General features: G+C 37.6%; 1 long non-coding RNA gene across 2 annotated transcripts; it reads right to left on the reverse strand.

Moving 5' to 3' along the window:
- Positions 1–78,700: 78,700 nt before the first annotated feature.
- On the reverse strand, positions 78,701–205,553 carry LOC131040023 (uncharacterized). 2 transcript variants are annotated; one of them, XR_009358584.1, is made up of 5 exons: positions 205,364–205,553; positions 123,106–123,199; positions 79,333–79,361; positions 79,084–79,220; positions 78,701–78,925 (listed from the first exon to the last, which is right to left on the reverse strand). It is a non-coding gene; the product is annotated as an uncharacterized LOC131040023 (long non-coding RNA). The 2 variants fall into 2 exon arrangements; XR_009104755.2 differs by having other exon boundaries at positions 78,701–79,220; positions 205,364–205,552.
- Positions 205,554–288,358: the final 82,805 nt, after the last annotated feature.

A 288,358-nucleotide genomic window follows, 5' to 3' on the forward strand; every position in this document is an offset into this window, starting at 1 on the left:
TCTATACTAAACTCTTTAGAACTTGCAAAAAATTATATTATTCTAATTTAACAATTATTTATTGTTTTCTCTATAGATATTTCACCTCTTAATTAATGCTTCATATCCATTTTATTAATATTATTAAAAACTAATAAAGATTGCACTAACAATTCTAATTATATTCATATTTAAAAAGAAAATAAATCTATGAATAAAATCGTTTTATTATTCTAGTTTAACAAATATTTATTGTTTTCTCTATAGATATTTCACCTCTTACTTAATGCTTCATATCCATTTTATTAATATTATTAAAAACTAATAAGCATTACACTAACAATCCTAATTATATTCATATTTAAAAAGACTACTAAATTCTTTATAACTTGCAAAAAGATTATAGTATTCTAGTTTAACAAATATTTATTGTTTTCTCTATAGATATTTCACCTCTTACTTAATGCTTTATATCCATTTTATTAATAATATTAAAAATTAATAAGGGTTACACTAACAATCCTAATTATATTCATATTTAAAAAGAAAATAAATCTATTATTAAAATCATTTCATCCTTTTCAAATAGCATTTCTTCTCTAAAGAGTCCCTTTAACTTTTTTCCTATATATGTACTAGGCATAAGCTTAATCTCATAGATCAATTTACTATCAATAATATTTATTCATTGGAGGTTCAAGCTAATTTTCATTAATCAATGATAATCTTTTTATATGAATTTTTTCATTATTTCTTATCATAAACATCTTTATATAATTGAGAACCACATACTTTAATCACATTTTTACTCAAGTCAAATTAAAATGTTGATATTCGTCTTTTATTTAATTAAGATTAGGGTTAAAATATTTTAACTTTAATCTTAAATTATATTTTAATTCTTAAAAAAATTATTTTTTTAATATATTTTATATAATTTTTTTTAAATGTTACTTTATAAATTTTGATTATATTTTTAGTAATTTTTTAATATATTTTATTTAAATTATATTTTCTTTATTTTTAAATATATTCTATTTATATTATACATTTTTATTTATTTTCCATCAAATCAATCTCAAATGATTTGCAGGTGTATATAATATAAATAAAACAATTAAAATATAGGGTTTAATTATGAATAAAATATCATTTAAGATTAAGGTAGAAATATAATTAATATTAAGGTTAAAATATCATTTAAGATTAGGATTAAATATAATTTATCATTAGGTTAAAATATATTGCTAAGCATTTATTTCTAACATGTTTTTTACACTTCATGAAACAATTACTAGGTACAATTTGTGGAACTCAACCATCATCAAGTATCAATGTTATCCCAATCAAACATTTCAACAAACCATTCTATGTAATTACATTTCAATATTATTTACATTAACTACAAGTTGTACTCTTACACTTAGCAATTTATTTATGTTGTTTTGCTAACTGTAAATGTCATTGCATCTTTAGATGATCAACAAAATAGTGGACAACATAGGTTACCATTTCGTATTGATCTTAACCAGACACCTGGGACAGTGGATGCAATTGAAATAGAAGATGGTAAACAATTATGAAATTATTTTCTAATAGTTTTTAAATTTACATTTATAAATACATTTTATAACTAATTTATGTAATCTACAGGTTTTGATGACATTGCAATGGCCCATCATGATCAACATTATTACAAATAATACTTTATGCTTTACCTTCCATTTTGAGAACGAGAGCTTGGAGGGGATAGCTTGAAGATTCAAGATAGAGACATCATTAGTGTATTATACTTTTGACTTATTATATATGTAGAAAATTGGCTCATTGTTTTTAAAATCGACTCATTGACTAAATTGACTAACTGTATATTCTATTTTATTTATTATTAGGGTAACTTCATTAATAGAATTATGTACTTGAATTCATTGTCTAATTTTGATTAAATAAAAGTTTGACCTAATTAGTTTTACCCTTTTTTTAATAAAACAAATAGTTTTTTTCTCCTCAACTCTTATAAATTAAGTGGTATAAAAGACATAATTTGTAAGGCTATGCATTTTAGGTGAAAGAAAGGTAATACAATATCATAGATTAAATTAAATCATCTAAAATTCTTTACTTCTATATCATGTTAGATTGAATAATGAACTTTCAATAATAAATATACCATATAGGTTTAACCCCTATCATCACCCCATAATAGGTACACCATAAACATAACATACTATATATATATATATATATATATATATATATATATATATATATATAACAAAAAAAAATAGTCAAATAAAATTTAAAGAAAGTTTGATGCATTGTTTAAACTAGCATATATGTCTTAAATTTTAATTTAATCTATATAAAATACGCCAAGAGATATCCTTCTCGAGGCGTCTATTTCAATTTAGGGTGTAAAATTGATTAAAAATAGACACCTGGAGAAGGATATCTCTCGGCGCACGACGCGACATGGAAAACATAAAATAAATGCAATATATAATTATATAGTATCTTTTTCTTGAATTGAATTATATTATAGTATTATAATATTATTCTAATATTATGTGGAGATATATGAAATTTAATATATCCATTTAGACTATTTTTAATAATATATATGTTTTGCAAGATCAAAACAAATATTAAAATCTAATATATATTAAACTTTATTTAATGACAAGTACTATGGTTATGGTTAGCGTTAGGGTGAAGGTTAGTGTTATGGTCAGGGATAAGGTTTACATCATGGTTTGGGTTAGGGTTATGATAATGGTAAGGGTTTATATCATGGTCAGGGTTAGGGTTAGGGTTAGGGTCTAGTGTCATGGTTACAATTATGTTTAGGGTCTACATCAAACGTAGGGTTAGGGTAAGCATAAATATAGTTAGGGTTAGGGTTAGAATTATAACTGGGGGTATGGTTAGGATTAGGATTTGGTTTATGGTTATGTTTTGGATCAGAGTTAAGGTTTAAATCATGCTTAGGGTTGTGATTAGGGTTAGGGTTTAAGGTTACCATTATGATAATGGTTAGGGTGTATATCATGGTCAGGGCTAGCATCAAGGTTAGGGTTTGGTTTTGGTTTAGGATTATGGTTAAGGTTTACAATAATGGTTAGGATTATGGTTAGGGTTAGGGTTTAATGCTAAGGTTAAGTTTATGGTTAGGGTATAGTGTCAAGGTTAGAATTATGTTTAACGTTTACATCAAACTTAGGGTTAGAATTAGGTTATGGTTTAATATTATGATTAGGGTTAAATTAGTATTAAGGCTCAATTAAGATTAGGGTTTGGGCTAGATTAAAGTTAGGATTAAAGTTCAATTTGAGTTAGGGTTAAGTTTAGCGTAGGATTATTGTTAGGGTTAGGGTTAGGGTTTAGGATTATGGCTAGGTTAGCATTATGATTATGATTAGGGTGAGGATTATGATTAGGGTTATGGTTTGGGGTTATGGTTAGGTTTACTGTTTACATCATGGTTGGGGTTAAGGTTAGGGTTAAGATTAGGCTTAAAGGGTTAGGGTTAGGGTCATGATTAACATCATGGTTAGTGTTAGGCTTAGGATTAGGGTTAGAATTTACATCATGCCTAGGGTGAGGGTGAGGATTATGGTTGGGGTTATAGCTTAAGATTAAATTTAGGTTTAGGGTTTTGATTTGGGTTAGGATTTACGTTAGGATTAGGATTGTGAATAGGATTTACTCTTAGGGTTAGGGATAGGTTTCGAGTTATGGTTAGGGTTAGGGTTAGGGTTAGGGTTAGGGTTAGGGCTAAGGAATATTGTTAGGGTTAGGGTTTAGGGTTAGGGTTAGGTTAGGGTTAAGGTCTAGGGTTATGGTTAGGATTATGGTTAGAGTTATCGTTTACATCATGGTTGGTGTTGGAGTTATGGTTAGGCTTATGGTTAGGTTTAGGGTTATAGTTATAGTTAGGATTATGGCTAGGGTTAGGGTTTACATCATGGTTAGGGTTAATGGTTTAGTGTCAGGATTAATGTTAGTATTTATATCATGGTTATAGCTAGGGTTAGGATTTACATCATGGTTAGGGTTAGGGTTATTGCTTGGGTTAGGATTTAGGGTTTGGGTTATAGTTAGGTTTAGGGTTATAATTATGGTTATGGTTAGGGTTAGGGTTAGGGTTAGGGTTAGGATTTACACCATGGTTAGGATTAGGGTTTACATCGTGGTTAGAATTATGGATAGAGTTAGGGTGTACATCATTGCTAGGGGTTAGGATTAGAGTTATTTTTAGGGAAACAACTATCCAACCCTTAGGATGCACCAAGATATTAATACCCTTCATATATTATTAATACATTGTAATATATGATTGGTGCATCCTAAGGGCTATAGAGCCATTCACTATTTTTAGGGTTAGGGTTTAAGGTTATGATAAGGGTAATGGTTTAGAGTTGTGATTATGACTATGGTAAAGGTTATGGTTTACATCATGGTTTGGGTTTGCATTAGGGTTAATGTTAGTATTATAGCTAGGGTTATGGTTTACATCATGGTTAGGGTTAGGGTTAAGGGTTAGTGGTAGGATTACTATTAGTATTTTTACCATGGTTGGGGTTAGGTTTAGGGTTAGTGTTATGGTTACGATTTACACCATGATTAGGGTTATTGTTGGGGAATTATGGATAGGGTTTGGGCCTAGGATTATGGTTAGGTTTAGGGTTCAAATCATGGCTAGGGTTAGGGTTATGGTTTGGGATAGGGTTTAGGATTAGTATTAGGATAATAGTTATGGTTTGAATTATTGTTACTTAGGGTTAGTTTGAGGGTTTAGTTTATAGTTAGGTTTAAGGTTATAATTATGGTTATTGTTAGGGTTAGGATTTACATATTGATTAGGGTTAGGGTTAGGGTTAGTATTACAATTTATTTAGGGTTTAATTATGGTTAGAGTTAGCATCAAGCACCTATTTGAATTTAGGATTTACATCATGGTTGGTTTAGGCTTAGGGTTAAGCTTAAGATTATTGGTAGGGTTAGGATCATGGTTAGGGTTAGGTTTATGATTAGGGTAATGGTTTAGAGTTGTGGTTAGGACTATGGTAAAGGCTATGGTTTATATCATGGTTTGGGTTAGGGTTAGGGTTAGGGTTAGCATTAGTATTATAGCTAGGGTTATGGTTTACTTCACGGTTAGGGTTAGGGTTAAGGGTTAGTGTTAGGATTAATGTTAGTGTTTACATCATGGTCAGGGTTAGGTTTAGGGTTAGTGTTATTGTTAGGATTTACACCATGATTAGGGTCATTGTTAAGATTATGGATAGGGTTAGGGCCTAGGATTATGGTTAGGTTTAGAGTTAAAATCATGGTTAGGGTAAGAGTTATGGTTTGGGATAGCGTTTAGGATTAGGATTAGGATGATAGTTAGGGTTTAGATCATTGTTAGGATTAGGGTTAGTTTTAGGGTTTGGGTTATGATTAGATTTAAGGTTATAATTATGGTTATTGTTAGGGTTAGGGTTAGTATTACAATTTATTTGAGGTTTAATTATGGTTAGAGTTAGCATCAAGGCACCTATTTGACTTTAGGATTTACATCATGGTTGTGTTAGGATTAGGGCTATGCTCAATATTATTGCTAGGATTAGGATAATGGTTAGGGTTAGGTTTATGGCTAGGGTTATAATTTATATCACGGTTAGTGTTAGGGTTAGGTTTAGGATTTCAGTTACAATCAAGTTTAGGGTTATAATTAAGGTTATAGTTAGGGTTTAGGGTATGGATTAGGATTAAGGATAGAGTTAAAGTTTAGTGTTATGGTTAGTGTTTACATAGTGGGTAGGGTTAGGATTTACATTATGGTTAGGGTTAAGTTTGAGATTAGCGTTAATGGGTAGAGTTAGGATTATGGTAAGGGTTTACATTATGGTTAGGTTTAGGTTTAGGGCTATGGTTAGGGTTAGGTTTTAATTAATGGTTGAGGTTAAGGTTAGGGTTAAGGTTAGGATTATGGTTAGGGTTGGGGCCCAGGATTATGATTAGAGAAATGGTTAAGGATAGGTTTACATCATGTTTAGGGTTAGATAAGGTTTACGGTTACGGTTAGGATTTAGGGTTAGGGTTTAGAGTTAGGATTTAGGGTTAGGATTAGAATTATGGTTAGGTTAGGGTTAGGTTTTTAATTATGGTTAGTATAATATGGTTTAGGGTTAGGGTTACATTTTAGGGTTATGATAGATGATTACCATTAGGGTTAGGGTTCATGGTTATGGTTAGGCTATGATTAGGATTAGGGTTAGGGATATGATTAGGATTAGGTTTACATCATGCTTAGGATTAGGGTTAGAGATCAATTTAGGGTTAAATTATGGTTAGAGTTATAGATCAATTGGGGTTATGGTTCATGCACAATGATGATTAGGGTTAAGATTAGGTTAGGTTCGAGTTTAATTAGGGGAACTATTTGAGTTAGGGTTAGAATTAGAGTTAATTAGGATTAGAGTTAGTATTATAGTTAGATTTAGTGTTAGGTTCAAACAGGGTTAGGGTTGTAGAATAAAGTTTTATTTTAAGGTTAGGGTTAAGGTTTAATTAGAGTTATGGTTTATGTTATCAAAAGATTCAACTAGGATTGGGTTTCAATTTGGTTTAGATTAGTGATACGGTCAAGGTAAATTTGGGTTTGTGGTTGAGGTTACTTTAGGGTTAAGGTTCAAGTTCAAGATAGGGTTTAATTATGGTTTGGATTAATTATAGGGTTAGGTTATCATAACAATTTAAATATATTTAGATTAGGGTTAGGGTTAGGGTTAGGGTTAAGGTTAGGTCATATTAGCATTAGTGTTAAGTTTAGATTACAAATAAGGTTGCTATTGTAGGATAAATATTGGGGTTATGGTTAGGGTTCTAATAAAGTTTGAGTTATAGTTTAAATAACATTATGGTTCAAGCATAATTAGGGTTAGGGTTAATATTAGATTAGGGTTGGAGTTCAATTAGAGTGAAATCTTAGAATTAGGGCTTAAAGGGTTATAGTTAATTATGGTTAGGGTTCAATTGTAGTAGGGTTTGATTGTGATAAGGGGTTAATTATAGTAAGGCTTAGGATTTGAGTTTAATTAGGATTAGAATTTAGATTATTATTCAATTAAATTAGGATAGGGGTCAATTTGGTTTAGGGATAGGGTTCAATTTGGTGTAGTGTTAGAGCCAAGACTTGATTCAATTTTATTTTTACATGTTATAAAATATTTCTATATTTTTTAATTTGAAAATATTTTCATTTATTTCTTAGAAATTATTTAAAAATTCTTTATTGAAAAAACTATGCATTTTATTAAGTAAAAGAATATAATATTTTAGTATATAAATAAATTATTATATATTCTAAAAAATAAAATAAAATAATGTTTAAGAAAAATTATATTAATTTTAAATTTAATAATTTTAGTTAAATAAAATTACTATATGTAATGGGGATGGGGCCCCCTAGTGTGTATATATAATATATTTGAACATCCTTCAAATGGATGTCTTTAATAAATTTATACTAATTTTATTATCTTTTATGTGCTACTTTCATCTTTTTTTTATTTGATGAAATAGTTAAAATCATTTGTATTTATCAATCAAATATAATTGTTTCCATGTCACTTGTGTACTGTGAGATATGGTTGTTTTGGTAGATTGTTTATTGCTTGCATTGTTGGCTATATACATGGTCTACAATTTGGTTAAGGATAAGTATTATTTTTCTAAGATTTTTCTTCATCCCATCTCTTTCAAACTTTTTAATGTTTTTTTGTTATTTTCTATTGAGTTAAGAGTTATTTAATTTATCTATATTATTTAATTATTATTTATTCATTATTTAATTTTTTAGCATATAATTATCTAAAACTAATTCATTATTTTTCATCCATATCCATGATAATAGGGATAATAGATATAGAAAGTTGCTTGTACAATATGGTTCATAGATGAAAATAGCAATTTAAAACCATTGTTTATGTTCTTTTAAGGAAAGAACTCTTTGAAAGAGAAATTGTTATTTACAAACACACTTCTATTACAAACATTCCTAAATCAATAAGCATAGTAGAAAAACATTCCTAAATTGAGTACCACACCTAAGATAACTACAAAATTTCCTTGGAAACATTCTACCTATTATATTGAGGTTTTTTTCTTCTTATTATATTATTTGGACATTCTTTATATGTAGATTTTTGGAAAAAAAAAAGAAAAATAATGTACATGATTGATGAAGAACATAATGAAAGAGTTGATATTTTTATAATTACATTTTTTTCAGTCAACCAAGATTTAGAGAAAATAGAGAACCCATTATAATTGTAGCAGTAAAATTGCATGATGGGTTGCTACTGAAACCCTAACACCAAAACTCACACCAAAATTAAAATGATTTGAATTGCCTCAAAATGCATGATATGGATTTGCCAAATAGGCTTTTGAAATTTAAAAAAACATATTTCGTAGGTGTAAAGCCAAATTCTATAACCTTACCCACCATCATCCCTGCATGCTCACCAAAATGGGAGCTTTCGAATAGAGTTTGTAAATCCATCAAAGCTTGAACAAGAGAGAATTTTCAAGACTGTTATGATCTATTTCATTGTATGAAAGCATTCATGCACCTTTCTTTTCTTATTAAACATTAGAATCTCTATTCATTCGATAAATATTCATTGCAAATACAAATGGGATGGCCAAAGTATAGAAACGTAGAAATCTTTAAAAAGACTGAATAGTGATTAAATTTACAAACAGGCAATCTAAAAAGGACTTGAATCATTTATATATATGGAAACATAATAGATAAATAATTTTTCGAAAAAAAATCAAGAGGGTAGGTCGTCTAAGCACTTTGCAGGCAACAAGGAACCCATAAAATCTATACGGCTCTGGTCTTCCCAGGATGAAGAGCACACACTTATTATCTTTACTTGATTTCTTCAACAAAAACAATACATATTTAAATATGTTTTTAATATTCTTGCTGAATTTTTGTTGAGGGTGTCGCTTAGCTTTGGTCATTAAAATTGTAGTTTCCTCATTCTTCAATGAGCACAGACCAAAACGTTTCAGATGCAACATAAACTTGAATCAGAGTGCGGATAATAGACAAAGAAACATAAACATTAATGAATGCTAATTAATTTTCTGCCATATATCTTGTGTGGCTTTCAAATAGGCAAATTAGAATACATATGACTTTTATAGTTCCACTTCCACTCTTCCACTTCCCCATGCGTTTCTTATTGAACCGCCTCACCTTCCCTTACAGTGCAACATGATTCACATTCATGGCTACAATGCATTTTCATTACTGTCCTCAAAAGGTATTGTAAATTTTGGAAACCTAGAGCTAATAATAATTTAAAAAATAGTAAAGCAAATGATTTGGAGAATCCAACAACTGATACTTGTTTAACTTCAAGAAAATAAGAATATAAGTTACATTTAATTTGTATATATACCTCAATAAGATCAGAAAGGATATGTGTTGAATGTTATTCTAATCGATGACCTCTGGTTTGTGTAGGCGCAGATTGTTTTCAATATGCTTTGAGTGAGAGAGGGCAATGCATCGATACTGAAATCTATATAGCTGAAGTGAGTCCTTAGAAATTGTATATGTAACACTATCATTTGAATCGCCTCGTCTTCTTCAGTTATGATATATTTACTCAACATTTAAATCACTTCATCAATAACAATTGTTCAACAGTTGTAATTGTTGAAACGACTGACCCTTCAGCTTATCACTACGATCGATTGTAACTAAATTGTAACTAAATCTTGGCGTAAATAAATTTTGTGACTCCATATTTTACCGTTACATTTTGGCTTATTATTCTTCTTCCTATTTTATACATTTGTAACCGTCCGAATGTCAAGCAGTTCTTTTTTCTTACACCGTTACTGGTGATGACCCCTATATGATGCCATTGTAGGTTACACCTCTCGCGTAAAAATATATTGAAATAATATTTATATAAATATTAAAAATCTCTTCAAATAAAAGTTAAAGTAAATACTTTATTTTTTAACTTTCTAAAAATGTCTTTAATTCTTATATAGTAAATAATTTATTTTTTAACTTTCTAGTACCCAATACTTTTATCAAACTTTTATGCCTTAGAGAACATAACTTTTAAAAAACCTCTTGGAATGCCATTGAAGGCAATGACATAAATGTCAACAAGAACTTAAGTTATTTCAAAAGATAAATTAGATAATTTGTAAACTCTAATTGTGTGCATTCTAAATTTAACTAGTTCATAATTACAAATAATAAAAATTTGCGGGCAACATTTAAATGTAAAAAATATAATTTTTAATATATTTATTATATTTCATTTAATAAATTTTTAATATTAATTTTAGTAAGTTTTTAATAAGTTATACGCGGGGAGGTTGGACGGCCGCAACGGCAGGGAGGTTGGACGGCCGCAATGGCGGGGAGGCATGTTCACAGAAGAAAGTGGACGACATTTTTCCCAAAACCGTTTATGCACAGTCTACGGCATGGCACAAATCCACTTGTACCAGTTTGCAAAGGGAGGGACTGGGCTAAGCAGGTGCGGTTTGCATTGTTGCTTAGCCAATGCCTATACTAGACCCCATGCATTAAGATCAATACGATCCATAGTAAATAATATAGCGTGCATGATCGCAATTAAATTGGTTCCAAAATCGTGCAGTACGATCAGTTTTTTTTTGCATTGTTGATTTTTGCCATCATTGATCGTGATCAACAGAATCTGTGGCTTAGATTTTATTAACTCTGGCTTTCCCGCTCTGCAACTGTTTGAATTCCTGCTATGCTCGGCGTCTCTGTTGGGGAGGACCTGTCCTCCCTGGACCCTGACCCCCCTCCGGTTGACCTGTAGATTTGTCCGGATTTGGTGCTTGTGTTGCGCACCCAAGGAGATGGGTGGGCTCCCTCTGTGTTTTCTTGTAACAAGATCCTGCATGAGGCCCCCTGCCTTGCAAAGCTTCCTCTGGTGGCCCCCAACTTGGATTCTTCCAAAAAGGACCCCAAGACTCAGGAGGTGGGTCCTTTGTTTGGGGAAGCTCAATCGAACTCTTGGAAAGGTGTCCTTTTGGGGAACTCCAAGCCAGAAAGTCCGTCATTGCAGCCAAAAGTCACTAATGGTGAGGAGGGCCCCAAGATTTGCCTCCTTGATGGTATCATGGCTAATATTGCTTCATCCCTACACCTTTTTCTGGTTGGAAGGTTCCTTGCCTTCAAACCCACTATAGATATGGTTAGAAGATGGGCGAGCTCTAGATGGAAAATCAAAGGTAGTGTCTCTGTCTCTGTCATGCCTGGTAGACTCTTCCTTTTTAGATTTATTGCTGAGGAAGACTTCATTTATGTTATGTCTGGTACATGGTCTTATGGTAAGCATTGTCTTACTCTCTCCAAGTGGAAACCCGGGTTTGACCCCAGTGTGGACCTCCTTAGACTAGCACCAGTTTGGATCAGACTCCCTGGCCTCCCCTTGGAATTCTGGGACGATACCATTTTCAGGTGGATTGGTAACTCGTTCGGCCAGTTTGTTGTTGTCAACAATGTGACAATGCAGAAGTCTAGACTAATGTATGCTCACCTTTGTGTGAATGTGGTTGTTAACAACCCCCTCCCTAACTTCATTTCCCTCAAATCCAAATGGGGTAAATGGATAGAGGCAATAGTCTGTGAGAATGCCTCTCTATATTGTCAAAGATGTGGTAAACATGGCCATGTTATTGTGGAATACCCGACCCCTCAACCTCTTGAGGAAAAGCTGAAGGAGAAGTTGTTGTCCCTAGGTATTGTTGTTGGGGAGACAATTGAGAATGGTAACCCCCTGACCTTCGACAACTTTGTGGATCAGACCGAGGATCTGATAGAAAAGATAGGCCCTCAAGATACTTCTAAGGAGGGCTACCCCTTCTTGGCTGGTATTCTTAACATGATAGTTACCCCCGATTCCAAGACGGCTCCTACCCCCTCGAGCAGATGCTTAGGGCTAGTGCTAGAAGAAGGAGAGATCCCCAAAGTGAAGGTTGATCAAGAAGGCCCCAATGTGGAGGCGACTAGCACGGAGAGGATATAACTCATTACCTCCACTCCGCCAGCAATCGTGAATCTGCTACCCAACCCAAATGGAAGTTGTGGGAGGAATATCTAGAGCACTTGCACTGGGGCCTCGTCCACATCTGGGCTTGGGTTGGACCTGACCTTCTCCTCATCTGCTACAAGATCCTCTAGGGATATCACTACTCTTTCTTCTGGTAGTTGTTCCGCTCAGTCCTCACCGGCAGACAAAGATAAGGGGGAATGGTAGGAACCAAAAAGAAAAACTAGGAGAAATAAGAAGGCGGATGTGGGAAATGACTCTAAACCAGGCAGACCCTCTGAGAGGACCCTCAAAACTAAGGTAATGGCCAGGGAAATTTCTAGTGGAAGGCAATTTACCTTGGAGACAACACAAAAGAGTGAGAAATGAAGTTCCTCTCATGGAACTTAAGGGGCTTAAATAGCCCCCAAAAGTAGTATGCTCTTAAGCAATGCATACTCACCAATAGAGTTGATATTATCCTTATCCAGGAGGTGAAAATGAGTTACCAAAATTTTGCTACGCTTGTCGATAGTTTATGGCCGGGTGTTGCCTTTCATTATGGAGAGGCGGATGGTACTTCAGGAGGAATTGCTACCCTTTGGAATAAGAGAAAGTTGGATGGTTTTGCAGTTGGCTCTTCTCACAACTTTCTTTCCACCAAGTTCACTATGAAAAACTTATCCTGGTTCTTTTTTAATATTTATGCTCCTCATACTAGACAGGGAAGGGTTCTGATCTGGGAATAAATCACTACCTTCTTCACTAACAATAAGGAGTTGTTTATACTAGTCGGGGACTTCAACACCCCCCTCTATCCTTCAGAGAAGATAGGAGGTCTAACGGACTACAATGAGAGCATGCTTGACTTAGCTGGCTTCATCAGAAATAATGAATTACTTGATCTTGACCTCCAAGGGAACCAGCTCACCCGGTCTAACAATAGAAAAGGCTCCAATCTGATTCAGGTCAGGCTGGACAGGTTTCTGATCTCTGCCAAATAGAACTTTAGGACTAATTCCTCACTCTTATCTCTCCCGTGCACTATATCTGACCACTCCCCGATCCTCTTCTCCTAGGTTAACAATCTGACCTTCGGTCCCTCACCCTTCAGGTATGAGATTATGTGGCACTCCCACCTAGACTTCAAGCAATGCATACAAAACTGGTGGAACTCCCCTATTCAAGGGACAACTATGTTCAGAATTTCTAAAAAGTTGGAAATCATCAAAAGGGAGGTGAAAGCCTAGAGCCTCTCTTCCTTTGGGGATATCTTCAAGAAAAAAAAGGAGGCTGAAACCAATTTGGACCGCCTCCAACAGACCATTGCAGAGGGGACTTCCTCAAGGATCACTCATACAAAGGAAGAGGGATGGAGACATAAAATGGAAAGAAATCATGAATCTAGAAGAAATTTACTGGAAGCTAAGATCCAGGATCTAATGGTTAGCTGAGGGGGACAGAAACACCTCTTTCTTTCACAGATCGACCTCAAAACATAAAAGAAGGAACACTATCTGATCCATCCTCAATGACAAAAATGAGGAAGTGGTGGGGAATAATGAAATTGGTCAATGGGCTTCCCTTCACTTTGCTAATGCCTACTCGAATGATAGGATTAGGGAACCTACTGAAATCGGTGATAAACTCCTTAGTCTCATTCCTCAGGTCCTAGATGATGTTGATAATGAGCTGTTGATAAGCTGTGTGTTTGATGAGGAAGTCAAAGCTGCAGTTTTTGCTATGGCTGCCTTTAAGGCCCCTGGTCCTGACGGCTTCCCCCCGGCTTTTTTCCAAACTTTTTGGGAAACTATGAAGTATGATCTCACTAATACTACCAGGGACTTCATTCGCACTTGTAAACTCCTGAAGAAGTTGAATAACACCTTCATTGTTTTAGTGCCCAAAGTTCCTGATCCAAAATTTATTTCTGACTATCGGCCCATCAGCCTATGTAACTCAGTTTACAAAATTTTCTCTAAAGCTATTGTCAACAGAATCAAACCCCTCCTTGATAAATGCATCAGTCCCTCTCAAAGAGGTTTTGTTCTAGGCAGGTAGATCCTTGATGCTGTCATTACTACTCATGAGGTCATTCACTCCATGGAGAAAAGTCACAACCCAGGTATGGCTCTCAAAATTGACATCTCTAAGGCTTATGACAAGGTTAATTGGAAATTCCTGTATGCGGTCCTTTCTAAGATGAGATTCCAGGAAAGATTTATCAATATTATCAGGGTGGCGGTGGAAAGTGTTCACTATTTGGTGATTGTCAATGGCACCCCCTGGGGCTTCTTCAAGGCTAGGAAGGGGCTTCATCAGGGTGACCCTCTCTCACCTTATTTGTTCATTATGGTAGCTAAAGTCTTAAGTAAGAATTTCTCCAATCTAATCAGGACTAATAGAATCTCAGGGGTAAAGGCTGCTTCCACTCTCTCCCCTATAATTATGCAGCAATTTATGGATGACAACTTCCTTTTCGGCCTTTCGTCTATGATAGAGGCTAAAGTGTGGAAGCATTTGCTGGGAGATTATGCCCATGCCTCTGGTCAACTGATTAAGTATAGCAAGAGAAAGTTTTACTTCTTTAACACAGATAGAATCTCCAGGGTAAACTTACCCAAATCCTGGGTTGTAGTGTTGCTGATCTCCCTGATTCCTACCTGGGTCTCCCCCTCACTACCAAGGAGGTCATCCCCCACTTTTGGGATTCAATCCTAGAATGAATGCAAAATAAACTCGTGGGCTAGACTGGAAAAACTCTGAGTAGTGCAAGCAAACTCCAGCTTCTGGCGGTCTCCCTTCAAGGTGTCCTTGTCTACTTTCTCTCTCTTTTCAAGATTTCCAATGCTATGGCTGAGAAACTCAAGAGAATCCAAAGAAGCTTTCTGTGGACGGGTTTGGAGGAGAAGACCAGAATCAGCTTAGTCAACTGGGATAAGGTATGCAAACCAATGCAAACCAAAGAGCATGGGTGGCCTTGGGATCAGAAAAATCTATGATATGAATAAAGCCTATTGACTAAAATCGGATGGATCCTTATGAAGGGCAAAAGGAACTGGAGCATGATTATGAGGGCCAAGTACTTCAACCACACCCCCTTCCCCTCCCTCCTCTCTTCCAATGTGCTCCGTCCTAGGTCTAAAATTTGGAACAACTTTGTTAAGAACAGGAAACTTCTCAAGCAGGGTCTAAAGTGGCAAGTTGGAAGTGGCCATAAAATTATATTTTGGGAGGACAACTGGATTGGGGATAGACCCCTTGCCTCCTCCCAGTTCAGTTGTCTCATGATCCCTCTAAAGGATTCGATTGGCTCCATTGTGAGCAACTACATCTCTCCCTCTCGTTGCTAGTTAAGGCTTGTTGTTAGTTTGGGAAATACCCCCCAATGGATTCATCTGGTTGAAGAGCTGCAATCCCTTCTGCAGGGGATCAGGATCCCCTATTTCACTCACACTGATAAATTTGTTTTAACTGTGAATCCCTTAGGGGCTTTCAGTTTTAAATTGGCCAACAATCTCTTGGTTGCCTCCTTCAACGATTGTTGCAGTTGGAAAGAAGTTTGGAACTCTCAGCTCATCCCTAAAATTAACTTCTTTTGGATGACGACCCTTCACGGGAAGGTCCTTACTATTGATAATCTAAAGAGGAGGGTATTTATGCTTGCCAACAAATGTGTTATGTGTAGTTGTGCGGAGGAAAGCATAAATCACCTCTTTATCCATTGCCCTTTTGCTTCTAGGGTTTGGCACAAAGTTCTTCAGAAATTCAATTTGGCTTGGACATTCTTGAAAGACTTGCAGCAGTTTATCAGCAACTGGAAGTGCCCTTTTGCTCACCCACCAGTCACTCTCTTTTGGAGACACATTCCTCCCCATGTTTGTTGGCATATCTGGAAGGAAAGAAATAATGGGATTTTTCGTGACACCAGCAGCTCGGTTGACACAGTGTCTGACTTAGTTGAGAATTACCTCATGGAGAACGCCATCATCAATAAGTGGAGAACCCCAAAAGCCAGCCCTATGGCCCTGGAATCGAAGGTGGATTAAAAATTGGAAGTTGCCTGATAACTTCCTTTGATATGACAATTCAAAAAAGATGGAGAGGCTCAATACCAGATGGTCATCACCCCCCACCCCCTTGGCTCAAGCTCAATTTTGATGGTGCTGCTTGTAGTGGTTCAGCAGTAGGGGGAGGAATTATTAGGGATAGCCTGGGTAGCCTGGTTTTGGCCTATGCAAGAAATTTTGACTCTGTTTCGAGCAACATGGTGGAATCCTTTGCTCTTTTTGGGGGGCTTAAGATGGCCCTTGGCACCAATACCAAAAAATTGATCATTTAAGGGGACTGTAAACTGATTATTGAGGCCACTAAAGGTGCTTCAGGGATCTGCTGGAGAATCAAAAATGTCATCAAGGACATCTAGTCCATGATTGTCTGGCTGGAAGATTTTTGAATTCAGCATATCTATAGAGTGGGGAATGGGGTGGCAGACTCTCTGGCTACGACGGGTGTGGAGATAAAAGGAATGAGGTGTTGGAGGCACCCAGATTCTCTCACTGATAAGTAGAAGGACCTTATTGGGAATGAACAAACCACCTCTATCAAGCAATGAAGTGCCACTTTCCTTTAATCAATAGGTTGCTTTGGGCCGGCTGCTATGATACGTTGCTGGCAAGATTTTCAAATTCAAATTGGGCGGGCTTCACCTTGCTGGCTTTTAGTGATCCCCACCTGCTATGCCAGATGCTGACTTGGCTGGCCACTTATTTCTGCGTCGTCGATGGGTTGGAGTGCCAACTTCTGATCATTAATAACAACAAGGACCTTAATTATTACAATAAATGGAACCTTAGAACTTGCCATAATGACGATCTTTGCAAGTTGGCAGAGATCTCTAGAGGTGTCCCTTCGCATGCTTCCCAGAGCCAGTGGACGCAGGCCTTGGGAAATAACACCAAAAATCATTAATACACATTGCACATTATTTTGGCTAATTACCATTTGTTTTCTCTTAACTCCAACTCTGGTTTTCCTCTCTGCATTTTTCCTTTCAGGCTTGCACTATATCTCAACTTCACTCTGGAGGAAGCTAGCATGGGAGAGGATTTAGTCCGGGTTGAACCGGACATAATTGACGACTGTTTTCGTAATGACTCGTGTGTCTAGATGTATGCTAAGGAAGGAGGAATCATCCCGTTCATGGAAGCCATCAAGGGATTCGACGAAAACCTCTCAATACAATTTGTCAATAGTTGGAAGGATAGGAGGGTGGTCATGGAGGACATTTCATTTGAAATCAATGAAGAAGTTATCGCCCAGGCTACGGGTCTCTCCACTGAAGGGAGGAAATGGAAGAAAACCAACAGGGTTGCGGACGAAAACAGCATGAACTGCTTCTTCAAAAAGGGCGAGGAACCGACCAGAATGCGTGGGGGCTTCAACAGGGAATGTTTGCCCTACCCATGGGATCAGGTTTGCAAAATCATAATGAAATACTTCACCCTTGAGGGAAGGTATGTTGTGTTCTACTATTATCACTTTCCACTACTAAACCACTTTTGCAATCATGACACCATTTCTTTTCCTTTTTTTTTGCTGCATGCTCTTGAGTCTACTGTCAAAGATGTCCGCAATTGTATAAGCCAAGAGGGTAATTTTACCATCATCCACCAGGGGCTGATGTTTAGGCTTTACAACTTTCATAAGGCCCTTTGCCCACCTAAACCTATCTCGGTTCAGCTCGACCCCTCCATTCTAAGTCCCACTGAAGGCTCTAAAAAAGGCTTCAAGAAGTCTTCGAAAAAGTCAATTACTCCTTGTCAATCCCTTGACCAAGGCCCCCCTGCCCCCTTAAAATTGGGGAAAAAAATAAATGCAACCCTTCTGCTGTGAAACCCACCTCCAAGAAACCCAGAAAGGAGCCCAAAATCCTCCTTGTTGAGTCTGATGCTGAGGAGGGTATCACCTCACGCAGATCCCATAGAAACAAATCCAGGATGAAGCAAATGGTCATGAGAAAGAATTATGCCGAAGATGATGAGGAGGATTATGAGAAAGCGGAGAGTGAGAAGGGGGAGGAGGATCTGGAGGCCACAGAGGGATCAGATTCCTCTAATTTAGGCACCAATGTCCCTAACTCAGAGACCATCAAGGAGGATACCAAGAACACCTCCCCTCATTCTAACACTCCCCTACCCCACACCTCAGAGGAGGATGGTAGACACTCTGACGGCAGGAAGATTGTTGTTGATGAAGCAGAGAAGAAAGACACAGAGCAGTGTTCGAGTTACAGGGCTATCTCTGAAGATCTCAATGGTGTTAAGAAAAAGTTGGAGCACCTGGAGTCCTATGTCAACAAGATTGGAAAATTCACTATCAAAGTGATGCACTCGTCTGCTACCTCTCTATGCTTGCTCCACTAGGATAAGGCGGATCCGGAAGGACTGGGAAGCAACACCACTAAGGAATTGTTCCAGTTCCTAGCTGATGACTGGACAGAGCTCATGCTCTCTAAGCACATGGGTGCTGATAATTAGGTTGTATGATTGGTTTCCTTCCTTCTTGCTTTAGTTTTTGTCACTAGAACGTTTGTTTCCATGGTATTATTGCTACTTTTAACAATTGTTATAGTAATGACATTATGATGGTTTACTGCTGGTTATGGCGCTTGTTGGACGAGATTGGTGTCAATCTCGGGTTATCCAATAGCGACAGGAAGTTTTTGTTTTTGAATTAGAGTAGGGATTGGTTGATTTCTGCGTGTCTGTGGTGCGTGTGTCGGTGATGGTTTGTTTGTTTCTTTCACGTCAGCCCCCGATTTTGGCTGCTTTTTAATCAAAAATAGAATCTGTGGCTTTGATCCAGTTTAGCCGCATCCTATTGCATGCCCTCCAATTTATTTTACACCTTTCACATTTTGAAATTTTCTTACTTTATGTAGTTTTTGAACTTTCAATTTTTATATTCTTTCAACTTTTCAAACTATATGATATTGGATGTTTTAATAATTACTAGAAGTATATTATATTTAAATTAATATATAATGCAAAAAAAATTAATAATTAATAATTAATGTTATTTCATTTGAATTTAATATTAGAATAATTTTCAAATTGTGAAGAGATAAGAGAGTTATATGGCAATTTTTTTTATAGCTATGTAGATTTCTTGTGAGAAATACTTGTTCATATATCTAAAAGCAATACTTGTCCAATATAATCAATGATGATGAAATTTATTTTTTGTGAAGGAGAGGACATAGATATATCTTGAGATTTGAAATATTATGGAACAAGCAAGGCCTAGGAGGAGCTAATGAAACTAAAAAAATCATGAGTTGGTATTTTTATTTATTCAAGATTAAAGATTCACCTAATCTTAATCGTGGCAAGCCAAGTTTTTAATATGTATGGCTAGGAAAACATTTTGGATCTTATATATAAAAAGCAATATGAGAGGAAACTATGTGCTTAAAATTTTGAACCAACAACTAAGGATTGATAGCATTATATACTGTAGATATCCAAACCCACAAAGAAATGAAAACATGGTTTTCTTACCCTTTCTTTGTCCTTAGGAATCCCAAAATTACTTTGTTGATCTTAGCAATATTAATTAGCAATATTATAAAAGCCAAGTACATTAAGTAAGGAATAGCCTTGATTAACTTATTATAATATTTATTTTTCTTATTTAATAATTTTTTTCACTTTTACATATAGCTTTCAAATACCAAACATTCCTTTTGAACAAAGAGAAGCAATCTCTATCTTTATTTATTATTATTTATGGTATGAGTGTACTTTATGTATAATTTGACTTGATTTGATCCACTTTACTATAGTAACCTATCGAATCTAGGTTGATCTATGTTTTATTTATTTATTTAATTAATTAACATAGATCTATTATTCAAGTATATTTTATGACATTTTAAAATTGAGTATCTCCTAGGGTTTGGTGTTACTTTATATGGTCTATCTACTACCTAGCATGGGAAAGAAAAAGAACTCCTCGAATAATGAAGAAGAGACAAGTATATATAGAAGATAACTGAATTGTGAACTGAATGTCTGCATGAAGAAAACCCTTGGGAGAATTTGCCCAAAATAGCATATAAAACACATGCAATAATCTGCCAAAAATAGTGTCTAATGACAAAAATAGCCTCTTCACCCAAAGTGCACCAAAGTGATACTCAAGCTACCAAAAATAGACCCCTGAAAAAGCATTATTCCCTCTAAAAAATCCGCATACTATTCATGCTAAATATAGCTAGAAAAAAGCACCTCTCCCTCTAAAATTCACATGCTGACTGAATTGTCACACTGCTAAAAATAACCGTTCTAAAAAATCACCTCCTTCTATAAAATCTGCATGCAAAATAGTTGTTCTATTTTTACCTTTTAATAATTAATATAATTTTATTAAAATAATTAAGGTAATCGTTATAATAAAATTATATTAAAATATTAATGAGAGCAAGAAAATAATACAATTTTATCAAAGAATTGATAAAACTATACTTAATCTTTTTTAATAGTTCAAAATAACTTTAATAAGATTTTTATTATATTTTTATTATTTGTCTTATTAAAGCTATTTTAAATATTTTTCATGATTTAAGCTTTTATATTACTCCTATCTTCTTTAAAAATCCTCTTTGCATTGGGGTTACACCTAAAACCTAGGTCAAATGACTAAAGTCTCGACCAAAGCATATATTACATGTTATATTTGTTTCTTTAAAACAAATAGAAACAAATAAAGCCAATTTAATTTCAAACTAGGGCATGCACAAAAGTATAAACTCGAACCCTAGCATCATTGTGCATTCTTTTCATTTTTTGAAGAGGCTTCTTAGCCCATAGCTGCCATGCACACCCTATTTTGTTGTGATTGCTTCATCTGGAATGAACTGGTACTGAAGGTGCACTGTAGGGATCTTTATGCATGATCACAACATGGTATGTGAGCTTCTTCCATTTATATTTGTCGCTCTTCTCTTGGAAGCACAATCTCTTTTCTTTTATATGCATGCAACCTAGGGTTTTAAAGTAAAGCTCCTATACATGCATTTTGTATGTCTTTAATCTTTCGTGACTTGGATGTATTTTTGTATATACTCTTAAATACATGCATTCTCCATGTCATGGATGCAATATTTCTGCATTTATTGTACTTGATGAATGAAAAGATAAAACCCTATTCACATAATGGATAGTGATATCTATTGTTATTTATGCACCTTGATTTATTTGACTTTATCTCTTTCGGTTTACATGGAATCTATAGTAATGGCAGCACTCTAAGGACTGCTCATGAAGCCTTTGATAATAATGATAATGAGTCTTCCTTGAATCAGGTAACTACTCTTCATGTTTAGCACTCTATCGAATGTCTTGTTAATTATAAGTTTGTGCATCAATTTTTTGTGCCGGATAAAGGAGTTATCCTTTCTCTCTGTCGAACCCCTCTTATTCTTCTAACTATCTATGTAATGTCCCTTAATTGTTGGCATATGATGAAGTGGTGACAATGTATGTTGTCATTGATGTCAATAAACTGCTCAAGAAGGTACACTGATATGTACCAGTATGAAGATTGGAAGAGGTTTTGGTCAACCAAGATGGAGTGGACCGGTGTCGGGGTTCACTAAGTGTAACTAACATTTAGTAGTCTCTGTTCATCTCTACGGTTTCCGATGTGGCTTGTGTGGTGCAACCAATGGTGTTTTGAGAACGTTAAGGATAAGGATCAGGATGCCACGTCAGTTGTGTACACGTGAAGGATTTCCTTGAGGATTTTGCGCGTGGAGATCGAATGCATTGAATGCCTACCTCAGGAATGCGCTATTTTCTGAGCAGTGTATGAAGAGCGCGTGATGGGTTATCATTTTCCAGATGTGGTGAAGATCGGACAATGCAGATTGACTTGAGATCTGTTTAGATCGTTTCATTCTATGTAATGTGTTTGGACGGTCATATTTGGACTGCTTGAAATTGTAAACCTAAAATACTTAGGGTTTAGGGTTTATGTTACCAACCTAATTTTTGTCTATAAGGTCGATGAGTTTTGATATTGTTGTTGTTGGCAAATGTTGTGTTTGTGTCTGCATGTTGAGATACTTGCCAAACCGGAGTGTGGAACCTGTAGAGTGTGATTGCAAAGGAGAGGAGCTGAAAAGGATTTGCCTTAGCAAGTAGTGTTGTTATCATATCAAAGCTTTACCTGTTGACTTCTAACCATTTAAACAGAAGGAAAATACCTTGACCAGGTAGCTTTAATAGGATTTTTGAAAATCCTCTAACCAGGTGACTCAAGTTCATTGAGTTCTTTAAATCCTCTAGTGAGGTAACCTTTAAAGTGGTTTTCAACCTTTAACAGTCATCCCTTAACCGGGTGATCCCTAACAGGATCAGTTCCTAACAGAACCTTATTGTAAAGTCTTTAACCGGACTAGGCTCCTAACAGAGTGGACTTCAAAAGATTTCAAAACAAGCTTGTGGGTATTCATCCCCACCGTGGTTTTTCCCATTTGGGTTTCCACATGAAAAATCTTTGTGTTATGGGTTGTGAGTTTTTCATGTGATGATTGTGTGTTTCCGATTAAGTTAGATATGCATGCAGTGTTAATCAGTTGTGGTATTGATGTTACAACTCATGCATGATGGTATCGGTGAAGTAGTCATCAAGACTTGAGGTCTGTTGAATGAGGTCTTAAGTTCTTTTGTTTAACCAGTTTAGTTGTCTGAAGTATCTGTTCTTAACCGGTATAGCTATGGTTAAGTTCAATGGTGAAGACAACCGGTCAGTTGGGTTTTAATAAGTTAAAGTGTTGAGAAAGTTTTTGTGTGTACTGATTCACCCCGCGCCCCCCCCTCCCCCTCTTAGTACCGGTTAGAACCTTAGTTGCTCATCATTATTCATCAATTGGCATCAGAGCACATCCAAGTCCTCGGTGATATAAGCTTAACCGCTTCAGGCAAAAGATCTTGTTGTGATGATGATGAGGGAAGGTCCTAAGTTCAATAGGGACAACTTCACAATATGGAAGGACATGATGAAGATTTATATCAAGAGTTTGGGTGCTCAACACTGGAGCTATGTTGAGAATGCCTATGTAATCCCCACTGGCACTCTGACCGATGATCAGAAAAGAGAGATTCAAGAAAATGGGCAAGTCATGGAAGCCCTTATTAGCAGCCTGTCCGATATCGAGTTCATTTATGTACAAGATAAGGACAATCCTAAGGATGTATGGGACAAACTGGAATCCATCTATGGCGGTGATGAACATGTCAAGTGGGCTAAGGAAGAAAGTCTTAGAGGAAAGTTTGAAGATATGAGGATGATTGAAGGAGAGACCATTCAGCAGTATGACATAAGAATCAAGACAATGGTTGGAGAAATCAAGAGCACTGGTGGAATGATTGAAAATGCCACTGTTGTCAGCAAAGTTCTGAGATCACTCTTACCGATCTATGCAATCAGGGTTTTCGTTATTCAGGAGCTAAGGTCTATTGACAAAACAAAGGTATCCTTAGACTCTATTATTGCTAAACTGATTGCATATGAATTGAATATCTATGATGGTAGTGTTTAGAAGACCGAGTCTGCCTTTAGAGCATCTGCTTCCACTATACTGACCAGGAGAGGAAAAGAGGTCAGTACCAGCTATGAATCCAAGCCAAGCAGAGATATGGATGATGAGGAGATTCTGATGGAGTTTGAAGCTTTTCTTGCTAAGAGACTTCCGAAAGGCACCGGTAAATACAGAGGTAAGCTTCCTCTGAAGTGTTTTTCCTGCAATAAAATAGGACATATAGTTCTTAACTGTCCTAACAATGACAATAAGGATAAACTGGAAAGGTTTAGAAAGTATAAAGGAGGAGGTAGGAGAAATTGTCTTGTTGCAGTGGATGAAGGTGTTACCGATGAAGAATAGGAGGATGAAGAGAGTGAGGACATAGTGTTTTTAGCTATCAAGGAAGAGGTGTCTGACCAGAAATCCCTTGTCTCTCGCATTGACAACTCTAATGAGTGGATCATTGATAACGGGTGTTCTCACCACATGACTGGTGATCGGAGAAAGTTTCTAACTCTGGAAGAATATGATGGAGGTGTTGTCTGGTTTGGCAACGATGCACCTTGCATGGTGAAAGGAAAAGGATCCATCTCACTGAATGGAAAGAGCAATGCGGATGATGTCTACTGGGTGGAAGGCCTTAAGAACAACCTTTTGAGCGTTGCTCAGTTGAACGACAAAGGACTCATTCTGCAGTTCAAAGGTGGAGTCTGCAGAATAATTGGAAAGAGTGGTGAACTTATTGCCACCGGTAAGCAGACCAAAGGAAACCTATTTTAGCTGAATGCCAAGATTAGTCAGTGCTTGATGGCAAAATTTGATGATAGTTGGATATGGCATAGGAGAATTTATCATATGAATTTTGACAATATTGTAAAGGCGAGTAAGATCAAGGCAGTAAGAGGATTGCCTTTGCTGAACAAACTGGAGAATGTTGTGTGCAAAGAATGTCAACTTGGGAAAATGTCTTCCTCAACATTCAAAGGTAAGTCTTTCTGCAGAGAATTTACTTGATCTTGTGCACACCGATCTATGTGGTCCGATGAAAGAAAAAAGTATTCAGGGAGATCGATATTTCATGATTCTTACTAATGACTGCTCAAGAATGATGTGCGTCACCTTCTTGAAAGACAAGTCTGAGGCGTTTGGAAAGTTCAAAGCCTTTAGAGCATTGGTTGAGAAGGAGAGCGGCATAAGAATAAAATGCCTAAGAACCGATCAAGGAGGTGAATTCACTTCTGATGAATTCAACAAGTACTGTGAAGAGTACAACATCAAGAGGCAATTGTCTGCCCCAAGGACACCACAATAGAATGACATAGCAGAGAGGAATAACAAGACTATAATGGAAGTGGCCAGAACTATGTTGATCCAAGGAAATGCCGCTCACACATTTTTGAGAGAAGCAGTGAGCGCTGCAGTCTATACCATGAACCGGGTACTCATTAAGAAAGGCAAAGACAAAACCCCCTATGAGTACTAGAATGGAAGAACTCCCAATGTGAGTTATTTCAAAGTGTTTGGGAGTAATTGCTATATTAAGAGAGGTGAGCATCTGAGTAAGTTTGATGCTAATTCTGATGAAGGAATATTTATGGGATATTCCACTAAAAGCAAAGCTCTCAACTGCTACAACAAAAGGACCTAGAAGATTGTTGAGAGTATCAATGTCAGGGTTGATGAATCCCTTGAGAACACTGAGGAAACTGGCAGCAAGAAAATGGAAGATGAACTGGGTTTAGCCTTCTGGGAACCGGTTAAGAAAGAAACAAGTGACAAACACTGCAAAGACCTTAGTGTTTCTATACCGGTAGAAGCTTCAACAAGTGAAGAAGAAGATGAAGCGGAAAAAGAAGAGGAAAAGCAAGCAGAACCAGCTAGGGTCATTCCTAGGTATGTGAAACTACATCATGATCTGAATCAGATCATAGGAGATAAAGATGTAGGGATACTCACAAGGAGAAAGGTGAAAGAAAACTCTTGCATGATTTTGGGGTTTGAGCCTAAGACCACTAGAGAGGCACTTACTGATGAAGACCGAATAAAGGCAATGCAGGAGGATTTGGACCAGATAGAGAAGAATGCCACATGGTCCTTGGTACCCAGACTGGAACACAAGAATGTCATTGGTACCAAATGGGTCTTTAGGAATAAGTTGAATGAAGAAGGCACAGTGGTAAGGAACAAGGCAAGACTTGTTTGCAAGGGGTATGCTCAGGAAGAAGGAGAAGACTATGGAGAAACCTTTGCACCAGTAGCTAGATTGGAAGGTGTTTAATTGTTACTTGCATTTGCAACATTCAAGGGATTCAAGGTATACCAGATGGATGTGAAGTCTGCATTCTTGAATGGAATCCTAGAAGAAGAAATGTATATTGAGTAACCAGATGGGTTTTCTTTGTCAGAAGATAGTAACATGGTGTGTAGATTACACAAGGCCCTGTATGGATTGAAACAGGCACCAAGGGCGTGGTATGAATAGTTACACTCTCATCTTGTGAAAATAGGATTTCAGAGAACAAGTGAGGACAACAACATATACTTGAAATCTAAAGGTGATCAGATATTGATCTGTGAGTATTTGTAGATGACATAATCTTCGAAGGAGATGATAAAATGAGTCATGCATTTGCAGATGAAATGAAGAAAGAGTTTGAGATGTCTCTCATTGGAGAGATAAAGTTCTTCATTGGTAAGATTCAGTAGATGAAAGAAGGAATCTTCATTACCTAGTCCAAGTATATCAAAGAGGTATTGAAGACCTTTGGCATGGAGGAGAGCAAACCGGTTGGAACATCGATGGTGACCAGCTGCAAATTGACTAAGGAGGATGACTCAACATTGCTGAATGAGAAGGAATACCAGTCAATGATCGGTAAGATGCACTATGTGGTGCACAGCAGACGGGATATTGCTCATGCAGTGGGCATAGTAGCCCGTTTTCAGAAGAGTCCAAGAGAATCCCACTTGGTAGCGGTAAAGAGGATTCTTAGATACCTGAAAGGGATAGTTGACTATGGATTGTGGTATCCATACAATGGCGACTTTGATCTCAAAGTGTTTATCGATGCAGATTGGGTAGGTAATGTGGACGATCGAAAGAGAACAACCGGTGGAGCGTTCTTCCTTGGTGGAAGACTATTCTCATGGACTAGAAAGAAGCAGAGCTGTATTTCCAGTCTACAACTGAAGCAAAATATGTGGCAGTATTTATGAACTGCACTCAAGCAATCTGGATGAAGCATGTACTAAATGGCTTCAAAATGCCTATATCTGAATCGGTGAGTATTTTCTGTGATAATACTAGTGCAATCAATATTTCCAAAAAACCGGTATTGCATGCTAGGACAAAGCACATTGAGCTCAAGTATCACTTCTTGAGAGAAAAGGTTTAGAATAAAGAGGTTGCATTAGAACATGTTTCCAGTAAGGAGCAGCTAGCAGACATATTCACTAAGCCCTTACCTTAGACTACATTTACCTATTTGAGAGGTGAATTAGGGGTTCTGGCCCTTCATGAAGTAAACTAAAGTTGTGTGCTCCACATCAATCAAGTACTACCATGTCATATCTTATAGGATTGATGTGTTGAAGAATGCTACTCCATAGGGGAAGCAACATAGTGGAGCTTGGGAGCTTGTGCCTCCACTTTGGCATTGTTGTCAAAGGGGGAGAAGATATCTGGAGGTGAAGATATCTGATGTATGGGGGAGAAGATATCTGATGATGAAGATATATGGCAGAGTACACACTAACCAGTCCAGATGGTGGTAGTTGTGATCTTTGAACCAGTATATGTTATTTAGCATGCTGCAGATACTGAGCAATGATACACTAAGTATTGCCATCAATACCAAAGGGGGAGATTGTTGGCATATGATAAAGCGCTGATAATGTATGTTGTCATTGATGTCAATAAAGTGCTCAAGCAGGTACACCGGTATGAAGATTGGAAGCAGTTTTGGTCAACCAAGATGGAGTGGACCGGTGTCGGGTTTCACTAAGTGTAACTACCGGTTGGTAGTCTCTGTTCAGCTCTAGGGTTTCCAGTGTAGCTTGTGTGGTGCAACCGATGGTGTTTTGAGAACGTTAAGGATAAGGATCAGGATGCCATGTCATTTGTATGCACATGAAGGATTTCCTTGAGGATTTTGCACGTTGAGATCGAATGCATTGAATGCCTACCTCAGGAATGCATCATTTTCTGAGCGGTGTATGAAGAGCGCGTGATGGGTTACCGTTTTCCAAATGCAGTGAAGATTAGATGATACAGAGTGACTTGAGATCTGTTTAGATCGTTTCATTCTATGTAATGTGTTTGGATGGTCATATTTGGACCGCTTGAAATTATAAACCTAAAATACTTAGGGTTTAGGGTTTATGTTACCGACCTAATTTTTGTCTATAAGGTCGATGAGATTTGATATTGTTGTTGTTGGCAAATGTTGGTTTTGTGTCTGCATGTTGAGATACTTGCCAAACCAGAGTGTGGAACCTGAAGAGTGTGATTGCAGAGGAGAGGAGTTGAAAAGGATCTGCCTTAGAAAGTAGTGTTGTTATCAGATCAAAGCTTTGCCTGTTGACTTCTAACCATTTCAATAGAAGAAAAATCCCTTGACCGGGTAGCTTTAACACGCTTGTTGCAAATCCTCTAACCAGGTGACTCAAGTTCATTGAGTTCTTTAAATCCTCTAGCAAGGTAACCTTTAAAGTGGTTTTCAACCTTTAACAGGGTTTATAGCCATCCCTTAACTGGGTGATCCCTAACAGGATCGGTTCCTAACAGAACCTTATTGTAAAGTCTTTAACCGGACTAGGCTCCTAACATAGCAGACTTCAAAAGAGTTCAAAACAAGCTTGTGGGTATTCATCCCCACCGTGGTTTTTCCCACTTGGGTTTCCACATGAAAAATCTTGATGTTATGGGTTGTGATTTTTTCATGTGATGATTGTGTGTTTCTGATTAAGTTAGATATGCATGCAATGTTAATTGGTTGTGGTATTGATGTTACAACTCATGCATGATGGTATCAGTGAAGTAGTCATCAAGACTTGAGGTCTGTTGAATGAGGTCTAAAATTCTTTTGTTTAACCGGTTTAGTTGTCTGAAGTATCTGTGCTTAACTGGTATAGCTATGGTTAAGTTCAATGGTGAAGACAACCGGTCAGCTAGGTTTTAATAAGTTAAAGTGTTGAGAAAGCTTTTGTGTGTACTGATTCACACCCCCCCCCCCCTCGTCTCAGTACTAGTTAGAACCTTAGTTGCTCATCATTATTCATCAAATGGGACCTTCTAAGATTGTGTCCTAGAGTCACAAATTTAATATATAGTGATTACAATAGAGGGACACTATAGTTATAGGAAAGCATTTATTAAACTATCATTATGATATTATTATATTATATTTCATTAACAACATTATATTATGTTATCTGTATTATGTAATAATATTATTGTATTATATAGTTTATATTATATTATAGTTTTATATTATATTACCAGCATTATGTTATATTGACATCATTATATTATATTATAGTATAGTATAGTATAGTATAGTATAGTATTGTGTTATGTAACTTCCTTGTCATATTGAATTGTGTCATACCATATTAGTATTACTTTATGTTAACAACATCATACTATATTATGTTAATAGTATTATATTCTCAGATTCATACCCCAATGTGATTCCTAGACAATATAATAACATAGGCCTTTGTATTTTCTCATTTCCTTATCCATTATTTCTCCTCTTAAATCTATCGTAAACCAAATCACCAACTTCTCACAATTTCGTGATAAATTCTTTATATAAATCTGAAACAAGTTCTTTACTTAGTCTACACTTCATTATTTATTTAGTGATTTTTAGTGCATTAGTATTACGTATCCTCCCCACCCTTTTTTTTTCCAGTTCCTTTCTACAAATATATATCATCATATTAAAGAAGACACCCTTTCTAACGAGTGATGTCCTACCTCTTCACTTAAACTATTTAAACTTCATTACTTAATCGTACCATTCCATTACTAATTCATTGCTCACATGGCCTCTTCGTAATATTGTGCCACTCCATGAAGGTAATCATTCTTTCCTTAATCATTGTTCGTTTATTATTAATAAGACAATGGTAATTTATGTTTATGCCACTTCTCATAAATCGCACCTTTTGGGAATCATTCTTACCTTTTACTAATTACTTCATGAAGCCTTTAATCCACAGTGTTGTCTTTAATTTCTTCAATATAATTGATTCTGAAATTTAAAATAATCACGGAGGTATGTATATTATATTATAGCATTATATTTATTAATTAAATTGGATTCTAAATGTTAATACTATCAACAAGATAAAAGCAACTTATTAAACTGTGATACGCAAGAATATTTTTGGAACATTTGAAGCACAAAAAACCTAAGTATTTGTAGTTTTAAGGCCCATTCAAGCAAGAGGGGAAAAAAATCATGGAGGGAACAGTGCGGCTAGAGGGAAATTTGAATTCTGCGAATGGAGGGAACATCCTGGTTGGTTCCTCTAGTTGTGTTGCCTCTGTAGCTCAAGGACAACCTGTGGGATCTACGGTGGATGATGAGGATGGGAGATAGGATGGGGACCCACGGCATCGGGACCCTCCTCCTGACCGTAAAAATAATGAATATTCTTCAAAATCAGGTCCCGAGATCGTTAACGTTGACTTGGAAAAGACAATAGAGGTGAAGACTCTCAAACCCTGGAACCATCTTTTTGCAAACAAACCCACCGGTAAATCGTCCTTCCCCTCTGTGGAAGACATTTCTGATAAAAAAATTGGCAAATTTTCTATTGCAGTACCAGATGTAGTTATCGATCATAGTATATCTCTAATGGCTTTCTCTCTAGTGGGAAAATTTGTTGGACCACGACCCAACATTGAGGATTTTAGGTCTTTTGTTAAGACAAAATGGAGGCTGAAAGGTTAGGTTGATGTTTCTGCCCTATCAAGGGGTTTTTTGTTTTCTCCTTCTCTTGTGGGGAAGATCTGGAAATGACCTTGAGTGGTGGACCATGGATGTTTGGTAAATCTTCATTATCCTTAAGGAAATGGTCTCCATATATGGAACTCAATGACTCCTTTTTTGAATCCACTTTGGTTTGGGTGAGGTTGCCTAGTTTGCCGCTTGAATTCTGGTTGGAGGATGTTTTCTTAGGTATTGCTAACTCCTTTGGGGAGCTTGTAGCTATAGATCCTATGACAGCAACACGAAAGAGACTGGTGTATGCGAGGATTTGTGTCAATATATCTCAGAATATGGATCTTCCCAATTCTATTGAAATAAACTCCAAACTTGGGATATGGGAACAAACCATAGAGTCTGAGTCCCTCCCCTTTGTGTGTTTCTCTTTTAAGAAAGCTGGACATTGAGCTAAGGCTTGCCCAAGTAACCCCAAAAAGGCCCAAAAGCTTAACAATCCTGTTAAACAGATATGGAAAGAGAAGACTAACAAAAAGGAGGACAGTAGAGTGGAAGGAGGAAGTGGACTTCCAAGTAACCTAAAAGATATAACAGAAGATGATAGGAAAGCTAGTCCTTTCAAGATTATCCTTCAGAAGGAAGATAAAAAGAATGAAAATAGTGGATTTCAGATCAAAATAGTCAATGTATTTGAAGTTTTACAGACTCGGGGGGAAGAGAATGTAACCATAGAAGAAATTCTTGAAGAGGGTGAGATTGACGACATTAATGAATCCCAATATGAGGCCCTTCAAGTTTCAGTAATGAAAAGTAATAAAGCTTGTCCAAATGACTTTGAAGGACCAGAAGTTATTGTTGGAAAAAAGAATAAGTTTGGATCGCCTCAAGTTAACCTAAATTCTCTATTTCAGAGTGTTGGAACTGAGTTGCCCACCTCCTCTCAGAAAGTTGGAGAACCGTGCAATAATAAGCAAGCTGCTCACAAAGATGAAGATGATGAAGAGATAATAGGGGTGGGAAAAAAGAAAAATAAGAAGACAGGATGCTCTAATGGGGTTAAAACTAGGACCAGATCTAAGGCAGATATTGGTCTTTCCAAATCTCTGCAAGGACGTAAACCCATGAAGTGCATAGGGACCAGGAGAGCAAACAAAACATAGCTGATGGAAGGCAGCGAACTATTCAGGAATCCTACTCCCAGGTTTCCAAATGAAGGTAATTTCTTGGAACATTCGAGGCCTAAATGGTCTCCATAAATAGGATGTTTTACGGAATCTTATTAGAGATCACAAGCCGGATATCATCCTGGTTCAGGAAACCAAAATGAGTAAGGAAAAAGTTGAAAATTTAAAATTCTTCAATCAGCGAGGAGTTTGTGGTAGTATCTCGAATGAGGCGTCACGTGGGGTAACTATATTCTGGAACAAGAAAACTATTGATGGAGATCTGATAGATGAAGATGGTAATATTATATCTATGAAAGTAAAAAGTATTACTGGAGGAAAGGAATGAGTGGTTACCAACATTTACGCCCCAAATTCCAAAGCTGCTAGGAGTAAATTTTGGGACAAAATCCAGCAAAAAAGAAGGTTTTTTTCTCAAGATAGCTGGTTGTTGATGGGAGATTTCAATACCCCGTTGCAAGGAATTGACAAGTTTGGAGGAACTCAAGCCCAACTGGATAACAGGATTGACCTGATGGACTTCATCAATGCCAATGCCTTGATTGATGTTGATCTTTCTGGAGCTTCCTACACTTTGTCTAATCAAAGGGATGGAGGAGACCTCATTCAGGTAAGGCTTGATAGATCCCTTATTACTCATGACTGGATCCTTACACATAGATGTTCTTTGTCTGTCATCAATAGAATTGGCTCGAATCATTATCCCATTTCTTTTGTTGTTGAGTCTGTTAAGAGAAAATGTTGTTTTCCTTTCTGATTTGAGAAAATATGGATATCACACCCCTCCTTAGAAAAATTCATTGCCAATTGGTGGAATATTAATGTGGATGGATTTGCCATGTACAAAGTTGCTAAAAAACTAAGAAATATCAAAGATAACATCAAGATCTAGAATAAGAAGGTTTTTGGAGATATTTTTGAATTAAAAAAAAGTTGAAGGAGGAATTAGGACAGATCCAAAACTCTATTAAAAAAGATGGTTCTAATAAGTATCCTGAGGCTAAGGAAGATGATATTCTAGCCAAACTTCACAACACTATATCCAGGGAGGAAATCTACTGGAGACAGAGATCTAGGGCTATTTGGTTGGAAGCTGGGGATAGAAACACTAAATTCTTTCACATGACTTCCATGAAACATAAAGCTGCCAACATAATATCTAGATTAATTGCTGATGACAAATTTCTTCTTAAAGATGATGACATTGGGGATGAAGCAGTTAGGTTCTTCTCTAATCTCCTCACTGGTAGTAGGGATATTGACATTGCTAAGCAACAAGACCTGGTTGATAACATTCCCAAGATTATTGAACTTCACTAGAATAAGACTTTATATGCTATCCCTACTGCTGATGAAATTAAAAAAGTTGTTTTTTCTTTTCAAGGGGATAAGGCTCCGAGCCCGGATGATTTTCCCATGTTCTTCTTTCAGGAATATTGGCATATTGTTGGGAAAGATACGGTCAATGTTGTTAAAGAATTCTTTGGGTCCAGAAGAATCCTTAAAGAAATCAATTCTACTTTTATTTGTCTAATTCCTAAGGTGGCTAGGGTTGAGTCTATGGGAAATTTTAGGCCAATAAGTCTTTGTAATTCCTTTTATAAGATTATTTCTAAAGTCACGACTTCCAAACTTTTGGCTGTTCTCCCCTTTTTCATCTCTAAGGAGCAAAAAGGATTTGTCCCTGGTAGGCAGATTTTGGATTCTATTATTCTTGTCCATGAGAATATTTATTCTCTTAATGTTGCTAACAAAGAAGGGTTCCTGATAAAATTGGATCTGGCAAAAGCCTATGATAGAGTGGAATGGCAAGTTCTTTTCAGGATCATGGAGGCCTTTGGATTTGATGAGAAGGTAATTAAAGTTACCAGAGAACTGATATCTACCCCAAACTTTTCTATTCTTATTAATGGGTCTCTGTCTAGAGTTTTTAAATCTTCTAGGGGACTCAAGCAAGGAGACCCTATTTCTCTTATTCTTTTTACAATCTTGGCCAAGAGTATGAGCAAACTTATTCAAAAAATGAAAGTGAATAAAAGCATCAAAGGATTACAACCTTCCTCTGCTAATGTGTCTTGTACTCATCAACAGTTTGTTGATGACACAATTTTAATGGGATATTCTTCTGTTGGTGAGGTTGTTGCCTTCAAAGGTGTTCTTAGCTCTTATTCTTTGGCGACTGGTTAGCAAGTTAATTTGGAGAAGTCCGCTATTTATTTCATAAATACCCCTATTATGAGGCAGCAGAGAATTGCTAACATCATTGGTTGTAAGGTGGAGATGCTCCCCTCCACTTATTTGGGTCTCCCTCTAGGTTTGGTTCCCCCAAACTCCTTGAACTTGTTAATTGACAAAATCAACAAGAAATTAACAGGTTGAAAAGGATCTATGCTATCTCAAGCTGGTAAGCTTCAGCTTCTTCAAGCCACTCTTCAGAATCTTCCTGTCTATGATCTTAGCTTGTTTGGTGTACCGGCTAAATTTGCTAAAGCTTTAGAGAGGATTCAAAAAAGATTTCTTTGGTCAGGGGTAGAAGACCAAAAAAGGATAGCCTTGGTTGCCTGGGACAAATTGTGTAATCCTAAGTGCAAGGGGGGTTTAGGTATTAAAGTTCTTAAAACTTTTAATAAAGTTTTGCTTGCTAAACAGATATGGAGGGCTTATGGCATTAAGAAACATTGGAGTCGGGTGTGGTTTGATAAATATATTCATAGCCAGCCACTTCATTCTCTTCTCTACTTTGAAGATATCCTTGTTGGGTCTTTCATATGGAATAGTATAATCAAGTCGATAAAAGTTGCTAAAGCTGGAGCTGGATGGGTCCATGGCAAAGGTGACAAAATCAGGTTCTGGGAGGATGTTTGGATTAAATATGAACCTCTCTTTAATCAGTATTGTAGCCAATTCATTGATGAATGCAAAAGAAGGTATGGGTCTATGGTTTGTAATTACTGGAAGGAGAATAAACGGGTGAGGCTTGATGCTATTTATGTTGGGTTTTCGCTGCTTCAGCAGGATCTGTTGTTCTTTTCTGTTAATAAAGACTTTGATGATATGTTTCTTTGGAAGAGAAATCCCAGGGGTAACTTCACTGTTGCATATGCTTATAAAAAAACTATTACTCAGGTCAGCAACCCAATATGGACTAAAATCTAGAATAGATTCCTCATTCCTAAAGTTAACATGTTTTTTTGGCTTGCAGCTCATAACAAGATTCTTACCATTGATAACTTGGCTCGTTGAGGTTTCATTTTTCCTAATAGGTGTGAGTTATGTCAGAAAGAGGCAAAATCTATGGATCATTTGTTTATCCATTGCTCCTTTACCTAGGAAATCTGGAGTAAATTTTGGGTGCAATGGAAAGTTGAATGGGTTATGCATAACAATCTCAAGGAAGTCATTAGGCAATGGATCTTTCCCACCAAGTTTCCTCTCATCAAGACCCTCTAGTCCTTGATCCTTCCTATGACCTGTTGGTATATCTGGAAGGAGAGAAATAACAGAATTTTTAGGGAGGCTAAGTGTACGTCTCGGGTGGATTTTGAAAAGATATGCAAGGCAATTAAAGAAAACATAAATACTCTTCACAAAAACAACAAGCAGTGGAGTTATCTTAATATAAATGATAATGAGAAAGGTATCCTCACCGAATAGAATTTGATTCATAAGATTTGCAAATCTGACATTAAGATTAGGAGAGAAAATATTGTTTGGAGATTTCTCTTTCATGATTGGGTTAAGGTGAATTTTGATGGGGCAGCCAAAGGCAATCCTGGGAAGTCAAGAGGGGGAGGAGTCATCAGAAATACTCATGGTATTTGTATTGCTACTATTGCCTCTCCCTTTGGAGTTCAAAACAATCATGTTGTTGAAGCTCAGGCAATGTTAAAATGCCTCCAACTTGCTCAGGTTTTTAAATTTAAAAAAATATGGCTGGAAGGGGACTCTCTCAATATTATTCAGGCTATCAAAGGCACTAGTTCTGCCTCTTGGAACATTTACAATATCATTGAAAGTGCTAAAAAATTATTAGATGACTACTATAGTGTTTTCATTTCCCATACTCTAAGGGAAGGTAACAAGGTTGCTAACCTTTTAGCTAATGAGGGGGTTTATTTAGAGGAGGACACTAAATATATCAGAGAAGCCTCTTGTAAGAAGGATGTCCAAGCGCAATTATTATTTGATCATGTCCATGGTTCAAGTTAAGTTTATCATTACTTTTTTGGGTCTAGAAAACAAAGACAAAGATTGGAGTTATGTGAAGTGTCAGCTGATGATCATTTTTAGGCATTGTGATTATGATCACTGGTGTGACAGGCCTAATCATAATAAGTGTTGGTTCATTGTGACTATTATTAAATACCTCTTCAAAATCAAGGAAATTACCCTGTTTTTCGAGCCCAACATTTTGTTCAAGAGTCTGTGCTTAAGTCCCGGTTTTTCAATTTTTGAGTAACTTGTGCTCTATTGAAGGCCGCGACCTAAATTACAACATGGGAGGCAATCTTGATCGGAATGATCCCTCTGGCTGTGATAATTGGAAAAGCGAACGGAAAGTTTGGCGGAGGTTGCATAGACATGGTTTCACAGACTACATGGAAAAATTGCATGGTAGTAAAAAGTCAGTGTCTCAAGGTTTCGCCAAGGAATGGAACAACAACAAAGTCACTTTGTTCAAGGAGACTTGGAAGCTCAATGAGGATTTGGTGGCGGAAGTTACTAGTTTACAGAAAGAAGGTACCAAGTTTTACAGAGATCAAAATTTTGCGGCGAAAGCTATTAAAAACTTCCCTAAATGTGATGAAGAGAAGGTTTGGCTCACCAAGAAGGACAATGTATCTTACTACCTCCCTCATCAGGTAAAGTTCTTCTGGTAGAAGATGTTAAGGGTTTTGATGGAATTCTTAACAGTTGATGGTAGGTTTACGAAGGCTTATAATTATCATTTTGCTATTCTAAACCATTTCCACCATGGTTTTAAGATCTCTTTGCCTTTCTACTTAGCTTCATCCCTGAATGAAAGCTTAGCTGACCAAATCCTATCCCATAGCTCACCAAGGTCTCATTCTTCTTATTTATGAGCATTTCAAGAAAAAAGCTAGGGTTAATAAGAAAGATCCTTTGGTGGCAAATGCCCATATTTCAGATGGTCATGATGGTTCTGAGTCTGACGATGATTCATCTAACATTCCTCTTCATAAGAAAGGGAGGGTTGGTGATGTGGATAAAGAGGACATGGATGTGAATGCCAATTCAGAGGAGGAACAGGGAAAGGCAACTGATGATGAAGCAAAGAGTGAGAAGAAAGAGTTTGCGGGAGAAGAGGAGGAGGTGCAGAGAAATGTGTATGTTGAAGAGCTTGATTTAAACCCTATTGTCTTGGATAGTAGGAATGTAGCTCAGCATACCACAGAGGAAGTTAACCCTAAGTCTGTGAGCTTTGTGCAGGGTATGGAAACGGCGGACTCCATTTTGAACGCTGCCAGAAATAGCACTCTGGAATTTTTCAATTTCCAAAAATGGGTAATTGAAAATATCTCCAATATTTAGAACAAACAGAGAGATTTGGATTATAAGATTCAGGAATTTGATTAAGGACACCAATACTAGGAAAGAGGATGTGGAGGTGGACACCAGTGAGGTAGATGATGAAATTGAAATGCAAGACTGGCCAGAAAAAGAAATGGTTAAGGGAGACTTGAAGCATCTTGAAGATGTGATCGAAATCATCAAAGATAAGGTTGAGGTTGACAATGAAATTATTATCAACCGGATTACTAAAACCGAGAAGGCCTTGAAGAAATTTATGAATCACAGCCTTGAGGTTTTGAAGGTCTCGTCTCAAAATATGAACGCCCTAGTTGTTTGTCTGGAGAAGAACCAACAGGACAAAGAGATGGTGATCATTGACGATATGTCGACCTCCAGCTCTGCTCCTCAATCCTCCAAACGAAGAACAAGGTAGACTACCAGCGATCTGGAGATGAAGACTAAAGACACCCATCAGAAGCAGGAGAACAAAGATCTGAGAGAAGCTGCTAAGGCTATGATGATGTTGGTTAAGTACATGGAAGAGTCTATAAAAGTTTTTATCTGAAATGTAATATTGGTGTTTGTTTGTCAGTCTCTCGCTAGTTTTTTGTTGTCCTTTTCCCTAGTTGCTATTTTCTCTGCTGGTCTTTTGCAACTTTTCTTTCTACGTCCTGTTCTCTCTAGTTTCTTTCATGCTTATCTTTTGTTATATAAGCGGGTTTTAGGTCCCTTAAAACCTGATTTTCCTTAATCAAAAACTTATTAAACTGGTAATAGACAACAATCATCGATCAATATGTAAATTTAATATTAATGAATGTTTAATATTAATAAATAGTTAAATAATTTTAATATTGATGTAAATGTAATATTAATAAGAATATTATGAATATTTGATATTAATGAATATTTAATATTAATATGTGATGTGTACATTTAATGAATATGTAATATGAATGTGTATAATTTATAATATAAATTATGTTTATAATATAATATTAATTTATTATTATTTTCATTTGAATATTTCAAGAATATTATTTGTAATAAATATTAATTAAATAATAATATTTAATAATTAAATAAATTTCAAATAATCATTCATTGTTAATTATTATATTAATTAATAATAATAATTACTTCATTTAGGATATATATAATGATCAAGGACGGGACATGACCGTCGCTTGCTTCATACAGGAGTCCATGACTAATCCATAGTTCTGCAACATGAATCTTTATAGTCTTTGTTTTCACTGTCTTTGCTCAAAATCATTGTGTTATGGTTTCACTTGTTGTGTGATAAAGGCTATAAAGCCATCATTTATTGTCTTGTTGGTATCTATAGCTAGATCATTGTCCTCGTAAGGTATGAGGTTGCTCTTAATTTGATCTTGACCTCCATGGGGACTGTATAGACAGTACCCGTCTTTGTGGTCTTTGAATATTTTGTGAGGGAAAAATCTATATAATACCTCCTTGTTGTAGTTGCTCATGAGATCATAATATATTTGACAAGATATAATTACTTGTTCAATCCCTTGTCGAAATTGTCTTTTCCATCATGTTGATCTTTGACTGATCATGCCTTTTTCTTATGAGAGTGCCACGAGATCTCTTAAGGGTTTTCATAATTTATTTGTCTTTACCTTACAATTTGTTATGAATGGCTTCTCTTTCAGCCGATTCACTATTTTTCTTCAAGTCTCTATGTACATTTGACTATCAAAACTATCATATGACCTTCAACTAGTTTAGTCACTACTCTGAGTTGAGGCTTTGTGTATGAATGATTTCTTTCTTGTGAAGTGATTGTGTCTCAGACTTGCACTTATGCCCTTTTATTTTTTATGGCTTTGAGATATGGTGTGTTATGGTTCAAATATGTAACAGGCTATCATCTTTTGCAAATAACTGTTCAAAAAGTCCAGCAATGGCTTCATTCTAAGATGGTAATAACTATTGTAAGATTGCCATTTCTTTATTGCCCATTACATGGATCTGCCCTTTTGCTGGCTTCTTGAAGTCTATCTTTAGCTCTGATAACCACAACATGATTGCATTTCTCTTTGGATTTGTGACTGTAACTTCTTAGGATTGTATTATACATGTTGTTTGCTAGGGCTTCTTTGTGGTGTCTTTAAGCCTTTAATGTATGTCACTCCATGGAGTTTTCTTTGCTGCTCTATGTGTCATAACTTCAACTCTTGTCATTGCTATGTTGCTCTACATACTATATAGGACTAGATCTCCTTGTATTGATACTATCATTCTCTGTTATTTCTGATTTGAAGACTGCTTTTGTGTCAAATAATGTAAACATCTCACTATTTATTCAGAGTCTTCATGGATTTTTCCTTTACTTTCTGTGTCTATTGGCTGCCCACTGACCTTGGGCTTTGTGACTATCTCTTATCATTATAATTGATCTATTGACTATGGCCCAAGTCTCAAAGATGCTTCATTCATGGTTATTTGGACAATAGTGATATGTTATGAGTACCTCCTTGGGACTGTATACAAATATTTTGGTAATTTGGTGCTTGTGATTGTTTGCAACAGTGATCTTTATTGCCTTTATCTCTGTATTTTTTATAAGGCTATGGACTATTCTTGGGTAGCTTTGAGATATTCTTGCCCATTGTCAATTGCTCCATTGGATATCACTGTGATCATAATGTTGTGACTGTCTCTTGGCTTTGGGTTCTATAGATTCTGAGGTTTTCGAAGAGGTAGACATTTTCCAAATTGACTCAAAATTACCTTGGACCCTAACAATACTTCAAAAAGGGCTACAATTGATTCCTTTATCAAGTTGTTCAAAGAAAATTAAAAGTGATGGGTAACAAAACTTACTGAAATTTGTCTTCATTCTCTAGTCTTTATGGCTGCTAGACACCTTCACAACCTGTTTTCTTGGTTTCATTACCTTTCTGGCCGGCAGCCCCCTTTTCCTAGCACCGACATTATTTTTTTGGGCGTCGTTCAAATTTTTTGGTCCTCCACAACCCTTTCTCCCACAACCGCAACCTTTTTCCGACACGATTTTTTTGGCAAGGTTTTTTCGACAAGGGAAAGAATATTCTTAGAATATTCTACTAACATCAACATGATGTCATGCTGACATCAACATTACATATAGTTTCATGGCCCCTGTGACCCTCTTTGTGCCCTAAAAGAGGTGTTTTTTTTTCTTTTGGCCATAACTTAGGCATACGATATTGTTTTTTGGCAAATGAGATATCGTTGGAAAGCTGGTTTCATCTACTTTCTAGATATGTGGGTTTCATCACCTATTTTTGTTGCTGGTACATTCTACAAACATTTAAAGTCAAAGGTGTTACTTTCAATCCTGACTCATAACGTTTTGACAGTTTCTCTGTTTTTCGCAATTCTGGCAGCATTGGGACGGTGTTTTAGAGATGTTCACAGATATCCATGCACTTTTTCTAGATTTTACTCCATATACATTTTATTCAGTTTTTTGTGTTTTCACACTCTGGTGAATTACTTGGACATATGAGCTCGTGGAAACTTCTCGTTTGTGTGGGATGACTCGTGTTTGGTTGTTCTTCATGTATTTCCATTCTTGTGTCTTTTTTTGACATTCTAAGATTTCATTGTAAGCACTTATTATTTTATACATTCGTTTGTAAAACACTGATTCACCCCCCCTCTCGGTGGCATCTTGTGTTCAACAATTTTCTTCTTCCCTTTATTTCTCCCTTTATGCTTACCAGATTCCATTAAGAGATTGCCATGTCTATTCCTCTAGCTTGTTTCAAGATGAATGGCTTGCACACTAACTTCGTCAGGGTTAGTTGGATTAAAATGAGTACTGTATGCCTCAAATTCTCACATATTTCACCTATATACTTTAACAAATTTTCTTGTGTGTATAAAGGAATGCCCAAAGTTAAAGCTCTTTTCCTAAACTCCTATGTATATTCCTATACACTTTGTCGTTTCTCTTGCCTTAAATATTGCCAATTCATTACTACTTTTTGCATGTGACCTAATGGATAAAATTGTTTCTTAAGTGTAGTTGTAAACTCAAACCAAGAAGAAATAATTTTACCATATCGACTAAGATCTTTTAGAGTTCTGCTCTCCCACCAGATTTAGGATGTGCCTCCCAAGCGAAGAGTGACTAATTGGATCCTTGAAGCATCATCAGTAAACTTTTGAATCCTGCAATAAACTTAAACTTGTTTTATCCAATTATCAAGTTTATTTGCATCCAATTCTCCATTATAAGTTGCCAATTCAAATTTAACATCAAGATTTAACAAAAGTGAATTAGATTCTGATTTCACAAGTTGTTTCTTCTTTGAAAATGAAGTAGACAAAGAAGATGAAGAGGATGGAGATAGAGGTTCGAAAGGGTCACTACCACCTACTACTCCTTTACCTTCATCATCTTTTGCAGAGGATTCACCTTTCTCCGTCTTTCTTTCCTTGCCTTCTTTTTTCTTCTTCTTATCCATGTATAACTCTTCCACCATCATCTTTATGTCTAGGAATGCTTTATGAAATTGTTCTTCGTTCTAAAACTTTTTAGGATTGTGACGTTTTCCTTCTTCTGGTTGAGTCATGGTTGATCCTTGAGTAACTTGCCTTGATCTAATCTCTGGATTAAACTCTTCAAATGTACCTTCTCCCCACGTTAATTTCAACCTGGTTAACATCCACCACTTGCAATTTCCTGTTAAATTGCTCTAATACCACTTGATCTATAATTAAGGCTTACAAAATTAAATTATACTTAATTCCAAATTACAGATTTTCCCAATCGCAAACAAAATTGTGTCGCTCTGTTCTTTATCTATTGAAATTACAAAAGCTAAGTTCACTTAATTATTTACACAACTTAATAACATTAATTAATTACCTCAAAATTTTATATTTAAAACTCAAAGAAGGAATTAAAACTGAAAAGAATAAAAAAAATTATAAGACAGAAGAGAAGAAGAGAGATCACAAGCTTGATAACAAAATTTTCTCAACATGAGCTATGTCTCTGGGTCCGCTTCTCAATGTAGGACCACTTGATTGATGATGCCAAGAATTAATTGCCTTATTATATCATCCAAAATTTAAACCCGCATTACAACTTCTCTCACAATCTCTTTCAACACCTATGACTCTTTCACATTCTTCTTTTACTAGCATCCAAGGGATGCGCCTCAAATGCCTTTAAATCCCAATTACACTTAAAGAAATTCAATTACAAAGTCTCTGTGCATACATCAATCTCCCAAAATTCCTTATTTTGTCCCAAGAGAAATTCCAATTCATTCTCCAATATCCTCCAATTTCACCTCTTACAAAAATTATCCCCCTTTTATACAAATTCATTTGCTATAATGGGGTTAACAATAATATATTTCATATTTTCCCTACCTCCGAAATCGAGCCCTTCAAAATCATTCTAAAATTGATTAATATCTTATAATATGGTCTCTCCTTAATTTCGGGTTTGTATGGTTTTAATATTATTGTTTTGAACTTATCAAAACTAGGGGGGGGGGGAAGGGGGGGTGGGCAATGCCTTTCTTGGTCCACCACAAGCTTCAAAGAACAATATAATTCTTGTCCATTATATCGTGAGGAATGTGCTTGCCTTAGCGGTTAGGAGTTCTACGTTGAGAGGTAAAGTCAGTGGGTTTAACCACCAGCCTCTAAAGTTGGCCCATTCGATCTTCGCACAGTTTTTAAATAAGACAGTTGGCAGGTGCGTAGCCTGACAGTTGATGCTAAACCCAGCCTCTAAAGTTGGCCCATTCGATCTTCGCACAGTTTTTAAGTAAGACAGTTGGCAGGTGCGTAGCCTGACAGTTGATGCTAATATTAGAATGGGGGAGGTCAAGTGTTCGAACCTCCACATGTTTTAAACAAACAAACTGTTGAAGCTTAAACACCATGACACGTGACACCTTGGTATTGGTCCACATTAGATACCCGTGTCATGTTATCATCACCTGCCATACACCTACCACATGTCATGTGTACTTCCATGTCATCATGTGTTGACGTCAACATCTCTCGTCAACCTTTCCTTTTGGAAACTTTGTCTCGCCATATCTCGCTCATACGGACTTCGATTGACACAATTCAAATGGCATTAGAATCGTCTCCACAAGCTCTATCCAATGATGTTGGTTTTGTCAAAATTTGAGACTGAAATTTTTATGTCTTCTGGATCCTCGTGGATCATTAAATTGTACTTAATTTCAAATTATAGATATTTTCGATCGCAAACAGCATTGTGCAGCTATGTTCTTTATCCATTGAAAGTACAAAATATAAGTTCACTTAATTATTTACATAACTTAATAACATGATCTGTTATTAAGGCTTACAAATTTAAATATGCACTTAACTCAAATTACAGATTTTCCCGATCACAAACATAAATCTCTAGCTATGTTCTTTAATCATTGAATTTACAAAGTTAGGTCTCAAGGTCTGCTTCTCAATGTAGAACCACTTTATTGATGATGTCAAGCATTGATCGTCTTATTACATCATCGAGGCTTTAAACCTTCATTACAACTTCTCTCACAGTCTCTCTCAACACCTAAGAGTCTTCCGCATTCTCTTTTACTAGCGTCCAAGGGATAGGCTTCAAATGCCTTTAAATACCAATTACACTTAAATAAATACATATAGAAAGTCTATGTGCATACATCAATCTCCCAAAATTCCTTATTTCCGCCCAAGAGAAATTCTAATTCATTCTCCAATATCCTCCAATGTCCCCTCTTAAAAACATTCTCCCCCTTTTATACAAATTCATTTGCTATAATGGGGTTAACAATACTATATTTCATGTTTTCCCTACCTCCTAATTCAAGCCATTCAAAATCCTTTTAAAATGGATTAATATCTTATAATATGGGCTCTCCTTAATTTCGGGTTTGTATGGTTTTAATATTATTGTTTTGCATGTATCAAAAATGGGGGGCATGGGCTCTCCTTTCTCAATCCGCCACAAGCTTCAAATAAAAATATAGTTCTTGTCCACTATATTGCGGCAATGTCACTTGCCTTAGTGGTTAGGAGTGCTACGTGGAGAGGTAAAGTTGGTGGGACGAACTGCTAGCCTCCAAGTTTGGCCCATTCGATCTTCACACAGTTTTTAAATAAGACAAAACTATCTAAAGTAATTGCTAACTTCCTGAAAATAGTCTTAAGACACTATGGGAGACTTTAGACCAATTGCATTATGCAATACTACATACAAGATAATATCTAAAGTAATTGCTAACTGTCATAAAAAAATCTTAAAATCATTCATATCAGAAGAACAAATTGCCTTTGCCCCAAGGAGATCAATAGTGGAAGGGATTATAGTATCCCATGAAGTAATTCACTTAGCGCGAAAAGAAAAACAAGATGGGATGATTATAAAGCTGGATATTATGAAAGCGTATGATTCGGAGGATAGGTTATTCTTGAAGGAAATTATAAACAAATTAGGATTTATGAAGGAATGGATTCAATGGTTGGATGGATGTATATCAACTCCAAAGTTCTCAATATTGATGAATGGTGGAGCTCATGGCTTCTTTAGCTCAAAAAAGAGGTATTAAGCAAGGTGACCCAATTTCTCCCTTTCTATTCATGATTATGGTTGAAGCTTTGGACAGAGGAATAACCAATTTAAGGAAGGAAAATGGAATGGAATTAAGGTAGCAATGGGAGTGGCCCCAATGACTAATCAGCAATTTGCGAATGATACTATGTTGTTTTCTCAGTCAAATAGACATGAAGCTAGGACAATTAAATTACTACTCAGTAAATATTGTGAAGCTTTAGGCCAACAAATTAATTAGAGAAAGTAAGAGGTTTTCTTCCTTAATACGCAATCAAACCTTTAAAGGGATTTGGCTAAGATCCTAAAGCTCAAAAAGGCTAATTCCCTAGGAAAGTTCTTGGGTACGCCACTCTTTCAAGGGATGAATAAAAAGGAGTAATGGTTGAACTTAGTCTCAAGATATGCAAACAAGATGACTGCATGGAAAGGAAAATGGTTGTTGTCAACAAGAAGATTGCTTATGATAAAATCACTACTTTCAACTCTCCCTATATATTCAATGTCATGTTTAAAAATCCCAAATGGAATATGCAGAAATGAATAGAATCATGAAAAGATCTTTTTTGGAATGGAACGAGTGACTGAAGTAGAATGCCACTAGTAGCATGGGATAAATTATGCATGCCAAAGAATGCAGGTGGGGCTGGTCTAAGAAACTTAATGATAATGAATTTGTCTATGGGAGAGAAATTAGTATGGAAACTATACACAAACAATGACCAAAAATGGGTCACTATATTAAGAAGGAAGTATCTGAACTCTAGCAATCCGATCAATATCCTAAAAGTGAGGGATCCCCTAGAGGCTTGCTAGTATGGAACTACATATTGGAAAGCAAAGATTTAATAACAAGATACATTACTTGGGAAATAGGAAATAGAGAGAAAGCTCATTTTTTGACACACTCATGGAATAACAATAAAAAGTTAGAGGAATATCAGAATTTGGAAGACATGAGAAAAGAGACCTTAATGAAATGGGGATCCAAGGTCAAAGATTATGGGGAAGTATCAATAGAAAATGGGATGAAAAATTGGAAATGGAAAACTTTAGAAGAACTACAAGCTCTAGAAGATCAAAAAATACCCTTAAGAATTTACTAAATGAAAGGTGGATTTTACCAATAGATGAACCTGATAGAATAAGATGGTGTGGATCAATATTGGGGACTTATAAGGTTGGCCTAGGATATAAATCAAAGAAATTTCACTAGCTAATAGGACTAGCCATCCAAATTACTATGGAGCAAATAGTGTCTACCTAAAGCAGGGGTCTTTGCATGGCTAGCAATCCAAGGAAAGGTGTTGACTCAAGACCGCCTAAGCAAAATGGGATATCAAAGAGAAAGAAGATGTGTCTTATGAAAGGCAAGCAAATGTCTCTTGATGTGAGAGTTCGGTCCTTTTGTACTTACAAAGAAGAGCATCACTTTGGAGGAGAGATAATAGAATGGTTACGCTCTTTTCTATGATCTTTACCACATACAATTAGTCAACGATCAAATAATAATAAATTTAACCCATAGCTGAATCTAATAAATTGATTAAGTGATTCATAAGCAGGATCTTTACGGATCAATATGTGAACCGATCAACAATTTTTCTTGCAGCTCAAAAATTAGTACAGCAAAAATGAACATGCATAAAGCAAAAGCCTACCTAAATTGATCAAGCCAATAGACCTATCAACTATAGACAATGAATTGTTGGTATCATCTGGAACAATACCAGCTAAGAAGCAATATTGTCATTCTAACAAACCTTAAAAACCTAAAGCAGGGATTGGAAGCAGCTAGAACAAAAACCAAACCATTGGAGGCTCTAATAGCAGTAGAAAACAAAACAAAAAATTAAATTAAGTAGAACATGTACATTTTTCCTACAGATGTTTTAAACATATTTAATAAGCATACACTACTTAAGGTACTGCAAATACATAGTAGCAGAGGAGCTTAATGTGCTACGACTAAAATCATAGCACACACCAATGACAATTTAGACTTGTACAAAACATTCCACTCCATTCTGTAACAAAACACACTATGTACACAAAACTGAGAAATGCTACCCTAGTTTGGGTTTGAGTATATTAAGCTTCTTAGACCCACTAGCAAACATAAATGTCGTAACCTTAACCACTCTAATGACAAACCACATCAAACATAAGCCTTCACATATCCAAAAACAGAAGTAACGGTTTCAAAACTGTGTAAGCCCTCTATAGAAAATATACAAAACGCTCAACATTTGCTCTACTTTCAAAGCCAGAACAGACATTGAAAGCCTCAAGGCAAAATATAAAAATCAACAAACAAGAAAAGGTTAAATCTTACTCTACATTGGCTTCCTCTATTTCCTCGGTTGCACCAAACTTCAAGCGGGCATGAAGGATTAGAGGAAGGGAAGCAATCATGGTTTGGTTTGGTTGGGTTTTATCAAGCTTTAACTATGGCACTGACAGTCACATGCCTCTATAAAGCTTATCCTGAAACCACATTAAAGGAAAATACATGTTTCATTTCAATTTTGACAAAATGGCATACTGCCTAGTTGGTAATGTGTGCATGATGGTTGGTAATGTTGGTGGATTGCTTGATTTGTATAATCTATTGACACTTAATTTATTTCATCCATTATGAATAACTATTATGCACTTTGATTAATATTTTTTTTTGTTGACAATGACTTTCTCGTCTCCCTCCAACGGCTCTCCCGCCTCCCTCTTTTTGAACGCCCCTAGTTCTATTGCGGATGTTTGGGGCTCTGCTTTCCCCTCCCCCTTCCTAGCACAGGGTCCTTGGCTCCTACGATCCATGCTACTGATGTTTGGATGACAACCCCTTTCGTGGTTGCTGATGTGCCTAGTGTTGCATCCACACCCCCCCCCCCCCCCCCGATTCCCCGACTGTGGATCCTATTGTTGTCGGCTCTCTAGCTTCTGGGGAAATGGGGAAATGACCTTGCCACTAATGCTGGTAGTCCTTTACCCAAACTTGCTGGTAAGCGAAGCTTCGCTCGTGTGGCCAAATCTTTCACCCAACCCTCTAAGGGGATCTGTCCTCTCCCTTGTGCGAAATCCTCCCCTGTGGTGGTGGTTTGCAGACAGGATGTTGTGGACAACATTGGATTTTACCAGCACTGTTCTTTGGTGTGCAGATTCTCTGGGCTCTGGCCTTCCCTACCGGACCTCCACCATTGGGTTAGTGTCTCTTGGCAACCTTTGGTTTCTCTCAATATCGAGCTTTTTCCCTGTGCTAACGGATTTTTTTTGCTTCCTTCACTTCTTCTGCAAATGGGGATTTGATTTTGAGCAAGCTTTGGGCTTAGGGAGTGCACTCCCTCTCCATCAAGCCTTGGACAACCTCTTTCAACCCTCTCACTGAACCACTTAATGTGTGTCCAGTTTGGATTCGGCTCATCAATCTCCCTCTTCATTTCTGGGAGAACTCTTGCTATGAGGTGATCGGTAACTCTATTGGTCGTTTCCTGAAGGTCGATGATGCTACGTCCTCTATGGAACACACTACCTTTACCTGCATTCTTGTCAATATCAACATCTCTGCTCCTCTCACAGGTGATGTGGTTCTTATGGTGGGGGATAGGCCTTGGTCAAAACTGCTAGATTTTGAAGGCCTCCCATTTTGCTGCAGAAGATGCTTCTCTACTGGCTCTCTTTTTTCGAGGTGCTCTTCTCCACAACACAAAGGGGTCTCTACCTGGTGGAAGAATGCTACTACTAACCACCTTACAATACATGCTACAGATTCTGTGTTTGTTGGCTCCTCCCATGGGGATGATGTCGTGCCCCCCACAGCTCTTGTTGCTCCTACTGATGTTTTTGTGGCCTCATCTCTTGAGGCCCCCACTTTCGCTTCTACTATCCTACAACCCTCCCCTGCTGCTGGATCTGCTCTTGCTAATGTTTTTATGTCTCAACCTACAACTATCGATGTTCTGCAGCCCTCCTGCAACCTTTTGTTGTCTCCTGTGTTGTTGACCCCGTGAGGACCCTTCTAGCGGATCTTAGCATTGCCTGGTTGTGGTTGCTCGTAGGCGCAAGGGGAAATCTTCTCCCCTGTCTCATACCCCCCCTCGTGGGGGTTTGGATGGCTCATCCCCCCCTTAAGTGGGGTTTGTTCCCTGGTTGGTTGCATTCTTGTGTTTGTTCATTTCCGTCGTTGGGTTATGGTTCTCTTCCAACATCATCTCTCTTGATGTTTCTTTTGGTTAAGGGTCAACGCCCTAGTTAACGTTGCTTTTTAAATCAAAAACTATTATGCACTTTCTCAAAATAAGTTGAATTAAAATTGGGGACTTTTTCTCTATTTTAGAGAAATGTATTTTCTAAATGAAATTAATTAACCTTAACACTTTTAAGAAATAATTTAAAAAGTAAAATTAGAGACTTTTGTATTTTAAAGAAATGTGTTCTTTAGATGGAAATTTATTAATCTTAACTTTGATTCCTTTTACGAAATTCCATCTTTTGTCTTATTTGGTATCTTTATTCGAGTGACCTCTCAATTATATGCTTGTAATTGTATAGAATATCTCAAGGGAAAAGACAGGCATGAAAGGAAGGGAAGTCATAAGTCATTTTGATTAGCATTATCAAACTTGTGGGGCACATATATGATTATGGACAAGTGAAAAGTGAGACATTGAATGAAGAACATTTCTTAGATCTATAATTTCATTTCACATCATTATATATTATTAATTTGTCTTTCTTTTAGGTCTTGGTGTGCAACTGCATATTCACATCACGAAAATAGATAAAATTTTAATATATTTTGAAACTTCATGTCGATAGGTTAAGTCAACCATGTGGAATAAATTCAAAGTTGCAACATTAAAAGCTTTAATGAAATAGATAAAATTGGAAAAGTATGATAATAGTCCATTCAATACAACAAAACTAAACAAGGATGTGATTGTTAATACACAATCCTATTACAAAGCGCATTATTGATTTCACTATAATGGATTATTTATGTTGTTCTTAAATTTGACTATTTTCCTATTCTAAATAATAAATATAAACCTATGTATATGTCCTAATTCATTGAATGGTTGGAAATACTAATTATCAATAGTAAATTTTTTTGTTTAATTTAAATACCTAATCTACATTATAGAAAGGAAAAATGATTTTCATAAAAATAAAAAATTAAATTTATTAAATTTTTAAAAAATATATAAAACAACGAATTGGAACACATACACACTATGTTTGTGTATAATTTATTCACAATCAAATATGTCCATAATTAAAAATATTTAAAAATATCTAGAAATTTTATTACCTTTAATTTTACTCAAAAGCATTGGTGAGAGGTTATTTTTAAACATAAAAATTTATTAATATTAATACATTAACTAAACCATCTTGAACAAAAGACACGCAAACCCTTCTAACTAAAAAACGGGTGGTTTCCCAAATGTCAAGCAACGAAATTTAACATATCAACCAATCAGTGAATGTGGAATCAAGAAACAAGGGATAATAAAATGGAAGCACTAGTGTAAATAGATTAAATTCTTGACTCAAATAAAGGTCAAAGAAATTATTGTAATTGTAGTCACATAAATCTGTCCACTTAATTAAATGAATACTTAGTATTTATTTGATTATTTAACCATCAATTAATGAATTAATTAAATTAATATTTAATTAATTCATCTTAACCCTCTTCTCCTATTAATTAAATAAATTATTCAATTTATTTGATTTAATTCACTTAACCAAATTCAAACCATTAATTAAATAAATAAATCATATTTGTTTAATTAAATCTTCTCTCACATTTAAATAAATTAATATTTATTTAAATCCCCCAAAATCCCACCTCTCACATTTAAATAAATTAACATTTATTTAAATCACCTTTATCCTCTACCCACTTGTATTTTCCTACAAATGCAAGTTGCACAATTATTTTAAATAAATAATTTATTTAAATCATCTTTATCCTCCACCCACTTGTATTTTCCTACAAAAGCAAGTTGCACAATTATTTTAAATAAATAATTTATTTAAATCACCTTTATCCTCCACCCACTTGTATTTTCCTACACAAGCAAGTTGCACAACTATTTTAAATAAATTATTTATTTAAAATCATATTTATCCTCACCCACTTGAAACCTTTAATGGTTTCCCTTAAAGTATTCAAACTTGATGGCTTTAAAGTCTTCAAACTTGATGGCTTCCTTCTATAGTCTTCTTAAGACTTTAATAGTTTTCCTTAAAGTCTTCAAGCCTTTAATAGTTTCCCTCAAAGTCTTCAAGCATTTTAATGCTTTATCTTCATTTTTCTCATTTAAATAAATTAATATTTATTTGAATATTTATCCAAATGCAAATTACACCATTTAATTGAAATAAATGATTTTATTTTAATTGAAAATACCAAAATTTCTCCCACTTGCATTTTCCTACAAAACCCACTTGCATGCCTAAACCCCTTTTAGAATTTTCTAATCACTTCTAAATAACCTAACCCCTCCTCTAAACTTTGTCACATCCCTAAGCAAAGGAAAGTCACTTCTCAAAGCCTCAAAGTCTTTGATAACCATTAAAGGCTTTCAATCTTCAACCACTAAAGTCTCAAAGTCTTTGATAACCTTTGAAAGCTTCCAACCTTCAACCACTTAATCCCCAAAGTCTCCAATAACCATTAATGGTTACCTCAAACCCTCCCACATGGTTAAAACATTTGTTTTGACTCAACCTCTACCCAACCCAAAGGTCTCATCAGGCCATTAATGCTTTGACCATGATTATCTCTTAAACATTTGCACAAAGGTTTATCCTTAGATTAACTCTTAATCCAGTGGGTAATCTTAATTTGGACTTGACCATTAGCCTCTAGATAACCATGAGGTCTTCTCAGGTCTTTAATGCCTCCAACCTCTTCTCTCAACCCAATCCTATGTTGACACTTGTCACCATTTTATTGGTGCCAATTATGCACATGGATCCCCAACTTTCAAACTTGGCCCTTGATTAAACCATTCAATCTTAACCCTTCATTTCCCCATTTCTTCTATAAATAGAACCCTTCTCCTCAAGAAAAAAGGAAGCATTTTAGAGTATTGTTGTTATACTGGCATTAGCATAGAGCTTTTTCATAGCATCACTATCTACACTTGCATAGCATTTGCTTATCATATTCAACTATCTTGAATCTCCATATGGCATCCATGGCTAGTGCTAAAAGCTGAGAGCTACACTCATTTGGGACTTGGAGAGGAGAGGAACAAGGGAGGAGCAACTATGAGCATCTTGATTAGCTATTTTATTCTATGTTTATATGCTTTCTATTTCATGCTTAATATCTCTCTTGATATGCCTGTTTAGGATAATCTTTTGTTGCTAACACTAATGTTTGTTTCTTGTGCTCTTATGTGTGTTGCCATCAAACAGATTTTCTAATCCTTTTTGCAGAGCATCATTTGGTGAACCCGACGTGAATCCAAACACCAAAAAGATCAACTTTTTTTTTTAACCAATAACATGTTTGAATGTTGGAAATGTCACACAGGTTGCACTTTTGACACTGTTTTGGCGCGTTTGACATTGTTTTGGTGCTATTCACCTTGTTTCAGCGCTTTTCCCTTCTCTGTCTTTCCCTTTCTTTTAGTGCGTTTGTGTTAAATAGCGCCTCTGTTCAAACGCAGACTAGCGCTATTGTAACAGAACGTTGTACAAATCACCTTGTAACCAAAAAAAAAAAAATTAGGCTTGTAGAAGCCCACCAAAACATGCAGATTTTTCTAACTAATTGTCTTTTATGCAGGTTCTAATCTTTTTGTGCAGGGGAAAGAGTTAGTTTAAATGCTTTAAAAGTTTCTTTTTTACTTTCTTACAACAAACTTCAAAATTTTGCTTTCATTGCAAGTTAGGGATACATTTTGTTTTGGTGCTTAAAATCAACAAAACAAATTTTCTTTCTTACATCAAACTTAAAAATCACAAGCCACACTTCAATTTTTGGGCAAATAAAAAGAACGATCCACTTGTTTTGATTTTTGCAAAAACAAATTTTACTTCAAGCAAACGTGTTTTTCATTAAGTTGACCAAGATTTCCGAATTCTAGGTTACAAAACACATTGCCTTTGAAGTTAAAAAGAACATCATAGCTGTTGGAGCAACATCTCCAAATAGTTAGATCACATTTGTAATGGTGGATTAAAAAGAACAAGTGTCTTTCGTGCTTGGCACACTTGTGCAAAGAGTTGGTCGAGTGGTCCTACTTCTAACACACACTATCCTCTCCCTTGGCTTTCATGGTCCTAGGTGCAAGAGAAAAGTGTTAGTAACACTCAAAATTTTATCTTTTTAAGAGAGGTCTGCCAAGGGATCGATACTCTTGGGAACTGTAGCGTCCTAAAATTGCGACACTTGCAATTTCGACTGCATTTCGGTCTTCACGATGGCGACGCAACACGCAACCTGAATGGAGACCCCGAAACCTGATTATGACACAAAAAACTGCATTCTCTTGCACCCTGGCCTGAACCTCCTTTGCACCCTGCTGTCCCGGGAGGTGGGACCAGAGCGCCCAGCGCCCTAGTCCCCCCTGGTCCCCCATGACCATGGCGCCCAGCGCCCTGGTCCCTGGGTCCTATTTTGGGCCCGGTCTCTTTTGGACTTCAGGTCTTTATGTTTGCAAATTGGAAAATTATCTTTGCTGGTCGGCCTAAGGTCGGGAAAATCAGTCTATCAGCCCTAATTGATAAGTATATAAACTACATTTTCCTCTTTCATTCGAGATGATGGAAAAAGCGTGGAAACTATACTCAAGCATTCAAGCATTCAAGTATTCTTTCAAACAATTGATCATTCTAAGTCTCCATTCAAGGCTAAGTGTTGCATTCAAGACAAGGATTCAACCATTGAAGAGGAGATCACTTACAACACATTACATGCTACAACATACAACATACAACAAACAACAACATCTATACCTTCGCACATAAAGATACAAACATCCTTACAACAAGGTATTAGTACTTGTTTTACATTACATACATTTACATTTACAGCAATTTCTCATTTCTTGGTTAATTCCAAAACCGGGGTTTGACCTAAAGGCAAACCCCTAATCCCTAACCCCCCAATCGTCTTCGCTTTTTTGTGTGTAGGTTGCAGGTACGCGGCTGAAATTGAAGATCTGGAATCCTTGTGCAGAGACGAACAGATCCCCCTTCGTTTCGCGGATTTTTCGGAGGACCGTGTGCACGCCGGGCGCCATCGTCCCGGCAACTTTTGCTCAAATTTGCAGGACAGCGTCGTATCGACATTTTACTGCTAATTCCAGGTCCGCAGCTTCATCCTATATCCCTATCTCAGTTTATAAGCGAATCTTTGTCACTTTCTATGCATGCCTAGCTTAATCTTTCTATCTACATTCTTTACAAAAGAGGGTATCCTTGCTATCACAACCCTTGAAACTCGTATAGAATCCAATCTTGCATTGCGTGGGATTGGATCTTGTGGGTTTCAACCCCTCTTTTGAATGTAAAGTCCCTCCTAAGTGAAAACCATCAACCCTAGAGTGACTCTCCCTTCTCTCTCCTTGGAGTTGGAAGAGGGGAGAGCAACTAGGGTTCGATCGCGATTTTTCCACTTTACAGGAACGACCTCGAGCGGTAAATCCTTCGAGCCGCTATAGAAATCAGGTGAGAGCGAAAGCTGTAGCCTTGGGTATAGCTGTTCCTACAGTGTAACTGGCTGAAAGGACAAATGGGCCCTACCACCAGTTACAAGGCTCTTAAGTGAGTCACTGCAGAATGAACTTATGTCCAAAAACATCGAACATGACTAAACACCTTTAAGTAGTAGCCCACCCGTTCTATTGATTGAGAATATTTGCGATATAATTTAGTGCAAGAGCATAGATGGTTTTGCTCCCAAAATACTCACCATACATATTTCCTTGAGTAGAAACATAGCTTTTTGAAAAGTCACTTGTGGCTTGATAAAAGTGGTGACTCCCCCATCATAGGGATCATCTATTTGTTATGCTCGTGTAAGACTTAGTATATCACATCCTTACCTATCACGACGAGATTCATAAGGTATGTAGTACCAAAGTCGAAGAAATATCAAGATGTGGGCTAAATTTATCACAACTGGCCATTTGACCTTAGGGATAAAAAGTGTTTGAAGTGTGTTCGTTTTACAGACCAAGTGCAAATTGAGCTGACTTCAGGCTTTGGAAATACACCTTAAAATACATCTAAAGGAAGGGTCATATACAAGTCCAAGGATTGGGTTAATCTAGACCCATACTCATTTGTGCCTTTGGGGGCAACATTCTTGTGTTTGTGTGCTTGCTTTGTATTCATCCAACCAAACATCTATCCAAACAACCAAAAAACATCAAAAAAAAAACAAGGTACAAACAACAAAGAGTCAAATTTTATGACCATTCTTCACATCTTGCGAAAGAAGAAGTGTCATCAGAATATCAACTTGAAAAGAAGACCATTAAGCTCAAAGGCTTTGATCAAAAGGAGGAAATTCTTCTATATCAATCGACAAATCTTTGTCTCCCATAGAGTCTTTCTACATCGCATGTGTCTATACCTTCAAGGTAAAACAAACGAATTTGATTCAGAATCATTGAACCGCAAAGCTTTTATGCAATATAGAGCTCTGAGTTATCACAAAAACCAAGGAGGAAAGATTAATCCCAACTTCTTCCCAAACGTCTGTATCACATACAACACAGCTCGAGAAATACCACCAACACTCGAAAGGGAAGAGATAGAGTTTGTCCCATTATAACACAAAGTTTTTATTGAAGTTGAAAACATTTTCATCCATCATCTCACTCATACATCATCACTTCATCATCAATCCGTCCCAACTCTCAAAACATTAAGAGGTTCTTGTCCCAAGTTCTCTTTTAGATATTGCTTGAAATCAAACACATCACATCACTTTTTAGATTGTTTCTACATCTAGGATAAGCTCATCCTAAGAGACACATCTACACAGGTTAAAACTAGTTCATGAGTGAATCCTCTCATTACTAGGTAGTTAAATCTATAACACATCTCAGATTTCTCTACACCTTATCACATCAAAACTTATCAAACAAACAAGCAATTCAAAGAAGGAATTTTGGTTACATCCACCTTAAAAGTGCTAGAGATCCACGTGCAACACAATTCACCAACCATCAACCTTTCATTTCATCAAAAACTCATCATTATTTTCACACTTCAACAACAGCTTGCAAGCAAAATGGCTCAAACCCGATCACAGTCAAGGCAACGAGAAATAGAAAGGGAAGAAGAAGAAGAGGAAAATCTCAATGAATTTCAAGAAGCACTTGGAGGAAATGCAGATGACGAAAACCCAAGTACTCCCACTCCTGCAACAATAGAAAGGGCTCAGCATAACCCTCTCCTTAACAGACTTTTTGACGAAATACTTAGGAGCAATGCAGATGCTCACTTCTTAAGACTCGCTCAAGAAGGAGCAAAACTCCCCTCTGACTTTGATCTTGCCCAATTAAGACAAGCATCAGAAAGACAAAGTCGCCATGAAGAGGAAAGAGGTAGAGATCCCATCAGATATAACATTCCTCGAGGTAACCCACCACCTCCTCCAAATGAAATGGAGATGTTGCAGCAACAAGTCGAGAATCTCGCCCAACAGCTTCATAGTGGTGTCAAGACTAACCAATTCTCACTCAATGACATTTGTCCCTATCCTTTTGATAGGAATCTTCACATGCCACCATTTCCACGAGGATTCGAAACACCCAAATTTGAAAAATATAGAGGAAAGGGGGATCCCCGCGATCATGTCCGAGAATTTCATTCTGCTTGTCTCGAAGTAGCATATGAAGACACATACCTAATGCGCCTTTTTCCCCAAAGCTTGGGAGGAACAACCACATCATGGTTTTCCCAACTACCAGGTGGCATTAGAACATTTGAGGAACTTATCCAAAAATTCCTCGCTCATTACTCTCATAACATTGAACGCGACATCACCATGGCTGATCTGTGTAACACCAAACAAAAACCAGGTGAACTATTCTCAGTATTCCTGCAACGATGGCGCCAAATGTCTAGCAGACGTTCTCTTCAGTTACCTGAACGAGAACTAGTAGAAATATTCATTTCCAACTTAAACGAAGAAATGGAATTTCACCTGGATGTCAAAGACACAGACTCTTTTAATGATATGATCACCAAGGGTTTAAAATGTGAACGAGCACTCATCAAGAAAGGACTCATAAAAATCTTTAACGAACCAAAAGATGGTCCTCGCCCACGCTTCAACAGCGATAAACCAAACTTCTGGAATAAAAACAAGAATATCGTCAACAATGGGGTTGTGGATGCCCGGACTATCCAAAACGCACAACCTGTGGTTTGGTTTGCAGGACAAAATCCTCCACCTCAAAACAACACAAATGTTCCTTCTAATCAAGGTCGCATCACATCTCATGATGAACCTAGACCTCATCAGCAAAAACAGAAACGCACATACACTCCCTTAGGGGAACCCATTGAAACAGTGTTGCGACAACTCATTTCTCAAAATTTGGTCACTCTACCTAAACTATCAAACTATGAGCCTCAGGTCAAACCGGCATGGTGGAGAGATACTAAACACTGTGAATTCCATCAAGGAAAAGGGCACAAGACAAGTAATTGTCACCGATTGAAAGATCTCATTCAGGATCTTATTGATCGAGGAGAAATTGAAATTGAAGGACATGACCCAAAAACAACAAATAATGATCATCTGATGTTCAAAAATCCACTTCCATCACAAGATCAAGGGGTCCTTCCACTTCTAGGCGAGGCACTGATACCATTGATTATACACAGGTTGCGTATAATTACACTGTAAATCACCTGTATGATGCCAATGAACAAGTTGCAACAATAACCTTCAAAAATCCCAACTCAAATTGCAATGTTGTTACGCGTCGCGGCAAAGTTACCATAAAGGCAGCTCCACAAGGCACCACCTCCATCCCAAAGCAGTACAATCTTGTGGAACAATCAGACAAAACCCCTGCGCTTATATCCATTTTAGAGCTTTTGCGTCTATCGCCATCTCATAAAACTATCTTAGATCAAGCACTCCAAGAGGCGTCAATCCCTGCAAATCTAAATACAGACCAATTTCAAGCCATGGTTGGAAATCTAAAGTCATCACCTTGTCTCACTTTTTCCGAAAGTGACAACTCTTCCTTTCAGCAACCGCATAATGCCTCACTCCACATCGAAGGATTTATTAACCAGCATAGGATCAAGCGAGTCTTGATAGATAATGGAGCAGGCCTGAACATTTGTACACTATAGTTGGTCACAGCATTGGGCTATGCGGTCGAATCAGTGGATCCTCGTCAAAAGATCACAATCAAAGCTTATGACGATGCAGAGCGTTCATCCAAAGGAGCTGTGGTACTACCAATTCGAGTGGGCCCCGTGGTAAAGCACATCATCTGTCAGGTTCTGGACCTTCCTCTGCCATACAATCTATTGTTAGGAAGACCTTGGATACATGCCATGCAAGCCGTTCCATCTACCTACCATCAATGTATCAAGTTCCCACATAACGGTGTAGAGATCACAATCCTTGGTGATGCAAATCCCTTTGTGTACTGCCATAATATCAGCCATTAGCCAGAGATTACCGTTCCTAATAATAGAGAAGCCATTTCCTCCACATCATATATAAGTCCTGCCTCTCTTGCCAGTTCAAACACCACCATACCCAAGCAAGAAAAGCTTAAGATGAAAATAGCAGAGGAAGGTCCTGGGGAATACAACTTGAGTCAACTCTTTTGTGTGGGACAGATGCCCACTTCTCCTAGAACACATGGTAAACCACAGCAGGTACTCCAGCAACCACTAATCACGCTAGCATGTGCTTTGACACCTTTCGTTCTTGGAAAGAGTCAAGAAGAAGAGACACAAGATGAGGACCTCGCGGAATGGATCTATAAAGATCCCATCACCACTGATATACCGCGAGTTACACTTCCTATGGATCAGTATGGCAAAGGTCTCCTCATTATGCAACAAATGGGGTATGATGGTCAGAGTGCTTTGGGATATTGCAAACAAGGACGACATGAACCCCTGCTGCCGGAATTAAAACCCAAAAGTAATACAGGCTTAGGCTTTCAAAAAGAGGTCTTTCCTAAACTCAAATTCAAAGGAAAACCCAGAAAACCATTATGTCAACCTATTCCAAAGAAGACACCTTTCATCATTAAAGCAGCATCAAGCACCATACCACTAGCCCCATCGAGGCTCACAACCCCAACGCAACCATCACCAATGCCACTCATCCCCCCAAATTAACCCGTAATACCACCAACAGCACCATTAGCAGCAGCAGCTGTATCAGAATCCGCAGCAGCATCTATGGCACCAGTCGTTCCAGCAGAAGCAACTGAGTCAATATTACCAATATTTCCCGTATCAGATTCTTTCATCCCCATCAACCTTCCTACAACACCAATCACTACAAAGATACATAAACTGATCACACCTGCAGTATTTAAATCAAAGGACATCCCAATATGGTATAGTAATCAGATGCTGGAAAGTGATTCAGAGACCGACTCACATGAATGGGAATTTGATTCGGTACAGCTTAATACTTCAGATGAGGAAGACACATCACCACCTCCACCACGCAAAGACATCCCTGTTTACGAAGAAGCACAGATGAAGACCACTTGGGTTCCTGAACTGGAAACATCTTCCACAGACCCTACGTCTCATCCTACGCCTGATTCTGACAGGGAGAGTACCATTAACAACCTTCACCATAACGTCTTAACCCTCACTGATACATCTAACGCACTTAACCTAATCGATGAAGTAATGCCCATTATCCACCCTGAACTCATCGAATGGAACCAACCAAATCCCCCATGTCTTGACTTCTTCCAAAACGATGAGGCTATCATTGACTTTTTGGAATTAAGGGATAACCTACCAAGCGGGGATCACAAAGCTGGATTCACCATTGAACTTAATAGCGCAGCATACTTCGGGGCGGATGCCAAACCTTTCAGCTGCAAAAATATAACACTAAAACATGGATCTTCTAGTGAAAACCACACTGTGGCACTGTTTGATCCGACAAAAGTAAAAAGAAAGAGCGTATCCAATGGTGAAAACCTCTCTGAGGCGCTTGAGGATGAAGGGTTTGACATTCTCCCTGATAATACACAACAGGAACGATCAACAATTCTCATCGAGGAAACCAAAGAGTACAATGTGGGGACTCCTGAAAATCCTCATATCATACATCTGGCATCTCTTCTCACTCCAGAGGAACAGCCTAAATTTATAGAGTTCTTCCAGAAGCGTCAGATCAACTTCGCATGGTCATATGCAGACATGCCTGGGCTTGATCCTGATTTAGTCATGCATCACCTCACCGTCGCAGAAGGAGCCAAACCTGTCAAGCAGAAGCTTCGTAAGATGCATCCTCAGATTGCAGTGCAAGTCAAAACAGAACTCAAGAAACTCCTAGATGTTGGTTTCATTAGACCAATTGATTATGCTGAATGGATATCCAACATTGTGCCTGTCGGCAAACCAAAAGGGGGCATCCGCATTTGTACTGACTTTAGAGATCTGAATAAGGCATGTCCTAAGGATGACTTCCCCCTACCAAATATCAACATCATAGTGGATCTGACAGCAGGACATGCCATGCTTTCACTCATGGATGGCTTTTCAGGATACAATCAAATAAAGATCGCGCCAAAGGACCAACATAAGACAGCCTTCACATGTCCATGGGGCACGTATTGCTGGAATGTAATGCCCTTCGGTCTAAAGAATGCAGGAGCCACCTATCAAAGAGCAATGACCACCATCTTCCATGACATGATGCATACTATGATGGAAGATTATGTGGATGACTTACTAGCAAAATCACTCACTAGAGAAGGTCATTTGGACATATTAGAGAGAATCTTTGATAGACTGGAACAATACCATGTTCGACTCAACCCAAAGAAATGTGTCTTTGGAGTGACCTCCGGGAAGCTTCTAGGATACATTGTCTCAAGCAAAGGTATTGAGGTCGACCCAGCAAAGGTAAAAGCAATCATGGACATGCCACCTCCAAAGAATATAAGTCAGCTAAGGACCCTACAAGGACGACTTCAATCCATCCGAAGATTCATTGCACAATTGGCCGATAAGTGTCACCCATTTACACATCTGCTACACAAGAACATCCCCTTTCAGTGGGATGCCCGATGCCAGCAAGCATTTCAGATGCTTAAAGACTATCTCATGAATCCACCATTGCTGATACCACCAAATCCAAGTAGACCGTTGTTACTCTATATCTCAGCGACAAGTATAGCATTGGGTGTACTACTGGCACAACATAATGCAAAAGGAAAAGAGTGTGCTGTTTACTACATCTCTCGCACACTAGTGGGCTATGAACTCAATTACACGCCTATTGAGCGAGCTTGCCTAGCAGTAATCTTAGCAGCCACTAAACTGAGGCACTATCTGTTAACAAACAAGGTACAACTCATTGCAAAGATTGATCCACTCAAGTATTTACTCAGCAAAGCAGCATTGACAGGTCGCTTGGCCAAATGGGTGATGATTCTAAGTGAATTTGACATCGAGTATGTAGACCGTAAAGCTATCAAAGGTCAGGTTATTGCAGATCAGTTGGCTGATGCAACTCTCATAGGTGATCATCCTCTCATTTCCAATTTTCCAGATGAAGAGATATTCATGATCACAACAGCACAACCATGGAAACTATATTTTGATGGTTCATACACTAGGCACGGCTCGGGTGCAGGCATTCTGTTTATCACACCTCAGGGTGATAGCATCCCGAAGTCTTACAAGCTCACATTTCCATGCACAAACAACATAGCAGAGTATGAGGCCTTGATCACAGGACTCAGGTTAGCCGTACAATGGAAATTACAAGAACTACAAGTATATGGCGATTCCCAACTAGTCATTCGACAAGCAACTGATGAATATCAGACCAAAGATGATAAACTCATGCCATATAAGCAAATGGTGGACACTCTAAAGACATCATTTATTACTATCACTTTTGAGCAGATACCAAGAGATCAGAATCGAGCTACAAACGCTATGGCTACCATCGCATCTCTCCTAGATCTTCCACAGAATTCAACACGCTACGAGTTCTTGGTCGAACAACTTTGGATCCCCGCTTATGATATCCCCGAATCCGAAATGATATGTCGCCTTGTCGGTTCTGAATCCCCATGGTACGGTGAGTTCTACACCTATCTCCGCAATCACACCCTTCCTCCCAACCAATCAAATAACCAACGTAAAACCTTCATTCGCCAAACTGCTCGATATACCATTATTGCCGAAACCCTATACCGACGCGGTCTTGATGGTACTCTCCTTCGATGTCTGGAACAAGATGAGATAACAAAGGCTTTGGAAGAGGTACATGAAGGAATTTGCGGGACTCACTCAAGTGGTCCGTCACTAGCCAAGAAACTCATGCGAGCTGGATATTATTGGCCATCTATGGAAAAGGATTCCTACTACTTTGTCAGGAAGTGCAAGAAATGTCAAGTTCATGGCGACCTGACACATGCACCAGCACAGGAATTGCAACCAATCACAACACCATGGCCTTTTTGTCAATGGGGCCTTGACCTTGTGGGTAAGATTCATCCATCTTCATCCAATGGCCATAAATTCATTATTACCGCCACCGAATATTTCACAAAGTGGATCGAAGCTGTTCCACTTACCCAAGTCACCGACAAGCAGATTGCCTCATTCATCCTCAACTACATCATCTGCCGATATGGTGTGCCCATGTCCATAATCACAGATAACGGTCTCCCTTTCAAAAATCAGGATGTCCGTGAACTTTGTGAGAAATTTCATATCCAACACCACTTTTCCACCCCCTATTACCCACAAGGCAATGGTCAGGCCGAAGCATCCAATAAAAACATATTCAGGATCCTAAAGAAGACAGTCGATGATGTCGGCCATGATTGGCATGTTCAACTAAATCCAGCGCTATGGGCATATCGAACTAGCATTCGAACCCCTACAGGTGCAACTCCTTATTCATTGGTCTATGGTGCAGAACCTATCTTGCCTATTGAGGTTGAGATACCATCATTACAAGTTTCCTTGCATAATCTGATAGATGACGAAGCATATAGAGTGTCCCATCTTCAGGACTTAGAGTTACTTGATGAGAAACGACAAGCTGCATACAATCACCTCAAAGCCTATCAGCAGCACATGAGCAGAAGCTACAATCACCGAGTTAGACCTCGTACATTTGAGGTAGGAGATCTTGTTCTTCGAGAGAATCCTTGCAACCAACCAAACAGAAAACATCAGGGCAAGTTTGAATCAAACTGGCTGGGCCCATATGTTGTCACTGCTGTATTCGGATCCGGGGCATATCAGTTGGCTACTTCAGAAGGAGAACCGCTCGCAAATCCAATTAACAGCATGCACCTCAAACGGTTTTATACCTAAGCTGTATAGAGCATCAGGCTCCCCTGCATATCAGAAAATACCAAAAACATTCAGAAAAATGTCCTGAAGAAAATACAAAAACATTAAAAAAAAGTAAAGAAAAATCATGCATCCAAACGGTGAACAACCACTCCGGTGGCACCTTGGGTAAGTACGATGGTGAAAACCTGGAAAACAGGCGCCACTCGTAAAGGCTATGGCTCCATTGTCTTTCAGACTTGTTGCGATCACATCTACTTCATACATACATCCATCCATCCAAAAAACATGGCTTGTTATTCCTCTGCAATTATGATAGTACTTCATACATCTTGCATCCCACTTTTTCATAGTCATGTCTAAAACTGGGGGCAACGCCTTTAACCTATTGATGGAAGTGGATTCTACATTGTCTTATGATTCATTAAGTTCTTCATTCAAACAATCATCAAAAATCCAAAAACATTCAAAAATATCTCGCAAAAATACCAAAAACATTCAAAACAATTCAAAATCCAAAAACATCGACAAAACCATTGAAAAATCACACAAAAACATGGCAACACCTTGTACATACCCATCCATGCAGATACCAAAATAAACATTGACAAACTACTCACACAATGACCATTTACCAATCAACCACACAATCAACATCAACAATCAAACTGTCTTCAACAAGGATGCATCCTTCCTTACCAAAACAAAGACAAAAATGACATTTTCTTTGACAAGAAAATTATGTTAAGCTATCAAATACTTGGTTGATTTGTGAGTACAATCGTTCGTTTATCTGTATCAGGATCTTGCAGCATTGTTTTGTATCGTTTGCGCATTACTTCCGATGAAGTACTGGGGCATGTACTAATGGTGTCTATGTGGGAAGTTCACCAAGCTACGTGATCTTATGCAAAATGCAATCATAGATCACTACGGCTTGCTGACTACAGCGTATACCTCGACCATATGAGCATGAACTATTACCAAGGATCCATATTCTTTATTCTTTATGTATATACTGTTTGTTTGCAGGTACAATGCTTTTTCTTTGGTTCTTCCTACCTCATCCAAACTGGATAAAGGTTTTATCTCTTATTACGGTATGCACTTGTCTCAGGATATGATTAGCATAAGATCAAGGAGGACGATCCAAGTCATGCATGAAAGGAGATAATCCTTGTCTGTTCCGCAAGCAATACTCTGGTCAACTTGATCCATTATATCAAGTTGCTTGTATTAACTTGTTATATCAAAATCCATGTAAGAAATACTCTGGTCATCTTGAATCTTTATGTCAAGTTGCTTGTATTTTCTTACAACATTTTAAAGCTCAATGATGAAAAATAAAGCACCATGGATCATCATTCCATCTCATTTGTATATATTGCATTCCATCCATCCATACATTCATAAATAGCTACATATCATTCATACATAGTAATGACAATGGATACTCTATTTTCCTCTTCTTCCATAGGAATGTAATAGGTCCTCCATTTCTTCTATCTAACATTGAACCCCTCCCCACCCTCCCCATCTCGATAATCACCATCACATACCCTACATCGTGTCCCAATCAACCTAATCAAGCCACGTTCATCACCATCCATCTCTAAATAGGAGGGATTGTGTTTCCTATCCTAAGTCATCCAATAAGTCAAGAAAGTTACTCTATCTGCACAGATGCATCGACTCCCACACACCTAGACTATCAACAGATATTCTGATAAAGTATCTTCGGGTCTCAACAGGTAATCGATCATGGTAATCCTAGACTACATCAGGCATTTATCATAATGACCTAGTCTCAATGGGGCTGCTATGATTCACCACAATCATCCATCCCACGCACACACTATCAATTGATCAACCAATCAAACACAATCCAATGGACAATTACATCAATTGTCTAAGTCTCAACGAGTATTTTGCTTCATATACCTTGACTTCATCGGGCAATTACATCAATTGTCTAAGTCACATCAGGTCACTTTGATTCACTTACTCAGACTTTATCATGTCCAAGTGACCAACTGACATCAACTGTCACGCTTTAACTTGACCGGGGCAATTAAACCGATTGCACCAGATTGTCTAACCAATTTTGATCAATTGTATAGCATCAATCCAAACCCCACACTACATCTGCTATGTATCTCTTGCATGACCTCAGGGTACCCACTGGCTTGTTGTTTCTTCATATTCACTCCATTTTCTCCCATTCTTTCATCATTAGTTCTAATTTCTTCTATTCTACCTCCCCTCCACTTTTCATTCTTTTTTGAGAGATCGCCCGATTTTTCAAAAAAAAATAAAAATTCGGCTCATCTCTCGAGGGGGCATACCACCCATTAAATTTACATTTTATGGGACATTTCTTCACACCTATTTTTCTTTATTTGAAACGACGCGATAAACCGCACCGTCTTAAAGAGGGGCAAATGTAGTCACATAAATCTATCCACTTAATTAAATGAATACTTAGTATTTATTTGATTATTTAACCATCAATTAATGAATTAATTAAATTAATATTTAATTAATTCATCTTAACCCTCTTCTCCTATTAATTAAATAAATTATTCAATTTATTTGATTTAATTCACTTAACCAAATTCAGACCATTAAATAAATAAATAAATCATATTTGTTTAATTAAATCTTCTCTCACATTTAAATAAATTAATATTTATTTAAATCCCCCAAAATCCCACCTCTCACATTTAAATAAATTAACATTTATTTAAATCATCTTTATCCTCTACCCACTTGTATTTTCCTACAAATGCAAGTTGCACAATTATTTTAAATAAATAATTTATTTAAATCACCTTTATCCTCCACCCACTTGTATTTTCCTACAAAAGCAAGTTGCACAATTATTTTAAATAAATAATTTATTTAAATCACCTTTATCCTCCACCCACTTGTATTTTCCTACAAAAGCAAGTTGCACAACTATTTTAAATTAATTATTTATTTAAAATCCTATTTATCCTCACCCACTTGAAACCTTTAATGGTTTCCCTTAAAGTATTCAAACTTGATGGCTTTAAAGTCTTCAAACTTGATGGCTTCCTTCTATAGTCTTCTTAAGACTTTAATGGTTTTCCTTAAAGTCTTCAAGCCTTTAATGGTTTCCCTCAAAGTCTTCAAGCATTTTAATGCTTTATCTTCATTTTTCTCATTTAAATAAATTAATATTTATTTGAATATTTATCCAAATGCAAATTACACCATTTAATTGAAATAAATGATTTTATTTTAATTGAAAATACCAAAATTTTTCCCACTTGCATTTTCCTACAAAATCCACTTGCATGCCTAAACCCCTTCTAGAATTTTCTAATCACTTCTAAATAACCTAACCCCTCCTCTAAACTTTGTCACATCCCTAAGCAAAGGGAAGTCACTTCTCAAAGCCTCAAAATCTTTGATAACCATTAAAGGCTTTCAATCTTCAACCACTAAATGTCTCAAAGTCTTTGATAACCTTTGAAAGCTTCCAACCTTCAACCACTTAATCCCCAAAGTCTCCAATAACCATTAATGGTTACCTCAAACCCTCCCACATGGTTAAAACATTTGTTTTGACTCAACCTCTACCCAACCCAAAGGTCTCATCAGGCCATTAATGCTTTGACCATGATTATCTCTTAAACATTTGCACAAAGGTTTATCCTTAGATTAACTCTTAATCCAGTGGGTAATCTTAATTTGGATTTGACCCTTAGCCTCTAGATAACCATGAGGTCTTCTTAGGCCTTTAATGCCTCCAACCTCTTCTCTCAACTCAATCCTATGTTGACACTTGTCACCATTTTATTGGTGCCAATTGTGCACATGGATCCCCAACTTTCAAACTTGGCCCTTGATTAAACCATTCAATCTTAACCCTTCATTTCCCCATTTCTTCTATAAATAGAACCCTTCTCCTCAAGCAAAAAGGAAGCATTTTAGAGTATTGTTGTTATACTGGCATTAGCATAGAGCTTTTTCATAGCATCACTATCTACACTTGCATAGCATTTGCTTATCATATTCAACCATCTTGAATCTCCATATGGCATACATGGCTAGTGCTAAAAGCTGAGAGCTACACTCATTTGAAACTTGGAGAGGAGAGGAACAAAGGAGGAGCAACTATGAGCATCTTGATTAGCTATTTTATTCTATATTTATATGCTTTCTATTTCTTGCTTAATATCTCTCTTGATATGCCTGTTTAGGATAATCTTTTGTTGCTAACACTAATGTTTGTTTCTTGTGCTCTTATGTGTGTTGTCATCAAACAGATTTTCTAATCCTTTTTGCAGAGCATCAGTAATAAATCATTAATTAACTTTTAACTTTTCAATAGAAGCTCATATTAGTAATGGGTAATGGTATGTATTCAAGGATATAAAGCTAATATATTGATGTATGAGGTTATTATTACTGGAAAGTTGATAGAAAACTATTGGTTATCATTCCATTTTATGTTTAGCATGTTTCAGCTACTTTCTTGGTAAGAATTAGTCCTTTTGCTGCTTTTATATGTTTAATACAGGATAATCTTTTAAGAAAAATAAAACAATATTGAAATAAATGAAAGTGAAACTCTAATCATTATCTACACACATCAGACAATCAAGCTACCATTTTCCTACTTTTAGCCCCCTTTAATCAATTTCTACATAAATAAATAAATTTTCTTAAGACATAGCAATGTGACCAATAAAATGCTAGAAAGTAAGACTACTGCATAAGTTCAAGTTGCTAGATAATAGTTTTTGAAAAATAAATAAATGTTGAGGTTCATTACTTTAAAGAGTTTTCTCATAATTTGAAGCATGGAAACAACAAGAAGCTTGCAATGGACGATTATAAATTCATAAATGTAATTTGATAATCTGTAATGGAGTAGGTAAGTGTTGTGACGTTTTCACACATCGCCCCATTGCAAATGGGGACCCTTTCTTTTTTGCTTTTTAGGGTTTGTTTTTTTTTTGGTCTTTTAGGGTTTTGTTAGCTAGCCTTTGCATTTTGAGTGTCGCCCAGGTGATCACATGGATAAGCAAGTCCAGCTTGAGTGATGTCTTGATCCTGAAATTTGGGCTAAGTTTGAAAGTCCTGATCCTGAAATTTGGCTAAGTCTGGAATGTCCTGATCCTGAATTTGACTAAGTCTGGAAACTGAAAAACCTCAAAAAACTAGATTTTGCAATATAACTCCTGGAGGTCTGAAACCACTCTCAAACATCCTGCAAATATATATGGAATATAACTTAAAGTACTTAAATGTTATATTCCATAAAAATTATCCCAATGGAGAGTTCAAAAAGTCAAATTTCGCTCCTGTCCTTCACTAAGGATCCAGAGCGAAAAGCGCTCCTATCCCTCTCCAAGGGTCCAAGGCGAATCGCTCATGTCCCTCACCAAGGGTCCAGAGCGAAAAAGCTTAGTGGAGTCATTCCTGACCTTGTTTGGACAAATTGAGACATCAAAGGCATGAAGGAGGACGTAATCAACCCATTGAAGATAGTTTTGAAAGTTAACAAGGCATAAATGAGCTCATAAAGGCCAGGGCGCTCCTGTCCCTCTCCAAGGGACCAAAGCAATTTTCCCTCAAGACAAGTTTTTGGCAAAAGGAAGGCAAGTTTCGCGTTTGAGGCGGGTGAAGGAAGACGCAATCGATCAGTTGAAGATAATTTTCGAAGCTAGCAAAACACAAGTGAGCTTATAAATGCAAAATCGCTCCTATCCCTCTCCCAGGGACCAGGGTGAAAAACACATTAGCTAACCTTCCTCTCCAAATTCGGACGAATCCAAGTCAAGACGCAAGGTCAAAATGATGTTTAAAAGGTTTCACGGAGGAATGAAGTAACAATGGCCATCAAGTTGATGAAAAATGGCTAGGGCGCTCCTGTCCCTCACCAAGGGACCTGAGTGAAATTTTCAAAATACTTAATTACCTAGCACTGTGAAATACTATTTCTTGCTTCCAGGACTCAAGATGAAGGGGGGAATGATATTCTACGTCTAGAAAGTGATTCAAGGTTGATACGATTAAGAATTTGTGCAATAAACTAAAAGGCGCTCCTGTCCTTCAGTCAAGGATCAAGGCGATATTCATTAAAACAATCATTTCCTTCCAAGACCATGCCAAGGCAAGGTTGTGCAAAGTCAGAAATGCCTTTAAGAAGATGGTGAACAAAGAAATTACCCCAAGAATCAATAATCTTAGGCTCAAATACAAAAATCGCTCCTGTCCTTCACTCGAGGACCAGGGCGAAAATCCTTAGAAGAGCTCGTTTTGTCTTAAGAGGGCAAATTGAACATGCATAAGACGAACAATAATGACCATTGCCTACCTCACAACTTGCATTGGCGATTGGAAAAGACAAAAACAAAGGGCAAAAGGCAAAATCGCTCCTGTCCCTCACCAAGGGACCAGGGCGAAAATGGTTCAAAGGAGCATTCGTTCCAAAAATTGAATAGATCAAACTCAAGATTTCAAGTAAAATGCCATTTTGGACGTCCAAGATGAAGTGTTGAACGTGAAAAACAAGAATTGCAAGGCTAAAGTGTAAGGGCGCTCCTGTCCCTCTCCCAGGGACCAGAGCGATCTTGTTGATGTCCATTATCTTGCCATGCCTAGGCGCCAATATCATCTATGACACATTAAATGCCAATTTCGATAAAACCTTGAAATGTTTTTGAAATTAAATTGACATTTAATAAGTGCGCAAAACATTTAATAATTAATTTATGCCTTTAAAAAATCAAAATTTTAATTATAAAGGCATTTAAAATTAATTATTATTAATTTAAAAATAAAATTGGGGCGCTTGGGGTATTATTTAATGTTTTTATAAAGTCGGCCTCTTCTTTTATTAAATTTTTATTTATTTTTGGCCTATTTTCCAAGTCGGCCTATGGGGAGGTGAAATGGTGAGCGCTCTATATATTTGGGGTGTGTTTTTCATTATTCAAATCATCCACTCATTGTTTCAAGTGTGATTTGGAGGAGCAAGGAAGGAGGTGCGAAATCTAGCTTGTGTGGAGCGAATTTCTACCAAGTGTGGAGACTAAGGAAGGCGAATTTCCAGATCTTGAAGAAGCTAGTGGAAGATGGAGTTCTTTTCCAAGCTAAAGGGGGCACATTTTGCTAAAGGGAGTCTTGATCTACATTTTGCTTAGTGAATTCTCCTATTTTTGCATCATTTTTTAGAATTAATTTCTTAGAGTTTAAAACTCAAGAGGAGGTATGGCGAAATCATCTTGACACCCTTATTCAAGGTTTGATTTTTTGGACATTTTTTGGAAAAATCTAAGTATTACATGGTTAATTAGGAAATGATAACTAAAGATTTATCATGAGGTTTCCTAAATTAAAATCTTGAATCTTCCTTTTAAAGTTTAATTTTTAGATTTCAAGATATATTACTAATTTTGAAATGTTGTGTAGGTATCAAGATGGCGACCCCAAAGTCCGGAGGATCTACAAGTCGGTAGATTCTCATCAAGGACGATCAAGCAAGGACAAGGGCGACCTCCTCCAGCCTAGCATCGACAAGGACGACCTTCTTTGGACTAACATCATCAAGGGCGACTTCTCCAATCCAGTATTCCAAGGCGAGGTACATCAATCGTCCTGCACATCAAGGACACAAGAAGTTAGAGCAAAGGGTTCGTTGAAGAAGCAGATAGTTCCAGATGAATTAATTAAAGCTAGCTTCTCAACAACATCAAGTTGAATATTTACCAAGTTACAAGTGTCAGACGAGGTGGCATCCTAGTCATCGCTCATCCAGTCAGTGTGGTCCACCTCAGCATGTCCAGATTCAATGTACCTAACTCATGGAAGGTGGCACAAACTTCTATGTACCTACCCCGGCTATTCATTGGTCGAATTTTCTAGAGAGGACATGTGTGTAGAAGTTGAGAAAGCCAACTTCACAGACCCCGAAGATCACCTGCATGCAAATAACCTGTCACAGAAAGAAGAGATGGAGACAAACAAGCAAGGGTGCTCTGAAAGCTGAAAAATGTATTCATCCGAGAGAGAGATAAATTACAATGATGAATCCTTATAAAAGGATATTGTGCAACCCTAAAAGAAACCCTAATAGGTAGACATTTAATAATTAATATAATTATTAAATGTCACAAATGCAAACTAAAGTGAAATCTTAAGAGAGGAATAAAGGTAATTTAATCAACATGATTAAATTAAAACCTTTACTCTAACACCCCCCCTTAAGATGAGCAAAAGTGCAGTTACAAACATGTGCAAGAAAGCAAATGTAACTACAATGCAAGAAAGTAAACTTGGGTCCCGGCAACAAGGCCTAATCAGGTACCCAATTACAACCAAATCTCTGTAAAGTGGAGAAATAGAGAAAACCTCATGGGAAAAACTCTACTCCAAAAAGAGATGAAAGAAATAAATGCACTAATAACAGAAAGATAGGAGGTGGATAACATGATACCCCCCATAGACAACTTCTATCATATAAGTACATATACAATGGTCTCCATAGGAGAAAAAGAAAGAGACTAGAAGCCCCCCCCATAATGAAGAAACTCCTGTCGCACATATGGATGCCTGAGGTAGAATCCAGAAAGAGATCCTGAAGCGGCATATAATATTCCTCCCCTTGGGAAGAAATGGATCCAAAGAACGAAGATGAAGAAACCCTGTGAAGAGAGAAGAATCAATCTGTCTCAAGATGTGTGCCATAATAGGATGCTGAAGAATCCCTCTGTCTGAACTGAAACAAAAGATGTCAAATCCAAACTGAACTGAAGACTCAAAAACTGCAACCTCTGAATGCACAGATGATGGTGGGCTAACAACTGGAATATGGCTGTCAACAAAGAGGAGCTGAAAATCCTCAAAGTAATCCTCCAAGTCTGCAATATAGGACTCTACAAACAAAGACGAAATGCCTGCAAGATAAGAATCCCAAGTAGCCATGTCTGAAAGATGTATGATGTCCTGCTTAGCTGAATCAATAGGAGCCAAAGAAGAGGCAATATCAAACTGATCAGGAACAAAAGGAGATGATGTTGATACATATATAATCTCAGTCTGAAGAGTAGGAACTGTGAGACAATCCTCTGATTCATCGGAATATGTAAGGGTGTCTAAATATTGAAGTTCCTTCAAAGTAGCATGATCAAAAGGTGTGTTATCTCTCCAACCAATGGGTACAAGACAAGCTGAAGCAGGATCCTTTGGGAATGGAGAAAGACTGGGGTCTCCATAGATCTCCCAAAGACGTGTCCAAAGTGAGTGAGGACAATCAATGCCCGATATAGCCCACACAGTGTCAGAATCAACACTAGACAAAATAACTCCTACTATGTGATTTGTAATGATATCCCAAGCTAGTTTTCCCTCTAAAGTTGCTGGTTCAGGTATGAGATCATACAAATAAGGCAAAATATTAAGCCACCTACAGTGTGTAAGTATGCCCTTTGCCCATGACTCATAATTACCCCGTTCTAGAAATACAACTGAAGGGTGAGTAGAAAAACCCATGATAACTCTTCAAATTAACAAATCTGAGACTAAATGACTTTAATACTGATAAAGCGGATCAAATGAAGCCATCCCATGCAAACAAATTATTTCCAAGTCTGAAACGTCCAAGTAAGTGACAGATGTGTGAAAACACAAAGTACTGAATAAAATGTACCTGGTGCAGATTCTGGAAAAATACATGATAGATCTGGAAAGAGCACAGAACCACCTTTCCGACGCCTATTCGCTTTCGAAAAACGGAGTCCGTATGCAAAAGATATGGCTCCTGGAGTGCAAAAAACTTGTTCTGACTTCGACTGGCAAAAAACACTACAAAACGGAAAAATCAGAAAAAAAGATCTCCATCTTTTAGATCGGGCTCGGAACCAGCTTTCCAACGCCTATTTTCATTCGAAAATCCGAGCTAAAATGCCCGAGTTATACCCGATTTAGTAAAACTACTCCAAAAAAGCCCAAATAGGCCCTTTAAGCCCTCAAGGGCTTAAAAAAAATAAGCCCCTGGTCCTCTGGGTGACCAGGGGCAGGCACAGGAGGTGGCGGCGCAGGGGCGGCGCTGGGGCGGCGCAGCTGGCGGAGGGCGGCGCGCTGGCTGGGCGCGGGCTGAGAGCGGGCCGGCTGGCTGCGCGCAGGCGGCAGGCGGCGCGTGGGCGAGATACCGCCGACGGCGGTGGACGCCGGGTGGCCGCCGGGCTGCTTACTGGCGGTGCGGCGGTTTACACTGGCTGCGCCCGGTTTTTTTGAAAAAACCGTGGTTTTTGTTTTTTTTTTTTAATTTTTCCGCCTCGATTTTCGTGCCCTAGGGCCGTACGGCCTTGGGGCCAAAAAAAATTTGCCTCCTGGTGCAACTGTGTCCAAATCGGACGAATTTTATATGGAAATAGGGGTTTTTGGGCGCTACGAGCTCAACGGTGAGGTCTGTTTGGGCTCAAAGTGCACCGAAAAAAAAATACCCCTATTCCAAAATAAAAAAACAGAAGACACACAGATCTGATGCAACCAAAACCGGAAAATCAGATCTAACCCTCGTAGCTCCAAATTCTTCAGAAGACGAACAGGAAGCAGCAGGTCTGGAGCTCTGATACCATGGAGCAGTTGAGAAAGCCAACTTCACAGACCCCGAAGATCACCTGCATGCAAATAACCTGTCACAGAAAGAAGAGATGGAGACAAACAAGCAAGGGTGCTCTGAAAGCTGAAAAATGTATTCATCCGAGAGAGAGATAAATTACAATGATGAATCCTTATAAAAGGATATTGTGCAACCCTAAAAGAAACCCTAATAGGTAGACATTTAATAATTAATATAATTATTAAATGTCACAAATGCAAACTAAAGTGAAATCTTAAGAGAGGAATAAAGGTAATTTAATCAACATGATTAAATTAAAACCTTTACTCTAACAATGTGTCCAAGCAATACAATTTTATTATTGGTCAAGCATTAAATGTTATGCAATGGTTGTAACAAACCCTAATTAGGGTTTTTATTGTAAAATCTTGGCCATTGATCTCGAATTGATCTAAGCCATCGAATTGTATTGTGGGCACTATATAAGCCCTGGCTCCTCATTTTTAAAGGCTAATAGTTAGTCAGTAGTTAGAAGGTGAATAGTTAGCTAATAGTGAATAGTCAGTTGATAGAATAGCAATTAAAGTAGAATAGAAAGAGAAGGCAAAGATTGTTGCCAATATGTTGTTGTAAAAGACTTGTAACTTCATTGAAGAAATGGTGAAATTTATGGGTCGATTTGACAATTTGCATGGTCTTTATACTTCTCATATTTGATTTCATGTTATTAGATGAGTGGAAGAAATGTGCTTGATTGATGATGAAATTCGTATATCCATACTACTAGCAGTTTGTTGATTGCAGACTTGCCTTGCGTAGTCAACTGGAATCATTCAGCTTAAGCTTAACTTCAATTGTCGCTTCTTCATCGATATGCATCAACCTGATGGTGTCTATGCTTGCAGTGATGATTTGAACATCATAAAGCTTTCCTTCGAAGATCGCACTAGCCTTGTGGAGATGGTCCTGCGATGTCAAAACAAGACCTAGTTAGAATTTCATCAAAGATCATTCATTGCTCTTACATTCTTAGTGTTAGGATTAGATCCTTTCCTTGCCCTCATCTTTTTTCCTTTTTTTCAAGTCAAAGCTAGTAAAATCTTGTGTTCCAGCAAATATTCAAAGCAAATCAGAAGTTCAGGCATCAAGTGTAAGTCCCCTTGTGATTCCAGCAAATCACATCATACCACAGAGAGCTTATCCACACGTAGAGACCCTACATACAAGAACCTTGAAGTCATCCCGATTGATCCTTTTCGCGACATCTTCAGCATTCGGAGGCTTTACTCAAGAGAGGATAAGGTACCTTTAGGTATTTTATTATGTGTTTGATAGTGTACAAAATACACGTCAACAGTAAGCAAATAATAAATTTGTAAACAAAGAATATAACGAGCATAGACCATTTTCCAAATTTCATTAGATTACGTACATTTAGTCTGTTGTTTAAGTATCTTGAGGAGTTTCAATCTTATCAGTAGGCATAGTAGGAGAGGATGCTACATCAAGAACATCATCATCATTAGGGTAAATGATCTGCTAGTGTCTTATGGATAGAACACAGCCTACTAGACAATTGTGTTACATACACTCTATTTTACTTTATTCAAGCACATCATATATTAGGAAACAGGCCAATTTTTTGTCCATTACTATAAATATGTCATTTTCTACCATTAATATCCATACCAAAGATAAATATCACAAGTGCCTCAATCACTTTTTTGACCCAATTATATCTCTCAACGTGACTGGTTTATGTCGTAGATTCTCCAATTCTGCTACAGAAAAGCTTATGAAAGCAGAGTGAATGGACCTTCAAAAAAAGTAATTGTGTCACATCACCAAACACTTTAATTTTTTAATACATGTGGTCAGTCCCCAAGTGGAGAAATTATCCAAGTTAGGAAGTCATCCCAATGGAAAAATTTTGCAAGCTAGGAAATTGCTAGTGAGTTGGAAAGCCAGTTGGTTTTGTGTTAAATTACTCAGCACTAGGAAGACTTTGTAGATTGTTCAAATGTGGGAAGAGTTTGTAGAAAGTCGGCTCTTTGGGCAATCTTCTATTCTCGAGTTGAATAGGAAACTCGAGTGTATGACAGCACGATTGATGCCTCTACTAGACCAAACTCGAAATAGAGTTAAGTTTCCAACAGAGCAACAGACCACTTGTCCATTATGTTGGTCAGAGGTCGCTGTGAAACCACGTGAACCTCGAACAAATCGTCTGCCTCCAAATAGAAACATGTCCATATCTGCGCTAAATGGAATGTTGCCTCTCCTAGCAGTTTGCTAAACAAGGAATGATTTTCCCTCCATTTTCTGTGCCAATTCATTATCGAATACTCTATTCAAATACAAACATGGACATGGCGCATTGCTATTTGCTTTCACATCGGATTGACCTCTGCGTGGGTCCCATTTGTGGAAGTTTTCGGAGTTTGAATTGACCAAAAGGCATGCCACGGATGATGCAAAGCACAAGATGAAAAGGCATGTCACATGCTGGGGTAGAAGGCCCGCTGGATGATGCAAATCACAAGAATGAGATTGAAATTGTGTTTCAAATGAAATGAATACCTCCTGGTCATTAATTCCAATTTAAAGAGGTATCAACATGGGCTTATGCTCTTGTATCATGTAGTTATATTAAATAAGTGAATATTATTGACGAAAAGGTCCATACCTGAAATATGATGTAGACAACGACCGTAAATCTCAATAGAATGTAAGTTTCATCAACATATTCTTACATGGATGGCATGATGAGAAGCTTTATGAATGAATAGAAAATGGTATTATTATCATAATCATCTCTACTATGAGGAAAACATACACTAATTAACTTGCTCCTAGCCATGACGATCACTTCCTCAATAATCATATCCTCTTTGCATAGTATTACAATAGTAGATTCTGATAATTGAGAACTATAAGTAATATATTGATTGATTGGAGGGCAGATTGCAGAGGTAATTTGTCATGATTTTTCTTCTCGTTGGAGGAAAAAAACTTGTCTAAGCGGTTGTTCCACTTCTTGCTTAATGTTAGTGGTTGCAATAGTCTTCTTCTCCCTTGCTTCAATGTACTATTGGTCACTATTCCATAGTATAGTGTGAGTCTCATTATAGCTATCTTCCCTACCACGGTCTATACCAAAGTTGGAAAACTCGAACTCACCATGGATTCATGAAAGGACTCAGTAAAAAATAAAACCGTAGTTTTACAAAAAAGAAACAAAAAGAAATTAATGCATTTAGAGAACATAAAAAACATAATTGAAACATTACACATGTCATAACAGTCATATGATCTCCAAACACTTCATATTTGAAATTTCATCATTCATACTCATAGTTTCAAACTTTAAAATGTCTAATAGCATCATAAATTTATAAATGTTTACAATATTACAAACAATGATATGTCCAAATATGAAAAACAACAATGAACAAACTAAAGTGAAGACTACATCTTCCTCTTCCTAGCTCTAGTGAAAACCAAGGGAGAGATAAAACTAGAGGGTCTAGTTCTAGGAGTCTAATGTGGCTTCTTCAGCCACCCAAAATTAGGTTGAGGGTGAGAGAGAGATAGGTCTAGATTTTAGGGGAGAGAGGAGAGAGTGGTAAAGAGAGGGGATCGAGGAAGAGTGATAGGGAGATAGATAGGTCTAAAATTCAGGGCAGATAAAGTGATTGAGATAGAGAGAGCAAGAGAATGCTAATAGGAGCCTACTGATTACTAAAATTTGACTACGTCTGAAAATTTAAAAGATCTTCTAAAACCTAGAATTTGCATTATAACTCCTAGAAATCTAAAACCACTCTCAAACATCCTGCCAATATATATACATGAAATATAACTTAAAGTATAAGTCATATTTCAATATGTCTTTTTCCTTATACTTAAATGTTATATTTCATACATATATTCTGAAGAAGAGAATGAGACTGGCTTGAAAAAAAATAGATAATTTTTTGATGTGTTTCCTCTCCCTCTTCAAACCCTACAGAACTATTTTTAACAAGTAAGAATGCCAAATGAATGAAAAATGAAAAAAAAACAAAAAAAAAAAAAACACTTTAAAACATGATTGGGTGTGCTTGTTGGGTGACGCGAGTCTCTAGGTCAGACTCACAAATCTCGACTTAGGACTCGTGCGAGTCCCTATAAAAACTTGCGAGTCTTTTGTTAAGACTATCCTGAACTTGGCTCGTGAGTCCTTGATGAGTCAACTCGGCTCACCGTGGACTTGTGAGTCTGTGGCAAGTCCCACAAGTCTTCCATCTATGGTTTATACTAATGAATCATGTAAAGAAGGGTGGATTTATCTAATCTGGTTCAACATACAGACAGTAATCATTTATATTATAGGCAATAATCACTTTTATATTACAGGAGATGAATTTCTCACGAGTCTATTCATAAGTGACAGTGGATATCAATAGAACCCATGATATATTATAGCATGGCACTGTAATGAATACTCCTTTCTGGGCCATTATAGATCACCATTTTTTTTTAGTGTATCCCTTTCAGTTGGGATTATTTTAATGTTATAGAGAGGGAAAAGTAAAATACCAAGAAAGATAATTAGTCCTTTGAAAGCTCAAATTTATACACACCACTTAGATAAGTCCAAAGGTAACTACTACCTTCAAGTTTATCCAATTATTAACAATATATGTGTTTTCAGTGTGTTTAAGGTTTTATAAAATTATTGAGACCTCGGGAACAAGAATTATAGACCATAGACATCTCTCAACAATCCAATTGAGTCTCTATCTAGGATATTTGTGCGGGGCACAAACAACAGTACAACACATTGATGTCCCATACAAAAAGAGAACAAGGATTGCTGCAGGAAACAACATAATGATTTACGTACAACTTCTCAAGAGTGGAAAATGATAAATTACAACCAAACGATATATTTAATGAATTTCAATGACATATTGGAATGCTTTGAAATGAAGTGAAACTATTTAAATGACAAAGAAAGAGGTAAGCGATCACCAAAGACACTGAATGAACTCAAAGACCTCCTCTAGATAGCTTCTTCTTTAGCACCTACACACAAAAGACCAAAGAGATGTCTTGGTGTGGTTGTATAGGTGCTTACAATAGTTAAACTCGCACTTTGGTGTTTCCACCTCCACAAACAACCAAGACAAAGATATAGATATTAGACATAAAATAAACAATAACTAATATGCTATTGAAATCAAAGTAAGATATCATGCTCAAATAAGCTTCAGAGATTACCACTTTTCAAGAAAAAGAAGCCAAGCAACCTGCAGATCCAGTGAAGAAATATTAGTGGTCTCCAAAGCCACAAAAAATAGTGTTTAGAGAAAAGTGGAGAGTGTTGTTAAAATGAGAGTGCTAAGAATGTAAGATTATGTCAAGAATGAATTTTTGAGTACACTAATGTGAGAGAATCAAGTTTAGAATGCAAGAATGAAGTTCAAATCTTATTCAATTGAAGGCAAAGGGTCAAGGTTTTAGTTTAAAAATAGCAAGGTCACATAGTTCCTAACGATGGTGCAGGTAGGTAGAGGTGTTACATTGTCAAAATGCAACAATTGTAAAATTTCAATGGATAGTACAACAAAGGATTTTAATGAGATGCTCATATTGCATGGATGTCTACATGTGGTACATTTGTCCAAACAAAAAAATAGACTAGTGGTTGGGAATATGGACATATTTGGAAAAAGGGGATGTTTTGGAATAGGATTAAGGTGAACGAGCATATTGTAATAAGTTGTAACTAAAGGAAAGGCATACATGATGTGAAATTACATAAGATTTAATTTATGACATTACATTTTGTCCCCACTTTACCAATAATATGTATTTTGGAAACTGCGAGTTACTTTAATAGAGAGGAAAAGAGTCAAGAGTATTTGACTTGAGATGTGAAGGTCAGGCAAAGTCTTCTATCAATGTAGAGTTGCCCTTAAGGAAAAAATTTGAATCAATATTGCATAAAATCGTTAAGTTGTAGGATCACCATAACCATATTAACTTCATATTTAAACATATTAAATTAAAATTAAAAATAGACATCAAAATTTGTTTAGACATAAGACAAACACTAATAAGTCTAGATAGCAAGTTGTTTAATGCTAGAGAGATTGTACAAAATTGACCTATGACCTCTACAAACAACTTTGCAAGATAAACATAGAAAAGAGACATTGAAATGCATACAGACAAGGTATATAGTAGGGTGCCCCCACGATAAATAATGATCAAGCAACCATATTCAGGCATATTTCCAAAATATAATAGAAATAAGAGATAAGGATGTAATATTAGTTATGGCAGCCCCACCTAGAATGATTTGTTTTAAGCACAGGAACTCGAGTCATTCTAAGGAGAAGAGATGTTGCATCACTAAACACATAATAAGATGTATTCATGGAATGCTACCTTGTCACAAAGCACTTAAAACACACAATATAAACAAAAATGCACTTAAAAAGAGAGCATGGGAATTTTAGTATTCAGGGTTAGTAAGATTCATGACATGTAAGTATCTATATATGATTGTTGGCATTGTGTTGTCATTGATGTCAACCGGTATAGAATGTTATGGGTATCACTAACATTGATGTCAGCTAGTGAACAAGAGGTTGTTGGCATTAGAGTTTGATGTCACCCGGTATAGAAGATGGATCAGTTTGGGAGAAGAGTTGATGTGTTGTCATTGGTGACAACCAGGTGACCATGTTCGTGCAGAAGGAAGAACCGGAATGTACCGGTATGATTGATGGGCAGTAATGTGACCACTCTGGAAAAGGGTTGTTGATATGATGTTGCATACAACCGAGGTGAAGAGATTACATGATGAGCATTGGTCATGCTGAAGTGGCAGAATAATGTTTGGTACACCAGAGGAGAAGTAGAAGTATGAGCAAGCCACCAAATTGCTAGTGTAAGCATAACTAGCAAGACTCCCACCAGATGAAGAAGCTATCACAGGCTTGGTGATAGGTTGACAAAGTATGTCCCCTCTGTGTGTAGGATGACATATGTCATGTGGATGATGCATACTCCCCTCAATTATGTCATACTTGTATCGGTAGAATGATTCTCTAAGATAGGCAGGTGATTGAATGCAAAGACCAGTTGTACAAGTGGAAGATGAGGAAGCCTCTAAAGTATGAGATCAGAAATGCACACCAGATAGGCAAGATGTACTACCAGGACAGTGAAAGAAGAATGAGGAGTTGAGATGGTGTGTTTGTCATCTTGACAAACCATATAAGAGTAGAATTGGGATGATGAAGAAGAATGATGGAGAGTCTGCAGGAATATACATGGGATACCGGAATACTAAAGAAAGGTTGATGCAAAACAATTGGAGTGTGATGACTTGGTGTCATCAATGTGTCTCATCGACAAGAAGGAAAGCATGTTGCCCTCCGGCAGACACATTTACCGGAATCTGCATTGGTGATAGTTGACATGTTATGTCAACTAGCGAAACATCAAAAAAGAGAAAGGAAGATAAGGTTCTCACCTAATAAAGATGGAGCTCGTTGAATGTTGATGACATGATGTCATCAAGAGTGGTAACCGGTATGAAAGCCCACCGGTAATATGGACAAGGTGCAAGTGCAGAAGACTCCTACCTGATGAGAATGTGCATGAGTTGGATTGACATGTCTGAAGACCGGTTTGAGGGTTACACCGACAGATCGGGAAAGGTCATGATAAGGACAAATGGCAAGGTGTCATATGCCAGTAGGGTTTGTTTACCGGTAGATGAAACCAGTTATTTGGGTGGTCGGCGACCAAGCTAAACCGACAGAGTAGTGTGATGAGATGAATACCAACTGTGATGCCATGTAAAAGATGAAGAGGTGGATGAAACATGCACATGTCGGTGAAGTGAGGCCGGTGAGGTAGTTGTGATTGCTCCGACATTAATGGTGACTGCGAAGCTCAAGGTGAAGTTGCAGAAGTGCGCGGATCGAGATTAAATAGACAAGAGAGGATCAAGGATAGACTGATCAAGCAAATCAGAGTAGTTGAAGCAACTCATCATGCCATTAATGACGATTGACCATGAAGTATGCCGACAGATTGATTGCGGGTTGTTGAAGTAGGAAGGTGTGTTCTGGAAGGCACTTAAATGGAAAATATGTACAAATAGACAACTCTAAGTTGTGATCCGATCAAATTTGATTGGATTCGATGTGCCTTGTGATCAGTGGAGAAAATCCTAAGGCGCCAAGTTTGAATTGGTTTTTGGCAGGAAGTCTGGGTTATAAATATGTGCACCTAAGAGATAGATCAAGCAACTGAATGGAAGAAGATCGTGTTGTTGCAAAGTGACTAAGTGTTACTTCTGCATGTGAGAGCAAAACAGCCAAGTGCTCAACGAGTACCTGAGAAGAAAGTAAGATTGAGGGAGAACCAGGTTGAAGTGTTCAATCGGTAGAAGAGCAAAACCAGTAGTGTCCATACCAGCAAAGCAAAGGTGAAAGAAGTTGCAAAGTAGCCAAGCATATAACCGGCTAAGGATAGTATCGGTGGAGAGCAGCAAAGAGCTGAAGGAAGTGAGAATCGGCAGAGAGGAAGGTGAACCGGTAAGCAGCAGCAGTGAGACGAGAGAGCAGTGAGTAAGAAGAGAAGATCCAGCAAGATAGTGACTGAGTTGGTGAAGATTCAGTCAGAGTGAGCAGAGAACTAGTAAAGTTGAGGAGATACCTTACCGGCAGGGGAGATTATATTGAGTTGTTACAAGATTCACTTCTAGCTAGATTACTACTTGTGTATTTGATGTTCTCATGGTGAACACTGAGTTGTAACTTGGTGCAGGGGTGGTAGCTCCTTAGGTTCATGCCCTAAAATCAGGGGTTGTAGCTCCTTGGGTTGGTGCCCTAAAGTTAGGGGTTGGTGCTCCTTGGGTTGGTGCCCTAAATCAAGGGTTGGTGCTCTTTGGGTTGGTGCCCTAAACATTGTAACAATTTTCATTGTGAGGTTGGATTGGAGCAGTAGACTCCAGCAGCATTGCTCATCGAGGTTTTTCCCATCTTGAGTTTTTCTCGTACATCCTAGTGTTATGAGATGTCTCTTTGTGTGTGATTGTTTTGAGTTGGTCTCCTCACTAACCGATATGTCTCCATTGTGTTAGATCACATAACCAGTATACACAAATAAGTTAGTTAAAGGGTACAAGATTAAGAACCACTGATTCACCCCCCTCTTAGTGGTGCATTGTGTCTAACAATGACTGTATGAATTGTCATCATATCCCCAAATTTTTTAGATCATGAAGGAGAACATGAAGATAGAATAAAAATTTGGGTCAACATAAAAGGGGCCTAAATGCCATGACACTTTACATCATCCCCCGTATGTCAAAAACAAAGTACAACAAAGAGAAGAATGATGAGAGAAATAGAGGAAGACTTGACAATTAAATTTATCCTATATCCATGTACTTACAATGATATCTTGGGTCCATTAAGAGAGAGTGCAAACATATATAAGAAAGTATGAGGGAACAAAAACCAACATGCAAACCCTAATCTAAAGTCATGAAGGGTAGCACCCTAGTCAATCACCTCCACTAAATTGTTGTTCTCCTCCCAATCTTGGTTATAGAGGGAAGGAAGTTGAGCTCATAGCTCGATACCATGGCTAAGGAAATGGTAGGCATCTTGCTTGCAGCAAGGGCTAAGGATGAGGCTGCCTCAACGTTCCCATCTAATAGTTCATGTGAGTTGAGTATCAATGATCTTGTAAAGATAGTTCACAACACTAAAATTTCCTCTAGAGAGCAAAACATACACTTCCTTTGACAAGAGTGTGGTGACTCAAATATAGGCCTTTGAAGAGTAGGAACCTCAATACTAGCCTCTGAGACATAAGTACTAACAAACTCTAGAGAAGAAAGAATATACTTGACCATAAAAAATAATAAGAGCAACATGTTGCAAGTTTGGTTAGAATGAGTTATTCTTGTGTTGTCATTGATGCCAACATGCTTTGGTTGTCATCAGTGACTAGTTGGTATAATTGATATTCAGTTTCCTATGCAGTTGTGCTAAGATACTTTCTCCACATATCTTCTACATTGTACATCTATTCATGTGGTTTGGATATGTTGTTTTTGATTAAGTTAAAAACAAGTTTTTAAGGGACCCGAAACCCTATACAAAGAAGGTTTAATAGGGAGGACCTGAAACCCATAACTAAAAACATTCACCTGATTATCCACAAAACAAAGCGAAACAAAAACGAGACGAATCAAAGCCAAGAAAAGGGAATCTAAGCAAACAGACCCCTCCAGAAAGAAAAGTAGCCTGACAAATAAGAACATATGCATGGAAAGTCTACAGGCAGTTCGAACAACAGATACCCCCAACCAGGAGCAACCAGCCAACATTAGGATTTCCCTTTGGATCCCTTCTTTTGGGGTCTAAGGGTCATATCAAAAGAAGGCGAAGACCTTTTAGAATGTTTTTTTTTAACCGAAATCCAACCTTCTTCAGCCTTAGCAGCCTCAGCTTGCCAGACCAGTGAATTCAACCCAGGGAACCCAACATCCAAGGAGATACCAGCAGACCTCAAAAAGCCAACAAGACCAGCAAAGGCAAGGCCAAGCACATCACTGGAAGACAAGACAGACAATGAGACAGCTCCAACAAAAGCAAGTAAAGGGGCAGCACCAACAGACGTACCCACAAGAATCTTATCACATCCAACAGCAGGGGCAGTTCCAGCAAACAAATCAGAACCACCAGTTGGCTTACAAGGAATCAAAGCAGGAACACGATTTGAGACATCAATTGAAGGGACAACACTATCAACAATGACCTTCGGGGAAAATCCAACAGAATCTACCACAGGCACTTTAGAGCCATTAATGGGAAGATTTTGCCCAACTGTTTGAGAAGAGCTCTTGAATACTATATAATGTTAAGAAGAGGCACCTTTCCACCATGAAGAGGGTTTCTTCACTTTAACTCTCTCTAAATCACATTTAGCCACGACATGCCCAGTCTTGAAGCATCTTCTACATCTGAAGGGAATCCCTTCACAATCCAAAGATTGAATCCAGAAACCCTTGGGGGTCGAAAGTTTGATCTCTGCTGGTAGCCCCTTAGAAGCATCAATATCTACCAAAATATGTGCATAGGTAGAATGAAGGATATCAGAGGACTCCACATCCACCATAAAAAAATCTCCCAAAGCCTCGCCCACTTCCTCAAGGAGCTGGTGCACCCAAAAATGAAGTGGGAGGTTGGGGAGTCTAACCCAAATCGGTATTTTACAAAAGGATTCAGATGAGGGGTTGAAATCCTCAAGCCAAGGTTTAATCATCAACGGGAAGCTATTCTCCCAAGTAAAATAATGTTCACATAGGAATAATGTTTCTATCCACCAGTTTTTCAAACTTAGCAATAAAAAAACCTTTGGCCAAAGGGAAAATCTGAACCGAATCCGAAATGAGGGGTTCCTAGTGCTTAGAGACCCATTCATGGAGTCCCGAAAGACTGAGCCAAAAACCTTTAAACCGACATATAACCGCAAGAGAAGAAAGATCAGAGGCAATTTGATCAATCACATTAATTGTCTCTTCTTCTGGATTAATAGCAATAGACTGACAAACGGGAAAATGCTTAGAGTTACCATAAGCATGTCCCTTACCCCCTCCAGAAGCCAGGCGATCTGCATAAGAACCCCTAGAAGCCCCGAAAGTGGAGCAAGCCACTCTGGAAACCCCCGAAGCAAAACCACCATCCACAGCAGGGACGTCCAGCCGTGTCACATCAAGAGCATCACGATCCACGAGAGCATCATCTGCAGGAGGACCATCGCCATTAGAGAGGGCAGAGGCCTCCAAACAACCAAGGGAGCAATGGCCAAAGGCAGTCGGGCGAGACTTTTGAGCGGTAGACATTTCAAAAATAAAAAAAAATAAAAAATCTATATTCAGGTTTGGATATGTTGTTAAGCAATGTTTTGAGATTCTATACTCAGGATTTGGTGCTCCAGATTGCAATGCTAAGGCAGTTGTGTTCACCAATATGTGATAGTGTTTGGTTGTGCTTTTGTGTGAAATGCATACTTAGCATTTCTCTGCCTTATGGTTTTTGGTGTTGTGGTTTTGAAGATAAGTTGATAATGTCCTAGGCTTTAATCTATTCAGTTGGCACGTATTTTTGGGATTCAAAAGCATGGTTTTAAAGTTCAATGGTGTTTACTCTAGGTTTGGCCAACCATGGGTGTTTACACTTCACATTATTGCTCTAATGATTATGGATCCTTGCATAACATGTTTGAAGTTTATATTGGTCTTAGTTAAGATGTGTTGTGGTCCACTTTACATTCTTTTCCACCACAGGAATGTTTAGTGTTGACCTAGTTTGAATTGTGTTCAATTAAGATGCTTAGCCAACCTTGGGAGATTGTGCATATATGAGGATGATATAAATAAAGGATACTTTGATAAGGATGATAGAGATGTATGTGTGTGTACATAGAAAGGAAGTGAAATGTGATGAAAGTGTGTGAAAGAGGATCTATCTCCCTGGTCGTTTGATGAGTGTTGTTTGAGTTGGTGAAAAGTGTTGAGCAGTGTGGACTTTCATGTGTTAGCTACCAGAAGCAGTGAGCCGAAGATATATACAAATCTTACAATTGTAGAGGTACATCAGTGGTGGATTCTTTGTCTTTCATTCTTCTTCATTTGAGCAGTGATCCCTCTAGTAGTGAGTCTTTCTTTCTTTCTTTTGGGCAGTAGGTCTTTCTTTGTAAAAATCACCTTAACTGGTATCACCCTAACAGGTGTTCATATATTGAGAATAGCATTCTCCATGGGTTTTCCCTTAATACGGATTTCTATGTAAAATTTGGTGTTTCCTTGTGTATGATGTGTTTTATTTTGCATGTTTTTTCATGCTCATATCTTTCTGTGGATTAAGTAATAATGTTAAGTTACTAATAATCTGATTTGGGGAAAAGCTTTTAGATCTGTTTGTACAATTGATTCACCCCCCTCTTAGTTGTCTCGTGCGTAAGAACATTCAACAATTGGTATCAGATCTTTGGTTCCTTGGAGAAGAGATTAACCACTTAAGGAGATCCTGATGGTGCACAAACTGACAATCTCTATGTTTGATGGATCCAACTATGCTTTTTGGAAGGTGAAGATGCAAGGTTACCTATTTCTCTTGGCTACGAAGTTTGGAAGTCTGTTACACAAAAGTACACTAAACCGTAGAATCAGGTGAACACTCTGAATGAGATCTAGGAATTTGAAGACAATGAAAAGGCAAGGTTTTCTATCTTTGGTGTTCTTTCTAAGACTGAATTAACAAAAGTATCTTTGGAATATGTTCATGATGTTTGTAACAAATTTAAAAATACTTATGAAGGAGATGATACAATCAAACAAGCCAAGTTGCAGGATGCCAAAACTAAATATGAATACTTACAGATGGATGAACAAGATAATATAACTAGCTGGTATAAGAGTTGTCGATATTGTTGTTCTTGATGATGGCTTGCCATCAATTATCAAGGGGGAGATTGTTTTTGTTAGACTTGTGTGAATAATATTGTCATTGATGTCAAACCAGTCATCCAGTTCCATACCGGATAGTGTATGTAGGCCCGGATATCAGTCTGCATGTCATGGATGTTATATGGATATAGTTATGCAAGGATTGTATGCAATCAATATGTATGTGCAGTTCAGGTGTTGCAATTTTTGGTTAGAAGTTATTATGCAACATGGACAGCTTTGGATGATGACCTTTTGAGGTCCCATTGAATTCTCATTGACCCCAATATCCTGGTGTTAGGAATTCTTGTTGATCCCAGTATCAGTTATATATCCAAGAGTTTGTGCTTTTTATGGCTATCAGAAGTATCTCTTTGAGTTTTGTGATTGCGGTTTCCTTGGTGGATGTGGAGTTTAAATTGTGGAGATATTAAGCTTAATCTTGTGACAATAGGTTCGTTCTTTTGGGTCCGGATGACCCTTGCCCTTTTTCTGGTAGTCTCGGTATATGCATTAGTAACTGAAAGTATGTAAAGGAATTATGTAAAAGTATTGCGGAGGCCGACATGAGCTTATTGATAACATGTTGGTCTTGGCCAACACAGTATTCTATAAATTTACCCTCCAATATATATATACATGTACATGAGTGGTGAATATAGAGGACATCGATCAATAGAGAGAGTGTGTGACGTGTGGAAGATAGTTGGCAACAAAAGAAGTAGTGTATGCGAGAGTTGTAGACATCGAAGGTAATCGGTAGTGCAGTAGTCCTTTACCAGACCTACTGCAGAATAGTGGTGCAGAGATCTCTAACTAGATCCTTTGTAAAATCTGAGATTTGTAATTTGAGCTTAAACTTGGAACTGATCTCATGCATTTAGAGATGCAAACATTCTCAGTTCAACCTTATCAGTTGCAATGAGCATTCCAGTAGTTTGCCGTTTTTTTATTTGTTTTTGCAGTGAGCAATCTGGCAATGAGCCATTTTTGAAATTTGGCAGTAAGCCACCCGGCAGTGAGCCACCTATTTGTAAACACAACTATAACTAGTTATACTTTCCTCAGAGTCAATTTCTGTGGTTTTTCTCATTTGGGTTTTCCACGTACAAATTTTGGTGTTTATGTTGTGGTTGTGTTCTTGTTTATTCTGCATTAACTGTTTTACTTCAATCAAATTTGTTTGATATTTTTTAGGGCTTCAATTGGTAAAAAGTTTATTGTTTTAAATAAGTGGAAATATTGATTCACCCCCACCCTCTCAGTATTTTGGTGCTTTAAACCTTATCAACAATTGGTATTAGAGCTCTGGTCCCTTGCTTGGAAAGCTTAACTGCTTGAAGGAGATCCATGTCGATTGAGTCATGCCACCTGTATACTTGGATAAAGAATTTCAGATGGATGAAGAATTGAAGACAACCCTTGAAGATTTGGAAAGCATTCAATCAGAGAATGAAGAACTAAAGGAGAATGTGAAGATAGCAAATGAATGTGTACAAAATATGAGAGAGAAAAATGGGAAATTCAAGCTGAGACATAAGGAGGTTAATAATCAGTTGAATCAAGCGAATGAGACCATCAAAGACCTAATGTAGAAGATAGAGGGAAATGGATAGGAGAGAGCAGTTCTTGAAAGAGACATTAAATTTGAAATATGAAGAATGTGAAAAGATGGAACAAGAAGTGAAGAATCTAAAGGTAGAAAACAAGATCCTTGACAATAGCAAGCTCCTAGAAGATTTGATCTGCATGTAGCTCAAGTTAAGTCAAACAAAACGGGACTTGGTTTCCAAACCGGTGTGTGCTCGGATCAGAATGTTAAAGAAGAAAATAAGTCAAAGCTGATACAGAGAAGAAGTCAAAAAATGAGAAGAAATCTCGGAATCAAAAATCCAAATGCAAAATCATTGTTTTCATTGCAAGATGTTTGGACATAAAGAAAGTCTTTGTAAGAATCATGTTGTGAATCAAAATTATAACCTGGTTGTTGCAAACAAGAAGAGTTATAACTTTCAAGGACACTATTACAATTGCAATAACTATGGACACAAGGCCAGTCAATGCAGGTATAGATCTCATCAGATAAGATTTGAGAAGAAAATTGCTAGTTGTTTTGAGTGCAATCAGCCCGGACATTATGCTAACCAATGAAAGAAATGAAATAAGGAAAAATATGTTGAAAAGAGTTCAATGAAGAATGATGAATCAAAGAAGAATGAAAACTTGGTCTAGAGAAACAAGAATGAGAACAAAGGAAGTGAGTCTAAAGTACCGGAATCCGATGCAGGTACCTCTTCCTTCGAAAATTAAGTTTAGAGCTTCGGGACAGGGGGAGTTTTGATTTGAAAGAAAAATCTTCTAGCCTCCTCGTTTGAATGGATCATGTCACTAATTCGGGCATGACAGTGCTTGAGTAGTATCCAACAATCAGAGGAATCATGATGACATCATCAAAATGATAGTTCTTGGTGGCAAAACCCTAACGAAGCATCTTTAGTAAGATAAGTATCAATTCTTGAGTTCATTCCTTTCATATTAGTTACATTTGCTTGAGATCATTGTGAATAGTAGAGTGGCAGTATAGTGAGCAGTAGGAGTAATCATGGAAGGAAAAATGATTATCAGAGAATCTAGCAGCGAAGAATTTCATTATGGACAAAGTGTTCCTCGATGAGTTTTTCCTAGAGAAGATCAAAATTGTTGAAGCGGGTTTGAAGAATGATGAATTGCAGAGGGTCAAAGAATTAGAAGGAAAAGGTGTGAACCCGTGGACTGAATTCCCTTGTTTCGACAATGCAGAGGTAATTAGAAGAACTCTTAGTCCTATGTGAGATAATTGCATCGTGTTGGATAAACCCTATCCAATTGCAAAGGAAATTATTTCTATGGACACCGCCATGGGCAACAATGGAGAAGTTCCAGCAAAGAAATCGATTTTGAACAAGGAAGTGGAAGCCCTAACTAGCGTAAAGGGTGATCAGCAAGCTCTAATCATCAATACAATCATCAACCCTGAAGTGAGGTATGTTGCCTACAACATCTCTTACAAAGTCTATTTTAGAAATAGGGAATGAGTCACCTTGGCAATTGCAGTGTATATGTCATATATGCTTGTGATGGAGAACAGATCATTTGGCTTGTGTGAACTACTAAAAGAGTTGTTGTTAGAAAATATCACGATGACAAAAGAGAAAAATTATGCTTTCCAGTATGGGTTATTGCTTGTGAGTTTAGTCATTTACTATTTAGAATCCCTTCCAGCAAAATATAATATCATTTGGCAATCTGGTGTGCCGACTACAAGACAATTATTTAGATATCTGAACAATTTGGATAATAGAGAGGAAACTTGCAATAATTATTTTAAATCATTTGTGGATATGTGGAGAGTTGGCTCAGTTTCTATTTCTTTCTCTTCCGATTTTGGAGATTCATCTTCCACAAAGAAGAAAAGGCGGCAGTCTATTCCTGTTGGTTATTCAAAACCAAAGAGAAGCAAGGTAGAAAATGTTGTGATAATTGAGGATCCATAATCCCCTGTAACTAGAGGAGTTTTGAAAGTGAATGAGCAAGAAGTTGGAGATTCGGATGATGAATCTAATATGTTAAAGTTGGTTGTCAATGTAGATGAAATTCAGAATATTGGTGTGAAATGGCTGACCTTGGTCGTGTCAAACAAAATTGAGAGTATTTTGATGAAGCATTTGATCTAGAACAACATTAGTCCAAAAGATATCAGTAATCTAGTTCTGGAACCCTTGACTAAGATCCTGAAAGAAAGAATGTCTAAGCAGTCAATTGGAGAAAAAGGCTTGGTTATGTAAAGTTTGTTGAATGAATGTACTATTGCTCAAAAGAACATGTCAATATGCATAGAGGAATTAGTAGATTGTATCGGTTGTGCTAGCAAAATCTATAGATATTGTATGTCTTGGCCTACAGCAGCTTTAAAGCACAAAGGTAAAATTGATGCTATTGAAACCGAACTGACAAGTCTAGTTAAATCTTTAATTTTTTTAATGAGAAGGATGGTGAGCAAAGGAAAAGAGTTAATACTCTTTAGACTGAGCTTCTTCTATTGCAAAGGCAAAAAGAAGACTTTGTGAGCATGTTTTAGAAAGTTAAGGAAATTGTTGAAGCTAAGCTAGAACACTTTTCAGTTTTGCTTGATAACACAGTAGAGTATGAGCAGAATCCAACTGCTCGGGATAACTTTTTAAATTTGATTGATTTGTTGGTTGAGTGCAGAAGCCTTTCAATAAGTATCAAATTGGCTATACATTCTTGGAAAGTTCTTCTGGAACGGAAGGAAAAAAACAAGCTTATATTTTCAAAGAAAAGTAGCTGGAAGTTTCCTTGTGTAAGATTCACATTGTATACATATGTTCTTTCCTTTTTCATCAGAGGCATCCTTTATCCTTGATGTCAAATGGGGGAGAAAGGAATATGAGTTCAAGGAATGTAGTTTTGAGGAATTGCATGAGTAAGTGGGAGTATGAATATGTTTTGCCATCAATGACAAAGGGGGAGATTGTTAGACTTGTGTGAATAATGTTGTCATTGATGTCAAACCAATCATTCAGTTTCATACCGAACAGTGTATGCAGGCCCGGAAATCAATCTGAACGTCATGGATGTTATATGGATGTAGTTATGCAAGGATTGTATGTGGTTAGTATGTACGTGCAGTTCAGGTGTTGCGGTCAGTATGTATGTGCAGTTCAGGTGTTATGGTTTTTGGTTAGAAGTTATTATTCAACATGGGCAGCTTTGGATGATGACCTTTTGAAGTCCCATTGAGTTCTCATTGACCCTAGTATCCCGGTGTTTGGAATTCTTGTTGATCCCAATATCAATTATGTATCCCAGAGTTTTTGTTTTTTATGGCTATCAGAAGTATCTCTTCGATTTTTGTAATTGCGGTTTCCCTGGTACGTGTGGAGTCTACATTGTGGAGATATTAAGCTTAATCTTGTGATGATAGGTCTGTTCTCTTGGTTCTGGATGACCCTTGCCCTTTTTCTGGTAATCTTCGTATATGTATTAGTAATTGGAAGTATGTAAATGAATTATGTAGAAGTGTTGTGGAGGCCGACATGAGCTTATTGATAACGTGTTGGGCTTGGCCGACACACTATTCTATAATTTTACCCTTTGGTATATATATGCATGTACATGAGTGGTATATATATGCATGTACTGTGTTCAATTACCGCTAACATGATTTGTGGTTTTATCATGGATAACATCATTTTTGGATTCGATATACCCGCTACCCTCATTTCTGATAACAGTGCGCCATTTAAGAACAAGGAGGTCAAGCAGTTCCTCGAGAAGTTCCACATTCAGCATTGCTTTTCCACTCCTTAATATCCACAGTCCAACAATCAAGAAGAAGCATCTCACAAAACCATCAAGCAGATCTTATGCAAGACTCTCACTAATCATGGTAAGGATTGGCATTCGCAACTGATTTATGCATTATGGGCCTATCACACGAGTGTTCGTACGGCTATAGGAATGACACCCTATAACCTCGTGTATGGTGTTGACGCCATCATGCCTCTCGAATTGCAAATCCCCTCTTTACGTATCTCATTAAAAGAGGTTATCGATGATGATTACTATCACACTCTTCGTCTGAATCAGCTGGAGTTGTTAGATGAGTGTCATTTGAAGGCCCTTCAACATCTCCAGGCTTATCAAAAATCTCAATCTCATCAATATAACCAAAGTGTGCTTCCCAAAACATTCCAAATAGGTGACCTGGTCCTCTATGAGAACCAGAGAAATGTCAATGTGCCACCCAACCAACGCAGAAAGTGTAGTCCAAATTGGTTAGTTCCTTACATCGACACTTTTGTGTACGGTTTTGGTGCCTATGGTTTATCTTCCATGGACAACACTCCTCGAAAAGAGTCTATCAACTTTGTGCACTTGTGTTGATACTATGCGTAGAAAAATATGTAATATGTCTCATGCGCGTGATGCCTAGTTCCCTACAACGGTCACGTCCTGACGTGTATCCTTTGTCAACACAAACTTCCATTATTGTGTTATAAAGTGACTATGCATAGCCATATCTACGTGTGTGTGCATGTGTACATATGCTTTATTCTATAATGTCCATGCTTGATCTATTTCAATATACTAAAATTGATTGTTATTCTTCAATTAGTTATTGACAAGTTCTTATTTATTTTTTTCATTAGATAATTAATTTCATTATTCATAGTTCTTCATATAGTTATGAGACCTTGCTACTACTTCAGTTTTAAGGGAGAAGGGTTTATGTATGTTACCAAAGCGCTTAGAGACCAACTAAAACAGGTTCCCTCAAAGTTTACAGATCCAAGCCCTTACCTCTCTTGGGTCTATACCCTCAAGGCTTATGGGTCGATGATCCCCACCCTATCTTGGGACTTAACCTATTGCTTGGATTTAGATTGCCCCTCTTTGGAACATTTCATTCCCATCTTCTTAAATTTTGACAGTAATAACATGATTTAGACTATAAGTATACTAATTTCTTATATATTATGATTTCGACTATAAGTATGATTGCCATACGTATTGTAGTCCATATTAATATTGTTATTAATTCTACATAAGAACATTATTAGACTTCATATATTAAGCATACTTATTAAACACATCCCCATGCATACCAACAAGAACGAGGATGTTACTGCCTGTAACTTAATAACATTTATCATCTGATCTGATCTTGATGTCACTAGATGATTTTGATTCCTTCCCTTTATATCTCTCAATGGAGGGAGAGGTCACACCTCTTCATCATGTATGTCCTTTGGCAAGAGACACACCCTTTCACCATTAGCACCCTTTGAAAGAGTGTAACTCTTCATTCTTTCTACCCTTTGAAAGGGTCACAACCTTCCACAATCAGATCTGCACTTCTTATTTAAATCAAATCTGCACTTCTCATTTTCTAAATTCTTCTCTTCAAATGAGTTCTCTCCTCCCTTTTATACCTCATATTTGGGAGAGTCGCAACTTATCATTTCATTCCTTTTGATCATTCATTAACTTTAATCAAAATTTAATTATATTTAATTATATTCTTTTATATTTTTATTTTTTAAAATTATTTTTTTGTATTTTAATTTAATTTCATTATTATCATTTATTATTTTATTATATTTCAAAGTGGGGACATTACATATTCTAAAATTCATAGATCATCATAGTATTTCACCATGCATGTATGAACATAACGACATGTAAATGAAATCATGATAGCCATCTAATCTACATCATACATCACATAAACATGTAATACAAATGAAAACATCTATCCATAATAACACAAGAGAACAAATCAAAATGTTGAATCACATCATATATATATATATATATCGCATCACTACAAAAACACATGATGATGTTGTATATGTGTAAGATAAATCTGTGTACATATAAAAAAGAATGCTATACATCATCCATGTACATCAAAAATATATCAGCCTGTCGGTGCTGACGGATCATGGCCTGGTGCTGGTGGACCTCGGACTAGGGGACGTGTCCCTGAGCTGGTTGACGCCAATGGATCCTTGTCTCTCCTCAAAGGCTGGCACACTAAGGTGGACTGCGATCTTGCAGCTATAGTGCTCCGTGAGCACAGACCCCTCACCACCCCTCGTAGCTCTGCAACGATCTCCTGCTGAGTCATCAACTCCTCCCATAGGTCGATCTCTCACTGGCGTGCAGCGTCCAGTTCCGTCATCAATTGGCACACTCAAGGATAATCTAGATGACCCACAGCGCCCTATTAAGTAGCATCCAACAGTCGTTCAAGGTCATCGACATGGCTCTGCAACGCGTCACGTGCCCTCTCAACACTCGCAGCTCACGTCACTGCCTAGTCTCTCTCTCTTGGGACAGTTCGTACCACCTGTAAGGCCCAATCCCATTGCCCTGTCAGAGTGGCCAACTATGTTGCTCCCTACACCAACTCCACTCGACCCTCTTCATATATTGTCCGCAGTCATGCTATAGGCTTGAACAGACGTGTGTGTCGTATTGGCATTGTGTTGTCATTGATGTCAACTGGTATAGGATGTTACCAGTATCACTGACTTTGATGCCAGCTAGTGAACAAGAAGCAGTCGATATGATGTTGCATACAACCGAGGTGAAGAGATTACATGATGAGCATTGGTCATGCTGAAGTGGCAAAATACTGCTTGGAACACACTGGACATGCAAGGTGTGCTACCAGGACAGTGAAGGATGGATGAGGAGTTGAGATGATGTGTTTGTCATCTTGACAAACCAAATGAGAGTAGAATCAGGTTGATGAAGTAGAATGATGGAGAGTCTGTAGGAATATACATGGGATACCAGAATCTGCATTGGTGATGGTTGACATGTTATGTCAACCGGTGAAACATCAGAGAAGAGACAAGGAAGATAAGGTTCTCACCTGATAAAAGACGGAGCTCGTTGAATGTTGATGACATGATGTCATCAAGAGTGGTAACCGGTATGAAAGCCCACCAGTAATATTGACAAGTTGCAGGTACAGAATACTCCTACCTGATGAGAATGTGCATGTATTGGACTGACATGTCTGAAGACCGGTTTGAGTGTTACATCGGCAGATCAGGAAAGGTCATGACAAGAAGGACAACTGGCAAGGTGTCATAAGCCAGTAAGGGTTTGCTTACTGGTGAATGAAATCGGTTATGTGGGTGTTTGGTGACTAGGCATGAACTGACAGAACCGTATGATGAGGTGGATACCGACAATGATGTCACATAAGGATGAAATGGCAAACGTGCATAAAGTGGCAGGTGAAACATGCACAGGTCGATGAAGTAAGGTCAGTGAGGTAGTTGTGATTGGTCCAACATTAATGGTGACTGCAAAGATTGAGGTAGAGTTGCAAAGTTGTGCGGCTCAAGATCCTAGACAGATTGGTTGTGCGGATTGAAGTTGGCGAAGGAGATAGCTGGGCCATTTATGGCGATTGACTTAGAAAAGTCGAAAGAATGGTTGCAAGTTGCTGAAGAAGGAAGGCGTGTTCTGGAAGGCACGTAAATGGTGGATATGTACAGATAGACATCTCTAAGTTGTGATCCGATCGGGTTTGATTGGATTCGGTGTGTCTCGCGATCAGTGGAGAAAATCCAAAGGCGCCAAGTTTGAATTGGTTTTTGGCGAGAAGTCTGGGTTATAAATACGTGAGCCTAAGAGATAGATTAGTGCTGCTGAATGGAAGAAGATTATGTTGTTGCCAAGTGATTAAGTGTTACTTCTGCATGTAAAAGCAAAACAACCAAGCGCTCAAAAAATATCTGAGAAGAGACTAAGAGTGAGGGAGAATCAGGTTGAAGTGTTCACCTGGTAGAAGAACATAACCGGTAGTGTCCATACTGGGAAAGTATAGGTGAAGAAAGATGCAGAATAGGCAGGCATAGAACCGGCTAAGTATAGTATCGATGGTGAGTAATAGAGCCAAAGGAAGTGAGAATCGATAGAGAGAAATGAACCGGTATGCAGCAGCTGTGAGAAGAGAGAGCAGTGAGTAAGAAGAGAAGAACCAGCAAGATAGTGACTAAGTTAGTGAAGATTCAGTCAGAGTGTGCAGATAGCTGGTAAAGCTGAGGAGACACCTTACTGGCAGGGAAGATTGTATTGAGTTGTTACAAGATTCACTTGTAACTGGATTACTACCTTTGTATTTGATGTTTTATATTGTGATCACTGAGTCGTAGCTCAGTGCAGGGGTTGTAGCTCCTTGGGTTGGTGCCCTAAAGTCAGGGGTTGTAGCTCCTTGGGTTGGTGCCCTAAAGTCAGGGGTTGGTGCTCCTTGGGTTGGTGCCCTAAACTTTGTAACTAAGTTTTCATTGTGAGGCTGGATTGGAGCAGTAGACTCCAACAACATTGCTCATCGGGGTTTTTCCCATCTTGGGTTTTCCTCGTACATCCTACTGTTAAGAGATGCCTCTTTGTGTGTGATAGTTTTAAGTTGGTGTACTCATTAATCGGTATGTCTTCGTAGTGGTAGATCCCATAAACCGATATACTCGAAAAGGATAGCTAAAGGGGAAAGTTTTAAGAACCACTGATTCACCCCCCTCTCAGTGGTGCATTGTGTCCAACATGTCAGCCTGCCAACTGGATGGGCCGATAAGCATCCAGTACGGGACCCTGAGGCTGTACATCCAGGATGATCTCTACGAGTGACTGATAAACAAAACTCAACCACTCTGCCACGCCCTCTATAAACAAAAAAAATTATGCATCAGTACCTCATCATATCAAAAATCTCCATATATGCATATGAGTATCAAAAGAAGTGAAAGTGCATAAACAGAAAATAGCATATGCATACCAGGATCACTTGCCTGCCAGTCTGGATCTCGCAGAGGAGCCCTACTGTTGGACCCCTCTGCACCAACTGTGTCGGTTGTTGGTGGTATAGTCGATGCTACTAGGAGTACCCGCCTAGCCGATCTATATGGACTCCGGCTCCTCGTCCGCCGCCACTAGCCTGGTCTATCATCCTCCGTCTTTGACGAGCCCTCGGACTCGTCCTCTCCCAACGCCCCTGCATCTCCTCCCGCTGATCAAATGGGATGCGCCAGAAGGTCAGGTCTCTTGTGCGCCACGCTCTGCACCGTAGAGGATAGGCATGTGCCCGCGACATGTCCAAGGGCATCAGCATCGGAAATCCTACAGGTCGTGTGCACATGATGTGCTCGAAAGCCCATACCTATAGTAGAGTGCATGCAATCAGACTGTGATACTCATGGTGCACGTACCGTGAAAGCTCATAGTATAAGTGAGCCAACATGTTGCGGCCCCACGCGTATACAGTCTGGCAATCCTCCATCTCTCTAATAAGTGTCACAAACTCTGTTGTTGGCTTCAATCCTCAGCCATCTATCAGGACCCAAAGTGCTACGATTGCTATCATGATGCACCAGACAAGGGGAATGGTGACTCAGCCCTGATCTAATGCTCGTAGGTACATGTGCCCTGTATTGTCTATCCGTCGACCTAAGGCTCGCTCTTGTTGGGCAATGAGCTCTTGCTGCAACAGGATTGTTGTGGTGACTCGCTCCCCTCTGATGGGAAACCGCAAAATCCGGTAGACATCTACTAATGTCACAGTCATCTCCCCCATGGGTAGGTGAAATGACATGGTATCAACATCAAAGTGCTCCATCAGTGCCCGCAGCATGGGGGCACAGAACTAGAACTCAAGGAGCATATACGTCCACCATAAGCTAACCCTGCGCAGTAGTCGTCGCTCGGCCTATGTGATATCCTCTAATCTATCACGCAACATCTCCAATAGATACCCCGCAATGTGCTCCTGCATCTCGGGCAATCTCTGCACATGCGAACAACAAGAAAAATATTCCATCAGTTTCCTTCCTCATCATTTTCGATGGACACTAGCGCGCCCAGAAGTCGACATCGCATCTTCTGCACAACAATGTCCAGAAGGGACGCCAGCGCTCATATGGGACAAATGAGCACTGGTAGGACGACAGCACGTCCTCTGGAAGCCTACACTGCGGTCCTCCGAAAAATCCCCTAAACATGCATTAAACGATAGAAATGAGTATGACTCGAAGCGTACCTGGTCAGGTTCCTCACCTGCTCGACTGCGGTGCGAAGCTCCTCGATCATACTCGCCCTAATCTCTCGTCTGCGAGGAATTTTCGCTCTAGTTCTATACAATTCTGAGCTCAAATGCCTACAGTGAATAGTAAAAAAGGCCCTTCCATGGGCCCACTTTTGAGTATATAGACTAAATTCTCGTCCAAATTGGTTTCTGCCTTCTTTGGGTCAATTCTGGCTCGCTTTCCTTCCTATTTTCCCCACTTCACTGGGGGCAAAACATGAGGGGGCATATACTCGCCTACATCTAATTTTTCATTTCTTTCTAGAATAATGCTTCTTAATCATTCTTCTCACCTGAGTAGCTTCCTATGTTTTTCGTGTTGACATATTTGGTTATTTTGCAGCACGTTCTTTGTCTTTTCAAATGCTACATTTTCTTCACAGAAACTTGGGGACATCATTCGTGATCACGGACCTGACTCATGTGACTCTTGAAGCATCTTCGAAGTGCATTTATTGCCCTGACCGCATTTATTACGTGGCGTGAGCTTGGCAAATATGTCTTCTAAACTACTTTAGTGGGACTGATCCCTTAGGTTGATCAGCCCACTAAAGTGGGGGCAAAATGTCGTGTCCTAAATTGTACCTAGTGCATTTATGACACTAAGGCACTTAAGACTAAGGCACTTAAGATGACTAAGGCACTTAAGACGACCGCATGATCGAAATTGCAACATTTTGTCATCATAGGACCTTCATCCCAAAGATCATTGTTTAGCCCTATCAGCCCTTTGGGACCTATTCTCGACGGACGTCAACGCGACGCGGGGACGTCTGCGCGCCGCGCTAATGTCCCAGAAAACGATCGGATTTTAAAAGTGTTGGTGACTCAGATGTGCATTGACACATGTCCTTTGGCCCGCATCGTGCTGTAACGGCTCTCCACACTTGTTTCAAATTAAAAACCCTTTCCAACTTATTTGGAGGGGTTCCCACTTTGGGTTCTTGGCTCTTGATCTTTGTGTTCTCTCAAGCTCTCTCAAAAGCTCTCTTTGGCAAGCTCTTGGCTCATGCAACATCAACATCAAAAGCAAGCTATCAATACCAACATCAAGTTTCTCGACCTCATGGTGACTTCTTACCAATTTGTCTATCAAGTGGGCTTCATCACGCTCGCAGTGCCAAATATCAAGGAGGGTTTGATTTCCAAACTTACTCTCTCTATTTCACTTTCATGCAATGAGTCCTTTCCATTAATAAGTGTATTTACCAATACTCCAATATTTATTTACATGCAATAGGAATTAGATTTCTTTTTGCCTTTATTTACCAATTTGTTCCGAGTTATCTATTTTTCAATCTATACAAATTTGGTTGTCTGTGGCGGTAGAAACACCTAAGCCCCCTATACAGCCCCAACATTTTCCCCCTTTTCTGTGTGGACAAGTACAGGTTTGACCTAGCACTTGGACTTTGGGATTTATCGTTTTCTGGACATACAAACGATAGCGCAACGCGTTGGCATCTGCACACCATGCTGGCGTCCTAAAATCGAGAGCTTCCCAGGTTCCCTATTTTCTCTGTCCTTTCTGCTTCATATACCCGTTTAAGCAGTTCACATATTACTTCACCCATATTCTGTATATTCTATATTTATTCATTCGTAGTTGGTTATCTCGTTAGATAGTTAGTAGTTTAGTTAATTATGTTTATGTTATGTGTTATGTTCATAAGAACCAGGCATCTTTGTCTAGCTCTATGTTATGTCCACCTAGGACACTAGCGCATCGCGCTGCAGTCCTCAATCCACACTGCAGTCTTGGGCCCGCGCAATCATCTCAGTTACAGAACCTTGCAGAGTTTGCCAGAAGTTTGTCTCAGTTCTCTGATAGATCCAGAGCATTCCTTTTGCTCCTGGCTCAGCGTTGCGCCTGTTCGAAAAGGTAATCAAACGAATAATTTGTCCTTGGGGATTCATCTTTCCCAAGGTGGCAAATTCCCTCCATTACAGGAACTTATAAAGCTAAAGGAGGGATGTATAATAAACCAATTCGACAATCCAAGTGGATATCTAATCTCATTCTAGTAAAGAAGAATGGGCAAATAAGCTTACGTGTGGACTTTAGGAATTTTAGTGTCAAATCCCTAAAGTACAATTACCCTCTCCCTAATATAGATCATCTATTGTGAAAGGTCACTAAATCAAAATTTATGTCCATGATGGACAAGTTCCCAAATTTAACCAAGTGGTTGTCAAGGAGTTAAAACAATACAAATCTACATTCACAACTCCTTGGGACATCTATGTCCATACAAGGCTCATTTATGCTCAAGAACGCAAGATCAACCTCTTAAAGAGACATGGATATTGCATTTAGAAGCCTCATAGATGAAATTATGATTTTTTATTAGGATGACCTAATAGCTTAATCCAAACATAGGAAAGATCATTGCAAGAACTCAAATCAAATATTCAAAAGACCCCTTGAATAAGATCTTCTTTCAATGTCCAAAAGTGAATATTCAATGTAAAATAAGGAAAATCGAGATAAATTGTGTCTAAGAATGGGATAAGGATAAACAGAACGAGACTAAAAGCAATTGGCCTTCTTCCCAAGCCTAAAATAGTCAAGAGGGTGCAATCCTTATTTGGACAAATTAACTTTGTAAGAAGGTTCATACCAAACTTTGCTAAAGATACCAAAGCAATAACTAAAACATTAAAGAAAGAACAATTTCTGAGAGTGATGAAACAACCAAGGAATTTGTGAAGATCAATGAAGCCATCAAAGAGGTATCAATCTTGTTAATTCTAGACCACTCCAATCATTGTCCTATAGACCATGAAGTTGGTTAGAGGTTGTTAGAAATTAGGATCTTAGGATACTAATCATTATAAACAAGTTCATAAAGTAAATGAAATGAGAATCATACATGCATAAATGTACACATTACACAAGGTATACATGGGGAAAATCCTTTCGGGTAAAAAACCCCATAAAGCATCATTTAATTAAAACACTTACAAATATAGTCTATCATAAAATAGACACAAACCTAAGGACACTCCTCCAATACTTCCACATGGCCAATAATACCTCATATGCATAGTGATACAACTCACCATAAAGCTCCAAATTCCCACACCTCTCAAATGAGAGAGAACCTCCTTAAATATAGGAGGAAGGGTGGCTTTACTAGTCACACCTTTTCAATAACCCCCACTCATAAATAATTAATAATCTAATAATTATTAGATTATAAATATTTCAAATGGGATATGCTTATAAAGCATATAATATATAAGGTTTTATAACCTTATATTAGAACATTATATATAAATGTTATAAGGGTGTGATCCCTAATAACATTATGTTCTAACACTCCCCCTTAATGTTAATAGGGGATCACATGTGAATTTCTATAGAAGTAAAAAATGAAGTACCCCAGTAACGTAGGTCTTCTTTGACAGTGATAAATAGGGACACAAATATATGCCAACATGAAGATCATGCATTCCGGACTACATGAAAGTCATCTTGTCATAATTTATAATCCCAGTGTTTTAAAAATGATGCTATGAGGTCTTAAAAAATTATATTGGAGCCACGGTCTCCTCAAATTAGCCTCTCCCCAGGTTCATTACATAGTGCCCGTAGGACTTAATACAATGATTTTACAAGTGGAAGATTTACAAGGAGAAGAATTTACAAATGCCCATAGGACTTAAAAACATCTGCTCATGGGTCTTACGATAATGTGCCCGTAGGACTTAAAAAATAAAGGATTTAGCCACTAGGTCGTGTCATTGACATGCACACTCCCCCTCAATGGCATCACCTAAGGCCAAGCGTTATTTGAATTTGGAGCATATAATGCCTAAAGGTCTTATGCCTACTAGGTCTTAAATCTAGGATTTAGCTACTAGGCGGTGTCATGTACACTCCCCCTTAATGGCATCACCTCAAAGCCAATCACTGCATAGAGGATTTGAAAGTGATGGCTAAAATTACAATATATAGTATGTGCCCATGATCTTCAAAGTGTCTTTATTATAGAATGATTTCACTTGAGTGAGGTCCCCTTGATCTTCAAGGTGCCTTTATTATAGAATTATTTCACTTGAGTGAGGTGCCCATGATCTTCAATGTTCATTTTGATCTTTAGAAATGATATTCTCTAGAAAGAGTAAAGTAACTTCAAGTAATATGGTACTTTCATGTGTATCCAAATGGAACTCTTCCATAAATCTTCAAGGCCATATTGATTCTTTAAGAGCTACATTCATATTTTGTCCATTTGATTCAAAGACACATAGAAGATAGTCTTCTTATTAAAGCATTGCACCATCCATGTAATAGTACTTGCACCATATGTTTTGAAGGCATAACCTCGTCATAGAAGAAACAATATAGTTAGTAACATAGTAATCAACTTCATTTTTGGTGCAAAGAAAGAACATAATATTATTTTTGTCATTTGGCAAAGATCATATAATATTCCTCATAAATTTAGAATATAATCCAATGCAAGGAAATCAACATATATTTTCATGAGAATAAGCATGAATAATGAGTTGTCTTGTTTAAAAAATAGACATACTACTACATATAGTAATGATCCATAAAAAAATTAGGCAACGGGTGAGCTATCCTTTCTAGATTTGCTCCCCTGACAGTTTATAAGGGCGATAGTCACCCATCATAAATAGTATGATTGAAAAAAAATGGATCAAATATAGAATAGAATAACAAATCACTCGGATCTCCAAAAAAGGATGCTATTGAGAAATTTTTAAATTTACTTATGCATATTTACTAGCTTGTACATTTCATAAAAAAATATTTTACCCTACATTTATAAATAGATAGATGATTTCCTATTTATCATTGTGATAGTTTGATATTTAAGGAATTTGCTTATTAAACATACTATAATCAAGAATATTCCTAATGTTAACATAAGGCATATCCTCCATCAAATACCTATAAAAATTAAATTTGAGATAAATCATGATGTTCCTTCCTTTATTCCTACTAGTTCACATGTGACCTTTTGTGATGCACTTAAAGGACTAATATAAATAATAACAAGTACTTTGGGAGGGCCACTTGAAAATATGAACTAAGACTAGATGAATCAAATGTATTATTAATTCATATGGAAGGATCAACACCATTAGTTATGAAGTGCTTGTTTATTTGTTCATGTCTCACTAACAAGTTATTTATTAAAGATAGAATAAAATGATAAAAGAGACATTACTACATCCACTCATACTAAATGACTATCAAAGATATTATAAAGAACAATTATAAGGGAATTATGAAGTATCTACACTTATAAAGAACAGTTATAAGGGAATTGTGATCTAGGAAAGTACAAGTCTATACCATCTCTTATAACATTGTGAAAGAAACCCCCATTAAGACTATTCTTCATATATACATAATCTTCCATTAATCATAGACAATGTGCTTTTCTTACATTGACCACTTTTAATGATAAGATTATTTACATGTATTTGAGGTATGCAAGTTTGGTGGAGACCTTTGAAGAATGTATACATGAGTTAATTTAAGATTTCAAATTTGAGCTATATAAGCATGTGTAAGATGGTGGAGAATAGTGAAGAGCACCCACAAGAATGTTTTCCCAAGTGAAGATTATTCTTGATGTCATAAGGTATTTAAGTGCACAAGAAAAAATAAGAATACTTTAGGATGTTACTTTTCATTATAAATGAAATGATTGCCACAATAGATATTTGACTCCCTTTTGATAAAGGTGGCTTTCATGTTTATATTTCGATGAGAAGATTAAAAGTCACAATTAAAATTATTATTTGGCATTATATTAGGATATTTTATTTCTTAAATAAGAACTCATGTATTAAGAGATACAAAATTTTAATATCTCAAAATTCATTTTGAGTTTTAAATATGTTGACATAAATTTGAATTTAGTTTTCAATATATGAAATATTTCTCGTAGTTTCTTAAATGTGCATGCTACATGTCTTTTGGAATTTAATTTTATGTATATCTATAGATCAAAAACAAATAAAAAATAAAAATAAAGAGAATGAATCTTATATCTAAGCTTACGTTCATGAAGGTAAATAATACCCGATTCAAGGGGATTAACAAGGATGTCTTCATATCCTCTGAGATCATAATACGTCCTATAGAATTTTAGGGCAACCGGAAGGAATTAAAACCCTGGCACTGACTACCCGAAGAAAGGAAGGGGCTACCCAAACGCCTAACCGGAGGTGGGGAGCCCTAACTACCTGAGTGAACTACCCTCCCTACCCTAACCAACTCCTCCACCATTTCAAGGTTTGCCAATGCTCTATTTCTTTTTTTCTGCTTCGAGTCAAGTCCTATCCACACTTGAATGAAGTGCCCACATATACTTCGATAGAATCTATATTTGGGGGGAAGTTTTTCAGATAGTATAATAGGCCTCGTGATTAGCTATAAACTGATTGACCTACCCATAGCTATAGTACCCGCATGTCCAAATAAAGCCTTGCCACCTGACGTTAGCTATAAAGATTATTTCGCTTATTTACTCATATTTGGTTACTCCACCTACTAGCCTCCGTTCATATATGGTAGATGTTCATGTCATTAATAATATGTTTAAAAAAAGGAGAGTTCACAAAATTGTCAACATTATTATTTATAAGATTGAATCTAAAAAAAATTGTTCAAACACAATTGCATTCAAAATCAAAATATAACAACTTAAAAAAACAAAACTTGAAATGCTATTAGAAGTTGCTCCTCTATCTTTTACGTAGAAATTTAGAGAAAACACAATGTATATAAATAAATGCAAAACGAGTGCATTAGTAGGTAGGTCTAGGTTTATCTCATCCCAACCTTTACACGTTGAGAATGCTATAGTTTTTGGAGTGAAGGAAGGCAGCATGTTAATGAATGTTTTGTTTATGGTTTAAACTTTATTTTTAATACCTATTAATGAAACGGTTGTCAAGAGTTTCTTTTCTTTTCACTAACGGTCACCTCTATAGGACACAAAAATTATATTAAACTTGCTTTTGCAAAATACCTCCCAAGGAATTGTGAAGATGCTTGTCACGATAATATATTTTTTAAGGAAAAAAGTAATGGATCAAAGCTGATAATGTTTTAAAAATTTTAATTTTCTGATTCCCCTTCTATGTATATATTTGTGATTATGACATGAGATAGCTAAAGGCTTCTAATGTATTTTGTAATAATAGAAAATTTAATTATGATATATATAATGAATATTTCAATTCATATCAAGGTTTTGATTTTTTATTTTGGTTTTTATAATTGGATATGGCTATTAACAATTTATCTTTTAGTTACATGTTATAGGAAGGCAAATGATAAAAAGTCATAAATCTTAATATAATTGAACTAAAGCTATAAAAAAGATATTAAAAAAATCATAACAAATATTTGATATTTATTAGGAGGAGAAAAAAATTAAAGAGTTTGAGAAGATTTGGATGGTGTTTTTTTTAATTATTCGAAACAATCAAAAAATTGAATGAAGATTAAAATGTACTTTCATTTTTTTCAAAGTACCAATATAGATTTGAAATTATGTGGTACCATAATCAATCTATATGAGATGAGGTCAACTAGATATTTATCCATGATGTCTTTAAATTTTGAAAGGATATTATCTATATAAATAACTACAACTTGGAATATAATAGGAACTTTCGAATGGTTTCATGATTTTGACTATAAAAATATTGTAACCCTAAGGATAATGACATAATTTTTGTGATAATATAGTTCTTTAACAATAGAACAATTTTTGAATTAATTAGATTATGAAATTTAATACTTAAACATCATAATCACTTTATAATCAAATATTTGTCAATCACAATCTTTTCCACTATAAATATTTTAGAGAAAAAAATGAAATATTCTTGAGAAAATCACCTATTAAAAGGAATAGTTAGAATTTCCATACTTGTCCTTGATAAATTGATTTTAAAATAATAGAGATGACACACTATATGCATAGCACAAATGGCTTTGGACTATCTTCTAGTACAACCTGTAAAAATGATTAGTATAGCCTAACCTGCTCTGATACCATGTTAGAAATTAGGATCTTAGGATACTAATCATTATAAACAAGTTCATAAAGTAAATGAAATGAGAATCATACATGCATAAATGTACACATTACACAAGGTATACATGGGGAAAACCCTTTCGGGTAAAAAACCCCATAAAGCATCATTTAATTAAAACACTTACAAATATAGTCTATCATAAAATAGACATGAACCTAAGGACACTCCTCCAATACTTCCACATGGCCAGTAATACCTCATATGCATAGTGATACAACTCACCATAAAGCTCCAAATTCTCACACCTCTCAAATGAGAGAGAACCTCCTTAAATATAGGAGGAAGGGTGGCTTTACTAGTCACACCTTTTCAATAACCCCCACTCATAAATAATTAATAATCAAATAATTATTTCAAATGGGATATGCTTATAAAGCATATAATATATAAGGTTTTATAACCTTATATTAGAAAATTATATATAAATGTAAGAAGGGTGTGATCCCTAATAACATTACGTTCTAACAGAGGCCAAGGCTTAGCCAAATGAAGGGCAAATACAAATTTAGAGATTGTTAAGGTTGACATGATTAACTCTAATTATACATACCATTGTTGCCAATTAAATGATGATCCTTGGTATAAGGATATTATCTTCTACCTTTAGAACATAAAGAGTCCTTTTGCGATGAATGTGTGCTAGTAATTAAATGTTAAGACGCACTTCTAGAAACATGTGCTAATACATAATAATTTGAAGTGAAGAGATCCAAATAGACTACTCTTGTTCATTAATCAAAATAGTCCAATAAGGTGACAAATGAATGCCATCAACTTAATTGTGTGCAACAGGTCAAGGCCAATAAAACTACACACAAGATCCTCAAGGTAGCTTTTTGGTGGCCTAGTTTATTCAAGATTATGGCTATAAGAGTGAGGTGTCTCACCTATGAAAGGTTCAAATAAATTGAAGTTTCCAATTACCCTTCGTCTTACCTTTGTGTTGGTAGAGGCTCCCTTCTAGCATTATGGAATTGACTTCATAAAGGAATTACTAAGAAAAATCCATAAACGAATGCAATTCAACCCTTATGGCTTGGCATAGTAAAGCAGCAAAAGTGGAAGAGGGTTGGATTACTTTTAACGATAAGAAAGCTAAGCTTTCTAAACCCTCTTTGGACATGACTCTCCATTACCACAAGAGTAGTTTTAAGTGTAAATCTTGATGGTTTTAAGTTGGGAGAGCCTTGGCTGGAGTTTTTCTAGTCTTTCTCTAGTGTTGTTTTAGGTTGTGGGAGCCTAATTTTTAAAAGCCCATGTATTTGGTTTTGAGAGTTTCAAATCCCTAATTGCCCAATTATTTCACGTTCCTTCTTTATGACAACTGTTTGTTTGAGGGTCGTTTATGTTTTCTATGGGGTTGTTTAGTTGTAGTGATCCGTTTTGGCTTAATGTCTTGTTACTTGTCCAAACTGATCTTTTTTTGTAAAGGGTGTCGGGTCCTTTCAAAACATGTTTTTGCCTTAATCAAAAACTCTTGTGGCTACTGATTACTTCACTAAGTGGCTTGAGGCAACTCCAACTCAATGCTAAATTAAAGGTGGTGTTAGATTTCTTAATAAACAAGATCATAACTAGATTTGGTGTGCCCACAAGAATCAATATATATAAAGTCGTGTTTCATATTACATGATATTTCAGACTTATGCAATAAACATGGAAATGATGTGATCTATTCATCCCCCTATCATCTCTAAGGAAATAGACAAGTTGAGTCTAGTAATAAAATTCTCATGAAGTAATCCAAAGAATATTTAACATGAATTTGAAACATAGGATGACAAGTTAAAGTAGGCTCTATGGGATAACATAGTATCTTATAATGTTGTTATTGGTAAGAGTTTGTTTGAGTTGGTATATGGATTTCTTGTTAATATGCATTCAATTTGGGGTTACCTATGTAACAAAAATTGTAGAATGTTGATTTAACAAGAGAGAATGCAATCACTCATTGAGAAATGGAGCTAATAGAACAAGATGAAATCAAGATGATCGCACATGAAAAGATCTTGTCATAGTGTAGAACACGGGTTTACTACTAAGAGGGGGCCCAGGGGTGAATCAGTAGTAAATAAAACTTCAATCCTTTTCTAATTAATTCTTAAACTACTTAAACTTTTAAAGAGCTTCAATCTGAAAACTGAAAGAAATGCACAATAAAGGCAATGCACAAGATTTATGTGGAAACCCACAATGGGAAAACCACGGTGTATATGCTGCTAGGATCTAGTATTCTAATCCAGTCTCACAATTGAAACTTCAATTACAAAGTTTAAGGGCACCAACCCTAAGGAGTCTCCAAACCCCTACCTTAAGAGCTCCAACTCTTCTTGATCTTAACACCAACTCAGTACCAACCAAAATTACAAAAGATTACAAACTCTAAAATTTCAAATTTCTCTTTTACAACATTTGATGTATATAAACAAGTAATAACAATCTGAATATTGGCATACTTTAGATATCTATAAAAACCTCTCTGCAACTGAATGAATATTTAATATCTGCAAATATAACTTGAAATTTTTTATCTGTCATAACCTTTATCAACAATTTCTGAAATTACTTGTCTAAACAACTTGAGCAAACTTGAAAGAAACAATTAATGCACTATTATACCCGATCTGAATTAAAACAACAACAAATATTACCATTCACAGCATACTCACTGTAAATGTTTATGACAACCTTAAAACTTCAAATCGTGATATATTCTTCAAAACTCAAATCGTTCTTCCTCTTAGAATCTCCATATCTTAACGAAAAGAACTTTTAATTCTGCATCATATCGTCAAGTTCCAAAATCTTTAGAAATTAAAAATTTCTTTCGGACTGAAAAAACTTCTACAAGCTCATAATGCCTTTCAGCTCTATTATCAATGTGTCGATATCCTCTTTCACACAAATTCTTAAACAACACGAATGACAGAGAATATATAGATTGCTCAAAAATGAGCCGATTAACTGCATATAGTTTAGGAAGTTACTCTTAGTTACAACCAATCTAGCTAACTGCCAATTGTCCCACCTTCGATTCTGAAGACATCTTTTTTTAAGTAATGTTTATGTCGAAAAGAAGACAAACTTTAAAGTCTACCGAAAGACAAGCAGTATATGAATGATCAAAACTATTAGATTCACTGAAGCCATATCAGTTTTGTTTATGGTGATCGACTATAAGCATCGTTGTCATCGATAGCACTTACTACCAGTCTGAGGAATATATACAGTCAGAAGAATATACGTTGTTTGAGATTGATGACCTCCAATAAAAAAATTTGTCGGTAAAAATGCAGACCTACGAAATAGTTAAACAAGCATCTTTCGATTTTTGGATTTGTCATCATCAAGTTTATTTTTTCTTATGCAAAGGTTTCTATTTTGTCATTGCCGGATCAAGTAAAGGTTCGAGTTAATTCTTTTCTAATGTAATCACTTCTATTATTTCATATGATCGTCTTGATCATTCATGATCTGTTTTTGACATCAAAGTTTTCCGTTTATGTTCATCATATTGACATCATAACAGACCTGCAGATGAAGGCCATATCTACAAACACATTACTAGAAACACGGCATACTACAACTAACATCAATGACAAATATGCCAACACATAGAAGCAAGCAACAAAACATCAGTTTGAAAAGAAGGCACTTCAAAGAAGCTTATTGGTTGGAAATTTGATCCTCATGTAGATGTCAAATCTAAGAAAAAGGGTAAGCATGGGAAGTTTGATTCTTTACATCTTGGTTCATATGAATTTTTTGAGGAGTATGCTCACAATCTATAACATCTCAAAGATTTGGAAGGAAATTTGATGGAGTTGTACATTCACGATCACCATATTATGAATAACTTCATGTAAGTGGTCTTAGCCTACCATGTACACATTGTGCCTTTTGTGTTTGTGTTTGTGTTTGTGTTGTCTTGCATGTATCGTGTTGTTTGTCTTTACGCATTCATGATCCCTATTTGATCGTTGATAAAATGTGATTATCTTGGTCTCCTCTTTGTGTCTTTTTTTATAGTTTTCTCTTGAAGATCTAGATTCTCATTGTGTTTGTAAGAGACACATTTCCAACTAGAGCACATTCAGACACTATCAAACAATGCCAAAGTTTGCTTGATTCCTAGCTCCTATGTGCACTTAGACCTCATTTTAGTGGTCACATATAACAGATTAAAAAATCTGTGTACAATTTTCATCCCTCATGCGCCTATCAGTGTGTTAAGAGTCGCAAAGCTCTCAAAAGTTCTAAATGTGGGGTATTTTATATTCAACTTTTAAGGGTTGTGCTTTTTAAAGAGTTTCAAATAGTGTTTTTTATGACTACGTCGAACACAGAATAAAGTTGCCTAACGGTCACTTCACTCTCTCTTAATCAAAGTGTGATTGCATGCTGAGATTGCAAGAAGTTCAAACAATCAACTCCAAGGTTCCTTTATGCTATGGGCGTGACTCAGTTGGCTGATGTGATTGCTGGTAATCCAAAGGGTCTTACGTTTGCATCATTCTTTCACTTCTTTGTTGTGGCTAGAACTCCATCATCGGATATGGCAATTTTGCGATGCTGCTGCTTCGAACAGACTAAAATGAACTGAAAGTAAAAGGGAAACGGTTTAGAAGGATCTAAACCTACTCCTAAGGGAAGTGATATCAACAGTTATTGTTTCGGTAGACAAATTCCAAATAAACCAAGCTCTGCTTCTCCAAGATCAACTACAACTCCGCAAGAACCGGTGCAATCTTCTGGGGATGCTAGAGGATTTTCAAATCGAGAAAGTACATTGGAATACTCAAAAACGACGCAATCCAAATGACCATCCACAATCGAACTTAGCACAAATTTAGGGGGTTCAGGCTAACTTTACACTGCAACTTACAATCACCAAGATGCAAAAAGTATGAACCATGGAAATTTATCAAACACCACTCCATTCTCCATTGAAATCAAAGCACTATACTACTACTACTCTAAGTGAGGAAGGTGAAACCATGCAAGTCTTGAAAAAATAACTTAAGTGGACACCATCAGAGAACAATGTTTCACTATTATTATCTCAAAACTTATCGCAACAATTCATACAAGTTTCCCTCCTATTACAAATGAGGGGGGTCACCCCTTTATATAGGCCTCAGGCCATGATAACATGCAAACCCTAATTAGGGTTTCCCCAAAAGATTCTCACTCAAGATGCAACAAGGTGGGAATCAGCAATAAATAGCCCATATAGGATCAATTCCAATCCTGCCAAAAATGGCACCCATAAAGCATTAATTAACCATTATATTCAAAAAGTGCCCACTATGCAATAAATGTACCCTCATGCAAAAATCACCCATGATGCCATAAATGCACCATCATCTCCTGAACGTGACGGCTACATGGAGAAGGGATCTGCCATAATGCCATAAATGTGACGGCTGCATGCAAAGAGATGCCTCGTTAATTCAGCGTCCGTTGACTCGGCTGCTACTTGGTGAGAAAAAACCCTGGAGAGAGAAAACTTCAGGAGAGAAGAATTTGATCCATGAAGAATTTTCTTGAAGTTTCTCGAACTTTCCTTGCTCTGGAAAAGATTTTTAATGATTTTACACTATCTCCTATTTTTGAGGAATTTTCCACAAATTAGGGTTCCACGGTCTAGGAGAGAGAAAATTCCCTCATGACTCCAAGTCTACCATCATTTTCAAATTCAGATGATTCTTGATGCCCGAGAATGAATTTTTCAAATTTTTCCTTGGGGGGGGAAATTTCTTGTTCAATTCATCCTTGATTTCTTCCTTGCCTTAGAAATTGTTTTTTCCATCTTCAATTCATCCCGACATGGAATTCATGTTGTGAAGGAATTCTCCTTTGGAAAGAAATTCGTTCCTTACCCCTGAGGAAGGAAATTCTTCATGCCTTAGCCAATTTTCATGATTTCCAAGAACTATGTCCTGAAGGAAGAAATTTCAAACACTTAGTCAATTTTTCACCTTTCCTGGAATTCTGTCCTCAAGGAAGGAATTTCCGACACTTAGCCAAATTTTCACCTTTCCTGGAATTTGTACCAACATCTTGAGCATTAGCTTGAGGACCCTTCTTATTTTGGAAACAATATGTGATTTCATTTTGAGGAGGATGAGATGTGGAAGGAAGATTATGATCTTTAGATGGATTGGGATCATGACATGGAGATGAAGGGATACTTTGATCTTGACTAGGAAGGGTATCATGAGATGGAGCGGGAGGGGTGATTGGATCATAAGATGGAGGGAGAGGGTTGGATAGGGGAATCATATGATCATGAGAGGAAGTGGAGGGGATGGGATCATTAGATGGAGTAGAGGGAGATGCATCATGAGATGGAGAGGGTTCTATGCTAGCATGCTTTGGAATAATCTTTTGGTATATTTGGAGTTGTTGGGATTGTGTAATGAAGGAAGATATGGAAGCTTTGATGTGAGTAGATGGGGAAATGGGGGTATCATGAAGTGTGGAGGATTGGGATTTATTTTGAGGTGGAGGTGATTGGGGTGGATGGAGGACTTGAGGAGACTTGGCCACTTTGCTTTGAGGTGAGGATTTTGTCTCCTTTTCTAGCATGTCTTGGATAAGATTATGGATGATGGACTTGGAGGATGTGGATAATATAGATTTTGGAGGATTAGGATTACATCGAGAATTGGTATTAGATGGGGATTGGGATTGGGATTGGATGGAGGATTAGGATAATCGATTGGGGAATTAGGATTAATGATTGGAGGAATATGGAGTAAAGGATTTGGATGGGGAGGAGAGGTAATGAATGTGTTGTGAAAGGATGGGGATTGAGATATGGATGGGAGGGGAGATGAAGGTATATAGATGCAGATGAGGGATAATATAGAGATACGGAATTTTTTTGAATTTTGAACCTTGCTTCCCGAACCTTGATTTTTACGTTTTGCTTCCAACCTTGGACACATTTTGGAACAGGAAGAGAAATTCTGGAAATTTGTTCTTTGAAGAAGGAATTTTTTGTGCTCTTTAAATTCATCATGTCCGCATGGAGCTTTTCCATCAATTTTCCACAATTACTATTTTTTAGGAACTTTCCTAAAATTTAGGACCCGAGTCCAAGAGAGAGAGTTCTCTTACGAGTCCAAATCTGCAAAAAAATTGGATTCTACTAAGATTTGGTGGCTACAGATGGAAATTTCAAAAAAAATTCCAAGGGGATTTCTGCTTTCCCTTCCTCCTTGACCTTTGGATTTTCATGCCTTAAACAAGTTTTCAATTTTCCAACATAGGCGTGGAATCCACTCTTCATGGTGGAATTCATCATTTCCAAGCCTTGGAAGAATTTGGTTCTTGGAATCTTGCTTCTAGCATGGATGGAATTTTGACTCGAAGGAAGAATTCATCAAATTTCTTCACCTTCCTTGACTCCCTCTATTTGGCGCCCTCCATTAGTCTAGGGCGCTATTTCCATGTGTAGAGGAATTCACACTTTGTTTGAAATCTTCCATCACTTCCTTATTTTGGCGCCTTCACCATGCATTGGGCGGAATTTCACTGAAGGCAAGGAATTTCATCAAATGTTGAATCCTCCATGACCCCTCCATTTTGGCGCCATGCTGAGTGTTTGAGCGGAATTTCACTAGGGACGAGGAATTTCATCTTTTCATGCTTCTCCTTGATACCTTGACTTGGGCACCTGCCTTTGAACTTGGGCAATGATTCTGCATTAGTAAGGAATTTTGTGATTTTGAAGCTTTCCATGACCATCAAGTTTTGGTGCCCTGGTACCTTCCTTAGGTGCAATTCCCCCTAAGGCAAGGAATTCTTAACTTCAACATTTTTCCATGCATCATCCACTTTGGTGCCCTCCCTTGGAGCAGGGCGGAATTTTCACTAAGTGGTGGAATTCACAATTTTCCATGCTTTCCATGTCAACTTCACTTTGGCGCCCTTGGCGAAGTATGGGCGCTAAAACCACCTAAGCAAGGATTTTCACATTCTCCACGTTCTCCATGGACTCCTTTGTTTGGAGCCCTTGGCCAAACTTGGGCACTGAATTGACTTGGGGAAGGATTTTCATGATTGTTCCTCACTCTCTTCATCAGGATATATATGAAATATAACATTTAAGTATAAGTGGCATCTTCAATATGTCTTATACTTTAAGTTATATTTTATATATATTGTCACGATGTTTGAGACTGGTTTCAAGTCCCTAGGAATCATAATGCAAATTATGGATTTTGGAAGATCTTTCAAATTTATAGACTTAGTCAAATTTTAGGCCATTTTCGGATCAAGATGACATTGGTGGATTGATGTGAATTTCCAAACTTGGATGATTTTGCATGCTTTCCTCTTCTGGAGTAGGAGTTCCAAACTTAACCATTTTTTTGATCCAACTTATCTGCCTTCCAACTCTTCTGGATTTAGAAATGATCTTTAGGAATGTTCAGTCTTCAACGTCTTCAGGGATGAACCTGCCAAAATAGATTTTCCCAAATAGTAAGTGTTTCAAAATGTCAAGGTTTGGGCAAAATAGGTCAGAAAAGCACATACTAAAAATATAAACTTACTAAAAATAGAAATTACTAAAAATAGTAAGTTTCATTTTTGGCAAAATTAGACCAATCAGAGAGGCAATGAAACTTACTAAAAATAGACTCGCTAAAAATAGTAAGTTCTCAGAATTCGCTTAAATTTTACTAGGAGGTTCCTTGAAGGGTCCTGATTCTAGTTCTAAGTTCAATTTTTCCAAAACCCTAAAAGAAACCCCTAAAATCTAGGACTTAAGGCAGAAACCCTAAAATTAACAAAACAAGTCCTAGACTTCATCAAATTCACCCAAACGAAAAGCAGACTTGACCAATATGACCCCCAAACACTTGCAAACTTAGAGAGAGACTAACGTGACTGCTACAAAAAGACCCAAAAACGCAAGCCAAAAGACTGGGAGGCCCTAAAAAGTAGGGGGTCCCCATTTGCAATGGGGCAATGTGTGAAAAGGTCACAACAAGACACATTTCCAACTAGAGCACATTCAGACACTATCAAACAATGCCAATGTTTGCTTGATTCCTAGCTCCTATGTGCACTTAGACCTCATTTTAGTGGTCACATATAAGCGATTAAAAAATATGTGTACGATTTTCATCCCTCATGCGCCTATCAGTGTGTTAAGAGTTGCAAAGCTCTCAAAAGTTCTAAATGTGGGGTATTTTATACTCAACTTTTAAGGGTTGTGCTTTTTCAAGAGTTTCAAACATTACGTTACCAAGATGCCTCACATCTAAACTTTGACAACCTAATCCTTCACACTAAATTACCTTGTACAGCTAGAAGTTTTCACATTCCTTTACCCATATACCAATTCCTTGGTATCCTCAATCACTAAATTTCCACATTTCATTCTATACATTTTTATTAGATTCAAATATGTAGAGATATCTCTAAAGTGTTGCATCTAACATGAGTTACGAGTCAACCCAATCCATGACATCTTTTTCTGTTTTTTCACATTAGGATTGTGGGTTTGGATGTGTCCTTATTTAGGCACATAGTAAGGGGTATCTTTGACTCTCGATTCTTGACTCCTTGTTGGTAAACAAATTTGTCATTGTGATTTTCTCTCAAAAAATGACCCTATTTGCCCAAAGAGCTTTGACAACTGTGTCAATAGTTGGAGAGAATGTTGTGAAATTGCAATCTTCCTTTGTGTTTGAGAGGAGCATCTCCCTCGTATGATACGAGTTTTCATGGTTTTTATGTACTTTTAACCTGAAACTACAAAAAGGGGAAAAGACAAAAGAAACGAAAAAAATGGATAACAGAAGCCCTAATAGAAGACATAGAATGCCAAATAAGACTTCATGAATGATAACAGATTACAGGGAATTTAAGCACAAAATAAGTTTTGATATGCAATGCTAATGAAGAAAGGAAAATATATTTCAATATATGAAGAAACAAGTTACGTGGCACATTTTAACCAAGATACTAGGGTTTGATTGTGTTTCATCAATTACATATATCTTTGAATTAAAAACCAATAGATCACACAAATACATAAAGGGATTAACAACTTAACATACGAGAAATCGATAATCATAACATAGAAACACATTCAAGATATACAAATTCAATGCATTCTTTATTATTTTTTGAAAGTGTACAAGTTCAAAAGCCCTTAAGTGCAAAGTGTGAATATTAAAGTTCTCAAAAAATTTCTCTACAAAATTCTCCAAAGGTTTCCCCTATATAAGAATCCACCTTTTACATTACAAATAGCCTTGTATTTATAGGTCTCACAAAATAACTAATTCATAACCATTTTTCCATAAATACTTGGGATAACTACCTAAGATAATCACATAGGATAAGTACCGAAGATAACCACTTAGGATAACTACCTAAGTTATTACTTCTAGAAACTACTTTTGAAATGCAATAGCTTTGAGAATAATAAACCTTAGTGGTTAGGATTTATATCACTTGACTAGAAACAAGGCCCATTTAATAACTTGTGATTACAATGGGTGACATAAGTCACTTTCACAAAGACAACATCAAACTTGTTATTTTAATGAAAAACCAAAACATGAGTTACGTTGAGGTACTTCTACATCTTCACATGCTTCATTTGAATTTGTAATCATTTCACCATTTATCCCACAGCTTGGTATCTTGATTGTGGGCAATGAGAGGTATTTGTTCACCAACAACTTTCCTTTAAGGACACACACTCCAATTAAATTAGCTAGACATTCTTCATTGCCACCTTGTGTATCTGTCAATTGCCTTTGTAAAGCTTTTGCCATTGTAAAATATATTGCATGTCACTTGCACTGCTTTGGAATCCTTGCATCTATAGGTTGATAGCTGATTCATAAGTACCATTCTCACAAGTGAAGATGAATGTTCCATATTAAAACCCAATTTTTTGACAAGATAATCCACAATTTTATTTCGACCATCCAAAATTGTACCACCCACCAAGAGTGCATCATTAGTATTAATAGGATCACCTTCTAGATAAGATGATGTTTGAATGTTAATCATGCCTTTGTTATATTATACTACCTATATCTACAATCTTGTATTCCACAACCATAGGTAGATCTGAGTAGATGAGGGTTCTCTTTTAGTGAATAGGTTCATGTAGTGTACATTAATTCCCAATGATATCTATTCCCTTTATTTTAATAATTGTTGCTTCCGCTAGCTTGTCAACTGAAGCTTTTCCTTCAAAAATAACATTTGCACTTCCAATGTCATATAATTTGAGATGATATGTCTGAGGATTGATAAAAAATATTTATGGCTTTGTGTCCCTAAGTACTAGATTGTGGCAAAATCCATCATCTTTAGAAGCAGAATAACACATGCAATTCTGTAATATCCCCAATAATTTTTTTTTTGATTTAGCAATAAGATTTACAAAGCAAACATAGTAACTCGTTAAGGTTAGAGAAATAATCCAAAATAACTGGAAGGAACCCTTCCACCTTTTGTTCACCGAGAGCCCAATCTGGGAAGGTGAGAACATATTGTGTTCTGGGGATTGTTAGCACCATAAACCAACTGAAAATCTTAATACAATAATGGGCGGCAAGCCAACCCCTTCCGCTTATCCAGCAGGTAAACTAGAAACTTGGCGGTAAACCAGCCAAGAGAACAACTCACCAAGACACAAATCACTCAACCACAATGTTTCAGCGGGAGGACTGAATCAAACAAAAGTTCAACTCCACCGCTTATTCAGCGGGAGGACCATTACAATCATGAAATCACTCAACCACTTACTCAGAGGGAGGACTGAACTTCATAACTGAATTACAGAACAAGAAGGCGGCTAAACCAGCCTCTTCCACTTATGCAGTGGGCAAGCAACCTCCAGAAATGGTTAGTAGTACTACTACTTAACCTTACAATTTAGAAAGAGAAGATTAGAGATGATATCCAATGCAGATTACAGCAAGAAACAACTAACAAATTAACTCAAATCGTGCTACCGCTGCTGTACCAAAAATCTAAAGTCAAACAAGCATAACTAGTCTCAACCGGCAACACCAAAATGATCGTAACCCACTTAAATGAAGTCGGCAACGCACCAAATCAAATGCGAATGAAAGATATAACCTGGACGATGAAACATGAACACAAAACCTGCAGTCCAATCGCCTCAAAACAGCAGCACGCATCCCAATGCACCCCTAGAATGGTACAGCCCGGCTGAAAGGTACGATTTGCAACTAAAAATCCAATTCTTCAAATCAACGGCTATAAAATTGCAAACTATATTGCCTCCATGCCACGTTTTGATAGAGCCAATACTCAGAATGAAGGAATCACTTGGTCAAGAGGTATGAGCAAAATATGGTTTCAGCAACTCCACGACCAGCAGCAAGAAAACACTCCAAAATCCACACAAAACACTTCACACTCAGCAAAACGCTCTCTAACAGCACTGGAAATACAAGAACACAGCTAGGTACTCTCTTCCAAGTACGAAACTGAGACTTAGCTAGGAAGCCACACTTCGAAGCTCAGATTTTCAATCACCAAACTGACAACATAACAATGCAATTTCATAAGATACCAAATGAGAGGCGAAGAACCTGTATTTATAGATTTTTCCCTCTGAAATTCAAATGCAAATGGCACCCAAAACAATTGAAATTCAATTTCATTTCATGTCATAGCCTCCCCTAGACATGGCGTTAATTTTCCCAAACTCCCTAGGCAAAGTTCGAACTTTTTCCTAGGTGACAACTTTGCGATATAAAATAATATAAACGTGAAATATTTTATCTTTCTTAACGCCACCTTCTTAATGCCACTGACTTAAGAAAATAACAATATTGCTGGCAGATAGATATTTTTGCTAAGTTGCTCCATAACACAATTAATCAGTAATAAAAATAATTAAATATCAAATCTTAGGATAAGGAATTAATATTTAATTAAATAACTTATAACTCCAATACTGATTAATACCAAAATCAAGGATGAAGTTGTGCAATGAAGACCACTGAACTGTGCTGAGTCAGGACCTTGTCCACAACTGCTAAAAATAGAAATGCTCAACACAGCCACTTACTAAAAATAGTAAGTCAAGAAATACTGCTACGAAAAATATAATCTTCGCACCCAGAGAAAGAGCTTGGAAAGCTCAATAGAACTGCATCAACCAAACAGCCAAACCCTAACTTACTAAAAATAGTAAGTTCTGACTTCACCAAAGAATCAAATGCATGTTATGCCACCCTGGAGTTCATGGAAAACCCAAAAGGAAACCACAAGCAGAGCTGAAGAATTCCCTCCTGACAAACCCTGAAAAGCTCATGCAGAACTCCACAAAAGTTGGAAACCCTAATTATCCTTTCCAAATAGCCTATGGGTCTCCAGAATAGGCCAATGGACCACTGAATGCACATCACTGAGAAAGGGACATTACAAATTCTTTAATGTTGCACATTGGGATGATCCATTTGGTACACTATTGGTCATTCATGGCTTCTAAATCATTTTCCTTACAAGACCTTTATAATGGCTAATGTCTCACCATATCCAATTATCTATTCAACCTTGTAACTCATAGCTTGCTTAAGTTTTCAGCTATTTCCACAAAAGGATGTCACAATAATTTGTCCAACATCAGTAAAATTTCCATCAACAATAAGAGCATATATTCTCTTATCATCAAGATTATTTCTCTTGTCATCACGGATCTTTATCCTCCACACATTAGATGGACATTCACAACCTATTTGAAGTTCCCATTCATTTAATGAGATAACATCTCTTTGAGGGTTGTCCACTACATAACCCTAAATATTCAAAAGCTTTTTCAATAGGTGCATTTTGTGCATATGCTTGTCTGTCCTTCCAAATTAGAGTGCTACCATTTCCTGAAATCTTCAAAGGTTTTTACAACAGATGTGCATGCCTGAGAATTCTGGTCTTTGCAACCAACTCGACCACATCCCCACCTGTCACATTTGCTTGAATGTCTCCGAGGTGTATTTAAAAAATCCATTTTGCACATATCTCGCAATCATTTCATTTCATCGATTTAGATGGCATCTTTGCAAGGCATTATGTAGACACTTCGGCTGCATTGTCTATGACCCTACATTATGCATGCACATTCTCGAGGGGTTTTAATGGATGTCCATAGCCTGACCATATTTGGCACAGACAAGGAGGCGACTGGCAATATTGTTGAATCGGCCTTAAAGGTCTGCTGATTGCATTTCCTTCGAAGTTTTTATAGCCTTTTCAACCAATCTATTTGTCTATATTCCTGCAACTATGAATTTTTCTTTCAAGGCATTTCAAAAAACAGTTCGCATTGTCTATCTACACTTTCATGTTGCACATGCATGTCGACCAAGGCATTCCAACCATAATATATTAATATCTAACAAAAATTCTAACTTCTATTATACTTTGTTGGACGTCCATAGCACATTTGAAAGCTCTTGTATTATAAAAGGTTGCAAAGATTGCAGAATTTGGCTTCATGCATGTCATTGCATTTGCTTGAAAGTTTCTAAAATGTTTTGAACAAATCGATTTGGACGGTAACCTGCAAATCTTGTAACAATGGCAAACATGAGGCCTGGCATATCCTACACAGTGAGCATGAAAAAGCTTCTCACTTGCTTTGATCTCAGTAGTCAGAAGTAAGATTTTTGAGATCGTTTGGTTTCCAAGTTTTCATCTCTATTGTTGCAATAGAATTCTATGGATGTTCAGAGAATAGTACCTCAAACATAAACCTCCCATGTACTTGGAATAAGACGAGATCAGCCACGTGTTCATTATCAAAGCTGTCTGCTGCTGCTTGTGTGTAGGCCATCCCTTGTTCGTTCTGCAAAATATTTTTTGACTCTCCAATATTTTCAAAAGCTGTACTCTAACCAAAAGAAGAGTGTAGATAATTGTTGCTTGCAACTTCTGTACCACACAAGATTGACTCTGAGCTCCCAAAGAGAGTCCAATACCAATTATTTTAACTTTTCCTGTAGCATCTAGAAGACAGTCGAGCAGATAATCCTGAAGAACAGTTCAACATCATGCGAGATGTTTCCATTTGGATATGTTATGTTAAGAAAACACTTCCTGCATTTGTTGTTCAGCATGTTGCTAGATGAACATAATACATCATTGACATTATTTTTCTTTTACCAAACTCCACAGTAATTAGCATATTATGTGTCTGAAAATAACTGTGTAATTTTACAATGACTTACTGTGATCAAAAGTGTTGAGGCAAAATAAACTTACACTGTTATTTTCAAAAACATGCTGCACAAATATATATAAGTTTACTCAAACACTAAATTACTACTTACGGAAAAAATATTTTCAGCAAGTCTAAAAGGTTAGTGACAGAACACGTGTCTGGTAGAGAAGAAATATTAATTATCTCCAAATCGAGAAGAAATGTATAGCTTAATGCAGTATTGTGCTAAGAAGCCCTTGTATGTTTCAATGATCTTATCTGTGTTGAAAAAGAAAACCATAAAACATGATGGTAGAAACTCAAACCACTTGAAATTGCAATAAAATAAGAATGTGTCTATAGACTTATACATACACACAGTACCATTGACACATTCAACAATTCCTTTCCACAGAATGGACTTATTTTACAATTTAATATATCTACACTAGAAGACTGCAATAGTTTCCTGTTTGATCAAAAGAACCACCAACGTAGGTATCATTCATCATAGAGGCCTAAAGAGCTTACCTGATTGAGAAAACAATGAACTAGAAAATCATTGCAAGTAATCCAGCCCACCACTCTCAGCTCCAAACGTGAGTTCGTTACAAATACTCAAAATCTGTTGACAGCAATATTAATTAATACAATCATAATGGCATCTAAACTCTCAGATGGCTGCAACACAACATTTGTGAAACATGTTGGCTCATTATCTTTCCATTCAGTATAAAATAGTGTAACTATAGTGCTTTTAAGATAATGTATCTGGGTTCTGGAACATCCACTATTGATTTTCCTTGCACATTAGGATCATAATTGCCTGAAGAGAAAACATTATGACTTATTTTCCAGCATTCAACCTATTTGATCAAAGGCATCTGTCAATTTGATAAGTGTCCAAATTATGTTCAAGAAAATGTTCGAAGTTTCTTGCACTAACCAATCTTTTAAATACCATGACGGGAAAGTTATAGTCATTCTTGCATTTTATACTTATTATAGGCCTACATGAAGTTATTTTTTATAACAAAAATGTATCTTTGCTTCAACAGACTTAGCCAAGAATCCAGGCTTTGGAATTATAGATTTAAAAACCCATAAGCTTGATTATCTTACCAATTGGTTGTTTTCTTAATGGTATAACTTATAATATATAAAACAAAAATGCCTACCCCTAGAGCTTTACCTAGATGCAAGGTGTATCAAACAAGAGCTTAAGAAACATCTATTTTTCATCTCCTACTAACTTTTGGAAAACAAATCTTGTTCATTTTTCTATGAAGATTATACATATCGACTACAAAGATTATCAGATTATAAATATGTATAATCTTTTGGAAAACAAATCTTGTTCATTTTTCTATCAAGATTAAATATGCTGATATTGGCAAGCCTGAGTCCGGGCCCCTAAGACTCACCCAGGGTCACTCGGTTCAAGACTTGCCGAGTCCTGGCAAGTCCAGGCGAGTCCTAGAACTCTAATAAAATGTTTATCTAGGTTTTGGGGGAAATTAGGATTAATTATAATCAATTGGAAAAATAAAAGGGAATGCATTACCTTTTTATTTTCAAAAAGTGAGAATAGGAATTGGGTAAATAGGGAAAAAGACTAGTTCATTTGGATACTTTGCATTTGGGAGAAAATTGTCTTGTGCAAAACCTTCTTTTGAGAGAAAAAATGATTTGTGGATTGGGAGAGCAATTGGAAACGAAATTGGATGAAATTGAATGCATTAGGAAGGCAGTTGGGAAGGGATGTTGCTTGTACGTGCATTCAAGTCTCCATGGATTGTGCTTGGAGAACTCGTCATTTCAATTTTTTGCTAATAATAAAATATTTTGCTTGATTCTTTTCCTTTGCTCATTCTTTCTCATTTCATAATGTTGAATTAGGATTAGTGGAGTGCTATAAGCCTCCCATGCTTGCTATAGATTATTTATGTTGAAATTTTCTTGAGAATTTTCCCAAAAATGCTGTAGGAATGCCGAAATTTCTAGGAAATGATTAAATGTTGAACTTTATATTTGGAAATGGGTGTTGGGCACTTTCTCTACCAAAGGGTATCTTTAGAACTTTGATTTCAACAATTTCAATCTTTGGTGAATTTCAAGCTATTTTAATGGAGTTTTGATGAATTTCTTGGGTTTTGGAATTTTTGCAAAGTGGAAAAAATTGAGAATTGAAAATGAAATATGAAGAATTATAATGTGGAAACAAAGGTGTACTTTGTGTCTTGTTTAATAGGATCCATTGGATCAATGCTGTGGAAAATGTTGTAAAAATGTGAAATTATGTATTATATTGGTTTTTGTGCCATATTTGTTGGAGAATGTGATGAGCTTAGGATTTAAGTATTAGAGAGGGTATGGAAGTGGCATCAATGTGTCTCCTACCCAAAGTGGCTTGTAGGCTTCATCAAGAGTGGGGAGTCATTTAATCAAGTGAAAACTAATGAAACATGAATAAATAAATTAACCAAAATAATGGATGCCTACCCTCATGCCTTGAGTGCTAGTAAAGACTTAAGGATGAGGGCGGAACGCATGCCCACTCATGGCCATTGGACTTGTAAGATCAAATATCCCATCTGTATGAGAGGAGTACTTGATTCCATGTGATGTCATCCATACGAGCATACGTGATGACACTCTCTAACTAGCTCTCTAGCATATAGTCCTAGTTTAGTTTGAGTAGCACCTAAAAGATGAATTGTTCTTTTCTATGTCAGTGTTGACTTTATTACATACTTGGATGTTGTATATTCTCCATGTCTTGTGTGCATGTATGCCCTTCTCCTCACGTGTCTTGTGTGTATGTGATTGGGTCGTGTGACTATCTCCTAGCACAGTCGGGTTAACCTATGGGTATAACATGGTAGGGTGGATGGAAACCAGCGTTGGGGACTAGAGGGATGATGTTTGAAAAAGTGGCATTGGACTCATCTATCCATCATTTCTTTATGTACTTTAGATAGTTTCTTTTAAAGCAATTTGTATAATCAAGGATGTTTGAGTCCTAAGCAAATGTAATTGTAATATTTATTCTTCAACCTCTCTCAAAGTGAGATTGTAAATTGAATGGAAAGGTAATAGAATTATATTTAGTTATGTGACTCAATGTTGGTACCAAGCATGAAGGCAATATGATTTAATTTAATGCTCAAATGTGGAAATGGTAAAATGATTGTAGGAAGTCAAATTTTGGGTTTAAAATGAATCTAGTGAGTCTTGGAGTCATATTAGGTGGTATTGTGAACCCACTTTGTAGTCATCGTGTCTTCAGGCACTAAATTCTATAGTGTTGTGAAGGTTTCGAGTCAATTCAAAACCTCTTGTGATGTATTCTAGATGCTTCCAAAAGTAAAAAAGTATTATAAGTGTTTTTACTTCTTTTAGCTTAGGGTGGGAGGTAGGAGTGTGTTGTGACCTAATCACACATCACCTTATTCCAAATGGGGACCTGTTGACATGTTTTTTATGGAAGCGTCAAACACAGAATAAAGTTACTAACGGTCACCTTGCACTCTTGATCAAAGTGCGATTGTAGGCTAAGATTGTGGAAAGTTCAGACAATCGACTCCAAGGTTCCTTTATGCAATGGACGTGACTCAGTTGGTCAATGTGATATAATGGTAATCCAAGGGGCCTTACGTACACTCAAAGAAGAATTGACAATTTTCACAACTTTCAAGGAATTTGCTCGTGAATGATTTAGCAATGAAGGGCTAGTTTTTAGGATTTTTTGTATTTAAACATGCAGAAAGTAAACATGAAGGGTTTAGAAACGCTATTCTAACCTAATCTAAATCTAAGAACAAGGAGACAGGGATTGCTCAAGTGAAACCAAACTACACTCTGCTTTGCCACTAGGAGACAACTACACAGAGGTAGTACAATCTTCAAAGGCTGTACGAACTGTTTTCAGAACACCAATGAACACCATCAACAAACAATGTCCACCCGATGATTGAAGTTAAATTTCCACTTATAAAAGGCCCAGACTAACCTTGCAAAGTTAGCAATAATCAGCTACTAACAAAAGGTATGAGCAGGGTTTTGCACTATAAACAATCTCATCAATCCCGTTCATCTAACAATTTGAAAGCAAATCTAATCTAAGTGAATAGAGCAAGACCATGCAAGTTGCCAAAACAAAACAAGTAACACACCATCAAATTGAACAATGTATTAAGTTACTACTTCAACACCCTATCGCAACAATCTCATACTCAATTTCTCCTCCCTTACAAATGAGGGAGGCCACCCCTTTATATAGGCTTCATGCCATGGCTACATGCAAACCGTAATTATGTTTTCCCAAAAAAATTCCCCACACATGATGCAAGAAGGTGGGAATCTACAATAAATGTCCACAGACAATTAATTCCAGCTTATTACAATTTGCATCAAAATGCATTAAATGCACCATTATCTACTAAATTTGCCTAACATGCAATGAATATTCCCTCATGCAAAATCGTCCATAATGCTTTAAATGCTCCACCATCCTCACACACGATGGCTACATGCAAAAGGAATTTGTCATAATATCATAAATGTGGCAGCTACATGAAAAAGATGCCCCACTAATTCTTCATGTGTTGACCCGCCTACCACTTGGCCAAAATATTCCAGCAATAAGTATGCCACTATGTCACTCAGTCAAAAGATCCTCGTCCAAAAATGGACAACCATTATCTCGATCATTTATGACATACGCAATGAATTTGGTGATGACGACCTCTAGTTCTCCTACGGAGACACTTGGCACACTCTCTATCCGGGACTCCATCAAAGCAATTTCTTTTTCACTCTTGGATAGAAAACTTTCCTATTCTGCTACCATTTCCTTTGTCGTCTACATAGTGCTAGAAAAGGAAGAAAAATTTTCAAAGTGGGCATTGGAAAACAATCCCACAAACAAGAACTCATGCAATTGAGTCCTTAGGAAATTCACAGTTACTTCGCCCTCATCCAGCCTTTTTGCAAACAAGGCCTCAACTACACTGATGATTTCCTCTTGTACCCTCTTGATTGAGTCTTTCAAAGCTAAAGACTCCATGTTGAATCTCTCAAAGGCTTCCCTTCCACTGCAAACAACACAAAACCACTGCGGGAAGTCATAAACTTCATTCTCCCGAATCACCTTCCCGTCAGCCAGTGTTTGCTTCAGGACTTTCATCAAGGCTCTAAGTCGTGGAATGGTCAAGTGCTGATAAATGTAAACATCTTCCCATGCACCATCCACAACTTCCAGCTGGTTCAAGAGGGCAACAAATCTGAAATGGTGTTTAGTCAGGTCATCAATGAATTTTCCGACTGCAGTGCAAACATCCTCTATCCACTCCTTGGAATATTGAGCAATTTTCCTAACCTCTTTAGCATCATTAATGGACTCCTTAGGAAGAGGAGGAATAAAGGATGGATCCTCTTCCCTGAATGGGTGTTTGAAACTCTTAATATACTCCCACAAGGCCCTGTTTTCACTCTTTAACCTTTTGCACTTTGCCTTCATCTTTTGCATCTTTTCTGTCATGGCCAAGAATGACCCTTCAAAGTCTTTCATCACCTACACTATGGAAGCACGCTCCAAATCAACTTCTCTGATTACATAGTCATCTGGCGTGATCTCATTCCTATCCTTATCTACTGCAGGCTTAGCTATATGCAAAGAGTTCGAGATCCAGACTCATCTCTTATGACCTTGGAGAACTTCCGAGCGACCTTCTTCTCTGTGGGTGTATCCATTCTCTTCAAAAGTTCTTCCAACTCTTGTACTGGATCTACTTCCCTCTCTAGTTCTTTCCTTAATCTGTTAATCTCGCGCAGTTGTCGACTGATCCTGAATTTTCGTATGTTCCTGCTCTTGTGAAACCTCCTCCATCTCTCCAAGGATTGTTTCAACGAGACTATCCTGGCATGGTTCCTCTGAATGGGGAGGAAGTTCTTGCCTCTGCTCTCCTGGCTAAGTAGGCCTATGTGCAGCGCTGATGCTAAGAACATCCTGCACAAGTGCGTTATCTTGAGGCTGATTTCCCGAAGTTCCTTGTGCAAATATTTCCACTTCTCATACACTGGAAGAACTAGCTGGGGATTGGGCTTCTTCCACCCTTGCTCTTTTCTGCTGTGGTTCCTCCTATTGGACTTCCTGCTGAATAGCTGGCTGAATTTCTGGTTAGCTACTTGGCTGAGCCTCTTTCCTTCACTAGGTCCAGCTTTTCCTTGCTGAATTTCTCCTTCTTCAGCTTCAACCTGTGACAATCCTTTTGTAGCCTCACTGCGGGAATCCAAATTTCCCATTAACTGGTAGCTCAAGCTAACATTATTTTCCTTCAGCGCCCACACATGCCGATCAACCCATTGCCCGGTGAACTTTAGAACTGACCTAGCTAAAATGTCTAAGTCATCAACCTCAGGTTCTGACCAATTCGACAATTGGATGGGTTGGTCCCTAATCTTTCCACACTCCGGTTGCACCACGTTTGTATCTTCTTTTGCCTAATTCGGAACTTGTACTATTTCACCAATCCTAGTCATGTTGAGGGACAGTCTGCAAAACATTCTCTTTCTGACCTCAAGGTCATTCCCAACACTAGCCCAAAAATCTTCTAGGTGAAACTTGTGCAAAAAACTTCACTCCAACAACTTTCCTGATTTTACGATATAGATTGTAGCAAGACTTGGATGTGTAGAATGGTAAATGGTAGAATGCCAATTCCTCTACAACTACTGCCAAGTTGGGACACAATTCTGCATAGTCACCAAGGACGATAGGGAATTCGATGGACAACTTTCTTTTCTTTTTCTGCAATCGATCGTATGCTGTCAACTGTCCCATAAGTTGCAACAATACCAACTTTTCTGATGGATATCTTGGCAGCTTATATGGCTGGTAGGAAAATTCATGTGTCATGATAAGAGTAAACTTTGGAAACTGCAAGAACATGGCTTCAAACTTCTACACCAATGCCCTAGCTTCAGGTGACAACTCTTGTATGAAGTTAATTTTGCATCAACTTGGTTAAATACATGGTAAAGGTATCATTTGCCAACTTGAATGAACTAGTATTGTGTAGGTGTAGCTGAGGATAAGACTCATGGACTTTCAGCTATGTTGGTCTACATCCCATGGGCCCATTTCCTGGAAAACTATCGAAGCCACCCATCCTTGCAAGTGAATAAATCACATAAGAGCTCCTATAGGAGGAGTGGGTCTTCTTTTCCTTTAGATCTTTAAGTTGTTTGTGCACATAGTGGCTGATTAACCTAGCCCAATCCACTAGTCCGTTGGCATTCATGACTTCGCCAATGAAGAAGAACATCCACTTCTCAAAATTGATGGTATGTGAACACCCCATAATTCTACTCAACATCATCATCAAGTCCACATACTCTTGCTTGAATTCAAAAATGGTAAGTTGCTTGGGCATCTTGGAGATGTGAGGCCTCAGCTTCTGCAACCAACTCTTGTTGACAATTTTGGCACATCAGTCAGGACCTGCATCATATATTGCCTTAGCTCTCTCCATAGTCCTATAAGTCATAGAATGATGTGATGGATTCCCAAAGGTTTCGCCAATAGCCTCTGGAGTTGAGTTGGCCAAAAGCTTGCCATTCTTTGCTGAAATAATTCTTCTCTCTGGGTTGTAGTGTTTCGCGCATTCTAGGATCAACTCCAGACATTGAATAAATGAAGGGAAACCTGCCGCTACAACAATTCCGCTTTTAACAATCCTGGCAGTCATAGGTGATGGATTATGTCCAGCCAGTTGTCCCAAACGTCTTGATCCGGAAAGAAGCCAAATTGAAAGTCCCTAAATTTGTGTCGCTGATTTCTTTCCACCTAGACACCATTTTGGATTGCGGAAGGAATCCTTTCATCTCAACCTTGATCTGTGCCTGTCTGGAAATAGCCACTACTTTACTTGACTCTACCATTCCTCCATGATCAACTTCTGAAGAAGGAATAAAAAATTCTTCAAGCCTGACTCTTGCTTCTTCTCTCCAACTTTAACCTTTTCTCCAAATTCGCACGTGAGAAATGAATTGCATTTGCACGTTTATATAGAATTCCTCCATCATGTTGCTAAGTAGACAAAGGTTAATTTTGGCAATAGTTTTAATGATGCGTCATACTTTCCTCTCCAAGACGCCATGCAAACAGGTCTCGCCTTCATAGTTGAGTTGCAACATGGAAATTTCCTTTAATGCCCTGAGTTGTGCGTCATAACTTGGAATATTCTTTCTTGCGTTGCCAACTCGCCAACTTGTGTTGCTAATACTGCTGGTACTGCACAAGGGCTCAGACTCTCCCTGATCAAACCTTTCTTCAACAGCTCCTACACTTGTCTATTCAGTTCTTCATTCTCTGTTGATGTCAACTGGTGTACAGCTTTGTTAGGCAAACTGGCTCTGGGAACCAAGTCCATGCAATAACTAATACTTCTAACAGGTGGCAATCCATCAAGTACATTATCTGAAATGATGTCCTCATATTCTAACAACAAATCTCTTGTCTCTTTTGGGTGCTCTTCTTCCAGTTCCGGTCCCTCAGTCTTCTTAGGAATTAAGGCAAAACACACATTCTCATGTCTCAGTCCATCCATGAATTTTCTTCCATCCACTAGACAAATTCTGGTATTTGTATAGACTTCACTCTTCAAAGGTTCCTCCAAAGGTAACAAGGTTTGCTTCATCCCATTGGCCACAATAGTGTATCTATTCTTCCTCCCATCATGTATTGCCTGTCTATCAAACTGCCAAGTACTTCCCAATAAAAGATGACAAATATCCATAGGCATAATATCACACAAAACTTCATCATGATAATTCCCAATTTTTAATATTACCAGACACTGTTCACTTACAACTTATGTTCATCCTGAATCCATGCTATTTGATAAGGCTTGGGGTGTTTCAATCTCTCCAATTTCAACTTATTCACCATCTCCTCTGAAACAAGATTATCTAAACTACCACTATCAATAACAACTTTACAACACTTACCGGATACCTTACATCTGATCTTGAATAGATTCTTCCTCTGCAAGGGTTCTTCATCTCCTCCGGTATGACACAAAGCTCTCCTCATCATCAGCAATTCTCCATCTTCCGGTTTATTGTCTGATCCGGTAGGGTTTTCTTCCACCACTGCTCCTCTTCTGGTAGCCTCGGTCTTCTTACATTCAAATGCACGGTGTCCTTCTCCACACTTAAAACAAGTTCCTCTAAATGTCCTCTTGTCTTGTCTTCCAAAGTTCTCATTTCCGGTAGAAATTTCTATCATCCTTCCGATATGAATTACCTTCTTTGCTCACTTCCTTGTCCCTGTTCTGATCTATACCGGTTCTGCTTCCTCCGATATATCCTCTTCCTCCTTGAAATCTTCCTTCGGTAAACCTTCCACCTCTACCTCTCTGCCTTTGCTTATGTCTTTTGTTCAATTTTTCTTCAGCCTTTAGTGCATACAGGTAAGCCTCTTCAACACTCTCCAATTTGATCATACTGAGTTCATCTTGTATAGACATTTGTAATCCGTTCAGATAACTCGCAATTTGTTCAACTCCATCATCAACATGTCTAGATCTGATGTTCAACTTGTAAAATGCTTTGGTGTATTCCTTCACATTAGATTCCTTTTGTCTCAGGTTCTCCAATTTTCGGAACAAATCCACTTGATAATTCGTTGAGACAAACTTTGATTTCAACTTAGCAATCATCCGATCCTATGTCTTAATCTTTTCTTTACCTCTTCTTTGTCTATCAACTTGCAAATGCTCCCACCAAAGAGATGCATGACCTTTCAATCGGGTATAGGCATATTTCACCTTCCTTTCTTCTGCAGTGTTTTCAAAATCAAAATACTTCTCCATCTCCGAGATCCAATCCATCAATTCATTTGAATCTAACTTCCCATCATATTCTGGTGGGGTAAAACGAGGTTTAGTGTTCGCCCTACTCAAATTCCTTAAAAACCTTTCTTCATCTGGATCAATTGCCGGTAGATTTACTTGATCTGTCGAGGCTTCTTCTCCTTCATCTTCGCTTACATCTTCAATATGTCGGCCTCTTCTCTGGGCTGTCTACACGGCTTCTAACCTAGCTCCTATTCCTCGCAACATCTTCATCACAGCAGGGTCTACATTCCCACGCGCTCCACCATTCCTAGTTTCTCTTCGCGCCATTGATTCACGCTAGTCCTCTGCAATTGCAGGTCGGATCCGCAATTCGCCACACTACAACAAAAATTCAAGACACGCAACCTCTGGAACGAAACTTCACTTTGATACCACTTGAAGCAATCACCGGTGAGGAGGAACCTGTTGGTGTCTGTTTTATCATCTCCCAAACATTAGAATAAGATACCCTAAGGTATTCTATCCTCTCCTGAAAAATCACTACTGTTTCCAAGGTCTATATGTGCGAACAAGCGACTTTAATGAAATAGCTACTTGGGTAGTGTATGCTGAAAATCTCAAGGGGGACTTACGTTAACAAGTGTCTTTTAAGCTTCTGGACTTAGACGAATTTAGCAATTTTAAGCTCTCTTTTTTTTCGGATTTTCTGGGATTTAGACTTTCAAAAAAAGGAAAAAGGGATAGGGTTAAGAAAGCTGATCTAATCCTACAAATTCCGAAGACGGTATTAACTAGGTTCTCTCAAGAAACCACACTTTGCTTCACCACACTGAGGACAACTACACAAAGCGGGTGCAATCTTCGACGGGTTGTGCTTATGATCGAAATGTTGGCATGCACAAAGGATAGGCTTTGACTAACTTTGCACAGTGAGATGGAAATCATCCATTCACCAAAAGTATGAGCAGAGATACACCATCAATTAACACTTATCAAATCCTTCATTCCATTCTAACAACATGAAAGCAAATCTAAATTAATTTTAACTAATGTGTTGAGGAAATTGAAACCATGCTAATCATTCAAACAACAGATATTACAAAGCCTTGAGAGAAAACGCACATGCAATATATTATTTGAAAATGACCTTCACGCAACAATATGTCAAAAACCTCACACCCTCCAAATGAGAGGAGGTAGCCTTATATAGTTTTTAGAAAAATAATGAATGGCCGAGATCAAACAGTGATCAAGGGCCTAGATCGAAAGTTACAAACCCTAATTAGGGTTTCCCAAAACTCTATTAGTTTGAAAGAATGAGAAAGTGACAAGTGGCACAGCTGCTATTGTCATTGAGGTGAGTGTCCAATTTCCCCTTTTGCAGATTCAATGTATCTGGACACGATGAGCCTAACCTCCTCCATAGTGACACTTGGCAAGTTGCTAATCTGGAAGTCGATGATGTCCACATCATCAGTACATGTGGCAAGGATGCCTTCCCACTCAACTACTTGGGCAAGAAAGTTCTCGTCAATGAAGAGAAAACTTGCAATCCTTGAAAAATCGCCCTTATCAATCATCACCGAGTCTTTGAAAAAGCTTGACTGAATTCTGGCTCTTAGGTTCTCTACCAGCAAGTGTTTTTCTCGTATACTCTCTTTCTTCCAGACCTTTGATACTACACGAAACACCTTACTCAAAATTTCTCTGACAGTTTCCTCTGTCTCAAAGCACTTAGTCTCGGATTTCTTCAGGACCAATCCTGGTGACCAAAGCATAATACCAGGTGTTAAAGTCATATCTATCCCCAGCCTGTATGACACCTACATCCACCAAACTTCGTTTTGACAGACCTCAGATAACCTTCAATTGCGGAAGTATTTCATCTTGAATTTTTTCAACATCTTCCCAATTTGCAGCTAAGTCATGAATTCGACTGACCAATGAAGAGGCCGACTCGTGCTGATACTAAATTTTCTACAAGTATGTCAGCACGTGCCGAAGCATCTGAAATCCATTCCTTAGCTTGCGTGAATGTGCCCTTCATGTCCTCGTAATCTTTCATTGACTCTTGCTGAAGAGGCTACGGAGGGGTGATTGGTATCTCATGGTTGAGTGGCCTGGTTAAATGGAGAACATATTTCTTCTATGGTTGATTCTCTTCCTCAACCTTCTTTCTTTTCTCCTTCTCCTGGGCTAGCCTTGCCTTGAGGGCGTTGCAAGAGTCGTCAAAAGACTGGACTTCTTGGTCCTAAGTAGACTTACCCAACTCTATAGTAGTAATCTTGTAATCCTCCGAGGCAATATTGTCCCAAGTTTTTCCTTCCTTTGGCACAGCTATCTGAACTATCCTAAACCCTGCACTATCCCTCTGAATTAAAGAGAATTTTCTAGCTAGCTTAGGTGGCTTGACTATGACTGGTTTGTTCACCTTTGCCAGAAACGTTGTTGTATTATCTTCAGAATGGGTTTCCTTAGGAACTATTGTGACCTTTTCACACATCGCCCCATTGCTAACGGGGACCCCCCTCTTTGTCGGCTTCCTACGTTGGTAGGTTAGGATTTTGGCTGCTTAGTGGGCAATTTTGCGTTTCCTGTGCCCGAGTCTCGGAGTTTTGATCATGCATAGTGTCGTCTAGGGTTTTTGAAGTTATAGGATCAAGTTGCAAAAGTTGATATTTTAATGATCGTAAGTTTTGCTAAGTGTAGACCTATTTGAGCGTTAACGTGTTTTTAAACATGCACATCAGTGATTTTAAAGTGCCAAGATATTCACAGACCTTTTGGAGTTGTTTTCTCGCTCCTAAGGTATTATTTAAGTTGATTTCACACTTCATTCCAATATTTTCCTAGCGTTTCACTCATATTTTTGGAAAATTTGTCTAAGTCCAGTGTAAATTTAATGTTTCTAAGTGATTTTGAGTGGTCAAAATGATAAAATCCTAAGGGAAATTCATATGCCAAGGGTTAAAGGGTCAAAATCCATGCTAGAGGTGCTTTTCCCTTCACATTCCAGACTACCCAACCCATTCCCCCACTCAAAATCCATACTACATATGAGTTTCCTCTGAAATCCATACTGGCTACTATTTTCCCCCACTGTTTATCCATACCTGACTTCGAATTTCCCCTGGAAGTGTTAAAATTTGGCTAAGTGTCAGGAATTATCCAAACTGCCATCGATTTTCCACCAGGAGTGCGGACTGGAGTGCGAGGATAATTCCATACTTGGGTCGATTTTCCACCAGGATTTTTGTGACAACTAAGTGAGGATTTTTGTTCGGATTTCCATCCAGATAGGGATTGAATTTCCCCTGAGAGCATTTGTAAGGATTTTTGTCAAGATTTCCATCCAGACAGGGATCGATTTTCCATTGGGAATATTTTTGAAGAGTTTTGAGTCCGGATTTTCATCCAGACTGAGGTCGAAATTCCACCAGGGAGGTTTTTTCCAAGATTAGTGAGTTTTGAGTGTGGATTTTTGTCCAGACTAATATCGAATTTTCCCTGGGGGGTGATTTTGTGCAAATAGAGTGGATTTTTGTCTGGATTTTTGTCCAAACTCACATCGATTTTCCCTTGGGAGTTTTTTTGTGTGTGCATTTTGATGAAATTGAGCATGGATTTTTATCCAAGCATGGGTCGAATTTCCCTTATAGGGCAAATTTTGGCATTTTAATGATTTTTAAAGGGATTTTTCAATCCCAACCTATATTGATTTTCCCTTGGAGGCTTATTTTGGATTTAATTTGCAATATTTTAATAGATAAGCCCCATTTTTAATTGCTTTTAAATAATTATTAATGATTATTTAAAATTTAAAAGCAAATTTAATAACTTGCAATAATCATTTAATATTTGAACCTTCTAGAAGCAAGTTAGGTTTTCACCAAGCAAGTATTTATACAAGTGTTTTATCCCACATTGCTTGTGTGGTGAAAGAGAGAGGTGAAAGCAAGTATATGAGAGGAGACAACATTATTTTATTATTAAATCTGCCAGGTGTCTCCATGAAAGCGATTTTTCTCCAAGTTAGGTGAATTTTTTTAGCAAGGCGTTTTTGTGAAGTGTGGGATTGAGGATTAATTTTCCTCCATTTTTTCTAGCTTGTTGATCTATTCCTCTTGGCTGCCATTAAAGACCAGTTTCAGAATTTCGATTTTGCTAAGTTTGGCGATTTTTTCAAACTTTAGCATTTTTTGGTAAAAATTGGCAATTTCATGATTGGAGACTTGGGCGATTTTTCCTCCACCATTTTTGCTTGTTGTTCAGGCCTTCATTGCTGCAGATTGCTGCCATTAACAACATTTTTCAGAATTTTGAAAATTTTGATTTTTGCTAAGGAAGGCAATTTTTTGTGTTTGGGGTATCCAACCTCAACTTAGGCGATTTTTCAGACTGCTGCCATCCTTGCTACTGCAGATCAAGGTTGCCATTGACATCAATCTTCAGATTTCAGTTTGGCGCCATACTTGGGGAATTTTCAATTTTTCTTGGGAGGTGATTTGGTGCCATATTTTGGTGATTTTTGTGCATTCTTGTTGGCTGCCATCATTTCCAACCTGCTGATTCGCTTCAAATCTGAGGTTTGCTTCAGATTTTGACCTCCATTAATAGCTGCCATTAATTTTCAGACTTCAGTTTTTATTGTCCAGCCAATTCCAACTTAAACATTTAGCATTCGGAGGTGTTTTATGGAGCTTTTTGTGCATTTTTTAGACCATTTTATCGCTGTTGCAGGTCTGAAACTCCACTGTTAGGCGGTTGTCCTCAGAAATTTTTATTTCCAGCCACCTAACCAATTTTGGCGAATTTGCTTGGGGCTGTTTCCTTAACAATTTTTCATCATTTTCAGGGATTTACACCACTTTGCAAGGTGCTGGTAAGTCTGAAGTATCCGATTTTCAGACTTGTCCTTGGAAAACTAAATTTTACTAGCCATACTTACATTCCAGAAAATGATTGTTTTGATCATTAAAACTGATTTTTTATCAATTTTATGCACATTTCTGAAGATTACATGTTTTAAAAGTCTGATTTTCAGGTTGTCTTCAGAATTTTGACCTCCATTGTTGACTGCGGAAGGTGTCTTCAGACATTCATTGTGTGAAAACACAATCTTTCACACCTTTCCTTAGTCATCATCAATCCAATATACTCCTTTGCATTTTAGCTTGCATATTTTCTAAGCGTAAGGAGGTATAAATGAATTTTATGGAAGGCTTCCATGCCTTAGTGTTGTCACACTTTGAACTTAATTGCTAAAATTTACCAAGTGTATAAATTATTTTCCTAACTCCATGCTCTAAATTAGCTAAATCTTTAGAAAGTCGGGAATTTTATTACGAATATTTTCCTAAGTCTAACTTCGAGACTCGTACAAGTGCGATGTCAAAGTCAGGATATAAGGAAAGGAAAGAACTACTAAAGACGCTGGAGACTAGGATTTATCCAGAGTTTAAGATTTCATCCAGATGGAAGGAGATCGCTGATACAAACATGCATTTCCTGGATTTCGACCAGATGCAATGTCGGATGTTCGGAGTCAGAGATCAGGTTCCTTCCCCAGCATATGCGAATATTATGAAGAGTGGCATTTTCCATGCCGCTGGATTTCCACAATCCATACAGTGCAGTGAGCTTATCCTGGAATGTGCACGATGTTACGATTCGCTCACAAGAATGATCAAGACACCTAAGGGCGTTGTCATCGCCTACCTTGCTGAGGATGCCATTGCTGAGGTGTTCGGAATTCCACGCAGAATAGACATGAAGGATGTGACCAAGGAGGATTATGCAGAAAGATACACGAATAAGATGGGTGTATGCAAGAATTTAATTAACAAAGAGTGGATGATTGAGCCTAGGTCTCATCATTCCAAGGCTCCCAAGACACTTATGTGCATAGATTTTAAGGAGGAATATAGTGATTTGATATTCCTACTCAACAAAGTGATGGGGATGTCGCAGGGAGCAATATTTGATGGATGGATGTTCTACCTCATCCAGGATTGTCTTAGAGGAACACTAGTGAATTGGTTCAAGATTATAAGTGACAATCTGGATTTTCAGCTGAGGAATGTAGAGCGGTCCAAGTCATTCGCCATAACTTCTTACCTGGTGTACCTACTTGCACGATTTGTTTTATACAGAGGATTAATATGCAAAGGTGAAGTCGGGAATGGGCAAGGACAATTCAAGAGTTATGAACGCTACCCCTAGCTGAGCATGCATAGAATTGAAGACTATAAGAGAGTGAATGATGCATTCACTATGTACATCACACAGATGTTGCAAGGCAGAATCCACAGAAGATTGTCCAAGGAGGCAACAGAGTTAATAGAAAAATATGGATCGTGGTATATACAGTTTCCCACTTTCACATACCTCAGGATTCATGGGTTTCAATATGAGCCCTACAGACTTCCTAGGTATCCAACCGACAAAATGATATTGTTGGAAGTGGTGAGATAGCTTCTAGAGTTCGATGTTATCCAGAGAGAGAAGCACAGGACAAGAATGATGTTCCCTATTTCAGTTGGGAAGACATCAGAGGTTTGCCAATCCACCATAGCCGCCAGCACTGCAGGTGAGGAGCTTGCATTCTATCAATTTGCTACCTATAAGAAGAGAGAAAGATTCGATCCAGACAAGAAGGTCGGAAGGATCAGAGGAGAGAAGTTCACTCATAAGATTGACATAGAAGATTATTGGGCTAACCTGATGGACGAGCAAGCAGTGAAGAGAAGAATGTGGTCCAGAATGTCAATGGATTTCATGAGGAAGTGTGGACTTTTCCTCATTCCTGATCAGGTATTAGATGATACAGATCATACACATCCACAGTATGAGAGTGAAATGAAGAAGGCAATCCTATTGCCTAATTGGTCAGAGTCAGAAGAGATTGACCTGAATATATTGATGAGAGAGATCTTGAATTTCTCCCGCCTATGGGTGGATATACAGATGAATAAATTAGTTGACATGGGTGTTCCCTTCACTTATGAAAAGATGAAACCGGAAGAGCCTACTTCCGAGGATGATCAGAGGACTGTCAGTGATGTCAGGATTCATGCAAACAAAGAGAGTCAAGCTCCCAAGAGAAGGAAGAACACGCCAGGAGAAGTTAAGGCCAGAGGGAAGAAGATTGAGGATGTGAAGAAGAAACAGAAGACTATCACTCCACTTATCATTCCTTCACCCCCTCTTAGTGTCTCATCAATCGAAGTGATTGAAGTAACAGAACAGAATAAGGAGACTCAACAGTGTTCCAACACAGTGATACTACCAGAGAATATTCAGGAATTCCATGCCACAGCGACATCTGCACCTCCTGATGAGAATAATGATCAGCCGGAATCCCCTACTGTCCTTTTGGAAGTTAGTTTGGAAAATGAGGTATATGATTGGACCAGGGATAATCCTAATGATAATGAGGATGTTATCTCAGCATTGAAAGGACTTGATCAAGAAGTATGTCTTGATGATGGTATGGAAATGGCCACTATTCCTGAATGGCTGAGGAGAAGTATGGAGAAAAGTAAACAAATGATAGAGGTACAGCCTATTGATGATATTGATGACTACCTAGCTAGGAGTGCTAAAGAGAAGGAGCCTAAGAGGGCGGAGATTTTGTCGCACATAGCTAGAGATGAGACAGGAACGCGGATTGCGTAGATTGATGTTCCTATTGCAAGCGTGACAGCGGACATTGCTACTCCTATGGATTTCCAGATCACTTCAGTCGCCCTTGGTCGTACATCCACAGAGCAGGAATTCCAGGAGATTGGTGACAACCTCCGGGCAATCAATGCAAGGTTAGACAGAGCGGTTGCGGAGAATGAAAGGTACAAAGAAGAAAATATTAGACTCAGAGAGTATATTACAGGGAGAAGGTGTGGAGATCCCACCCTTATTTCCCCTATTGCAGTTGACCATGGAATACATTCACACTGTGAGGTAGCGAGAGGTATGCACTCGGAGGTGGAAAAATGGATTGAAAGCACAAGAAAACAGGCAGATGATTTCCTCACTCAGTTTGTTCATGCATATGATAGGACAACAGGGCTTATATTCAAAATCCAATATTTTGAGGGAGTTTGGGAAGAATTCCGACCTATTCAAGACAAGACTATTCCACACCTCCAGGTATTGAAGAAGATTCCTAGTTCCACCTTGATCAACGAGAACATTGTGCACAGTGGAGACATATAGGATTTCCATGGCTGGTATTGTTCACTAGCCGTGAAGAAATCAACTTATGAGAACGCCCATTCGAGTTGCATGGAGATGGAAGGATTAATTCAAAACATTCAGATGAAGGTCCTTGCCTCGATTGAGGAATTATTGGGTGTTGATGTTAGTGATGCTAGTGGTTTACACTTAGCCGAATTAAGAGACAAGATGAAATTTATGTATTTTTGCCAATTAGACTCTTTGAAGAAGAGTCAAATAGATGACTTGGTCTCTTTGTTGATTCATGTTCATAGTTCGCAGAAGCTCAGGCCAGAATGGGAGAACACTTTGAATGTTTGCTCAGATTCACTGAACGTGATTGATTTACAATAGGATAACTTGCCTAGCATTTCCATGGAGGAGTTAGATTCAGTATTGGCTAGATTCTTGGAGTATGCTAGGAGAGAGAGAGATGCAGGGAGGAATCTTCTAGAAGATTCCCTATTTGATGACTAGGTATCTTTTCATTGGGCCATATGTTGGTAGCGTCTTTTTTTATGTAACCCTAATTAGGGCAATTCTAGGGTTTTGTTAGCATGATCTCGATCGTTGATCTTAGATCAATCTAGGCCATCCATTTTTATAAGAGACTTTATATATGCCCCCTTGTCTCTCATTTGTAAGAGAGTTTTTGTAGAATTGTTGGTATATGCTGCAGCTATTTGAATCCTAATCATTGTTCAATTGTTGGTGATTTTGGTCTTCAAATGTTGTATTTGCATTCATGGTTCTCAATTCCTCCAAGTTAGATTAGAATTTAGATTAGAATTTATTTTCATGTATGTTACATTGAGTGGAAGATTTGTTGAATTCATTTGTGTGGAATCCTTAATCCATACCACTAGCCTTTTGCCGCTGGTAAGTGCACCTTGTGTGGTCAACTGGAATTTGAGTAAGCATAACTTCAACTATTACACGTCCGTTGACAAGCATCAACTTGGATGGTGTCTATGTTTGATGGTAATAGCCTGAAAAATCTTTAAGTATACCTTAGATGATTGCACTAAGCTTGTGTCAATACCTGATTGTGAGACCTTGCCTGGTTTGATTCCACTAGATCCATTCATCATTTCCTACATTCCTAGGATTAGAATAGATTTCTTGAACCCTATTCTTTTTCCCCCTTTTTTAGTAAGAAGTAAATCCAGAGCCATATTGATAAATCTCAAGTTGTCAGCACACCTATTCCACATCATTCAAGATAATCCAAACATTTGCGTAAGTCCCCAAGTGAAACACAGCAATTCACATCAACCACTAAACTTACCCACTCGTCAAGACCTGACATGTAGAAACCTTGGAATCATTTTAGTTGATCTCATTCTTAGCATCTGAGGTGATTTTGTTCAAGAGAGGGTAAATTACTTTGGTAATTTATTCTGTATTGTTATGTGCATAAAAAACACATCAACAGGAACCTTAGCCCTTATCCTTTCCCTCAACCAATCAGGAATGGTTGACTGCTCCACAGTATTTTGATCAAATCCATTATCCTCCTTCCTGGTCCGGTAACTATACCATCGAGGAAAACTACTGGGGGCTCAGGCTCTTCAACTTTTGTGGCTGCATTTAAAACTTGTTCCTTGTCCGAACTTTGGACAGCTTCTCTCATTATTTCCTCGATCGAAGGAGAAGGCACTCTCGCTTCATTATTTTTAGGGTATCACATTTGCCCCTCTTTGAATTGATGTGCAAGTAGCGCATTGGAATGACCTTCGTTGGACTCACATCTCTCCCTGACAACTTTCTTTCCCCTGGCCTTTCCAGAGCTTCCAACTAATTCCTTCCTTTTCTGGGACCCAACACTCTCTGGATTCTGAGCATTGCCTGCAGAGATACAAGGGTTGGAGGACAGAGAGTCATCTACTCCCATTAAATCATAGGTCAGGGCCACACCTTTAGACTTCAATTGTTTCGTCCTCTCAGATGTCCACCACTTTGAGTATTCGACCACCGAACTCATGAGGTCTACCAGATCTAACTTCTCTCCTTCTGACCAATCGACCAAGGCTACTGGCTCATTCCTCATCTTCTCAAAGCTTGGCTGCTGAAACTCAAGACTATCTTCTACTTGATCAGCAACTCTAAATACTTTTGTTGCTCTTACCATGCTCAAGGGAATCCTTGACCAAAATCTCCTCTTGATTTCGAAACTATCGGTTGCGTTAGCCCAATAATCTTCCAAATCAACTTTGTGTTCAAATGTCATCCCTTCTACCCTTTTTATCTTATGGAATGGATCAAAGTTCTTTCTTGCTTTGTACTAGTAGAAAGGGTACCAAGCCAGCTCTTTCTTTGCAGTGGCAGCGGCTTGTGATGACGAGCACGTCTCTAGTCCATTTCCAATCGTGAGAGAGGAGGTTTCGGCATTCTTATGCTTATCTCTTTGAACTGTCATATAGCCCTCTAATTGCCTCACAACCTCTAGTAGCACAACTCGGTTGGTAGGGTAAGTTGGGAGCTTATAGGGAGATCCGGAAAACCCCTGAATTCTAATGTAAGTGAACTTCGGGTATTGAATATACCAATATCCGAATCTACTTATGAAGTCCATAGACCCTTGAGAGAGTCTCTAATGTAAACCACCTTGCAGTGTCCGTGTGATGTGCATCAGAAATGTATCATTCACCCTCTTGAAATGGAACTTTTCTTCCATGTGAAGCTGGTGATAACAGTCATAGACAGGAAACTAATTTTCTTTGTTCCCACTTCCCCTCTGTAGGTGAGGCCTCTGTATCTGTAGGTTCTAGCCAGGGAATAGAACAAATATGAGGTCATGAAAAAGGTTTTATTCGATTCCAGATTCTTCAGCTGGTTGTCCAAGTTATCACTTATCATTCGAGCCTAGTCTATCATCTTGACTCCGTTCATTATTTCGTTTATGAAATAATACATCCAGGGCTCAAATGAAGCGCCTTGAGGATTACCCATTATCCTGTTCAACAGGACAATCATATCTCCAATATCCTCTTTGAAGTACGCCCTCACCAAGCTTTTCCTCTATAGTTTGGAGGCACCTTTCCTTGGTTTGTCCAGCCAGGAATGATTGATGATGACGTCATACTCCTCCAAATGATCCTGATACATGCGATCAACTTCATCCTTGGTTGTAGTGCCTATGATATTATGGAATTCTGAAGGCTTCCCTGATGGCCTCATCACTGATGTTTGCCAACACTCTTCCATCTGGCGCGACAATATCCCTACTGACAGGGTTGTAGTGCCTAGTGCACTCAGCTACCAACTCTATTCACTGCATGGTAGGGAGAAAACCAGCAGCATGCATGATGCCACTCTTCATCATCTTTCGCACAGTCACGGTAGGCACAAGGTTATCTAAACCGAACATATGCCCGAGGTTGGTATAGCTAATATTCTTCCATTTTGAGGTCATCCTTGATTTGCGAGGAGCATCCTTGTCTACTTGGAACTTCATCGTGTCTAAAATCTGCAAATAAACATGAAGCTTAAGTTAGAAATCAGATCTTGGATTAAAGAAAATCGAGGTTGCAAATGGCTAAGTGCTTGGAGCTTTTATTTCATTTTCATACTTAGCCAAGAGAATGGAATTTTCACATGTAACTTCTCCAACCTAAGGACATTTATGATTGCAATCCAAAAAAAAAAAGCCAGGTCTTATAACTTCAAAACTCTCATTCCATTTAGTCTAAAAATAATCTTTCTTACTGAAAATTTGGATAAATCCATAAAAATCACTGCCAATGAATCTGGGAAACTCAGAAAATGCAATAAATCTTCATTTTAAAACCAACTTCACCTTTGAATGAATGAGAATAAGGCTAGAAGATAGAAGGAGTCTTAAGAAAACTCAGAAAAATTGATGAATCTGCCTTCTACCAGCTAGTTTGACTCCAACAATCTACAGGTATTTTGACAAGAATGAAGCTGATAAATCAAAATTCCTCAAGAAGCTCGCCCAACCTGCAAGAGATATCCTTGCAACACTTCCAATCTACAAAATTTTCTTCCAAATGACCTTCAATCTGCCAAATAATTCTCAGTGTTTTCCTTAGCTTGCTCGTTAAGTTCGAACTTCTATTGTGAGAATGAAGAAGTAAAGAATGTATTTGTAATGAAATTGGTTTTCACAATTAGAAACACGCAAATATCCATCCAATTCATGTTTCTAAATTCAATTTCAACCTTGAGAAAGTTTCCAATTCGATTTTGAGTTGTGCTGTCATCTCTTTGAGTTCGAAAATCTTATTCTTGTGCAAGTTTCTAAATTGATTTTAGTCTATATATCTGAACTTGATCTTTTAAACATCTTCCTAGAAACTTTCTAATTTGGAACTCAGTCCAAAATTGCCTCAATCTGCAAATATCTTCTTTCTACTTTCGATTTATGGTTTGAATTTCTCACAAACTTGAGTTTCTGTTTTGATTTCCTAGCTCATTGATTTTCGAATATCTCTTTTTTTAACTTTATAAATCAGTTAGCAGGTGATATCACTTGTATCTTAACTCAATTTTGAACTTGTTGTTGACTTTGTTTGACTTCCAAGAGTAGGGTGGAGTTTTGAGACTTCAAACTTGATGCTTGGGCGGAGTTTTGAGAGGTCACCATGATCATACATGGGTAAGGCGGACTTTGAAGGTGTCACCAAGGAGGGCGGAGTTTTAGCATCTCTCCATAGGGCGGAGTTTTGGAGGCTTAGCCGCTTCATGGAGGACAGACTTTTATGACATCTCTACCAGCATGGCGGACTTTGAAGACATAAGGAGGGCGGACTTTTCTTCCACCTCCATCATAGCTTGGGTGGAGTTTTAGACTTTCTCTTTCATGTTTGAGGATGGCGGACTTTGAAGAAATTGTCAAGCATGGCGGACTTTGAATGCATCTCCAAGGGCGGACTTTGAGAACACCACCTCTAAGGTGGAGTTTGAGAGACACCAAGGAGGGCGGAGTTTGAAGGTACCTCAAGCATGGCGGACTGTAGAAGTATGCAACTTGGGCGGACTTTTGTGCTCCCTCCAAGGCAGACCTTTTGAAGACTCTAGGCAAGGCGGACTTTTGGTAGGCCTCAAGGATGAAGGACTTTAGAAGTATGCAACTTGGGCGGACTTTTGTGCTCCCTCCAAGGCAGAATTTCATGGCTCCATTGCATAGGGCGGACTTTGAGGATACCTCCATCATTAGCACCTTGGGCGGAGTTTTCATCACCTGCCATAACACTTAACATCATTCAATAGCCAGAATTAGAAAAATATTTGGAAAATTTCAAAATTCCACAATTTTAACCAAATTAACTTGAAATTTGAAATCCATACTCAGGCAAACCATCTGAAGCATCATGACCCCTAAAATGTAGGAACCTAGCTTTTTAAGTCAAAACTTGCAAATTCTTGATCGCGATCGAAGCAGGTCAGTGGTATCAATGCAAACCCTAGGTCCCGACTCCGAAAAAGCAAAAAGCAGGCATCCCTAAAAAATAGGGAAAACTTTCTAAAAATAGCCATATCGGGGATTGGGCTAAAAAGGCCAAAAATGAAACTTCCTAAAAAATAGGAAAAAGAAAAAAAAGAAAACTTTCTAAAAATATAAAGTTGTCCAAATTCGTTCAAATCAATTGTGTTCTTCATCCTTTGGCCTTTCTAGGCACTTTGATGGTATCCGGACTCTGTTATCACTTGGCTTACAAAAACTAACTTTCAATCTCTAGGACTTGAACCGTTCAAAACTGAGCAAGGCTTGGCAAAACTGAAGCAGAAGGCCACGAGACACTAACAAAAACCCTAGAAAGCAGGAAAGGAGAGGGTCCCCATTTGCAATGGGGCGATGTGTGAAAAAAGGTCACAACAGGACCTCAAGGAGATCAGTCCGAACCAGTCAGCAAGAGTAAAAACAACGGAAACACACAGATATGATGGAGGCAATGCAGAACAAATAGTTTTATTGCATGAAATTTGATTATATCCAACCAATAACAACTGGGTTACAACATATCGACACACAGGCCTGGTAGAATAGGTCACAAGTGGGACCTTGAATCGAAAGATCTATCTTCTAGGCACAGTCTATCTATCTGATACTCCGATTTATTCTCCTTAATTACATTCTAAAGCATGATTACGAATATATATATCGATCCAAAGGATCCAGTCGGCCCAAAAGGGATCAAACCCTGAAGAACAAGACCTAACGTGCAAAAATGAACAAGGTCGGCCTCCGCCAAAAGATTCCTCCAAAAAATCCAAAGGATGAAACGTAGAAGGTCGGCCACATGCCAAGAAACATCGAGATCAATGCTCAAGGCTTTGCAAGCTTCGGAATGGGTTCCAATAGATCACCAAAATAGGTAACAAAGGAACAACTGGTAACAAGAAATTGTCATGGAAACCGGTAGCGATATCTTGCCGGAAAGTGATCCAAATGAGATACGGTCTGAAAGAAAGAAAGATGATCAAGTCTTCAAGTAGAATCCAACTCCACAGGATCCGGTGAGCCAAAACCGGGACACACAGAAAGAAAACTGAAACTGCAAGCAAAATAGAAAGGAAAATGTTTTTGGTTGATGCAAGATTGTTGTGAACCGGGGATGCTCCTGTATTAAATAGTGTGGAGGGATTTTCCTCCACACCCCCTTTCTAGCGCCTTCCATCCTCATTGGACGCTAAAACACCATGGGGGGGGTATTTCTCTTTTCAAGCTTTTCCATGGCACCCCCTTTTCATTGCCCATACCTGACCTTGGGCGCCAAAATCACTATGTCAAGGAATTTGACTTCTTTTTCTCCAAACTTAGCCAATTTTGAATGTTTCTAGATTAGGATGCCATTTTTGGGAATTGAATTAGATTTTTCCGCCAAACTAGAGGTTTTTCCAGGCTTTACACTTCTGGAATGTGAAACCAAACTAGGACAATTTTTTGATCACCTAGCTTGCTTTTTCAAACTTCCAAATCTAAATATGCTCAAAAATGCTCAGTCTTCAGTGTCTGCTTGTGAAGAACCTGCCAAAAGTAAACTTTCCAAAAATAGAAAGTGTTTCAAAATGTCAGAGTTAGGGCAAAATAGGATGCAGGGATGCTTACTAAAAATAAAAAGGGCAAAATAGGATGCAGGGATGCTTACTAAAAATAAAAAGTTACTAAAATAGAAATTCCTAAAAATAGTAAGCTTATTTTTGGCAAAATTAGACCAATCCGGGAGGCAGTGAAATCCCTAAAAAATAGTAACTCGCTCAAATTTCACATGCGGGTTCCTTAAAGGGTCCTGATTCCAATGCAACATTCAATTTTGCAAGTCATTTGTGCAAATTTGACTAAGTCTAGAACTCGTTTAGTCCATTTTAGGGTTTTGCCCTACAAACTTAGATTTGAGGTCTTTTCCTTAGGGTTTTGAAAAAATTGAACATTGCATTGGAATCAAGACCCTTCAAGGAAGCTACCAGTGAAATTTGAGTGAATTCTAAGCAACTTCTAATTTTAGAAAGTTCCTATTTTTTAGGGAATTTCACTACCTCCCAAATTGTCTTTATTTTGCCAAAATTCATTTGTGCCTCTCTTTCCAAAGTCGTTAAATAGCTTCTACTCAAGTCTCTTTATCAGATAGAAATGAAGAAAAATAATCACACATGATTCTGATCATCCATAATCAATTGGTAATCGAGCAGTAGACCCTTTTCCATTTAAACATTCAATTCCATTTCCTAGATTCCCAAAATGCTTCGTTTCTCAAATTCTACTCTTAGAAGAAAATAGATTACGATCTATATAAAGATAAAACTTGAGCATTTCAAATAAAATGTAACTACTTCGGTATAATAGGAATCTAACTGATTCATATGAAAGGAAGTTCGTTCTTTAATAATCAAAGCATGGAACGTATAACATTATGCAAACCAATATGAAAAGTATTCAAATGGAAAATTTCATTTTCAAAGAAGAGGTAAAAGTTCAAATATTACAATCAATAAACTTCCCAACTAGAGATCTTTTGTATCAAGCCTCAACATAGCATAGGAGAGAAAGAGCTTCATCAAGGGCTTTTCCTCCTAGCCACAGACTTGGGAGTCCCTCGTGCCCCTTCCTATTGGAAGCGGCATGACCTTGCATGAGGGTGCAAACTAAGGATGAGACTTAGTTGCCATCTCACCATCAAACCCTAGTGTTTAAAACATACACAAGCTAGTCAATCATGCACTATGGGTACCCCCCAACTAGTATGACTCTTTTGACTAGAGGTGTATCTAGTTCATGTGAACTGACAGTCGCTTGCATTAAGTAGCACCACCTTGGCCAAGGTTTTAACAATGCAACCACATTAAATGAGTTGTTAGTACTCACCACCATTGCTTATCATGAGAACAAATCATTTTCCAAAACATCTTAACTATAGAATAAGCATTTAAACAGAATCTATCAAATATGGCCACTTATACACTTATTGGAATCACCAAAAGAATCCATCTCAAACCAAACAAACATCGCTATCAAAGAGCAATGAAGAAAAAATGCACATCTCTAACAAAGAACAAACACCAAACTAAACGTATTGCCCAACCAAAGATCAATAGAAGCATTTGGTTTCAGATACAATTTTGTATTTACTGCACAGTCATCATCGTAGCTAAAATCCGACAAAGAAGAAGATATCACACAGAAACAAAAAGAACTACAGCTCTTACTTGCCAAGTGTAAGCACAAAAATAAGCATAGAATCTAGCTTATACAAAACCTAAACTCAAATTGAATCCACAAAGGGAGACAAACCTTTCAAACAAGAAACCTAATGATGTGGCATAAACAACTAGCTAAAACAAACACTAAGCCAACATGGACATCAATGACAAAATGCTCTACACTTACGAATCACTCAATCACCCCTCCATTAAAACTCGTAGCCCTTCCTCTCAACTAAGCATCTCTATAACACTCTTAGGCATCTTTGGAAAATACACAACATACATTCATAATAAATGTAGTATGTTTTACCATATATCTAAATCATATTTAACTATCCTAAGATAATCATTCATATTTAATCATGATTGATTCTCAATTATATGAGTAATCTAAATCTGATAAATATAGTCTTTTTACTTATATCCTTTAGATTTCCATGAAAAGAATAGAATGGAATGTTGTAATGATGCATTTTTAATATACTTTAATATGTACAGTAGGGGTGCATCCAAATGATACAACGTACCCAATTATCAACGATTGATGGCTACCTTGTCTCCTTCTGCAATGGCGGTAATCAAACCTACGACTTGCTTCGATTAATTTTCTACCTCGATGGTTCCTTCTCCGATATATAGTTATGTACTTGTAACTGATTTAGCCAAGTAGGGAATTGCTCAAATGAGCAGATCCAGTTAAGGATGAGAAGACCAAAGATGGTTAGCCAAGGATTCTGATTCATCCGACTATACCATACAACCTTCCTTGGCAGTACACAACATATTTAAAGGACCCAAACACAACTATCAACAAACCAACACATAACTACCCGAGAGTGACAACCCACTTAATACAAATAATTAATACATTAGTAGACAACCAATATTATCGAAAAATATCAATAGGCTTTTTATGCAAATTGCATCACCCTCCCCAAAAGAAAAAGTCCCCTTCCAGATGACAAGTAATATTCAGGAAGACTAATGACAAGAGTGTGAACAATGACTTGTACTGGCAACACCAAACTTGGAGTGTGGACAATGAGTTGTATTGGCAACCCCAAACCTGTAGTGTACTCTCTAGTGAGATTCTAAGATGACATGTTGGTCCACTATGTGCTGAAGATGTATGGAAGGATGGCACAAGATGACCATCTGGCATACGGCCCAAAAATTGTTACCACGTGTTGTTTGGTAGGGTCTATCCTGTATGGCCCAAGTGGCACCTCCATGTATGGCTTGTAATGTTTCCTCACATATGGCTCACCCATGTACAGTAAAGGTCATATGGATAGACTCCCCTTGTGTACAGACTCTTCATCTTGTTTCTTCATACAGTGTTCTTCTTCGTAAGGCATGTTTCCATACAGCTCCGCAACCTCCTGCACCTACAGCTTTGTTACCTCCTGTTGGTGTCTGTTTTATCATCTACCAAACATTAGGATAGGATACCCGAAGGTATTCTATCCTCTCTTGAAAAATCACTACTGATTCCAAGGTCTATATGTGCGAACAAGCAACTTTAGTGGAATAGCTTCTTGGGTAGTGTATGCTGAAATTTTCAAGGGGGACTTACGTTTAACAAGTATTCTTGAACTGCTGGACTTAGATGGATTTAGCAATTTTTTGGCTCTTCTTCTTTTTTTGGGGATTTTCTGAGATTTAGACTTTCAAAAGAAAGGGAAAAAGAGATAGGATTTGGGGAGACTAATCTAATCCTACGAATTCTGGAGACGGTATCAACTGGATGCTTTCGAGAAACCAAACCTTGCTTCGCCACACTAGGGACAACTACACAAGGCCGGTGCAATCTTCAATGGGTTGTGCTTATGATCGAGATGTTGGGATGCACAAGGGATGGGCTCAGACTAACTTTGCACGGTAGAATGGAAATCATCCATTTACCAAAAGTATGAGCGGAAATACACCATCAATTGATACTTATCAAATCCTTCATTCAAATTAACAACAATGAAAGCAAATCTAGATTAATTTTAACTAAGTGTTGAGGCAATTGAAACCATGCAAATCATTCAAATAATAGAGATTACAAAGCAGTGCACAAGCAATATATTATCTGGAAATGACCTTAAGCAAAAATACATCAAAAACCTCCTCTTTTCAAATGAGGGGAAGCAACCTTATATAGTTTCTCAAAAATAACTGAACGGGCGAGATCAAACAATGATCAAGGGCCAAGATTGAAAGTCCTAAACCCTAATTAGGGTTTCCCGAAATACTATCAGTTCAAACAAATGAAAGAGTGACAAGTGGCGCAGCTACTAATTTTACTGAGGTGAGTGGCCACTTTCCTCTTTCAGAGATTCAATGTATCTGGACACCACGAGCTTGACCTCCTCCATGGTGACACTTGGCAAACCGCCAATCTGGAAGTCGATGAGATCCACATCGTCGGCGCAAGTAGCAAGGATGCCTTCCCACCCTACTGCCTGGGTGAGGAAGTTGTCATCGATGGAGAGGAAGATTGCAATCTTAGAAAGATCGCCTTTGTCAATCATCCCTGAATCTCAGAAGAAGCTTGTCTGAATCCTGGCTCTCAGGTTCTCTACTTGTAAATGCTTCTCCCTTAGGCTTTCCTTCTGCCAGATCTCTGACGCCACCGGGAATACCTTGCCCAGGATCTCTCTAACCCTTGCCTCTGTCTCAAAACACTTGGTCTCGGATTTCTTCAGGACTTCGATCCGAGTGACCAGAGCATAGTACCACGTGTCGAAGTCGTACCTGTCTCCTGTCTGTATGATGCCTGCATCCACTAAGCTCTTCTTTGACTTGCCTCGGATAACCTTTAGGTGAGGGAGTATTTCATTCTGAATTTCATCCACTTCTTCCTAATTGGATGATAGATCCTGGATACGATCAATCAACAAAGAAGTTGCCTCATGAGCTGATACTAAATTTTCTACCAGGGTGTCAGCACGTATCACAGCATCTGAAATCCACTCCTTTTCTTGAGTGTACGATCCCTTCATCTCATCATAGTCCTTCATGGATCCCTGCTGAAGAGGCTGTGGTGGAGTAACTGGGACTTCATGGTTGAGCGGGCTGGTAAGATGGAGAACATACTTCCTCCACTGCTGGTTCTCTTTTCTTTCTCATGAGCCAGCCTTGTCTTTAGAATATTACAGGAGTCGTCAAAATATTGGACCTCCTGGTCCTAGGTAGGCTTACCCATCTCTATGGTGGTGATCTTGTAGTCATCTGCGGTGACATTGTCCCTAGTCTTCCCTTCTTTGGGCACTGCTATCTGGACTATCCTAAATCCGACATTGTCCCTCTGAATCAGGGAGAACTTCCTGGCTGGTTTGGGCGGTTTAGCTGCGATGGGCTCATTCACCTTCTCCAGGAATGCTGCGGTAGCCTCCTCGGTTGAGTGGACCTCCTTGGGAACCTTGGCCTTTATTCTTGCTCTCAGCCAATCAGGAATGGTTGATTGTTCTAGAGTATTCCGATCAAACTCATCGTCTGCTTCTCCTGGGTTCGCTGGTATGTCGTCCAAGAAAATTATAGGGGCTTCATCCTGCCCTCTGTCTAGAGTTCGGAAGACCTTCTCCACCACCTCCTCAGTTGGCTAAGAAAGCACTCTTACTTCATCATCACTCACATAGATGTTCATCTCTTGTTCCCCAATTGTACTCTGATCAGGCGCAATGGAAGCAGCACTTAGGATAGAGTGACTTTCATTGGATTCTCTTCTTTCAACTACAGCCCTTTTCCCTGTGCATTTTGTGGAGCTTCCACCCAACTCCTTTCTCTTTCGAGATCCAATGCTTTCTGGATTCCGAGCATCACCGGCAGAGGTACAAGGGTGGACGGACAGAGTATCATCTACTCCCATTAATTCATAAGTTAGAACCATACCTTTGGCCTTCAACTGTTTTGTCTTTTCAGATGCCCACCACCTTGAGTATTCAACCACTGACCTCATGAGGTCTGCTAGATCTGATTTTTCTCCCTCTGTCCAATCTATCAAGACTAAAGGTTCATTCTTCATCTTCTCAAAACCCGGCTGCTGAAGTTCTAGGCTTTCTTCCACCTGATCGGCAACTTTGAACACTTCCGTTGCTCTCACCATACTTAGAGGAATTCTTGACCAGAACCTCTTCTGGATCTCGAAACTATCAGATGCATTAGCCCAGTAGTCTTCTAGATCTAGTCTGTGCTCAAACGTTGTCCCTTCGATCTTCTTTATCCTTTGGAATGGATCGAAATCTGTAATGTCCACTACCTGATCTATTTAAATATACTAAAATTGATAGATTTTCTTCAATAAGTTATTAACAAGTGCTTGTCTATTTTCCTCATTAGCTGATTAATTTCATTATTCATAGTTCTTAATATAGATATCAAACCCTGCTACTACTTCAGTTTTAAGGGAGAAGGGTTTACACATGTTACCAAAGCGCTTAGAGACCAACTACAATAGGTTCCCTCAAAGTTTACAAATCCAAGCCCTTACCTATCTTGGGTCTATACCCTCAAGGCTTATTGGTCGCTGATCGCCACCCTATCTTGGGACTTAACCTATTGCTTGGATTTAGACTGCCCCTCTTTGGAACATCTCAATCCCATCTTCTTAAATACGGAAAGTAATAACATGATTTAGACTATAAGTATATATATATTTCTTATGTATTATGAATACGTATATGAAATTAAGTATGACTATCATACATATTGCAGTCCATATTAGTATTACTATTAATTCTGCATAAGAACATTATTGGGCTTCATATATTTAATATTAAGGATACTTATTAAACACATCCCCATGCATACCACCAAGAACAAGGATGTTACTGCCTGTAACTTAATAACAGTTCTGATCTGATCTGATCCATGGTGCTCTTACTAGATGCTTTTGATTCCTTTCCTTTATATCTCTCAATGTGAGGGAGAGGTCACACCTCTTCATCATGTATGCCCTTTGGCAAGAGACACACCATTTCACCATTCCCTTTGATAGAGTGCAACTCTTCATTATTTATGCCCTTTGAAAGGGACACAACCTCTCATAATCAGATCTGCACTTATCATTTAAATCAGATCTGCGCTTCTCATTTCCAAATTATTCCCCCTCTCAAATGAGGTTCTCTTCTCCCTTTTATTTCTCATTGTTGAGGGAGTCACAACCTTTCCTTTCATTTCTTTTGACTTTTCATTAACTTAATTAATTTTTAATTAATCATATTTAATTATATTTAATTATTTTATTTCAAAGTGGGGACATTACAAAATCCTTTCTTGCCTTGTATTGGTAAAAGGGATACCAGGCCAGTTCTTTCTCAGCGGTAGCTGCAGCTTGTGATGATGGACATGTTTCCAGCCCATTACCAATTGTAAGTGAGGATGTGCCTGCCTTCTTCTGCTTATCCCTTTGAATCACTATATACTCCTCCAATTGTCTCACAACCTCGAGCAACACCACTCAGTTGGTAGGGTAAGCTGGAAGCTTGTATGGAGGACCAGAGAATCCCTGAATTCGGAGGTAAGTGAACTTTGGATATTGGATGTACCAACACCCGAACCGACCAATAAAGTCCATAGACTCTTGAGAGAGCCTCTGGTGCAGGCCACCTCGAAGGGTCCGGGTAATGTGCATCAGGAAGGCATCATTCACCCTTTTGAAATGGAACTTTTCCTCCATATGGAGCTGGGGATAGCAATCATATACCGGGAATTGGTTCTCCTTGTTCCCAACTTCTCTACAAGTGAGACCTCTGTACCTGTAGCACTTGGCTAAAGAATAGAACAAGTAAGAACTCAAAGAAAGTCCTATTTGTCTCCAGATTCCTTAGCTGGCTGTCTAAACTGTCGCTGATCATACGGGCCCAGTCTATCATTTTTACTCCATTGATTATTTCATTAATGAAATAATACATCCAGGGTTCGAATGGAGCTCCCTGAGGATTTCCTATTATTCTATTGAGCAAGACGATTATGTCCCCAATGTCCTCCTTGAAGTATGCTCGTACTAGGCTCTTTCTCTAGAGTTTAGAGGCACCCTTCCTCGGCTTGTCTAACCAGGAATGATTAGCTATGGCATCCTATTCTTCCAGGTGATCATGGTATAGACTGTCAACCTCATCCTTGGTCATATATACTGTGTTGTGGTACTCAAGGATCCTGAAGGCCTCTCTGATGGCCTCATCGGTGACATTCGCCAACACTCTTCCATCGGGTGCAACAATATCCTTACTGATGGGGTTGTAGTGTTTGGCACATTCAACTACTAGCTCATTGCACTGCATGGTGGGGAGGAAGCCGGCAGCGTGCACGATACCACTCTTCATCATTTTCCGCGCAATGGTGGTAGGCACAAGGTTGTCCAAACCAAACATTCACTTCTTAAACTCTCTCAGATTGATGTGTCCGAGGTTGGTGTCGCTGATGTTCTTCCACTTGGAAGTCATCCTTGACTCAGGAGAAGCATCTTTATCTACCTGGAACTTCATGGCGCTCAAGACCTGCAAATGAATGATAAAAACTTTTAAGTTAGAAAAAATTCTGCAAAATTTCGAAAAAAATAACAGGGCCGCGAAATGGCTAAGTGTTGGAAAATTTTCATTTTTTCACTCTCATTACTTAGCCACAAAAGTTGAATTTTCGCCTCCAGACCTTCAGCCTTGAAGCTCTGACTTGGCTAGACTTTTCTCCAAAATATTGAGAAAATTCAGAAAAGATGCCTTTCTCCATAAATCTGTAAGCCTTCTGCCAAAATATTTATCCAACTTCCAGCAATATCTAGAATTTCCTCCAGATGAACTCCAAACTAAAAGTATTTTACTAAGCTCTCCTTAGTAATTTTGAACTTCTTGGTGTAATAATGAATTTGATAATGAAGTATTTGTAGACAAGTTTTAAGAAAAACCCCTAAAATCACCCAACTCATACTTCTAATTCTAAAAAAACTTTCCATTTTAATTTAAGTTTGAAGATATTCATTAATCCTCCAATATTCCCTTTCCAAAAAAAACTTTCCATTTTGAATTAATATCTTAATAAATTTTTAATATTCCCTCAATATTCTCAAAAAAAAAACATTTCACTTTGGATTTATTTTGAGGTTTTTTTTTTATTTAGATATTTCTTCATTTTGGATTTAATTTTGAAATTTCTGTGGCTTTTGTGACATCGTGTTGACTTTGTTTGACCTTCCATGTGTAGGTTGATTTTTCGAATTTTACTTCCATCCTTTTCAAATTTTGGCGAATTTAGCCAACCTCTCTAGGTATGGCGGACTTTGATGTTGACTCCTTCATGGCTTCCTTCATGGCTGGGCGGACTTTGGAGTTACCTCCTTCATGGCCCCTTTTATGCCTTGGGCGGACTTTAAGTCTTGCACCTCCATGGTCTCCTAAGGTGGGCGGACTTTAGGCCTAGCGCCTTCATGGTCTCCATCAAGGTGGGGCGGACTTTGTTGAGTGCTCCTTCGTGGCCTCTCAACCTTGGGCGGACTTTAGGTTGGCCTCTTCATGGTCTTCTTCTTCCTTTACTTAGCATCTTGGGCAGACTTCTAGCAAGGTTTCCCTGTGGACTCTGACCTTAGCAACCATGTGACCTCTATAGACTTGGGCGGACTTTAAGCTTAGCCTCTTCATTGTCTCTTCATAGCTGGGCGGACTTTACCTTGGCCTCTTCATTGTCTCTTCATGGCTGGGCAGACTTTGACCCTTGCACCCACATGATCTCCTAAGGTGGGGCGGACTTTGGAGGTTGCTCCCTCATGGTCTCCTAAGGTGGGCGGACTTTAACCCATGCTCTTCCATGACCTCTTTAGGTTTGGGCGGACTTTAAGCTTAGCCCCCACATAGCCTCCATCTCCCTTGGGCGGACTTCAAGCTCACCTCCTTCATGGCCTCCTAAGGCTTGGGCGGACTTCAACCCATGTTCCTCCTTGGTCTTCTTTACCTTGGGCGGACTTTAACCCATGCTCCTCCTTGGTCTCCTTTACCTTGGGCGGACTTTAACCCATGCTCCTCCTTGGTTTCTTTAGGTGGGGCAGACTTTGGAGTAGCCTCCTATGTGACCTCCAAACTCATAGTGGACTTTAGACAAGGTGCCCACATGACCTCCATTAGCATGGCGGACTTTACCTTCAACACCCACATGATCTCTTCATCCTTCGTGATGGGGTTTGAACCTGTAGAAACACTTCAAAACCCTTTTTAGCCAGACTTAGAAGAATTTTTGAAAGAAATTTCAAAATTTCACAGTTTAATCTAATTTAATTGGATTAACTTGAAATTTGAAATCCGTGCTTAGGTGGATCATCTGAAAAAGCAAAAAGCCTAAAATCTAGGGATTTTAGCTTTTTACGTCAAATCTTGGAATTTTTGAGATCTGGTCGGAGCTGGTCGATGGTGCAAGTGTAAACCCTAGGTTTGCATCCCGAAAAAGCAAAAAGCCTAAAATCTAGGGATTTAGCTTTTTAGGTCAAAACTTGGAATTTTCGAATTCCGGTCGAAGCAAGTCAGTGGTGCAAGTGTAAACCCTAGGTTTGCATCCCGAAAAAGCAAAAAGCAGACATCCCTAAAAAATAGGAAAAACTTTCTAAAAATAGCCATACCGGGGATCGGGCTAAAAAGGCCGAAAAAGAAACTTCCTAAAAAATAGGAAAAAAGCAAAAAGCAAACTTTCTAAAAATAGAAAGTTGTCCAAATTCGTCCAAATCAATTGCGATCTTCGTCCTTTGGCCTCTCTAAGCATTCTGGTGGTGTTCACACTTCGGAATCACATAACTTGCAAAAACTAACTTTCAATCGTCAGGCCCTGAAATGCTCTGAACTAGACAAGGCTTGGTGAAATTGTAGCAAAAGGTCACAGGACACTAACAAAATCCTAGAAAGCAGGAAAAGAGAGGGTCCCCATTTGCAATGGGGCGATGTGTGAAAAAGGTCACAACACCTCCCTCAGTCCTACAACGTATAGATGGTGATGCCCGTATAGTGCATTCCTCTCTTCTCCTTATGGTATCCTAGCAAACTTCCCTTAGGGCCTTCACTATGCCAAGTCTTCGTCACATACGAACCTGAGTGCAACCCATATGAATTCATTGCTTCCACACATTCCCAAGTCTTCACCACGTACGGATTCCCTTGTGCCTCATACAATTTATCTCCATCCACGTACGAGTATATGTGTGTTGTATCGATCCTAGTGTACTTCCTTCAATTGTCGTACAAATTTGTCACCTATGCTTCCTTCATATGGTGTGCTCAACTTCAACGTGTACAGTTCCTTCAAATTTACTTTCTCCCTCTATACGATTCTTGTACATAGCTCATGTGTAGTCCTTTCATCAACCTTGTACAACTCCTCAATGCTACTTTGGCTCATGTGTGAGCTCACGTACGAGTTTCCCTTTCCTCATCCATATGGCTCACCTCCACTCCCATATGACTTCCTCCAATTTTTCTTCCCCTTTACATACGGCCTAACCCCATACAGTTCCCTTGAGCCTAGCCCTGAAAGGAATGTTAGGACTTGGCCTCCATACGGACTTTGCACTTCCTCAATTTCGCTGATCTGTAGCATGTTGCACTTGGGGTAGAAGACTTCATAGTGCTCCATCTACCAGTGAAATTATCCATTCAAGGAACTCATCTCATTTTCAAAGCAGTCTTCCGACTCGAGCACCCCTTCATCAGTAGGTTCCATTGTTTCCCTCCTTCGTCCATACCTAACTCTCTATCTTCAGACTCTGACTTGGGGGATGCCAACTCCTCACTAAAAGCTTCATTTCTCAGGTCAATGACATACTTCCTTTCCCCTCGATGGAGAGCATGTTTTGCTTCTGACTATGTTCTACCTTGGCCACAATCGACCATACCCTCCTGAAGAATGCATCGTGTTGGTTCCCAAATCAACAGATTCCTAAGCCCTAAAGATTTAGCCGCTTTCTTATCCACAAGCTCAAGATTGGATTTGGCCAACGAACGAGATTCAGTGACAAAATTGAAGTCTCTTGCACTTTTGGCTCTACGAAACCAAGATGGGTATGCCTATGTAATGCCTAAATAACCTATAGTTTCAAATACTCATGGCATCACATGTTACATAAATATCCCAATATGAATTTGCCAAGGAAAGTGTATGAATCTTCAGACTTGGCTACAATCCTGACTTCTAAACTGTCACTTAGCACTTGCGATGGTTGTCTACACTACACCTACTCCTATGAATAGAAAATAAAAGAGATTTTGAACATGAAAGATTCTAAAACTAAGAATAAACATATAACCAGTGCCTTCATCTACTAGGCAGTAGAGTTTACTTTCAGAATGAAGCTTTACACCCTAACAGTTTAAACTGTAATCAATAAAATCTAAGTATCAATGCCTTACATCAACACCCATTAGTTTCGTTTCTCTTGAAATCATACTTAATGATCCTTCATGCAAAAGATAACATTCATCATCCTATTGAAGCATTTTAATCTCTTTCTTGAAGAGAAGCAGGAAGAGAAGCAAAAACAAGATTAACGCCAGACTTGCAGGGACAAAGTAAACAACCCTTGATCATTCACTTCATAAATGAATCCGTTACGGGTTGGAGACAATAGCAAGGAAACAAACGTTCATTACATATACTATTGATTACAACTATCCAAAGTATAAAGTATTACAAACTGAAAAATATCTCTATCTGGCATTGAACCCTGTACTGTACATAGCTCACTCTTGGAGCAGAAATTCAAGAGCCAAGACTAACTCCTAAACTGACTTCTAAAACGAAAAACTAAAATTACTCTAACTACTAAGAATGAGAATAAAACCAAAAGATGCATAACAAAACCCTAGGGAAAACCCTAGAATGCATCTCATTGGTTCACATTTCCAGGAATTTAAAATTCCTTCCTCAAAATTTGCACCTTGACATTGGACTTTGCAGATTTAAAAATCTGCACTTTCCTCTATTCCCAATCCTTAGTCTTGAGCCTGCTGAAAATACCTTGGAAATCTGAAAAAATCTCCCTCAGGTAGCTTGTCCAACTAAAAATCTGCACTTTGGCCAAAACTTGCTATTTTTAGTAAGTTATCCTCCCTGGCTATGGTCCACTTTTCTCCTATGTTCTCAAAACTGAAAATTACCCCATTTTGTGAAAGTCAAAAACTGACTTTTAGTGGAGTCTTTACTGAAACTGGAAATTTTCCTCTTTGGCTGAAAAGTCATCTCTTGCACATTTCTGAAAATTTCCCTTTTTTCTTTTAAAAAAGGCCACATGCAAATGTTTTATCTTTAGCATAAAAGATCCCCCACTATATTTCCCTTTCGAGTACATGCACTCTTGTGAGCATTTTCAAAGCTTTCACTATTATAGTAAAAACCCAAATATTACTCACTTGTAGATGAAACCCTCGGGTACAAAGAAAATGGCCTATTGGATGAAAATATTAACTTGTGCATTTGCTTCTCAAAAACATTTCCTTAACTAAAATATATCTTACTTATTGTACTCACCTTTCTGTGAGAATTTTGTCCCCTGCATGAAAATGGGTAAAAATAAAACTCTTATGTATCTATATAGGCACCTTTTACTTCCTTACAAAGAGCTTGATCTCGTTAATGAGGACAATAATGGCACATTTGGCAAATATTTTACTTCTCTAGGCAAAGAAAATCACCCTATCAACGTATATCATTATCATCAATAAAATGATTTTATGTTTATTTAAGGGGCCCATGTGGAAGGGAGTCCACATTACATGGAAATATTTTAGTTGCACTATTTTCCTTCTACTGGCAAAAAGTATTTCACTCTATCTCTTGTTCCACCTTTTACGGGAGTTTGCTCCAAAAAAAATTTTGGTCTCTATCACAACTCACACTACGCACTTTAAAATGGATTTGTTGCAAGCAATTAAAAATTGGCCATCATCCATATTGAAAAATCAAAAGCCCAAAATTAGTTGCATTGATCATCTATGAATGTTGTATCATTCTGCTGACACACAAATGCCTTACCCATGAAACTCTTTCATTTACCCTTTGTTCGAATTATTCACTGCCTCTGAATCGGATAGTTGCAAACCAATCTGCAATCATTGCGTACTACGGGGTCACATTTCCTCACAACATTTTGAAACTTTTACACGCCCAATCTCCTTTTAGCAATCGTAATATCCACATACTATGACCTGCGCATTCTTACGCCTTACTCATTTCATTTGGGTTTGCCCGTTCATGGAGTCCGATTTCATATGTAGTGCTCGGTCTCTATGTTTTTATCGGCACATTCCCCTTACACGATCTGATGCCCATCTCAAACACAGTAGACACCTTGATCCTACTCATCAATGGCAGCCCACGACTTGCATAGTATTTGCAACCTGTCTGCACCCCTCAAATGTGTAATCAAAGCAGCACATTATAGACTTTGTCATGAACCTACGCATTACCCCCATGACTCAACATGCTAGCGCGATGAGCGGATCTCTATACTATCTTACTGTCGCCCAGCACCTACATCCTCAACGCCTCGGCCAAAAACCGTAATCACCTTCACACTTTCTATGCGATTCCAAATGATGATCATGTATTTCCCACGCAGCATCCTTCGTCATATTTACCATCAATAGATTCGCAAGAGAATAAGCTGGTTATGAACTCATCGTTTTGGATTTGTTCTCAAACTCCTGGTTCCTTTATCGTTGCCAAACAACCATCGATCATCCATGTGTTGTTCGAACCTCCCTGCAAAGCCTTTACGCTCTTCATTGCCACCTCCATCGCACTGTTCTACAACATCACGAACCCTAGTTCGCCTCGGGATGCCCTCTATGTTGCCCCTTTATGGCGTGCGACCCACATCTGAAAAGTCTGCTCTCCCTAGTTTGATCATCATGGGATGCCTCTGCTCGTAGTTCATGGGTTGTTTTGACCGCCTCTAGCATACAATGCTGCGACTGGGACTTGGATTCAACTAACCTCGATCTAAATCTCTTCACCACAGCTGCCTTAGGTGTGTATCAACATTAAGTTTTCGTGCTGCCCTAAAAATTTGCTTGTGTTTATTTTTAGTGTGTGATTACATTTTCTCTAAGTTTGTTCGTTGTCCCTCGCGCAGTATGTTTTAGATCTGCCTTTTCAACTTTACCCTACCAGACATTCTTTGTATCCCGCATGAGTCTTTTGCATGCCATTTGAGCTGTGTGGGATAAGAAACGCTTCTGTCGTTTGCTTTTTGGTTAGCCCGCAATGTGCTTGTGACATCTCTTGGCAGCGCATGGGATAAGGGAACTGTGTTTCTCCCCATGCTTGACGCTTGCTTTATCCACTTATCCCGTGGAGGTTTTCAACCTGCCTCTAACACCCCGCGGGATAAGGATTAACTCTCCCCGTGCTTGAAAATTTTGCCCCACATGACTATTGACTTCGCCATGATCATGGCGCGAGATAAGGGAAGGGGAGTGGCTTTCCCCCTCCGACTTATCCCGCGGGCCTTCCCATTTCCTCCGGCACATTGCACGGGATAAAACGGTTAATGATTTTTCTTTTAGAGCCATTAAAACCTTTTTTAGAAAAATGCTCACGCGTATCCTCTCTTCGTGAGCCCATCAGTCATCTTGACCGAGATAAGGTTTATTTAAACCTTCAACATTTATACACCATTCGGTCCTACCAAATCCCTTCAACGTGCAAGAGTGACATTGATTTCCCTCTATTTGAATCACTAATAAAGTGATTATTTTTTTTATCTATTTTACTTCATCACAATTTAAATCTTCACAAACGGTTTATTCTCTCACCCTCTTACATAGTCAAATATTCACATCAAATGGTCTGTATAGCATCACTTGTCATCTTCCTTTGAATTGATTTAAATATAATATTATTTAAATCAAATGCTTTAATAGTACAAATCTAATTTGTTAAGCATCCTATTGCCTTACTGGGCTATGTCATCAGTCGGGCCTCAGGTGGGCCCGACTAAAAAAAAATTCATTTCCGGGCAATTGGCATGCTGAGAATGCTCTAACACACTGGCTGGAGATGCTCGGGATGCGAGAAATTGAATTCGGGATCATCAATCTTGATATTTTGCAACTTTGAAAACTGGCCCAAAACACTTGACTAGCCTCCGGAACAGCCTTTAAAAACTGATCAAAACATCCAACCAAGGCCTAAAACGTTGCATACTGAAAGATTGAAATACAGAGAACCCAAGGCATCTCACAGATCTTCATTACGACTTTCAAGGCAAAAGATACTAACCTCCAAAGTTGCTTACTCAGTTGTTTCTAAAAATATACCTATTAAAACAACCTTTGTACCATTCAAAACCCGATTTGAAAAAATATCAAACCGCCGCTTCAGGAGCCGACACTTGGCACACTGGCACATCTAGATACCCTAAACACGTGTGCAAGAGGGTTTGACCTGATTAGGTCACATGTGAAAATTATTAACCCTCGAAGTTTCCTCTCTGAAAACACTGAACAAGCTGCCTGAAAAACCCTGAAAAAGTCCATTCGGAATGGGTTTTAAAATTTGATCAAACGATGAGCTGGGGGGCTACAAAGTGGGAATGCGGCAGACAAATTTATAGATAATCATGGGGTTCAACCACTTTGAATTGCATATCAACTGGCCGTGAAATAAAAATTCACAAAGTGGGCTCCTAACTGCTGTTTGACACAGTTCAATTTACAAAACTGAACTTTTTTGCAAATGGAATCAACTTTGAAAACCTGTCAAACGGATTCATGAGGCTATGCCACTTGGCATGGGGCTTCAAAAAATAGCAGAAAATCATGGATAACTCTCTGTTTGGCATAACGATTAGCTGGTGCAAAGATACAATGCCTCAAAGTGGACTACTCAGAAAATTGCAAAAGGTGCAAACAACAACCCTAACTTCTGGACCTCCGAAGTGTTGGGACTCATTAAAATTGAGTCAAGTTTAGAGGCCCAATTCGAAATTTTGCTCTGCATGTCAGAAAAGTACCTAAATGAGTCAGTTTGAAGGGCCTAGTTTGCGAGAGGGCAAAATGGAGCCGGTTGATTTTCAAAGGGTAAGGCTCGAAATTCATGTCCTACACCTTTCATTTGGCCTATTCAGTGATGTGCAACTTTCAGAATTCAGTTTGGATAAGTTTATGAGGTACCCATTTTGAGGGGTTAGCTGAAAATGCATTTTAGGCACAAATGCAGATTTTATTGAGTAGCCTACTTTGAGCGATTACATCTTTTGCCCTATTGATTGTCATGAAGAAATTCAAAATGGATTCAACTCTATGCATAAATGTGAGTTAGCTTGTAAAATTTCAAGTCCTAACAAATCCATTTGCTCAGTTTTCAAAGCCAAATCCGTTTGCAGTTTGTGTGTTTTGGCTAGTCCCTATTTCGACAACTAGTCGGAGCCTTGTTTTGCATAAGTGAAAAAGTTGCCTCAATAAGTGCTATGACATAATGTTTCTTCCAGGTTAATGTTGGTATAAATGATGAGCTACGTTTCAAATTTCAAGCCTCTGTCAATCCGTTTGATCGGTTTTCAAAAGAGTTCATTTTGCCATCGTTTTCAGTTATCTGTACTTTCAGTGCTATATCAGTTAAAGTAGCTGTTTTTATGAGCGCGCCATTTGCATCCAGTCAGGCTTTTGGTCGAAATGAGAATTCAAAGATTTAGTATGTACTTCAAGGTACCTATGCTTCAAATTTGAGGGCCTACGGAGGTCGGTTGATATTTTTAGAAGGGCGTCATGTGTTGCCAGAACATTGACTTCATCAGGTCCGCAGTGTCGACAAAGCCAGTTGGCCATTTTCGCTGATTAATATCTCCACTCGGGACTCGTCTTGAGAAACCGTTTGGTAGATTTCATGCTTGCATATCAGAGTACACGCCTGTCAGATGGCGAGGTCCAGAAAGGTATTTTGACCGGCTTGAAAAATACGTCTTCGCGATTAAATGCGAAAATGTGGCATAAGTGCCTGAAAGTTGTAAAATTCAATTTTATGATCCGAAAATGGTGTCGATTGATTCCAGAGGTATGTTTGAGGTTCCTAAGGTATTTCAAGGTCAGTTTCATGAAAACGAAATTTTTTTTAGTCGGACCCACTTTCGGGCCCGTCCTGGCTCAATGCCTATGTTTTTTTTTTATGGCGACAATGTTGATAGTGCATGTCTTCATGATGCATAAATATATGGAATTGTATCAAATCATTTGACTAACATTGCAAACAAGTTATCCTCCTTGGTGACACGTGAAGATTTGGAGGGTCTAAAAGCTGAATTGAGGCTCGTGATCTGTTGTCAAGATGCCAGGCGTATTAATGCAAGTTGTGCTTTGAATGATCCCTTGATGGTGGTTCCAACTGCTGTTGGATCATATCAAAATGATTTCATCCAGTCTAGCAAAGTTGTTTAAGTTGCCAAATGACCAAGTTGATTCTCTTCTAATGGCATGTGGTTTGCCAACACATGGGAGGTTTTGATGCTGAAATACGAAGGTTGAAAGCCCACATAGGTTTCCAATGAAATTTCTTGTGAGAACAGTGGTTATTAACGATGCTAAAGGTTGTCAGACATTGCTACAATAGATTTAAGTATTCCAATGGCAAATGTAAACATGGTATTCCTCCCTCACGTGCCCCTCATCTCCCTTAATGCTCACGTAGTTGAAGGGGCTGCAGTTCTAAATGTTTCACGTGGAAATGGAGTTTGGAGTGCAGCAAAATAGATCTCCAGGAAAAGCGTGGTGTTTGCAGTATAGCAGAAAGATGCTATGGTAGATCAAGTGGTACTGAAGAAGGCAGCCAAGCTCACGTGGCATTTAAAAAAAAGACCAGCTAAAGCATTCAAACAAATGCAATGTGAATTTGGCAAAAGCATTAAATTTCAAATGAGAACACCAACAGCTTGTGCCTCCTCCCTTGTCCAACGTGGGGTTTTCAAATTCAAAGAAAATGCAAATTTGGCAAGTCAAAACTAGTGACTCCTCTGAGTGGGGTTTTTCAGATTGCACCAAATGCAAAGTGCGTGGTAAATGGTCTGAAATCAAAGGCGCTGCAGCAACATTCATAACTGTTACTTCAAATGCCATTGACAGGTCTAGAACGAGTTCCAAAAGGCATTTTAAAAAAAAAAGGAATCCCAAAGACAAAGTATTGGGAAAACATTGATCGCAAAGGAAGGAAAGCTTTTTGCAGACAAGCTTAGTTCAAATGGCATTGAAGAGTATGTTTGAAATAAGCACCAAATGTTATTAGAAGTTTTATAAATTTACTCTCCAGCATTCTCCTTGCCGTAAGCTGGGAAGTGGTGTTTATTGTGGGTCTTTGGCATGGGAGAAGCATCATGGAACTTCCAAACAAATGCAAATGCGGCAGGAGTGAATAGCAAACTCCATGACCTTGCCAGTTATACCTCCAATTTGATGATGCCTCCCTAAATCTCTCTCCTATGTGGAACGTCTAGAATGGGAAGGTGTTGTAGTGCCAGCATCCAAGCTTCACATGGTTGGAGGAGACAATGCAGAATCCCTCACCTCTCACGTGGTGGCAGAGAAGCTCCAGCAGACATAGAAACCATAAAAAATGCAATAATGGCAGCCCTGCGTACATGAAGGAGGAGTATCCATTAAATCTTCAGCAAGTGTAAATCTGAAAACCCATGTGACTTTGCCAGTGTCCTCCCTGCGCAATGTCTGGTGAAAAGGTAACAGAAGATGTTCGAGCAAGCTCCATTAAAACTCAGGGGGAAAAGCTTAAAACATGCAGTCCCAGATAAAATGCAATATCCCACATTGGTGGTGGGAGGGAAAATTTTAATATTTATAACCAAGAACACACACATCTATAATGTCAAAACCTTTGGGCTTTTGACGGACGGTGTCGTTGGGCGCCCAAGGTGGGCCCATGTGCGGGCGCAAATCCCAAGGCGACTGGAGGAGGTGACTGAGCAACGACGGGGTGGACCCCACGCAGGCATGCTTCCCGAGGCAAACAGGCGAAATTTTCCAGAGAAAGGCCGACTTAACCAGCGAGCATGTCCGAGATGGATCGACAGTCGGCATGACTTCGCGAAGGCGAGATGCATGCGAGATAAGCCCTGCGAAATGGCAAAATGGTTTGGCGAAAATACAGCAATGGTAAAGATCGAGCAAGTTCGGGTTGATTCGACAGTCTGCTCGATTTCGGAGCTTGAAGATGCTCACCCATTAGAGGCCGCGAAATGGCGAAAGGCGAAATGCAAAATGGCGAAGTCCAGGTGGCAATGACGTGGCAAGTCCAGTCAGAGGTCCAGCAAGTGGGTCCCGTCCAGGTGGCGATGACGTGGCAGGTCTAGTTAGAGGTCCAGCAGGTGGGTCCTGTCCCGATGGCGATGATGTGGTGCAAAGGTGGCGCCTAGGTGGTGTACACGTGGCGGCCAAGTGGCAGTGACAAAGCGGATGACATGGCGATGATGAGGTGTCATCCCAGGTGGCGTCCAGTCAACCCCATCGACCAATAAGAGGCTGCCACGTGGCAAAGCGTCAAGGCCAAAAGAGAGAAAAATTAAAATTAAAATCATGTTAATGATATAGTTCTGACTATAGAGAAAATTCAAAAATTTAAATGATTGTGTACATTTGAAGGATTAATTCGCCCAGGGCTGTATTTTTGGCCAAAATGTGAAGTATTATATGTTTCCGGAAAGCTCTCAGAGTGAGGAATCCAATTGTGTAGTCAATTTTGACAAATGTGGGATATTTCGAGAGTAGTTTCCACGGGAGTGAAATTTAGTTAGAGAGGAGACACTTGGCAACTTCAGTTGCAGATTTGATTTTCTTCCCTCTCCTTATTCCCAATTCTTCTCATTTTGTAAGGGTTCCAGAATTCTGTGAGAAGTGCTCCAGTTTTCATGGCTTCCATTTTCTGAATTTCTTGACCCAAACTTGTAAAGTTCTATGGATCTGTTCAGGGTATAGAGGCTACATTGCAGGATGACAAATTGTTTTCTAGTTGCAGGTCTTACTTGTGTCAGGCATGAGTAAATTTCCCATGATATTGTCTCTGTGCATGTATTTCATTGTTATGAATTGAATCCTCAAGGAGGCTTATAATTTGTCATCTCAAGGAGATTGTATGATTGTTTGTAGGCATTCTTCAATGAAGAGTTTAAATTCTATAATCAATCATAAACAATGGAATGTGTCCCAAATCTGATAATTTTGTGAATGGATTGAGTAATGCATTAGTATAAGGTATTAATGCAGGGATATTTTGTAAGGAAAACAAATTTGCAGTTGTGATTGACATTTTGTAGTTCTATGTGTGACTCTGTTGCCCAATGAACAAGGCACTGGTCTTTGACAGATTTGGGGATGTTTTCAGATATATATTTTAAAAGATAAATCTATTTCCCTTTAAGTTTAGGGGTTTGTGTTCCATTCTTTCCAAGCTCTATTTCATCTTATTGTTTGTACAGATCTAGCCAATCTGTAGTGTTTCCTAACCTATTGAGCTTGTGAAATGATCTGTCTGCTTATAGTTGATGCAGTTGTGTGTTTGTAATTGTTGTATTCAAAGCATCAAAGGGTGTCCCCCCCTAGGTCTAGCAGAACCTAAAGTGTAGGAGGATCATTAGGATCCTATGTTATGTTGTCCAAGCCCTGAAGTGTTTCATTGATTGAGACTGGCTATCTCATAGATAGATTTGCAGGTGTTCTTAGGTTATCACTTTTGGTGAACAACACGAAGGAGACTTCAAAAACTCATCAAATTTGGTCCAGGGATGTTGCAAATGGGATCATAGGATCTCTACAAGATGCCTAACACTCTCCTCAACGGAATTTTCATGAAACTCAATGGGTTCAAAATTGCAAGCTCTCAAATTGAGCAACTTGGGCTTATTATACAAGGGCAAAACTAAGTGCATTTTGAACAAAATTTTACATGGGCACTCAAAAATTATGCAGAAATTTTGAGTCCCAACACGTCATACACCTTCTACATAGGGATGACTACAAAGTCCAAAACAAATTGTTGTGTCTCGATCATTACTTTTTGTGCCATCAATGTTCCCAACGGCTTGATGTCGTACTAGTCGGCACATACCAAGTGGAAGGTCGATGGCCAGAGTGTTGGTCTTTTGAGGCCTTTCCAAGTATCTTCTGGCAATATGTTTACTCCTGAGCCTCCATTGACAATGGTGTTTGTCAACTTCTTCCCCATTATTTCCATCTCAACCATCGTTAGTTTCCTCTCGATGCTCACAACCACCAACATTGGATCACTAGCCTCATTCCCTTCACATGGTGGTTCCCCAGTCAGTTCCTCTTGTGGTTTACATTGTCTTTGGCTAACTGTGTCAGTGTGTCATCACTAATCGTGTTGGTAATTGCCACTCCTAGTTGCAGCATAGTTTGAAGGTCCATCACCTTAATGGGTATAGCTGTTTGTAGCACCTACCAAACTATGTTCTTCTCCGATTCCCGCAATGACAAACATGCACTTCCATTGGAAATTATTCGTTCCTCTGGCAACACTTGTTCTACTTCTCGAAGTCATTCCTTCTCCGTACAAGTGTTCGAGTACACCACCTTCTTCGTATGTGCTCTCATGATAGCCAAAACTACCTCGTCTTGTTTTGCCATATCCAACATATTAATACCCTTTTTCTTTGGGCAGTCAGTGTCTTCATGATTCCTTGGTCCACACCATTTGCACAATAATTGTATGTTGTCTTTTTTATTCTAACAATCTCTCACAAAGTGTCCCCATTCACTACATTGTTAGCACTACATGATAGGACATCCTTTGGAGTCGTACTGTATTTGATTTTGCCCTCGTTGATTTCCATAATTGCTTGGTGATACATTCTATGGTTTCGATGGGATAGACTCTCTCTATGTGAAGAGTACTTGCGTACTTCTCGTCTTCAAATTATATGGGCACTCCTTTATTGAATGACCCATCATCTGGCAAATCTCACAAAACATCTTTTTAGGACAATTACCTTTCATGTGGCCCTCTATTTTGCACTCAATACACCATAATTCATTACTTTCTTTATTGGTTCCTTTCTAAGCCTTCAATTCTTTCATCATTCTCATCATATCTCGATGTAGGGGTTGAATCGTTTTGGATTCTTCATCATTGCGACCTTCGGTGCTCTCATCATTATCGATCTTCCTCTTCCCTCGGGAGGATGTTTTTTATCACTCTCAATGTCCATCGTCCGATTGTAAGCATCGACATACGAGGACAGAGGCACTACTTTCATCTTCTTGTGCAGCGAGGAGATCAATCGCTCAATGAACCACCTCTTCTTCAACCCATCAACTAGTTGGTTCTCCATTTGACTCAACAACTCCTTGAGCCTACGATTGTATGCCCATATGCTCTCATGCTTCCCTTTTTTGGTATTGTAGATTTCTGCAACAAATTCATTGTCATCTCTCAGCTATTTAAACTCTTCCCGAAATGCCTTCTTCAATTCGTTCCATGTCGCCTTTTGTTGATTCACCATAGTGTGGGGGAAATGCCTTCAACCAATAATCATGGTGGTCCTGACCATTCGCCTCCCATATTGTTATGCAAGTCTTGCAATGGCGTACAAGATCCTCCAATCCGTCCCCTGTGAACTTCAATAGTTTATGCACATTCGGACTTGTTGGAGTCACCATTTTTCTTGCCTACTTACTCTCTTATGTGCTAACCTAGGTGGACTGTTCTGACCGCTACGCTTTGGTGCTTTCCCTGCACTCTCGGCCTCACGCACATCCTCTACATGTATCCACCTCCAACTTCCCCAACACTCTGAGAACTTTCAAGCTCTGACTCGTTCCTGTGCTCCCTCCTTTCGAGGGTTGGTAGTTCAACTCCTACAATTCTTGGTTCTCCTGAGATGGATAGTTGACAAAATACGTTTCAGTTCAAGATTTCCCTCTTTGTACTCCTCATCCAACGTTGGTTATACAGACAGGTTGTCTGATTCTCTAACTGGATTTTCCTCAAATGTTTCTCATAATCTTCTTCGTTCTCTTTTTCTACAATCCTTAAAGATCGCATGGTCACTTGGTCTTGACCACCCTATGGCCTTTTTCACCTTTATTGGGATCTAATGGCATGAATCACGCAAAGCTGACCCAATTTCTTTTAAGGCAATGACACCAAATGTTTACTGATATATCCAATAAATTAAATATATAAAATAATGCATACCAAATATAGGAGTAAAATATATCTTTATTCACACATGAAATTATTACAGAGAAGAAAACTAGAGATGGTCAGCCAAGGATTCCAGTTCATCCAGCTATGCCATACTACCTTCCTTGGCGATACACAACATATTTAAAGGACCCCATGGTTGCCAAGAGGAACACAATCGTCAATCAACCAACACATAACTACCCGAGAGTGACAACCCACTTAATACAAATAATTAATACATTGGCAGATAACCAATATTATTGAAAATAATAGTAGGTATTTTATGCTGACTATAGAGATTCCTTTATGATAGCGACTCTGAGTATAGTGTGAATTGTTCTCGATGCGGGTCTATTCTTGGGTACCTCCTCCAAATCTCTAATGGTCTTCACTTGAGTACTCACTTTACAGTTTGCATCAGCCTGTATATTGATTCAGGTTGTTCATATTGTGCATACCACTTCAGTGTTGTGCATTCGTGAGCGATCACTATAAAAGAGGATAAAGCACATACACATGTGTTACAAAGGTTAAGAAACAATTCAATAAGGTTAATCAAAGCATTACTTATGAATAGTTGCCTTTCTTACAAACAGTTGTAACATGAGGGGTTGTGACTTCTTACCATCTATGGAAAGATATACATATATTCAATCAAAGCATCCAAAAGTGGGCCAGCATCGAAGAGGACAATCATAAGGCATTCAAGACAGAAGAATATTCAAACGTAGATATAAATATATTAACCAGCAAATCTGGATACTTATCTAAATAGGTTGGTATGAAATATAAGGCATCAAACAGGAAGGAGGATTACCAAATATTGAACAATATAATACTCAGATCAGAATATAACCTGTGGATATTCCAATCACTATAGTAATATAGAAATTTTTGTATATTTTTATGTATGAATTGATTGCATGTCTCTGTTATTTATAAGCATTAAAATATACCTTTAGCATTACAACAGTCTGTCAAAATGGGCAGGAAGGAACTCTGCAATCAAGGGAGAACCATTATAGGGCACCTTGCCACAGTACTGACAAGTAGGGAGAACTGCTATGAGGGCACCCTATGGCACTGTCAAGGAAGAGAACCACTAAGGGCACCCTGATGTAACTTTCCTTCTGACCCCTATGTTGAGAGACTATTGCTAAACTTAGAGATCTCCAGCCATAGAAGAATGGAGGAGGATTTCATGGAGGGAGAACCGCTATCCTAAGGCACCCTACCATGCCTCCTCATTCCATATCACTGAGATTTGCATACTAATTGGACTTGCTATTTCATTATGAATACATGAATTCCTTGCAATAATAATGGATTTATTTCTGTATCTGCAATGTTAATTGATTGCAGGTTTCTAGGGCAGAATTAGTTTATCTTATTCCTAAGTAAATAAATGCACCCCTAACTGTATTATATGCTTTGTTCAATTTGTTTTTGTGAACTTAGGGCAAAATAAAGAGTGATCCAACTAGGGGACATTACAATTGGTATCAAAGCATAATCCTACCAACCTGCAGAACAAAACTATGTAACTGCCATACAATTAGGGTTATTATTCACCCCCTTCATAAGTGAATCAAACATAAATAAGCCAACATTGCTCTTCAATATGTGGGTACCTTTCAAATGAATACTTCATGCCTTACAAGTGTATGCTTCCTACCCTGCGAATATTTGTGATTCCTAACTTTATGCTTCATGTATGGTCCCTACCTTGCACTTATTCACACCTTACATGTATTTATGCTTCATTGGCTTCATGCCTTACATACCTTTATGTGTATATTTAATACCTTACGAGCATTTGTGATTCATACCTTACATCTATTCATTGAGTATATGTTTCATGCTTTATGCAATTTCATACGCTTCAAATGTATTTGTATGCCCTGAATGTACTTAAGCCTATGTTGATATATTTGTATGTACTCTTCATGACCTATGTGTACTTATGTGTGTACCTGTTGATGTGTTTTTCACGCACATGCGAACACAGAATAAAATACCTAAAGGTACCTTATCCTCTCTTGAGCAAAGTTTCCCGATTGCTGAAGATCTCACTAAAGGATCAGTCGAGGCAACTCCAAGGTTCTTGTATGTAGGTTCTCTACTTGTGGATAAGCTCTCTATGGTATGATGCGATTTTGCTGGAATCACAAGGGGACTTACACTTGATGATTGAACGTCTGATTTGCTTTGAATATTGTTGGAACACAGGATTTCACTAGTCTAGATTTTTTGAAAAAAAGGAAAAAAGGATGAGGGCGAGGGAAGGATCTAATTCTGACACTAAGAATGTAGGAGCAATGAATGATCTTTGATGAAATTCTAACTAAATCTTGTTTTGACATCCCAGGACCATCTCCACAAGATTAGTGCGATATTCGGAGGAAAGCTTTATGATGTTCAGATCATCGCTACAGGCATAGACACCATCAGGCTGATGCATATCAGTGAAGAAGCGACAATTGAAGTTAAGCTTAAGCTGAATAATTCCAGTTGACTACACAAGGCAAGTCTACAATCAACAAACTGCTAGTAGTATGGATAAACAAATTTCACCATCAATCAAACACATTTCTTCCATTCATCTAATAACATGAAATCAAATCTGAGAAGTATAAAGACCATGCAAATTGTTGAATCGACCCATAGATTTCACCATTTCTTCAATGAAGTTTACAAGTCTTTTACAACAACATCTTGGCAACAATCTTTGCCTTCTCTTTCTATTCTACTTTAATTGCTATTCTATCAACTGACTATTCACTATTAGCTAACTATTCACCTTCTAACTACTGACTAACTATTAGCCTTTAAAAATGAGGAGCCAGGGCTTATATAGTGCCCACAATACAATTCAATGGCTTAGATCAATTTGAGATCAATGGCCAAGATTTTACAATGAAACCCTAATTAGGGTTTGTTACAACAAACTTAATTCTGACCAATGAAATAATTGCATTATTTGGACACATGTCTTCTTTGGAATATTTGACCAATGGATAGTCGGGGTAGGTACATTGAAGTTAGTGCCATCTTTGATGAGTCAGGTACATTGAATCTGGACTTGTTGAAGTGGACCAACCTGACTGGAGGAGTGATGACTGGGATGCCACCTTGTCTTTCCTTCAAATGTTGGACTGGAAGAGGTCGTCCTTGATGAGGCTGGGTTGGAGAAGGTCGTCCTTGTTGATGTTGGGCTGGAGAAGGTCGTCCTTGTCCTGGCCTGGTCTTCTTTCATCTGCAAGACAAACAAAAAGATGATTAAGGACACATAATAAATTCATTTCAACATAGCATTTTATACCTTAAATCATCAACAAGAAGACATCAAAATTAAGTTTGCTCAAGAGTTTTTCCAAGGACAGGCCCTATAAGAATTTCGTCCTAGACCCTCTGGAAGGGTCAGGAGCGAAATTCCAACTTTAGCTCAAAATTCACATTTTTGAAGGTCAAACATCTTTCCAAGGCATTCCAAATAGCTTTTCTCACCCTAGTCCAGGCCTGACTTAGCACAAAATTTGGAGAAAAGGATGGTTTTAGTGTTTTTCGCTCTGGACCCTTTAGAAGGGTCAAGAGCGAATTTCTTGTTTGTAGCTCATTTTTTCATCATTTCAACTTCAATCCACCTCACAAGGCAAGGAAACACTTTTCTTCTTTCACCCAATACAAGTTTGATTTGATTTTGCAAGGCAAAATAGGAGTTTTTAGGATTTTCGCCCTGGACCCCTTGGAAGGGTCAGGAGCGAAATTCGCTTTGGACCCTTTGGAAGGGTCGAGCGAAATTTGACATTTTGGACTCTCCATCAGGATCATTTTATGGAATATAACATTTAAGTATATTTAAGTTATATTCCATATATATTGTCAGGATGTTTGAGAGTGGTTTCAGACCTCCAGGAGTTATATTGCAAAATCTAGTTTTTGGAGGATTCTTCAGTTTTCCAGACTTAGTCAAATTTCAGGATCAGGACATTCCAGACTTAGCCAAATTTCAGGATCAGGACATTCCAGACTTAGCCAAATTTCGGGACATTTGAAGATCAAGATGACATTCCAGACTTCGTCACTCACCAACTTGACCTAGCTCAAGCAGAGCCTGCTATCCAAGTGATCCCCCTAGCGACACTCGAAAAGAAAAGGCTAACAGACAAAACTCTAAAGCCTAGAAAAACAAACCCCAGAAAGCAAAAAGTAGGGGTCCCCATTTGCAATGGGGCGATGTGTGAATACGTCACAACATCTAGTGCCACCTTGAATAAATGTTCCGGAACATTTCAGAGATAAAGACTCAATTGACATTTAGAACCTCCAGAAAATTCAACCTATCTTATCAAGAGATTGGAAAATGCACTCAAAGTGGAAGGAAAATCTGTAACCAGATCTAGACACTTAGTCTTTGATTACCCAGGTGTGTGCAAGTGTATTCATTCCTCTCGACAAGGCAATTATGACATTCAGGTTCCCCTGTGATCGGCTACATAGTATATCTGAACTTCATAAGCATCCTGGATAGAGCCTCGCTGCTAGTCAGACGTCCATAGTCCCGACGAGGTTATCGCCGCAATCTCACAAACATTGCTCCATTGCCAGCCAAGCATCCATAGCCCTGATGGAGGTACTCGTATGTTCCCATTAGCCAATTTTGATATCTCATTTCAATTCTTTTTTTTTCTTTTTTCTTTTTTTCTCTTTCATTTTCTCATTTTTTCTTTTTGATATTGCTTTTTCACTTCGTCAATTCCTTTGGCTCGTAAGCAGTGAAGCTTACTAGGGTTTGAGGATTGCGGTGGCGCTGAAGCCAAATTTTAGATTTTTCACCAATCACAGCTTTGCCTGAAAACCATAATGACTCGAAGTCTATTAATGTGTGAAGATATAGTAATCAACAGATGTCGGCATCAAGATACAAAAAATGATCCCATTCCAAGTCAAGTACAAGTCCTGATCAGATGATAAAGCTGGAGAGGAATAACCTCGGATTCCGAGCACTTCATGAATAGATATCTAAGAAATGAGTCTAACATAAGATCTAGGATATTGCCAGTGTGTGAGCAACAACACAGACGCCTTTCTCACAAATGGAGGCTCCCACTCAAGACACCTAAACTAAAGCAAACGACCGACGGACTGACCCAAGGCAAACTAAGCTAAAGTGCACACCAAAAGCAAACAACTAAACTACCTGAGCCACACTAGATCATGAGTCAAATGACTCAAGGCAAATTAAGAACAAGGCTCAAAAAACTTCTAACTAAAGACATGAAAATAAAACCTACTCTAAACCTATATACAAGACTCCTAGACTCAACACTACTCAAAGAAGCAAAATATATACATGACTTCACATGATTTCTCAGGTTGTGTAACAGGAGCATAGCAAACATGATGGTTCTCAGTCGGGCAAATTCATCCTTAAACACAAAAAAGCAAGCTCTCACCATGCATCTCTCATACTCAAGCAAGTTTTCACTCAAAATGATCAATTGAGGCAATTCATTAGGACCATGATCAATCCAGATGCAAGTTCTTTTCCCAAAATCCCCATAATCAAAATCATAATAACTTTCAAAGCTAGGATTAAGGAAAGAGACAACCTGGCATATTTCAAGCTTAGATGGCATTGCATTGTCGGAAGCGAGGTCACCAGTTGCTTCAGGAGGTCGCCATTGATGATGAACTATTCCACGAGCATCCACAGTGTGTTGATCTTGATTAGGAAGTTCCTCTTGAAACAAGCTCGGCGCCCCTTCGAATAGCTCAACATTCTCTATTTTCACTGAGATATCTTGCATAAACCAGGCATCTTCATGAAATTTTGTTAGCATATCCTCAAAAATGAGTCTCCTTGATGGATTGAACTTCAAACATCTCCTCTAGTTGGTCAAATATAATCTTTGGTGGCATTTCTTCTTCAAGCATAGTCTCAAGAGGTCAGAGCTGATGATGGATCATATCACTCACAGTAACTTGCCTATCTTGGAAAAATTTGGGTAGTGATTCCACTTGTGTTTCCTCTACAAGATCTTTCAACACCCCTTCAAACATCATGAGTGAGGACGTCCTTGAGCGCCCCCTCAAATTGTTCTTCATATTTGAGCTCACTTATGATAATTTGTAGCTCTTTGTTCAATATGTCAACTTGATTGTCTTCTTTAAGAATGCTATTTAAAACCTCCTGCAATTCAATCTCTAGGATCTCCTTTTGTAGCATAAACGAGAATTCTTCAAGGAATGAGTCATCTTCTCCTTTAATTGCTTGTTCAACTTCTGGATCTTCCTTTATCACTGTTTGAGTATTCTCAACTGATTCTTCAACTTTTGTTTCATGGTATTCCTTTTCAGGTGCAAGGCATGGCGAGCTATCTATACATTGATCATCAGGTGTATTTGTATCGTCAACGTACAACTGATCCTTCTCACAAGCAGGTACTGGAGCAATGTCCTCTTCATAGGTTCTCCTGAATTCAATTGCAAGATGTGCACCCCAAAATTTGTTCATAATACATTCTTCCTCGAACAAAGTTGGCATTCCAAACTGGTTTCTGACTTGATTGATAGCCATTTCACATACTGAGCAAGTAAATTCAGAGTGAGGTGAGTTGTGAATTCTACACCACAATGGTAGTAATGTGTTCTCTAAGCGCATTTCACCATTCAAAATGAGCTAACTCTCGATCATCCACAAGAAGCTTAGAAGAGGATCCTTGCTCTCTGGGACACTGAAATTGTTTTCTTCTGTTTCTGGCCTGGGGACATCCCAAAAGAAGATTTTTCCTTGCGCTGCCGATTCCATCCTTGATAAGTACTTCAAGCAATGCATTTCATCATGTTCCTCTGTCACATGGACTCGACACTGCCCTGGTCTTGCAAACTCGGACAATCTGCGTGGATAAAGTTGTGTATCTAATCTCCACCAAAGTTCAGGAAAATCAACTTGTTGCTCCTCGTGAAATTGTTGCCGCTCCATTGAGAAATCTTTTCTTTTTGATTTTTGATTTTTTTTTTTTTTTGGATTTTCACTTTTTCACTTTTTTGTTTTTTGATTTTCTATTTTTCACTTTTTTGGATTTTCTATTTTTTACTTTTTTGGATTTTCTGGAATAAGAGAGATCTTGAATATCTCAGATTCAACTTGAACGTTCAACTGGTTCCAACTTGCTTCCTTGTTTTCGCAAGTCCAACTGATGACCCAACGATCACCTTCCTTCTTTGTATCACTTCTGTCGAGTGTTTGAGAAAAGGCTTTCCACTGATCTTCCTTGGATTCAAGAGTTCGTATTCGCTCACCTTTCTTCTGCTTCAATTCTATCGAGCGTAGAGGAGGGACAAAAGTCCTGGATAACTCCTGCAAACACAAATTGATAAAATTTCGAAGTCCAACTGTTTATGCATTCATTGCGTTCCTGCCCTCCTTCTAGCGCCAATTTTGTTGATGTGTTTTTCACGCACATGCGAACACAGAATAAAATACCTAACGGTACCTTATCCTCTCTTGAGCAAAGTTTCCCGACTGCTGAAGATCTCGCCGAAGGATCAGTCGAGGCAACTCCAAGGTTCTTGTATGTAGGTTCTCTACTCGTGGATAAGTTCTCTGTGGTATGATGTGATTTTGTTGGAATCACAAGGGGACTTACACTTGATGATTGAACATCTGATTTGCTTTGAATATTGCTGGAACACAGGATTTCACTAGTCTAGATTTTTTGAAAAAAAGGAAAAAAGGATGAGGGCGAGGGAAGGATCTAATTCTGACACTACGAATGTAGGAGCAATGAATGATCTTTGATGAAATTCTAACTAAATCTTGTTTTGACATCCCAGGACCATCTCCACAAGATTAGTGCGATCTTCGGAGGAAAGCTTTATGATGTTCAGATCATTGCTACAGGCATAGACACCATCAGGCTGATGCATATCAGTGAAGAAACGACAATTGAAGTTAAGCTTAAGCTGAATGATTCCAGTTGACTACACAAGGCAAGTCTGCAATCAACAAACTGCTAGCAGTATGGATAAACAAATTTCACCAATCAAACACATTTCTTCCATTCATCTAATAACATGGAATCATATCTGAGAAGTATAAAGACCATGCAAATTGTTGAATCGACCCATAGATTTCACCATTTCTTCAATGAAGTTTACAAGTCTTTTACAACAACATCTTGGCAACAATCTTTGCCTTCTCTTTCTATTCTTGCTATTCTATCAACTGACTATTCACTATTAGCTAACTATTCACCTTCTAACTACTGACTAACTATTAGCCTTTACAAATGAGGAGCCAGGGCTTATATAGTGCCCACAATACAATTCAATGGCTTAGATCAATATGAGATCAATGGCCAAGATTTTACAATGAAACCCTAATTAGGGTTTGTTACAACAAACTTAATTCTGACCAATGAAATAATTGCATTATTTGGACACATGTCTTCTCTGGAATATTCGACCAATGGATAGCCGGGGTAGGTACATTGAAGTTAGTGCCATCTTTGATGAGTCAGGTACATTGAATCTGGACTTGCTGAAGTGGACCAACCCGACTAGAGGAGTGATGACTGGGATGCCACCTTGTCTTTCCTTCAAATGTTGGATTGGAAGAGGTCGTCCTTGATGAGGCTGGGCTGGAGAAGGTCATCATTGTTGATGCTGGGCTGGAGAAGGTCATCATTGTTGATGCTGGGCTGGAGAAGGTCGTCCTTGTCCTGGCCTGGTCTTCTTTCATCTGCAAGACAAACAAAAAGATGATTTAGGACACATAATAAATTCATTTCAACATAGCATTTTATACCTTAAATCATCAACAAGAAGACATCAAAATTAAGTTTGTTCAAGAGTCTTTCTAGGGACAAGCTCTATAAGAATTTCGCCTTGGACCCTCTGTAAGGGTCAGGAGCGAAATTCCAACTTTAGCTCAAAATTCACATTTTTGAAGGTCAAACATCTTTCCAAGGCATTCCAAATAGCTTTTCTCACCCTAGTCCAGGCCTGACTTAGCACAAAATTTGGAGAAAAGAATGGTTTTAGTGTTTTTCGCTCTGGACCCTTTGGAAGGGTCAGGAGCGAATTTCTTGTTTGTAGCTCATTTTTTCATCATTTCAACTTCAATCCACCTCACAAGGCAAGGAAACACTTTTCTTCTTTCACCCAATACAAGTTTGATTTGATTTTGCAAGGCAAAATAGGATTTTTTAGGATTTTCGCCTTGGACCCTTTGGAAGGGTCAGGAGCGAAATTTGACATTTTAGACTCTCCATCAGGATCATTTTATGGAATATAACATTTAAGTATAAGTGATATTCTTATACTTTAAGTTATATTCCATATATACTGTCAGGATGTTTGAGAGTGGTTTCGGACCTCCAGGAGTTATATTGCAAAATCTAGTTTTTGGAGGATTCTTCAGTTTTCCAGACTTAGTCAAATTTCAGGATCAAGACATTCCAGACTTAGTCAAATTTCAGGATCAGAACATTCCAGACTTAGCCAAATTTCAGGACATTTGAAGATCAGGATGACATTCCAGACTTCATCACTCACCAACTTGACCTAGCTCAAGCAGAGCCTGCTATCCAGGTGATCCCCCTGGCGACACTCGAAAAGCAAAGGCTAACAGACAAAACTCTAAAGCCTAGACAAACAAACCCCTGAAAGCAAAAAGTAGGGGTCCCCATTTGCAATGGGGCGATGTGTGAATACGTCACAACAGTACCCTATGCCTTATATGTATTCATATAGGTGTTTCATACCTTATGTGTATTCATATGTATGATTTATGTCGTAAGTGTATTCATGTGTGTAACTCATGCCGTACGTATATTCATGCCTTACTTACAATTTCAGGCCTAGCAATGTATATGATTCATGATCTACGTGTATTTATGTGCATGCTTCTTGCCTTAAAGTCTATTTATGTTAATGCTTTATGCCTTGCTTGTATTTATGTGCCCTGCATGTATACTTCATACTTCATGTGAATGCTTCTTGCCTTAATTATATTTATGTGTATGCTTAATGCTTTACGTGTGTGCTTCTTAGTGTATACTTTATGCTTTAAGTGTATTCAAATGCCTTATGTATATTTCTCTTAAATGTATGTTTCCTGTATATATATACCTCATAGTTTGTGGATATTTACATTTTTGCTATGTGTCTAATGTGTCTTCAGCATGATTGCTCCATTGTATGTTTTATACATGTATGTTTTGTATTGTATGTATGCTTGTGTGATTGCTCCATGTTTGTCATGTTTTCAACATGATTACATCATGCGCCTTCCTAATGTATGCCTTATGTCTTGAATCTGCTTCGCATCATGATTGAAGTGTTTTCAACGTTTTATTCCATGTGCATTTTATGCTTCATATCTTAAGTATATTTACTTTATGTTTTCAGAATGTTTACTCCATGTGCATTCTCTAATTGCCTGTTACATGTGATTGCTTTCTGTCTAACATACCTACAGCATGTGTGTTTTACATAAGTGCCTTTCTCATAACTGCATATATTCATGTGTATGCTTTGTGTTTTTAGGAGTATGCTACGTGTTTGGTTCATACCTGATGTGTTTCCAAAAATAAACTTAGTTTAAAATAATAGTTCAGACTTCAATAAAATGATAGTGTTATATATTTTAAAAGTGATAACCATATCACTTTTATAACAGCTGATGACATACTTTATAAAAATCAATTGTATTGGGTCTCTTATACTGCAAGGTGACAAGGAAGAGAGCCAAATGATTTATGACATGACAGTATTGTTCCCTGTTGAGGAAGATAGTTAACTCTAGATTGAATAGGGAGTGTATAAAGTAATTAAAATAGAGTAAAGTACTGTTGAGACAAGGGCAGTGGGTGTGCAGAGAAGTATAGGAAGTGTTTCCTTATGAATAACCATGAAAAATATAAGACTGGAAAACACCTCACAGAGCCTATACATACCAAGGATGGTGCGTAATATTAAAATGTAGTGACAACCTTGTGAAGACACCTCTGAATAAGCATGAGATTCACCGTAAATGGCACTAGTAAACCAATATAGGAAGTCGTTGAACATGACAATATAGAAACAAGAGTAATTTACATATCTACATACCAAGTAAAACTCAGAAATGTCAAATAAGAAAGATTTCAGAAAAAATCATTCACAAGGATTTTGTGTTCCTCAAAATTAGGTCCAACACCATTCTTCTTATCTTTAGGATACAAATCTATCTTTCGGCTTCTGTTGTTCTCCTTTTAAACAGATTGACATCAATTTTTCTGAAATTAAGAACATAATGTCATAATGAAAAATCTGTGAAACCCAAGATGAGTTAATAAGGAGCTTTGGGAATTAAGAAGCACATTTAGTAATTGCTATGCCTATCCAAGTGGGGTGAAAAAACACGAACTTCCTATGCCTATCCAAAACCCCAATCATTTCTTGCGATCATCAAGATCCATGACCGAGGTGAAGAGATATATGTTTGAGCACTAATATTAAAGGAGGGGCCCACTTAGGGGATAGATGTTTCATTTCAAACTTCAAGGATAAAACAAGATGGCCTTTTGAAAAACAAAAAATTGTAAATCATTTAATGAAATATCAATTCGGCCTTAAGATGAAATGATGCACCCCTCAACGCCTATAAAGAGATGGATTGATCATTGCATTTGATCAATAAACATTTGCAAGATTGATCCCAATTCAGCGAATTTGTCTTTTGAAGAGCAGCGAATTTTTTTTCAGGCAAGCATAAGGCGACTTCATCAAACAACAGTGAATTGTCATTGATCACCCAGCCATCTTACCATTGTTGCAACAATTCATCTCTTCATCAAACAAACAGCAAATTGCACCTTCCAAGACAGTGACAGACTTCAGCATTAAGGTTGCTGATCAGATATTGTCAAAGCCCAAGAGCAGTGAATTCACCTTCAAAGGCAACGATCTTCAACATCAGAATCACAGCAATTTGATCGAGCAATACAAGCAAGAATCAGCGAATTTTGTCATCCAACTAACAAACCTTTATCAATTCACAGAGAATTAAGGATAACTTGGTCAAATTGAAGGCTGATTTGAGATAATCAGAGAGCTATAAATTCATTTACAGTCTGAATCAAGTTGTTTTGATCACTTTTATTAAGGATCATACCTAAATCAGTTGCTGATGCAGCTACAGGGCTAGGTTTTAGAACAAATTTTAGTCATAAGTTCTCTTTTGCATCATGTTTTGGAACCCTTGAATTAATTTGATGATTATGTTCAAGTAGAATCAGATTTTACAAGCTAGGGTTTTAGGATGAAGACCTAGGGTTTTAGCAATTTGAGGATTTTAAGGAATTATCACCCTTAGGGAAGGAAATTGCTAGCCTAAATGATTAATCTCAGCTTGCAAACATTGATATCACATTAAAAACCCTAACTTAGACAATTCTTGCAGGTATGGCAGCCCCGAAGGCAGCAGCAGTTACAAGACAAACCCTCATCAAGGAGGACTCAAAGGAAGTGATGTTCGAATCGAAGATCACATCATTGTGGAGCAATGTAGGAGACACCAACCTAGGTCAAATCGACATGAAGTTCCAGGGTCCCCTATACACAACCAAGCCTTCCGAATTTTCAAAGAAGATGATCAAGAGCCGGATAGTACAAGCAGCAGGCTTCCTTATGGCTACCCAATGCAATGAGTTGATAGTTGAGCATGCCAAACACTATGATACCAACACGAGAACAATAGTAGCACCTGATGGTAGAGTACTTACCTACATATCTGAGACAACCATCAATGAAGCCTTCCACATACCTGATCACAAGGGCATGGTCTACAAGAGCAAAGGAGCACAAGCATCTATGAAGATGATCCTGACAAATGCCTTGGCATAATCAACAAGTATTGATTGTTGAAGAGTAGACCTCACATATCCAAGATACCCAGCAAGCTTCACAAGATTGATTTTAAGGAAGAGTTTGGTGATCTGATCACTTTGCTCAACCGAGTTATGGGAATTTCTTAAGCATCTCAGTTTGAGAATTGGATGTTCTACTTCATGGAAGTAGTGTCAACCGGTGTAGAAAAGATCAATTGGGCAAGAATAATAAGTAATAACCTTGATCTACAATTGAAGAGGCTTGGGTGTACTAAGACATTCTACATGAGTTCATACATCATATATTCACTTGCCAGAGCTCATGAATATGCGGGATTGATGCATAGATGCCCAATTGGAACTAGAGATGGAGAGATGAGAGCATGTGAATCCTATACACAACTACATTACCCTAGCAAAACACATTTCAGGAGAGTGAACGTTGCTTTCACTATGCACTTGACAAGAACACTGCAAGGCGGCATCCATCAAAAGATTATCCCCGCAGGTGAAGGAGTTAGTAAAGAAGTATCGTGCTTGGTATATTCAATTTCCCAACTTCACCTATATAAGAGTTCAAGGATGTTCTTGTCCGCCATACATGCTACCACGCTACCCTACGACAAGATGTTACTGCTGGAATCAATAAGACAGTTGATCACCTATGACAAGGTCCAAAAAAATGGACACAAAACAAAAATTGCTTTTACCATCTCAATTAAGCAATCAATTGAAGTGTGTCCATCCCTACACCTAACTGAGAAGTCAAAAGAAGAATTGAGATCCCATTCCCTTATTCCCTATTCTTCTAGAGAAAACTTTGATCCTTATAGCAACATGAGAAAAGCTGGCGGAAGAAGGCACAAGCATAAGCTACAATTAAAGGATTATTGGATGAATGCCCAAGATGATTTAGAGATAAGGAAGAAGATGTGTTCAAGGCTACCAATTGACATCGTCAGGATGTGTAAAGTTTTTGACATTCTAGATCAAGCACAAGATAGTGGAAAATGTCTCCATCCTGTATATGAATGAGAGAAAGAAAAGAAGGTAGAGCTCAATTGGATTGATGTTGAGATCACTGATTTTAAAGACTTGATGAAACCAGTCTTGGCATACACACAACAATGGGTAGACATTCAAACTCAAAAGTTGAAAGGCTAGAATGTGCAATTGACATTTGATTTGATGGGAGATTCAAACTCATTTGATGAAGAGACAGAAGGCATGAGCATGAGTGAAAGTGCCACCCATTCAACTCACTCCAGAGGCTCAAAGAGGAAAGAAAGTCATAAGGATCATCACATAAGAGGCATAAGTCAAATTCAGGTCATCCTTCTACTAGTACTTCATCCATACATGAAGTAGAGATAAATCAAATAGCTGCCAAGGAGAGTTAGCCACCCAGGGGAAGCATAGATCACGGTGTGAACAAATCCATGGAGTCTACAATCCAAGACAACAAATGTGAGAAGACAAATAGAGGGAAACAATCCTTAGTACAAGACAATTTAGCACCATAGGAGCAAGCTAGCAACAAGGCAGCCAAAGATGAATATGTTGAAATTGAGAATGAGGACCCCTCCACCCCAAGAAGATCAACATCTTAAGAAAGTGCATGTGGGAGAAGAAAGATCTGCTATCCCAACATGGCTTATAAAGAGATTAGCAAAGGAAGTTATAGTAGCAGAGGAAGAGCCTATGGATGATTTGGGAAGCTTCTTGAAAAGAGCTCAGGAGACTGTTGAAAAGAAGAAAACCACCAAGTTGTCTAAGATTACAAAAGATAAGTCAGGATCTGGAGTGATACAAATTGTCACTCCAAGAGTAGACAAGCCTAAAGATGAGATCACAGCAGAGGAGTATGACTTGAAGACTATTGACTTAGGTCCTCCCACCATTGAGCAGGCAATGAAAGACTTGAATGACACGGTGAAGAAAAATCATGATATGCTGAAGCTTAAGGTAGATTAAAACAAGCTTGAGAGAGGTGAATGCATTGAGGAACTACCTACAACAGCTCAAAGCACTGATATGGCAGCATGATCCTTCAAGCACACCTCCTCTATTTCTCCCTCTAGATTGAGTTGATAATTTAGAAGAAATGAGGACTTCAACTCATGTGCTGAAGAATGGGATAAATAAGTCTTTCAAAAGGGCAAATGCTTTCGTGAAGGAGCTAGTGAGGATATTTGACAAAGTTTCAGGTGTTCTCGACAAGACTCAAACCCTCATGGCAGCTTATGATGTTTTCACTTTCACCAAAGATTACACCATGCCGAAACTGCGCACAATGAAAAGCTTACCTAAGCAGACTTTGGTGAAGAGAGGAGTGTTGAAAGGACAATCACATGATTTCCAACATTGGTATAACTTGGTCCGAATGAGGAAGTTCATGTTTGAGGATATCAGCAGTGGTCGTACCCAAGTACAAAATGCAATAAATGTGATACATGATAAAATCATGGAAGTAGCTGAAATCATACTTGAGAAAGAGACGAATGAAGGAATCCATATAAATGTTGATCAGCTGGTTAAGAGAATATCATATTCTTTGGGACAAATAGATCACCTTTAGAGAAGCAGTTTGGAGACATACAGTCATTCATGGTAATTGCTAGTGAGACTAAGGATTTCCGGCTAGGATGGGAGAAAACCTTTGTTACTGACTTAGACAAGGTGAGCTTCATGAGAGATCCGTTAAAAATCATGCTTACTGCTCCCACGAATGAGATTGCAAGTATAGTGTCCAGATTCATTGAATTTTCAACACAAGAAAAGGATAAGGGGTGTAACGTCGTAAATTGTACACCCCTAATTAGCGTTGTCCAATTCCACGCTTAGGTTGCACCCGCCTTAGCGTGTCCCGTTACATTTTGCATTTAGAAGGCTCCTTTAGGCATTTAATTATTAATTTAATTAAATCTAAACTCCTCTCTCAACAATTCAAATATCATAAAATTGGGCCCTTAACCCTAAGTGCACCCTTTTTTATTTAATTTTAATTAATCCTAATAACGTCAGTTGTAGATTTCACAGACAGGACTTATTACGATAATAGATAGTTTCTATTTATTGTTAATGGTTATCTACTATAATATTTTGTAAATACTTAGTTAGCTGTTAGCTAGAAAGAATGTTTCTATTCTTCACGATCATTTCCTAAGGAAACATCGTGTTTCTTCTTGTATATAAAGATCTATTGATCTCTGTTAATATTAAAAATATTTTACCAATTACTTCGTAATATGGTATCAAAGCCTGAATAAAGAATTTGTGAATTCTTTTCTGAGGTTTTTCGGGCCTCTTGGTTTTGCTGCAGATTTTCGGAAATTTTTTGTTTTCAAAAGATTTTCAAACAAAAATTCATGAAGAATTTTTTTTCATTTTTTTGAAATCTTCTATTTTTGAAATTTGTTCTTGGCGAGGTTGTTAAGGACTGTGTTCATCCTGTGGAATGGGATTCTTCCTGTTTGCAAGGTCGTACTAGCGCGACCTCCCTGTATCTACAAAATTGCGGAGTATTTCTGTGCGGCCTGCTCGATTGACTCTATCACACGACTTGAATTTTTGGCAACCTCCCGCGACATTTGTTTGATACTTCCACCACCGGTTTGGTTTGTGCCGCGCATCACCCCGTCTGCCTGTCACGGCGACCCCACGCGTCTGTCTGGCGAGGGTTTTCGGCATTTTTCAGCGCAGTATAGACCCGCCATTTTTTTTGCGACCTGCAACTTGGTCAAACCTGCGTTTTCTGACTTTCGGCTAGAGTTTTGACCCTCCATATTTAGTCGAAAAAAATTTCTGAGCATAGATTCGTGGTGGGTTTTTCGAGAGCTCAACTCGGCTATCATCCGTTTTTTCTAGGTGCCTCGATTTTCAAGCCAGCGGATCCAGATTCTGATAGCACATTCTTTTTGGGTTTTTCAAGCTCTCTTTTAGGTGCCTCTTCTTTTTTGGTGGGTCCTCCGACATTTTGCCTCGAAGTATGTGCCTTCTCAGTTTTTCACATTTTTCACATAAATTCGTGGCATGGCATCTCCGACGAATATTTTGCTCGAGGGAAATCAGAAGTTCAATGGTCGGAAGTATAGCACATGGAAGCAGCGGATGCTAACCATCTTTGAATATCACGGCAGCGATCCGGTGGTTCTAGGTACTACTCAGCGTCTGACTACAGCTGGTCCTGATCAGGTTGCATATGACCAGCATAATCAAGAGGCAGTGATGCTTCTCAAATTATCCGTAGCTGATGATCGGCTCCCTCAGATTCCATCCAACAAAACAGTTGCCGAGATATGGGCGCATCTCAAAACCCTACATGAGACTTCTGATAAAAACAAGGCCTTCTTTCTCAAGAACACTTTGTTTTCTATTGTCATGGATGAGCGGAAATCGCTCCAGGATCACCTGAATAGGATTCATGAAATCTGTGATAAGTTGCTTGCCATTGGACACAAGATGGAGGAAGAGGACATTGTGGTAATCACCCTTAAAAGTTTACCCAAGTCCTACGCACATTTTATCGAAACTCTCAACATCACTTCTACTGGTGTTGATCTGAAGTTCACAGATCTCTGCACACTTCCGCTTCAGCAAGATCGGTGGACACAACAGTTCGGTAGCAGTTCCACCTCCACCTCCACAAAACAAGCCTTTGCTGCTAAATCTTTTCACAAGGATAAGGGTAAGTCTCATTCTCAGCAGTCTTCTCAGTAGAAACCCTCTTCTCTTGCATCAAAAGGCTCCAAGAAAAAGAACATTCAATGCAACTACTGCCACAAGTATGGTCACATGAAGGTTGAATGTCGGAAGCGCTTAGCTGCCCAAGCTAAGCAATCTAGTTTGCAGCCCAAAGTGAACAGTGCAGAGCACACTAAGCAGACAGAATCTGCCTTTTACGCCTTCATGGCTAAAAGACCCACAAATCATGTCAAATCATCTGCCTAGTAAATTGATTCAGGTGCCTCTCGTCATTTCACCCACCGTCGAGACTGGTTCACTAACTACCACCCTTATTCAAATTCTGTTATATTTGGTGGCGGGGAAGAATACACGGTTGTCAGCAAAGGCAACATTCAGATTCAGTCTGCTGGGAGGAATCTCATTTTCCTCGATGTCTTCCACATTTCAGGGATGGAACTCAATCTACTCTCAGTCAGTCAAATGATGTGACACTCTCCACAGTTGGATGTCACCTTCAGTTCACATCAGTGCACCATCACTGATCGGGAGACTCAGTCAATTGTTGCAGTTGGTCTTGAGGATCATGGTCTTTTCAAACTTGCAGATTCTAGTGTTTCTCAAGACCTAGCTATGGCTTCTCAGCAGTCTTCTCTCAGTACATTTTGGCATCAGCGATATGGGCACTTAAATGTGCGCTATCTTGCTCAACTTGCTCGGGACGCACTTGTCCTCGGATTGCCAGAGATTCAGACTCAGCAGCTTGGAGTTTGTGATGCATGCCAGGCTGGGAAGCAACATCGCACACCTTCAAAAGTGGCGATTCATGGCGGGCTTCTCAGGTACTTCAGCTTGTTCATGTTGATATCTGTGGCCCTATGGCTATTCCTTCTGTTCTTGGGTCCAGGTATTTTCTGTTGTTTGTTGATGATTTTAGTAGAAAAATGTGGGTCTATTTTCTTGCAAAGAAATTAGAAGCGTTTACTGTATTTTAGAAGTTTAAACCTCTAGTTGAAAAAGAGTCTGGAAAATCTATTATTGCTCTTAGATCAGGTAATGGGGGGGAATTTTGTTCTAATGAATTCTCTAGCTTCTATGATATTCATGGCATTAAGCGCCAGTTAACCACACCCCAACAGAACAATGTATTTGAATGTCGAAACAGAACAATCACTGAGATGGCTAGATCCATGCTCGACCACAGACATGTTCCAAAGCAGTTTCGGGCAGAAGCAGTTAACACTACAGTCTACCTTTTGAACCGATCACCCACTGTGGCGATCAAAGGAAAGACTCCAAAAGAGGCATGGTCAGGTCGCAAGCCCAAAATCAATCATCTGAAGGTTTTCGGCTCCCTTGCATATGCTTGGATCCCTTATGCTTCACGCACCAAGTTGGATGCCAAGAGCCAAAAACGTATGCTTACTGGATACAATAGTCTTCACAAAACCTACCGCTTGATCGACATTGAGACATCTCGTCTCCCGTATAGTCATGATATAGACTTTGATGAGCAGTGAGGACCCTTCATACCTGTCTCTCCTATTTCTGATTCAGCGGACCAGCCTATGAAGGCTCATGATTTGGGAGTTAGACTTCCATTAGGTCCACCTGATGGGAGGGCTCCTACAGCTCCAGTAGCTCCAGTTATCCAGGTGATTCCTGTACACACACCTCCAGCTTCTCCTGCAAGATCACCCAGATTTGCATGCTTCACCTGATTTTGATCCGGATTCTTCTGATGAGGAACCTGATCATAAAGCATCTCCTAATGCTAATGTTGGTCCTTCTCCTCTCCGGCCTAAATGGTGGGCAAAGACACTTGCTGATCTTCGGGATGATGAACTCATTGATGGGAGAACTGCTCAGAAAAAGAGCAAACCTGCAGGGACAGATAATTTTGCTCTCATGGCCAACATTCACAGTGTGTTTGAACCTCAGACATACTCCGAGGCCAAAGGTATTCTAGAGTGGGAACAGGCTATGCAATCTGAACACTAAAGCTTGTTGAAGAATCACACCTGGGAACTTTCTGATCTTCCACCAAGGAAGAAACCCATTGGCTACAAATGGGTCTACAAAATCAAATACAAGTCTGATGGTACTTTGGATAAGTACAAAGCTCGTTTAGTTGCAAAGGGCTTTTCTCAGCGTCAAGGTATTGATTATGAGGAGACCTTTGCTCCTACCGCAAAGATGAGCACTATCAGATTAGTCCTAGCCATGGCAGCACAGGTTGGCTGGAAGGTCCATCAGATGGACGTCAAGAGTGCTTTCCTAAATGGTGACCTATAAGAAGAGGTCTACATGACGCAGCCTCCAGGTTTCAAGGTTGCAGGTAAAGAACACCAGGTTCTCAAACTGGTGAAAGCTCTCTATGGTTTGAAGCAGGCCCCTAGGGCATGGTACATGAAAATTGATAAGTGCCTCAGTGATCAAAGCTTCAAGAGGAGTTCTTCAAACTCAAACTTGTACATCAAAACTACTGACAGCGCTATCATCCTTCTGGTCATTTGTGTGGATGATTTGATCATCATCGGCAGTTCGGTATCTTTGATTCAGGTAATCAAACAGAGTTTATGCCAGTCTTTTGACATGACTGACCTTGGGCTCATGCATTATTGCCTAGGTGTTGAGGTTTGGCAGCAGCCTTCTGGTATATTCATTTCTCAGTCTAAATATGCTAGGGCTCTGTTAGACAAGTTTCGTATGCAGGATTGCAAGACTGCATCTACACCTATGGAGAAAGGTCTAAAGTTATCAGCCCAATCTGATTCTCCTCCCGTTGATGATACTACATACAGACAACTAGTCGGTAGCCCCATCTACCTCTCTACTACTAGACCTGATATCAACTTCGCAGTCAACTACATTTCACGCTTTATGACAGCTCCCAAGGCTAATCATTGGATAGCCACAAAGCGTGTGCTTCGTTATGTGAAGGGCACTACTAATTATGGAATTCTCTACTCTTGGAGTTCTAATCCTAGACTCTGTGGATTCATTCAGATTGGGCCGGCTCTATTGACGATAAAAAATTCAACTTCTAGATGTGTTTAGTTTGGGATCCAGTGCCATCACATGGACCAGTAAGAAGCAGCAGGTTGTTTCTCTCTCCTCTACAGAGGCCGAATACAGAGGGGCAGTTAAGGCAGGTTGTGAAGCTGTCTAGCTTCATCGGATGCTTGGGGATATGCAAATGTCACTAGCAAGACCGACCACCTTGTTTGTTGATAACGATGGCGTTATCAAGTTAGCACGGAATCCAATCTTCCATGAACGAACCAAGTATGTAGATGTTCATTGTCATTACATACGGCAGCTGGTTGAAGACAGGATCATAGACTTGCAGTATGTTCCTACAGCAGATCAGATTGCAAGCATTCTCACCAAGCCACTTGGTTTAGATAAGTTTGTCAAATTCAAAGGACAACTTGGTGTAGTGGATAGATTAACCATAAGGGAGGGTATTACGATATTAGATAGTTTCTATTTATTGTTAATGGTTATCTACTGTAATATTCTATAAATACTTAGTTAGTTGTTAGCTAGAATAGAATGTTTCTATTCTTCACGATCGTTTCCTAAGGAAACATCGTCTTTCTTCTTGTATATAAAGATCTATTGATCTCTGTTAATATTAAAAATATTTTACCAATTACTTCGTAATAGGACTCAGACAGACTCAGTTTCCAGATTTGCAGTTTTCAGATCAATTCCGCCACTAGGACCAGAGCGCCCAGTGCTCCAATCCAGCAAATCTGGCTCAGTTTTTAATATCAGGTGCACATCAGATTCCTATTTCTAGATATGTACCTTTTGTTTCAGTTTTGCTTCAATATCAAATTATTAGTGTTGTTGTTCTAGTCGTTTTGATTCATCCTATTAGCTTAGTTTGGCAATCTCTCACATTTGATGCATTCCATTTCATATCAGCAAACAAATAGAAACCCTAAAAGTATTTCTTGACTCTTTTTCACAAGAGTTATTGAGAGTGAATCACTTCCTTATGCTTTTTCGTACTCCAATGTATGAATGGGAGTGGGATTAGGCCCTAATTTACCCAATTCCATTTTTATCCATCACAAGGGGAACAAACTTCTAGAAAAAAGTTTGTTATGATCCCATGTGGCATCTTTTTCTTATTGGAGGATTTTTCCTCAAATTTTGTGCCAAATGGATGTCACATTCTCATTGGCTGATTTTAAATAATTTACAATAAATTTGGTATTTGTTGTAACAAACCCTAATTAGGGTTTGCGTGGCAAGATTTCGGCCCTTGATTTTGATTTAATCTCAGCCACTCATTGTATTTGAGACAAAGAAACGGGACTCGGCTCAGACTCGGCAAGGCCGAATCGAATTTGGACTCAAGACTCGGCTCCAGACTCGGCTGGACTCGGGAAAGTGATAAACTCAAGAAATTTAGAGATTTTTGAAGATTTAAAACTTGTTTCAGGCACCCTTTATTGAATACACCTTAAAGACACAATAACATCATCAAAATCGGCTCATTTGATTACATACAAAAGTATACATCAATCACATAAGCATAAGCGCAAATTGTAGCTGAAGGAAATAACAAACATAGATATATAAATATTGTCAAATGTATACAATATTACAAAACTCGTGGAATAAAAAATCCATGTCATCATATGATCATCATCAAATGTTTCATACAAATACCAAAAGTAAATACAACTACAAGCCTATGTCTCAGAGGAGCCTGCACGACAGCACCCTCCGGCCTCGGCCCCGTGCGAAGGCGTCTAAGGTAGGTCCTAGATGATTCGACAGCCATAGCTGCTCCCCGTGACACCATGCCATGCTCACCAACATCAGGAACATCTGTGTCACTATCTACCTCTGAATCTCCTGTCTGTGCTCATGCTCTCCGCTCCTCCTCTGCCATGGCTACAATCTCAACCTCTATATCTACCTGGTCGATCCAATCAATGTCAGACTCGGAGGTTAAATTTTCCCTACTTCTATCGACACAGTTTCCCCCCATATTTTTTGACCGGGGTTTGGGGGCAGCGCCCCTTGCGCACTCCCTGTCGCGATACAGGGCAGGGTCGAGGGGCAGAGCCCCGCGAGGCCAAAAAAACTTATTATTTAATAAAGGCATCGAGTGTTATTTTTCTATTGGCTGACATGTTGTAACCCTAATTTTTCTCATTCTTAGGCGGAGGTTGTAGTGAACAAAGACGAGATTTTTGTCATTTTACTTGACCTAGGCAGTAGCCGAGTTTGGGGCTCGGGACTCGCCGAGTTTGGCGAGTTTGAGCCAAACTTGGCGAGTCTGGCAAGTTTGCTCGCCAAACTCGAACGAGTCCGAGTCCGAGTCCCAGAGACTCAGCGAGCATGACTCTGACTCGGACTCGGACTTGCCGAGTTTAGGCGATTCATGGCGATTCCCGTTTCTTTGATTTGAGAGCACTATATAAGCTCCACTCATTTCATTTGTAAGGGATCAATTAGAAAAGTTTTGAAGAATTGTTGCTTTGATGCTGCCAAGAATAATAAAATCATTTGAGTGTTGGTGACGTATTGTGTTTTGGAGCATTTGCTTTTTTCTTCATCATTTTAAGAGAACTTAAAACTTAAAAATTAAAAAACAAAAATAAAAAATATGGAGTAAAATTTCCCTAAGTATTTAGATAAATTGAAGACTCACATTCATGATTGATGGTGAAGCTCCTATTGTTCATAACTTCATACTACTAGTATTTCATTGATTGTGAAGTATCTTGCATAGACAATTGAACTAATTTTAGCCAAGCTTAACTTCAATTGCTACTTCCTCATTGATATGTATCATCTTGATGCTATCTATGTTTGTAGTGGTGATTTGAATATCATTAGTTATCCTTAGAAGATTGCACTAGCTTTGTGGAGATGTTCTTCGCATGTTAAAGAAAAGTTTAGTTGAGCCTCACTTGAAGTCATCCATTATTCTTGTATTCCTAGTGTTAGTCTTAACATTCCTAAACCCTCATCCTTTTTACATTTTTTAGAAGCAATCACTAGTAGTGGTAGAAAATAACTTCATTGCAATATCTTTCATAAGAATAGCATTCCTTGTGATTAAGAATTTTCATCTCTTTGAAGAACAATTACGTAAGTCCCTTTGGAGAAGCAGCAAACGCATCAACCATTGAAGCTATCCAACACGTCAAGACCTGAGATTGTTAACCTTGGAGTCACCTCAAGTGATCCTAGCACTCAGCATTTGAGAAGCTTTTGTTCAAAAGAGGATAGAGTATTCAATGCTTTCTTCTGTGTTCGATAGTGCATAAAACACACATCATGTTGTTTTTGGACTTCTCATTCTCAATTGCCTCATATCAGACACAACGCCTGCTCTATATCTGATCCAACTTTGATTCCAATCAGACACAAGGTCTGATCCATGTCTGATCCAAATCGTGCACCAAATCTGCTCTAATTTCTTTCAGTAAACTTGTAATGTATATTTCTCATATAAATCTACATATGTTCTATATGAATCAAAAATATTCTTCATGTTTCTACTCTAATTCTTGTTTTTACTTCTGCTCTCAATCCAATATAATAATCCTTGAATTCCCCCTGTTGTATTCTCCAACGACTTCTACTTATCTCCTTCAAAATGTACCTTTTGCCAAAAAGGCATGCCTTTTCCAAGGTGGTCAGCCCTCTTTAGTAAATATATATATATTTTTTGAATTTATTTTTAACTTTCCTTACTGATCAGCCATGTGAAACAGGGATTTTTGTCTTAGCACTCCTTAGCAAATAAAAACGTTTCCTTCACAAACTTATATTTTTTCTGTGTGTATCTTGGCAAGGGTGGTTGGCCCACATTAAATAAACATTATCATTTTTCCTTGTCTTGGACGTCTGGGTATAGATGTATCATACTGCGATCTGTATGAATCCCAGGCAAGGCATGACAGCTATTTAGCCTAGAATATGGATTATTTCTTTCTAGAGAACTAATTTACAGGGCTATCACTGCAAAAAAAAGATAGACCATCAAATGTTGTTGGGAACATATAACCAACAATCTTCATAATAACAATTTAATTATGCAGGAAATCAAGATAAGCAATAGACACAAAATTAAACCATGATAAAATAGATATAAAATATGAATTAGTCACAACAAACTAAAATATAACCTCATAATATAGACCATTCACATGTCATAACAGTAAAATACTCTCTTTGGATGCCAGCCTCACCAAAATAAAATAGATTTAGCATTTTCTATCTTGTTAATTTAAATTGAAGATCTTTGTGATGTGCACATTGAGAATTTTATTTAACGTTTAACATAGATAAGAAGTAGACACAAAATTAAAGCATGTGTGATAATGTACTGATGGTATTGACAGAAATCTTAGCATCTGAATATAAAATAAATTACACTATGATAAAGTAGACTCAAAATATAAGTATGAACAACGAATGAAGATATAACTACAGAATATAGACCATTCACTTGTCATAACATTCAAATACTCTCTTTTGGATGGAAGCCCAACGAAAATAAGATAAATTTAACTTTTTTTATCTTGTTAATTTAAATTGAAAGATCCGTGTGATGTGCACATTGAAAATTTTATTTTTTATTCATCTATTTGTATGCACTAGTTGAATTTTGTGTAAATACTATTTATATGGTGTGAAGTTATAGAATGTATTTGTAGTATTGTTATAACAAAAAAAATTGTCTACCTTTGACTCAAATGAACAGCTTCTCAACTCCCTACAAATTTGCAACTAGTTGTGCCTTCTATGCATGTCCTGACAAGCTCTTGTTTGTAAATATGCCCTAAAAACATCACACAACTATGCTATTCATAAAATATTTCACCATTTCACAGATTTCAAGGGTTTCTCAAGTTGGTGGGAGATTGATTAAGGTTCCAAATGCAATTTAAATGTGCTTATTATATGATTAGAATGCAAAAAAAATTGTTGAAAATTTTAGTTAGCAATTTTTCAAAAAGACGAGTTTTGGGGGAAAAAATCATCCATGGGAAAGATTTGCAAAAAATTGGGTATAATCAGGATTTTTTGGAGATTTTTGCTTCTCTAAAATCATCTCTCAGCTCCGATTACAACCTTCAAGCTTGATGCATTGCAGCAGTTGTTAGACGATGGAAACCACCCTCAATTTACTAGACAAGTCGAAGGAAGAGGCAACTATTCATAGTATGCACACAGAATGTCAATTTATGTTGATCAACCTCAACAGAGAAGTCTTCTTCACATAAAATATCCCAATAAATTCTTTCTGCAACTTGGTTAACACTGCTTTTCAGGATTGTCTGCTCAAGTGGCTTCCAGATTCTATGGGAAAATCCCAACTGACAAATATAGAACTGCCTTTGGAATCTCAGAGTCAATCTTGTGAGATGTAGAAGTTGCGGGCACAAAATCAAATACATTGTCACCAAACAGAAACAGCAGAATAAGACATTCAATGATGGATATGAAGCTACTGAAGAAAACTTTAATGTGAAGCCCAAATTAGAAGATAAACTCAAGGAGAGTATCCCTTTGAATTCTTTTTTGTGTAATTTTTCTATTTTTTTGGTATTTTCTTGGTGCTTACAAACTGAAATAATATGAATTGCAACTAATTACAACAGGCTATAATAATTGGAACAGTAACTGCCAAATTGAAAACACAATCTAAAAACCCGGATTCTATTTCATTTATCAATAATAGCTGAAAGAGTACGTTATTGGTATAGAAAATTAAAAATATAAATCTCAGAGTTATATTTACTTTCATACCAAACTCACATACGGTAGATTTTATGTACAAGTCACCTAAGGTATGTTGTGACACATGGATAGGATCCTTATGGTGATGATGAGATGGAAGCAAACAGACCTAGCTACAACAATGATTTGGCTCCCTTCTATTGAAATCTACCTTCAAATGATGTTGCAACATTTATAGAATCCCTACTATGTGACTCTACTTGATGTTGTGTACTGACGACGAGCAACTAACAACATGTAATCCTAAGTGTATGGTGTTGTGCAAAGCATGTGCAGTTCAAGGTAGGTGCAGATTGCTTCACCTAGCTTTAATCACCCAAGTGTGATCAAACGCCCTTCCTTAGTGACATGTATGCAGCTCAGAAAGGCTGCAATTAAGCTAGTGCAATTCAAACAAATCCCAAAGATAACAGCAGCAATGAATTAGCAAACAGGTTCTACGGTTTGCCAATTTATCAACCAATTTGGACCCTCGGTAAGGGTACCATCAGTTATGCACACTAAAAATATGTTGCAATAGTCCTAGGATGATGAAGTGGTGTGTTCAAATGAATAAACATCTATAACAATTGTGACCGCTTTAACAATGCAATATAATTCTGGAAAATGGCACTCCTTCAATATTCAATTGCAAATCTTGGTCACCTTAACTTACAATAACACACAAATCTCCAATTCAATGCACCATGCGATTCTCATTATGAAATTGCCAATGCTATAGGCAAGGGATTTTGTCCTCACCTCCACAAAGAGAGCCAGGAGGGTTTTCCTCCTCCTAGTCCTTAGAAAACAATGAAGTGTTTTCGTCCTTTTTATAAATTCAAACACAAAACTCACGATCAAAATGTGAAATGAAATCTTGATTATGAAATGAACCTAGGTGTCTCCTTTATTTTTATTTTAAGTATTCAAAAATATGCTTTATTTTAATACTAGTATTGAAACCACCTTTAGTTTAAATAATAATAATATTATTGAGTTGCCTCCAAAATTAGAAACTATAGGGCCCAACTTAAAATAATAGTCTTAATTATTTTGGTCCAAAAAAAGTGGACATGAGAGTCTGCCCTTGTCTAGAAGTGCTTTCCCATAAGCAATTGCAAACATGTAGGCTCAAGCATCAACGTGCCAATATGATGAATCATGTTGTAGTATTCATAGAGTCTAGATCCTATACCTATCAAATGATACAACTGCTGCCAAAAAACACCATGCAAACTCAAATGCTCATATATTTTTGTGCCAACACTACGAATCATGCTATAGCATATAGACTGTGTATCTATCAATTAGAACAACTCTTTCCAAACATCAATATGGGGCCTACTACCACCATCACTCGCATTCTTATGCACTCCATCAACCTTGATCACCTCAAACAATTTGACCTCTAGAAGAAAAATAGCAAAGAAGTGTGCATGAGTCTCAACAACATAAATGCAAGTCTCTACAAAACCTGCAATGAGATCCTGAAGGGTCTCCTTCCAATCGCAAATAATATTAAACAAGAAATGCAATTCACTCTCAAGAAGATCCTCTTTGATTTGATGATGCTTGAAAATATCCATAAACTCTCACAGAACCAAAGGCTGACATACATACCACCAAGATTTTGTTGCACCTCCTCCTGTGTGACGAACAAACTAGAACACTTATTAGAGCTTCAAAACCAAATCCTTGGGCTCCAATGGACTCTTCAATGATGTTGCAAACAGTCCTTTCCAAAATATGACACAAATTAGACTGTGTATGGACAGGAAACAAATTCCTATAGCCACAAACTACCTGTAATCTCACACAATTTAGAACTATGGTGGCTGAAATGATTTCAACTGAAACCTTCTACCCACATCATCTAGTGGTGAAACTCCCTTAAAATGTGAAAACTTACAACTATTCATGACTGATAAGAGCAATTCCAAGCCTATTATTTTCAAGACCAGCAACATGGCAATGGTAGAACATCTGCAAAATTGAAACTTCCTAGCAAAAATAAAAAATTATGAGTAATGTATAGGGTGAGAACAGCCATACAAGAATTGAAACTACTTCTTTAGTTGTCAATCACAAACTGAAAATTCCTCCTTTCCATGACTGAAAACATTTGTAACAGCATTTGTTTCAGTGCAAATGAAGTAATGTGGTGGCTGATAATGGTGGTGACAACAGCAACAATACTGAAAATCGGACTCATAGATGTCCTCATTGTATCCCTTCTATCATTTCATGGAAGGATACTATCGCCACTTGCTTCCTTCATATCCTGTTGACAATTCTTTGCACAAATATCCAAGTTTGAAGTTACCCCATCATGCTTATGCTGCTACTCTAACATTCAAGTGAACTTCTCTTTGAAATTTTCTTGTTGTGCCCATAACTTCCTTAATAGGAAGGATATATCCAAAACAATTCCTTGAATCTTGCTGGTACTCTTAACTCAATGGCAATCTTGGAAGTGCATGTAGACTATATACCATCATAATAGGATATCTAAGCTATGGATGAAGTTGTGGTTGTCATCAATTTGATGTTCCATCCTCTTGGCCATGACAACTCTTGGAGCTCCATCCTTGATCCCTCAACAAACTAGCACTTTCCCTTCCAATTCGAATTTAGCTTCACAGTCTGATAGTTTAGGGTGAATTCCCCAAGGGAATAAAGCTATTGCACAACCAAAACCATGTTAGTCTCTCCCAATTCCACAACATAGAAATCATCACACATCTTTTGTTCTCCCAAGGTGATGTCAAGCTGTTCTAACTTCTTAATGCAAGAAATAGTGAAGCCATGTGCAACTATGACATTGAATCCTTAAAAGTCCTTTATTTCTAATCCTTTCCTGGACACCAAGTCCTCATCTATTAAATTAAGGGTGGCTCTATTATCAATCAACACTATGATCCTTTGCCTGTGCAAAACCCCACAAACTTCCAATGGATAATACTTAGGTGTTCCTGAAAGTGAAGTAAGGGCACCCTACTAGATCTCTCCTTCTTCAAACTCTAATTTTGGGTCATCTTTTTTTGTCTATTCATTCAAAGAAACTCTATGTAATGTAAAGATCCGTGGCCAAGGCATTAATGACCCAGTCCCCATGGCTCTCTACAAGTAAAACACAATTTCTTTCTCCTAAGCTCATTCATTGTTGTTTATTCTCTGTTGATATTCTGTGGCCTGTTTTGTAGAGGGGGGATCTCCTTCTAAAGTGGTTTCATCTACGTACTACAGGTGGTGTCTTGCTCTTAGGAATCAAACTCTCCTAATGGTATTTGATAATGATGGTGGATCAAAGGCCTCTACTAAACCCTTGAGAAGTTTGGTTAAACCCTTCACAAATAGAACAGTAAGTCTCTTCTCTATCACATCTAATATCATCACCAATAACCTCTAAAATTTTGCTACATACTACTATACTATACCTTAGTTCCTCAACTATGCTAGCCCCCTAAAGGAGACCTTTGGATCCTTCCTATCAAATCTCTTTATCAACCTCTAATTTAATTCTTCTAAGGTAGTGATGGAATTATGCCCTTGTGTAATCATGCCATGATACCACCACTCATAGGCCACAGCCTCCAAATGTATGGTGGCAAACTTAATTTCTTTCTCCTCATACATAGGGTTCAACGAAAAGTATGCTTCCAATTTCTACAACCAAGCTCTAGCAAAACAATTGTTTGATCTATCATATTTAGGTACGGTGAACTTACATCAATGTTGTTTGCCCTTCTAGAGCTGACCATAACGATATCCCCTTCCTCTTCTTTGCCCATTCATCATAATACTTACCAAAGGATTAATCATTATGGATTGCCTGACTTAGAGCATTTTACTCTTCATGATACCCTGCCATATCATCTTCCATGAAAGGCGAAAAATGCTACTCTTGCTCTAACGGATCTTCTTCTTCTCTTTGTAGAACCTTTGCCTATAATGTCTTAGTGAGAGGGTTGATTGAGACCCTCTCATTGGTTAAATTACTTCCATCCCCTCCAGAATTTCGGATTGGCCTAGATGCGCTCAAGTAGTTACTCAATTTCCTCAATGTTCAATTGACCTGGATTGAGGCTGCTGCTAGCATTGCAAAAGTTAGACAAAGTGAAACATCTATCTCTAATTTAATAACGAAGGAATAACAATGTAACAGAAAAGGCTTCTACAGAAATATTCAGCCTAATGGTCCTTCTGAAAAGAGATGCCGGTTCAATGAAATAACTAATTTTGGGTCAAGTGTATGTCCAAATGTATTTATACACTGTCAATTACCAAGGGCAACATCTATGTTACTACCTTCCATTGCTATTAATTGAGCATAACTAACTAATTCTTTGTAATATATTATATAACTCCCAAATTTTGCTAATAGCTCTTGTTCTGTGGTAATCCTTTGAACGTTTTGAAAATATATTTTCCTTCAGTAAATAATTTACGAATACTTGCTCGTTTGACATATTTAATTTCATCTAACAATCCATTGAACAACAAAGGCAAGAAGTGTCTTCTTAACATAACATATCCAATTGAAAATTCTCACCTAGATGTGAAATTTTTTTCAAGATTGTTAGCTCAGCAGGCTTCCGAATGCTACGGAAATAGTTCAAGCAATAAGTATGGAACTCTCTATGGAAGCTCGGAGTCAATCTTGTGAGATGAAAAAATTGCAAGCAACGATAAAGCATGTTATCAACAAACAACAGAAGAATCATACATCCAATAAGCTATTGAAGAAACCGTTAATGTCAAGCACAGATTAGAACATATACTGAACAAGAATGTTCATTTGGATTCAGAAAACACTCCACTCAACATGGGAATACATGAACATAAACAAATGCTGTTCAATTACAAGATAAAAGAAACACCATTGAGAATGAACTACATCTACAAGTAAAATAGGTGGAAAGCTTAGTGAACAAGCTTGAGGAAACAAAGGACCTTCAAATAGTTAGTACTATAGATCCTTTCAAGGGTTATCAATATACATGAAAGACAAAATTTTGAATTATATGAATGTACTAAAGGTGGATACTCACAAACATAAGGTAATTGTTGCAACATTGCCAATATGTAGACGTTTGTCTTATGGTAAACTTGTAGACTTGTCCAGAATATATCCCATTTAATAGTTAGGAATTCTTGCTTGGTTGACAAGTATTACATGTAGGAATGCAACTAAAAGTCTAAAGCTGAACAATGAATAAAGGAAGTTCTGTCTTAACATAAAATATCCTCAGAAAATTCTTTCTGCAACTTGGTTAAAACTGTTTTTCAGGATTGTCAGCTCAAGTGACTTCCAGATTCTATGGAAAATCCCAACCGATAAATATGGAACTGTCTTTGGAAGCTCAGAATCAATCTTGTGAGGTGTAGAAGTTGCTGGAACCAATCACACACATTATCACCAAACAGCGACAGCAGAATCAGACATTCAATGATGGATACGAAGCTACTGAAGAAATATTTTATATAGAGCCCAAATTAGAAGATAAACTTAAAAGAGTATCCCTTTGAATCCAGAATACGGCCCTCTCAACATGGAAAAAGATGAACCTAAACTAAAGGTTGTTCAGTTACAGGAGAGAAAGACCATTACGAATGAACTGCATCTACAAGTTAAAGAGGTGGAAAGCTTAAGAGATTATTGAAGAAACAAAGGCCCTTCAAAGGATCATCCTTACAGATGCTTTCAAGGGATATCAATCTATACTGAGAGAAAAATTTGGAGCTTATTAATATATACTAAAGATGGAGACTCACAAACATCAAGTAGTTGTTATAGATTTGCTACTTTTTTAACATTTGTTTCTCAGTAACCTTTCAGACTTGTCAGGAGCATATCCCATTCAATAATTGAGAATACTTGCTTGGGTGACATGTGTCATGATGCAGGAGCATCCAGCTTACCTCTGTCCTATTAGTTTTAAATGGATGAGAAGAAGGAAGAGTAAATTAATTAAAAGAGGCCACTCTAATTAATAGTTACTTTATGTCATCATGCAGTTGCTTGAGTGCATTTTCTGCTTAAATTTGAATAACTGGAGTGTTCCGATGCAAACTTTTAATTATCAAAAAAGGATAGTTTGAAATCTTTCCATATTTTTGTGGCCGTAGGCTGCGTCGAAAAAAAAAGAAGTTGGAAATGCCACGTGGCTCCACAAATTATTTTTGCCTCCAAATTCTACCTACAAAAATTGTTATTAATAGTATTTAAGATGACTGTTTGAAAATAAGTCAAAAAATTAAATATTCATAAAACCACCAGCTCCACAAATAACTTCTTTAAAATTGAGTACTAATGGCTACCCAAAATAAGATATGCCCTTAGTGGCGATTAGTGAGGATGGCCACGGATGGAGTCTGGCGACTTTCTTATTTTAGCTTCTGAGGTTATAACTGGCGCATTTCCATTATTTTACATCGTTAGTTTTCAGAACTTCAATCCTTCTGTCCCTTTGCGGCTACCACTATCAAAACTCCTAAATTGGAGATTTTTATGCTCATATATGGTCCAATTGGCATTTGGCTTGGATAGTGAAGCAGAGAAAGAGAAGTGATGATTTTAGAGCAGTAATCCAGTTTGGTCGGGTCTAAAGGGTAATGCAGTTCTGGTATCTATAGGGGATTTACACTTTGCAGTGAGTAAGAGAGTGAATGAGCCAGTTTGTATCGGCGCTTGTAGTGCTGGGCGCGTGTTATCATATGCTATGGAGGTTTCATTCTGTACATTGTTTTGCTGGTCACCTAATAATTCTGGATGAGTTGATATCTGTACGTAGGATTATTTTATTAGGTTGAGTATTAAAGCTCGAACCTTGTGAACCATATGTAATAGTTGTTTCTAAAGATGGACAGTATTTATGATGAAGATGCTAAGCCTGGTTTATGGTGAATTTTGAAGTTTAATTCTGAAATTATTTCACTGTTAAAGAAATTATTAGTCCGTATGTGAAAAAGGCTGCAATAGACTGCCTTTTATTGGGTAGCCTGATTTCAACTGCATCATGTTACATGCAGTAATGCAACTGAATCTGAACAAGGAATAAAGGAATTTTTGTCTTAACATTAGATATGCTGAGAAAATTCACATACTACTTAGTTAAAACTGCCTTTCTGGATTATCTGCTCAAGTGGCTTCCAGATGAAAAGGGAAAATCCCAAGAGACAAGTATAGAATTGACATTGTAAGCTCAGAGTCAATCATGGGAGGTGCCAAAGTTGCGGGCACCAATCAAACACATTGTCTCCAAACAGAAACAAAACAATGACATTCAATGATGAATACAAAGCTACTGAAGAAAACTTTGATGTTGGATCCAGATTAGAAGTAAACTCCATGAGAAAAGCCCTTTGAATTCAAAACAAAACCCACTTAACATGGAACTAGATGAACACAAACCAAAGGCTAATCAATTACAGAACAATCAGGCCATTGAGAATGAGCTACATGTGCATGTAAAAAAGGCAAAAAAACTCAAAGGATAGCCTTAAAAAAGAAAAGGGCATTGAAAAAATCAGCCCTACAGACCCTCTCAAGCTATTTACCTGGTTCCGCACTTATATGCCCCGTACTAGTCATTGGCGTCGCTGACGAGCATCCCATGCAACAGTTGCCCGCGAAGGATAGCAGAGGTCCCACACAGGAGCAACAGATAATTAAGAAGTTTTTAAATAAATCATATGACAAACAAAACCAGTATTTTAAGGTTTTTTAGGATGAAATTTTCTTCGAACTTGTAACATTTTAGTAGTCTTTGATTGTTTAAAAGTATTTAAAAATATACCCAATTTTTAAATATCATTGTACATACATGGCGAGAAAAATAATTTAGACAAAATCTTAATCAACGTATATAAATTTGTGAGATCTCTTAAAATTTGATGGAAGTATTAGAAGCAATGTGTAAATAGTTTATTTTATAATTATATCTTAAGGAACGTTTATAAGTGGTTCTTAATTAACCTTTCAAATGTGGAAAAATGATTTATACAAAAAAATTGTACTTATATCTAAGTTTTATGAGATTACTCTAAAGCTTGAAAGAAGGATTAGAAGTGTTACGCCAACACTTCATTTTACAATTACACCCCAAGGAAAGGTTATAGGTGGCTCTCAACTTATCTTTCAAATAATTACAAGCTAAATGATAAATAGTTATTTAATTGCCAAGTTTCATCTAGGCAAAAAGATTTCATTTTTTTTTTGGTGCTATTGTTCAGCACAAAGTGGCTCAATTTATATGTGTTATAGCATTAGAATCTACCTATTGACACCCATTTGATGCACCTTGGTGTTTCCAATAAGAGATGTCCCTTTTGAGGAAACCTAAAACTCTTAAATACCTTCAATAGTATGGTGCTTGTGTCCAATATGCCTAGCACTAGATACACGATTATAAACAAGTAATTAAAGTTGAGGGAATATTTCTTGATTATGATCGGCCCAAACACATCATTAAGAACATTTGGACCTTGGTGGTATAGTAGTAGAGACAATCTTGGATGGTGACTAAAGGCTAAGGGGGAGGGTGGTGGTGGGAGTACCATCATGCCCTTGTGTTGGCTCTCTTGATGCTAGTGAGTGGACTTGGAGTGACTACACCTCTTGGATTGGTAGAGGGATCTAACGTTGTTTGACAAAGATGGTACCCTAGCCATAATGCAAGGACCATTTCCCCATTGGTCAAACAAATTGTAGAGATGTTAAATCTTTAGTGCTACTTTAATGACATGAATGTGAATATATAGGAGTAGATTAGAGATAATCAACAATTTGGAATGAGCAGTGAAGTTTATATCGATAGAAGAGTTAGCAAAAATAATAGGATACACAAAAACCAATAAATCAATTTAAAAATCCCAATTTATGTCCTCCCTACATCTTTCAACTACTCAATTAAATTGATCTAAGTCATCCATTCATCAAACATCTCCACCATTTATCTACCTTCTTGAAAACTTATAAATCCACCATCCCTAAGCCATTTTTTAAAAGAGATCTTGGAGAATCAATAACAATCATTATAATATCATGATGTTGGTTCAAGCAACCACACATTAATATTGTGAGCACAACCACCTTCATGGTGCAACAAGAATCACTATGGGTAAAATTGTGGTTTTTATTCATTTATTGTTGATTTCATTTCTCTAACCAACTTTTATTTTTGGCTTGCTTTCCTTAAATATTATCAGTAAGTTCTTTTGTTAACTTGGTATGCATTCATTAGGCAATACTATTTCTTTTTTATTATCTATATTCAATTGATTTCTAACCGATCATTAAAATCGATGTACATCCTTTTATTTACGTTGCCTTTTAAACTACATTAGCATTCACCCCTGTTCGAGTTTGAGAATTATATTTGTTTTCTTTGATGGCTCATATTCAGTTTTGTATATATATGTTTCTTATTCCATTGTATTTGTTTTATTCGACAACTCATATACAGTTGTATATGTGTGTGTGTACTTATTTATTCATCCTTATTATTAGTTGTACATTCATAAATAATAATAGCCGAGAATTGAATGAGTGGATTATGATTTTTTATAAGTATAGAAAGGCAAAATGTCAATCCTATTGTGTAAATCATAAATATCAAGTGGGTTATAGTTGGTTACTATATGTGTAATTAATTTTAACATTAACTAAAATTAAAATGATGTGAAGTGAAAAGTTGAGGCTTATTTTAGTATAAATTGTGATTTAGCTCTCTTATGTTTGGCATGATGTGTCCTTTGTTTTGTTTTTGAGACTCAATGTGTTATGAAGATTGGATTTTATAATTTGAAACCACGGGAAGATTGTTTAAGTGTATTTTGTTTCTAGAGGCTAAGTGGGTGTTAGAATCTTTTTTGTGTGTGTGATTACTCTTTCTTTTTGGATCTAATTTGATTCAAGTCTCTAAAGGTCCTTTAATGCGAGTTGGTCATTCCTAGCCTGCATTTGTTGCTTCATGATTGTAACCTTGTTCTAGCAAGTGAGTTAAGTCTTTCTATGGTAGGGACCTTGCCTCTCATGTTTTTTGGGTGTCATTAATCTTGTGTTGTACTTTGGATTCTTAGGTGCAAGTCAAGGGGGAGTGGCTCTCATTGGGGGTCGATACCCAAAATGGTTGCCAGGGTAACTCAATGAGGGTTTTGTAATCAAGTGGTACTTGTAATTAAATAACATAGGTGGGTAGCTAGATCACATTAAAAAGATTAATTGTTGTCTCTCTTAATCTCGGATGCTTGTTTAGGTTGGGGTAAGTAGAGAAGGCCTGGAATGGCATCCACCAATCTTGTCCCTTCGAAAGGTTGGTGTGGTCCACTAGTGTTTGTATGGGGGTTGGGGGTCAGTAGAGGTCACCAGGATAATTCAGGATGGGGGTTGAGACCTAGTGAAGACTCACCAGGGTAACACATGACAACCTAGTGATGACACTCTTCCCTATTGCATACCTAGTAGTCTCTTATTGTTATTTTTCCTTTGGGTTTGCTTTGGGCCTCTGGAATTGGTTGGTTTTCTTATGAGTCTCTTGTGGTAGTAGTCTTGTGAGTCTCATGTGAGCCTTGTATGGATCCTTGTTGGCTTCTTCCATCTTGTGGCTTTGTTCGATATCTCCTAGCACGGGGGGGTGGACCTAATGGTACCACATGATTGGTGTTCGCTCCACCAATAGGAATAATAACTATAGTTAAAGTCTCAACACCAAGTTTTGACATTCACTTTGTGAAGTTACTATCTCCATAACTAAAGTTCATTTGATTGTAAACCCGAGGATGTCTTACCTGAAATGGGTCTGCATTATATATGCACTAAGTTCTTGCAATAGCTATCCTGCATTACTGCAGCAACTAAAATCTATTTGGTAAAAGCAAGCAAGAATTAAAACAACTGAATGGCTACAAGAAAACTCTGCATTAACTTAAAACCCACTTAAAGAAATGTTAACTAAGCCCAGAGCTGTCAAACAGGAATTAATCTATTTTCTTTGGGTGCAGGAACAGTCAATGGATCTATTTCCAGTGGCTGTAGGAACAGTCAATGTCATGACGTCTACTGTAGCAGAAAAAGAAAACTAAATTTAACAAAGGCACACGATCACTCACCAAGTGGCCCCCCTTGGATGAGTGTATCCAGGCTTCCAAAATAACTCAAGTGCTCATAATAACATAACTTTATTCATTGTTTTTCAAAATTTGATACATCATTCGGAATGAAAGAAAACTAAAACACTCTGCAACTTTATTTCTAAATCTTCTGCTTTTTGTCCCTCTCTTTCTTTCTAACCTCAAAGAAGGGACAAAGACGCCTATTTAAAGAAAATTACAACAAATTCCTACAATTAAGATCACGTCTATGAGAAGAGGTAGATATCATTCATGAAGGAGAATAGTCGGAGTTCAACCACTAAAAACATGGATCTACACCAAATCACACCCAAGAATATAGCGTGGCGGTATTACAAGATTGATGCTGACTAAAGTCAGACATAAATGAATCTTCTGCACCCTGCTACTCCTTTTTCATTCCTCGCGCCCATTATCCTCTTCATTGATTTGAACTCTTAGTCGCCCCTTGAATAACTCAAGTTGCCTTCTCAACGTGACAAGACAACCTTCACCACAACATCTCATTTATTCCTGCAATCTAAAAGAGAGAACATACAAGCATATACATATCTATTTTAATTAATCATAAAACTTATTCATTTCACACATGATATCACCTATGACAATATTTATGGCAACAGGAACAAATCACATGGTTGCAGGAATAACTGGCATGGCAACAGGATTAATTGGCAAAGACAAAACATTATTTAATGGGTTCAGCTAACATCTGAAATGCATATAGTCAAACTTAAATACATCATTACCATCCCATTATACAAGTTAAAACATGACAAAAACTTATGAGTTCTAGGAATAAAAGGAGCTAATATCTCAGCTCATCATGCCCCCCAACTTAGTGTCTTGCTGATCCTCTAGCAAGAGGAAAGTTTTTGATTCGGGCACTAATTCGCATGTCACCAATAGTTCCCTAACATGTCCCTCCTAAAGCCAAATTATAATAAAATCCCTTCATCTTTTCTAGTCTGGCCCATCTAGCTTCTTCTATAGCTGCCTCATAGGGTTTATCTGTAATCCCGCATCCTAACAATGGCCACATGAGGATAGGGGGCTGGAAGATCAAAGGTAGTCAGTCATTGGTTTTCACCCTACCCAAATGGATGTATTTAGGAGCTCTCTCTATAGTTGCATGAAAATTCGGCAGTGAATGAGGTTCACCCTATTTTAATTCCTCTTGAAGATCATTCCAACGTTGAGTCAGACAGGCAACTGTAGTTGCACTTTCATTTTCAATCAAGTGTTCATATGCCTGGAATATTTCCTCCCTCATTGGTAACACTTGACTCCTTATATCAGGCCTTGCTAATAATTTATGCCAATCATAATAAAGAAGTCGTGGGTCCTTAGCTTCAGTCCTGAGTGGCAATGGACAATCAAATTCAATATTTTTATATGCTTTGGCCTGAGTCCCCATGCTAATTTTATTTTTCACCCATTACATTAATGATTTTATGTAGATATCACCAATGTATAACAAGGGATTCCACTCACTATCAGAAGTCACAACATAGTTATGCAAATAGAATACACAAAAAAAAAATTAACAGTTGTTGGAGAGGTCTGATAAGCATCATAAAATTCTTCTGGGGTGTCTAAAGAAGGACTAAGGTCTCTAATAATGCAGTTTAGCTTAAAACTTAAATACCGCTCTTTTAGATGCAAGGCATAAACCCTTGGTGGAGCCCTACATTGTATCAATTCAGGGACCATACTGGTAATTGTATCAACTTTAGCTTCCAATTCTGCAATCTGATTATCCCTCTTTTCAATTTCCCTATGTTGCTTATCAATGATTCCATGTAACCTAGCCCTCTCTATCTCCCACTACCTATAAAATGTTAATGCAATAGAAAAACTAGTGAGAGATGATGGAGGTCTATTATTTGTTACCTTAAGGTGTGGAATTTCTTCAACAGGTTCTTCAAATTGTTTTGCCACAAATGCCAAACTTGAAAGTCTGTTGACGCCATGTTTTTCTTGAAATTTAACCTCTATTGGACTCCCATGTTCCTCTTCTAATGTTTCTACTAAAATGACCTCCATTGCATCCCCTGTTGGTCAAAATTTATGTGTACTCTACCGAGTCCTTCTCGCATATACTTTTGGAGTAGCTGCATGAATGATTTCTACTAGAGGCATTTTTGTAGGAGAATTTCCCTTCGGCTTATGCCTTTTGGCTGTAGGAGAACCCTGCGTTGCTTGAGGTTGCACCATTGTTTCTTCTTTTGCATCAATTGTCTCTACTTCCTTCCCTTTTCTTTTAGAAGATGTCACTCCTCTTTGGAAATGAGTGGAGGGCTACTCAATGTCTATTTCAACCACCACATCTTCTGCCACAGTCAAAACTTCTTTGGCAACACGAGGTTCATTTCCTGCAGAAATTCCAGGAGATGAGGGTTCTCCTATATCCTCATGTGGGGTTGTTAATGCATCTTCAACCCTAAATTGCAATATATCTTCAAATACCCCCCATGCCATTTGAGAAACATCCCTAAGAGAATGTTCTACTAACAATTTTATCAAACCATGATGACTGACAGAACGATTTCCACCCTTTTGTGTTTCTTTGGCACTTATGGAAATAAGGTGGTATAGAAAATTTGGAACATTTACCCTTCGGCCATGCTGTAAATGACTAAGCAATTTGAAATTGACCGAATGTAAATTTGAATACCTTACATCGCAGGTAATGTATTTCATTATATAAAATGCCACCTGGGGCCATTATGCTGGAAGAGATACCTGTCTAGCTCCGTGTTTGTCCACCGTCAGAGGTCCATCTATGGAGTGTGTAAATTCTGCCCTGGTGCTTCTTGCATCCTTAGATTTAGGAAACAAATCTCCTTCCTGTAGCAACCCAGTAACTTTAGCTATTCATTGTTTTGTAGCAATAACCCTCAATCCCTTGATGGAAGCCTCCCCTTCATTGAATGAACGCATGAATTTGGAAGTAATTTCTTCATTGTAATCTGTTATTTTCAAAAAATAATCAATCCACCTAAGTACCTAAAAATAATGCTCACACAGGGTATCATGCAACAACGCATCATGGATTACAAGTTCATGGCGGATAGGATCTCCACCCATGACTATTTCAGCTCAGAAAATAATTTCTACAGCTAAGAATGACGGCCTGAAGAAAAATGAAGAACTAAAAGTATTTGCTTGAAAATACCCTTACTTCCAGTTTCGGCGGTAGAATGCATTGCTTACTTGTACCAAAGAATGTCTCACTCAAGAGAATGATGTTAGGCAAATCAAATCAAGTTACTGACAAGGACGGATAATAACTTAACTTGGAAACCAGACCATAAAACACCCTCCCCCCCCCCCCCACTTATTATGACATGTGTCCATACATGCAGAAAGGATAGAGGGAAGTGTACATTGATTTGAAATAGGCAATAATCATAGTAAAACAATAAATTCATAATTAATTAAAAATAAGCTATGTACATACCTGCAGTTGTGCCTATAAATGTTGCATGAAACAGTTATGAAGTGGGATGATATGGATGGAAAAATTATTAATGAAGAATAATATTTCCATAAGACATGGAAATATCTTTTTGAAATGATGCTTGAAGAATTTATTGAGTGGTAGGAATGTCCCCTGCAGAAGCTACAGGAACCGCACCCTTAATGCTTCCTTCAGTTGTTGTAGGAACTTCTTTGGTTGCTAAAGGAACTTCTCCATTTGCTGCAGGAGCTTCACTAGTTGTTGTAGGAACTGATAGTTGATCTTGACTGGTGAATTGTTGTAGGAACTATTCTTTGGTTGTTGGGTTATGATACAGGCATAGTCGATGACCATTTACTAAAAGCTTCAATCAGACTGGATCAATAGTTGTCAAGCGAACTGCTCTATTTTTTAAAACTTCTTCTATCTCATATGGGCCTAACCATCTTGTCTGCAACTTTCCCATAGTATCCTTATATCTAGAATCATACAACAACACCCAATCACTTGCTTGAAATTTCTTCTCCTTTATCTACTTATCATGCCACTTAGCTCTCTGATTTTGAATTATTTTTGTTTGTTGGACAACCATCTTTCTCAGCTCATCCAAAACATTAAATTGGTGAATGTGGTCTCTTTGTGCTTCAGAAAGTGTCATATTCAATTGTAGAATTGTTCTCAGAGTTTTGTGTTCAAACTCAATAGGTATCACTGTTGTTTTTCCATACACCATTTCAAAAGGTGTAAAACCATTTGGTGTCTTCCGTGTTGTTTTGTATGCCCAAATGGCTTCAGGAAGTCTATGAGGCCAATATTTTTTATGAACAACTATTGTTTTAGTAATAATGGCTTCTAGATCCCTATTTGTGACTTCTACTTGACCATTTGCTTGTGGATGGTAGGGAGTAGACTTTTTGTGCCTAATGTTGTATTCATTAACTAATGTTGCAATCAATGTGGAAGTAAATTGTGGTCCCTGGTCTTAAACAATCTCCCTTGGAACTCCATACCTAGTAAATATTTCTTCATAGAGAAACTCAGCCACTTTATTATCTCTTGCATGTGTCTTTGCTCGTGCTTCCACCCATTTGGTGACATAACCAGTACACACTAGAATATAAGATTTTCCATTGGAAGGAGGATCAATTGGTCCAACAAAATCTAGTCCCCATTTATCAAATGGTCCAACTAATATCTGTGAATATAATGGCATTTCATCAGATCTGGTAGGCCTTCCCATGCGATAGCATCTGTCACATTTCCTGGTGTATTGTGTTGCATCTTTATATAATGTTGGCCAATAATATCCTGTACCCAATATTTTAAGTGTTGTTCTTTTAGCAATGATGCCAAAAGTGTTCGCTCCACATGGCTCATCATGGCACACATGAAGGATATCATATGTTTCATCCTCTCTAATACATCTTCTCATGACTTGGTCAGGTCCAGTATAAAATAAACAACCAACAATTCATGAGAAGTAAAGCTTTTCTCAACCAAAAATCTTCTTTCTTTAGGAGAGAAATGAATTGGCATGTTATTAGCAGCTAAATAATTGACAATATCAGCATATCGAGGAGTGTGTTCTTTTATAAGGAATAAATGTTCATCTGGAAAAGCATCATCTATGGCTGCGGGATCATCCTGCAATTGAAGCCTAGAAAGATAATCTGCAACCACATTGAACTTTCCTGGTTTATTAACATCTGTAATATCAAATTTCTGCATTAACAGTAACCAGCAAGACAATCTTCCTGTAATTGAAGGTTTATTCATGAGTGTTGGCATTTTCAGTAGAAAGACAGATTGTCGATATTCATTAAGGATATTGAGAAGGTTGTTGAAGACTATTTGATATAACTGAAAAAGGATGATAACTATCTTTATAACATTATTTTGTCATTGATGTCAAGAAATTGATTTTCTGATTCAATATGATGTTGCCATATCTTGAGGAGATTGATTTGAAGAGAATTAAGTAGTCGGTAAAAGACACAGAAAGAATGTGATAAGAAAGGGGAGAAATAAGTTATTCAATGGGCAACTATTACCGAGTTAGACAATGATGAGATCATGATGTTTAGATTGTTTTGATATCCTACATTTGTTGTTAATTGTAAGGTTAATACTATACTATGTCATTGAGAAAAGAACCTAGTGGTAAACCCTAAGGAACCTAGTCAGTAAACCCTAAGGTTATCGATATCAGTTAATGAAGGCGGAATGTCTACTGAGTAAAGTTTAGTATTTACCGAGTTGCAACCGAGTCATGACATAGCGCATTGGATGAATGCAAGTATTATTTAATGAAGGATAACGATTAGCTGGAAATGTATAAATGATTGGAATGTCGCACATGAAGTTTGTTAAAGGATCTATGGCAATGAAAGATCGACAGGAAGATCTACAGCTCAGATTGAACCGCAGTAACCTTGTACAAGTTCCAAGAAAGGAATGCAAGTCCCGAGGCAAGGTAAAACATTTTCAAATTGAAAGGTGCATTAAACTTAGTCAAGTGTGAAGATCTGATGGCTAAGATTGATCATGGGAAATGTGATCAAGGAGATTAAGCGGTGAGAATTGTTTATAAATAAGAAATTGTTGGTAAACAATGTATGCGGGCAAGTGTAAGCATAGGGATGCTACATAGTGATTACCGAGCACAGAAGCTTGAAGACCTATTTTGAAAAATAGAGTAAGGAGCCCAGTAGAAGACTAGATAAGTCTTATGACTAGATTGGTTTGAGCAAATAAGAATCTTCTTTAGCATTTTAGATGTGAAGTTGCAGATATATTTACTACTCTTGTTTATTCTGAATAACAGAGAAATCTCTTAACTGAGTGGACTTAATAGTCTTATTTGTAAACCCTCTAGCAAGGTAACATTCTAAATGAGTGTTTGAAATCCTTTCACAAGGTCACTTCTAACAAAGTGAAGATCCTAACAGATCTGAGGGAAATCCCTTAACCGGGTCACATCTAGCAATGTGTTTGTAATCTTTAACAGGATTTGCTTTTAAGCGAGCATACTCTAGAAGAGTATATTTCTTAGTGGGTCCAAAATCCCACAATGGTTTTTCCCTATTTGGGTTTCCACGTTAAATTTGGTGTTATGAGTTTTATGATGATTATATGTTTATGAGTTTGCATGTTTAGCAGTTTTTGGTTATATTGTTGAAGTTTATGTTACCGAGGTTGAATCTGTTGATTTTATGGAAGTTTAAGTTTATATGATTCACCCTCCCCCCTCTCATCTTGTTAGCTATTGGCATCAGCTCTTTAGATTGAGTATCAGAACTATCACATGAGATATATGATTGCAGTATGATCAATATGCATAAATATCGGATATCCTGTTATATAATGCCTAAATTTGTTGAGTGCATATATAACTGCTAACATTTCTTTTTCAGTGACTATGTAATTAAGCTCAGGCCCTTGCATGTTCTTGCTGATATAATAAATTGCACTTTCCAAATTGTCAATCTTCTATCCAAAAACTGCTCCTATGGCATAATCTGATACATCTGTATGAATATGAAATGGTAAGGACCAATTTGGACCCTTAAGCACTGGTGCTTGGGTCAATGCTTGTTTAAGCTTCAAGAAAGCTTCATTGCATGAGGAAGTCCAATTAAATTTCATATCCTTGGTCAAAAGAGAATATAAAGGACCTGCAATTTTGTTGAAATCTTTGACAAACCTTCTATAATATCTAGCATGACCAAGAAAACTCCTGACATCTTTTTGCTTTACTGGTGCAGGGATATTTTGAATGACTTCTATTTTTGTTGGGTCAACTTGTATTCCATTTATAGAGATATGACGACCAAGAACTATACCTTCCTACATCATCATGAAGAACTTTTCACCATTCAACGATAAATTGTAGTCTTCACACCACTGCAAAACTTTCTTCAGGTTCTTCAATGCTTCTTCAAATTTTGAACCATAGGTTGTAAAGTCATCCATATAGATTTCCATGTTGTCCTGGGAAATATCTAAAAATATGCTTATTACTACTCTTTGAAATGTAGTCGGAGCATTACATAATCCAAAAGGAAGAACAAAATATGCATATGTTCCCCAAGGACAAGTAAATGTAGTCTTTTCCTGATCCTCTGGGGCAATTTGAATCTGGTTGTAGCCACTGAATCCATCAAGAAATGAGAAGTACCGCTTCTCTGCTAAGGAGTCTAATACCTTATCCACAAATGGTAATGAAAAATGATCCTTTCTGGTTGCCAAGTTCAAAGCTCTGTAATCCACACATACCCACCATTTTCCTCCCTTCTTGGGAATTATCACTAAAGAAGACACCCATTGACTATCTAAAATACGATAGATAAATCCACCATTTAGTAATTTTTGCAATTCTTCTTTAACTATTTCTCTTAATGTAGGATTGATTCTGCTTTGTGGCTGCCTAAGTGGTTTACAGTCTTCTTTTATGTAGATACGATGGGTACAAACTATAGGATCAATTCCATGCATGTCCTTGCAAACCCATACAAAGGCATGTTTATGACATTTGAGCAAGTCCACAAGCATTACTCTTTGGATTTATTTGAATTTACTATTGATATTCAAATATTTGCTTGAATCAAGTTCCACTTTGATAGTAAGATCAATCTGAGATACTTCAAAAAAATGAGAAGTGCAGACTTCCTGTGGCAACAGAGTATGCAGTATATCAATGGCTGCAAGGAAGTCGGGCTCTGACATATTTGATACTAACTATTGTGATTTTTGCTCTTGTCTTAACTCATTTGTCTGAATTTTATAGAGAATTGAGTCATCATCATGAAGTTGGATGAATGGTCCTCTATTAATCATCATAAGGTGATTGATAGAGTCAATTCCTTCTTCAAATTCTTCTCCCAAGTTAGGCCAAACTACTTGTTGATCAAATTCAAGATGAGCAGGAGAATACAGAGCTAAAGTTTTGGTAGTATTTCCATCTAAGATAGTCATATCACCTTACTGGCATCCAATATATGCATTAGCTGTAGCAAGCCAAGGTCTCCCCAAAATCACTGGATATCTTCCCAATGTAGCCTTAGGAGACAAGATCATAAAGTCTGCAGGGTATTCCCAAGAATCTAAAGCAATAACTATATGTTTAATCATACCATCAGGTCAAACTATGGAACTATCAACAAGTTGTAGGACTGTAGGTGTAGGTCTGAGACTAGTTATTTCAAGTCGCTGCATAGTATCCCTTGTCATGACATTAATGGCTACCCCCAAATCTATCAAAGCATTCTTTATCTGAGTGCCATTGATGACTATATTCACAACAGGACTACCAGGATCAACATACTTAGGAATTGAAACTTTTCCTAACATACATGATATTAGCCAATTGACCCATGAAATGCACTATTTGAGGATCTTTTTTCTTTCTACCAGACTTCTTTAGACATGCTTCCTTAAGTGCCTTGATGCACACAGGGACATCCTTAATAGCTTGCAACAATGGAATTTTAACACATACATGTTTTAATTGATCTATAATATCAAAAATTTGTTCTTGTTATGGAAGAATCTCTTTTGCTTGCAACCTCTGAGGAAATGGAGGTATTTGCTAATTTTGAGGTATCAGGATTATGGGACTAGAGATTTCTTGTTCTTGTGGTATCTCAGTTATCACTGGTGGGGATGGGTTAGGCAAAGTTGTCCTAGATCTGAGATGAATATCACTTAGAGATAGAGAATAGGTTGGGTATTGATTAGGATCAACTGAATAAACCCGTTGTTGTTGCTGAGATTTGCTATTAGGATTCGACATTTGTTGAGTGGGCAACTGTGTGGGTTTAGGTGGGACAGTAGTGGCTGAAGGAGGAGGCATTATTGTAGGTGGTTGTGGTTGCTGCATAGGTTGTTGATATCCAGATGACTAATTTTTCCATGGCTGACCCCCCCCTCCATTGAGGAGCAGGTTGCCAATTTCCTTGAAATTGTTGCCATGGTCCCTGAGGTGGAGACCAATTTCCTTGTGGTTGTTGCCACCGTGGAGTTTGATTGGCAAAATGCTGCCCTTGACCTTGTGGAACATACCAATTTGGATAACTACCAAAATTTTGAGCATATGGAGATTTCCATTAATTATTTTGCACATAGGAATTTCCACTATAACCAGAAAAAGAAAATGGATCAGGAGGCATACCTTGTCTTGGAAAATTTGGCCTTCTTTGAGCAACATAGAAAACTTGTTCATCATCACCTTGTATTATCTTGAAATGAGGAACTTCAAGATTTGCAACCATTTTACATCTGCAGTCTCTTTTCCTCTGTCTATAATGGGGACAAAATTCTACAAGAAATGCATCAGCTTCCTCATGCTTCTTCTTAGCTGAAAGTGTGTCCAGTTGAGTAGCCATATTGTTTATGATATCCTCCTTATAATCCTTCAACAAATGGCTAAGTTCCATTCTAGAAACTCCATTACCAGATGTTGATGAAGAAACTCCTGACTTGAAATGCCTATTCTTCTTAGAAGTAGATCTGGAATACTTCTAACAAATTTGTCCAATGTCATTCCATGTTGATTGTGTTATGTCACCTCCTCCCATAAGATCCAAAGCATCTAAGCATTCATCATTGATTCCTCTCAAAAATATCAGCTTGAGAGACTCTTCATTTAGAGTGCTATTCTTGGACTTTTTGATACTGAATAGAAATCTCTCCAGATAATCTTCAAGACTCTCATCTTCTTTTTGTGTCATTCTAAAAATATCATCCCCATGGTGGTCAGTGCCTCTACAACAATCCTTGTATTTTGTAAAAAACAATCATTTCATCCCATCCCATGTAGTGATTGTGCTACTCCCTAGACTCATAAACCATCTCAAAGCTGATTCTTTCAATGTGGCAGGGAATATTTTGAGTCTATGGGCATCTGTAGTATAATCAAAACTCCTATAGAGGACATCAAACTCAAACAAGAATGTGTCTGGGTCTACTGTTACTATTCCATAGAATTTAGGGAGGGAAGAAGCTGGAATGTTCTCGAGATTAGCATTATCATGCTAATCAGAAATAGGGAAATCAAATGTTGGCGCCACAGGTGGAGGTAGGTTATTCCCACCAGGGGGTAGATTTCCTTGCATTGGGCTTTGGGGAGAATTCACTAAATGAAGTTCCTCTTTAGGAGGTCCAAAGAGAAAATGGAGGTTGTTCTCAAGAAGTTCAAATTCAAGAGGATTCAAAGTTTCTGGGATTTGATATAGTGCAACAAAAGGATTTACATCTGGGGGATTATGTACATTGAGTCCTGCATGATTAGAGTGATTGGGAAGGAATCTACCTTGAGAATCTCTTCTTCACCTATGCATGCAGATTCAAGAATTACTTTAAACAAACTGGGTTATCAAAAATAACTAAACTGAAAACTAAAAAGATAATAACCATAACAGGTTCTTAGTTTGACACCATCCCCGACAACGGTGCAAAAAATGTTTGCTCCACCAATAGGAATAATAACTATAGATAAAGTGGTGCAGGGCACACATCACTCCAAGCAAGCAATTTTGGTTTTTTCCAAGTTTTTGTGTTGTCTTTCAAAGTTGTAATAATGGACCAACCATTTGGGACTCAATGGAGCCATGTTTGAGTTGTCCAAGCCTTTGTTGGGTTTAGGATGCTGATATCCTAGAAGTTGTAATATTGATGATGGTAATAGGTGCACTACTTTAGAATGGGGTCATTATGTAATAGGGTGCAATATATTGTTTTTAAGTCTCCTAGAATGCATTGAGAGCCTTTTTGAGCCTTGGAATGCACTTGAGTGCAAAGTTGCATTCTCAGGATGAAAAGATGTAAAAGTTGTTGAGCAACATTTTGCAACATTTGCAAAAGTTGCATTTTTGTTGATTGGCATTGAAAAGTTGGTTCAACTAACTAAATCAAGTTGTTTAAAGCCAAAAACAATTTCATTGTACGGGTGAGAAGATCTGGAATGCAAAAACAAGTTTTTTGGAGTTGTAAGAAAATCTTGTTTTGACACCATTTGATAGTTTTCTTTGTTTTTGTTGCATAGTACGGTCTAGTACGGACTTGCCAGAAGAATCTCATTGCAGGGCATGAGTGTTTGTTGAATGTTCTTTCCAAAAAGGTATATTAGCAAGTCTGATTGTGTTTGGTTACAGAGATCTAATACATTCTTTATGATTAGGTGTAAAACCCTTGCAAACTAGGGTTTAAGGAAAAAATGGCTCTAACCTGAGCATCCATTGATGGCACTAGTTGAAATCATGTGGAATTATAGGTTAGAGTCTATACATATTTTTAGAGTAGGTGTTTTGGTTTTCCATTCCTTTTTGGTGTTTCTGCAATGATACCCCGGCTCACAACTAGGAGTTGGTGAGTTTAGGACAACAGAAGATGTGCGATTTATGAGCACATGTGGATTGGTAGAAGAGAAGTTGAGCCATGGTTGGAGACCCCTATGAGTTCCCTTAAATAACCTATGAAGAAATTTGGCAGATGTTTTGACTGGTGAATCTTTTCAAGAGCAAATTTGTGAGTCAACTGGTAGGCCTAAAACCCTTAAAAATAGGGCAGTATTGGAAACCCTATGTGTACGGGTAACCCAAATGGAATTTTGAAATATTGTATGTAAATATAAAAAGGGTACTCGAATATGTAATTTATTTGTGGCCTTGTGTGGAGATATTTGAAACTAAGTCTTGAAAATTGCCATAGGAGGGCTAATTGTATTAGGCCTATTTGGAACCGGTAGAGACATAGTGAGGTTGAGAAAGCTTGGCGATGGGTTTGAAGGTGGAAAAACTAGTTGAAGACACAAAAATCATTGTTTAACTTCATTTTTTACTCTTGAAACAAGTTTGTGAAGTGGGATCCTTTGCAGAGGTTGTTGGAGCCTTGGGAGTGTGTTAGGGATTGAGGTGGAATCCTCAATAGGAAGAGTTCGTTGTTAAAGATCAGTGGCTATACCTTGGAGGAAAGAAAAAGTGGATTATACCTTGGAGGTCTAAAAAAAAACCCCTACCAAGTACCATTGGATGGGCTTGAGGAGTTAGAGGGTTGATGAGAGCAACCAAGACAACTAGGTGATTAGGAGCAGCTCCAAGAATCTCTACATCATAAAGTCAACCCAAAGTTTGGACATTCACTCTGTGAAGTTACTATCTCCATAACTAAATTTCATTTGATTGTCAACCCAGAGACATATTACTTGAAATGGGTCTGCATTATATATGCACTAAGTTCCTACGATAGCTATCCTACATTACTGTAGCAACTAAAATCTATTTGGGAAAAACAAGCAAGAATTAAAACAACTGAATGGCTATAGGAAAATTTTGTATTAATATAAAACTCACTTAAAGAAATGTTAACTAAGCCAAGAGTTGTCAAACAGGAATTACTCTGTTTGCTTGGGTTGCAGGAATAGTCAATGGATCTGTTTCCAGTGGCTGCAAGAATAGTCAATGCTAGGATATTTACTGCGGCAAAAAAGGAAAAATAAATTTAACAAAGGCACAGGCTCACTCACCAAGTGGGGCCCCTTGGATGCGTGTATCTAAGCTTCCAAAATAACTCTAAGTTCTCAGAATAACATAACTTTATTCATTATTTTTCAAAAGTCGATACATCATTCGGAATGAAAGAAAACTAAAACACTTTGCAACTTTATTTCTAAATCTTCTTCTTTTTGTCCCTCTCTTTCTTTCTAGCCTCAGAGAAGAGACAGAGACACCTATTTAAATAAAATTACAACAACTTCCTACAATTAATATCACTCCGATGAGAAGAGGCGGATATCATTCATGAAGGAGAACAGTCGGATTTCAGCTACTAAAAACGTGGATATACACCAAACCACACCCAAGAATATAACGTGACGGTATTACAAGATTGATGCTCACTAAAGTCAGACATAAATGAATCTTGCATGCCCTGCTACTCCTTTTTCGTTCCTCACGCCCATTATCCTCTTCACTAATTTTAACTCTTAGTCACCCCTTGAATAACTCAAGCTGCCTTCTCGACGTGACAGGACAACCTTCACCGCAACATATCATTTATTCTTGCAACCGAAAAGAGAGAACATGCAAGCATATACATATATATTTTAATTAATCATAAAACTTATTCATTTCACACATGATATCACCTTGTATGGATTCTTGTTGGCTTCTTCCATCTTGTGGCTTTGGTCGTTATCTCCTAGCACGAGGGGTGGACCAAACGGTACCACATGGTTCGTGTTCGCTCCACCAATAGGACTAATAAATATAGTTAAAGTCTCAACCCAAAGTTTGGACATTCATTCTGTGAAGTTACTATCTCCATAACTAAAGTTCATTTGATTGTCGACCCAGGGATGTATTACTTGAAATGGGTTTGCATTATATATGCACTAAGTTCCTGCGATAGCTATCCTGCATTACTGCAACAACTAAAATCTATTTGGGAAAAGCAAGCAAGAATTAAAACAACTGAATGGCTACAGTAAAATTCTGTATTAATGTAAAACTCACTTAAAAGAATGTTAACTAAGCCCAAAGTTGTCAAACAGGAATCTCGATTTGCTTGGGCTGCATGAACAGTCAATGGATCTGTTTCTAGTGGTTGCAGGAATAGTCAATGCCAGGACGTCTACTATGGCAAAAAAGGAAAACTAAATTTAACAAAGGCACATGATCACTCAACAAGTGGGCCCCCTTGGATGAGTGTATCCAAGCTTCCAAAATAACTCTAAGTGCTCAGAATAACATAACTTTATTCATTGTTTTTCAAAAGTTGATAAATCATTCAGAATGAAAGAAAACTAAAACACTATGGAACTTTATTTTTAAATCTTCTTCTTTTTGTCCCTCTCTTTCTTTCTAACCTTAGAGAAGAGATGGAGACACCTATTTAAACAAAATTACAACAACTTCCTATAATTAATATCATGTCGATGAGAAGAGGCGGATATCATTCATGAAGGAGAACAGTCGTAGTTCAACCACTAAAAACGTGGATCTACACCAAACCACACCCAAGAATATAGAGTGGCGGTATTACAAGATTGATGCTAACTAAAGTCATACATAAATTAATCTTGCATACCCTGCTACTCCTTTGCTGTTCTTCACGCCCATTATCCTCTTCGCTGATTTGAACTCTTAGTCGCCCCTTGAATAACTCAAGATGCCTTCTCGATGTGACAGGACAACCTTCACCGCGACATCTCATTTATTCCTGCAATCAAAAAGAGAGAACATACAAGCATATACATATCTATTTTAATTAATCATAACACTTATTCATTTCACACATGATATCGCCTATGACAATATGTATGGCAGCAGGAACAAATCACATGGCTGCAGGAATAACTGGCATATCAACATGATTAATTGGCAAAGACAAAACATGATTTAATGGGTTCAACTAACATCTGAAATTCATATAGTCAAACTTAAATACATCATTACCATCCCATTATACAAGTTAAAACATGACAAAAACTTATGAGTTCTAGGAATAAAAGGAGCTAATATCTCAGCTCATCAGTTGGGTGGAGTTCTCTTGCACCCATTGGGTCTTGTTCATCCTTTATCATGTTCATGATGGCTTGAGTGAAGACTTTATATTAGGATCTAGTTTCAAGTATTCATTCTATTAATGTAATTTTGAAAGTTTTATCCTTAAGGATTCAATGCAATGTAATTGATGATTATATGTATTTTCACACGACAATCTATTGTGTATCATGAACCTATGTAATAAACATGTTATATTATTTAAATAGTGACCCTAATGAATTTATATCTAGGATTATTTTGGTAATGCTAAAGTAACGACGTTCTAGGGCCTTGAGGACTAATGCTAGCTTATCTTTGTTCATCTTATTCTTTCATCTTGTGGTGTCATGTAACTCGATGCCTATGTATGGTTTATCTTTTTTTTTTGTAAATTGTTCGCATTTTCATTGATTTATTTGTTTATATCCTCTATGCCTCATAGTGGGGGAGTTGCACTTGCTATTAGAGCCCATTTTCAAATACTGGGTTATCTGGGTATTCTTGGGTTCAATTGTTGCTTGTATGTTTCTGGCACATGCTTAATTCCCGATGTAAGATTTCCTCTTACATGTTGTTGTGTCTGTCGAGAGCACGAAGTAGAGGCCATGGAGGATGCCGAGGTAGGGGGCATGGCAGAGGGGTTGCACCTGACAATACCCCTTCACAGATTTCCCAAGGGGATATAGGGAATTAGAGCCCAACTCAGTCAACATAGGCAGGACCTTAGTTGCATGTTTTACTTGAGTAGCTCCTTTACCGATTGGGTCCTCGCTAGGAAGATAGGGTTCATGAGAGGTCGCATGTGAGGCCTCTTAATTAAATGACTAAATGAGAGGCTTATTACATGAGGGATTTGATGAGGACTCAACCTCCTAAGTTCAATGGTGTCAATACTAGTCTTGAGGTAGAGAATTGGCTAATAGAGCTAGACCGATGTTTCAGAATGCATCCTTTCAGTACTAATACTAAGGCTAGATGTGCAATTAAGCATCTGAGGGGATTTGCATCCACATGGTAGAAGTTAGAGGAACAAAGCTTTATTTGGATACTGACACTATTTCTTGGGAGTTATTTTTGGAATGTTTCCAATCTCATTTTCTATATGCTCATTAGAGACAATGCAGAGCATATGAGTTCCATGATTCATGATAGTTAGCCATGTCTATTGAGCAGTACAAGCATCATTTCTACAAGGTCAAGAGATATGTTGGAATCGGAGACAATGAGGCCACGTTAGTTCAACACTTGTTAGAGGTCTCAATGCTTGGATAAATGGAGGTATGTGGGTTTTCGAACCTAGGACCATGGAGGTTGTAGTAGAGAAAGCTCGTTTGGTTGAGGAGATCCTCACTATGGCTCTTGGGGGTCACATTGGAATGCAAATTAGTAGTGCACCCACTGGTGGTCAGAGTTCTAGAGAAGCATATTCTCAGGGTGTGGGATCTTCCCATGGTTAATAGTAGCATCAGTCTAAGCATAAATACTCTTATTATCAGCAGGGTGAGGGTACTCAGTCAAGGAAGAACAAGAATTGGAATAGAAACAAGCATGACTACAATGACCAACCTTCACATAACACATAGTCAATAGTTATTGAGGTGGTGATCATTAGTTGAGTGCACCCTCTGGTGGTGGTAGTTTTGGTTGAAGTACATGTTGGCATTGCATGAAGATTGCAATTATGAAGTATAATGTTGTCATTGATGTCAATAATAACTGGTAATGAAGATGTATTGCAACTGATAATGATGCAGTAAAGCAACTGGTATTAAAGTAGTGAAGGTACCCGATATTATTATTGAAGCAAAGAGATCAATTGGTAACCCTAACCAGTTGATAAGAAGAACCCTAACTGATGGAGCTTGGAAAATTGATTGTGATGATCTATGATCGAATGATGATCGAAGATGAAGATGTCATGTAAGCATGTTGCAAGTGATGATTTTTGAAGTGGATTTGGTGCATAGAGATAATCGTTTATCTTGGAAATGATCGATTTCATAGCATGAAGTGAAAACACGTGATGAGCTACAGGATCGAATGTGCGGTGATCCAGGAGCGATTGAAGTTGTCTAGAACAATGTGTAGTTGATTGCTATAAAATCTAACGATCAAGATTAAATCGATATGTTTGTAATCTCTATGAGATTTGTAGGTTTTGTGTTGTGTTTCTGACCTATTGTATTTGCTTATAAGGTCGATGATTTGTTTCAATAGTGTGTTGGCAAATCTAGTTAAGTGTGATTGTTGCCAAACTAGAAGGTGTGTTCGCAGAATGTTGTGAAGGCATATAGGAGCAGAAAAGGATCTGATTAAGCAAGGAAGTGCTATTACCATATCAGCAAAGAACATGTTGTTCTCTAACCATTAAAATAGTTAAATCCCCTAACCAATTCATTGCCTTAGTGTTTGTGCTCCTCAGTTTGATTGTAAACCTAAATATGCTCATGCACATCAAAAACACCTTGCAATTCAATAAGGAACTCAAGGGTCACCTTGATCCTGCTCCAAAGTAGGGCAGGACCAGGGCATGGCATCGTGGTCCTCACCAGGACTAGTGTGTGGGTGCCATAGGATCCCCTCCCTTGGACCTAACTCAAATTTGAAGCGAGAAAATCCCCCCTATGTCGGCTCAAGTCAAAAAATCAGTCAATTAATCCTACTAGAAAGTATATAAGAGGGATTTCCCCTCTTATTCGATATATCATGAAATTACATCAAGTGCTCAAGCATTGAAGAGATCAAACATTCAAGCATTCAAGAGCAATTGAGCATTTTCAGTCTTGCTTCAAGCTTTGGAGCAACAATAGAGTCAGGATTCCAAGCATTGAAGAGGAGATCATTATTCTACTTCATGAGATCATAATTCCATGTGGAGGCAAGGAAAACTTCACAAGGAGGTATAAGCATTTCATTTTCAATCAATTCAACATCCCCTCAAAGAGGAGGATTTCTACTTTCAGTCATTTCATTTACATTATTTCAACCTCTTGGTTAATTTCAAAACTGGGGTTTGATTTGAAGGCAAACCCCTATTCCCAACACATTTTCCTTTCTTTCTGTGTGTAGGAAACATGTGTGCAAATGTACTTCTGGAATTAAGATTTATTTGCAGAGACAAAAAAACCCTTTTTGACGTGCATAAATTTTGGAGGACCAAGTGGAGGGCACCCCTGTTCGGACACATGGTCCCTGCAAATTTTGCTCAATTTCATAGAGCAGCTCTGAATCATCTCAAACTTCTTAGATTCAGGTGCATGACTGAACCCCAAACTTGTAGCTCATTATTTTTGCATACCTTGTCTTCATTTTCAACACTTTGTCTTAATTCAATCAATCAACTTACAAAAGAGGGTCAATTTCATTCCAATCACAACCAATCTACTTAGTATATTATCCTTGCATCCTTTGGAATTGGATCTAGTAGATTCATCCCCCTCTTTTGAATGTAAAGTTTCCTTAAGTAAAAATTGATCTTAGCAAATTCCCCACTCCCAAGTGGAGAGTTGGCCAAGCCCCCAATTTACCCCTTTATAGTGCCAAAGAGTGAAGGCGGAGCATCAATATTCGATAGGTCTTTTAAAACAACATCTTGTTCCAAAGTGGAAGTGGGACATTGTTTCTATGGATTTTGTTGTGGGATTACATAAGTCCTCGTGTTATCATGATGCTATTATGGTCACTGTGGATAGGTTGACCAAAGTTGCACATTTCTCACATGTTCGACCTTCTTATAATGCAACACCGGTGGCTAGAATTTTCATGAAGGATATTGTTAGACTTCATTGTATTCCACAAAAGATTATTTCTAATAGAGATCCTGCATTTACTTCAGCCCTTTAGAAATCTCTTTAGCGGGCATTAGGGACTCAACTAAATGTTAGTTCAACCTATCATCCTAAGACTGTCAGGAAGATGGAGAGAATCAACCAGGTGTTGGAGGACATGCTTCACATGTATGTCATGGACCAACAGTCTCGTTGGGAGGACTACCTATACTTGGTATAATTCACTTATAACAATGGATACCACAGTTCCATCGGTATGGCTCCCTTTCAAGCATTATATGGTTGTCCTTGTCAAACTCCTCTGAGTTGGAACCGATTAGAGGACAAGATTCTTCTGGGTCTAGATATGCTTTGAGATATGGAGCAAAAGGTGGAGAGGATCAGAGAGCATATAGTGGTGGTGCAGGATTGATAGAAGAAGTATGCTAATGCACATAGGGTGGATCATCGGTTCTCTATTGGTGATTGAGTGTTTTTGCATGTGCGTTCACGAAAGAGTCCAATCTATTATGAAAAGGGCTCTAAGCTTGCATGATGTTTTGTCAGTCTATTTGAGGTTTTAGAAAGGATCAGTCTAGTTGCCTATCGGCTTGCTCTGTCGCTTAGTCTCTTGCGCATTCATGATGTTTTCCATGTTTTAGTTCTTCATTTGCATCATCCTGATATTTCTCACATTCTTGATTGGACTACTCTACATGTCGAGGACGAGTAGCTAGCTCTCGATCTCGTGAACATTTTGGAGCACAAACATCGAATCCTCGAGAGGTAGAGATATTGAGTAGGTTAGTGTCCAATGGGACCCTAATGATGAGTCTTCAGCTACTTGGGAGGAGGGTTCTCGTATGCATGAGCTCTATCATTTCCTCTTTGTAGGCTTCCAAGAGTAATCCTGACACTAGGGGAGGAGGATGTAGCACCCGCTCTCTTTTTGACTTTCTAGACTCTTTGGTTTTGAGTTTCTTATTGGCTTAGATCCTATATGGTGTTGGTTTGGTTTTGATGCTAGATATGATGCACTTTATGTCTCATGGATTTATATGTGGTTAATTATGTTTTATGCTTTATGGATCGTTGGATGATAATTTACATGATGATGGCTATTGTGTGATTATATGATGTTATTTATGCTCAATTAGTCAGATGATTACTTGAGATGGATTATATATGTGTTTTATTCTTATAGATGTATAAATCTGACCACCTTATTAAATAAATATTTAATATCTATTTAAACCCCATCCCCTTATTAATTAAATCTTATTTAATTAATTTCTTCATTTTCATCTATTTGATTAAATGAATTACTCAATTTATTTAATTAAATTCATCTAAACCTTTTCTATCCTTTAATTAAATAAATCACCTTATTTAATTAATTCCCCTTTCTTCCTTTTAATTAAATTTACATTTAATTAAATTGACCCTTGCATATAAATAAATCTATTTTATTTATAAAAATGCCCCCACTTGTATTTATGTAAGTTGCATCTATTTTAGTTGAAATAAAACATTTTATTTTAATTTAAATTGTTTTTCTCCCACTTGCCCTCTCCTACATTTTCTACTTGCCTCCTAATCATTCTTCTAGAACCCATCTAATCTTAATCAATTAGCCTTAATCCCTCTAATAATGTCATTTCCCTAAGTTTGAGGAGGTCAATTCTCAAATTGGAAGAAAGTCTTCTAAATGCATTAAAGACTATTTTCTTCAACAAGATAACTTGTTGAGTTCCCCTAAATTTGGAAGGACTCTTACAAATTTGTCCCCAAAGTCTGCCAAACCATTAATGCTTAATTCAACCTCCCTTCATGGTTAGAGAATTTTTCTCTAACTTAACCCTTATCTAACTCAAAGGTCTCATCAAACACTCATGGTTTTGACCCTAGTTGTCCTATCTAACCCTTGCACAAGAGTTTACCCCTTGGGTAAAAGCTTTATCCAATGGATAACTCTAACCTAACCTTAACCTTACCTCCTAAGGTAACCTTCATTTCTTCTCAGGCATTTAATGCCTCTTAAATCTCCTCTCAAGCCACCTCTTGTTGAATATTGTCACCATTTCATTAGTGAAAATTGTAAACATGGATTGAGTAAATTTCAATCCTAACTACTGTTAAGATTATTCAATCTTAACCCTCCATTTCCGTATTTTCCCTATAAATAGAGCTCTCATTCCTCATTCTCCAAGGATCCAAGTTTCATGCATCTACATTATAGTCTAATTTACTAATAATTTTAGCCTCTCTTGTTAAAATACCATTATAAACATTTAGAAGCATTTCATTTCATATCATAAAATATTCATGCTAGTATATCATGTTAGGATAATTTTTTAATCTCATTATCATATCACTGTCTTCATCTTAACTTAATCATCATAGCTTTTAACATATCATATAGATCTTAGAATTCATTCATGCATATAGATCATAATATCACTTATTCTTGAAGTTGTCATTCCTAAGTCATTTGCTCAATGATCTGAGAGAAAAACATTGACTTTAGGGATCTTGTGAGATAGAGAACAATGGGACATCCCTTGGGAAGTTAAACTAGTTTAAAATTAGTTTATACTTGCACTAAGAGTCTCATTGGTATGTAGGTCATTTGATCTCTATTTATTTGTTTTTATCACCACGTTTTCCTGCGTACACCTTTGGCGCCCACCGTGGGGCTCACCCCAAAAAATAATATCATTTTTCATGCAGGTTGAAGATAACAACCACGTCACAATTGCAAACTAGCGCGTCCGAAACTTTCTTTAGCACATCTATAGTGAACTTTAGCGCATGCATGGCATTGTTTAGCGCATAGAGACCATGACTTAATGCATTCTGTTATCTTTCTGGTGCATCCCCCTTTCTGCTTGTCAAACACATATGAGCACTGTTTTAGCGCATTCAGGTAGTAGAATAGTGCGTAGGTGCTATCTTTTAGCACTTCTGCACCATACTTTAGTGCATTTGTGTGAAAGTTTAGCACGTAGCTCTAACAGAGAAAATTTGTAACAGAGTCAAAAAAATTAGGCTTGTGAAGCCCACCATCAGGATTTAATTTTTGACTAAGTGTGTGTAGGCTCTAACATTTTTTTTAGTATAGGAAAAGGAGGAGTTAATTGGTTTTATTTAATTTCTTTTATAAGTTGGTAAAAAGAACTCACTTTTCCTTTTATTGCAAAAGTAAAATGAATCTCACTTTTCCTTTGGGATACTTAAAAAGAACTTCATGATTTCTTTGTTGGCAATTGACACTCATCCGGTTTAGTTGTGTTGTCATTGTTTGCAACACGCCATTTTGGGTTGGTCACTTAATAGGTACTCATTTTTTGGAAATTGACATTCAAGTCATCCGACACACAAGGAATCGACACTGATAGACAAGGGAAACTAACAAACTAGGAATCGGTATATGAGGTCGACATAGGAGATTGATCTGACAGCTCTACACAACAACAATCAAAAGCATTGGTCTCAAAGTTTAATAAATTTATTTTTGTCTAGGCCGACATGTAAATAAATTGTAATATTATTGTAAGCCGACATAAGGCATTTATGTTTATGTTTGGGAAGGATATTTTAAGTTAGTCTGGTTAGGTTATTTTAAAAATGTAATGAAATATAGTGATGTGATATTGTGCGAGTGATCTTGATCGACAGAATGCGAATGTAATATTCTGTAGTTGGTCATGGATATTGGTTTAGAGGTTTGGGAAGCAAAGAAAGATAATGGTAAGGGAGGACATAGTAAAAACCGGTACAAACTGTGCTTTAACCGGAACTCATCCAACATAGCAGATGCACTTTCAGAGTTCATAATTTTGTTTGTAACTCTATTTTTGGTGTTTGTAGTCAGTGAGGCTCCTTTTGTGATGAGCAATATGCTCTACATTGTTGGCCTTCTTGCATGTCCAGGCCCCTATTGTAATATTTATTCATTTGGCCAGTGGATAGATATTGTGGGTCACCAATCCCACCGTGGTTTTCCACGTATAAATCTTTGTGTTATGGTGTATACTCTTGTGGTTGCTTCATTTTTATTCATTGTTATATTATTTTATGATTATCAGTTACTGAAATACTTTGTTAATAAGGTTAAAATTGATCTTTCCAGTAGAACACTGATTCACCCCCGCCTCTTAGTGTTCTTGGATTCCAAAAATTGGTATCAGAGCTTGGTCCCTTGGAATAAGTTTAACAGCTTGAGGAAGATCCTGAATCTGGAATCCATGGAGATGAGTATGGAGAAACAAATTAAAGTAGCACTTGAGGACTATGATGCTGAAAGGATGAAGAACTTGAATTTGCAAGATGAATTAACTCTGCAAAGGAATTCATTTTTATCCTATGGCAGAGGTTGTCATGTGTTCAAGCTAGAAGGAAGGAACTTTTGAAAAATCAAGATGATGAAGAAAAGGATACCCTTAAGGAACAATGTCAGAAGCTGAGTCAGAAGAATATTGTCATGAAGAATGAAATGCATGTCCTAACTATGAGGATGTCCAAGGAGATTGAAGACCAGAAGAAGAATGAAGAAAATCTTGGCAGATCTTTGAAAGATAGATCTGAGGAATGCATTAGGCTGGCACATGAGAATGATATGTTGAGAACTGAACCAGTGCAATCCTAGAATAATGAGTAGGAGTTGGAAATATTGATAACAGTCCTAAAGGGAGATCTAGACACTGTTAATGAATACAAAGACAATTTTAAGGCCAATTCTGCAAAACTTGATGAGTTATTGAAGGATCAAAGGCGCAAGGGAGAAACTAGAGGTCTTGGATTTGAGCATGGAGAAAGCTCCGGTATGACAAATGCAAATGAGACAATCGGTCAGGAGAATTCACCTATCAATCCAAATCAGAATACACCGGTAAGGCAACCCAATGCACAAAAATTCAATGGTAGATGCTTTGTTTGCAATGAATTTGGTCATATGGCAAGACATTGCAAAAATAAAGCAAATCAAGATAACAGTGCAGTTCTCGACCAGTGTTCAAATTGTAAGAAGTATGGTCATAGGACAAAAGATTGTAGAATGAATGTGAAATGTCATGCATGTGGAAATTTTGGAAATATGGCTAATTAATGCAAGTCAAGGAATGATCAAGGATACAACAAAGCAATTCAAAAAAATAATGTCACTTGCTATGCATGTAACAAAATAGGACATATTGCTAAATTCTGCAGAAGCAAGCAAAATCCGGTAGGAAATTATGAGAAAGGAAAAAAAAAGGTTAAAGATATCCGAAAGGAGTAAGAGAAGAAATGGGTTAGGAAATATGAAGATCAATTGGTAGAGACAATCAACCTGGTCACTCAACTGACATAACAGAATGTTCTTGCATCGATAGGCAACTCATCTAGTAACTAAGGCATTAGCCTTAGGGGGAGGAAAATTAATTATGAATCTTGCATTACTCCTGGTAGCAATCTAGAATCTTGTTTCAAATCTTGGAGAAGTCAGCCTGAAGACTTTTTGGTAATGAGATTATAGATTTTGAATCTAGTATGATATGTCAACATGCATTAATGTCAATGAAAAATTAGGGTTTTTCGCAGAATAAAAGGGAAATTTTGGTTTATTTTTTATCACATAGCATTTAGAGAAAAATAGAGTGAGTTCAAGGCGATTCAATGTGATCAAGAGAATTATCAAAGTGAATTCCCATGCATTTAGAGTAGATCTTCAAGAGCTTTCACCGATGAAGGTTGTGAGGTATTTTATCAGTTTTCGAGCTATCTTTTGTTTGCAATGGATTTTGGATCATCTTTCGCTCTAGTAGGTGTGGCTACCCCTTTTTTTGTTGACATCAAGGATCGTCCATGCCCTATTTTCAAGCAATACCCTCAAATTATGAGGGTTAATGATTTAATCGACACATTTTCTAGGGTTCCTGACGGAGTCTTGTATGTTGAGAATGTTCATGCATATATCCACTACACTATAGAGGATTTAGGTTCCACTAAGATAAAAATAATGTACATGACAAATCTACTAGACAAAAGGGGATCGATGAAACCAGAATTCCAAATTCTGAAGGATTGGGGTTTCACGGACATTTTGGAGATGTCGAAATTCAAAGATGATATAATCCAATATATGTTGAGTTGAGTCCATAGGGAATATGGCTTGAATGGCCTTCCAAGATCACTAAGGTGGCTATTCGTGCAATCACTGGTTCACCCCAAACTGGTCAGATTCTCATAAAGAAGATATCTAACAATGAGGTGGAGAAACTAACTGGTGCAACATCTGACAACCGATCAATGAGGATTAGCACTATCAGAGACCAAGCAGTTCAATTTGCAAGCATGATCATCGATTACAAGGTAACCCAATCAAATCGGTTGAACTCTATTTCCAGTTCATGCATTTACTGTGCTCACAAAATGATTAAGGAGAATGAGGATTAGCACTATCAGAGACCAAGTAGTTCAATTTGCAAGCATGATCATCCGTTACAAGGTAACCCAATCAAATCGGTTGAACTCTATTTCGAGTTCACACATTTACTATGCTCACAAAATGATTAAGGAGAATGAAAAGATAGATCTATGTCAATGGATGTGTGATGAGTTAATTATAAACCTAGGGAAGATTAAGGGTGAGAAGAGAGGTGTTTTTCGGTAAGGCAATCTTATGGTCTACTTGATGCTTTTGTTTCTAAATGAGTTATCAGGATCTGGTAAAACACAATGGGGATTTGATATGCCAGTAGGAAAACAAATTAAAGAATCTATAATAGGTTTGGGATAGGAAAAGGAGAGAGACTCCATTCTATGGGGTTATTTCAAATCATTTCAAAAAATAATGAGGCAAAGAGAAAGAGTTCCAAAGCATATAGTTGACTAATACTCAACTGAAATTTGCTTTATGGTAAAGAAGGATGAAACACTGATAGAGGAAGTGCAACCACAAAAGATCTGGATCACTGAGATGGGCTATGAGGTAGATGCACAGATCTTGGACTTATATGCCAAGACTCTTATTGATGCCCCGATAGATGAACAAGAGAAAACCTTTGGGACAACAAAGCATAAGGAATCTAAAGTTCAGATAGGATTCAACAAGAAGAAAGGGGAAGGAAAGATCAAGAAGGTTGGGGAAGCTATACAAAAGATGTCTTCTAAAATCAAATAGATTATTGGAATAGATGAAGGATCTTCTCTGACAGCAACAACTGGCAAGGGTGTAGTAAAGAGGAAGAAACCGAAGACTTATATTGCCCATGTTACATCCGGTTCTGATACTGATGTTGTGACCTCAAAGATTCCCAAGACCTTCATCAGGATACCAAGGAAGAAGCCTGAGGAAGTAAAGAAGCAAAGAGTGAAGGTCACCCCTCTGGCACCCCCAAAGAAAATTTCGAAGGAGAGGAGGCCCACAGAGAAGATGAAATCGGTCAAGGACTCTACATCTACTCTCGATAAGAAGAAGAAATTAGATGTAGATATAGCTCTTGAATCCGGTAAGAGTATTGAAGTCATTCCTCCTCTCTTAGTTGTTGAGTTGATTGATCAAATAACTAAAGATGGAATTTTGAGTAATATACAACATTACTATGTACATATGGATGATAAGGAGCAAATGGAAATTGAGGAAGAAGTTTTGTTATACTTAGATATATATAAGAAATCATTAATAGAGATAGAAAGGCAAATACTGGGAGATTTGTATAATAAACTAGATGCTAGAAGGTTATTTGCAGTTGATGAGGATAGACATATAAAGATATAGGAGTTATTAAATGTCTTTGGAGCCATAATAGATGAGGAGATGCAACAGTGTCTAGAGTTTGCAAATAAAACATTTTTTCAGAGTAAACATCGACATGCGAGTCTCATGGTAGGTAGAGTAAATGAGATAGTTAAGAAGACACATGAGGCTTGGGTAAAATTCTTTGTAGATAAACCTTGATTCTTTACATCTCTGGAAGTCCCTCAAAAATCTAACACTCCAGACATCCTGATAGATGATAAGGGGAAAGGCATATTGGACATGGATCCACTGATTTTTGACCAGAAACTAACAGAGGATATTCCTTCAATAGAACAACCTATAAAAAATGTAGAGAAACCTGTAGATAATATTGAAACTGTACAAGATAAGTAGGATACACTGGAACAAAACATTCCAGATATAGAGGTTATTGATGTGGATACAGAAAATAAATAGGTTGAGGATATTGAACCTCCGACACCAAATGTACATACTGAAGAGGTTAAGGTTTAATAGGCTACTGGACTAAGTTGCGAAGCCACCTGTACAATTCATAAGGTTGAATCCTTTGGGAAGATTTTAGATAGTCATTAATTGTTGGCACTTGACTCATCCGGTTAAGTTGATCTTACACAAAAGAATATTGAGTAGCTAAGCAGTTTTAAATTGATGTATGTTGTAGCTCTAAAGTTAAGGAAGGAAGGGACTAAAGACAAGAAGGTTATTGAGCAGGCCATTTTGGTTTTGCAATAGCTTGCACCGAAATATAAGGTAGATCAGATTGGAAGCCCATTCGGCAAACTGAAAGGTTTGAAAAACTCTTCTATAGATTTCAAACTGATAGTTAGTAGAGAGGTACTTGCAACACGGAAGGTCACCTGTGACAATATGCTCACATCAGACAAGGCTAAGATGGTGGTAGAAATAACAAAGATTGATGAGGTTCTCAATCAGTACAGTTGTATATATAGGTCTTGTACTAACACTGAAAAAATTATAGTTGACCTAGAGGTGAAAATAAAGGCGGCAAAGGCCTAGTTAGAACATTTGGCTAGCAATTTTGATGGTACTTAGACATTGATCAGTACCATTGATAGTCAGATTTTGATAATAGAGTTTGAGATTTCTGCATTAGAGAAGGACATGGATAGGCTAATCTGGTGTGTAAGAGAATTGAGAGGGTTATTTAGTCCCCAGTTGAATACTTTATTACTTCATAAGCAGGAAAGTATAGTGTTAATGGATAAACCTACTCCGACAAACCTATTAGAAGAAGAGCTTTATGCATACATTCTTAATAGGTTTGTATCTATTTTAAGAACATTGAAAACCAGTTGGGATACTTAGAATTTTTGAAGGGTGCTTACCCGGATATATTCAAGTACACCCAGATCTAGTAATCACAATTTTTCTCTCATTCTTTCATTCATTTGCCCAAGCTTTGTCATTGATGTCAAAGGGGGAGAGGTTGATGTGAAAAATAATTGGGATATAAGAAGTAATGTATAGCTCAGGGGGAGTAGTCTTCCAATAGTTTTGGTCATCAGTTTTGGGATGAACCGGAACAACACTTCAGCGATCCATTTTTCACAAGAGTGTTGCCATCAATGCCAAAGGGGGAGATTGTTGGCAATTGACACTCATCTGATTTAGTTGTGTTGTTATTGATGGCAACACACACCATTTTGGGTTGGTCACTTAATTGGTACCCATTGGTACTCATTGTTTGGAAACTGACATTCAAGTCATCCAACACACAAGGAACCAAGACCGACAGACAAGGGAAATCGACAAACTAGGAACCAATATATGAGGTCGACATAGGAGATTGATCATCACAACAACGATCAAAGGCATCAGTCTCAAAGTTTAATGAATTTATTTTTGTCTAGGCCGACATGTAAATAAATTATAATATCATTATAAGCCGACATAAGGCATTTGTGTTTATGCTTGGGAAGGATATTTAAGTCAGTCTGGTTAGATTATTTTAAAAATGTAATGAAATATAGTGATGTGATATTGTGCGAGTGATCTTGATCGACAGAATGTGAATGCAATATTATATAGTCAGTCTTGTATATTGGTTTAGAGGTTTGGGAAGCGAAGCAAGATACTGGTAAGGGAGGACACAATACAAACTGGTACAGACTGTGCTTTAACCGTAACTCATCCTGCATAACAGATGCACTTTCAGAGTTCATAATTTTGTTTGTAACTCCATATTTGGTGTTTGTAGTCAGTGAGGCTCCTTTTGTGATGAGTAGTGTGCTCTAGGTTGTTGGCCTTCCTGCATGTGTAGGCCCCTATTGTATTATTTATTCATTTGGCCAGTGGATAGATATTGTGGGTCACCAATACCACCATGGTTTTTCCTCTTTGAGGTTTTCCACATATAAATATTTGTGTTATGGTGTATGTTCTTGTGGTTGCTTCATTTCTATTTGTTGTTATATTCTTTTATGATTACTGGTTATTGAAATACTTTGTTAATAAGGTTAAAATTGATCTTGCTGGTAGAACACAGATTCACTCCCCCTCTCAGTGTTCTCGGATTCCAACATTCTTTAGGTGCCTAAAACAAACTCCATCTTTCTTTTTGGCATGGTTAAAAAGAACTACAAAATCAAATATTTTATTTTATGCAAGGTAGGGTCATCTTTCTTTGGGCTCTAAAAAGAACAAAACAAATATTCTCATTTCTACAAAGGGCTAAAATTAAACATCATTTTCCTTTGGTGTTGATTAAAAAGAACCTCATTTTTCATTTGGAATTTTAAAAAGAATCTTCACTTCATTAAGCTTTCAAGATTGAAAAAACGTTGTTATTCATTTGGCGAATTTACTTTGGTTGACCATGATATCTTTTTCAAATTTTTGGCTATCTTCACACATTTGTATATCAAGATAAAAAGAACCACATGTCTTCTGAATAACTTTTAGAAAACAACTGCAATATGGGATAAAAAGAAAGTGCATACTTTGTGACTCGAAAGTGGTAGGCATATGCTCTCCCCTTAACTGGGTGATCAAAAAGTCAAACCCACTCTTTGATGCTTTCTTTACTTCAAGTAGCTTACATCCTTTAGAGGGCCTACCTTCCCGAAGTCTTGAAAGGCTAGTGTGAAGGGTATGACCCAAGTGGGAAATGACTTTATCGTCAAGTATTCCAACCCACTATAATCAAATGTGGGGCTAATGAAAATCCCCTCCAACGGTTTTGCTCAACAATTAGTCTTCTCCTAGTATCTTTAAGATACGTAAAGCCTTTGTTTTAAAGATTGGGAAGCCTCCCAAGGGAGTTTGTCGCTGAAGACCGAATGAAAGCTTGATTAAAAAACATAGAAGGAGAAGCTTTGAGTTGAGTCAGTTACCAAACATTGGCAATATCATAGTGCAAGGGTGGGGAAGAATCCGCCCCCAAGATCACTCGCCATATATCTACCAAGCTAACTACCCAATTGTGAAGCAATTCAATTTGGGTTAATATCTAGACAAAGGCAAAAAAAAGGGTGTCCCATAAGGGGTGAAAAGGTTGTTTGAGCTGACGGAGTATCGAGAGTAGTGGGCTATGATATTGTTAATGACCTTTGAATAAAGAGTCTTCTTGATATGTCTTCTTTGTAATCCAAGGCAATGAAAACATCGGGGATTTGAAAACATCCTCAAAAGAACATACACTATTTGTTAGCATAGGAAAATTGTTACTGCTTTGTCTACTATGTTTTCAAGTCATTTTTCATAAAATCATTAGTCAAAACACAAAAAATCATTTTCAACATCTCAACAATATCATCAAACCAAAGTTATCAAGATAGTTAGCGCATAGGAGCAACATCCTAGTGCATATCGACCATCAGATAGCGCATTCCAACCAACAATTAACACTTCCATCACTCACATTAGCGCATGATCAATATAATATTGGCAAAAACTTAGATAGCACTTGCCAACATCTTTGTAGTGCATAGGAGCATTAGCCTAGCACATCTGAAACATATTATAGTGCATTTCCACCTTAGAGGGACATATTAGCGCATAAAGAATTCAACAATTGTGTTATCAAACATTGGAAAATAGTGCATTTGAGAAGAAGCATAGCACATCTGGAATATTTTGTAGCACTTTGAGGTCATCCTTTAGCGCATCAGGGCTCTGTTCTAGCGCATGATCAAAATTGGCAAAAAACAAAGAGCAAACCAGTCACCTTGTGAAAATTCCATCAACAATTTCAGATACCCTTTTAGGTCCTCTGACAAATCCAACACAAAAAGGAAAAATAGAAAAGAAGGATCATAAGTGAGAAATTTCCAAATCCAACTAAGCACCCATAGAAAGGGATATCAAATCTTCAACTATCTTGAGATCAAATTTTATCTAACAAGATTAAGGAGTATCAAAAATGGTGATGAAAGGTTCCACCATCCAACAAATCCTATCAAAACAAATACCTATTTAAGATCTCAAGTCGTCAAATTAAGTTTCTACATTGCGAAACTTGACTCATATCATTTGGCACACTTTATTGTAAGGGAGAATCAAACTAAACCTTTACTTGACAAGTAGACTTGAGTATCCAAAACAAAGAATCCATGCAACATCAACAGTCAATATTGATCATTTGTGTATGACAACTCCCCATATTTTGAGAAGAAGATGTCTTCATCAAAAGACTAAGTTGAAGAAGAGACAACCTAGTTCTAAGGCACTTATCAAGAGGAGTAAATTTCTCTATATCAACCGTCAACTCTTTAAATCACATCAAGTTTTCTTACATCATATGGGGTTGTATATCCAAGGAAAAATGAACGAATTTGACAAAGGACCTTTGAGAAGTATGGCCTATGTTCAAAAAGTAGCATTCAACCAACGCCTTAATAGGGGAGGAAGGATTAATCCCTCCTTGTTTCCAAAGTTTCTTATCACTTACAACGAAGCTTAACTTGAGCCACCAACTCCACCAAGAACCCCAATAGAAGAAGAATAATTCACTACTACTGAGATATATTGATGCCCATTGTCACTCGATCTTAGAAAAACAAAAAGAAGGATTCACAACCAAAATCAAACATGAGTCGTAGGGAGACCAATCCTTTTGATGAATATGTGAATATGGAAGAAACAATGATCACCGAAGAGCTTTTCTGAGAATGTCAAGAGAATGCTACTTTCCAAAAACTTGTAGAAAGACTTATAAAATCGGATAAGAAAAAATATCTCCTCATGCTAACTAGTAAAGGAGTCAATATTCCTGAGGATTTTGACACATAAAACTTAAGGAATATGTATGTGAGAATTTGATGAACAAGAATGAGAAACTATACTTACAATCAAGAACACCTGAGAGGAGAGGAAACACATGATCAAGAAAACATACGCAACTAAGATCACACCCATGAACAAGATAACACTCATGAACAAGACAATACTTGCAATCGGGACAATCTTAATGAATGAGGGGAAACTCCCCATCAAAGGACCAATGCACCCCAAGCTGTTCTTACACAACAACTCTAAACACTTCAAAGAAAAATGCAGGACATGCAACAAGGAACCACGATACAATACTCATTAGAAGACATTTTTCCTTATCCTTTTTAAAGGAGTTTAGACATGGTACCTTTTCCCCCAAATTTAGATATACCAAAGTATGACAAATACAATGGTAAGAGTGATACCCGTGATCACATTTGGGAATTTTGTACTATGAGCTTGGAGTTCGCTCACAATGACACATACTTATTGAGACTATTCCCAAGAAGTTTGAGAGGGAAAACAATGTGGTGGTTGTCAAAACTCACACCTCCCATCAGATCATTTGATGAGTTGGTGAATAAATTCATAACACAATACTCCTATAATATCCACCACTCAATCACCATGCTTGACGTATGCAATACGAAATAAAATAATAATGAAACATTCATGGTGTTTTTACAACATTGGAGGCACATGGTTGCAAGGTACCCGTGAGATGTGCCTAAAAAGGAAAAGAGGGAAATCTTCATAGACAATTTGAATAGTGAAATGAGTTATCATCTCAAACTACAATGTATACCATCTTTTGCAAAATTAATAGAGAATGGTATCCAAGTAGAGGAAGCTTCCATCAAGAAAGGAACCTTGAAGTTCTTTAAGAAAGGTGTTAGTTCGTCAAACAATAACACCTTTGACAATCAAAACAATAACAACAACTCAGACAAGTCCAGATTTTGGACAAGAAACAAAAACATTGTTAATGAATGGGTAGTTGATGCCAACAATGTAAAGTCTAAACAACCAGTGTTGAATTTATTAGGAAATCCACTATCCAATAATGATCAAAGAAGTGCCAATCAAGGTACTAACACTTATCAATGGAATACCAACCAAGGAGCTTCAACGTCAAACAAAAACAACAATCACCAAGGCAACAAAAACAACAACCTAGGGAACAACACAAACCAAAGAGGCAATGCTAATACTTCCCCGTATTGACGAATATACACACCATTAGGACAAATCTTGGAATCAACATTTCAGGAGCTATTGGCAAATAAGATCATCACATTGCCAACCACAAGCAACTTTGAACCCCAAGTCAAATCACCATGGTGGAATGACCTACATTATTGTGATTATCATCGAAACAAGGGACGTAGAACAAATGATTGCATGAGAATGAAAAACCTAGTTCAAGCTATGATAGACAAGGGAGATCTAACAATTGATGGTCATAAAACCAATGGTGACCATGAAGCTTTCAAAAATCTTCTTCCTAATTATGACAAGGGAGGAGAATCAACATCAAACAACACTAAAGGAACTCGTATCAAACATATATATGAAAACACTATAATCACATATCGACATATGATAATCAAGTGAATGTCATAAAAATAAAAGACAAACAAGAACATGCGTCGATAAATGTGACAACAAGAGCTTAGAAATATGTCTTGAAGGGGAACGCATCAATAGTAACAACTCTCCCTAAGACTCAATATAACTTGGTCAACCAACTACAAAGAACACCCGCTCAAATATCCATAGTTGATTTGCTCAAAATTTTACCAAAACACAAGGATATCTTGGATAAATCTCTTGTCGAAACAACCATTCCAAATAATTTAGATATTGATTGATTCCCAGCCATGGTGGCCCATATGATGGTGCCACATAACATATATATTTTTTAAACATGATGATGTCTCCTTGAGTCATCCACATAACACCCCACTACATATCGAGGTCTTAGTCTATAAAAATTGGGTAAAAAGAGTATTAATAGATGGAGGAGTTGGTCTCAATATATGTACCCTAAATCTTATTCGTGCATTCGTGCTAATGAAGAAAGATCATCCGAAGGAACTGTGATAGTACCCATTTAGGTAGGTCTTGTACAAAGAGACATAATGTGCCAAGTCTTGGACATAGACTTGACATACAATATACTATTGGGTCATCCATGGATCCATGAAATGCAAGTGGTACCTTCCACGTACCATCAATGTCTCAATTTCCCCTATAATGGACAAGAAATTTCAATATCTATAGATACTAACCCTTTTCAGTACTATAATGCTATGGGGGTAGCTCAAGATAGCCTGACTCCACACAACATAGAGGCCCAAGCTTCCTCATCATCCAACCATAAAGAAGAACTCAAGTCCCTATCCATGAACTTCAAGCAAAAGATAAAAATAAAAGACCAAGGCATGGGGGAGTACTCTTTTGAATCCTTATCTAAATTGCCAACTTCACCAAGGTCTTATGGACAACCTTCCACATTAAGACATCAGGCTGCACAAACCATCACAAATTTTGATGGTAAATTTATCCAAATGGGTATGCTGGTTGAAGAATTAGAAGATGAAGACATCCTTAGCTGGCTATACAAGGATGACGAAGGAATCAGAATTGCTACCCTAGAAGTAGCCGTACCAACATAACATTATGGAAATGGGTTCCAAATCATGCAACAAATGGGGTACAAAGGAAAAGGACCTATTGGCAAGCATCAAGAAAGCATTATAGAACCCATACAACCTTGTTCACAATTTGCAAAAGACAAAACAAGACTTGGGTATGGACAAAATGTTCCACCTGTGCAAAAGCAAGATCACCATAAAAAACCTCAATGGAAAGAAAATAAAAAACATAACAAAGACTCATGGCAATAACCATTGAACCAAGTAGCAGAATAGACAAGGAAGGAGAAAAAACATGAAGAAAACAAGAGGCGACAAGATCAACTCGCTATCCAAAGGGAAGAAGCTTATTATAAGAAAGTACATCATGTACAAGAACCTGATCAAACCAAGGCTGATCCATGACCTAAGTAAATTACTACTCAAAGAAAGGAAATGGTGTATAAACAAATTCAAAGAGTACAAGCAAGCACTAATCCTAAATCAGAACAAGCTACCAAACTTGTGTCAATTATCAATGATCTTTTCTCACCATACAACATACCTGTCAGATTCAATGAAGCCACTTGCGATAGCGATTTTGAAATAGATTCCAATGAGTATGAGTGGAACATCTATTATGATGTTACTGAAGATATTGAGGTGGACACAATCCATGTGTACACACCCATTTCTCATGAGGGACAAGGCTCAAGATCACGATCCTTTGAATTCGGGCCACAACATATCTATGAGGGTAGTGAGAATGAGCAACGACAATACGAACAAGGCAATATTGAGGAGAGTACCATCGAAGACCTCTACAATATCATAGACCTCATTGATATCCCAAACAACTATGACAATGTCTCCATCATGACACTTATAGTAGCTGATCTTAACCCACCAAATGAATCCTTATTGCTCATATATCCTAACCTCATAGACTAGGAAGAACTCGAACATCATGATATACCAATAGTCCCAAATAGTGAGTCAATTATCCAATACCTGTGCTCTGTCAACCCGAAAACATGCTCCACCAGTGAACCACATAATGATATCTGCAATCAGGGGAGTGCCAAGTCTCTTAGTCGCAAAAACAAAATAAAAAATGGATCTAAAGGTGAAAACCATTTAATGGTAGTGTTAGATCACAAAAACAAAAAAATAAAAAATAAAGGACGTATCTGAAGGTGAAAACATTTTTGAGGAACTTGAAGATGGGAGACTTGACAATCTTCCTAAACATTACTAGGAGAGATAACCAATCTTGTTTGAGCCAACTCAATCAATAAATAGTGGCACTAAAGTGGCAGCCAAAACCATACATCTGGCAGAATCACTCATAGAAAAAGAAAAACCAGATTTTGTTAAATTCTTCATGGAGAAGCAAATCAATTTTGCTTGGTCTTATGCTGACATGCCAGGGGTAGATCAAAATCTAATCATGCATCACTTGTCCATCACTCCTGGAGCTAAACCTATCAAACATAAATTAAGGAAGATGAATCCACATATAGCATTATCAGTCAAAGAAGAACTGAAGAAGTTATTAGATGTCAGATTCATCCGACCTATAGACTATGCTGAATGGATCACAAACATTGTACCAATTTCTAAACCGGATAAAAGCATAAGGATTTGTACAGACTTCAGAGACCTAAACAAGACATGTCCAAAGGATGACTTTCCTTTTCCAAGCATCAACATCATTGTTGATCTAACATCAGGGCACACAATGCTATCTCTCATGGACAACTTCTCTGGCTATAACCAAATCAAGATAGCTCCATAGGATCAAGATAAAACTGCATTCACAAGTCCATGGGGAGCATATTGTTGGAATGCCATGCCTTTTGGATTGAAAAATGTTGGTACAACTTATCAAAGAGCAATGACAACAATTTTCCAGGATGTGATGCATACTTTCATGGAGGATTATGTAGATGATTTGCTAGGTAAATCATTCACAAGAGCTAAACACTTGGACATCCTAGATAAAATCTTTCAACGATTGGAGCAATTTAATGTCAGATTAAACCCTAAGAAGTGTGTCTTTGGGGTCACATCCGACAAACTTTTGGGCTACATTATATCAGAAAAGGGCATCGAAGTAGATCCAACCACTAATACATTTGGACTAGATTTCCGACTGAGGTTTCCGACGGAGAAGGTATATTGTGGCCAAATTTGATTTTTTTTTGAAAAAATGCCTGCCTTCATCATAATTCTAAGGAATGCTTCTCATTTGGTTTTGATGAAGAAGGCATTAGCAATGAGAATTTTCTTTTTTTCAAAAAAGTGCTCGAGTTTGTTGTAATTCCGACGACAACGACCATTAAAAAAATAAAAAAATTGGTGGGGAATTCATTTGTGAATTACAATCCCGTGTAGGCATCCATGGTGAATTCAACCCCCAAGAACATCAAACCCGCATCGAAGGCAATCCCGCGCAAGAGGTAGATTCAAATTGCCTTAGTTTTTAATTTCATTTTGCAAAAAATATACATGTGGTGGTTAATTGTCCTAGTTTAATCTCATAAAACCATAGAACTATGATTAAGGAGTGAGCGTTCAATTTTGTAGCAGCAATCCTTTCCTCCCGTATAGGCATGTGTTGATTGTTCACATGAGATCACATCTCTTTGCGGCATCATATCAAACAATTCACGAGCCTTGTCCATGTTTCCACATTTTGCATTCATGTCAAGCAGGGGATTTACAAGTACAACACCTAACAAAATTCCTCTATCCATTATGCTTTGATGGATGTCCATACCCTATTCCAAAGCTCCCATTTTTGCATAGGCAGGGAGGACCCTAGCAAAGGTTGTGGAATTTGGCTTTATGCCTTCCAATTTCATTTGCTTGAAAGTGTCTAAAGCCTTTTCGACAAATCCATTTTGTGCATATCCAGCAATCGTTGCAGTCCACAAGACAACATTTCTTTCAGGTATTCTATCAAATAGTTCACATGCCTTGTCTATTCTTCCACATTTTGCATACATGTCTACCAGGGCAGTTACAACTACAACATCTGATAAAATTTCTCTATCCTTTATGTTTCGATGAATGTACATACCCTGTTCCAAATCTCCCATTTTGGCACAGGTAGGGAGGATAGTAGCAATGGTCATGGAATTTGTCTTTACGTCTGTCAATTGCATTTGCTTGAAAGTTTCTAAAGCCTTCTCAACAAATCCATTTTGTGCAGTTGCAACTACATTTGACAAAATTCCTCTATCTTTTATGCTTTGATGGATGTCCATACCTGTTCCAAAGCTCCCATTTTGGCACAGGCTAGGAGTACGCTGGCAAACATAACTAAAGAAATGCAATGATCAACTCCAAAGACATCAAACCACTACTAACAAAACCGAGAGTCTAAAATATGATAGGGAATAGTTTGAGCTGTCCTGAAATAAAATATTTTATTTTCAATTTCAACTAAAACATAATTACTCAGCCATTTAATGTTATTAATAAGTGTTTAATTTATGAAAGAGATAAATGGTTGGCCACAAGTACACGAGTTAGTAAATGCACACAAATAAGTGAATTTGATATTCAAAACTATCTACAATGAATTCAATTCTTGTCCATTAGTCATTTATGTTTGCAATAAGAATCTTTCTTTGTTTTTCTTAATCTTTATTCATAGTTATGTGCATATTTCACATTCTATGATTAGGATATCAATTGCTATGGCTGAACACTAGCATGATGTTTGTGTTGTGGTATAGATGCATGGAAACATAATTATGGGTTTGTTATATTATAGAGATCATAAATCTAGATATCGCATATTAGTTCTAGCTCTTCTTGGATTGAGTCTAAAGTTGATATACAGTCATAAAGCCATTATTAGCAGATCTATCCATTTCTAGTAAAGACAATTGAGATATTCATTTTGATATTGAGAGTTTCTTATCTGTTTACCTATTGATCATTATTAAGCCATAATATTTAGGTCTATTTATCTCTCTTGCAAAACCTCTGTAAGTGTCCTAGATTGTCCCTACTACTCACTCTTCAATGAAATAGTGGAGTTCTAAAGATTTGTTGCACAAGATGGTGTTAAACGTATCAACAAGGCTAGCATGGAAGGCATGTTCAAGCTTCCACTTGTACAACTTACAACAAATGATTTGTTGATAGAAGAAATTCTTGAAATAGGAATACAATCGAAAGAGAAGTAAGTACATACAAACCTCCTTAGTTGAAAGTAAAATCTGTGTATAAAAAGAGTACATTGAATCCCAATCTATAAACACAATAGAGATACCGATGGAGACTTAATTGGATGTAGCATGTCGCACCAAATTTGTTAGAGTATGCTAAGCTAGTACAAAATGTTTCCTAAAGCCACATTAGTATTTTACCCAGATCATTATCTACCAAAACTAACTATAGTAATCCTTTTGAGGATTCATTTCATGGTGCTAGATCTTCATTTAGTTCCACTTCTTGTTGGAGAAAATAACAGTTATTTCTTGAGGTAGATGAATATCACATCAACAAAGGACAAGACCCTTTCTAGAATATAACAAATTCTACTCCAACAAAAGATCATGGGGGTTTCACTAGAGATATTGAATAAGAGATAGAATTCTACTACTGCATTAAAAGCATTGGCATGTTCTTCATTTATTGATGTAAACTCTTTATGATGCCACCATAACCAACAAAGGTGTAAAAATTTGTTTGCAATGCATGGATTTTTAGGACTGTCCTTTGAGAAAACAAAATTAAATTATGGAAGTAGGATCTGCCAGCTCCAGAGGGAATCTTGATGAAAAATAACTGTAAAATATTTGGGTGAGCTTATGCAAAATAAGCAAACTAGAAATTAAATTCAATAAGATGCTCTGTTCAATTATGATAATTTCTATTTTCTTGCCTGTGAAGAAAGACCATGCCAAAGAATATCAATGAACAATAAAATAAGGAGACAATTGCTAGATTGTGGTCTAACTTGAAAAGAAAGGTGATGGAAAATGTTATTGTTCGTGCAAAATTTGTAAGGGGTTAAAGACTAGAAGGCTTCTAATCAAAACAATGAAGAAACATTGTAGGCTGCATGGTCACATTGAAGGTGGACATGATTATCATCCATTGGTAATTTTTTCATTATATCGTGGCAATAATTTATATACATAATAAATCACGTGATGATGAGATCATGATCACGATTTATTTGTTCCTATCCATTTTATATAGGTTGAGCACCCTAGAGCACATGGTATGGATCAACACAACCCTGAGAATATGGTTTTCCAAGTGGAAGAACATGGAGGTGTGAATATCAAAGTTGAAGATAATGATCTCATGGAAGATGACGATCATGAGCCATAAAACACAATTGAAGATGATGGTACAAATACATTGATCCACGACTCATTTAGTACTCGCACAGTTGATCATGATGATGAAGATGACCTTGATGTTGTTCATGATGTCCCTCTACTTGAGAAGGCATCTAAGGCCCTTTACGAAGGCTTGCAGGCAACTCTTCTCTCCGCTATATTGTTGTTGGTGAACTTGAAGGTTATGAATGGTTTATCCAACATAACAATGTCACGTATGTTAAGGTATATCATATATGTCATAATAAACTGTGAATCATGTTGTACCATTAATATTCTTTATTATAACAAATTATATATTTTTGCTATAGATTGATAGGTGAGTTTGTGTTACCACCATCAAATATTCTACCTCGCTCATACCGAGAATTATTTGTCGTTATGAAAGATATTGGAATGGAGTATCAAGCAATAGATGCTTGTCCCAATGATCATATTATATATCACAAACAACATGAATTTCAAATTGAATGCCCTGAATGTCATATCAGTAGATATCGAACAAATCAAATAACAAAAAGGGTTCCTCGCAAGGTTCTTCGCTATATTCCCATTATTCCACGTATGCAACGATTATTCAAGTGCACTAGCTTGGCACAATTTATGGATTACCATGCACACAATAGAAGTTGAGATGATATTATTCAAATGCCTATGGATGGTTCAACATTTATGGACATAGAGGAAAAGTGGCCACACTTTAAAGAAGAACCTCATAATCTCAGGCTTTCATTGGCAGCAGACAGTGTCAATCCATTTGGAGAGATGAGATCTGTTTACTCAGTGTGGCCTATTTTTGTTATCAACAATAACATTCCTCCATGGATGTCAATAAAGAGGGAGCACATAATGTTGGCAATGATTGTTCCAGGTATTTTATCATTTAAATATAGTCATCTAAATTTAATTATAAATATTGTAGTAAAATGGTCATAATAATTATGTAATGTTTTTGTTCATTCGATTAGGTAAGTACCAAGTAAAAGATATGAATGTATATATCGAGCCTCTTATCGACAAGTTGCTGGAGTTATGGAATGGTCTCACTATGTATGACATCTCTAGACCAACAGGACAAAGACAATTTCAATTCCATGTGATGCTTCTATGGACAATACACGATGCCCTGGGGCTAACACATTTTTGTGGTATGTTATAGTATTTAAGTTATGCATGAACATTATAATTCAAAAAATTATCATATTTAATCCAATTATACATTATCTTGTAGGTCTTCAAACAAAGGGAAAATTTGCATGTCCTATTTGTGGTCCAAAGATGAAATCCCGTCATTCAAAAAGTTTACGAAAGCAGGTGTTTGATGAGTATAGGCACTTTCTCCACAAAAATCATAAGTATCAAAATACTAAAAAACATATTTGCAATGGGAAAGAAGAGAATACATCAAAGCCATGAAGAATGATACCTCACCTGTGGAAGTTGGAATATAATAGAATTAATCATCAAGGTAATGCCATTCCATCAATTGGTTTGTCATAAAACATCTTTTCTATTTTGTTTTGTTTATTGATGATGTGATTGATGATCATGACGGTCGTGAAGGCATAAATGACCACCTTCCTAAGGGAATAAAAAGTTATCCCCAACAATTTAGTAGGTTGCCCTACTACGAGCAGTTACAAATTGTTCATTTGTTTGATAGTATGCATATTGGAAAGAATATAACAGAGACAATATGGAAAATATTGGATAGAAGGCGTGACAAAGAAAAAATTGTCAAAATATGTAGTGACATTCAGGATTCCAATCATGCAATGATAAATGTCATTCAATCAAATAGCCATGGAGACCAGATTAATATAAGTGAGCTTCCTTGGTTATTAACGGACCAGCAAAGAAATGCTATAAAAGAAGTCATATGAAAAATTCGATTTCCCACAAGATTTGCTGCGAACATAAACAATCTCATATCAAAGAAAAGTGAATTTGGGCCAGGGATGAAAATGCATGATTGGCATACCTTCATTAAGGTAATTCATGTTCTTGTGTTTTTAGTATGTATTTAAGTACTGCATGTACGTGTACTTTTCATTATGTTACAAAAAAATGAAAAGATAATTTTATAATTGTTGCAGTACGTTCTACCTCTATCTCTCCCAGACGACTTCGACAATAATGTCAAGCAAGTCATATATGATCTTGGAAAATACATGAGGTAAGTAGTGATATTTGTTTAGTTTGTTGTATAGATATTATATTTGCGATTTGTTTTACTTGTTATGTAATATATTTTTTTGTGTCCTGAATACCTTGTAGGTGGTTGTCATGCAAAGAAATCCATAAAGACGATATAAAATATTGGAAGAGAAAAATTCCTCATTTAATGTGTGAAATACAAAAGTGTCTACCTCCAGCTTTTTTCAATGCACAAGAACACTACCTCATACACCAAGTTGAGGAGATTGAATTGTGTGGACCTGTGCACACTAGGTCAATGTGGATGGTTGAGAGGCACTTGAAATTTTTGAAGGCTTTGGTTCGACAAAGAGCACATCCTGAGGGTTCTATGGTGGAGGGATATATGGTATACAAAACTATGGTGTACATTTCTGAATATCTTCCTAAGTTTGCAGCAAAGATCCATGTGGATCGCATTTGGGATCCCAACACCATTAAAAAATTTGAAGGGGAGTACTTGACGGGGAAAGGTAGATTGAGGAAAGTGAGAGGTAATTATAAGATGTTATTGTATTTAATTAATTCTTAATCTTCAAAATAAATCGATTGTAAGATGTCTATTTATTTTCTGTATAGTTGGTCGAGAGTGGGATGCACTACATTTGTATATTGCAAACAATCTTGATTGGATGGCACTATGGATTGAACGTTGTCAACATTTTGGATGCATGTTAACATGGGAAGGTGTGGATTCATTGGTTAAAGAAGCACATCGTAATGGAGATTCCAATGTTATGCAAAGGGAAATTGATTTAGCATATGGTTTAAGAGATAAACAGGTGCGTATAAATTTATTAATCACCCATATGTTTATCAACTCACAATGCAATAAATTTTACATGTTTGACATATCGCAGGTCAAACACCACAACGGTATGTGCTGCAATGGTCATAAATTTCGCATAAAAAAGTTGGATGACACGAAGAAAACTTGTGATTCTGGCATCACTACAGTCTTTGAGGTGACAAATATTTCATCAAAAAATGACATTCATCCTCAACATTCTCAAAATCGATACTATGGAATTTTGGATGATATACTTGAGTGTGACTTTAATTCCTTCAAATTAGTTTTGTTCGTCATCAAATGGTACAAGCTACGATTGAATAAAAATTATCCTGATAGAACTGTTATTGAACATGATAATGGTTTTATAATGCTAAATACAAGGTCATTTGAACCAGTTGGGGATGAGCCCTATGTTCTTCCAAGCCAATGTGAGCAAGTATTTTACTCAGAGGTTCCACATAAATCGGGTTGGTCATTTTTTGCTAGACATGATCCAAGAGGAAGGCCGATAAAGTATAATGTGATGAAAGAAGAAGATACCAAAGAAGTAGAAGATGAAGTGGATGACGATCACGATCGACAATTTCTCAATGATGATGAAGAAGAACAAGAAGAGGATGATGGTGGTGGTGATGGTGATGGTGATGGTGATGGTGATGGTGTTGGTGGTGGTGGTAATGGTGATGTTGATGATGGTGATGATGATGGCGAAGATATTGATGATGATGATGATGACAATGATGATGATGATGATGATGATGATGATGATGATGATGATGATGATGATGATGGTGATTGTTTATTACCTATGTGATGGATGGTGATTTATGATACATATGTGATGGATTACATGTTTATGATGACACATGATATGTGATGCTAATTGTGATGCTCAATTACATATATGATGACACATCATGTGATGCTTCTGATGCTTATGATACATATGTATTTATTGTTTATCAACTTACAAATGTAGTAATGCTTATGATTCTCAATTGATGGTGTTTATTTCAGGTATATTCCATGTGTGATGTTGTCACCCTTGGTGGGGACAGGCAATTGACTACAGACATTGTCAACCATTTAGTTGAGGATCCTGCATAGTCTACATAAAGTAAGGGTAAGGAATTAAAAAATTTACAATGATTTTGATGACAACATATTTTTATTATTTAATACTCTTTTTGTCTACAAAGTTCATGTTGTTCATGTTGTGTACTATGTAATTTCGCTAACTTTTTTTATACCTTTTCTTTGTCACAGGCCGACATGGATCCATCACATATTGCAGACAGAGATGTAGCTTGTGAAACTTCTACCGAGTAGGTAAACCTCAATGTATTTGTACAAATTAGATAGAAGCAAATTGTTACATTATTATGTTCTTTTTTTTTAGTGATTTATACTAATTTTGTAATTGTTAATGATATTCTCGACACAGACGGATGTTCGGGGAAAGGGAAAGGGAGTTGCAGTACCTGAGAACCTTTATATGGATGTGGAATCATTAGGGTTAAGCAATGATGGCCCTGAAGATCCCACAGACCTTGTGAAATTATTTAAAATGCCTCTTATAAAAATTAGAAAAGAGATTGTTACGTTGGCAGCCATGCATCCTATCACTGATGAGATACGACAGAGGGTGTAATTATTATTTAAGACAACATAAAACTTGCAAGTAAGTAGTAATGAAAGTTTTAATTATAACAAAAGTTCAATAATGGTTTATATTTTATTTTCTTTTGTGTCATTAACTAAAATATGTACGTATTGTTTTTACAACAATTTATCCACCCTCATGAAAGTTGTTCCCACGATCAGGGTGTTGCAGGATCTTCAGGTGATGATGGTTTTCTTGTATTATCACTTGCTTGGATTATCACTTTGAGTACCCAAAACACATCATACTTGATACTGTCAATTTTCAAAATAAAGGTTCATCCTTGTTTACAATTCTTGCACTTTTCATATTATTTAATGTTTGATATATTTAATGTATTATTCTTTAGGTGTTGTCAATGTTACTGTGCACATCCTGCCACCGCCTCATCAGAGGTCACCCTCACCTGTCTTGCCGACCGCAATGTCGGTAACACGTAGCATGTAGACATCCTCTAGTGCATGTCATATTGGCCCACCCACTGTTGGTAGATCCCTCTTTTTCTCTATCTTCTGTCATGTGTTTATTTCCCTTCAAGCGTTCTTCCTTGAATTCTAATGCCATTTCATAGTGGGTTCATTTTTTGTAGGAGGAGATGCACATGAGGATGTGCCAGAGGCGATTACTGTTGATAACATACCATCATTTCCTAGATCTTCTCGTATTGCTAGTATGAGAATGTTGCAGGCCACATTGGTGGTGAGCGATGAAGAAATACTTCCCTTAAAGATACAAAAGGTTCCAGGTAATTTAAAATTATTATTATATATACTCTAATTGTAATTTACTTTATGATCACTCGTTTTGGACTAATGATCCCATGAATTTTTTGCAGGCAATGATATTTTCTATAAACATCTTAGTGACATTGCATTGCAGATATTTAGGCCCACCATACGTAAAAGGTGGTACATCATATGTGAACTAACCCTTATCCACTTTTGATTTCATATCATTGCTACAATAGTTTTCCTTTGATATATTTCTTGAAGTGTAATAAATGTAGATTCAGTTCATTTCTAAATCTAATAGGTTTGTTTTTGCTTTAAAAGGTGGAATGACTAAGAAAAAAGGTTAAAAGATGAATTGACAAACCAAATGGTTGAGTGTTTTGGAAATGAAACCTTTGACAAAACCAAGCTCCTTGAAAAAGCTGGCACATATCTAAAGTATGTGAGGGACCAATACAAGACCCATTTGGAGAGGAACCTAAAGTAAGAGCATCCCCCCATGATTCTCGAGAGGGAGTGGAAGGACCTGATATTGGATGCCAAGGAGAGAATTGAAAGGAAAAAAGGAAATACACCACTAGACGCCAGAAGAGGGTACGAGATACTATTAAGAATGTAATTATGTACTAATTAATTACTCTTTATATTTATATAATCTAACATATTTCAAACTTTTTATAGACTGAGTGACACATCAAAGGCAACCAAGGCAAGGCAAGAAAAGAATGGGCAACACAAACTCGGCTCTGGTGGTTACATGAAACTTGGAGAACGAATTGTAAGTATCTCATGTAAACGAAATATTGCATCAAAATATTAATAAATTGCAAAAGTATTTTTTTATCAAACAATGCAAGCAAAATTCATGGTACCAAGCAAAAATGCAGGGCTCTAAATTCAATAGAGTGCCCACAGAAGATGATAAGAGAATTGCCTACCAACAAGGCTATTTAGCCGTGGCTGATCAGCTACGAGAATTGAGTGGGCATACACAACATTCGAGTGCATCTGTCACACAGGTAAATATGGTAAATGGAAGTTGTTTCAAATTGAATACTTTACCAATAATCTAATTGATGTTGAGTTCCAACATAAAGTGACTATATTTGTTTTAAATAAGCAAGCAATGATAACAATGTGCATGTCATTGGAATGAAGCCTGCTAATTGTGAAACACCACCTGCACATGAAGGTCCGAATGTGCATCCCAGTAGTGGAGGTATTCATTTGCTATTCAAATTTATTTATTTAGCTATTAATACAAGTATATATATCTTAATTTGTAATTAGAGTAGTAATTAATGTAACCTTTTTTGTTAATATTTTAGAGCATGTAGTCGGTGGTGAGCAAGTGGAGCATGATCTGGGTACACAACCTCAAGAACGTGATGTTCCCCACTCAGGTAAAGAGGACCACTGTTATTGCTTTAAACAAATATAATTGCAATTGGTGTTCAACATTAATGTAACCTTTAGTATTTCAACTCCAGATGATCTAGAGGGTGTTCAACATGTTGAGGTTGAAGCTACACAAAATGATGTGGCCCCATTAGGTAAAGAGCACAACAATTATGTTCTCTAAATTAATGAAATACTTGTAACAATAATTTTTTTTTTTTGAATTTAACCCATTTCTTTGTTATTGCAGAGGACCCCCCTTCGCTTCAGTGTCCTCATCCTCAGTATAGGACTTGGCATACATTAAGATCACGAGTAGTTGGCAGAACATCTGCAGAGGGGGGAAATGATGAAGAAATCGATGTTCCACTTAGTCTTTTCATAGCTTCAAAGAAAAAACAAAGAAAGAAATGATTGTAATCTAACTAATTTGATAATGACTAATTTTTATGTGTTAGTGAATGTAATTATGTGCTAATTAATGGTTATGGATGACATGTGTTAATTAATATTGATGAATGTTGCGTGTTAATTAATGTTAATCAATGTTATGTGTTAATGAACATTATGTGATATTAATGAATGAATGCTATATTTTATTAATGGTAGAAAGAATTAATGAATGAATGTTATAAGATGTTAATGGGGAATTTAGAGTGATGTTAAGGGGGGGGGGGAGGGGCCAAATGAGCTTCCACCTTCATGTGGTTGGCCCTGTTAAGTAGAGAATATTAAACTATTCTCGAAACCAAGCAAAGTTCAACAAGGTAACACACTTTTCAATATTTCATTATGTTGCATAGTTAATCTTATTGAATTATGTATATTGAATCTTAATTGCAGGGTGCAAGTGGAGCCAACACGAACAACAACACCACAAGTTGCTGGGTATAATGAACTCCCATATTGTCTTATCTGTACACGAACAATATGAGTTGCTTCTAGTGTTGATATCCAAGGTAGGACTGCAAAAGTTATGAATATGCCTCATCCTTGTAAGTTTTTTAATTACTTGTAAGTAATGAATATGCCTCATCCTTGTAAGTTTTTTTATTACTTGTAAGTCATGAATATTGCTCTTTAGTTGATTAAAATTAAATGAAAAATCTTTAATGAATACACAAAACTATATACATATGTAGGCACACCATGGTTGAGATGGTCCAACTCCCTAGTCTCACTCTACGACTAAGCTCATGCCATATCTAAATCAAAGACATCTCAAATACATGGTCGATGGAAAGCTGCAAAATACCATTTTCATACATAAGCAAGACATACACAATTGGGAAAAATCACCAAGAGAACAGTAAAAAGTATGTTCGAGATTGTATCATGGATGCTTTTAAGGATTGTATCATGGATGCAAAAAATCTCTTTATTAATCCTTGACTCATGATTGCTATAATACTTCTTTAGACTTCTCATGTCATTTTTTGCACTTCTTCACTATTTTAATGTTGCACTATTTGTAAGGAGGACAACTCCTAATGCATGTTGCAAATTGTGTTCTAGTGATTGAGACTAACCTAATGCATCTCAAAATGGCATAAATTGCCAGGATGGAGATATAGCAGATGAGTTCAAGATTGTTGTTGTAGAAATTATTCAATTTCTGTGCTTGAAATTTATGTATATACACTATTTATAGTCTACTCTATATTTCCTACTCAGCTACTCCTATTGCTTTAAATTGAAATGTGAACTGATGAATTGTATTATATAGATGACCAGTGCCTTTCTTCGTTGTTCAATTGAAATAACCCTAAATTACCCAAATGAAACCAGTAAAATATTTGAAAGCATACCAGAAGAGAACACAAATTTTAGGCTCAAAGTTAATGGTCTATATATTTATATTCAATTTGAAAAATCTTACAAAACTTAGATAGTTTTCTGTGAAACACTAGAAAAAACGCAGATAAATTTCTGCATAGTTTCTTTACAAATTCTTGTGATCATTTTTCCTCTGTCTTGGTATCCATTTATAACATTATGGATGCATACAATCTTTGGACATCCCTAAGGAAAATTAGTTACAACCATAGCTTCTTTCAAGAAGAAGTTACAAATCTTTTTCTGTCTCAATGACCTTTTCGGTTGGTAACTCTTCTGTAACATCTTCTAATTGTCCCAGAGCATCTTGCAACTGTTCTGGAGTATCTTCCTCTTGCACCGCATACCTTTTGGTCCACTCTTGGAACACATAATTAGTAGGCCATGAGTAGCCAACAATCTTTTTCTCTAACTTAAGTAACCTTTTCCAAGAGTTTCTTATTTTCCTCACCTCTAATTCCAAAAAACTGTAATGTGATTTTATCTTTTCTATCTCCTCAATTGTTTTAACAAAGAGAGAGGTGTCATCTTTGTCAAAAATTTAATTTACCCTCAAAGACAAATTAGCTCCCATCTCATCAAGCCATACCTGTTTGTCCTTCAATTGATTTGGGCTAACAAAACCCTTAGGAAATAATTCAAATTTATGCTCAGTATATTGTTTCTTGTACAAGTTAACTTTCCTCTCTACATTGGCTCTTCCTTCTGCTAACTTGGTCAAACCTTTTTCCAACTCACATGTGGATTTGATAGTAACATTAGATCCTGCTTCATCATAGGATGCACACATAAGTTCTAAATCCAATTCTCTTGGCATCCACTTATTCAAAATAGGCTCTAAAATAGCCTTGTCCTCATTTAACTCACACAGAGTGTCTAAAATTCTTTTCATATTAGTGTGCACAGTGGGGGCCTCTACTGTATCAGTAAAACTTAAAATGGTGGCCTTTACCTTCTCTTCATACTTACTTGCAAAAAAGGCTTGAGCCTGTTTCATTTTTTCCAACTCATGTTGAAAAGAATCAGCTGGTTGAAAACTAGAAAGCATAGGAGAAGGGGGGAATTCTATAATAGGACTGGTAGGTGGAGGTCTTGTTGGAGAAGAAGAGATCACCAGGGTAGAAGACTCACCTCCTTGGTGTTGTCCTACCAACTGACTCTGAAGTCTAGCAATAATAGTATCCCTATTGGCTACCTCCTTTTTGGCTTCATTATAAGCCTTTAAAATTGTCTCCAACTTGACTTGGAGATCATCTTTTTCCTTTGCTTCTTTCTTTGCTACTGCCACATTAAAATTTGCAGTTTCTAAGACTGTACTGGTAGCTTCTACCACCCTTGTATCCTGGACTCTTTTTACTATCATACCTCCTAGAAGATTAGATCCCAAGGTATATTTTCTTCTTCTACTTTCATCCCTCTTGAGGGACCACATGACCAGAGAAGCATTATCTTTGCTAAATGTCACTCCCTTCATTGGCTTGGTTTCTTTTCTAACTGCTTCAAGAACTAATGCATCTGCTATATCCCATTCAGGGAGGATTAGAATGCCAACCTTTGACACCATCTCTCTTCTAGCTTCAAGAGTGATAGCTTTGAATTCAGCCATCATTTCTTGTTTAACCTCTTCTTCCACTGAATTTGTATCTTTGTGAGGCTGCTCAATCATTCTCTTTTCACATCTAGCCTTGAATTGTTCAATGTTTTGTTTCCATACAAATTGCATGAAAACCCTTGTTGTGATAAAATTGTTGTCAGCTAGAAACTCTTCACTAGCTTGTTTGACAGTGAGGTCTAATTCCTTTCCCTTTAGCTCACCATTAGTTATATTCATTTTAGCACTAGGTGGCTCTTCCAACATTCCCTCTTGGGTCTCATCATAGGTGTATGCAATTTCATCGAGACTCCCTAACTGTACCAATTGTTCGGCCACTGCTTGCTCATCTCCTATGTGAATAGGGGATTGAGATGGAGAGTATTGAGGCTCATCAATTTCAACTTCCTTCTTGAGTCTTTGCCTTTTAGGGGAATCTTGAATATCAATGACATCTTCAATGGCCCTTTTTCCTCTTGAAGTGGAAGGCTCACTTGTCACTGGCATCATCATAGTATATTTATATTTTTTATGCATCATATAATTACTAGGTGGGATAGCCTTAGCAAAGGCAGGCTTAGCTAAGACCAATTTAGCCCTATCAGGATCATTTTGCATTATAGCCTCCCTTTTTTCTTTCAGGGTTTACATTAGGTCTTCAAAATAAAGAATTAAGAATTTAACCTTCTCTTCAAAAGGGGTAAAACTAGAAAGAGGGTCATAACTAGAATCAAATTGATGAATAAAATCAAGTCCTCTTTTGTATGCAACCCACTTCTCCTTTCTTAATTCTTGCTTGTCTAAGCTAAATTCATTTCTAATTAAATCTTCAAGAAATTGAAATTGGTGAAGCCTACTTTTACATATTGCCCTCTTTCTGAACATGCCATTGAAGAAATCCTTAGGGTTTGCAAACCTTGAAACTGTAGTTGACAACATATATGGCTTAAAGAATTCTTCAAAGTATTTCCAGCCACCTTTGGTAATTACAAAATGATGGGGCATGGTAATAGTTGGGAAAATGGTCCCTTTACCCCTATTGGTCAGCTCGACCTCTTGTACTCCTCCAATCTGTCTCAACACTTCTGCAATCCCTATCTTCAATGAGACCTGATAGGGCAGTAGATAGGGGGTTCCTCTGAAGCCATATACTCTAAAAATAGTAGAAACAGGGTACAAATACATGTCTCCCCAGTTGTGAACAATCTTGATATCTTCTGCAAACTCTTTAGGCCTAAGGAATTCCAAAAGAGCCTTAGGAATTGTAGGGTTTTTTGCATATAAAAGAACTCTAATCTTAGATGCAAAGCATCTATCAAACTTCAAAAAACTAGCATCCTCTCTATCCCAAGATAGAACAATACTCCAAAGTTGCACATGCATCTCCTCTTTATCTTTAACCTTCACCAAATCCATATCTTTTGCAAAATAATCAGCACCTTTGAACAAAAACATGTGCATTAACAGGGAGTACCATCCAAATGGCCTATCCACCTTACCATTTTTAATCCCTACAAGCCCTGCATGAATAGAATCAGTGAGGTATGCGGCAAAATCAAATGTTATTGCTAGGGAAGGGTTTAGAATTTGGGCAATCATCAGCATATAATGGGTTGGCATATGTTTCTCAACATCTTCTCCGAAGATCTGACATAGTGTCCAATACATACCCTTAGCTCTTAAAGTAAACAAATTCAAGGAAAATGGTTCTATTGTACTAGGGCCTACAACTGTTAACCCTCTTATTTTAACAAAGAATTCTCTCAATGGGCCACTCCTAAGATGATCTCTTTGTGCATTGTAGACTTGAGCTAATGCTTCAAAATCAATATGCTCAAGATAATTTGAAGCTTCACTAAGCTTGAAAACATTTCTAAACTCATCATCTTTGATTTCAACTAGGGCTGATCCCTTTATATTTCTAATACATCTGGTAGCAGGGTCATAATTCGATGCGATCAGGGTCAACAAATCTACATCCATGAACACACCAGGGACCACAAGCTTCCCCACATCCAGTTCCTAGATGCTATTCAAAGGGGTGGGGGCATGTCTTTGACCAAAACCAACTTTAAAAAGACTTAGACCTGATATCCCTATTTCGGGGTTTCTTAACCAATTTCCTTTGTCATACAGGCCATCCCGAACTTTCAAACGAGGGTTTTTTGGTACTAACTCTTTGGCCCTAGCCTCGACATTAGTTGACATGGTTAACTTCTCTAGAAAGTCATCACATATGTTTCTCTCCTGATAGTTCTCCTTTCCTATCAATTCCCGTCTGGGTGCCATTTTGAAAGTAATCAACTATGCCAATTATCAATCAAAGCAGTTCTTTAACATAACAAAACCACAATTCAACAATTTTCAAGCAATGGGTAAGCAAAGAACAAGAAAACCTGATTTTGGCTTGAAGAATTCTGCTTTGCACCAACTTTCTCTGCAACAACTTCTTTGAAATGATACCTTCATTCAATTGATGCAAGAGTATATATGGAAATTGGGCTTCTTAACTGTGACATTAACACCACATGCTTCAGCTGTCCCTTAATGTCGCATGCTTCGACCATCCCTTTAGAATTTAATTCATGAAAGAATTCAAAAATTTGGCTCCAATGGGTCAAAACTATCCTGAGTATTTTTTCTTTTCGCTCTTTTGCTATTTTGTAGAGCATAAAACTCTTGCATGTTCATCTAGTGAAGTCACGCCATCTGTCTAATCAGATAGAACTTGCACCGCTTTTACCTTTTAACTTTTCCTCATCCGGCAACGGGCTAAAATTCATTTCACTATTTCGTGAATGGTAACCATCGTGCACTTTAACCCAGTGAAACTGCACTAGCCATTTGATCAGATAGAACTTGATCGATCTTTATCATGTTCTGACCTGACAGTTTACCTCACTAACCGCGCACCAAGCGGTTAAGGCTAACAGTCTTCGTTGTTTCGTGAACAATAACTGTCCTACTCCTTCGGGCTATGAAATAGCACCCACCATTGGATCCTCCTCGAGATACCCACTCTTTAACAACTTTAATCTGGTAGATGTGGGCCCTCTAATTCAGTGCTATCCACCCTGGCATTCAATCTCCTAAGAAACCGACATGGCAACTTCTTACTTGCTGAAAAACTTTTTATTCTCCTCAAAACTCATATTCTCATTGAAATCTTTTTGCTATCTGCTGGGTTTCATGTCGAAGAGACTTTGGACTTCAGTGACTTCTTTTATCCTCCCATCAAAACTCATATCCTTATCGATATCATTCATCGATGTAGTTTTCTTCTGTTTTATCAAGATCACTTTTTCGATGAGAATGCTTCTTTCGGTGAATCTTCTTTATCTTGCATCGATGATATTGTTTCTTCAAAATCCTTTTCTCATTGATGGGGGCCACCTTTTCTTTCTTCGATAGCTTTTGTTGGTGGGACCATCTCTTTCAGTGAGTCTTTTTGCACCGATAGTGTTATATCCTTAAAGACTTTTCTTGTCGATGAGAACCATCTCCACTTTCGAAAAACTTCCGTGGGATGCACTTCTAAACTGCCACCTGTGCCTGACAGGTCACCTCTTTGTTGGCGATATGATTCAATCTATCTGTTGGGCCCACCACCTAGTTTCCAAGTTTATTCTTTGATTTACTTAACCTTGAGGCCATGTGTGACGTTCTGATTTCCCACCTAAACCACATGGACTGCTAACTAGACTGCCATGTCATTTCGCTACTTCACGAAGGCTAAATCTCGAGCACCTTTTGGCCACGAATCAACACAGGTTGTTGATCATTCTCTGAACCAACCACTCTTTACTCTTTAGAAAACCTACCTGCTTCTGGGACCCACCACTTTTTGCTATTTCATGGAGGGTAAAACTCGATCATCCCACGAAACCATGCGATCCGTCCGATCAAAAGAGAAATGAACGATCTTTAACTTTAGCTTTACTACCGCATGGACCCACTTTCCTTTTTGCGATTTTGTGATAGGTAACTCACGATCATCTTCATCCCATGAAATAACGTGGGCCGTTAAATCTTAGGGACTTGCACTGCTTTTATTCCTTCTATTGACCACCTCAGCCTGACCTACCATCTTTTCGCTGCTTCGCAATAGGTAAACCATGAGCATCTCCCAGCTACGAATCAACGTGGGCCATTGGATCAATAAAGAGTTGCATGACACTTTCCTCGAAGACCTTTTCTTGTCACTTTCCTTGAAATCTTTTATCGATGGAGTTACTGTCTTCGATGAGTCCTTTCTGAAGTTGATCGACATTTGCTTTCTTCGATGCCCCTTTTATATCAATGAGACATCATTGGGTCTCATCGATACTGTTTGAATCTTAGATACTTCATTAGAATGCTTTTAGACTTGTTCGATAACTTATGGGTTATTACGGTATCAATGAAAATGATGATTTCTTCCTAAGAGAGATGGCTTCTATGATTTAATTTCTCAAATTAAGATATTTTACTTAGTTCAGATTTGATGCTCAATAGAATGACTGCACTATCACCAATCTATCTTGAAGATTTGACTACTCTTTAGATTATGATTATGACTGTCATGATATTTCATGAGACTGCTCTATCCCCATATGAAACCCTTTGTTCCCACAAATCAATACTTTGAACTTGACTGCAACTTTATAGTGATCACTATCTTTGTACAGTAAGCTTGCTACTTTGTCAACTTTTGATATATTGGAGGCTCCTAGGATGGTTTCTATCTTATAGTCACAATACCTTGCTATAATTTGTAGCTATTGTATGTTTATTTGTTTTCCACTCTTAACTCATAGTTCAACTAAATATGGTTCATCTTGGAATCAATGCACATCGGTTATAATCAAATTATAACTAGTCTCCATGGTTGCAAGACCTGAAGAAGGATTCTTATAATCAATTAGATGCATACTTTTGGGAATATAGAAAGACAAAAAAATATATTAGAACCGTATTTTTTGTTGAGTCATAATATGATGTGTTAATTTAGCTAAATAAGGGAACCAATGTTGAATTAGGTTTAATTCCATGATGACAGTTGAAGCTTGCTAGAGATAGGGGATTTGTAGCAGTTGGCTTGTTAGGTTATGTCACAATCCTATGAAGGTCCTTGTAAACCGTTAATGTCAGTAGACATGAGACTGTTATGTAACGAATTGGATCAGCTAAACCTAGAAGTTATGTAACCAATGAATCAACTGACTCAAGTGTATGTTAATTATCTTATGATGGTCATTTATGACTGTTATTCTTAGTAGACATTAAGCAGTTCGCTAGATAGTTGGTTAGTAAACCAGTGAGTTAGTTGGCTCAAGTGTAAGCCAGATGTGGAATATTACATGTGGTATCAGAGCAACCAAGTTTGACATTGAACCTCAGGCTTTTCACCTATAAACAAAACTATATACATATGCAGGCGCACCATGGTTGAGATAATATGCAGGCGCACTATATAGAAAACTATATTTGCAAGTAAATATTTTATTCAAATCCACAATATGAAACACATAGTTTTACTGGAAGAACACAAGTAACCTTATCTCCTTTAGATAATATCACAAGCAACTGCCTATAGAAAGATGCAGTAATCCACAACATATACACAAAGGAAAGACAACTGATTATATTATGTATGTTCGCAAAATGGTACAATAGTAAGCCTGAGGCTATATTCTACTTCTTCTCTAATGATCCTTATTGTTACAAAAGTTCCCTCATTTATATGAGGGTATACATTGCCACCAAGCATCGTGGCTTTTCAGCACATAACTATTAATTAGCACTTTTGTTAACAAACTAGAAGATAAACAAGTTCAACATTCCTATGTGTTGAATGTACTTATCATCTTTATACATTAGAACGTCATTGTTTAGTATCCTCATGTCGCTTTCTGTCTGGAAATGATTGGATAGAATAGGGTTAACACAAAATGACAATTCTTTATCCCGATCCAACTCTGCTACTGCTCAATTATTCTCATCAATGAACTCTTGTTTCCACTGTTCGAATGATACTAACTCACCATTACTATAAAAAGAGGGCACCCTAGGGGTATTCCCATCATCCAGCCTCTGAAGCTCTTCCCTTAATTGATTTTCCAATTCATCACGGGACTTCAAGTAAGCCTTGACTTCAATTTTCTCACCTGGATTAATCAGAGTGTTGTCATTCATCATGTCTCCCAACTGAGACCTGAGCCTTTCATGCTCTTTCAAAGCTCTAATTGTTCCACTATATGTTTTCCAATAGAGTTTTGCACTTGCATCATACTTCTAAACCTATGTTCAATGATCTCTAGAATCAACTTATCCATCTTTTGCTGTATCTTTTCTACTTGCCGAGATGTCTTTTCGGCCCTGTTCCTCCAATACATAGCATCTGCCAAGGCATCCATGGCATCTCTATCAACACCGTATGTCATCCCTATTTGACTGGTACCTATATCAATCTAAAGCAATCTTGCTTGCAGCCTCTGTTTTTCTTCATCGGTTTTCTCATATAGGCTTTAGTATGTAGAATTTTCTTAGACCAGAAACTCTATCTAATCTTGGTTCAGTTTAGCAACATCCAAATTTAGTTTGGCAGTTGTTCTAGGGCCAGTCTTTCCAACCTGCTGCACCATCAAATGTCCAAAAGGTTCTTCTGTATCACCAAATATAGGTCTTTTATCTTTGGGATAGATAGCCCACTGTAGAAGAGCCTTCTGATCTGGATCATATCCTGATCCTCTAAAGAGTTTATCAATCTCTTTTGGCATCATTTGCCTACTTGGGTCCTGTTTCTTGAGGAATCCATCAAACAACAAGGCAGAGTTCATGTCCCATCCAGAGTATAATAGCACACCAGCTTCCTTAAGCAACTGTCTTCCCTTCTCAGGTGTCATTTCTCTCATCACAAGATCCATCTCCTCTTATAACTTTTGTAGCTGCCACTCTTCTTCACTATTTCTCATGTTATTCCTAATTTGAGATCCTTTATGTTGATAGAGGAATGTGGTAAACTCCTTGGAAGCAATGAAGTCACTATCAGCAATGAAATCCTCATGCTCTAGGAATCTGATGTCAGCCACTTCTTGGACATTTATTTTTCCTGTTGCGAAGTCTATCGGTGTATCCTCTTCATAACCAGGGGGGTAATCCTCTTGAGGAGTGAATGGAATGATGCCATATGTGGAAGCAGGAGACATATGAGCCAAAGGCTCTATATTCCTAATAGTATCAATGTAATCCCTAAAAACATGAGGCAAGACTCCCTCAAGTATTTCCAATTCATGCTCCACAAGTTTGTTGGCCAACTCCAAGGGGTCTTCAATCTTTTGTAGCACATTCTCATCCATTTTCCTTCTAAAAAGCTTCCATTTATAAGCCTGCATTTCTTTCTCAAACTTTATTCGCTTCACTCTGGCCTCTTCTTTGCCAATGTTCTTAATGAGGTCATTTGGTAGGTAAGATTTATGCTCTCCAGCCTTCAGCATTTGTGATGAATGGGCTATCCTTATGTATCCTTCAGGATCGAAATTGGGCCTTGGATCCCCCATAGCCATGCCATAATAATCCAATTTTGTTTGTAGCAGGCCATAACTCTTTGAACTTTTCACAATAAAATCTGAAAATACTAACAACGTAGGTACAATTGATTGTTTCCTATGGCTTGTCAGATGTTTTGTACTCACTATTGATAGTTGCCTCACAATTTCCAGACAAGCCACTTTGTTAGGGACTGTAAGTGGTAGTAAGTATGGTCTCCCTCTGAACCCGTATACCCTAACTTGTGTGCAGTTTGAAAAACAATACCAATCTCCCCAATTGTGTTCAATTGAGGGATCTTCAGTGAAATCTTTTGGTCTTAGGAATCTTTGAACCTCTGGTGCAAGGGCATGATCACACAAGCATCCCAACAGTCTATATAATGGCTTGACAAAGAATTCCTCAAATTTCCAATATTGATTATTCGCATACCTCTGGTCTCATGAAGAAACCCATAGTTGCACTGGTTTTCTCATCCTAGCATTGTCATATGTCCTGACACATAACTCTTCTAGCCATAACCCTTCATCTTGGCCCACATACAATAGCATATGCATAAGTAAGGAATAATGCTTGAAATGAACATTGATAACATCCCCCTTTAACTTTTCTAACCCATGATTCAAAACCTCAACCAAATAAGGAGAAAAATCAAAGAAGCGGGGGTCCTTAGACTGCAAATTGGCACAAATGACCATGGCTGCAAGATCCATCAAAGGATGGGCTTTTATCCCTAGCACTTGGGCAACATAGTAATAGGTATACTTGAAATATGGATGGAAAGAGTTGACATCATAGGGAGCTTTGTCATCCTTACCTAGTGGCACTAAGGACCTTGCATTCCTAGGTCTATGTATAGGGAGTCTCCACATTTTGTAAATGTGCTCTAGGTTAAAATATTCACTTGTTAACTTCTTGAGGTCAATCAATTCTTCAAATCCCCAATCCAACTCAAACACGGTGTCAATAACCTCCTTTCTAATTGCAAGAATTGTCTCACCCATGTAGTTATATATGGTCCTGGTTTTAGGGTCATAATTGTTTGCCAATGCCTTCATGAGCTCCACATTCACAAATACATTAGCCACAACTAACCTTCCTAAGTTCAATCGCCATAAATTGTTGATAGGTTGAGGGGCAACTCTTCTGTTGTACCCATATATGAATAATTCATACCCTCTCAATTCTGTCCATATGTCTCCAAGATCCTCAAACCAGTCCTCCAGGCCTTCCTCATCAGCTCTAATCTTCTTGGACCTCAAACTGGATGATGGCCACTGGTCAATCAGCTCCTGGGCCAAAGAATGCCCTTCCCTTTTCTGTCTTTTAGGTTTTTCTTCTACAGCGATAGGTTTTTTTCCCTTTCTGGTCTTATTAGTTTTAGATGATGATTCCATTTGAATTTTTAAAAAGAGGTCTATGTGCAAACAACTTACTTTGAATTATTGAGCTTTATCTATGAATTCACCCAATTCCTGCTTTCAGTTCGCTGCCTATGAATTCCTTAATGTTGTGTCCTTTGATGTTGATCCACTACTTATGGGGTATTTAATCAGTTAGTAATGGCCGTTTGGACAATGGTCCCTCGAGCACACGTTTGAATTTAATGGCGATGTGACCTTCTGTGGGATTTGTTTCTGATTTTGGCGGCAATCAATAATCATTTCGATGAGGATATGTCTTTTGATCATTTGTTTCTTTAGTCCATCGATCTCTTTGTTTCTATCGACAATAATTTTGTTTCGAATATTACTTCAATCAAGTATTTTTTCCCTTCATCGAAATATTGTATTCGGTCAGTATGGCTGTCTCCTCATTGAAACATATCTGATATCCATCGGGTCTTATGTCGAAGAAACCTTGGGCTTCGGTGTACTACTTTATTTTTCCATAGAAATACTTCTTTCATCGATATCACTATGCCCCATCGATGAATGAGTCAAGGAAATAATACTATCGGTGCAACATAAAAAGGACCCACTGAAAGGAGCATTTTCATTGAAAGAATAATATCGATCTGAATTCAAAAGGTATCGATGAGACCCAGCGATGTCTCATCGATATAAAAGAGCCATCAAAGGAAGGAAATGCCGATGAATTCCAGAAAAGGCTCATCGAAGATAATAAATTCATCGACAAAAGATATCGAAGAAAGCAGAGAGGGTCTTCATCGACGGGAAAAGTTCTCAAGGAAATAATACTATCAATGCAACATAAAAAGGACCGACCGAAAGGAGCGTTTTCATCGAAAGAATAATATCGATCCAAATTCAAAAGGTATCGATGAGACCCAACAATGTCTCATCGATATAAAAGAGCCATCAAAGGAAGGAAACGCCGATGAATTCCAGAAAGAACTCACCAAAGATAATAACTTCATTGACAAAAGATATTGAAGAAAGCAGAGAGGGTCTTCATCGACGGGAAAAGTTCTCGAGGAAATAATACTATCGGTGCAACATAAAAAGGACCCACCGAAAGGAGCATTTTCATCGAAAGAATAATATCGATCTGACAAAAGGAAGCTATATCAATAAAAGATATCGATGAGGATATAGGTTTCAAGGAGGTTAAAAGGCATGTTCTCAATATGCATGGTTTTGCCGATGTAACTTTATCAGTGAGATAATAGACTCATTCATCGACGGGGCATAGTGATATGGATGAAAGAAGTATTTTGATGGAAAAATAAAGGAGCACACCAGATCGATGAGGCCCAGTGATGTCTCATCAATATAAAAGAGCCATCAAAGGAAGGAAATGCCGACATTGATAATAATTATTATTTTTTTGATAAAAATTATCATCGTCAGAATTACGATGACTACCAAGCTTTCGACCGATGATTAATCGGAAGACATACAACATCGGCAGAGTCCATTGGATTGTCATATTTTTGACGGGTATGGCATCGTCGACCAATCCGATGCTGAGTTTTTGACGGTTGATTTTATTGGCACTCCGACAAAAATTCGTCGCAAATCCGACAAACGACCGCCGGAAGTCATCTCTGAATGTACTAGTGAGCAAAGGTTCAGGCTATCATGGAGATGCCACCTCTTAAAAACATTAGCCAACTATGATCTCTGCAGAGCACGCTACAATCCATTAGATGATTTATTGCTCAGTTAGTACATAAATGTCTTCCATTCAATCATCTACTTCATAAGAATATACCTTTCAGATGGGAAGACAAATGTGCAGAATCATTCCACTAGTTTTGGTACCATAGATAGTAGGAAAGCCACTCATCCTCTATATATCAACAACATAAGTATCATTGGGGGCACTGCTAGCACAAGAAGATCCAACAAGAAAAGAAAGGGTTATCTATTACATAAGTAGGACTTTGAACAGATATGAACTTAATTATACATTCATTGAAAAGGCTTGCTTAGCCATGGTGTTTGCTTCCCAAAAAGTTTGGCCACTATATGTTAGCCCACACAATCAAGCTGGTAGCAAAGATCGATCCTCTCAAGTATCTACTCAACAAAGCCGCTCTCATAGGAAGATTAGCTAAATGGGTTATGATCCTAAGTGATTTTGACATTCAGTACACAAAACGATGGGCTATCAAAGGACAAGCAATTGCAGATCAAATGGCAGAAGCACCACTACCAGACCAATACCCACTATAGGTGGAATTTCCAGATATGAATGTACTCACTATCACACCCAAGAAATGGACCCTATACTTTGATGGATCCTATACACAACATGGATTGGGTGCCAACATCCTGTTTATCACTCTAAAAGGACACAAAATTCTGAGATCTTACAAAGTAATGTTTATGCACCAATAACATTGTTGAATATGAAACCTTGGTAACACGAATCAAAGTAGCTGTAGATTGGATAATCACAGAATTAAGAGTCTATGGGGATTCTCAATTAGTTATCAATCAGATCAATTGTGACTATCAGACGAAAGATGATAAGATAATGCCTTACAAGAGAATCATGGATGACTTCAAAAAGTACTTTGTGCACATCACCTTTGAGAAGATTCCAAGATTGGAAAATAGAGTTACCGATGCAATGACCACTATCGCCTCGCTTCTAAAAATTCTAGGTAAACATAATCATTAGGAATTCTTGGTGGAGCAATTATTTTCCCTAGCCTATGACAATTCAACATCCCAAGTCATCTATGCCCTGACCAGTTCTAATTCCCCTTTGTATGGGAAGATCTATGACTATCTTCAAAACAATACCCTCCCACCTGACCTATCTCGCAACCAAAATGAAGCTTCATTCGACAAGTCGCTCGCTATACCTTAACCGTTGACACACTTTACCGTCGAGGTCTAGATGGTACTCTTCTTTGATGTCTCAATCATAACGAATCTGACTCCACCTTACATGAGCTTCATGAAGGTATTTGTGGTACACATTCAAGTGGTCCTACTCTCACCAAGAAACTTCTAAGAATGGGATATTATTGGCCAACAATGGAAAGAGAGTCCTATCAGTTTTCTAGGAAATGTTAACCTCATACATGTACGCACATAGGAACTGCAACCATTCACCACATCTTGGCCTTTCTGTCAATGGGGACTTGATCTAGTGGGAAAGATTCATCCTTCCTCTTCAAATGGATATAAGTTCATTATCACTGCCATAGAGTACTTCACTGAGTGGATCGAAGTAGTCCCAATGACCATAGTGACTGGAAAGCAAATCTCATCATTCATCCTCAACCATCTCATTTGCAGATATGACATTCATAGTTCCATCATCACAAGTAATGGATGTCCTTTCAAGAATCAAGATATGCAAGAGCTATGCAAATGATTCAAAATTCAATATCACTTTTCTACACCATACTATCCACAAGGGAATGACCAAGCATAAGCATCAAACAAAAGAATCTTGAAAATCCTCAAGAAAAAAGGGAATGACATTGGCAAGGATTGGCATGTACAATTCAATCCAACACTTTGGGCCTACAGAATGAGTATCCGTACACCCATAGGGGCTACAACATATTCATTGGTGTATGGTTCAGAAGCGCTTCTGCCTCTTGAGGTAGAAATCCCATCTCTCCAAGTATCTTTGAAGGGCCTCATACCAGATGAGGAATATCGAGTGAACAGGTTGCAGGAACTAGAGCTTCTTGATGAAAAATGACAATGTGCCTATGACCATCTCAAGGTGTATGAACAACGAATGTGTAGAAGCTATAATCACAAAGTCATCCTAAGGGATTTCCAAATTAGTGATCTAGTCCTAAAAGAAAATCCCATAAATTATCAAGACCGAGAGAAGAAGGGGAAATTTGAACCTAATTGGTTGAGACCCTTTGTCATCATATCAACCTATGGATCAAGAGCATATCAGTTGTCAATTTTAGAAGGGGATGTGCTCGACGAACCAACCAACAACATCCATTTGAATAAGTTATACACTTGAGTCATCCAATGCACGGATCAAGCAAAAAAGCAAAAAAAATAAAAAAAAGTATAAAAAAATCATCACTATGGTGAAAACCTGGCAAACAAGCACCTTCTGACACAAAAAAATTCAAAAATTATAAAAATACAAAAAAAAGAAAAACAAATAAAAAAAGTGCAATAAAAATAAGTGGTGAAAACTTGGCAACTTGCACTATTTGTGAGAGAACAACTCCTTTATCTATCAGTACTCACATAATATCTTTAATCCATCCAATCTCAGCCCATAGCCATCACAAAACACTTATACAAGAAGCATTATCCCAGACATACTTAGAGTAGTCATTGTCCTTGATTATCTAAAAAATTATCCATATCATATCCCACCATGGCTTGGTGATCAACGTATATATCCACATCAACAAGTGTCCATAACTGGGGACAACATTCATCTTGCTTTAGCATTCAGGCAACAAACAAGGATCACAACATACTAAGGAAACCATTGTCAAAACTGCTTATCGAAATAGAAAACAGGATCATTATCCAACTACAACTACAACACACACATGATGGATGATATATTTTGAATTATGATTTTTTTATATTTAGCATAAAGTTTTGACTATTTGTATCTTGATTTGTAAATTATTAGATTTACTAAGATACTCAAGGATGCATTGAGATAGAGAAGCAATGAAGGAATCTGATAATTTCTTTGGTTTTATGTATGTGAGGTGATCATTCATATAGTGCAAATTTGTCTTGAGACATGATTGGAAACATATCATTGAAGATATTTTTCATTTTACACATAAAAATGGTTAACTCTTGTTCGTTTTATGCAATCAACACTCAGGTCATCTTGGTTCAATTTTACCTTGACGTTTGTGTCATCTTGCAATATCAAAAATCCATGTAAGTTATACTCAGGTCATTATGGTTCAATTATACCATGATTCTTGTACTGACTTTCAACATATCAAAAGCTCAATGATGACAAAAAGAGAACAAATAAAGTGACTAATAGGAATGACAATGACAAGATTACAATGATCATTTAGTGGCATTTCGTACTCATTTGCATTCATTTAGCTACATCTCATATCATTATCATTTACTTCTCATTTTCAAGATACATCTCATCATCATCATCTAGTCACATTCATCATTGTATCCCTCAAATGCATATCTATCACATCATCATGGAATCTTTCTTCACTTTCATATCTTCACCATTCATCCAACTCTCATCTATCATGTCTTATATAGGAAGTATCTTTCTTGAAACCAAATATTTTGATCAAGTATTATACAGGATATATCATTCTTGAAACTAGACGTTTTGATCATCTTTGTCTTATACAAGAGGTGCCAATCCTGAAACTAGATTCGATCTCAATCTTATCAATTCTATCAACCCATTTCATCTAATTCATTCTGTCATGTCTTATACAAGATGTCTCTTTCCTGAAACTAGACATTTTGATCAAGTCTTATACAGGATATATCGTTCCTGAAACCAAAGGTTTTGATCATCTTTGTCTTATACAAGAGGTGTCATTCTTGAAATTAGACTTAATCTCAATCTGATCAATCTTATCAAACCCATGCATGTCAACAACGATCCACTCTTTTATCTTTCAAATAACATTCCTCTTCTTTCGAGATCATTCATGCCTTTAGTGCACGAACGATCTCTCGAGGGGGTATTATCATATGGAATCTCCATATCAATTTTATATCAATTTCATATCGACACCAACTTCATATCAACTTTTCATATCAAATCAATTCTTCATATCTGGGGCATCATATCGAATCTTGACATTAATTTCATATCAGTCTCATATCAACATCAGTCTCATATCAACTTTTCATATCAAATCAATTCTTCATATCTGGGGCATCATATCGACAATTTTGATGACAACATCATATCAAATTTTTTTGGTAGCATATGCAACAATTTTCTTTGAATCAACATGTGCACACACATCACTTCAAAGAGGGGAAAAATGTAGACATATAAATTTGACCACCTTATTAAATATTTAATATTTATTTAAACCCCATCCCCCTATTAATTAAATATTATTTAGTTAATTTCTTCATTTTCATCTATTTGATTAAATGAATTACTTAATTTATTTAATTAAATTCATCTAAACCTTTTCTAACCTTTAATTAAATAAATCACTTTATTTAATTAATTCCCCTTTCTTACTTTTAATTAAATTGACCCTTGCATATAAATAAATCTAATTTATTTATAAAAATGCCCCCACTTGTATTTATTCAAGTTGCATCTATTTTAGTTGAAATAAAACATTTTATTTTAATTTAAATTATTTTTTTCCCACTTGTCCTCTCCTACATTTTCTACTTGCCTCCTAATCATTCTTCTAGAACCCATCTAATCTTAATCAATTAGCCTTAATCCCTCTAATCATGTCATTTCCCTAAGTTTTAGAAGGTCAATTTTCAAATTGGAAGAAAGTCTTCAAAATGCATTAAAGACTATTTTCTTCAACAAGATAACTTGTTGAGTTCCCCCAAATTTGGAAGGACTCTTACAAATTTGTCCCCAAAGTCTACCAAGCTATTAATGGTTAATTCAACCTCCCTTCATGGTTAGAGACTTTCTCTCTAACTTAACCCTTATCTAACTCAAAGGTCTCATCAAACACTCAAGGTTTTGATCCTAGTTGTCCTATCTAACCCTTGCACAAGATTTTACCCCTTGGGTAAAAGATTTACCCAATGGATAACTCTAACCTAACCTTAACCTTACCTCATAAGGTAACCTTCATGTCTTCTCAGGCATTTAATGCCTCTTAAATCTCCTCTCAAATTCACCTCTTGTTGACAATTGTCACCATTTCATTGGTGAAAATTGTAAACATGGATTGAGTAAATTTCAATCCTAACCATTGTTAAGATTATTCAATCTTAACCCTCCATTTCCGTATTTTCCCTATAAATAAGGCTCTCATTCCTCATTCTCCAAGGATCCAAGTTTCATGCATCTACATTATAGTCTAATTTACTAAGAATTTTAGCCTCTCTTTGTTAAAATATCATCATAAACATTTAGAAGCATTTCATTTCATATCATAAAATATTCATGCTAGTATATCATGTTAGGATAATTTGTTAATCTCATTATCATATCACTATCTTCATCTTAACTTAATCATCATAGCTTTTAACATATCATATAGATCTTAGAATGCATTCATGCATGTAGATCATAATATCACTCATTCTTGGAGTTGTCATTCTTAAGTCATTTACTCAATGATCTAAGAGAAAAACATTGACTTAGGGATCATGTGAGATAGAGAACAATGGGACACCCCTTGGGAAGTTACACTAGTTTAAATTTAGTTTATAATTGCACTAAGAGTCTCATTGGTATGTAGGTCATTTGATCTTGATTTATTTGTTTTGATCACCATGTTTTCTTGCGTACAATTACAATTTAATACTTATGATTATCAATGTTTAGTTGATCTGATGTACATTGCTTTCTATCTTTGATGTGCTTGGGTGAAAGGAAAATTTTTCGCACTACTCTTTACAAGTAAGCCGATTCGTTTCCATTCCCTTTTCATGGTATGATATTATATGTTTATATGTATATGTTTGATAGTGTGTTTATGCAGTTGCAAGTACCGAGCATCGACTCCACTTGAATCTTCAGGTCTGAGTGTTCTGTATGACCCAATGGATATGTTAAAATTGGGAGTTATTAGTTAGACCCTTGACGTGATCATCGTTCCTGCGAGAGTGAGATTCTAGTTAGGTGTCCTTGTGTTTTGGTTGGTAGTCATGTGGTTATCCGATCATATCAGTTTTGCTGGTCTTGTAAGTCTTTCATGTTTTGTTAGTATGCAGTTCGTTATCTAAGAGCGTAGTTTAATGTTTATTTAATATCGACGTTGAGAGGAAATTAATATTAGTACATTAATTGAATTAATGTATTAATGTTAATTAATATTGTATACACCTAAAATTGTCATGTCTAATTAAATAAATATTTTATTTATTTAATTATTTTTAGCCTAATTCTTCTATTAATTAAATAAATCTTTATTTATTTAATTAATTCATTTATCCTCTTCTAGCCTTATTTCTCATTTAAATAAATATATATATTTATTTAAATTATCTTTTTCCTAAATTAAATAAATATTTTATTTATTTAATTGATCCCACTTCTTCTATTAATTAAATAAATATTTATTTATTTAATTAATTCATTAACCTTTTCTACCTATGACACATGTCATTCATCTCTTAATTCCTACACTACCTACCCTCTCATTATTTTCTTATTTTCTCTACCTACCCTCTAATCATAGCCAACCATTTATCTTTTACACCTCTCAATCTTATCCCTTCATTTCTTATATTGTCTTCTATATAAGGAGATGCTTCCTTCATTATCAACCCTATGCATTCTAATAAAGCATCCTAGCATTCAAACTTTCATATGTGATCAAGCCTACTTGCAACCACATTTTCATTCTTTATTGAGCTCTTGTGCACACATAAAATTTGAGAGCAAATATATCAAGCAAGATCAATGGAGATAGGAAGAATGGAGATCCAAACCCTATTGGACATGTGATGGTATAATCTTTGTAATTTCATTTGGTTTGCATTATCTTATGTAATCTTCATATGTTATGGTGGATCTTTGTTGTTGTTAGGCTAGGGTTTTGTGGTTGAATTCATTTAGTCTTTCAATATTGTTGTTTCCACTTTTCACCATATACATTTTGGCACGCCCAGTGGGACCCTTGTCTTTTTTGCATTTAACATCTTTTGTTGTAGATTTTGTGCTTTTGAAGTTGCAGATCTGACATTTTTGACAATATTTTGACATTTTCGCGTCTACACACTTTCAGATCGCATTTTTGATTTTCTAACGCGTTTGTGACATCTGGAATCGTGTCTGCATCTTCGACATTATTTTACTTTTTTTGCGGATTACAGGGTCGCGTCTGTGTTCCCTAATCGCATCTGCGAGGCCTCCAGACATGTCTATGTTCGCGGGCCATGTCTGCGTTCAGAAGACATGTCTGTCAGATCTAAGCACGTTTGCATATTTATATAGCATTTATGTTATTGATAACTGTGTCTGTGTTCAATTTTTGTATTTTGGTTTCTTTGATTCGATTTTTTGTCATTCGGATTTTAGATCTGGTTTATATTGAGCTAACATTTTTAGATCTAGCTAACGAAATTGGTGCAGCTTGTTTTGAAAGCAAAATCGTTTTGTCGAAGGCCCCTATTTCATAAAGTCTTTTGGATCTAAAATTTACCTAACTTGTGTGCTTGCAGGAAAGGGTGATCATTTGAATCAATCCAAACTACTAACAAATCTTTGTTGCAGGACCTTGACAAGGATTTTCTTTTGATCTTGATTGTGTGCCTTGTTTTCATAGATTATCAAACACTTCAATTGGTGCACTAAAATTGAACCAGTGTCTTTTGTGTCTTGGGTAATAGGCTCTTTTTATTTAATCTTTAGAGGGCCTGTCTCCCCATGTGGTCATTAGGACTACTAGTGAGGAGAGAACGACCCAAGTGGTAGCGAGGAAAACCCACCTCTTCTAAACCACTATAAATAACTGTATCCATGGTGAAAACTATGGATAACATATGCTGATTAGTTCATACTGACACTATGTCTCCCCATAAACCCGTTTGATCAAATTTATTTGATCATTTGTAGGGCGTAAACCCTACCGGCTAGGAGCCTTCTATATTTATAGAGCTGAAAGTGCCGTATGTATGGCCACATGAGCAGATGCCCTTACTAGCACCTTTTTGTTTTAGAAGCCAAATCCTTCTAGTTGTTGGGTTAGGAGGTCGGATCTCTGGAGCGACCCACACACATACGGTCCTTAGTAGAGATACAAAGTTCTCCACGAGGAGTTTTCATGGGGACTGATGCTTGGCTGCCCCAAGAAGTGAGTGCCGAGGGTGGAGCCAGTGGGGTCAAGCATCTAAGTATCCGCTATGAATAGAGTAGCCTCGGGGGAAACCCCATGTGGGATCAACAACTATTGTCCTGGCCAGCCATAAGAATTGTGCTTGTCTTACTTTGAACAATCAAACATTCAAGACCAAACATCAAAACATTATGTCTTTGGTATCTTCAAGTGTATGCAAAACAATTTTACATCAAACAACACACTTTTCTTTGAGTCATTTTTGAGTCTAAACACTTGCAAACATTGAGTCTTCATCAACATTGTGTCCTCTTGTCATGGAAATTCAGTCAAAATTTCAGATTGGGTCACAACAAACAACTTTACAGATTGGAAAAATTGCACTCAGTTTTCAGAAACGCGTCTATGTTTGACAGAGTTGCGTCTGTGTCATATAACCACGTCTGTGAAGGGCAAAAACATGTCTGTGTTCTCTTTAGAAATATTCATTTACAAAATCCCAGAAATGCGTATGTGTTTGACAAAACCACGTCTGTGAAGTATACAGGCACGTCTATGTTCAGAATTGAATTTTTTTTTACAGTCCAGCAAACAAGAATAGTCAATTTCAGACTTATTGAGCTTCTTGGGTTATCTCTTCGGGTTTTCATCTAGCATTCAACCTACCTTTGGGCCTCACAAATTCCATCATTACTTTACACCTTGCATTACATTCACATTTGTCTAAACTTGAGTCAAAAGGTTACTTGGTTGTCCTCATCTTGCTTTGTCAACATACTACATACAACAACATTTTTGCTAAGTGGTCCCTCATCAAGGTCTATCACCTTTGGGTCTCATTTGGTCTTACTTAGAGTCAAGGTCAACTTACCTAATCAAGAGAAACTATCATCTCTTTGGAAGACACACCTACTCTACTACATACATACTTGGTCTTACACTTTGGACATTGTAAGTAAACCTCAGATTCATTTACATTCCATCCAACTCTTGGTCTTCCATACTTTTTCCATCTTCATCTAGTCTCCCACATCTTGGTCAATACCTAGTTCATGGTTGAAACTTGTTCACAAAAATCTAGGAGAGAAGCTAAAGAGGCTCAAAAGTCTGCAAACATGAGTTCTTATGAGTATGACAATGATATTTTCTTCAATTCTAATCATACCACATTACCTGACATGGATGCTTATAGAAACATTCCAAATGTTGAGAACATGGACAATACAAACAAGAATGATACACATAATGACAATACAGACAAAATTTCAGTATATTCAGCAGAAGTGGAAGACTCCATTATGGATCCCCATTTCAATCAATTGGTTGAGGAAATAATGAGGAGAGATAGACAATACATCTTACAAGTGATGGCACAAAGTGGAGCCAAGATCCCTCATGATTTTGACATGTCTCAAATAATAGAAAATCGACCTTTGCAACAACCTCACCTCAACATGGATCAAAGGAGGCCTAATAGTGGAGGCAATAGAGGACCACATATGGTGCCTGAATCACCATCATCTTTGTTTCAAAAACTAGAGCTCCCACATACACATGGTCAAGCATATGATAATCACCTTTGTAGACCATTATGGAAGTCTTATGTAGAAAAATATGCTCAATCACATACCAATGCTAAGGATCAAGCACCAAGGTAATTGGATATCCAAAGGCATGATCAAAATTTGGACACAAGGAAACCCTGCGTCAAATTTGGGGGCAACACACTAGAACAAACTCATGACATGCCTGTAGAGTATAGTATACATGGACAAAGCAGATATTCTGTTCCTCATCATGACTCTATACAAAGTGATCCATACATGCAACATCATTATAGACCTCCTCCATATGAACATGTGTATGATCAATACCATCCATATATGCAACATGCTCCTCCTCCACTCAATGGTTCAGGCATGGGGTATGGTCCAAGAAGTCGGTCTCCACCTAAGAACAATTTGGAATAGCAAGTCAAGGACTTACAAAAGAAAATGGAGGACATAAACACACCGAAGCAAACTTACACAATGAGAGACATATGTCCCTATCCATTTGACAAAATCATTCCAATGCCTCCATTTCCTACACATTTCGTGATGCCTAAGTTCGATAAGTACAGAGGAAAAGGAGATCCTAAGGCACATATAAGACAATTTTTCACAGCTTGCATTGAGGTAGCAGTGGAAGAGACATATTTGATGAGATTATTCCCATAAAGCTTAGGTGATCAAGCTATGGAATGGTTCTCCCAACTACCACCTGGAATTAAGTCATGGGGTAATTTAGCAGAGGCATTTATCCAACATTTCTCATACAACATAGAGACAGACATATCCGTCACTACTTTGTGCAACACCAAACAAAAGGATGGAGAATCTTTTTCATCATTTTTACAAAGATGGAGAAATCTAGCCAGCAGATGCTCTTGTGAAATTCCACAAAAACAAATGGTAGAGATGTTCACCCAAAATGTAAACAAAGACATTGGTTATGACTTGAGAAAAGCTTGTTTGTCCTCCTTCAAGGATGTCATTGAGAAAGGCTTAGCAATAGAAAAGGTCCTAATTGAGAAAGGAGTCATCAAAATATTCAAAGAAAACAAAGAGGACTTTAAAGAAAAAGACAAGCCAAGATTTTGGAATAAAAACAAGAACATAGTCAATGATGGTGTTGTGGATGCCAATACAATGCGACCCAAAATTGTTTTTCAGGATCAAGCTCTACAAACAATCAAGTGAATACTCAAACAACTTCAAAATCATGAAGGAAGTACACCCCATTGGGAGAACCACTAGAATCAGTTTTCAAGAAGTTAGTGGTAAATGAAATAATAACGATTCCAGATCTGCCTCCATATGAGCCAAAGGCCAAACCAAATTGGTGGAATAATGATGAGTAGGGTTAATTTCATAAGAGAACCTTTACACATTGAAGCCTTCCTACACAAACACCAAATAAGATGAGTCCTGATAGATGGAGGAGCAGGTCTAAATATTTTTACATTGAACACTATTAAACAATTGGGATATTTAGACAAAGCTGTGAATTCTACAAATAAAATTATGATCAAAGCATATGATGATGAAGAAAGTTCATCCAAAGGTACAACCGCCTCTCAGAGTTGGGCCAGTCACAAAGGATGTGGTTTGTCAAATCGTAGACCTGGATCTCACATACAATATATTACTAGGACATCCTTGGATTCATGAGATGAGCGCAGTCCCATCTACATACCATCAATGCATTAAGTTTCCACACAATGGAGTTGAAGTGACCATCAAAGGTGATCTGAATCCATTCATATATTGCAAAAATTTGTGAACTAATAAGAAATAACAATCCCAGTCAATCGAGAGGTTGTTCCTTCATCAGCATATGTTGATCCTGAATCATTAAAACCTTCTGCATCAAAGCAAGCAGAGCTAAAAGAAAAATTCAAGGTTAAAGACCTGGGATGTGGTGAGTATATCTTTCATGTTGATCAACTCCCACTATCTCCTAAGGTATTCAACCAATGGGAATAGTCTACAAGAAACTTGCACTACCAAGGAATTGGGTGTGAACAACCTAGTGTTGTGGCTACTAAGTCTGAATGCAAATCTCCTCTAGTGGTACAAGCATCTCTTGATATCAATAGTCCTAAGAGTGGTTCCAACAAAGAATCTATTGAGCATATTGCCAACCCTCTTGAGAAATCACATAGCCTTACCATTTCATCTACTCCTTCCATTTCCACTCCACTCCCAGACTTGGATCAACAAGAATTACAAAAGCCCTTACTAATTGGGGATCACAAATCAAGCTTTGAAAAGAAAAATCTAAAAGTCCAAAACAAAGAAAAGGTCTTTAGTCCAAATCAAAATCAAAAGCTATTGGAGTCTACAAAAATCAAAGTCAAGGATAAAAATTCTATGAAGCAAAAAGAGAAAGAGATGATCTCCCCTAATATCAAAATAACTGGGGGCAAAAGTTATACAATTTTAAGTCAAAACACATACTTGTTGATCCTAAGTCTCCATCATGCCATCTTACTCTCACTTCTTTTCACAATCATAAGCCTTCATCAATCATCCACTTGTTCTACACATCCTTTCCCTTTTGGTGATACATCATGGACCTTTAATGGAAATTCCTTTGAGGAATTTGTTATCAGGGATGTCCAAACCTCTTTAGATGACATGCATATGGGCCTATGTAGTTCATACACTAGTAATTCTATCTCAGTTCCTTTTATCAAGGAAGACAATCACTCAAGCTACACATCATTCAATCAAGGAACAATACATCTACAATCATAAGGTAAAGCCTCACACATTAGAGGTGGGTGACTTAGTTCTCAAAGAAAATCCTAAAAATCAGCAAGATAGAGAGAAGAAGGGCAAATTCGAACCAAATTGGCTTGGTCCTTACATCATTACAACAACCCATGGATCCAGTGCATATCAGCTCTCAACCATAGAGGGTGAACCTTTGGAGGATCCTACCAAGAACATGCACCTTCGCAGGTTTTACACATAGCTCTTCAGAGTATCCTAATGCAAAAATACAAAAAAATTATAAATATCAAAACTACAAAAAAGATCAAAAAATTCAAAAAAAACCAAAAAAATCATAAACATAAAAAAAATCATTACTTAGTGAAAACCTGGCAAACAGGTTCCTTGTGACATAAAAAAAATTAGAAAACAGAAAACAATTCGTCCAACAGTGAAAACCACTTCGGTGGTGCTCTGGGCAAGTACCATGGTGAAAACCGGGTCATCGACACCATGTGTAGGGACATTGCTCCTCCCTCCTTCAGGATTCCATTTCCTCCTTCACTTTGCACACACTCATAGCCTATTCATTCATAACAAACATACCTATTCCCATCATGGCTTGCTATTGATCTACCCAAGATTGGTTCGTCATTCATAATAAGCATTCATTTTCATCCATTTCCATTCATAATAAATCAGCTCCTATCTGTGGCTAAGGCAAATCCTATGTCTAGTGATGGGTGTGGAACTAAGAGCATCCCATGTATCGAGGAGTATAGTTTCTTCCACTTTTCTTTAGTCTATCTGCGCACAATCCGCAATGAAGCAACATTTACATTGCACAATCCGCAATAAAAGTCCTGTCTTCTCCATAATAAAGTACCAGTTTCATGGATTTAGTTAGTTTTAGATTAGACACAACAAAAACAATGGGCTTCAACAAATCAAATCTTTTAGCAGACTTAGACAACATTATGGTTTAGTGCTATCTATCCTTTTGTGAAAGAAAATATTGTGACCACAATCAAATAAGACCTATACAAGTGACAAGAGACACTAAACTTGAGGACTACAGTGGATGTTAGTGTCGAGTCTTGGTTTTCTTTTGATTTTATCTTTTGGTGACATGTCTTTTATCTTTTCCGGGATGTCTCTGACTAGAGATTTTATCTCCAAGATGTCTTTGACTAGGAAAGCGAGGATGGGGTATCATCACCTATTTTTCTTTGCTGTCTATGGATTGTCTCTTAGTAATGCTATGACTTGTCCAAGGATATGAGGATATTGTGAGTCTAGTATGAATTGGGGCATTCTTTGTTTGCAACTGTCTTATCTCCATGCAAATAGGTACAATGACTTTCTGGGTCAAACATATATCTGGATTGTCATAACCTATTTTTCCATAATAAAGCTCAATGATGATAACGCACAAGAAGCTCTTTCACTTTCATATCTTCTATCTTCCATCCCCCTTTCTTGATTGACTTCCATTGTCCTTCTCGAGTCTGTGTAGTCCGCTATCATATGACTGAGTATAATGACACACCAAAAACATTTGCATTTCATGTAGTTGCTCCTGCATTATCACATGTTAGCATTTCATACATACATATAGATATCACAACTACATCACATCCTGCACACAACACATGTTAGCTCATTTTACATTTTCATCATGCATCTTATCCTTTGCATTATCATATTCATCTGCATTTCAAACATTCACATTTGCATTGGCATAACATTTAAAAACATAAAAGAACAAAAATATTACATTTCACCATGTACATATTTGCATCCATATCATAACCATCACATAGAAACATACATCATGAAACATCTCATCACATAGGTACACATGCATATAGATGCCGCAAGGATGAATCTCATATATATATAATCACATGTGTCATGATACAATGATGTCAAAATCATATGGCTACAATCACTTGAAGGTGTCATCATACAAAATGGTACAAAATTGATACATAGGGAGCCCTCTAAGGCTATGATGAACTCCCTCCCTCAAAGCCACCTAGCCTTAATGGAGTCTGAGCCCTGGAAGGACCCACCCCAGGATCATCTCTCCTATCCCCTCTGTCTTATGGTGGTGGAGGACCCATAACCCCACCGCTCGATGCCTGTCTCTTGTCCCTCCCTCCAGTGGTCGTCGATATCCGTGATGGTCTATGGAAGCTCCTAGCCTGCTGCTTTGGTGGCATCACTCCATAGTATAGGTCTCTCCAGTAGCCTATCTCCTCCCCAGCTCATAGAAAATAGGTGTATCCATCTCCTATGTCCTCTTCCACCTACCTCCCTACCCTCAGTGCTGTCTCAACCTCTGTGTAATGCTGGATAGCCTGATCTCTCTCCCGCTCAGTGTCCCTCAACTGTCTCCTGAGCCTATCCCTCTTCCACTCGAGATCTTGGATCTCATCTGCCTGTCCCTGGTAGATCTCCCTCAAAGCCCATAGCTCATCCTCCTCCTCTACCCCCGGTACCTGTGGCTTCTCTCATGGCTGCCTCCGTCCCTATCCTTGTCCCTGTACCTGTCTGAGACCCTGTGTTGCTGGCATCTGTAATGGCAATCCACCTCTGCCTCTCACATTGTGAGTCTGTCTCTCTTCTCCACCCTCTCTCCATGGAGCCACTCTCCTCTCTCCTATCACACCCTGCCTCCTCTGTCGACCTCTACCTCTGCCATCTCCATCATCATCCTCATCACCCCCGCCATCTCCATCTATCTGCTCCCCTGGGTCTGTCAATCATGGCAATGGATGCTCAGCCCAATATGCAGTATACTTTGCATCCATCCCTGCATCTCTATCTCTGCCCACATATCCCATGGCAAAGGAATCATCTCTACCAGCTGCATCACTGACTGATCATATGAAAATAATGGCCCGAAGTGTGCCTAATCCCTCACTGTCTGAGCATACATCCCGAAACCTCGTGGCATCCACTGTATCCTACCAAACTGCCTGCCCACCCTATCCACCAACTGCCTCTCCAGCACATAGGGCATCCGCCCAATTAGATACCTGCTCCTGAATGTATATGGCAGCTCCACTGCATCATCCTCCCACTCCTTGCACTCTCGGTATGGTCTCCATACCACAGTGTCAATCTCATCGATGACCCAGTGCCAGTACTGCAATCTCTCGATCCGTGGCTGAGATGTAATCATATCATATAAATGCACAAAACTACACGCATGGCCCTTGCCTTTGAAATGAATCAGTTGGATAATTGACAGATGCTCATAAGCCCATACCTGCAACAATGTCACTCTGCAGCCCAATCTTACTGATCCATGGTATAGAAACTGATGAAGCTCATAATACAAATGTGCCAGCAGACACGGTCCCCAGGAAAATCTGGTATGCTATGTCACCAGTGTTTCCATTGTGCTACCCTAACCCACAGCCAATCCTCGTGTCGCCCTATCCGGACATAGGAACCCAGTAATCACTTTTGCCAATACTGCTGGTAGTGCCAATCCAGTCCATGTCATTGTGTCCCAAGCCATGTGTCCAACCCTCATCTCCAAGCCTGGATCCTGAAACACTTGTCTCAGTGCATCCTTGTCTCTATCTCGATCATAGGGAACTAACCCCCCATCGATCGGTATCCTCAGAATCCTATAAACATCCTCTAAGGTGACTGTCATCTCACCCATCGACAAATAGAAACTACAAGTCTTTGAGTGCCATCTCTCAGCCAACAATCCCATGTTCACCTGAAACTTAGGCACATACAGAATATGTTGCAGGCCCATAGCCTGAACCACTGCTCTTTCATCAACTGTCAACTCTGCTCACAGTCTTTGAGTTGATGGGAATCTCTCCTGTGACTCTAGCATAGGTAGATACTCCTGCGGTCAAGCAAATCAATCATGTCAGTCATAGTGGCATTCCCTGTTCATCACAAAATGCTGCTCTTTATCCTAGTGCTTATATTTATCATATGGCACTCCATCCTAGTGACACTCACTGTTCATCACAAGTGTTGCTTTTTATCCTAGTGGTACTCCATGTTCATCACAAAGTACTACGTGTTTTTGCACTCCTTGTTCATCACAAAGTGCTACTCATATTTGCACTCACTGTTCAACACAAAGTGCTGCTCTTTTTAGTACTCCCTATTCATCACAAAGTACTCTGTCTTGGTACTCCCTGTTCATCACAAAGTTCCTCGATCTATCCTATCCTAGGGCCTCTTCTTGAGTGTATCCTCTCGAGTAGTTTCCTAATTGGCAACGTATGTTCTATCACATAATTGTCAATCCTAGCCCTCTCTGCTATTCTAGTCTTCCCTAGAGGACCTGCTTGAGTGTATCCTCACAATAGCTTATCCAATCGATAGCGTATGTTCATCACAAAATTGTCGATTTGGCCTAGAAGACATAAACGTGCTTACATACTGCACATACACGCCTACACAATATAGACGCACTCACATTTGACACAAACACCTTTTTATTTGCAGACGCGCCTGGCACAAACACAGACGCTCCTGGCACCAGCACATATGCGCCTTAGCATATTTTGACCTTGTTTGACATTCCTAAACATGCATTTATTACACTACCTAGCATGCATTAATGACAACATTTATTGTGACAAAGTACAAGGAGGTTTTGCGGTACTTACCGACTCTCCTGCATCTGCTGGCCTCTGGAATCGGCGAACACGATCGAATCTGTGCACCAATACCATCGTTGCTGACTGCTCTATTCTCTCTCTGCACTCTTATCTCTTGGATGTGTGGATGACAATGAGGATGTTTTCCCCTCGTGGTCTATATCTTATAGACTACCCTAGCCATCGTTTCCCGAGTCAGTCATCATTATCTCGTGACTCTGTCACTCTATCCTATCCGATCAGTCCTTTCTAGCCTTTCTTTCTTATCGAGAGATTGTTTGCGATCTTTCTAGACATTTTCATTCAATCTCTCGAGGGGGCATATCATTCCCATCTTGGGGCAACTTTGTATCAGTTCATATTATCTTCTTTGAAACAACACGACAAGCTGCATTGTCTCAAAGAGGGGCAAAATGTAGACACCTAAAATTGTCATGTCTAATTAAATAAATATTTTATGTATTTAATTATTTTTAGCCTAATTCTTCTATTAATTAAATAAATTTTTTAAATAAATACATTTATTTATTTAAATTATCTTTTTCCTACATTAAATAAATATTTTATTTATTTAATTGATCCCACTTCTTCTATTAATTAAATAAATCTTTATTTATTTAATTAATTCATTAACCTTTTCTACCTATGACACATGTCATTCATCTCTTAATTCCTACACTACCTACCCTCTCATTATTTTCTTATTTTCTCTACCTACCCTCTAATCATAGCCGACCATTTATTTTTTACACCTCTCAATCTTATCCCTCCATTTCTTATAGTGTCTTCTATATAAGGAGACGATTCCTTCATTATCAACCCTATGCATTCTAATCAAGCATCATAGCATTCAAACTTTCATATGAGATCAAGCCTACTTGCAACCACATTTTCATTCTTTATTGAGCTCTTGTGCACACATAAAATCTGAGAGCAAATATATCAAGCAAGATCAATGGAGATAGGAAGAATGGAGATCCAAACCCTATTGGACATGTGATGGTATAATCTTTGTGATTTCATTTGGTTTGCATTGTCTTAGGTAATCTTCATATGTTATGGTGGATCTTTGTTGTTGTTAGGCTAGGGTTTTGTGGTTGAATTCATTTAGTCTTTCAATATTGTTGTTTCCACTTTTCACCATATACAAATATATATTGAATTGTGTTCTAGCGTTAAATTAAATTAACTATATGAACTAAAAGGTTTAATCATTTTATTCACCTTCTTTTTAAAAAATATAAATTTGGATAAATTTAATTTGGGAATTGAATATTTAAATTAAGTTTTTTTTTGTGTGCGTAGGAAATTAATAAAGAATTCAATTATAATAAATTTTTAAAAATATAGTAGTGGAGAGGGGAGTTATGAATTATGGCTATTCTGGGAATTTTTGGAGTTAGTGGGAGATTTTGCATGTTGGTTTTTATGTAGTGTTGCTTTTTTGAAAAAGGCATCTCGACTTTTTCGAGAAAAAGCAAGTGGGAAGAATTCTCTCCCATGAAAATTTTGGGTGTGGGTTTTGGAAATGCATAGTGGATTTTTGGGGTTTGGGTTTTGAATCTGGTGTTTGATCAAAAGGAATTGAAAGGACTCTCGAATCAAGTGTTCTGGAGAAATTTGTGGATTGCTTTGGAATGCTAGGAAGTCT

The sequence above is a fragment of the Cryptomeria japonica genome, chromosome 7 (assembly GCF_030272615.1).
Source record: "Cryptomeria japonica chromosome 7, Sugi_1.0, whole genome shotgun sequence".
Taxonomy (NCBI): domain Eukaryota; kingdom Viridiplantae; phylum Streptophyta; class Pinopsida; order Cupressales; family Cupressaceae; genus Cryptomeria; species Cryptomeria japonica.